Raw genomic sequence first — 240,567 nt, forward strand, 5'->3', positions numbered from 1 at the left:
ATGCTTTTTATTCATTTTCAACTTTTACAATTAACCTATAGAGAAAACATCCTGCTTAAAAACTGAACAGGATCTCAATGTTAGCCACTTTTGAGGATGTAAAAATAAACAAGTATGGCAAGAGCTGAAAGATGGAAATGGGAAAAGAAGTGGTCAATGAATAGAAGCACTCATCATCTTATTACAAAACGTATAGATTCAAAAGACACTTCTTACAGTTGAAAGAATAGGATATCTGTAAGTACAGATGTTCTTTTTATTATGTAGTTAGAAATTTCCTCAAGAAGAAATTAGAAAAGGATGATATAACTATGCTTCAGAGTCTCAGTGATTAGCAAGTGAAATAAATCCTCTTGTATCATATAGTAAAGAAATGATTGTTTTTACAATTGACAAATCAAGAAACAGTTGCATAGACGTACTATTTCAAGATATTGGAAGACCCCAAAACAAGAAGTTAAAAGCTACTGCTCTGAAAAGCAGAATGAGCCACTAAGATTGCTATTTTTTATTATAGCTCTTCCTATCCTTTTTGAGTTTTTTAAACCATATGCAATATTTTGATTTTTAAAAATATTTTATGGGACAAAAGTGAGAAAAACAGAGCACATCCATTTGAAATAACACATAGTAAGCCACAAGTAGAACAGACTTGCTAGGAGTCCTGAAGAGGACTGTGCAAACTAAACCATAGCTTGGAGTTCTAAGAAATCATAGTCTTTTGCTTCAAAGAGTCATGGAGCCAAAGTGAGTAAGAATTCCTTCACCTTTTCTTTGTCCAATCAGACTCCAGTCCCCAATGATGAGCTGAGCACCCTTGTAAAAGTATTTATCTGCCAATTATTGGATAGACACTTCATCAAATTTCAAAGCCACAGCAGTTAGTCAAACCTTCTAAGAACATCCTCTCCCAGCCTCTGCCATAAATCCATTCTTTCTGGAAATTGTTTCTGTCAGGATAATCTGAAAAGTTCTATGGGCACTGCCATCCATGATAATCAGTTTTGCTTCAGAGATGAAATTAACATGCATCATCTAGTCTAAAATTACTCTACTTTTGGACTTTATATATGCCATCCCTGAAAAAAATGTTTCAACAAAAGGCCAAAAATTGAGATATGAAATATCCCATATCTTTACATGTAAATCACCTCATGTTGTTTTAGGAAATATATCCAAAGATGTTTCATCCTTGGGGATAAACACACATTTATATATTGTATACACATAATATACATATTTAAAAAACTTTTAATAAATGTTATCAGAAATCACTTTAGGTCAGGAAATAAATTTTTGCATTATTTATCTGTCATTAGTACTATATATAACAGGATCCTTGAATTCTCATATTGAAAACAAAAGTTTCAAAGTATGAGAAATTTTCTACGCAAACTAAGATCAAAACCACATATGATGCCAATATGGCAAACTTCAGATCAGAAAATGGTTAATACCTTGAGTTTCTTTTAAAATTTTTCCTTTGAAAGAGAACCACAATGTCCTGAAATTTTAATGAAAATATGGTTTTAATATAAATTAACCCACCTATATATCAATTAAGTTAAAGTAACTTTATTAAAATTATTGGCTTTGATTTTTTTAAATAGTATAAACACATCTTAATTCAAAACAAATTATCTTTGCTCTCTTTCTTCCCATACTGGGCCTATGAAAGTCAAATTCTCAAAAGTCTGAATTATTTTCAAATGATTTTTAATGAATTCTCTTTTGTTTGAGATGATGTTTATTAGACTTCTTGAAAAATTATGTCAATATCATAGTTTCACCAACTCTTTTTGACTGTTCTGAATCAAATGCTTTCCAGTGGACTTTCAGTTTATGCCTGAAAGTGGCAGTCACTCTTATCTCTATAGCTAGAATGCACAAAACAAATGTTTAATAGGGCACTGTTAGATAAGATATGAGAAGTTCAGGGAAGTACAGATAGAGGGCTCTGACTGTGCTCTTATTTAAAATCTAGATCTTGATATAAAAAATGGTACTCAGGCAAATATAGCTAGACAACATTGAAACTAGAATAAAATTATAGAGTTAACTCAATTATAAAGATAACTTCAGAATTAAAAAGAGTGATTGTAGCTGGAGATATCCTTTAGAGACTGAGCGTACTTTTGAAAGTGCTTTGAGCTGACAGTTAAAAGGGGGAGGGGTGTGGGGCAGAGGTAAGAAAAGAGGGAATAAATTTCTCTTAAAAATCTACATATTACACACTAGCACAACATTTGGCACATATTTTGTTTTCAGTTTTGTTGAGTCAGTGAAATTTAACTCTACCTTTTCAGCAGCTGTATATGTAAAGAGAGTTAATTTTAAAAAATGAGGGAGGGTAAATTAAATGGTCAAGTGCCTGAATTTTGCCCTTCCCCTAATGACTGCTTTTATTTGGGAGCCCAGTTTACACTGTACTGTGCTTATGAACAGTTCTTAGGTAATATGAATGCTCTAGTTGAACAATGGAGCTATTGGTCTGAGACCTATATACAGAAAGACGCTATATCCCAAGGGTTAAAGGCTTTTCATGTGACTCCTAGTTTCTATTACTGACTTACCTTTATTTTCACTGATGACCTTAGAATCCATATCCTTTCAGGGGCTACAATCAACAGAATCACCAACTCTAAGAGACAAACTTTCTCATTACAAGTGGATTCCCAGTGTTTGCTGTACTTACTTCCCAAATGTTGTCTGCTGTGGTTTTTCCTGAGGCACAGCAACAATCACCTGTGGGCCCAGAATCAGCCTTGAGCTCTATTGGGTCTCTTCAGTTTTTGTTTTTTATTACTTCAATCTTTGCCTCATGATGAAAATCTGGCAACCACCTAACAACCTCCAGCTTCTGTCCATAACATCCCAGGAGTTGATGGCCACTTTTTTTCAGTTATTTCACAGGAAATTCCTCCAAGTCCTGCTTTTATTCATGTTCAGATTATGTATCACAGTGTTTGGCTTTGGGGGAGGTACCAGTTCTACTTTCTACAAAAAGCATAAAACAATGACCTTAAGATTCTCAACTTAGGAGGATCTGGTGCTTGGTACCAATGTTTCTAATATTCCATAATCTACCCAGATAGTCTGAATCCTACTCACTAATAAGAGCCCCAGTTTTCAAAAGCATATGCAGAATTTACTAACCTCTGTAGCTCTATCCCATTTTCCCTAGAACAGACTACTCTTTCAGAGTTGTATGCTAGAATACACCTGTCACCAAGTCTCAGATTCTAAGCATCTATCTTTGGGTTGATATAAAGGGTATATAAGAGCAAAATTATTTTACCAACACATTATTTAACAGATGTCTATTATATATTGATCACTTTTTTAGATAGTTGAGTAAAGCAGTGCATGGACAAACTTCCTGTCCTCCTGGATCATATATTTTGTTGGAAATAAAGACAATTGACATGATAGGTATATCTACTATATTTGTACCAGATAACCAGAAATATTGTGAAGGGGGATAATTGAGGAGAAAGAAAAATGTGCTGACGTTTTAGACAGAAAGTCTAGAAACTTTATTGTAAAGATACAAAATAATTGAGCCAGTTGGTCATATAAAAATCTGGGGGAAATTATCCCAGGCAAAGGACATGGACAAGGAGGTGCAAAAGCCCTGAGGATACAATCTGCCTTAGGGCTCAAGATAGCTAGAATGGATTGGTGGGGAAGCACTAGATTTAGTGACTGGAGTAGTGGATTCATACACAAAGTCTCATTGGTCATAGTTAAGACTTTGGGTTTTACTCAAATGAAAGCAGAAACATTTGAGGTCTTTAGTATAATAAGAACATGATGTGATCTTAGGAACAGTAGATTGACAAAAGCTGAAAATGGGCAAGACAAGAAGTGAACCAAACAGTGGTGGTAATCAAATAATGGCTAAATTTTGATTTTAGACTGAAGATAGAACTTATGGGAGAAAGAGGAGTACAGTTTTAAATCAAAAGTTGCAGAACAAAAACAGCATTCATTTACTGCTATTTACTGAGATGAGGAAGACTCAGAGAAAATGTATTGTGGGAGCATGTCAAGAATCCAGAAGTATGTGACTAGAACAATTGTTTTTAGATAAAAAAGAATCATATCCATATTTTTACCATAGTGAAAGTCTGAGTGAATCAAAATGTTATTCTCTGTTGGTAGATGAAAACATGATCAGTCTGAGACTTCTGATATTATTAATTGAGTCAGTTTTGAGAGTCATTTACTAGACCCATTTCTAGAGCACTCCTGTCCCTCAAAAAATGTACAACAGAGGAATCCACCTATAACGTAATAATTAAGTGTGCAAATGAGAAGCTCATTTATTTTGGTCTTGGGAAAATATTATTAATCAAATTTATGAATGTAATGAAATCACTTCTTCCATGTTTATTAAAAGTCATTATGAAAATGTTATCTTTGTACTCAGCTGACAGTATTAAACTTAATGTGACTTTTAATCAATAGCAACAAAAATCAATTATGTCACCACTGAGGACCTTAAGGAATGTAAATTACTACCAGTCAAAAAGTCTTTAAGTTATATCTTTACACATGAATGAAAAAGAAAAAAAAAAAAAACAGTACCATGAAAATAAATGAAAGCCATGTTTTCTTACAGTTCTGTTATGATTTAAATCTGGAATGTCCCCCAAATACTCGTGTGTTGAAAGCTTGGTCCTTAGTCAGCAATGTTCATAGGTAGGGGTTTGGTGAAGCCATTGGATCATGAGAGTTGTGCCCTCATTGATGGATTTATCCATTGAGGTTTTTATAATTTGAATGGACTACTGGGAGGTGTTAGGAACTGTAGGAGATGGATCCAGAAAAAGGGAATGGGTCCTTTGGGACATGTCTTTGGAGACTATATTTTATCCCTGGCCTCTCACTCTTGTTGTACTTCCAAAGCTCTGACCTAGCAGCTATCCTCTGCCAAGCCCTTCCAAAGCAACAGAGCCAGACAACCATGGGCTGAAACTCAAACCAGGAGCCAAAATGAATCTTTCCACCTGTAAGTTGTTTTTCTCAGATATTTTATCCTAACAATGAAAAGCTGACTAACAGTCTGTGTAATGGAAAGTGCCCTCTTTTAGAAGATAAAAAGCAGTTTGTGATCTGTGGTTTTGCACATACCAGCGTGCTCTTGAAAAATTTACCTGATTTTATTGAGCAACAGATTCTCATTCCTTAAAATGCCTTCCCATAGTGTTGCTTTGAAACTTAAATGTAAAATGGTATTGTTAATCTCATAGGTCACATTTAAATGTTTTTATAATATGTATGGTGTTGCATTCCTGTTATCTTAGCGACTCTGGAGGCTGAGGCAGAAAGACTGAAAGTTCAAAGCCAGCCTCAGTGAGTTAGTAAGGCCCTAAGCAACCAACCAAGACCCCATCTCAAAATAAAAAGGGCTGGGTATGTGGTTCACTGGTTAAGTGCCCCCGAGTCCAAGTCCCAATATCAAAAAAAAAAAAAAAAGTAGGAATGACTTGCATTTTTATTACAGAATTTATTCATTTGTTTTATTTAATTTTTCAAATATTTGTTGCATTCATGGTGCCAAAGCTGGAAGTAAGATTTGCTTGGGAAGTATAAGGAAGTTTAGAGAAAGAGATACACAGACAGATGAATCAGTCTAATAGTGTGATAAAAGTATAAATTTAAAGTGCTATTCCCATGTTGATTCTCATTGTTTATGTAAAATATCCACTTATTTTCATAATATACCGTTTTATTCATAACAGATTTTATATGGGTCTCAACAACGAATTAATTATACTCAGCTCAAGCCACACTTCCATGTTATGAAGGAAGTTAATACACTTTTCTATTTCCTGTCCCAAATGATATTCAGCCACAATGTTTAAAACTTCTTATCAGAAGATCTACAATATGATTAAATGATAATATTAAAATTCTCTGACTATAAAAGTACAGATATGGCCTAACCTAAATATAACACTCAATGTATCTTTTTAAAAAAATTACAGTATAAAACAGGAATCCTTTTATCATTTATAATCAAAAGAAATAAAATCCTATTTTCTTTGTGAGTCAAAATCCCTAGGAAATTAGTAGTTTAAAATGCATCCTCCTTCATGTCATGTTTTACTCAATCTCAATAGGGTACATTTTTTAAAAATACATGACCTCAGAATGCATTACAATTCTTATTACACATATAGAGCACAATTTTTCATATCTCTGATTGTATACAAAGTATATTCATACCAATTATGTCTTCATACATGAACTTTGGATAATACTGTCCATTACATTCCCCCATCATTTCTAACCCCATGTCCCCCTCCTTTCCCCTCCAATCCCTCTGCCCTATCTAGAGTTCATATACTTCTCCCATGCTCCCTATCCCTATCCTACTATGAATCAGTCTCCTTACATCAAAGAAAACATTCAGCATTTGGGTTTTTGGGATTGGCTAACTCACTTAGCATTATCTTCTCTAACTCCATCTGTTTACCTGCAAATGTCATGATTTTATTATCTTTTAATGTTGAGTAATATTCCATTGTGTATATATACCACATTTCTTTATCCATTCATCTACTGAAGGGCATCTGGGTTGGTTCCACAGTTTAGCTACTGTGAATTGTGCTGCTACAAATATTGGTGTGGATGTGTCCCTGTAGCATGCTGTTTTTACGTCCTTTGCATATAGACTGAGGAGTGAGATAGTTGGGTCAGATGGTGGTTCCATTCTCAGTTTTCCAAGGAAACTCCATATTGGCTGCACCTATTTGCAATCCCACCAGCAATATATGAATGTACCTTTTTCTCCACATCCTTGCCAACACTTATTGTTGTTTCTATGCATAATAGCTGCCATTCTGACTGAAGTGGGATAAAATCTTGGTGTGGTTTTATTTGCATTTCTCTAAATGCTAGTAATGATGAACATATTTTCATATATTTGTTGATTGATTGTGTATCATCTTCTGAAGAGTGTCTATTCAGGTCCTTGGCCCATTTCTTGATGGGGTTATAATTAAAAGAATACATATAGGAAAAGAAGAACTCAAATTGGCACTATTTGCTTATGATGTGATTCTATACCTAGAGGACCCTAAAAGTTCCACCAGAAAACTTCTAGAACAAATGGATTCAGAAAAGTAGGATATAAAATCAACACCCATAAATCAAAGGCATTTCTGTATATCAGTGATAAATCGAAATGAAAACTACCCCATTTACAACAGTCTCAAAAAAAAAAAGAAAAAAAAACAATAAAATACTTGGGAATCAACTTAACAAAAGAGGTGAAATATCTATATAATGAAAATTACAGAACCCTAAAGAAAGAAGTCAAAGAAGACCTTAGAAGATGGAAAGACCTACCTTGCTCTTGGTTAGGCAGAATTGATATTATCAAAATGACCATACTTCCAAAAGCAATATACAGATTTAATGCAATTTGGATCCAAAACCAAATGACATTCCTCATAAAAATTAAAAAAGGAATTATGAAATTCACCTGGAAAAATAAGAGACCCAGAATAGCTAAAGCAATCCTTAGTAGGAAGAGTGAAGTAGGTGGCATCACTATACCAGACCTTAAACTATACTACAGAGCCAATAGTAACAAAACCCAGCATGGTATTGGCACCAAAACAGACTTGTAGATCAATGGTACAGAACAGAGGACACAGAGACTAACTCACAAAACTACAATTATCTTATATTAGACAAATATTAGACAAAGATTCACCAAGAACTTGCATTGAAGAAAAGTTATCCTCTTCAACAAATAGTGCTGGGAAAACTGGAAATGCATATGCAACAAAATGAAATTAAACCCCCATATCTCACCATGCACAAAACTCAGCTCAAAATGGATCAAGGACTTAGGAATACAACCAGAGACCCTGCACCTGATAGAAGAAAAAGTAGGCCCTAATCTCCATCATGTGGGATTAGGCCCCCACTTCCTTAATAAGACTCTTGTGGCTCAAGAATTAAAATCAAGAATCAAATGGGATGGACTCAAACTAAAAAGTTTCTTCTCAGCAGAAGAAACAATCTGTGAGGTGAATAGAGAGCCTACATCTTGGCAGCCAATCTTTACCCCTCACACATCAGATAGAGCACTAATCACTAGGGTATATAAAGAACTCAAAATAGGGTACATTCTTGATGCCAGGAGAAAAGCAGCCTTCAACAGTTCCAACCTTGGTGGTACTTTTGTAACTCAAGATTTAACACACTTGTTAGTAAATATCTAATGAATATATATATATATATATATATATATATATATATATATATATATATATATATATATATTTGTATATATATATTTTTTTTCTTTTGGTACCGGGGATTGAATTTATGGGCACTCGACCACTAAGCTACATCCCAGCCCTATTTTGTATTTTATTTAGAGACAGGGTCTCACTGAGTTGCTCCGCACCTCGTCATTACTGAGGCTGCCTTTGAACTCACGTTCTTCTCATCTCAACCTCCTGAGTCGTTGGGATTACAGGTGTGTTCCATGGTGCCCAGCATAAGCTATCCTTTTAAAGAAACTAAAAAGTTAATGTGACATACCAAATTTCACTGTAGTTGCTGAGTCCTAATAATTAACTATTTACTGTCTAGAAAATAAGTTATTATTTAGCTCCTGGAAGTTATCACAAGCAAAATTATGTTTCCAAATTCAATGCTTAATAATTCCAAATTTCATAGTATAATCTCAGTGGCATCTGAAGGGAAAAAAAAATGAACAGATAAAATCCTGATACTAGCCTTGCTGAGATGCCAGTTGGTCTATGAGGGATACCCAGAATCTACAATCTGTGGGATTAAACTCAATTCTACCAACAGAGTGACAATAGCAACAAGGCCATCAGACGGAAAAGTCATCCCATTACACCAACCTCATCTTCATGTTGCTTCTCCCATGTGTTTGCTTTTCTGGTGATGTTTGGAAAATTGCAATACTGGTGGGTGCAGGCACATTCAGGCATTTTTTGTGCTTTTCTTTCCCATTCAGCATATTTAAACCCTCTTAATTTTCATTTCCCCTTTGGGCCCCATGTTTCTGGCACCCCAGTGTCAGACTATCAGCACTGATTAATGCCTTAATGTCCATAATGTCTTGTAATGAATATTTTTAATCTTGCATATCAGTAGCTATTTACATTGCATCTTCTTATAGCATAAACCCTTCCTCTCAAGAAAAGGTGCTTCATGCTCCCCTGAGTTGTGGACTTTCATATTAGAGTGGATACTGGTGTTCTGCATCTCATGGCCAAGACAAAGTCCAATAGTGCTTCTCAGAACATGACCCTTTCCCTTTGCAACAGCTCCACAGCTGACTTTCCAAAATTTTTTTAAAAAATAAAACTTGTATTCCCAACTAATTTTAAATTAAAAGTTACAACGATAGTACAGGATTCCCATGTACCCATACCCAGTATCCCCAATTATTTACAGCTTACTTTAGTATGTAATATTAAGACATCACCTAAAGTAATATTAAGACAGTACCTGAAATCTGTTTCTTCCATGTCTTTAGTTTTCATCTAATGTCCTTTTTCTATTTCCTGCTCCCATTCAGGATATCACATTGCATTTAGTAGCCGTATTTGCTCAGGCTGCTCTTGGCTGTGAAATTTCTCAGATATTTCTTTTTATATCTTAATTTTTCCTTTTCTATCTTAACTATTTTACAGGATGCTAGTAACAGTTCCATTTTTGCTTAAGTTAGTTTCTTTCTTTCACTACTTGATATAATAGGGTTCGTACTGTTCACAGTTTCAATGACTTATGATTTACTTTTTTTTCCTAACCAAGAAGCTTATTTCTCCAATATACTTCAGATTTTATCTTTTGAAGCCTCCTGCAGTGAAAGATAGGAATCAGTGAATTTAGGTCTGTCCAAAATCTTACCATTTTCAGCTTCCTTTACTGGATAATCTGTAGAATGTTTGTTTAAAGACTGACAGACAAAAATCCCATCTATTGCTATTATTCTGAATCTTGTTTTTTCATGCCTTCCTGTTCAACAGAAATTCCACAAATTTCTCAAGCAAGTTCCCTAAAGACAAAAATAACTCACTCTACCCACCCCCCATAGTTACTGTCATCTAGAAACTCACTTATCAATTGTTTCTTATGTTTTTGCACTGTTCTTCCTAGTTTTATCCTTTTAAATATGCCCCAAAATTATTATCACCAAATGTGACAGTCATCCTAATCTTCCAGGTATATTTACTCAATTATTCTTACCAGGGATTCTCTATGTACATTTTTGTAAAGATCCTCTCCATAGTCACTTGGATCTTGGTTCTTTCCAGCACAGTTATTCAATCTTCCTCTGAGAACCTGCCATTCTTTGAGAATTCTTTGAGTCCCAGTCATCTCTTCTGTCCTAGTAACAACTAACCCAGTATCTATCCTTTTCTTCTGTCTTCTAACTGGGCAGTTTGGCCTAGTTCAACTAATTTTTCCTTTTATATCTGACCAGTATAACTTATCAAATATATAAGAATATTTGTCTTTGTTGTTGGTTAAAATAGCAATTTTTCCAATAAGCAACTCTCTTTGGCTGACTTAGCAGTCTTCCTTTATTTTGTTATTAACTAATCATTTCAGTTTCTTTTCAATTGCCTGAGGCAACTTTATATAGAGAGTTCCAAGTTACCAGCTCTTTAATCATCTTCTTAGCGGGTTTGCAACAACCTATTTTGAGCTATATGTCTTTATTGCATCCCAAAAGTATAACATTTTCTGTTCATGGGAAGGGCCTCCATTTGTTTTATTTATTCATTCCATTCATAAAATTTTATTACATTTCTCTGAGTGTCTAACATTAGGATCCATAGCCAAAGTTTAGTCACTTAACAGCTCTCAAGCCAACTCTACAGAACAGAGTTTATTCCCTTATCATTTCTCTCTAGTGGCCTTGAAAGCAAGTGATATAACCCAAAGACTAACAGAACATGGGTCAGCTGATCAAGAGCTGCCTACAAAGGTCTGGCCCAGCTGTGCAAACTTCCCTGTTGTTCTGAAGAACATGAAAAACTCAACTGCCTTGCTGTTTAAAAGCAAGAAATAGTGTTATTTCTTCCAAGTCCTAAGAGAACTAATCTCAACTCTACTTCAGTGAAAATACTAGGCTACACTATGGCTTATAAATTTTCAAGGTCTTGCTCTCAGTGTCTCACCCAGGAGTGCTAACTGAGGCTGGAGTTTGTCTAAGGCACAGGTGCTTGCATCCTTGCCTGAATATAAAAACTTGTCACTTTCTGGGGACACAGTTAATATGCTTCACTGACCCATCAAAGTCAAAATCTCACCTGGCCAATTTACTAAAGCCTGAGGCCTAATGCCACCCACCTAGGTCACTTGAGCTAAAAACCAATAATAAAACTGTAAAAAGTAGCCATATGGCATGCTGTTGAAGGTTACTACATCTTCCAAAGTCAAAAACCCATGACTTACACCTCTACTCCTGACTGGTAAACCGAACACAACAATACCCTTTTGATAACTTATGGTTTCTTGCTTCAGCAGCCTGCCTTTATCTCCTCTGTTTCTTTTCCATCTCAACTTCTGTTCCTTAACTATTGTCAAGGTATCTGATCCAATGTATAAGATTTGGGGGTTTATAGATTTAGGATGTAATACTTCTGTCTCCCTGTTCAAGTTCAGAACCAAGAGCTGATCAAATGAGTCAGCAGACTAGAGATGCCAGCTTTATTACCAAGGAAATGATTGGGGTCAAATCTTGGATTTGTAAACCATACACATTCCTAATGCTGTGCCCCGTATATTGAAGAGCAGAACAAAATACTACATTTTGTCTAACGAAAGGCGTCAGGTTTGTAAAAGTGTGCCATTATTTTATGTACATTTTAAAAAAAGAACTTTCCTTATTATCTATATTAGGACTTGTCATTTATCACAAGATAAACATTTATTCAAAGATGTTGTTCATAAAAATGTGTTTTAGAGTAGAAGAAATATGAAATAGGATATCTGCAAGAAGGCACATTCCACTGAAGGTAAGTAAGCAAAAATAGTGAAGCTGCTCACACCTGGTCATTCTTCATGTATATGAGTTGTATAAAGATTGACTCCTTCCTGGGAGCAAAGGTGGCAGGGCAGTCAGGGAGTAGTCTGCTTAATTCTTGAGTTTTTGGAAATGTAAAACAAGAGGAGAGAGATCCTTAACCAACCAAAAATTAGCACTGTATTTCAGAACATTTGCAATAGTTTAGATGATACCTAAAGTCATTTCTAAAATGTTTAATATGGAAAAAGCCACTTCTTCTAGAAATTTTTTTCCCATGGAACTTTTATCCTAAGTATAAAATAATATTCGTTTTTAAAGATTAGAACGAAATTACTAAGTGGAAATTTCAATTTCAAAATAATTAAAGGTAATAAATATTTTGGAACTACTACTTGCAATTTTCAAACACTGAACCGACATTTTATATAGCAATGGAAATAGGACCTAGAACTTGATCTTCTCAGAACAAGACAATTTCATATTTGGTCTGATAAGTTTAATCAGTGAGACTGTCCTACTGGTCTCATAATTTTCCCTTTAGTTCAGATATTACAGTCTGTCTCTATAGCAAGAGTCAATTGCTCATTTTCACTTTGTATTGACGTTTAAAAGCATGCTTTCATAACATCAAAGAAAAAGACTTTCAGGGACCCAGTGAAAAGCACCTTTAAAAGTAAATTATTAACTAAATTATGGAGCCTGAAGGACACAGAAGTATTTCATAAATGCAATGTCACTCTTAAGGGCATCGTCTTTGGAGTCAGAGCCCTAACCTTAGCCCCACCATTTACTACATGGGCAAGCCATTTAACCTCACTTCATCCAGTGTCTTCATCTTTATATAAATAATAATACTACCTCCCTCCCATTACATGAAGCAATGTATGCAAAGCACTAGTGGAACATTGGAGACCTTTTTTGTGTATATTAGGAAAGAATACACAAGATCAACAACACTACTTTATCATTGTGGCAGTCATTGTGTTGTTCAGTTGTTTTATTTAGGCTCTCTACCTTCTGGGCACAGGATAAAACTGAAATCCCCTGTGGCTGTTGGCATCAGTTCTGTCTTTGAGTCGTACATACAATCTATGCTTGTATGTTCTTGAAGCACATTTAAGTGCTGATATGAGACTCTGTAGATCTTTCTTTTCCTTTGCCACAATCTCCCAATGTTCCAGATCACCAGCCAGCCTGGGTTCCAGAGGAAGGGCCACTGACAGAAGAGATACTAGGTAACCTTTAATCAACATGGAGTTTGAGTATTGTTTTAAGCCAAGAGATTTTGTTTCCTATAACAATGGATTTTCGTCAACTCTGATGGATACACCTAGCTAATTTATCTCTAATACATAATTACATTATCACATTTTTCACAAACTGTACATGCCCTACACCATCTTTCTATGGTTGCAATCAAGCAGGTAGTTGGCAATATCTTTGACATTCTCTAATTATAAGCATATGATCCAGACATTAGCTTAAATTCCAGGCCAAGAACTTGGTACAAGTGGACCTAATATGATACCTTCCCTCATGTTTTACCATGAGGTTGACTGAATCATGAGACAAGTGACCATGGACATTACCCCAATATTCTCATAAGATTTTTGGCTGGATTATTTCATTTTAGATTATGGAGAGATCCTTGCTATCATACTCCCAATCATTATATTCAAAAGATATTTATGATCTTATTACTTTCCAAGATAGCTGAAACTCTCCATAAGTCCTTGAAGTTAAAACTTACCTTAGGAAGGTAACTATTACCTGGCTAACCCCTAAATTGAGATGGAGTTTTTAAAATAACACTTTTTTATTCATTGCAGAGCCATACAATATTAAAGTCCTTGAGAAACGGCACATTCAGAATTTTGAGAAGGAAAAAAGTTTGTGTCATACTATGGTTTGGATCTCAAATGTACCTCAAAGTCTCATGTGTTGAAGGCTTGGTCTCCAGTCCAGCAATATTGACGGACACGGATTTGGAGAAGTGATTGGATCACAAAGACTCTGACCTCATCAGTTGATTAAGCCATCAATAACTGGAAGGTGGTTGAAACTGGGAGCAATGGGGTAAGGTTGGAGGAGATCAGTCACTGGGGCCTGCTAGAAGGGCATTTCTTGTTCCTGGCCTTTCCTCTCTGCTTCCTGGCTTCCATAAGGTAAGTGGTTTTCCTCTGCTACACTCTTGTGCCCTGATGTTTTTGCCTTGGAGCCAGCTGACCATGGACTGAAAATTCAAACTATGACCCAAAATAAAGCCTTACCCCCTGTAAACTGTTTATGTCAGGAATTTTGGTCTTAGCAACACAAAATTGACTCATTAAAGCCTTAAGGAGCAAGCTAAATGTACAATAGGCTCAAGCATAAAGTGTTCTGGAGTGGAAAGAGATGCAGCCTAAAGGTATTACCCAGTGAACAGGGAACAATGGAAGGCAGGTTGGGATATTGGCACACATAGTGGATTAAAAATCCATTTGTTTGAAGTTCTGACTTTACTAAACATTTGCTATCTGATCTTAAACATAAGCCTTAGATTCCTCCTCAGAAAAATATGGGCAATAGGACTTTTTTTTTTTAATTCCAAGAATTTGGTAAAATCTAGAAGTAAAAACATTTTGAAATCTCAAAAGCGTTTATTCAAGGGAAGAATATTAATCATGTAATATTGAGGAGCCTGATGAAGATTCCCTGGACTTCACAAACTAGCCATTTTTGCAAGGGGCATAAAAGTGGATGAAGTCAACAGTTCTTATGAGAATGTATTAAGTTTTGGGCTGTTTTCCTTTGCTGAATATTCTACTTTCTGTGTAATCTAGCAGGAATACAAGTGTGATCCTAGCAAGAAGTTATTCTTACCTGCGTTCCAATATCCTACTTCAGTGGAAGAAAGAGAATGGAGTTACAGCTGACAACAGAATTCAAAATAACTATAAGTATTTCTTTCAGACAATTACCAGCTAGAACATTGTCTCTCATGGGTTCTGAGCAGGAAAGAGTTTGAGAAGCACTGGATTAGTTGTCTTTCCTGTGAGCCTCTTACTGTCCTTATTCAGCAATTCTCTGATCTATACATATTCCTTTAACATCCGTTTCTTCCTTAGAGTCAGAATATACAAGAACAAATTTATCCATAGAGGAGTGAACTTAGGAAGAAAAGTAATTAATTCAAGAAGGGGATTTGCACTTTCCTCCCTGTAAACCAGTGGGAAGAAAGACAACATTACATTCTAACCTTTGCTCCTCATTAAGAGCTCATTTAGTCTACAACTTTTAGAATCAAAATAGTTATATTGTACGAAAAACAATGAATGAAAGATTAGCAAATAATGCATAATTTTAATAAAAATTCCCCCAGAACTTAAATCCAAGTCTTCTTTTCAGTCTGAGATATTTGATTTTGAGCAGTATGAACTTTCATTTTGGTGAGGTAGTAGCACTCTTATGGCTTGCTGCTAATTTGGCACCACATATAATTGAAGTAGCCTGCCCTCAATGACTGAATCTCCACCACCAAAATAACCTGGAGAATAGGAATAATTACCTAATTAAAATCTTTACTCAATTGCTAAGATCATTCAAGCCAAGCACATTTTGCCTGAGAAAAATGCTTCCCTGATAAATTTTATAAAATTCAAGCCTAGAAGTGATAGCATCTGAATGTAAATAAATTACATTAAGTTTGGCTATCTCCACCCAGATTCTCTCCACTCTCAAGATACCCTTATACTAGGCCAGGGGGAAAAAAGTCCTTGTTATTAAGGGCCTTGATTTTCATTATGGTAAACATTTCCCTAGTAAAGCAATGCCTTTCACAATGAAAACTGGATTCATTTATGAACCTGCAGAACTCATTAAATATTTTTCAAACATATGAAAGGTTAAAGGAGGAAATTAGGAGGTATGGAAGTGTTTTTGTTTGCTTTTGTTTTTAATGAAATGAATATTTCCAGAGTAGCATACAAAAATAATGAAAAAGCAGAGTCAATTAGAGTAAAAAGCTTGAAATATAATACTGAGAGCTTGTGATATCACCCGCAGTCAAAGGGCTATGGTCAGAACATTCCTAAAAATAACTGTCTATATTGATTGAAAGCATTTTCTGACTATTAGTGCCACAACTCCAAGAGTTCTATTAAACTAATCTATCTTGCATACTCAACATATAGCACATTGCCAGGCACAGAATGGGCACTCAATACTTATTAAATGAATCTCTAAGAACAAAACTCAGTGAACAACATTCATATTTCAGAAATGAATACCTACTTCAAGGGCTGGAAAACTATCTCCAGGGAGAAAAGGTATAACAAGAGGGAAGTAGCTGGGCACAAAGCTGCCTGCCTCTAATCCTAGAGATTCTGGAGACTGAGGTAGGAGGATCACAAATTCAAAGCCATCCTCAGCAATTTAGCAAGACCTTATCTTAAAACAAAACATAAAAAGGGGCTGGGGATGTGGCTCAGTGGAAAAGCATCCCTGAGTTCAATCCCTGGTACCAAAAAAATGAATATTTCCAAAATATATGAATAAAACAAATGAAGTAGAGAGATAATTCCCTAAGTCAGACACTACTGGCTGGCTAGCCCACCAACCAAACCCATTCACCTCCTCTTTCATATCTTATAATAACAAAGCTTTCTAGCTTACTAACAAAGCTAGAAAGCTAGTTAACACTTTTCTAACCTAAGTTACATCTAGGGGAAGTCTTATATAAACAAGTCTGGCCAGTGAAACATGAACAGTAGTATCTATGTTGTGTGGTTATGAGAACGATTATACATTCTTGATAAGCAGAGCTAATATACATATAGTGATGCTAGTCCTGTTTGTTACCCCTCAGTTGATGATGTGATAGCTGGAGCTAAAGCAGCAATAATGCAGCATAAAGGAAAAAAGTTGCTGGCTCTGACAACACTGAGCCAGAGGCTGCCTTCTTCCATACTCTCAGTATGTGAAAATATATAATATCTAGAAAAGCACTATTTATTAAAGTCATTGCTAGATGGGTGTTACTTACAGCCAAAAATCATTTCTAGTTAACCTACTTCCCTTTCTCATACATATTTATTTCAAATTTTAGAAGTGGTATACTCCTAGAACAACAAACTCATTGCTTGGATCATCATAATCAAAGACTGAACTCAGGACTTCTATCATAATAATTATACACTGGCCACTTTAGATCATTGTTTTCCTAAAGGACCTCCTTTAGGTATCATATTATATTTTTAACAATTTGTTTAATTTTCTGCTCATCATTATTGAAATAAAAAATCTTCAGGTTAGGTTTTCTCATCTTCTTGGTATCCTAAATACTTGGCATTGTGTTTGCACCAGGACAGTTTTCAATGAATGTTACTTAAATACATAATTAATCAAACCCTGCTTTGATAGGAATGGGCAATTTGGAAACAAATAGTATGCCATCACTTCCAGATATGAGAAATAGACTTGAAATATCAGGAAAGAAATAATCACTATAAAACCAAAATAAATAACACCAAAATATGTCATATCTAAAATATACAATGGAAACCTATGCCAAAATATGAGGGGGGAAAAATGTATAGGTGGCTAAACAAACTTAGTTGATATGCTTTTCTGTCTCCTGTGCTCCTGTAGTGTTTGCTCTGCATCATTTATTTAGAGTGGAGTCACAAGCCCAGAGCAACAGCAGTGACTACACACATTATCTACTTAGGTTAAATCTCTAAGCAATGGCTGTGCCTGGAGGCTCTAGTGCCCCCACCATGCTTATAATCTTTACAAGATCCTATTATCCCACCCTGCCCCCTAAAATTATTTAAGGAAACCTAAAACCAGTCTCATGTTATGAAAATATGAATTTGACACAAAACCCCTAAGAACTTCTTTTGGTCACTTAATCTTTTGTTCATCAGATGCCTAATGAAATCTACAATGTGCCAGACAGTGTTAGGCACTCCAGATAGCAGAAAACACAAACACTCTCTCCCACATGAAGTTTGCAGTCTGATGAACCAAGTTAATAGATCTAAGCTCCTCCTGTATAAAAAATAATCAAGAATCTATGCTATTTCGAGACTCAGTTTACTCAACCATAAAATATAAGGAGACATTTTAATCTTTTACAGTTAACTCAGTAATTCAACAAATATCTACTGGGCTTGCCTTCTCCCTGCTCCACCCTACACATATACACATTTCCATAAGCACCAGTGTTATAACCAAAAATATGACAGCCATCATAATTTTTTAATGCTCAAAATTTACAATGTTCCAAAGCAGCCATATGATGGGCAGAAAATATTTTAAGATGTAAACATTTAAATTTAGAATTTACCATAATCCAGGTGTTAACTGCACAATATGCAGGACATAACCAAAACAAAAAATCATAAATGGGACTACTTATTTTCTTTTCCTTTTGCTGTTGTGAAAATCAGTGGGGGGTGGAGGGAATTGCTTAAGAATCCAAAGTAACCAGGTGTGACAGTGCAGCAGCTCCAGAGGCCCAGGCAGAAGGATTGTAAGTTCAAAGCCAGCCTCAGGGTTCAGCAACTTAGCAAGAGCCAAAGCAACTTAGCAAGACCCTAAGCAACTTAGCAAAATCCTATCTCAAAATGAAGAAATAATTTACTGGGTTCAATCCCTGGTCCAAAAAAAAAAAAAAATGTCCAAATAAAGCTCAAAGCACCACAAAAACACCATTGGCCCTGCATATCTTACCTATTTTGCTAGTTCTTCTCTATCCCCTTGGATGTATTCAAGGCCAGCACCTTGACTTTCAAACTATTCCAGGATAAAAATTCTTCCCTTCACTGTTTTTTTTTAATTTATTTTTTTAGTTATAGGTGGACACTATATCTTTATTTTATTATTATTTTATTTTTATGTGGTGCTTAGGATCGAACCCAGTGCCTCACGTGTGCTAGGCAAGTGCTCTACCACTGAGCCCCAGCCCCAGCGCCCCTTCCCTTCACTCTTCACACTTCAGTAAAAATAAATACATTACAGACACAGGAGGAACTAGATCTAAGGCAGAATAATAACCGAAACTCAAAACATCCCTCAGAGCTGATGCTGTGCCCCTCACTCAACCTGGGGAGCATCAGGAGGGAAGCCCACAATTGGAGCCAACAGTCTCATCTGTCCTCATTCCCTCTTTACCTTAAATCATAGGCTGGAACTTTTGAACTCTTAGTAGCAGAGGTCAAAGACCAAGTATGAAGGGACAAAGAAACTCTCATTTGTCCAGTACTGCTCTAGCATTGCTTTTCCCTGGGCTGAGCAGTTTTCAACACTGACTTTGCAGATGCCAATTTAGTCCATCCTCTGCAGACCCTCAGGCTCCTGGGATCTCTCACTGCAGAATATGACCCAATTCTGATGAAGCATTCATGACTGGTGACTTACTACTGCCCTCCCCACTTCACCTTCAGGCTTCTCTTACCATCAATTATGTGAATTTTTTTAAAAAGCCATCGCACCAGATTGATGGAGTACAAACAGATGCCCTCCCCCAGGTTGATACCACTCCACAGAAGAATAGCTCTCCTTTACTTCTCTGATAGCCAGGCACCTTTGTGCAGAGAACAACCTCCAGGTTCCACTACCACAGCCCTGTACCCTCCAGAGACATCTACGGAATCCACAGATTCTCATTAATCCCTTCCAGGTAGGAGCTAAGAAAATGTGTCTCCTTCTCCACGCTTACTCTCTCCACAAGAAGTGTAAAAGAAACCCTCCCATTTACCTGTCAAAAGCCTCTTCCCTCGGGCCTCTGAGTGGCAAACTAGGCAACACTTTGTTTTCTCTGTTGTGAATTAAAAAGCAGCCCACTACATCCCCTAATTCCAGGGCAACACAGGGATAATTTCCCCTATAGCAGCAGCACATTCATTCTAGTCTGTATCTGCCCCATTAGAGCATATAGAAAATTCTCCATACTTCAGTGTCCTTCCCCTCTCTACTTGTTCTACTGTGACTCTTACATTCCACATGGTTTAAAAATACCCCAACTCAAATTCAATATAAGTGGTCTGAAACTTTGAAATATGGATGTTGGCACCTCTTTTTCTTGGAGCTTTAGTCAAAACCAAGGCTAGGATATTTTTTTTAATATTGTGTAACAATAATTAAAATCAGAATTTATAGACAAAAACAGGAAACTTTTATTGGTTCTAATTATACATAACAGTAGGATTCATTTTGACATAATTCTAAAAGCATGGAATATAATTTACTCTAATTCAGTCCCCAGTAAATCTCCTTTTCCTCCCCTCCTCCCTCTTTCTTCCCTATGGTCTACTGATCTTTCTGCTACTTACTTTTTTTTTAGTGTGTTTTAAATGTACACGATGTTGAGATTCACTGTGGTATATTCACATACGTACATTCACATTCATCCCACTGCCTTTCCCTATTCCATTCATTCCCCTTTGTCTACTCCACTGATCTTTCTTCTATTTAAAAATAGTTGGGTGTGGTGGCACATGCCTCTAACCCCACAGCTTAGGAGACTGAGGCAGGAGGATCTCAAGCTCAAGGCCAGCCTGAACAACTTATCAAGATGCCATGCCTCTTAGCAAGACCCCATTTCAAAATAAAAAAAATATTAAAAGGATGGGGATATACCTCAGTGGTTAAATGCCCCTCGGTTCAATTCCTCGTATCAAAAAAAAATGAATAAGTGAGGAATGCTTACAAGCAAATTAAAGAAATTTTATAAGTATACTATAATTTACAAAGATATATGTAATAAACTTCCATAATTGATCAGTCCTATCCTGGAAAAGTTATACAAATAAATTTAAGAGTCACAGGGCAAACAAAGCAAGCAAAGACTGAGTCAAGAGATATTGTATGGTCAGATACTTAGAAGGTTGGAGGAGCTATATGATTTAATGCCCAAACCTGACACTTTTGATAAATAAAGTGAGGTCTCTGAATACACTCAAATAGTAGGCATAAACCAGAACTGTTCTGTATAAGATGGTATATGATCAAAATAATTGTATAATCCTCAATAGTAGTAAAAACCAGCAATGAAATTGATTTCTGAATTGAAAAAGAAATTTGCTCTGAAGAGAATGCTAGTGATCAGCATAAGGAAAGTATTTTAAGGGTAATTAATGATGATAGTACATCAGTTTCCAGGTTACTTTCTGATGAAAGATGGTATATACTTTGTAGGCCATATTTTTAAAGCAAAAAATCAAAAATCAGTGTGTTCACTATAAAGTGCTCTAATACAAATATCATGATTAATCATTTGGACAAATATAAATGAATTAAAGTTTAAACTAGTAAAACAGTATTAACTAGAAAGTAATCCAGATGCTAAACACACATCCATTTTACTTGCAAAAAATTGGAGTTTTTTTTAATTAACTTTTTTTTAAAATTATAGATGGGCACAATACTTTATTTATTTATTTTTTATGTGGTGCTGAGGATTGAATCCAGTGTCTCACACATACCAGGCAGGCACACTACTACTAAGCCACAACCCCAGCCCAAGATTTGGTTTTGATAAAGATAATGTATGAAATATGATATGTCAAGAGTTTTGTAATGTTTTGAACAACCAATAAAAAAAAAAAAGATGCTACACCAGAGGTACTTAAAAAGGGAAACTAGAATTGTTAGAAATGGAGCCCAGCTAGAACACTTGGGGAGGGTGAGGGGACAGAAAAAATGTAATTTCTTAATTGGTGTGTCATTTAGTCAGCCATTATTTAGCCTGATTCCTTGAAGCTTTTGTAAAGCAACTTGAAAATACACACCAACAAATAAATGCTAAAAGCTAAGCTATATTTATGGTCAATGATGTATTTAATTTATTAAGGAAGAAGTTCAAGGTGAATTACCTTCCAATAAATATTCTATATGTTTGATGATAAAATGCCATTAGCTAACTATAAACAAGAAACTAGTAATAGTAATTAATATTTATATGCTGCTTACATGGATCTACTATTCATTAAGATAAACAACTGAAGTATAAACAATTAGTACATTTTATAGATGATTAAAAACACAGTTTAAGAAACTAGTCCAAAGGTTACACAGCTATGAAGTGATGAGAATTCCAGATTCAAATTCAGGCAATGTGTTTACATCAAGCAGAATGGCATTTTGGTTCATCAGAATGGGGAAAGGCAAGAAGTATCCCATAAGACCAGCTCTGATAACAAACAGGTAATTGCTTCAGTATTTCAGTCACTACACATTACAAGCATTGATATATTAAGTGTCTACATACAGACTATGCCAGATATCAGAAACTCTTTGCACAAACACCTACATTTCTTTTTTAATGTGATGCAAATACCAGAACTCTTCTACTTTTATCAATCTCAAGTGATTCTGATAAGGTCTTAGAAATGCATGATGATATCTTCTGGCACATTCTGAAAGAGATCAACATCTGCCAGTGTGGCTTTTTGAGTATATGAAGATCTTTGCAGTGCCCAAGACTTTATCTTCCTCATTATTTCTGTCATTGCTCCTTGATACTCAGTTTTCCATTGGACAGACATTGTCTCTCAAAGACCTAATGTGTTTGTGCTGAACTGTATATGTTAGATAGTAGTAATAAAATATGAAGAAAGAGTCACTTTTCTTTGTATTATGGTGATTCCATTGCATTCTAAAAAGGTCTTGAAGAGGCACTTCTAGCATTTTGCTATATAATAAAAAATGCTAACTATTTAAATACCTAAATTTCTTGGTTTAGTGAAATTTAAAATGAAATACATATGTACGTTTGTCTTCTAAATATCACTGGCCTTCTAAAAGAATTGTTGTTCAATTATTTCTGTAGTTTAAATGTTCTAGTTAGGTTACAAAAGACAGGAGTTAAACAACTTAACATTAAAGAATAAATGAAGATCTAAGCATTAATTTCAATTGTGGCTGGCTTCATATAACTCAGTTCTTGATTAATTCAAAGTTGGTATATTAGGGTGGAAAAATTAGTGAAGTTTTATTTTGAAATTAAACAATGCATTTCTAAATGCAGAATGGATGTCTGGAATTTTACCTTTAGGATTTTATCTGTAGCTTGCAGCCTATTAAGGCTATTTCCGTGTGCCTTTTTCTCTTTTGTGCCTACGTCACCGATTTAGGGTTTTTATTTATTTAATTTTAAGAAGAAAGAAGAGGTTCTGTACAAAACCCTGACAATTTTAATCACAAGTAGGACTACAGGACTAATCTGGGAGTGTAGGGGGTAGCTGCAAGGGAGCAGTGTGGTTTGCACAGTAGCAGAAAAAAGAAGATAATTCCACACTCCTCTAGAATCTTATTCCGCCCAAGAAATTTGGGAGAATGAGAAAAAGCAGCAGCCCAGCATTCTTGAAGGGGCGTGACTTCTCTCCTGGGGTTGTCCAATCGAATTCCTTCAGAGGGAGCTATCCGGAGAAGATTGATGAGAGTTGCTAGGAAACCGGAGCGTCTCCCTCCCTCCTGACCCAGGGATTGTTCTGCAAAAGCCCTCTCCCGGGGCTCCCAATGTGCAGTTAAGCCGCGTGTGGGGCAGAGCTGCGCACCCGCCTCCCTGGCTCACTCGCTCCTGCTTTCCCTTGTCTCCTCCAGCATGCGGTCAGCCAGTTGCACGGGGACCACAGGAGAGTTCTTCCTAGGAACGACTGTTAGTCCCTGCTCACCCGCAAGCCGAGAGCTGTAGCAGAGCTTCAAAGTTGGAGCCGACGCCCACTCTACTGCCCCACGCCCCTTTACCCCACTTCTCCGAAATTCACCGACCTTCGCTTGCACTGCCTAAGGATTGCAATCCCAGTGGGGTAGAGCAACCGGCAAACCCGCCCTGGCTTTCTTTATAATCCTCCTCTTCTCTAGGTACCCTGTCTCACTGAAGACTCTGCAGATACACCCCTATAAAAGGAGGGAAGAAGGGGGGAGGGGACAGAGAAGGGAGAAAGAGAACGAGTAAAAGGGGGGAAAATGAGAAGGAAAGGATGCCAGAAGGTCCATGCCTCCGCTGAGAGTCCCAATTAGCTGCAACGGTTTCAGCCTGTCCAAGGTGAAGGAAAGTTGCTTCCGCGCCTAGGAAGTGGGTTTGCCTGTAAAGAGGAGGAGGGGAACTGGGCTCTGAAGTGCTTCCCTTCCCTCTGCAGAAGACCACTGGGTCCCCATTTCCCCCAACCTCCTCCCTCTTTTCTCCTCTACCCCTCCCTTTTCCCACTCCCCCTTGACTTGGAGGCCTGGATGCTCTGCCGCTGGGCAATGGTCCAGCGCACAGCCAGGAGGGGGCGGGGGCAGGGGGCACTGTGACAGGAAGCTGCACGCACAAGTTGGCCATTTCGGGGGCAAAATAAGTTCTCCCTTGGATTTGGAAAGGACAAAGGCAGCAAGCTACCCCTTTTGTGTCGGATGAAGAGGACCAACCATGAGCCAGAGCCCGAGTGCAGGCTCACCTCCGCTGCCACCATGGTCAGCTCCAGTTCCTGCCAGGAGTTGTCGGTGCGAGGTAAGGAGCCCAGAGGAGGATGTGTCCCTCTGGAGGGCGCCCATCGAGGGCGCAGGAGCTTGGGTGTTGTATGGGGCAGCTGGGAAAGTAGAGGCACAGCACGGACCAGTCCCTATAGATATGCCGGGGATGGGAAAGGTAGAGGGCAGAGGAGGTGTAGGTGTGAGTGAAAATGTGTGTGTTTGCGCGCACGTCTGTGTCTCCGGAAGGAGGCAGATTTCAGAGTACACATCTGCAGCCAGGGAGCAAGAGGTAAAGGGACTAACTAGCACTGGTAGACCCCCAGAGACACCAGACTCCCAAGCCAACCGCCTCCAGCTCTGCTCTGGGCTCACGATTCATTTCTATTTGGGAGCTTGCTAGGCTTTGTGCACAGGAACCCGTGAGATGACTGGCTGACACACTGGCAGTTTCATGTGGGTGTGGAGGTTGCCAGGCGAGGTGGGTAGCGGTCTGCAGGACCTGGTACTGCCGGGATAAGCTTTGCAGCCAGGGGCAGTCAGAGGTCCTCCCTCCCACAAGCATGCTTGGAAAGGAGCCCTATCTTGCTGCCCTTTGCTCCTTTTGGCTTGAATGAAAAATCAAAGAGCCAGACTGGGAGCATATCTCTTCATCCATCCTGTTCCATTTTCTTATCTGACAGTGAGATAACTAAGAGGGTGGGAGATTCCCCATCCAAAAATAGACTAAATAATATATCAAATAAGCTTGATCTTAAAATTTTCATTTAATTTGCTTCTAGTTCTTCCTTGGGTCAACAAATGTGTAAAAAGTCTCAAAGGTATAATACTTTAAGATTGATGGTTTGTTAAGTATCTTAGAGCATTGTGAATTTTGAAAACAGAACTACACACTCTTAAAGAGCTCTAGTCAAGTACTCAACAGATTTACTTATAAAATATGTCCATTCTTGTTTGAATAATAAAGATATATTTGTGTTATGTATAGAGATAATTACATATTGGCATATTCAAAGTTGAGATTATTGTGAGCTGACATTAGTATGAGTTTAGCACCCCAGGCACAGTTCATTACTTGGAGTTTCTTTGCTTGAATTTCTTTGTGTTGCTGGGACCTAGAACTGTTCAGTAGAGCTATGCTATGTTTCTTTGGGTAGAAATGAAAGAAGCATTCATTTGGGAGCATTAATCATTTACCTAAGTGTAAATCTGTTTTTGTTTATCTGATCATATATTAAAGCTGGTACCTAAACTCTATTGTTTGCCTAAGTATATTTCAAATATGTATTACTGAAAACATATGGGTTACCATTATACTAACTAAACTCCTTAGGACAACAATTCCTACCAAATATATTCAGGACACTTCAATTGTCATTATGATTCTATTGTACTGCTATGTGCCTTTTTTCCCAAAAACATTCAAATACAATTTGAAAAGATCTGAAAACCATTATACATCAGGCATTAATAAAGTGATATTTTCCTTTCTGTAAGTGCAGCATCATATTTACAAAGATTTCCCCCACCTGTGGGTTTGAGCTGTCCATCCTATGAGGTACTGATTGCCCAGCAGGAATACACAGATACTTTGAATAGACAGGTCCTAGGCTATCTAGATTTATGTGTAAAGTAACACAGGTGTTTGGCATACAAAATGTGGAAAGAAAGTCTTGAAATTCATACTTTCACAAATAAGGCAGTGGAAATTTATATTTATTGGACTAAATCTATATTCATTTGACTAAAAACAAAAATATGAATAAGAAAACTTACAATATTAATAAGCCCTGCCACTCCACCAAATTTTGGCATTAAGCCACTAGTTCTATAATCTAGACCCTTACTAACAAAATGTGCACCTTAAATTAGAGAAAACCATGCTAGCACACAAAATAAACTAAATTGTGGGACTTAATGAAAAGGATATTTATTTAAGTTGAACGGTATTTTTTGCACTTCAGGAATATGCCATCTGTAAGTGAAGAAAATATGTGGAAAGCTACATGGATATTATAAATAATGAAAATAAACTCTGTTAATTGAACTTTTGTATATGGTGGACTTTTTAAAAAGTTTGTGTACATAAGTGTAAATTAGATGATTTATCTCACAATTATCAAATATCAAAATAAGCCCATCTCTGATTTTATGTTACTGCAATTAAGTTAACTACAAAGATAGTATAAAATTAAGTGATTAAAGATTAAATTAATGCATGTATTACATGACATAATTTGGATAATTCTCAAAAGGTTGCCTGTCCTACTTGTCTATTCCATGACAGGTGATCAATTAGAAGCACACAAAATTGAAGACATTCTTATTTAAAAAGATTCACCACAACAGCATATTACAACTTCTCTGGGTACATTTTCCTCTTTTTTTTTTTTTTCATGTCAAACTTTTTTTTACATTAAATCATCTTCTCTTTCTTGTCCATTCCATAAAAATGATCAGTCACAAAAGGAAATGTGGTCTCTTTCTAGAGATTTTTTTTTTTCCTCCTAACAAAATATAGCCTGTTGGCTTGGGGATGAAATATTCCATTTGTTTTCCTGCACTCGACATAACCAAAAGAAAAAATATATCACTCTAAGAAATCATTCAACAAAATAAATGAGAACTAATATCTAATTACTGTTGAAAAAGCAGGGGAGCAGGATACATTTATGCACACTGGAATAAAGCCAGAGTTATGGGGTGAGACTTGTTTTCTCCAGTGCTAACTTCCAAAAAAGGGTAGATGTTTACTCAGTTGTCTCGCTTTACTATTTTACACAGAGTTCATTGTGCATTCACATCTTTTTTGAGTCTCTGCTAAATGCATCCAATTCTGCATTACATGAATTTGCTTAAATTGTTCTCAAAAAGTAGCATAAAATGAGAGAAGATTATCTATCAAGATTGAACACATAAAATGAGTACAATCATGGTAATCACTGGGATGATAGAAACAATTAGGTCATCCTCCTCTTTTTACTTGTAAAGTGAGCTTGGTTTTATTGTATTTTGGAATACTTCAGTCCAGTCTAATTTTAAATGATTCAGATAATGACTTCTTCCAGAGTATTAGACTATTTTACAGTATAATGATTCTCCCCTATTAAGAACTCTGCTCTGATATTCAGCCTATTTTTTTCTGATTGTTTTATAATATTACTAACTCCTCCTACCCTTCTGGACTAGTTCATCCTCTTATCTATTTTGAGTCTGCATGTAAATAAATAGAAAATTTATAAAAATAAAACCTTAATAGAGTTATAAGAAAGAATACAAGGGTGATAGTTCTTCATCCAGACATCTTTGCTAAATATATAGATAAATATTTTAGGCCATTTATATGTATGTTTATGGCTATATATTTCTAATAATTTGGTTTACTAAGGTAAGAGTGAGGAAATTGCCTTCTCTGACATTGGTGACCAAGGTGAATATTGAAACGATCCCTTCTGAGCAATGTTCTATGTGGATACACAATTATGAGACATTTTCCTTGCAAATTTGTTGTCAACAGAACTCTGTCAACGCCCACACTACAAGGGAATTCTGTGACATGCAAGTCTGATGCTCCACTGAGCCCCAGAAGCTGTTGTCATGTAAATTCCACTATTGAAATGAAAGTGATTTCCATAATTAATAGAATGTGCTAGGACTATCACAGCATATATAGAGTTTCTGTGTATATGAACATAATATAGTAATTCTGTTAGAATTTTCAGTGGTCCCTTCATGCTGAAACAAACTGAAAAAGCAAGTAGAATTAAGGCCAAATTCTTTACTGTGCTGTATCATGAAAAGTAAGCTTAAATCATTCTTCTATCAATATGGAATATTTTAGATTTATATGGAGAAACCATATGGGAAGGTTACTTTATAAATAGAAAAGCCTGAAATAACCACAAGAGAAAAGCAGGTTTTCACTTTGTTCACTTAAAATCTGGTTCCAACACATTCATGTGTAGGCTTCTTTAAGATTCTTAAGCAAATATCTTGGTAGACTCACCATCCCACTCAGTTTTATCTCGGAGTCCCGGGCATTGAAATGTGAGTTCTGCTAGACAGTAGAGGAGTAAATGATATAAACCAGGAAATAAGTTGCTAGGCACACTTGGCAAGTCCAGAAAATACAGGACTAGGCATAAGGTGATCAGCAACTAAAGACACCATTTGGTGGTGTCCTTCTTACTGCTTGTTGAGCATTAGATGGTACATATACACAGTTGTGTGGATTAAGTTAAGGAGACAGTGAATAGGAATGTCATGCCAAAACTCAATGTATTTTTAAGGGAATAAAATTTCACTGCATGGATTAAACAATTTTTAAACCAGAGTTCTCCTTTCTGACATCCGAAAGTGTTTTTACAGTGCCATTCATCACAGTGGCAAGTACCCTCAAAATGATTTTCCTTAGAAACAAAGGGGAAATCAATTTTCTTGGTATAGGAAAAGTAGGCCATTAATATATCTGTGATTTCACCCTGGCACAGAGAGGCATTCTAAGAATTCAGTGTTTATACAGAATATAATCTCGTCTCATCAAATGAGCAGTCTTATTATGGAACAGGAAATTGTACAATGTACTTTGAGGAGGGAAATAAATTTGGAAAATATTCAGATATAAAGTATACAAAGCATGGATGAAAACACCATGTTTGAAGATAAAGCCGTAGACAAAGAAGATAGCACCACAGAAAGCACAAGATAGCTCTCATCTTTCATTCCTTGTTAGAATATACTTTCATGTCATTGCCTGTACCCATACTACATTCAAACACAATGTTTGAGAAAATTCAGTTGAAATAGTATAGATATCCACCCAATAAATGGAAATTTTCAAAAACTATGATGCCAATACAGGGTTTCCAAAAAAAAAAAAATGCAACCAATATATTTAACATGGGAATATAGACAGTATAGTGAATTTCAAATTAAGGTTCATTTTAGAGTCAGTTTAGGATTTGAGGAGACTCCCTTACCAAAGAGATTACCACAAGAAAGAAAAAATTAGTTAATACAAAAACAACTGATCCAAAAATATTTATTAAACATTTATTATGACCAAAACAAGATTCAGAGCTTGTAGTGAGGGAAAAAAAAGGTTAAAATATACACAAAGTTTCACAAACATATGTAAAGTGAAAGATGCTTCCAAAATCGATCTTGAAATTCTAAAGGTGTTATCAGAATTATTGAGTGAATGAAAGAGTTTGTAACTTCATTTCCAGATGAATTCAAATTTAAGATGTTAAATATATAAGCAAAATATGTGAGTATAAATGTATTTGGTGGTGGTGTATATATATATATATGTGTGTGTGTGTGTGTGTATGTATGTATATATACACACATATATTCTGATGCTCTGTAGAGATACGGTGCTGAATGTTGAGGTGACAGAACTAATAATGTGTCATAATAGATGATAATTATTGACCAACTCCCCTGTGGTAAGAATTTTGCTATAGCATGAAATAAATCTATGAAATAAATCTATGAAAATGATAGATTTATTAACAATCTGAGAAATGAATGCCGTCTCTGAAAAATTCCTAGAACCTGATTTCAATCAACATCACAACCTGTAAAACTAAATACAGTGGCAAGATTCTAGTCTCACCAATAGCCATCATGGAGGTGAACAGCATTGCTGCTTGTCAGAGCTAAAACATTCATATTTCTCTCCTCTTACAACCTAATTACTTCCCACCAGGAGAACAAACTGGCAAAAAATTTTTTGTAGACTAGTAAAATTTTGAAATTTCTTTACCCAGCTGGAATAGTAATGGTTCATGTTTATGTAAGAAACTCTCAGCATCTTACACATCGGGGCATTTATCCACAGTATATACAACAGCATGAAGCTGGATTGACTCGGGGATTGGAAATTTTAAACACACTAAGCATAGGAGAAGTGAAGTGACCTACTGGTGGTTCCAAAGGCTCAGTCAGCTGAGCAACTCTGAAAAAAACTCACATCTCATGAATTTCTGAACTGGGTATTTTCCTACAGGCAGGAAACCTGCTGCCTTAATTGCATAAATTTATACTTATTTTCACACAACCAAAGGAGCTGAAACATGAGTCTTTACTTGAAGGTCTTTCTCTGATTTGTACTAGAATATTTTATGGACATTAAAAAAAAAAAAAAAGGATATCACAGATCGTTCCCTCCATCTGGTAGAAGCTGTTTTTTTTTTCCTTGTTAATAAGACATAGCAGATAGATTATTAGTAATATTTTGTATTTTGCTTAACAGTTTCAATACACCATGTGTTAGTGAATACAACATAATGGAAACCATTTTCAAAAAATATGTCAAAATACATGCCAATTTGAGAGATGGCACTACAAGGTCAGAAACAATTGGCATTTGAATCTGCCTCAATGAGAACATGAGATTTGAAATATATAATTAACTGTTTCTATTTTCAAACATCTTATTTTTCCTGAAAAAGCAGAGACTGTCTACTTGCTAATGCATTAATCCCAGTGATTTCTGTCAAGTTCAGAGATACTGGTCCAGGCCAACCCTCACTTCAAAACTCATAAGGAGCCAGGACATACGATGTCTATTCCTAACACATCTGGTCCTTAGACTGCTCAAGCCCTGCCCTAAGCAAAATTATTTTGAAGAATTCCAAAAGCTCCAGTTGTCCTACTCCTCTAAAAATCTCTTCTAGTACCTGCCTTGATTCACTAAATTCTTCAGATTTAAAACTAAAGTTTTTCATCCAAAGGTACCAAAGAACTTTTCTTTTTTTTTAGATCCATCTAGTATACTGTCTCCAACACATTTTTAATCTATCTATAGGCTCATTTTTCAGCAAACTAACTTTACCCAGTTTGATGGGGAGGGGCAATTAATTTATGATTTTTGGCCTACTGCACAATTTTGCCTAAACTAGACCTTACTTGGCTATGATTTCCTGAATATTCATAATGCACGAGTTTGAGAGAAAATAGACCTTCTCTGCAGTTATTGAACCAATGAAGCTCTGGCAGAAAAAAAAAAAAAAGTTTGAGAGGTTACATCAAGCTCACTGTCCTTGCTTTTCTAAGATCCTAAATATGTGTTCATTGCTATGTGCTTTGGGAAGGAAGCTGGTAGTTTTAGGTGCTCCTCAAATGGGAAAGGTTGGAACTTTCAAGTAAGGAAGAGTGAGGGAGGTGAAGGACAAAGTCAGAGTCATTCTCCTCCTCCTTTCCATACCACCCTCCCATCCTCCCACCTATTGAACAAGAGCAATCATCTGCTAACCTCTGCTATAAATAGTGTTTGGCAAATAATTGCCCAGAAGAGACTGCATCTGTATCACTCTATAAAGTTTACTTAAAATGAAGAATACTGGCCAGAGGCATCCAAGACTAATTGAAACACACAGTTTAGGTTGGGGGTTAGAAATGCACCTTTTAACTTCAGATTCTTCTTGGACCCGAGTTAAGCTTGAGAACACTGCTGACACACTGCTCAGGCTGTTATAACAAAATTCCACAAATGACAAGCATTTATTTTTCAGTTCTGGAGTCTGAGAAGTCCAAAAATCAAGGTGCCAGATTTGGTTCCTGGTAAGGGACCTCTTCCTAAGCTGGCTGCTATTTTGCTGTGTCCACATAGGGCAGGGAAAGAGAGAGAATTCTTGTATGGATACCAGTCTAATCATGGGGACCCTACCCTAAATATCTCATCTAAACTGAATTATCTGACAAAACCCTCATCTCCAAATTCTCTCACACTGGAGATTAAGAGTTCAGGATATGAATTCTGGAACAACACAAATATTCAGTCCATATCAATTACACACAGAATGATGGTCTTACAGGGACCATCCAGTGAACCGCTTGTACCAAATTTTTCCCACAGCAATTCCACTCTAATTGGATTAACCAGTTGTCTAAAGTCTACAAGCCTGAGTATTCATTAAGCTCTACTAATAAAGCAGTTTGAGTTGTATGAATAGATTTTCTAGAGGCCTCAAATTAATTAGAGAATTTTTTCTGTTTCTTAAAATAATTTCCTGTAAGATACACAAACACATACAATATCTTTTGCATAGTCTTCTCAGGAAACTTTCCCCCTTTTTGACTTTTTATCCTGTGTTTTGTAACTGTGATACTGAGATATTAGAAAGAGAAGTTACTGGTGTTTGAGAAGTACCATTAATGAAACATTTCTAAGAACAGAATCTGGATTTGTAAAACTGCCCACTTAGAACTCCAATTGTATTTGTAGCTATATCCTTGCAAGCCAGGGGATGTGGGAAAACATTGCTTTGTCACAATTCCCCCACTCCCTCCGGATCTGCAGGGCGGCAGGGGGGTGGGGAGAACCTCATTTGGCAACTTACACATTCTGCACTCAGCTCCTACTTCGTTCAAGTGAATGGTTGCTTAGCTGAAGCTGGCAATCTTCACAAAGATAGTTTCTTAAGCAGCGTTCAGAACCACATGGGAAAAATGCTGGAGAGAGAATGAGGATGGGCAGTGCAGAGTGGAAGAGGCTCAGCCTGGGCCACCAGCTTTAGCTCCTGGTGGGGGGGTGCGGGGCCACGCTAATTCTTTGCTTTCACTGAAATTCCACACTTAATAGCAACAGTAAAATAGCCACAGTAAAAAACAAAACAAAAACAAAACGTTTTACAGACCACACCTCTGTTCTTCCAAACATTGAAGTTTGAGGTTTTAAAACTCCAGTAGCTCAGTCACCATATTTCATTGTTGAAGCTGCACTTTACCTCCAGCAGAGCCTGGCTTTCTGGCCCTCTAAGAAGGTCACTGTGCTTCTCCCTGATGATGGCACTGCTCACTGACATACCAGGCTCCATGTACCTAAAACCCTTCACCCTCAAACTAGCTCCTTCCCCCTTACTTCCAGGTTTTAGGAGAGAAACCATCATTTTCCCAGAAGATAGTCAATATCTTGGAATCGCCTACACATGTCCCCCCTGCTAGTTTCTCTATTGGCTCCTGCTTTCACCACTCAAACAGTATAGTGCCTTCTTTTCTCTTCTGCCACTGTCAAAACCTAGCCCAGACTATCACTTTTCTCTCAGTCTCCTTTAATAGTTTGTCTTCTTAAGTCTGTTCCTTCATTTATTTATCAGATATTTGATGACACCTACTGTGAGCCCAGTCACTGTTCCAGAATAAACTTACTTGCAATAGTTAAGAGTCAGACACTAAGCAAAGTACCAAGAAAAAAAAATATAATGTGATGTTAAAAAGAATAGAAAGCTTGGTGAATAACAAATTTTTCTTATCCTACTCCTAGGGTTTGTTTGTTTGTTTGGTTGGTTTTTTAAAGAATTAAATGTAACCTTATTACTTAAAACTAACTTCTTAGGTTGATTATCAAGGCCTTCTACAGTCAGGCCCCAGATGTATCCTCCACTGTGTTTTCCTAAATAAATACCAACATCTACTTTCTGTTTGTATCCGAGATAAGCTTTGTACATCATTGTAATAGTAACTTCCTTTAGAATGTATTCTCTTTCTCCTTTCTACAAACCTATGTTTAAATTCCACTTCAAAATCTTGCTTTATGGAAATCTATATTAAAGAAGTTTCCACCTGTTTATCTAAAACATCCATACAGTCCTCAGTGGATGTACACGTAAATAGTGAAGTGTATCTTGGACTGAGTGATAGGTAGGCAGAAAAATAACTTTAGAATAAAATCAAAAAGCAGATTTGGTTTTATTTCTCACTTTCCTTTAAAATATATTCAGTAAAATAAACTTGTGCATAAAACAATAAGCCTTAATTTGAAAATAATCTGTTCAAAAATCAGTATGCCTAGACCAATAATAACTGAAACTTTGAACATTACAATTAAGTCTTTTCTCCAACCTCAGCAAGAGCTTATTTCAAGTCTGAAAAGGAGCCCAAATGTTCCCAGGGTTATTGACTACCCTTCTTTGTTTTTCTCACTAACCTAAGTTCTTGCTCCTCCAAAGGTAGGGGTGGAAGGTAGTCAGGGGTAGGGAGTTTAATGGGAAAAGAAAGTTTCTCACCTGACAGGCTTCCCATACTCTGGCCCCCGAATTTTTAAGACTGACTGTGCATGTGGGTGCACCCTACCCCACCATGTTGAGACTTCTCTGTCCATTGCCAGGAGTCCCTTACCTCAGATTCTTGACACAGCTTTGTCTGACCACACCTCCTTGGTTCTTGTTCTTTCAGGGGTCAACACAGACTCATTTCTAGTGTCCTGTTGCCACTCTCTGGGCCCCCTTTCACTCATGGCTGATGCCACAGGAGTCACTCACATAATATTACAGAAAAGTCACAAGAATATGGACCAGTCTGGTATAGCAGTCTTTTCTGCTCCACTAACAAAGCATCAATGTAGCTGGTCCCTTTCTCATCCTCTGTATGTCCCTGGCTGGAGTCTGAACTAGCCCATTGTATGATACCATGTTTTTTGCTCCTTGTAAGCATTTCCTGATGCTTTCTTCCTTGGGACATACTGACGTGCAGCGTATCTACTGGCTCAGATAGCTGCCATTTCCTATTTGGCTGTGAATACCAGGATTTAGCAAAGCACCTAGGCACTGGTATTCTGATAGATGCTTGATGAATGTATGATTATAGTAATACAGCCTAAGTAAAAAAGATGATGAATTTTTTTATAATCCAAAAAATGTTTGATATTGGGCTATCTACATAAAGACTTTCAGAAATTGGTGTCTGTGAGATAATTTAACATTTGGCTAAAACATTTATCTGTCTCCCTGACTAGAATTATTTCCAAAAGGACGAAGTTGTTTTTTTTTTTTTTTTTTTTGTCCTTTTTAGCAAAGTCTATAATAATGCATGGAACATATAACAATATTTAATAAATATTTAATGAATGAAGAAGCCCTATTTTAATTTTTAAATTTAATCAGCAAATACCTTCCACGATGAAATATTAATGCAACTTTTCTCCTTCTTGTGTTGCCCTTTAAGAATTATTTTGTTACATTTTTAATTTTAATCCATAAATTGCACTATTTTCCTGAAGGCATTTTGGATTGCAAACAAAATAACTTCATATAAATATTTTAAAATTTGGCATTGTGACATCAATTCAATGAAATAAATCCTTAATGAGTACCTGTTAATTTCAAAGAACTGAGCAAGACACTGTGCCTGACCTAAGGACTTACAATCTTGTAGGAGAAACCGGATGTGTATACATGCAACAACAGTAACAGAAAAATTCAGAAGCTAGGCTGGGAGACTACCAAGAAGCCAATAATGCTTCTATTTGACACAGCTGTAGGATTATCATGGAAAATTTGCACCTGTGTCTTGGCTGAGAAACTTAGAGAACACCATTCTACACTTTAGAGGGATGTGGGTTCTCTATGTGATATGACTTGGTTTAAGAGTAGGGTGTGTGGGGGTTGAGAGCAGAAGGTAAATCTCTAAGAGAAGTGGTAATGGCTAACATTTCTCCTGCAGGCAGACAGAAATCTCCAAAGGTATCTTAGCAGGGGAATCTGAAAGCACAATATTAAGATAAATATGAGGAAATCTTTGCTTGGGAGACAGGGAGATGAGTTGGCAGGTTGTGATATCAGTCCAGGTGAGAGGTAATGATGGCCTAAACTAGGGCAGTGGCAATGGGAATAGGAAACATGAAATAGACATAAAGACGAATCGTGCCTACTAGGTAGGAATTAGCTGTTGGGTGAAAAACACCAGCCAAAACAATTAAGATAATCATTTTCCTTCTTTAACAATAGAAAAGGGCATGCTGTATGAAATCCCTTGTTTAATAAAGGGGATTTTTTTTTTCCAAAAAGGTATTGTGTCTAAGTAAAGTTTGTCAAAATACTAACCCTTTGAAAATAATACATAGGAATGAAATCCATGTTCTCTATGCAGCTTTGATTTGAGAGCCTGTGTCTATAGATAGGTTAAGCCACCATCATCTCTCCCCAAGGTTCTGTAACAGCCACCACTGGCTTCTGACTCTTGTCTTCATCCATCTGGCTATGACCAAAATGATCTTTGAAATATACAAATCTGAGTATGTTACCACTGCTTAAAACTTTCAAAGGTTTTCCATTGCTCTTGGGATCCTGGAATCGCTATTTACCTGCCACTCCCACCTTTTGATTTGCATATGTATCTAGCTTTCTTTCTCATTCCTTGTCCCCTCAAGTTTCCTGTTCCACACAAAGGCAATAGCTTACTGCCTGGCCCTTCTCCCTAGGATTGCCCATAGGCTCTGCAACTCCCAGTGCACTGGCCAACTCCAACTTTTCTTTGGGGCTCACTATAAATTCCCTAACATTTTGGTCTCTTCAAGCTCTCTGAACTTTCCTTCCTCACACTACTTAACTGTCTATCTCCCTGCTATAATTTGTAAGTGCTAACAAGCCTCAGGCCAGGCCTGCATATTCACAGCTGCATCTATCTGTTATCCAGCAGAACCAGTCCTACATAGCAGAAGATCAATAAACATTTATTGAATAAACAATAGTGGTTAGTTAAATTTCTCTGGAGCTCATTTTACTCATCTATAAGATCAGGGTATTGATCTTTAGTATTTCTCTTAGCCATATAATTTCTATAAGTAAACTTTGTAACTAATCACAACAGAATTCAGCATCCCAAGTCTGAATCAGTACCCCATTATTCTAAAAAAAAAAAAAAAAAAGAATTTATATTTATAAATATAATTTTAAATTGGTAACCAGCAAATTAATAACAATTCTGGAAATAAGTTTTTTCTTCAGTGTATTTCCTCATTCTATAAATGCTTACTTGTTCATTTACCTTAAACAGTGAGGTATAAACAATGGGAAACAGAGGGAAATAAACAAAAACTGAAAGTTGAATAAACTTCCTAGGAGAGTCAGCTTCCTCTTCCCCAGAATCCCTCCAACTTAAAGCATATTTCATTTGACAGTACTAATTCCTAGCAGTGCCTGTAAATAACACTTCAAGGTATCGTACTTAATCCCAACTCTGTCACAATACTTCTCAAAAGTTGTTCACATTTTTTTCAGCATTTTAGGAGAATGAGAAGGATATTGTGAATGAGGATAATTTTAATTGAGTACTTAAAATTTGCCAGGTACTGTTGTTCTATTTGTTTTACCTATATTAACTCCCTAAATCTTCATAATGCCCCTGTGAAGTAGGTGTTGTTACCTCTATTTGACAAGAGGAGGAAGCTAAAGCATAAATATGCTTAGATACCAAGGGTACAGCTAGGACACAGACCTGGCATTTAGCCCTGGAGCTCATGAACCTGATCAGTTGGCTATTACCTCTTTTGTGACTGCATCTCCAAACTAGAATGTATAAAATTATACATATATGTATATATACTCATATACATATACATATGAATAACTGACTTAAATCCCTTGATCTGAAAAAAAAAAAAAAAAAAAAAAACAACTTTAAACCTAGTGACAATGTTACAGAGCTAGGACCTTCCAAGAAACTGAGGCACCATGAAGATCCCCTCTTTGAACTCTGATTCTTGTGATCAAGTCAAAAAGATTTCAGACCTCTCGCTAGAGTAACAGGAATGAGTTCATTGAAGGGATAGGGAGAGAGGACACTCTTAAGGGAGAGAGGGGATCTTCTCAGAGAGAAGAGGAGAGGATCATGTGCCTCTCCTGCACTTCAGTTTAATTGGGGATCCTAGAGAAATTTCCAGAGTCCTGTCCAGGTCCACCTCTTCACTCCGGACTAAGAGCAGATTGTCAAATTTTCAAGTCCCCATCCCCACTGTCATGGCAACTCCAGGTCACCTTGGCCCATGCTGACCTGTTCTAATTGGATTCTTAACCATACATTCTTACAGATTTCATGAAGAGGAACTATCCTTATCTCCCAGAGTTTTAGGATCTGGTTACAAAAGCTTCTTCCTTCAGGGTAACTTGGATTACTCTTATCAACATTATTTGGGGCCTATATTTCTCCTTTAATGAACAGTTTACTAAGGAATATAACATATTCTGTCCATTGAGGCTAGGCAGGGCTGCAGGTAAATTGCTTCTTGAAAAAGAAAGCATGTGGGAGTCAGCATGGAGGGCCTAGTTTATAGAATTATTCTCAACCTTAGGTTCCCACCATCCTCATCTGTCCATCCTCTAAGAACATTCTCAGCTTTTTTAAAAAATAAAAATTAGTAATGTAGTTAAATGTTGTCTCAATTTGAGTATTATTGAGAATATATTTAACTGCTTATGTTTCTTATTTTTGCAAAAAAAAATCTTCCAATTTCAGTTAAGTCGAGAGTTAGCTAAAGCTTCAAGAATCATCTTCTAAGGTCTTATTTCCTCATAAACTATTTGTTCTTCTGATCTCTAGAATCTGTCCACTATTTTTTATTTTTATATTATAAAAAGAGGAAGAGACTTTAAAGCAAAAAATAATAATAATTGTTCTTGTTTTCTGGGGGGGAAATGTCTCAGATTCCTTGTATAAAACAAAACTAATTGATACATTGGTGAAGCCACTGGTCAAGAAAGAAACTGCCCTATTTATTCCTTTACCTGTCCATTCATCAGAACAGGTAGGTTTACATGTAGCTAATCCTTGAATTGATTTATTAAGCCGAGTTTACAAGTTAAAAATAAAGAGGTCCTGAGGAGATAATTGCAGGAATACAAATTAGGAGAGACAACTTTGAAAGAATAGTAATTTTGCTTCTTGAAACTGACCTTAAATCCCCGAGAGGAGAACAGAACAGCTTTAAGCAACCTTTTCTCACTATTCAGAAGTGATCATGAATTAATCGTGCAGTTTAGCTGAACTTTGCTTTTCCATGTATCCTAGGAGAAGATCTGTGACAGACTGGGAATTTTTGTAGCGTAAACTCAGTATCTGGAGATAGGGCTTTCCAATGAGTCCATGTAGTGTTAAGAACTAATTCCCAAAACAAAGAAATAAGAAAAGGTGAACCAAATAATTTACCAACAAAGAGAGAAAATACAATGTTTGAAAATCCTTATTTTGATAATTTGGTTTGAAATTGTCCCAAAGAAAGATGCTTGATGACATCAGAAGTCTGATTATAAAATACAATCTTGCTCATTAATGAAGATGTATAAGGCTATGGCTTGTATGATTTCATTAGCTGATCCGATTATAAAAGTGCTTAGTAAAGTTATATCTATTTTTGGTTATCAACTAGGTTATGCAGTTCTAACAAAGTGGGGAGCTGAGCATTTGCTGATAAATTGTTAATACTGCTAGCTACGAATATTGATAGTAAAAATTATAGTAGTCTCAAATATAATACTCCCATACATATCTTAGCTAGCTAATATGGACCTTATAATGTTCATTCTATAGCTTCTTTCATTTAATCTTGCCATTTTTTATTTATGCCATCAATAGGTGTTAATCGAGCACATCTATCAGTCTTGGTACTGCTCTCAGCACTGAGTATAGAACTGAGGAGCAGAACAGTAAACAATCAAAAATGCAATCCCTAACCTCAAGGATCTTAATTTAGTTTTAAAACTATTTAAAATTAGAAAAAGCATGAGTGGCATCAAGGTCCCTCATCTAATAGTTTTAGTCAAAAAGAGTGAATAACTAAGTCTGCAAGGGAATGGGCTTCCCCAAAATTATGTACAGAGGCCTAGGAGATACCTCAAAGTGTCTTTTATTCAATTTACTTACTGCTTTGAACAGGAAAAAACATTATGCATCAAAATGTAAATTATGATGACTAAGAAAATATTAAGGACTTCATTCTCAGGATATCTTAGCACATGTAAGTGTCCATTTGCTTTAACTTAGTATATTTTGGTACATCCATCCATTCTTCCCAAAAACTTTTGACTAGCACCTTCTTAATGTGTCAGACCCTACAGTAAGTGCTGGGAATCTGTAGATTTGACCTCAAACAGCTCATTTGTGTAGAATTTTCAGGAACTAAGCTATGTGTAGTGTTACCTTATAAGTGATCATGTGCTTAAGACTTTTAAAAATTCAAAAGGTACTTGGTAGACAGAGTGGGAGCCATATTTTCTGATGATCTATTTCCTGAGGCTAGATAAACCTTTGTGTAATTATGAAAGTATATCTCAGCCATGTTGTTTTACTTATTTTATTTTCTTGCAGTACTATGAATTCAACCCAGGGTGCTCTACCACTGAGCTACACCCCCAGTCCTTTTTACTTTTTATTTTGAGATAGAGGTCAGCACTAGCAACTTACTGAGATCATAACTTGTGATTCTCCCTGCCTCAGCTTTCCAAATTGCTGGAATTACAGGCATCTGCCACCATATCCAACTTTCTTAAACAATTAAAAAGAAAAAAAAAAGTACTCTGAATCACGTGACACTAGAAAACATAGATGAGACCAATCTAAATTTTGCAGGATAAAAAGCATATTTTGCCCATGTTGTTCTAAAATTATAAGATATATTTTAAATGACAAAAAATAAAACCAATCAATAAGTCATATAAGATTAGAAATGACTATTAGCTAGTAAATTGATTTACTATCTACAATAATTCCTCCGTAAAACATAATAGGTACTTTCACAGTTTAATGTTTTTGCAATTGAGATAAAATTCTATTTATTTGTACATTTTAAGTAATAACATATTTTCTCCTCAAAATATACTCTCATATTCATGGCAAGTATTACAACTAGCTGTATCAGAATTAAGGAAATATTAGTTTCAAGCAGACTATCATATAAACTATTTTTCAAAAATAATTGAGAATTATTTTAACCAAATTTAATTGTGTTGCCTTTTGCTTCCTTTTTTTTTGATACATTTTTAAAATCCAAAATCATATGCTTTGAAATAAAATCTAATTATGGCAAAGAGGTTATCTTGCAATACCTTTATTTTTCCTTCTTGATAAAAAAAATGTATAGCAGTTAATAAAATCGTTCTTATTTTTATTTTTTGGCAGTACTGAGGATTGAACCTAGGGGCGCACTACCATGAGTTACACCCTCAGCCCTTTTTTATTTTGAGTCAGGGTCTGGCTTCAGTTGCCCAGGCTTTCCTGGAATTTGAAATCCTTCCTCCTTCAGACTCCCTCCAGAGTAACGGGGATTAAAGGTATGTGCACTGCACCTATGTGTTCCTTGCAGCAAGTCATGTCCTGGTCATTTCTGTGCTGCTGAAGTATATTACACTTCAAAAATAAGAATTGTTCAGTGAATAAATAAAATAATGGAGGAGGGAAAAGAGGAATAAAGACCTTGAACACAATGAGCGCTCAATAAATATTTGTTGAATTACAATGAGCTGCTGACATTGATTGACACAGTATATTACCATAGCTCAGTGATAAGCTTTGATATTTTTGTAGTGTTTACTTTTGTGCCACCATGAGGAAATTAATAAATTTTAATGATGAAATTTTATTTTAGTATTTGGTTTCATGTATATCTAAATTCTGTTTTTAAGAGTTTTGCTCTGTCAGTCATTGGTTCAAATATTCCTCTCATGTACTCAAATATTTTTAGCACACTGTGTGCTATGCTGTGTCTCCTGAGTTACTAGCTTTTATTTTAGAGATGAATTTCTGAAGCTATGAACTTCATATGAAACACAACCTTTTTCAAGTGATTATTTTCTAAATATATTCTAATAGCTTATTTTTGTATTCTTGCCTTTGTACTTCGGTATCAGCATACCTAACCCCAAATACCTATGGATGCCTCCAAACATAAGATTTGTTTCTAAAGTAAACATCCATTCAGATATTCTGCAGTAGTTTCTAATTTCTGTTATAGTTTTTACCCTCATAAGTAACAAATTAAGTTCAAAAGATGCACCAAAATTTGGGCCAGTATAAAAATCTATGTCTAATAAAGTAGATAAAAATAAAATAGTATGTATTTACAAATGCTCAATAACCTTTCCTAGAAATTTAAAATGTACTTATAATCCATCTACTATCTAATAACAGACAATTTTTACCAACAAGATCACTTGGAATATAAATGTAATATGGAAGGATACAGGATCTCAGACCAAGGAATGGAGTACTAAGAAGGTACAAAAAAAAAAAAAATCCAGGTAAGTAGTCAGTATAGTATCAACCTTATAATACTTCTCAGATCAAAGAAGATAATAAATATAAATATATAGTTACCTACTAGAGTCTGGCACTTGGTAGGTGCTTACTAAATGATAACAAGTATCAGGGCTAGGCATTTGGCTCAGTGGTAGAGTGCTTTCCTAGCATGTACTAGACCCTAGGTTTGAATGCCAGCACCATGAAAATAAAAAAATATATATATAAATGTTAATAAGTAGTGGACAATGAGATAAGAGGCAAACCAAAAGAACATGGTATCATGAAAACAAAGAGAAGAACACTTATTTCAAAAGAAGACAATACTAACTGTAATGATGCTTCTGGGAGGGCAAATTAGGTCAGAAAATTATTAGTACAATATGTTTAATACCTTGATTCCCATCCCACCCAAAAGTTGATGGGATCAATGTGTTGAACACCTTGAATGACTAAAATAAGGAGATAGAAAATTGAAGAGACTGAGAATAAAACTGTTTTTGAGGAATAAAAAATAGTGACTACCCGTTATTTGTATAGATTTTCATTAAGATTGGCTAGGAGATGGGATATCCTAAGGGGGAACATTGGACGAAAGACTTCACACATATTTCTTATATTCTACTGAATTACATTTCTTATAATTCCTTGGAGATCAGATTGAACAATCATTATTAAGTTCAGATCATAAATTAAGGAAAGATCAAAAGGCCATATAGACCTTAAGAAATTTATAACATTTTAGGCTGAGAGTATAAGTCCATGCCCATGTGGAGCTTACTATCTAGTTGGAGCGACAGATTCAAATGTCTCCAATGTAAATTTGCAACTATGGCACATTATAATAAGAAGTGGTATACAATGTTGTGGGAGGGTTTAATATCATAGAGGTCAGGGTTCCATAAAAAAAAATGACAACTGGAGGATAAGAGTTAACTAAGAGAAGATGGGAAGAAATCAAGTTTTATGAAGAAGGATGGGCAGCAGCAGAGTAATTTTAAAGAAGAGAGTATGGCACCTGCAAGTAGCTGAAGAGTCAGTGTCCAGAACACTGAAAATGGAAATGGTATATATGTTGAGGATTTTCCTTATCCTAAGACCAATGAGAAATCATTTAAGTACAACAGGGAGTGGATCATTTATTCATTTACTTAAAGAAAAAAATAATGCTCATGAGAATGTGGAAAATGGAGTGGGCTGAGGGATCAAAATGGATACAGGTGGACCAATTATGCAATTTTTGCAAGTGTTTAGAAGACAGAAAATGGTAGCATGAACTAAGTTGGCATATTTAGAAATAATGACAAGTGAATGATTTAAAGAAAAATTTTAGTGGTTAAAAATGAAAGGACTTGATGTATGGGTTATGGATATTGGATATCATCTTGACCTTTCCACAGCTGTTTAGAATATACAAAATGAATGAATCAAGCAATCAATCAATAAGCTTTTTCCCTGCTTTTACACAAAGTTCAAAATTATTTATGCATTAAAAGTAGAGATCAGATTCTAGACATTGTTTATCTCAATTGTTTTTGACACTCTAAAAAGAAACAAGCCATTGTTGATGACTATCCATTGTGTCCTAGGGATTTTGGAACAAAGAGTGCATTCAGAAGCTACAGGAGGCTCATCCAAAGAAATGACAAAATCATCTCTACCCAGTACAGCCTGCACAACTCTGGTGCAAACAGATGCAGGTTACATTTGGCCAAGAAGCCCATAGAGGCTTCACCCACACAATCAAAAAATTTATGTACTCATCTTAACACACAAGTGCTAGTAAACCCAAAGTCAGGCACAGTACTAATTTCATTCTTAATTGAGCATCCTAGAACTAAGGGGCAGTGATAGCTTAGCCTTGGGAATATCTGGCCACCATCATGTAAATCAATGAGATTGGTTTGAACACATTATGAACTTTCTTTCTCAACTTTCTGGGAATGATAACTAAGATAATTTCAGTCTTAGAATACAAGGGTTTCATTCTAGGTTTCATTGATTGTGGTAGCTGTGAAATTCTGCTTAGAAAGATACATTTTTCATTAGTCAAACTTTACCTGATAAGAGGAAATCTAAGGTGTTTTTCATTGTTTTCTTCAGCTGTTAAACTGAATATATTTGATAGAGAAAACATGAGGTGATGAGCACCACACTTGGTGTGGGAAGAGCATGCTATGAATCCCAATTCTGTCACTTACAAGCTCCTCTCCTGAAAGATGCATGTTGCTCAGATCAGGGAAAGTAATAAATATAAAAATACCTACTAGGGTCTGGCATTTGGGAGGTTCTCATTAAATGTTAACTGAAACTCACCAATGCTGAACCAAGTCTGTACCTAGAGTAATATCTATTGACATAAATTTCTTATTCTTTGCTCAAATAGTAATATCCCATAATCAGACTAATTCAACTCTTTTCATAATTCCCATGTGGATATTAAAATACAACTATCAATCAATGTTTTACTTATGTCTATATAATTTTATAGACTACATTTCATAGTGGGATCTATTAATCATGTTCTATTTCTTATGTTTATGTAACTCATGTGTTCTAAAGTTATGAAAATGAAAATTTCATATGAATTGCCATTTGGTATAAAGAAAAACAATGCAGAAAATTTCCTGGCTTCTTTTATGCTGAATTGCTGTCACTTTAATAACTTCTGCACTGCAGTGATTATGAAACTAATGCGTATTTTTAAATGTTAACTCAGAGTGTCAGACATTTACTTATATTCGGCAAAATCTGAAGAACAAGTTTGAGGACTACACAATAATGTGGGCTGTTAGACATATTTTCTGTCATTTATATTTTGTGAATACTCTTACCCTCTAATCATTTTTATCTAAATTTATATTGTAATCTTAGCATTCTGAGAGCCTTGAAGTTAGAAATAAGAACTTGATGTTAATGTTAATTACAGGAGCAAGTTGAAATGTATTTTAACAAAAGCAAGAGATAGTGAAAGTCAAATAATCCCTTAGAGGTTTTAAGTTGCACTTAATAAGCAGGGGAATCTAGGATAAAACTTTGGGAATTAATAACTCATTTTATAGAAAGAAAGAATCTTTCATCTTGCACCACAGAAGAGGATCTGATTAGCTTCCCTTTTCTCTATATTAACTTCAGAAAATGGTTTACTCCTAGAAGCAAATGGAAAGATACTTAACTTACCATACTGCCTTTTTATGGCCAAAAATATGACTCTCTTCACAAGACATGGCCTCTCTTGGGCTTAACCCCCCCAAAATTAAAGTAGTCTCTCTAGAACTAGTTTTGTGCTTATGGATATATTTGGGGGGTTATGATTTTTATTTTTTCACCTAACACCTGAGCAACTTAAGTAAGAGGTTTTCTATTTAAAAGTAGATATCCACCTCTGAAAGTCACCTTAAACAGACTTTGATGTTTTGGAGCCATTTTGTGTTTTGCTTTAATCCTTTACATTTCCCAGATAGATCTTCAAGTTTCAGAACCACTCCCACCCCCAAAACAATTGTAGTACTCAGACCAGCTATTGTATTTTGTGTGTATGGAAAAAAAAAAAAAACTGTCTTGTTCATGAAGTACATCTTACTAAAGATATAGACTGAGGCACTGATAAATCTGATATTTATTTTATCAAACCAAATTGGGAAACTAATTCAGAGACACAGGCTCTGGTGAGCATGAGCTTACCTATTTTCCCAACTTCTGTTTATTCCATATGGATACCTGTTCCTGGCAAGTTACACAGTTAGTGAATTTCTTGCCAAAATTCACGACTGATATTTTGTTGTATAACTTAACTACCCAGAATAAATCTTTGACGCTAAGGTTGTCATAGGAGACTATGAAATAATATGAGTAGGAACATTTATATAAAGCATATTTCTTTCCGGAAGTTTGATCTCATTTTCAAGCTCAGTACCTCTGACAGGAAGAAGGCAGCAGGAAGCAATTTATCAAATGAAGGACTTACGGATCATCTCTATTGCAAATGTCAAAATCCTTCAAAATTATTTTGTAAAATAACTGATATTATACACATACCAGGTAACTAACAATGTAGTACTTGTGCATCTGACCTAAATAGTAGAGTTGCCTGACTGGCCCAGATTGTTACAGAATTAAGGTCATAGAATAATGGATGATTCAACTAGGTCCCGAAAGCAGAGAAAGGAAATACCTGTGGTTGAAGATATGATTTTCAAGTAGTGATTGCTTTGCTTTCAGTGAAGCAATACTAGTGCATATCACAGTAAGAATCTCAACGTGTCCTGTAGGATTCTCCCTCACCCACTGTGCCTTCTGCCTTTTTCCTGATTTCACAAAGCAAAGATAGGTTATTTCAATAAATATGAAGCAGAACTTCAACATTATATTATCTCTCTATGTGACCAAGCTTTTAGCAAAGGCACAGCATAGTATTTCAGCCACCCTTGGAAAGAGTGGATGTTTGCATTGCCTTACTCTGCTCTTAGAAGTGATTTCCTGGTAAAACAGAGCATGCTCAAGCAATGGCCTGCCTGTCACTCACATACTTTGGCCCCAATCTTTTATATTGATCATCTCTGACTAGCAAGCCCAAGTCTCCAAGAAACTGAAGAATCTTTGCAGCTTTTGAAATGCTCTGCTCTTAAGAGATGTCATTTGAAGCAAAGAGACATGAAGTCCTGAAATGCCAACTAGGGTTTCTTCGGAGTTACAAGTTCTAATAATTACTCACCAAGCCTTCTAGTCACTTTTACCCAATCAATAAACAGGCTCTTTAAGCAGACACTGGAGGGAGCCAAACTGTTGGCTTAAAGGGAAATTTTAGTAGTTAATCAGATGTTTTCTACTCTTTTCATTCCTTCCCTTCCTATCAGTCACCAATCCTTCTAAATATGACCTTGTTTGATGGGAGACTTTTGTCCAGTTTATGGACATATATTAAAAGTAGGTGATTTCATTAGGTCCTTAATTCAAGTCTGTCCATCTTATTTTGTTTTGTGTGTCTTTATTATTTCTTCTCTTTTTAATATTATTTTAGTTGTAGATGGACACAATTCCTTTATTTTTTATTTATTTAAGTTGTGCTGAGGATTGAACCCAATGCCTCACACATGTGCAAGGCAAGCGCTCTGCCACTGAGCCACAATCCCACCCTCTTTATTAAACTTCAATTGTCATCATGCATATTATAATCTATTTAGATAACACTCTCTTTAGCAGGATTCTGCTGGTTCAAAAAACAAAACAAAAAACTGAAACATCAAAATAGTTTTTATTGTTTTAATTATATAGGCCATTAGTTATGAACATTTTAGCTAATCAGCAGTTTCATATTCACAACCCTACACACCTTCCACTTCACACACAGGCAGGGCAGGCTAAATTACTATCATAGAAATGATTCTTTCATTAGCGTTGGCTTTAGAGTGCTTTAAATTAATTCTAACCACCGCCCCACCACCCCACTGGATGGTTTAACACCCTTTGATAGTGTTGTTTGGGCTTTTCTCTCACATGCAAATGAGGCATTCACTTTAGTTGCCACAACTTCATATAATCCTTGGGCAATTCTCACACTTTCTAGTGACCCCTTCTTCAAGGGGCAAGGAAACATGGAAGGGAGGAAGAGGAGAGGAAAGGGAGTTACTAATCTAGTATAGACTTACCCTGAAAATAGTATTGTGTGGCTACCTACTCTTACCCTGGAAAAGTAACTGTCACTGAGAAATAGACTCACTCCCATGCATAAACTGTTTCCTCAAAAAAAGAAAACACAACTGTAGCTTTTGTGCAGCCCAGTTAATAATCAGGTGGTGATTTTAGAAAGGAAAGAAAGTGTATTTCCTAGGAGCCTTGCCTTATCTTTAGATTTCCCTTGAGCTTAAATTTTACAAGTGACCCAAAGCATAAGCGCTTATTAGTGCTTTCTACCTTATAGCTAGGGGTGAAAAGGCTGGATTAAACCCAGGAAAAAGAACAAAGTCCTTGCCTTAGTATCCAAAGAGAATAGAAATTTCTCCCTGGAGTCCTGTAAGATTAACAACTTCAGCCAGTGACAATACCTTTTTCAAGTAGCTTTTGGGAAAAAATCTAGATGGACTCCATAAACTCCAATGGAAAAATCAAAGTCTTGTGAATATGCTAAAATAGTGGTTCTCCATGTTGGCTACCCAGAGTATCATCTTCAAAACTTTTCATGTCCACACCCCACCCCAAATTAAATCAGATTCACTGGTGCAAGCCCCTGTTATCAGTATTTTTAAAACATCCCCACATGATTCCAATGGGGAGCCACAAATTCAGGACCACAGTTGAGAAATGACAAAACAGGTATCAACAGTTATCTTCTACCACTGAGAATGGCTGTCAGCAATGGCCACAATCACATCTGAGAGAACACTTCAGCCAGATTAAGCTATAAAATCCTCATATTTGTCTATTCTTCATTGAGTTGTTGTTGTTCTTTTTAAAATGTATCCTTATGCCCCATAAGTGGATCTTCATAAGACTTATCTGTGAGTTACTATTGTCAAAGTAAGTGGGAATTACTTTGTTCTCCAAAAATGCAAACATAGCTAGTAGTAACTGGAAATATTTAAAATTTCCCAATGATTATTTTTCTTATATCATGTCCTATATATTGATTAATTCCTTCTCTTCTAAAACCATACCTAGTATTTTTAAAATTACATTTTAAAAGTCTTCCTAAGACTACATATTTCTTTCGTTATCATTATCTTCTTACCTTTATGACTAAACTTAATATAAGAACAGAATATACCTAGTCACACTACTTCCTCAACAGTCCCACATTTCAGTTACTTCTTATCTCCTTGGAGGTTGACTTTTATCCCCCACCACCTCTACATGATTTCTTCCTCATCCTAGATCAACAATTCCAAATTCAATAATCACCATTATTAACAACTTCTCTGTTTTCAGATCTTTGAAACACGATGTAACTCCAAATACTTCAAAGCATCTTTTTAAACACCTTCACTCTTCACTGGTATGTTTCCTATCTCTGGGTCTTTTCCTAGTTCCGTTTCTTTAAGTATTTAAAAAATTCTTTCATCACTTTTTTTCCCCCAGATACCAAAGACATGTTAATAAAGCCTAAACATTTTTGTTTGTGTGCATTTGCCTATGTTTCTGGCAAGAACATTCATAGCTTTCATCATAGTCTCAAGAGAGTTCATAACTCAAGTAGGGTAAAAACTTACAATTCGCTTGCAGAGCAAGGGATCTCACCTGCTTCTGTGGAGACCACTATCAATTAGTGACCACAGAGCTACTAGCACTATAATCTCCCTCCCAACCTCCACATTCACATTTCCAAATGCCTGTCAGACAATTCTATTAGATATACAGTGTGGCAAATTCATCATGTGCTACCTCAGCAACCAGCACTCCTGCATAACTTTCCTGTCTTTTAATGGGACTTCAATATCCTCATGTAACCAGTAATATAGTTTTGGTAACCCAGAAGAATTTCTGCCTTTACATATTTAGTCAACAAATCTGTTTGGCTTCATTTCCAAATGGCATCTTGAGTTCACCCCCAATTTCACCATCTTTCTTCAAGACTTTCTCTTGAGTGCTGTATTCAAATTTCTAACTTGACAGATTTTTTTTCAATTCTTCCCATCCTAATTATGCTGTACACGTCTATCAGATCACTGTCTATGCTTCCTCTCTTATCATCATATTGCTCCCCTGCTTGACATCAGTCTGGCTCCCAGGTTTTGCAGGATTTCAAGCTCCTTCATGGATAGCCCTAATTTACATTTCATGCTTATCTCCTAATCCCCTTAAACATTCTCCAAACTATGAACTGCACAAATCTCCATTCTCAAGAGATGGTCTGTTTTCTCCTGATATCTAGATCCTATCTATATTATATTCTTGACACAGAACATATACTCTTATCACTTCCCTCAAAGATTTTACTCATCTTTCAAGGTTCATCTCAAATTCAGTCTATATGAAATGTTTCTTAAACTCAAATGAGAAATATCTTTCCTTTTGTTTCTTGAGGAAAAAAAAAATCTTAAAAAAAAAAAAACTCATTTAAAAATTAAAATTCAGTGTTACCCAGTTCAAGATCATTGTGTTTGATTATTGCAACTTCCTATATATTTCCCCCCACATGTTTCTGGACCTTTTTCAATAGCACTCAGTTAATGTATTTTAATTATGACTTCCCATTACTCATTTTTTTTAATGTTTAAAGGTAAGTAACTTCAAGGGAAAAAAAGAAAAGTTACACGCTATTGCCATATCATGAACAAACAATATTAGATGCCTCACTGTGATGTGATTTTACCAAAGCTGTAATCATTTTTTTTCTAATATTCATATTTATATATTCTCAATTTTATGTTTCCGCAAATTCTGTGATAGTAGACTCCATATTACTCACCATATACTCAATATCTGCTGAAATAAATTATTCAAGTTATTGAAGAAAACTTAGATGTATCAACATTGGAAATGGCTTTAATCAAGATGTCTGACTATAGCCTCCAATCCTTCCAATTCTTTCTCTGGTTTCCATGTCAACTGCTCATCAACCTTCTGGAACTTCCATCTCTTGATTGAATTCTCTCAGCTTCAATCCCATCCTATTTCCTTTTTTCCCACAATCTGGATTTTATGGTTAATAATTTGAACCATTTTCCTACTAGAACTCTTAATTCCTCATCACCTTATTCATTTACTGACATCATAAAAAAAAAGGCTCAAGCAGATATGCAGGTGGCACTGAAAAACTGACCAACCATCAACAACAAAACTTCTAATATTCTTTTCAATTAGAAAGTAATCTTAATTTTCCCACTATTACTAAATTTCTTGGAATATTGTTATTGATGCTACTTTGCTTTTTCCCACCCTTGAATAAATGCTCAGGCAGGTCACATGGATTCTCTGATAAGTCTTATGTGATAAGAAATCTGGTTCTTTCTAAAGCATATCCAATACATTCCATTCTAGGGTGAAATCAGGCAAATACAAGGCTTCTCCTTCTCTCCAACTCAGGACTGTCAGTCAACACTTAGGAGGCCCATAGTAGAGGAAGGATTATAACTAATGTATTTTTTTATTTCTTATCTTGTTTGTCCCCTATATCCATTCCATAGATATTGCCTTGGCTTCACAATTGGGCTGACAAATTTTATAAATGGATAACAAAATCTTGGCAGGCCCAGCTATGGCCTGCTATCAGTTCCTTCTTTGCATAATATATCCATAGGTGATTTATGGTGTACATTTGTGGTTTCCAGAAAAGACTGTTCCATTTCCTACTTTCCCTTGACTTTGTGCTGGAAAATGCCACAGCTGCGAGATCTAGCAATATCTTACTCCAGAACCCACCTCATCTTGCATGGTTGTCTGGGACATGGTTCCCAGACCTTAAAGATACTGTGGGCTGGCTGCTTTGTGGGACAGCACACCTCGTACTTGCTAGACACGTTTATCCCTCCCGTGGTAGAAATGCAACCAGTTTTCAAAGCATTGTCTTCTGTTCTGCCAACCTTAGCAGGTCCTTAACTTTTGATCTTGTCTCCAGAACTCTACATTACTCGTTACTCGTGTCAATCTTTCCAGGGACTTGTCACAAGTCCCTTTCCGTGACTTGTTTTAAAATGTACAAAAATCATGCCTGCCTCTCTCTATGGGTGTGGAGTAGTGGACACAGAAAATCAACAACATCCCCTGAAAGAGTACTTCAATATCCCTTAGATCTATATTGACTTCTCTCTCAAGAAAGATGATGGGCTGGCGTTGTGGCTCAGCAGTAGAACATTCATTCACCTAGCACATATGAGGCCCTGGGTTTGATCTCAGCACCACATTAAAATAAATAAAAATATTGTGTTTAACTACAACTAAAAAATAATTTTTAAAAAAAGGTGATGAACTGGGAGTTATGAAACCAATTTCACAGTCTTTTGCAGCATGCCTTGCACAAATAAGCTGTTATCTATAGTGTCAATGTTGGCTTTAGGGCACCTGCTAAACTGAAATAGAAAGAGCCTAATTACAAATATTATCATATTTTCTTATTAGTAGCATTAAAGACATGGCCAAGTACTTGGCACTATTCATCTATTCCTTTAACTGCCCTAGTTCATCTTATTCTTTATTTTCCCTCTATAGTTATTCCAAGACCCCTCCTCTCTACTCAGCTGGCATCACCCTTACTTTATCAAGTGATCATTTGGAAAATGAGTACCACCAAGAATGCTTCCTCTCAATATTAAAACCCTCTCAAAATTTATTAGGACACCCATTCTTGCCATCTTCTCAGTGTCACAGTGAGGTTTCCTATGTGTTGTTGACCATCTACCTTTTCAAGTTTCTCTACCTTTTCCAGTTTCCTTCATGCCTTCCCACAATGTCATATTTATGTCAACTGTTCCCTGGTTGTGTCTCTTACTCTAAGCACTTTTCCCTAAATATTTGTGTTTACCATTTCAATTGCACCCTGTATGCTCATGATTCCCTATTCCCAATCTCTTCACTGACATTCTCTTCCACTGTGCACATTCTACCTGGGCATTTCAGAGATTTCAAATTCAGTATCCAAACTGAATCCATCATCTCTCCAAAAGTAAGTTTCTTCTCCCACCATCCCTAAGGGAGCCTCAGCAAGAGACAAGGAAAAAAATAAAAATCAACTCGACTCCTCCTCCATCTCCACATTTAATCATTTCCTGAAAACAAGAGATTTTTAACTCTTCCTGGTTTTAGACATTTGCATCTGATCCACTATTACCTGCCCTAAATTAGACTCTTATTTCTAACCTGGTCAATTACAACAATCTCTTGGCTTATCTGTCTTTATTGAAGTCCTACTTTTCTCAAAAACAAGAGTATAAATTATCTATTGCTGTGTAACAAATTACACTAAAATACGGCTATTCAAAACAACAAAATTTATTATCTCACATAGCATCCGAGGATCAGGAATCCAGGGGCAGCTTAACTGGCAGTTCTGGGTCAGTCATCAGAAAATGTGACCATATTAAAGAATCCACTTCCACAATATTTCCTCCCCCCATTGGGCTGTGTACATAACGCCTCAATTCCTTGCCACATGGCTCTCTAAAAGTTTCCTGAGTATCTTTGCAATGTGGCAGCTGTCTTCTCCACAGCCAGTGATCTGAGAGAGTGAGAACAAAGAGGAAGCCTCAATGATTGTTATAACCCACTTCTGAAGTCACACACAACTGCTTCCATTATGTTCTCTTTGTTACAAGTGCATCATGAAGTTTAGCCCACATTCAAGGGGAGGGAATTGGTCTCTACCTTCTGAGAGAAGGAGTATCAAAGAAATTGCAAACACATTTTAAAAATACCACAGCAAATATCCTTTCCACTTTCAGAAAAGTCTACCAAAGCCATAAATTTGTCAGTGGTCATCTTACTTACTGAAAACCTAAAAGATATTTCCCATCACCCACATAAGGAGTGAAAATTTCCTTAAAAATCTTACAAAACTCAATGATCCAATTCCTAAGTAGGTATAAAACTTCAAGTCCCATCACTTATTATTTTCTAAGAACAATAAATTGCTTGTTGCTACATACTGCAATATTTTTTGACTGCAATATTTTCTCAGATTAAAGATCTTTCTATCCTCTATAGCTGACTAAATGATATTCATTTGTAAGTCCCAATGTACACATCACAATCTCTTAGGTAGCTTTCAAAGAAATATTTTTTTTTCCATTAAACTCAGGATGTATCTCTTCCTTGCCCTCTAAAATCTTTTATCATTACAGAAACTATTCTGTATTATTTGTGCATGTTATCTTTATATAAATAGACTGTAGGTTCAGTGAGGGAAACACATTACTTATTTTATATCCCTATGTAAATTGGAATAATAGTAGCTCCTTAGTAGACCATGCCCAATATCTTAATGTATATCTACATTCTGATTACAAACTTTATCCTTGGGGCTTCTTGGGGAATTAAGACTAGAATCAAGTTGATTTGACAGTTGCTAAATAGATATTATGTAGTCATTTCTGAAAATATAGAATCTCATTCAAGTATGACTAATGGACCTACCCTCACCCCCATCCCATAGCAGGCTCAAAGGTTGAGCTATGCTCAGTTATAAGTCCTTACAGAACACATCAAATCCCTGCTTCTGGAGTGTTCTGTGTCTGCCTAAATTGGAAGCCTCAGGAGATAACCAGAAGTTAAAACTCATGTAACCCAGATTGAACACCAGTAAACCAAATCCAAATGAAGTGAAAGCTAATAACCTACCAATGGTCCTAGTAAAACAACACAAACAGAGTAGGGCTCCCAGAGCTGCAGCCAGACCCAGGCTTAACATGTCCTCGGTAGGCTTGCAGATGGGATAAGGATTTAAGAGGAACTCCTGTAGTCCATCTTCTCAAACTATTATCCTAAAGAATTACACTCTAAATAGAATAATGACTAGATTGATTTCTAGTCAAGTGTGGTTCTCTATTTCATCTGTAGAGATTTAAATCCAAAGAAAAATGAGAAAACAGACTTTTCTTGCTAAAGGAAGTACTGTTTATTTCAAAATTTTTCATAGATCCAAATGTCTCACTTCTAAAAAAAACAAAAAAGGCCTCAAGAATGAAAATGCCCAAAATAATGAATATAGATTTTCTTTAATAAAATGAGTATTGAGTTCTCCTTAATTTTTTAAAGCTACCTATATTTTGTTAATTCTTTCAATATGGGGAAAGATATGAAAGGAAGTGTTAAGAAACAGCAGCAAAAGTAATACATAATTTCTGGGATATCCCAAGAAGGGTATGACTATGTTCTGAAGTGTATCCTCCAGTTAAGGTGGGGGGGGGGGATTTAAGCCTTAGGCTTTAATTCCCCCAAGCTAAAGCTCTCAACAGAAGCTACATGAATTTCATCAATGTTTATATGATTCCAAGCCAAGAAATTCTGTATAGATTACAGAAGTATCTGATGTATCTTCTGGCAAGGGATAAAATATATCTCAGAAGGACCCAGAAAGTGTCTGTTAGAAGAGTTGCTGAGCTGATCAAAAAGATTCTAGATTTAAATCTGAGAAAGAGAAGAAAAATATCCCAATAAAAGTATAAATACCATGAAAACAATAGTTCCATTAACATTGGAAAACTAAAACGAGGGGAACAGAAACACCAAGTGATTCTCTATCAAAACAAAACAAAACAAAAAAAAACCCAAAAAAACAAAAAAATGAGAAAAGATAAAAATACATCCAAGACACAAAGAATAAATCTAACAAAATTTTAAAAAAGACATAACTTCATAGGCATATTCTAATAAAAAAATAACTAAAATATACAAATTAAAACATAACTTGTAAAAGTTTTAAATTATCAGAGATCATCTCTTCTAAGATGTAAGGAGTTACTAAAATTCATAGACATAACTGTATCAAACCTATTTAGTAGAAGAACAGCAAAATTTACTTCTATAAGCATGAAAGAAAAGAGATGGAAATGCTACTGGGAACTGGGCAATAATGTAGGCTATATATTTAGATGAAGTATACAGATAAAGATTTTCTGATAAAACCTCAGAGAGGTAGGGAAGTAATGACAAAAAGATAGCATGTAACTATCTTTTCATCTGTGGAAACTTCTATTGGCCAAAATGAGATGATCGAGTATAGTTGTGCTTTGATATTTGACATTCCAGCATTTTCTTCAGTTTAATCCTTCACAACAGTATTCACCAGGACCTCAAGCTACATTCTCAGTTTTATATAGCCTTGAACCAATCTTGACTGGTGCAGATCATATGTATTAAATTCTAGCCCACCAGTACCCCAGAGCCCAGTGTTGATTAACTAGCTGGAACCTCAAGCACCTTCCCGTCACTGTCCCCAAGTCTTTACCATTCCATTCTGCATTTCCTCATTTATATGACCTGAACTCCACTGAATATCCATTTTCTACTAAAGGCTCTAATTTGAACAAGATTCCTAGCTTAATTCCTTGTCGACTTGACACCTTGAGAACTCTTTTAGAATTGTATTTTTATTTTAAGGGGAAGAGTCCCAGAACCCAGGTATTGAGTTGGTAGCCAATGTCCTGCTGAAATGTGGTAACTAGTCAGAATGGTACTTCTGTCCTTACTAGCCTCGGGAGACACTGACCAAACATGCTTTCTAGTTCCAGATTTCTCTTTTGCCCGATTAACCTTCCACTTAGGTCAAACACATTTTGTCACTAAACTTATGAAAGACATGTGATTATTAATCTACTGTTGTAGAAGCCCACAGGAAAACATTTACCTGAAAACCAAGGTATCATAATAGACAATTGCTAATATCAATTATCAAACTTTATTATTCTATAATATTCAGTCCAGATGAAAAGGAAGAACTTACTGGGAAATTGATGGGTAGCCCAGGAAAAAGCAAATGAATCATCTAGCCAGATATATATTCTAATCTAGAGAAAGGTATTTCTAAAATTTCAGGAAATAGCAAGAAGACATTGTTTAGATTGAAAAAAAAAATTTCACAAAGGACAGGAAACTCAAACTAAATTATGACTACAGTATATAATTTTAACTGATCACATAAGAAAAACAAAAGTTTAAGCAAATTATTGTACCTAGGTAGGGGACTGTGATAAAGTGAAGTTTTTAAAGCAGAAGAAAATTCAGTACATTTTATCTGTAAGAACAAAACAATTCAAAGAGCCTAAATTTCCTAGAAAGGATATTAGTGAGTAAATTCTAATGCATATAATAAAAAGTTTTGAAAACATTAAAATATATTGTATTAAAATATTACAGGCTATAGAGAAAAAATATTCAAGGTAAAAATCCAGTATAGATATGAATATGGTCTTAGCTTGTTAAGATACATATGCATAAAAATAAGTTATATTAAAATATGAGTAATCATTACTTAGTGGTAGAATTACAGTTGATTTTTATTTTACTCTTTATATTGTTCTCTGGTTTAAGTTTTCTTCAGTAAATATTCCTTTTATAAACAGGAAAAAATACATTCTAAAAATACATTCTACATTCAGGTAGAAAAGGTAGCAAGAGGAAGCAGGACTATGAATGGAATATGAAAGAATGATACAACTTTTAAGAATGGTGTCAGGAATTCAATAGTAATAACTCAGGCTTATGAATAATGCTAAGGAAGATGAAAAGAATTTCCTAAAGTTATGTTTAAAACAAGAAAAGTATAGGCTATAAACCCATTTCTCCAAGCAGAGGTCTTGTTAACATCACTTCTTTTTCTGTCAAAACAAATCATCATGTTGGAAAGACAGCACAAGACAGTGATGATTTCCCAGTTAAGAATGTGTTAAGGAATCATGTGAAGTGATTTCATGTCTTCAAACCAAGAAGTTATATTCCAGCGTCAGGCAGGAATCTCTAGGTTTTACCATGATAATCTAGATGTCTGAGAAATCAGCCAATCAGGAGAGGTGATAAAATTGTGGACTTGGACAAATATTTATCAACTATTCCAAGGATACACAAATGAACAATAAAACTGTTATGTGCTGGTTTTAACTCTGTTTCTAGAATGGAAAAATCTCTCGGGAGATTTTTGTCCCCTTAGAAGGTGACATGGAGCTCTCCAGTCAGTATATTTTCAGTGTGAGGCAATTTTGCTTTTGTGATAATGTTAGTAGTTAGTAGATCAATATTCTCTTCAAGGTGAGAAGGATATAGTACATGATTCCTAAAGCTCCTTTCTAATTCTGAAATTCCGTCTTAATAATAGTTTTCTTGCTTTCACAAGGTTTTTGAAAAAGTCTCTTATCGCTCTGAGCAAGATGGATATGTAGACTAGAGAATAATAGGCTAGAAGTACATATTAATGGTTAGGTAAATGGTCCACATCATATTGATTAATGTGTCATGTAACCCTTGATTCATCTCACTCTCTGTAATGATTTTCCATGGAACTAATCTCTTGTCTGACCATTTTATCAATGATCAGGCTAATAAATACATATGTGACAGGCATATCTACAGAGGTTATCAACTTGTGGAAGTAAATATATTTAAATAAATGAATTTGGATTCTCAAAGGTTTGAATATTATTACGTGACAACATATAGAGACAAGTATTTTTATTAAAAACTGCATCTTTTAAAAATTGTCTGATGAGTAAAGGAACTGCCTTGGAAGCATTTCTCAAAAACAGACCATGAATTTGAATTATCTACAAGTTTAACATGCCAATATTTGTTTTCGGTGATCACTATCCAGAAGAGCTGAGGATGAAGGGGTATTCTCCACTTAGCCTTATCCTATCTCACATAGGAAAATAAAAATGCAGACAAACCACCAGTATTTTTTAAAGGAAGAATAATCTACTGCTTACATCAGACTAGGGGAACATGGAAGGGAGTAACTGTATTGGCAACAGTTGTCACTGCCCCATTCTTAGTCTTCCTCCTCTCTCACCCGTCCCCCTGATCCTTTTCAAAAGGAAACTGAATTTTTTCCCTGGGTCCTCTTGCCCATAGCTCATTCTTTATACTTCTACAACCCACCCAGAGAAGTTCGGATCTAATTCTTCAACTGACTTATTTTGCTAAAGAAGACAAAACTTATTTAAAAACAAAATCAAACTATTCTGGTGGCTATATCAGCAAACTAATGGACAAATTTACCTCTAGTTTGTTTACGCAAAGCCACATATTTAAAACCCAATATATTTGAAGTGAACTTTTATTTCTCTTTGCTTACATAAAAATCATAATATTCTTTGAAACTATTCTAACTAAGGATAAAAATTAAAATACAGACTTAGATTTCACTAACAGAAATCCAGTGTGTGAACAAGGAAAGTGGTGGTCCCACTGTCTTGGGAGGGTCCCATAGGACAGTTATAATATTCTGAGCAGTTTCACATGTGGTTCTTGAAATGAGCAACCACGATGATGAAGCATATAGAAAACACAAAATATGAAGACTGTGGGAGCCATGGTCATTTTGAAAGAACATTTTAAAGGACTATACAATTGGAATATCATTCTAAGTCTCATCTGTATTTGCTCTAGGTTTTAGTCACATTATCTCTAGAAGGATAAATTAATATTAGTGGACAAAGCTTATGGAAAAGTTATAAACAACAGACAATATGGCTTACTTCAATTATAACCTAAACCTCTACGACTTGATCTTAAAGGATAAATTTGTAGACAGACTATTAATGATGCTGCCTTTATCCAAGGTTTATCCTCACTACTTATTTTCAGCTGCCTCTACTGTGCATAGGGTGGTTGCTTCTCATTTTCACACGTCCCACATTAGTAGACTTATTAGGCAAAATCCTAACATTAATATTCCAGATATAGCATAATTATGATCAATTAAAGCTTTCAACAAAACTAAATTAAATGCCAAATGATTGCTGAAGAATGATCACAAAGAGTACAAAAACTCCACAGATGAGAAGCCCAAGGTCCTGAATTCACATAGATGGGCTGTTCTGATCCCCAGTCCCTTCCCATTCCACATGCTCTGAGGAATTAGCCTGTTGTAGTCAGTTTTTTTGAGGCTGTGACTAAAGGACCCCACCAGCACAATTATAGAGGAGGAAGAGTTTATCTGAGAGTTCAGTTTCAGAGGTCTTAAGCCACAGTGGGCCGGCTGCATTCCTCAGGGCTTGAGGCAAGGCTGAACATCATGGCCGGAGAGGGTAACAGAGGGAAGCAGCTCACATCATGGTGATCACGAAACACAGAAGGACTCTACTTGCCAACTACAAATATATATAGCCAACTATACATATATACATCAAAGGCACAACCCAATTCCCACTTTCTCCAGTGGGAATTGAAGGAAGTGGAGCAATGGCCCAACATCTAACATACGCCTGTGAAAGTCTCTGGTATGTATTTGAATACTGGGATAACATTTAACCTTTTGAGTTTCCCTGGTTTGAATCCTATCTTCTCTTCATGCTCTTGTATTTCATTTTCATGATTTCATCTGGCACAAAACACTGACAAACCACTTTGGTTACCATTCAGTTAATCCCCGTCAAGGTATTAAATCACTGATTGGGTTAAGACTTTACAGTCCAATCATTTCTCTTCTGAACCTTCTTGCATGGTCTCATAATGAGCTTTTGGGGGAAACCTCACATCCAAACCATAACATAGCCACACTTTATCCACCAAGGATGAACAATTTCATGGGTCCTTTTCTTTGATGCTTCCCAAATCTTAAACTTGGTATGTCTATATATAAAGGACCATTGGCTTTGGCAGTTTAAATTAAGAAACATCTAATCCTCTTTCCTCTCTGCTTACCCTGTGACTCAATCCACAATGAGACTCCATGTTCAGTATACAGGAAGGAAACAAAATTATCCTAGCATTGAGTTCAAGATCAACACACCCACACTAAATAAACAGGATGATTTTCTCCTCATAGTATTTCTAAATAATTACCATTATAGCAAAACCAATAAAAACAACTCTACCAGAGTAGAAAAAAAATTCAGCAAATGTTAGAGCACCCACAATTTCAAATATCACAGGAGATCTTCATAATGGCCAAGAGAATTGAGCCAGATGGTAGTTTTAATATCCTATCAGTTTTTAAGATCAAAATATATGTCTCATTTACATTTCCTTTTTCTCTAGATATTTCCTATACCTTTGCACATTAATAGAATTAGATATTAATGTGTTCTGGCATCAATAAGGAATGAGTCTGCTCTTTTTTCAATGTGTCTACATTATTTATCAGTGGCTCCATATTTAATTTAGCAAAGTTTTTGGTGGCCAGGGGGAAAGGTAGGGTGAGGGTATAAGAACAGCTGGTAAACACAAGAAAATGGAGCAAGGGCCCAACATCTAACATGCCTATGCAAGTCTCTGGTATGTATTTGAATACTGGGATAACATTCTACCTTTTCGTTTTCCCTGGGTTGAATCCTTTCTTCTCTTCATGCTCTTATATTTCATTTCCATGATTTCATGTGGCACAAAAGCACTGACAAATATGTTAATAAGGTGTAGAACTAGCCCTGAATTTCAAAGATATATCAACCCATGTAAATGGAAAAACTTAGGTTGTATTCCTGAGAAAAGTATTCCTGTGGTATTTTTGAAAGCCCTGAGTCTGAAGTGAGATCACAGTATATATCAGTGACGCTGCCTGAAATTTTCATCCCACACTGCTGAGCCCACAATCCCTGTAGTTTATTAATTCTAACATGGGAGCCTTGTGTTTGTAAAACAGAAATGAACTCAGGACTTTCTAATAACCACATTGAGTGGCTAAACAATTCTCACTTGTAAATATACAATACATTTGCAAAACAGAGTATAACACTAGGAGATACATATTTTATGTAAGTTTTTCATAGTGTGATCTAATTGATTATCTGTACATTTTGCCTATCACAAAGGATCATGAGTAGAATTAAAAAAAATGTCAGTAGAGCAGTATTGGGGATATCACAAAAAGCAAAAATATTACAGAAGTAAAATACAGTGCATGTCATAATTATGTGCATATATGAGCATTTGCATTTTATGTGAATGCCATCAAAATACTAAAAAATACAATTTGTTGTGTTCCAGGTCTGTGTACCCAATATATTGCAAACAAGGCAGTAACTATTAGATTAGATTCAGGTTAATGCATACTTAAGGAAAATTGTGCTTATTATTCTTGTTTTGTACTATGCTTTGGCCTACACTTCTATTATTTGCCATTTTGGGAGAATTCTGGTGGAAGAGTACTGAGGATTAGGAAATAAAAAGCGTATGACCATGAAGATGAAATTCACATTGCTTTCTCCAAATCTGAAGTAAACTTAAGTTTCACATTAAAAAGGATAAATTCTTTGTTCTCAAAATATTTTATTTAACTTGTCAATAATTCTTTATACACTTATTCAGCAACAGTTTACTGAGCTCTCCAATGTACCAGATAATAAGCAGGCCATTGTGGTCTAGATAGAGAAAACAAGGTTTCTTCTTTCAAAATACAAAAAGGTGAGTGCAAAAGAGGGTGATTTTAAAGGGAAAAAAAGAGTCCAGTGTGATAAGAACCATGATAGAAATTACCCTAGAGTGCTCTCCCAGAAAATAGAAGGAATACCTAATCCCAAGTAGAAGATATGTCATATTATCCTGGAAGAGGAAAAATCTTAAGCTTACTATTGAAGCCTGAGTCAAACAAAAAGAAAGTCAATATCTCAAGTAGGATATGCCACTGATGTGCCAAGGAGCAAGGAAGAACAGTTCAGAACAGACAAGACATTGATCTGAAACAGAGGCAAAGCAAGAGATAGAGAAGATGCTGTTCCTATTTGCAACACTGAAAAGTTCAATTCTCATCCTATAGGCACTGAAAATCTAAATGTTAAAGTGATAGCATATTCAGGTTTGCACTTAAAAAAAATCATTTGAGGAAGTAGTTTTAAAAAAAATGGATCACAAGAGAATAAGCCTGAAGTAATGGCGATTTTGAAATAATCAAATAAGACATGATGGGGTTTCAAATCTGATAGTGGTCATACAGATTTATTGGAGCAAAAAGAGGTAAGAGAAGCATTTCCTGAAAGGTAACAGAACTTTGTGAGTAGATGTAGACAGGCAAGGAGAGAAGACAAGGAGCCAAGCGATTCCGGTTCCTGGGTGGCCCTGTGATTAACATAGATGGACACATGGAGGAGTTGGATATCTGAGGGAGAAGAATGAGATTGGTTTGAGACATGGTGACATCAAATTGGCTATGGGACACATAACTGAAACTGAATACCAGGCGGTTGTACAAAGTGATCTGGAGTTCACACCTACATGTTCATTTGAGTAGGCAGGAGGTCATGGCTGACAGTAGGAGGCTGCAGAGTGTTCTGCAACTGGTGCTATGTGAGAAGCAGATGCCAGCTGACTAAATACTGAGAGCACCACCTTCTCACCTAAGGAGCCTGATGAAAATCCAGAGAGATAAAGATGCCAGAAGAGCATGACATCACTGATATTAAGGGAAAAGGGATCTGGAAACACACCTGCTATTTCATGCCATAGCACTGTGCCAGACACTATAGGAATCACTGAGGAGGGAGTTTGTACCTTGAAGGAGGTCATTGGGAAAGCATGTGCACATTCAATCATAATGAGATAGAAAGTGACAGGTGCCTTTAGAAAAGGCTCAGATGAACGCTTGGTAGCTTAGAGCAGAGAACATCCTTCCCCACTTTGAGCACAGAAGCTCTGCAGTGGCTATTGTATGATAACACGATCATGGTTTACAGTTTATACAGTATCCTTCAGGTCTTTTCTTTCCTCTAGAGCTTTAATTATCACAGCTGGAAGTAATCTCTCCCTCCTTTGAAGATCTAAACATTGCATCTCAATTATGATACATGCTTCATTCTTTATAGTATTAAATTTATACTCTTTCTTATCTCTGCTACCAGATTGTAAAGCTGTCTGTGGTCCCAAACTGCCTTACTCCTGGGACTGACATTCCTTCCCCGTACCTTCCCTGTGCCTGTGAAAGCACCTGACAGCATTAGAACCTTGCTCTTGGAGTCATTCTGTCCCAGGCAGAAAGACCATCTCAAATACTTGCACAGCCATTATTTTCTGACAATGCACAAATTATTAATGGCTACTAACCACAGTTTACTCAACTGAATACAGGAATAAGAAATTGCATAGAAGGCTATTGGAATATAATAAAGTATATAAAATGACCTAGTTTATTACCTGACTCAAATATTACATATTAAATGACAGCTTTCTTTCAATGCACAGCATATAATAAACATCAACAGAATAAATGAGTTCATGAATTTGTAAAGGATTAGATAGCAATTGTTCTGTTGGTATTTTGTTTTGTTTTGTATGGTATCAGGGATTGAACTCAAGGGCACTCAACCACTGAGCCACCTCCTCAACCCTATTTCATATTTTATTTAGAGACAGGGTCTCACCAAGTTGCTTAGTGCCTCACTTTTACTGAGGCTGGCTTTGAACTCACTATCCTCTTGCCTCAGCCTCCCAACCTGCTGAGATTACAGGATTTATTCTGGTTTGTTAACAGTTTTCAGATCCCTTGAATAAAACCAATGAAACAGAATAGAAGACACAGAGACATAACCACAAAAATACAGTTATATCTTACTAGACAAAAGCACCCTAAAAACAAACATTGGAGAAAAGATAGCCTCTTTAACAAATGGTGCTGGAAAAACTAGAAATCCATATGCAGCAAAATTAAATTAAACCCCTATCTTTCACTGTGCACAAAACTCAATTCAAAGTGTATCAAGGACGGACCTAGGCATTAAACCAGAGACCCTGCACCTACTAGAAGAAAAAGTAGGCCCAAGTCTCCATCATGTCAGCTCAGCAATGGACTTCCTCAATAAGACTCCTAAAGCACAAGAAATAAAATTAAAAATCAATAAATGGGATGGCATCAAACTAAAAACTTCACAGCAAAGAAAACAACAAAGAATGTGATGAGAGCCTACAGAATGTGAAAAAATCTTTACCAAATGCACCTCAGATACAGCATTCGTCTCCAGGATATACAAAGAACTCAAAAAACTTAACCCCCAAAGCAAATAACCTAGTCAATAAATGGGCAAAGGAACTGAACAGGCACTTCATAGAAGAAATACGAATGGCCAAAAAAACATATATAAAAAATGTTCAACATCTCTAGCAATTAGAGAAATACAAATTAAAACTATATCAAGATTTCATCTTACTCCAGTCAGAATGGCAATTATCAAGAATACAGCTAACAATAAATATTGGTGAGGTTGTAGGGCAAAGGGTACACTCATACATTTCTGATGGGACTGTAAATTGGTGCAATTACTCTGTAAAGCACCATGACAATTCTTCAGAAAACTTGGACTGGAACCACCATTTGACCCAGTTATCCCACTCCTTGATATATACCCAAAGGCTTAAAATCAGCATACTACGATGATGCAGCCACATCAATGTTTATAGCAGTTCAATTTACAAGCTATGAAACCAACTGAGGTGTCCTTCAGTGGATGAATGGATAAATAAAATGTGGTATATATACACAATGGAATATTATGCAGCTATAAAGAAGAATGACAGTATAGCATTTGCTGGTAAATGGATGGAACTGGAGAAGATCATGCTAAGTGAAATAGTGAGTACAGAAAACCAAAGGCCAGATATCCTGATATGTGGATGCTAACCCATAACAAGGGAGGGTAGGGAGGGGAAATATAGAAGTTCATTAGATTAGACAAAGGGGAATGAAGGAAGGGACAGGGGATGGGAAAGACAGCAGAATGAATTGGACATAACTTTCCTATGCTCATGTGTGAATACATGACCAGTGAAACTTCACATCATGTACAATCACAAAAATGGGATCCAAATTGGAATGGGTTGCACTCCATGTATGTATAATATGTCAAAATACACCCTACTGTCATGTATATCTAAAAACAATTAAAAAACAAAAAGGATTCTTTAAACTTACATTCTTATATAGGTAATATTCTTTTATATCCATAATTTCCCTTAGCCCTCCTCAAAATTTTACTTCAGATTCTTAGAAAATTTGCCTTCACTTATCCCTCTTTCTCTTAGTAGTATCTCAGGGATATATCATAAAACAGGACTTTTTTTAGGCAAAATTGTTAACTAGCATTAAAATAGAGCATATGCTAAGTGTGCTTGATTTTGAGGATAAATAATAGCATCCCATATCAGGTTAATCAAGATTTCACTAAGTATTAATTCTTTCTATGGGACATACAACCAGAGAGCCAAGTTTTAGATTCCTACCTCTGCCACTTTTTAGCTTTAGGAAATTTATTAGACCTCTCCATGCCTCAGTTTCCTCATCTACAAAACAGTGATAACAATGCAACCTCATCAGAAACATGGTATGAGGACTAATTATATGAATTTGTTACAGTACCAGGCAACATGTAAGCATCCTATGGATGTCATCTCTTATTATTTCCCACGCATTTATTCAGTCTTTGGTACTTACTTTTCTCTCTTTATTCAAAGATGCTGTTAAGTTCAATTTCTCTTTTTTAAAAATATCTCCATTTACTTTTACTTACAGCATGTCTGCTACCCTCAGTTAATGAATTACATAAACCAAAATAGAATATGGTTTAAGACAAATTATCTGAAAATCTCTTTAAGTAGCAATTAAAGTAACAAAGACAGTTGGTATGACCTACATTGTTTCCTCAAAAGTGTTCTTTAAATAAGGCTCTAAGAAAAATAATAAACAAGTTTTTTGTTGTTTTTCTTACTGCTCTTTCATATCACCAGTAGAGCTTATACAGATCAGAGTCTAACAAGAAGTAAAACAAGTCTGGGGAGATAAGGCATCAGTTGAAGAAATAGTCAAGCAATCCCTGGTGCTCTTCATGGGTGACTGAAACAAGCCTCTCTCTTCTTTGCTCAAGATAAAAGACACCAGCTTTTAAAACACATCTTGCCGCCTCAGCATCAGACAGATCTAGATGAACTAATCCTGCTCACACTAGTTGCTTATTATCCTTTCTAAGTCTCAGTTTCCTTATCTAAAAAGTGAAAATAACTACCTCAAACACTACCGTAGGGATTAAATAAAATAAGACGATTAAATCCCTAAGCACCATGCCTGGCAAAAATGAATGTTGAATACATGTAGCTTAAAAATAAAAACCATCAGTTTCAATAATAGGCATGAGAGATTGTTTATAGTGTGAAGATAACTAATTAAAAATCTTGAGTGAAATATTTAAAAAAAAAAACAATTTTGCAATCTCTGGAGAACTACTAAAGTCGAGCAAAGTGAAAGGCTGCAGTCCCCTAAGGAAGAGAAGTACTTTGTGTTTTCTCTGTAGAACTCTCCAGTTTGCTTTGGCTTGGGGAGCAAAACTGAAGCATCAAGAAGGGCTCTTATTTCCTTGAAGAGTTCAGAGGTGCCAGAAAAAGTGGAAGTTTAAGGGCAAAAATCCAAGGAAGAAGGAAGCCCAGGGCGAGGAGTCTCAAAATATGAATTCAATTTTTTCTTGAGTGGTACAGAGGGCAGAACTGAAGAAAACCCAACACAAAGCAATGGCGGCTAAAAAGACTTTCCAGAGCTGTGTAGTACTAGGGTTAAAAAAATAAAAATAAAAAGTGTCTGAGTCCCTCCAAATGGCAGTGCTAAGTAAGTAACAACAGCTTTGAGTCAAGAGGCTGTGAAGCCTCACTCAAGGATAAGGACAAGTAAGATAGTTCAGCCTTAAGAACGACAAACAGCATTCATCTAAGAGATCAAGATAACTCACTGCCACTGTCAGACTAGTGAAAGAAAATCCAATACTGAACGTGATGTCTGTACTGTTCGCCTTCCTTCCAAACATACAAGGCTTGCTAAAAACAGAACAAACTCACTACAAAACAGAACACTGAAAGTCCAAACAGGCAACAAAGGGTTTCATATACTAAAATGATTACACAAGAATTTAAAAAGAGCCATGATTAATATATTTATATACATAGAGGAAAGGATGGAAATTTTGTAGAAAACAGAAATCCATAAAAGTACCAAATTGAAATTCTGCAACAGAAAAAAAAATCAAAATTGTATTCAGTAGAAAAATTCAATACTATATGGGAAACATTGGAGTAGAAAGTTGAATGAACTGAAAACATTAATAAAAAATGCCCAGATTGAGGCCTATATAAAAAGAGAAAGGTAGAAAGTATAGCAAAAATTATCAGTGAAATATCGGATCCAGAGAAAAGGTCTAAATGTGTATAACCAGAATGCTAGAAAGAAGGGAGAAAGAACAGTACAATCATTTTTAGAAAAATATTGGCCTCTGCCAGACGCACACCTATAACCCAGCTAGCTACTCAGAAGGCTGAGGTAGGACAACTGCAATTGAAGGGCAGACTCAGCCATCTGACAAAACCCTGTCTTCAAATAAAAAATAAAAAGGGCTGGGGATGTAACTCAGTGGTAGAGCACCACTGGGGTTCTATCACCAGTACTGCATGTATGGGCACCAGGAATTTTTCTAAAATTGATGAAAAATGCTTAGTTTTACATATTTAAGATTCAAAACCTACATACATTAAGCATGATAAATATGAATAAAATCATATTTAATGACATCATACTAACACTATTAGAAACCAAAGCAAAAAGAGCATTTAAAGAGTACTGGAGGCTAGCTCAGTGGAAGAGTGTTTGCCTGGCATGTGCAAAGCCCTGGGTTTAAGCCCCAGCACTGTGAGGGAAGCAAATTACCTGGAATGAGGCAAGGGTACACATTATCTTCAGTAAAAAGAAAAGCCAAGCCAGTTGACTACAATAGAAAAATGTTGAAGCAAGGCAATGAACTGCACATGTAAGATAAATACTATTAACCTAGAATTATGTAGCCAGGAAAAATATATTTCAGGAAAATGAAGGCAAAGTAGATACCAGAAATTCAAAAGATGAGAATTTTTTTGCAGGTAAGCCTACACTAGTAAAGACACTAAAAGTACTTAAGGAAAATAATCATAAAGGAACACTAACTTCAGTAAACAGTGAAAGAAAGGATAAATTTTTGGGTAAACTCAAATGCAGATTCACTATTAAAATAAATATGTAATGTCTGGCATTTAGGATAAATTTAAGTGAAATATTATGGGAGATAAACACAAAAGGTTGAAGGGGAGTAATGTAATTAAATGGTTATAAGTGTTTTGCATGTTCAGGACATAGTAAATCATAATCACCAACAGTAATAGAAGAATGTAAAATTAAAATTGTAAAGGAATTTTAAATATAACAAAATATAATAATGTGACTTCATAAAAAGGAAGCCCGCAAAAAAGAAATAAAGGGTAAGCAATGAGATCAACACTATTAATAGCAAGATGATATATTTGCATGAGATAAATCAATATTTAAGGTAAATGTATTCAACTAAAATAGAGAATTTTCATTTCACAATACATGCATGCATCTAAACATGTTTTACATATTGAAATTTTACAGTATTTGTCAATTATACCTCACAAAGTTTGGAAAAAAAATTCCATGCAAACTACAAAATTATATTTAAGTATACTTTGTCAGACTGGATAAAAATAAAAAATACAAAACACAGCTATATTAAGAAATATTTTAAGTAAATGGAAATATAGTTTGAAAGGAAAGGAGGAAAATAGATCTTACATGTAAATATTAACTAAAAGACATTTTATAGCTCTATTAACATAAGACGTAGGAGATCTCAAGTAAAACTACAAGATATAAAAATATATTTTAAAAACAAAACAAGTCCATAGAAAACTATAAAATTATAAATTCATAAATATCTAACAATAAATTTCAATTATAAACAGCAAAAGTTTGTAGAACTAAAGATATAATTTACAATCCATAATCATGAGGTATTTTTAATCTTTCTTTCAGTAACTAATAGGAAAAAGCCAACAAAAAATTCAATTATGGATATAGAAGTTTAGAATGACATAGTTAATGAATTTGACCTATTTTGGTTTATAGAATATTACAATAACTACAGCATACTCTTTACTTTATATGCGTGTGTATATATACCTACACACGTATATGTTACAACTTTTTTTTAGATTTGAAATGAGCACTCTATGTTTTAAATGTTCCCAAAGGGTTAAGAAATAACAGTTTTCAGTCAGTCTTCTCAAGGCTCTAGTATCCCAAGATCTAGTCTTGATCAACTAATTTTATTTACAAATATACCCCAAACCATGAAGTCCTAAGTAATTGAGTCATCTCTATTATCCTCATCCTGACGGTAGGTTTTAGCTGCACCACAGAGAAAGTTACCAAGAATTATTAACATTCTGAAGTTAAAAAGAGGGTAGGGGACAATAAGTGAATAACTTATTTAATCCAAAATTACACCCACCTCAGATAATTTATTTAACCACATGACAGGCAACATTTAATATAATGTAGCAGAAAAGGCTGGGCGCGGTTGTGCATGCCTGTAATCCCAGCGGCTCTGTAGGCTGAGGCAGGAGGGTCTCAAGTTCAAAGCCAGCTTCAGCAATGGTGAGGAGCTAAGCAACGTGGTGAGACCCTCTCTCTCAATAAGATATGAAATAGAGCTGGGGAGGTGGTTCAGGGGTAGAGTGCCCCAGAGTTCAAACCCTGGTACCCCCCCCAAAAAAAAGGAGTAGAAAAAAAATAATCAGAAATAGTAAGAGCCTGAGGATAAATTTATAATGAAACAAAGAAAAAATAATCAGAAATAGTAAGAGCCTAAGGATAAATTTATAATGAAACAAAGAGTAAGTTATTTCCTTTTTTCCCCCCTCAAGAAGATAGTTGTTTGCCATGTAACTTTACCTTTGATAGTTTGGTACCATAATATTTCTGAAATAGCAAAAGAATATTGATATTTTATGCTTAGAGAAAAATTTTCTGACATATAGAATTATACGAATAGAATGTGAAGAAAATAAAAATACAAGCCATGAAGAGGTGGTGAACATCTGGAGGTTATAACTTTTGAAATTAAAAAAAAAAATAAAGAAAAACCGATTCTGGTGAGGAATCAGAGCAGTGAGACTTCATCTACATGAAGGTCTCTTGAGGGACTAGGCATTACAAAGAAATAAGGAAATTTTGAATCTGAATCTTATTGAGCTTTTCCTAAGAAAGATCCTCATTAGTCAATTAGTTATTAGTATGAACTTTTCTGTCTTTGCTTATATTTTTTTAAAATACCATCATAGATTATACTTTGTTGAGGGACAGATGATGCATTTACAATTATTCAGTAAATATCTTCCCTGTTCTAAACACTGGGGATAAAATGGTGAACCAGAGAGACTTTGCCATTAAAATAAATAAAATGAAAGTAAAATATGGAAGTGGAATGAATGAGTTTCCAAGTTTGACAGGCAAGTGACCTGTTTTAGGTAGATGGTCATAAGTATCATCCCTTCCAAGAAGGGCTTTAAGTGAAATGAGTAGAAAGTTCCTGAACAGACACTTCTCAGAAGATATCAACCAACAAACATATGAAAAAATGTTCACCATTTCTAGTAATTAGAGAAATGCAAATCAAAACTACTCTAAGATTTCATCTCACGCCAGTGAGAATGGCAGTTATTATGAATATAAACAACAATAAGTGTTGGTGAGCATGTGGGGAAAAAGGCACACTCATACATTACTGGTAGGACTGCAAACTGGTGCAACCACTCTGGAGAGGAGTATGAAGATTCCTTAGAAAACTTGGAATGGAACCACTATTTGACCCAGCTATGCCTCTCCTCAGACTATACCCAAAGGACTTAAAAACAGCATACTATAGTGACACAACCACATCAGTATTTATAGCAACACAATTCAAAGTAGCCAAACTGTGGAACCAACCTAGATGACCTTCAACAGATGAGTGGATAAAGAAACTGATACATATACACACACACATACATACATATACACACACATACACATATATATACACACACATACACACACACACATACATATATACACACACATACATATATACACACACATACATATATACACACACATACATATATACGCATACATACATATATACGCATATATACACGTATATATACGCATATATACACGTATATATACGCATATATACACGTATATATACGCATATATACACGTATATATACGCATATATACACGTATATATACGCATATATACACGTATATATACGCATATATATACGTATATATATATGTGTATATATATATACAATTGAATATTATTCAGCATTAAAACAGAATAAAATTATGACATTTGCAGGTAAATGGATGGAGTTAGATACTATCATGCTACTGGAAATAAGTCAATCCAAAAAAACCGAAGGCCGAATGTTTTCTCTGATAAGCAGATGCTAATCCATAATGGGAGGTGGGGGCATGGGATAAGTGGAGGAACTTTGGGCAAAGGGGAGGGGAGGGAAGGGAATAGGGGTAGGAAAAATGGTAGAGATGGACAGCATTACCCCAGGTACATGTATGATTCCTCTAATAGTGTAACCCTACTCTGTATATAACTAGAGAAGTGAAAATTTGTGCTCCATTTGTGTACAATGAATTGAAGAGCATTCTGCTGTCATGTATAACTGATTATAACAACAACAACAACAACAACAAAAGAGTATAAAGTTTCCAAGAAATCAGGCCTCAAGTCAGGAAAGAAATGAAAGCTCAAGGACCTGGAAAGAAGTGGGGCAAGATGAACTTGGAAAAAGGTGAAGTTCATCATTAATGCCAGGCTGAGTTGTTTCAATTTGATTGTAAGAACAATGAGTGGCAAATGAAGTATTTCCAACAGAGAATGGATATGATCTTATTTATATTAAAGGTTGAATGAAGAATGAATTTATAAGAGATGAAGTGGGAAGACCAGTGGCCTTAAGGTAAGAGATGATGCTTTCCCAGTCTGGAATGCACCATTGCCATGAAAGATCAAGTAGTTAGATTCAAAATGTAGATAATTAAGTCCACCTTACTGACTGTGTATAGCAAGGAAGGAAAGAGCAAGAATGATCCCCTAAATTTCAACTAGAGTATCTGGGTAAACTGCCATCATTTATGGGATCGAGAAGGTTGGAGATAAGGGAAACAACAGGAAAGGAACTACATTGTGAAATAAATCTACTCAATCTGCATATTATTATATATTTGAGTACAGTTTTCTTCATTCCTCAAGGGGGAAATTGTTTCCCTTGAATTCTAAGGTTTTTTGTTATGAAGATGAGAATTCCCAAAAGAATAAGTTTTTGCCAGATATGATTCTCTTCTATGGTATTCCCATATTGTTGGGTACTTAAAACTGTTTCTTGTCCCTAAAATTTTAAACATTTTACACTTTTTTTCTTCTATATGAGAGTTCTCAAATAAATTTTAGGAAAGAAATAGTCAAAAATAATAGGCAAATTCTTCCTAAAATCTTTTATTTTCAAGAATTGATCAGCTGGAAGTAGGGGAGTAAAATAGTAATTCAAAAAAAATCATTAATATGCAATTTGATCTTATATATAAAAACTTCCATCATTTTTCTGGGTCAACTAAAGTCATGTGTATATTTTAAATAGTGATTCACTTCATAGTTTCAGCTTTTGTTTTTATACCCATTGACAAATTTCCAAGTGTTTAATTTTCAAGAATTCAAGTAGCTATTATTTGAATCCCTTACTATGATAATTGATTTATATGAATAAGATAGGTTAAAGCTTTTATTGAATGATATCTACCAGAAGAACATTGATCTATGGTTTGTTGTATAATGGTTCATTTAGTCCCCGCAATTCTACAAAGCAGGTGATACTAATCACAACTTACAATTGAAGATATGGGAAAACATCTCTTATGTTACTCACCCATGATTATATTACATGTCTGATAAACATCTCCCCAAATCACCAAGCATACTTTGAGGATACCTAAGATTCTGACCATTATACATTTAGGATGCTAAATATAATTTTAACATTAGCCTAACCAAAAGATAGGATGAATCTGCTGTATAAATAGTAATTATAAGTCACATGCAGCTAAGTTGAATTATCTTTCTGTGCCATTTTTAGACTGGAAAGCATTCTCCAATTACTGTAAGTCTCTCGTTCATTTATTCAATTTTCTGAGCACTTAGTATGTGCTGAGCACTACACTAGACATTTCACATACAGTAAATATGAGACAAAGATCCTACCCTCAGGGCGTTTATTCTAGGGAGGAAGATAAATAATAAACAATACATAAACAAACAGAAAATGAAAATAAAATTAACAAGAAACAAAGGAATCAGTACTGCTAGGGAGGAGTGTAAACTTTGGATAGCGGGTTGCTGTTTAAATCCAGTAGTCAAGGTATTTTCAGTTAGAGGCTCAAGAACTATTGTCACCAAAAATTTTCCTAATAGTTTTACATAATAATAATTTACATATCTTGAGTGCTGTTTTTAAAAAATTGTCTCATTAAATACATATATATGGTGACATACAATAGGACAGTAATTTCTATCTAAAAAAGAAATGTTTCAGTGAGACTAATGAATTTGGTGTTTTCTTTTTAAAGCAATTATTCATCAGTTAAGTAAGAATTTGTATCATTGTAAAGACTTTTTTTTAATAACTATTATTATGTGGTGCTGAGGACAGAACCCAGGGCCTTGCCCATGTCAGGTGAGCGCTCTACGGCTAAGCCATAACCCCAGCCCTGTAAAGACTTTTATAGTTAAAAAAAAAAAAAGTCTTTGGAGTTGGTGAAATAATTTAACTTAATTCTTAGACCTGAACTTTATGCATTTGGGAGAATGGGATTATTTTTATTAGTTCAAGGAAAATTATGCCAATATTGTGTGTATGTACAATGAAATCTCAGATCACTAGTGTGCTCATGTATGTACATCTATAGGATACAAATAAAGAGCATATACATAATTATAAATGTTCACTAAAACCTAAGATTTTCCTGATTATTTTAAAAACATGGATATCTTTACTGTAAGGAAATTTGCCAAACAGGCATAGATTATGTCTAAAGTTAACCTATCAAAAAAAAAAAAAAAAACCTCTTTAATCCTGCTGTTTCTCCAACATGATTTGCCAATGCCCAAGCAAAAATCCTACTTTCTTTCTGTATCTCGCACTCCAGTCATTTATCAGCAATTCTTACTCTTACTTCCGAATCAAATGTAAAATCCAATCAGGTCTCCCCATCCACCACTACAACTGGCCAGGTCATCTTGACATTCCCATTACCTTAACCACTGCATCCTTCTTCCCATCTGTCTTCCAGCTTCCGCTCCTAACATCTTCTCCAACAAATGATCATACAATCCATTCTTCACTCAGTAGCCAAAATGAGCTTTCTTAGCATGTTAGAAAGTAAATTCCTCCAAAGCTAAAACCATGACACTCAATGAATACAGAGTACATTAAAGATGTTCAACCCATCAATAGAAGCGTAAAGATTGTAAAGCTAGTTCAAAGGACAGTTAGATAAATGGGGCACTTAGCAAAATCTTTTAGTATGTCTTCCCTAAGAGACAAAACTGGTCAATACCTTACAGGCATGAAAACTGTAATCTTTGGGGTTCTCTTTTCTATACTTTTTGCCAATCAGAAGTTTTTGCATTTCTTTATTTATTTGGGGGGTACCAGGGGTTGAATCCAGGCATGTGTAACCACTAAGCCATATCCCTAGACCTTTTTTTATATTTTATTAGAGACAGGGCCTCACCGAGTTTCTTAGGGGCTCTCAAAGTTGCTGAGGCTGTCTTTGAACTCACAATCCTCCTGCTGGAGCCTCAGGAGCCACTGGGATTACAGTTGTGCACCACCACACCCAGCTTAGAAATTTTTGCATTTCTAAAGAACAAAAATGTGTAAGTTAACATGCAATTTCACACACTGGGCCTTACTTAAAATAAAGCAAAGGGCTGGGATGGAGCTGGAATGTAGCTCAGTGGTATAGCACATACTTTGCATGTACAAAGCCTTGGGTTCAAGTCTCATCACACAAAATAAAACAAACTGAGTGTAAAACTATGGCACATTCCCTAGAAAATAATCCTTGGAAGGACATATTAAATGAATTTTCCTCAACAAGCATAAATAAGGCTCTGTTCTCCTGTTTTCAAGCTTTTTCTTAGAATACAAATTTCCTATCATGGACTACAGAGTCTGCCCAATCTCATCCTTAACTTTCTCTTTGTGTCTCCTTCTCCTCAATCATTATGATAATACCAGTAACTCTTGCTGTTCTTCCAACAGCATCCTTCAGAGCTGTCACTCTTATGTTGTACTCTGCTTATGGATTTTACACAACTGCTATGGGTTGTACTCACACATCATCCTTGCCTCTACTTGGATGCACACATGAACACATCCCTGCTACATCTCACCATCCCACTTTTTATTTTACTTCATAGAATTTACCATGTTAGGACATAGTGTTTATTATTGATCTCCTTTAATATTAAGGAAATTTTGCCTATTTTATTTTCAAGGAATATCTGGTGCTTTAACAATGCATGGTTTATAACAAGCACAGCTATTTTTTAAATTAATGATTAAGGTACACATAAACACTAACATTGTCTCAAAATTAAAATGTCATTTTTCAAAATACTTTTATTTCATGAGAGAAAAAAGTGAAAAATGAGTTTACAAAAGCAATAGTAAAGTAGGTGTCAGACATGGGGCTCAGAACGTGCAAAGACCTTTTGGAGTGGCTCCTTGATTCAGCACCTGGAGACTGGACAGATCCACCATGAAATGGTAGAAAATAGACATAGTTCTCAGGCTGGTAATATAATCATATCCAGGCAGGTGCACTTTTATTGTTAGAAAGAACTGTCTGGTGATAGGTGGTGGACATTAGCAGGGGAGGGGCACAGATTAAGGGTAATTTGATGGCACACCACTCTCAGGAAAGTATGCTCTGTGTGAGGCTCTGTACCAAGTACTTTTCCCAGGTTATCTCATTTAACTCTCATCAAAATCCTTCAAGGTGAATGATATAATACCCGTTTTCAAATAAGACCACCAAGGCTTCAGGAGGGGAAAATTGTACATAACTAGTAAATGGCAGAGCCTGCCTTAAGGCATGGATCAGTTTGAAGCTCATGCATTTCATACTGATCTTTGCTGCTCCCCACCTACCCCCACTTCAAACACAGTAAGAAATAATTGCACAAGTAGGCAAGCTTTAACCTCAGACAGTCTATCTGAAAACTGAAGAAATACAGACGTCTGGGCTAGGAGTCAAAAGAACTCAATGTAACTGGGTGATTGAAAGAAAAAAGGGGGGGGGCAAGATCCCAGCCAAAGTCATCATCACCAGGAAAAATAGTCAACTTACAAAAAGTCAGGACCCTAAATTCTAGGAAAACAAGGCCTCATCACAATGAACTACAAAACAGTTCACTAACAAAAATCATTGTATAATGTTAGGGAAGAATTTCCTTGAGTCTAAAATTCAACTGTATTTGTAATTCCCCAAAATCCATCACACCTACAACCAAGAATTATCCCTGGAACTTCTTAGGGTATGACTCCATAATCTCAGAATGAAAGACACCTGGGAGAGAGATTGGCCAAATGTCACAGAAATGCAATTCATTATAACAAGTATTTATTGAGCACCTACTCTTTACAGAATACTGTTCTGGACCTGGAAGTAACAAAACGTAAAAGCTTTATCCTCCACCTCCTTTCACTACAGTTAGCTTTGAACTTGAAGAAAATGTCATTTAATAACTGCATTGCCTACTTTCAAGTCATTGCACTAGAAATGAATAATAGCCATTTCACTACAACTCCACTGTTTCATGTAGGTAATTCTATATTAAGTTCATAGATCACTTCCACACTATGCATTCCAGAGTTTTTCATTCATAGTTGTAAAAGACAAATGAATGATTATCAAGGTTGTTAAGCCAATATGGCGTGTAGAGGTGTCAGTTTTGATGCATTCAGTTGAAAAGAATGAGAATGGAAATCATCTCTAATGACAACTAACCAAGCAACTCAGGAATAAAGTACACATCATCCTTAAAAATCACAAGAAACAAAATTGAGCCCTTTTTTGACATCTGTCTAAAACAGAAAAAGAAAAGCACATGAAATACAGAAATCATAAAAATTATTAAATGCTGATCCAAGGTATATATTTTTAAAGCATCTGGTTTCACTTAAGAAGTGATTTATTTGGCTATGAAAGGTCATTTTTTATGGTTCTTCTGTTTTCCTGAGGAAAATTACTAATCCAGGACAGGGTTTGTAGTTTGATAAGGTACACAATGACTGGCTTTCTATAGATTGAAAGGGAAATAACTTGTACCTTCACGTCCTCACACATACTGTTTGTTCACAGGCTACTTTCATATAATTCTTTCAGAATTTGTGTTGGGTAATGAAGGAAGATCAAGGGTTCTCTTTCATGACCACAAAGTTAATTACTGCAATCAGAGAGCATTTGTGATACTGGATTGTACCAATGCTTATCAAGTCCTTAAAAGTATTCATTTGCTTGATTCCTGGACAAGTGACCTAAGATAAAGGAGTCCATAAATGTATTTCAATTACCTTCCTGATTTATTTATTCCCCCCCGCAACTGAAGTTCATTGAACAGTAGATAAGAAAAGACAATGAACTTGTGGTGGATTAAAAATAGAGAACCCGTCATAGAAAATGATCTATTTCCTTCCACCTATATATAGATGCAAGATTTTAGAAAGGTGTTCATTATAAAGCAGATATTTGATTTGATAGCCACATGTGTGGGTTTTGTTTCAATTTTGAAAATTAAATTACATAAAGCCTGGAATTAAAATCTTTCTATTCTCTTCAGTTTTCAATATATTTATGTCCAGCATAGTAAATACCATGTTAAACTGAAAAGAATACAAAAGGGACCCTGCCCACAAGCTACATGGCTAATTTTTATGATTTCAAATAGAATGAAGTATTACTATTATATAAAACTTTTAAATATAAAATTCTGAATTTATAGCACACTTGCACAGTGATTTAGAGAAGAGTTTTAATAGAGGGGATGGGAAAAAACGACCTAGATCCTAGTCCTGTTGTTGATTACTGAGTCTGTATCAGGTGAATGCCAGATGTACTATATTGACTGTTCATCCAAGGAGCCAAAGTTGAGTTTGTCATTCGATACCACATGGCTTCATGTTATTTACTTGCTGTGATACTTTAAGAAAGTAACTTAAGGCCTCTAAATTCTAGTTTCCTCTACAGAAAAATTAGAATAATAATGCCTACCTCCAACAACAATAGAGAAGATTAAAGGAGATTATTTAGATAAATTACCAGAACTTAACCAGTTGTTCCAAAAGATGGTTCTCATCCCCCAGAACATACAATCTGAATCTAATGCAGGTGCCATTTAGAGAACCATGGTGGCTTCTTAAGTTGTAGGAACGCAACAATGAAACTCCTAAGAGTGATAGCAACCCTAATGGATAAAACATTTCATATAAAAATATATTTTTCTAGAAAAGAACATAATGTCTTAGCTTTCACTTAATATACAACAAGCCTATTGGAATAGGATTTCACTTTGCTGTCACTCAAAGCTGAATAACCAATCCCTTCTGTAAACATCAGTGGCTCTTCTAAAGAGCAACTCACCCCCCAGCCTTCTACTGCTTTCCAAACATGTTGAATTCCTCTGAACCAAAGAGCTCACTTTGTCTGTGGAAGGCAAAACAATGAATTTCTCCTATCCCACCATGTAAAAGATGTTCACTTCTTAATCCCTGCCATCTGTGAATATCATATGGCAAAGGGGACTTGTAAATATGACTAAGAAATGGATAAGAGATTTGCCTGTTTATCCAGGTGGGCTCAATGCAATGTTAAGTGTTCCTCTTTGAGAGGGAAAAGAAGGTCAGAGGGAAGAGAACACAATACAAAAACGGTAACCAAGATGGGAGTGATGTGATCATAAACTGAGAAACGCCAAACGCCTCTAGCAGTTGAAATAGAGCCTTCAGAAATCAACGTAGCTCTGCTGACACTTTCATTTTAACCCTGAATTCACTTCTGTTCTCCAGAATTGTAAGAATAAACTTACTCTTTTAAGCCACTAAATTTGGGATAATTTGTTGAAGTGGAAATAGGAAACTAGTACCACTGTCAGTATATTTCTATACTGTTGATAACTCACCTGTTTTATGAAGTTGAAGTGCCTCCCTTGCTTTAGGCTCTTCTACAGTAGTAAGAACCACAGTTCACATTTATAGAGCTGCTGCTGTGTGGCAAATACTGAATTAGATCTTACATTGTCTCATTGTGTACCCACCAGCTCTATTCTATAAGAACCCATTTTACAAATCAGACAACTAAGACAAAGATTCCAGACCAGGATTATCTGATGCCAAGACCCATCATTTTAGTTACTGTGCTATTCTGGCTCTCCTGCCTCTATGTCTTCTTCTGTGATCTCAGATCTTTATCCTTTGGGGACAAAAATGGGGGAAAGATGCCCATTTCTTCAAAAAGATTTGGGCCTTCATGTACAAGAAAAAATAAATCAAGCTATTTTTAAGGAACTGCATACATCGGGAAAGAAAAGGAGACTAGGAGAAGAGAGAAGAGGAAACAGGGAACTGAGGAGGATGATTTTTAAACTGTATGCCTAAATAAAATTAATCATCTCCTCACATGGGAGCTTTGAAAACTGAGAGCATTCTAAATAGAGGAAGAGTAGGTGACATTGTAGAATTTAGTAAATAATAATAATAATAAATAGAAATGCTTCATAGACAAAACCAATGGGAAGACCAACCTGACACAGATGATTGGAATTTGGAAAGGACAGAAAAATGCTTACTAAAGGAAGGTGCAGTTTTGGAAAGGCTTGACTGGTGGGAGGAATTCAGATCTGATTTGTCAGAGAATGGAAAAGACTTTGTTCCTTCATAGAGGGTCTGTGAAAAATGTGAAAGTCTTTTTGAACTTGAACTTTTCTCCACAATCATCCTCAGAGTTTAAATATAGAAAATTTTAGGAAATACTTATTTAAAATTATTCCAAGTTTTTAAATTTACAAATTAGAGGTAACAAACATTACTCAAGTTTGAAATTATTTCCCTACTAAAATACAAAATCTCTTTATAAGGCGACCATCACCAGATGTTTATGGTGTTTTACCTGATATTGACTCAGCCTAAGAGGTAATAATAACTCCAAGGAGTCCTAAAGCTGCTTTAAAACAGACACCAATTCTCATCTCTGGTTTAGAAAGTATTTGGGGATAGAAAAGGAAAGGGACTAACCTGCCGACTCTGCTAACTAGTGCCTATGTAGATCTTCTCCTTAACCCTAATAATGGTAGGGGATATTCTTCATTTCACAAATGAAAAATCCAAAGCTCAGAACATTTAAGTAAGTTTACCAGTTTTATAGGTATTAATTTAAGAAAAAAAAAGTCTGGGCTAACATATCTATTAAGTGGAAATAAACTGAAATAGATATTTTAGCCATAACTATTCTCCATCCATTTCCTACAGTAGCATACATCTCAATTACTAAAAAGAAAATTCAAACGAGGGGCCACATCAAGGCCTCAAAGGCCCCACTATTTTTAACAAAGTATTCTTTGATATTTCTATAACAAACTATCATCCTATACCACATACGGCCATTTAAGAGTAAAGGGTTCCTTAAAGCTCACACCTAGAGAAAGCTATCAAACAAATCCCCCACCCTTTTCCATGTACCTTTTGCCTAGTATGAAAGTCCTTTGATTGATAAATGTTTAAACACCTGGAACACTAATGCACAATTATAGCTGCCTCCTCTTCTGAGTGTCCAAGACAGTTTTATTTCACACCCTATCTTGTCTTCTTTGTTAAAATTTAGTCTTGTCTTGTAGTTCAGAAAGCATGCCCACTTCTGAAGGTATGTTTCTTGACTAGCAAACTGTTCAGTTTTATAACTGTTGAGGTCAAATCCAGAGAGGGGCCACTAATGCATTCTGAAAGCCTCCAAAGATCTTCAATCACATATATACAACAAGAGATTTTTTTAAGTTAGAAAAGAAAAGAAAGTTTAACCTAAGAGAAATATAGATGGCAGGGGTCATTAGACCACTTCAGGAGTGGGACCCTTAAGTTGTGACCTGCTTATTTATTAGGAGGATCTGATTCAGAAAGAAAATTTGCACAAAGCAGATCTCTACCTTAATAGGGAGAATTTTTCTCCATTAGATTACTAGATGTTAATACCTACAGCTTTTATAAGAAATTAGATGCAGCAACTAAAATTGAAATTTTCATTCTCTATCCATTACCTGGGCCTTGTAAATCTGTCCTGAGGCAGACTGTGGATGGTTCCCTGGCTATTTATTCTGGTGGTTTAATAACTGAGCAACTATTACTCTTAATGACTACTTTTAAAGCACCATTTTTCTCCCTAACTTCAATGTCTCCCACTGAATAACAAAGCATTTTGATAGAGTCACTAAATATAACACTAGTCATGATAAACAAGCAGGTTTTTAAAAAAGCAGAGCACCTACATCTAGTGGTACCACAGAGAATTTGTATTTTCTTTTTATGGTACTTTGCTTTCCAAAATTTGAACATGGTTTATTCAGTCGCAAAATGTGTTATTTTTTTAGCATGAACATAAATTCTGTATTCTATCACATGCTGAAATAAAAAACAGATTTCAGTACATGTCCAATTCCTCCAAGAATTAACAAAATGTTTTTAGAAGAATTTGGCCAAGGGGAAATTGCAATGGAGAGAAAAAGTTCTGTACCATGAAATTAGAAAGAGCATATCCAGGGCAGGGGTATAAAGGTGGGGAAAATGTTCCATGTATCATTCTTATTTTTTTAGGACAGGAAAACCTTGTCCTCTATTCAGGATAACTTGGAGTCTTTATAAGGTTCCAGCAAATGTCTGTTTTACAAAGGCCTCTGGCTGATTGATCATTAGGAGGGCAGGCAGCAGTGTAGGCCATGCCAGGCTTTGTGGCATACTCTGTATACTTGGTGAAGTGACCACCATCCAGAGGCTGCCCATAGCCCACAGATATTCTGAGCACACTGAAAGCAGATCCATCTGTCAGTGGGGCTTCTGCTAAGCAGTCTCATGAAACTGATATATAAAAGTCAGGATGTCATTGCATTGATTCGCATTAAGGAAGAATAAAAAGGTCTTGGAGACAGGAATAACTAAATCTGCATAAGGAGCCCAACTGCTCCTTTCAGATGGACTTAAACAAGAAGCCAATTCATAATCAGAAAATATTTTGAGAAGCATGAAATTAGAACTAAAATAGTTAAAACTAAGGGAATTCATTAAAAGACAGTTTTCTGAGTATTCTTCAAGAACCCTTTTGTTTTTGCTGAAGTGTTTAATATAGGAGATTTCTTCTCTGATCTTTAATTGTGAAGTGAAACTGGAGCCCACAATCTTACTTTCAAATTCTTGGGAGAAGCCTCACCTCATTCCCCAACTACTAACTATGACTTTAATTTTTCCCTTGAATTTTCACTGTATTTTAATTAATAGCCTTTTTTATTGCTTTGGAAAGTACTTTCTATTTTTCTTGGCCTGTGAGAAAATTGCCTCACACTCTTTAGTGAAGCCAGACAGTTATCTTATTTATGTCTCAATATCTTGACACAGAACGTGATTAAGGTATCTAGAGAGTAGAGTGTTGGGCAATACTGGAATCCTTTTCTGATCCTTTATAGAGAATACCAGACAGTTTCATAAAAATGCAGTGTTACTGGGTCACTCAAAATAAATTGTTTCTACTGTCCTATATTCTACTTGGTGGCTGGATAAAATAAACACTAATGTTCACAGATACACAAACTCAAAAGCGTTCAACTTGGGTTAATAGTATACACACCAAAAATTTATTCTCTACCATTTAAACATATGGTTTCAACCCAAAATTAACTGAAGTTAATATTGCAATAAAACTTCATTTAATTAAGTAGTCTACACTTTTGAATTTTTATTATCCCAAACATAATCCAAATTATCAAGACTTTACTATTCAAACTGCAAGTACACTCGTATGCAGAATTAAACTGAAAAACATAGGTTTTCTTCAACCGTTTTTCATAATAATCAGAGCCTAGAAAAAAGCTAGATATGATCAGGAAAAGAAGGTCCAATTTAAAAGCATTTCTTATAGTCTTATTTTTACTATGTCCATGTATGATGTTAATTATTACAATATTAATTAGAATGTTATAATACCAGAACAATTATTTGCTATCTTATTAGGAGAAACTTCACTGCAATTGAGAATTCAAAATAAGAGACATTGAAACTCAGAATCCAGAAATTAAAGTCTAAATTCTTTGATAAAAATGTGATGAATTCTTATTGGCAAAGATGATAATGATGAAAGTTGAGGAAAATCTCCTGTAGGTAGTCCTAAAAGTTAAGGCAGTTTAGGTTTGCTTGTATTGTATACTATTTCTAAGACTGTCCCCCTCCCCTTTCATTTTCTATATGATGCATTTTTCCTTTGACTTAGAATGAATTTTTAATCACCCATAATTTGCTCAACTATTTTACCTTCTTGTGCTTTTTGCCTAAGTTAGATTATTCAAGGGACAACTATCCAATTGTAACATTCAAACGTACTTAATGACATCCCAATATCCAAAAGGAAAACTCTTATGGAAAACAAAATCTGTGAATTTATAAATGGTACACAATTAGCAAGAATGGTCATTTGAGGGAGGACAGGCTGAAACTCTGGCTAAGGAGGGCTTTCCTGAATTAAAAAGAATAATTCATTTTACATAAAATTGATGTACTTTCATATTTGTACAGATTTTCCTATACTTATGTTGGCTTTACAACAATGCTATAAGGTAAGCATAATGGAGTCAGTTTCCCCCTCTTTAGTGAGAAAGACACTGATGAGCTTCGGCCAAGGCTACACAGTTTGGAAATATTTGGAGCTAACATGAGACCTAGATCTCCTAAGGAAGTCCTTCTTACTATTCTCATTCTAATTATCAGGAAGATAATAAGCTTATCCAAGTACAAATGAGCATGAGGCCATATAAGAACAGAAACAAAAGAAAAGAAATTCCTGCCTGTTTTATCTGGGGCATTGTCTACATCACTCCTTGGCTGGGACACTGTCGCCCTGTGGATCACCAGGGTGGATCAGACTGTCTGGCTGCATCTGCATCTTTTCATCCCTTGCTATATCTTGTGTTGTACACTCTTTGGGGAATAGAGGGAGTGATGTGTCCAGATGAAAGAGGACTGTTCTTCATCCAGGCTTTCATAAGTACCTGCATATCACTGCTAGGTGCTCCCGACAAGAAAGCTTTTGAGGTCAAACATGGAAAATACAGAGTTATCATATTTTTAAGAATCTAAGTTCTAAAATTGTCCTTAAGGGTATATGACTCATTCTGGAGCTCAGCTTTATAATCCCTAAAAGATTCAATTATTGTTCTCCCTTTGCTCTTTTTTATTAAAAAAAAAAAAAAAAAAAAAAAAAAATTAACCCTCCCTAAACTGTAGGCAAGAGTGAACAGAATGATCTCTATCTTTAGATTACCCCTTTTCTTTTTTCATTCTTTCCTTTTTTTCCCCCCTTTAAAAATAGTATTTGGCTCTGGCAAAACACTTGGGTACTTGGCAAGTTCTAGCACCTAAATACATTTCTTGATTTAAGTCAAGGGAAATGACACAATGCCAGTTTCAGCAGTGAGCCTATATGTCAAAAAGTAGCTTACAGTTGGGATATCAGGAATTTTACTCTTCAGGAGGAAAAACTAGGCAGAACAAACATAAAAGAGAACAACAATCCATTTCAAGTTCCAAGAGACAATTTCCCACAAGCTGTATAAACTTTCTTTTGTTAAACAAATAACCCTAGAGATGAATTTTTGCTTTCGTATTTTGCGGACACATAGTAATGATTACCTGTGGTTTTTCCCACTGGGAACCTTGACAGTATATCATGTTCTTCGTTTTTCCCAGCTGAATGTCTTAAGATATTTCTGGAGTCTGACACTTTCCTATATCAATAATTTTATTAAACTGTAATCTAAATTTTTTAATCATCAGATCTCACTTTATATGAAAGTGCAAATACTTACGTCATTCCCCAGAAATCCTACCTAGAGACAAAGATGTGTTGGTTACAAGTGCTTCACAAGTTCTCAAGATTTGTTGGTTACAAGTGCTTCACTCCCTCAGTTGGTGGGAGAATCCTCCTCTGCACTAAGTTACAATGTTAAAAGTTCATGTCATTTCTATGAGTAGTTTGAGAGCACTCTTGGAATTTAAGCGCAGGTAAGAAAGCTGAGCAAACAGTAGATAGAAGAGAGACAAGTATGCTGAAGTACTCTAGAAGCTGCTTGCTTTAAGGGTCGTTGAAACAGAATGTGCCCATGGTCTCCATGTCCCTACCTCTCTAAGGATGTGTAACTGGGGAAGGCCCAGCCAGTGGAAAGACCCAGGCTTATGCAGTTAGCTGAAGTCTGCTCAGTTTGGTGTAGTAATCATCCCACAACGATGACTAGTGTGTTTATTTCCAAATATCTTACCTCGTTCCACTTTTTCTCCCCATGCCTCTTCTTGGATTTCCTGTACACTCTCACATAATGTGTCTGAGCAATCTCACTGAAACTTTAATTTGGAATAAAGAGTCACTGGTCCCTTAAGGCTTTCCTTAAACAATTTTATTCTTATCTGAAAAGAGTGAGACGTTCTGCCTGCTTCACACTTCTCCTGCAGGGAGGGAAATGTTATTTGGGGATTATGTAATGCTTATATCCTATATCACAATGCCAAAAGAATAGGAGGAGGGAAATTTTCACTTTGTTCTCTAGGAATGTGCATTCGTTTGTTCATCCTTCTCTTCCTTTGACTAAATCGAAGCTCAGCCAAGTGGAATGATTCATCAGGAAATGTGGAAAGTTGATGGCATCTCAAAAAAAAAACAAAAAAAAAAACAAACCAGTTCCTTGAATATGTTCCACTGAAACAATGTCATTTTTAATTAATGCAGATAAATGAATCACTAAAATGGGTTTATATCTTCTTACAAACTCCTTGTAGTGTTAATCTGCCCTAATGGATAATAGACATATGTATTCAATGATCTTTAAGATAAAGCAGAGCTTGAGACTTTAAAAATGCCCAAAGAAAACCTCACTAAAGATTACCTGATATGGCTCCATTTACAAAGTTGTTTAATCCCATTATTCTTTCGCTTTGGTTGGTTTTCGGTCAGCCCTCTAGTTATTTTAGGTGATGGCTGCGGCTTTTATTTCTTTAAGGTATTTTCTTAGTTTCTGCTAAGATTCCTTGTTTAGGCATACAACCAAATATGATTAAATTTACTGCACATTATTAAAGTGTGCTAAAGTTTTTCACATTTTTCTCATGCACATTACAGCATATTTTTAAACTAAGCATCTTTATTAGAAATACAGATAAAATAGTAGAGTATCTGATTCTTAAATTTGGGGGTTAACTAGATAAATACTACAACTTATATGAATACAAAAATGATCCTCTATGACAGCAACACTCATATTGTTAATTATCAACCAAATAGTCCTTTAAAGATGCGAAACATAATATTGGGCCAAAAGAAAGACAGCATCCCTACCGATGTACTTTTGCTAGGAACAAGAACATATTTAACTTCTTCCTTTGTAAGCCCGAACATATACAAGTAATCTTTAAGTATTGCTCACAAGCATGCCAAAGGGCAACATCAAACAGTTCAGAGTTTGCAATACACCAAAAGAAAGAAGATGATTTATTCAACTCTAATCAGCTCAATATTAATTTCATGAATTTTACACCTAGAGAATTCTGATTGCTATAGCTCTTACCATGAATAAATTTTGTTCTTGCAAACTGATAATTAATTCTTACACCTTGGAAAACTGAAAAGCCTAGACCTCTGAATACATTTACATGGAAATTAACATCCTTTTCTACTGTTCCTTTGAAATTCCTTTACCGATTACCTTTCCTTTTTCAGTTCAGCCTGTATCAAATATCCACTAATACATTTTTCTTTTCTCTAGATTCTCAAAGGCTTGGATTTTAGAGAAAACTTAAGTGTGCAAAACTATAAAAGCTAATCACAAGTCAACCAATGTTAACTATGAACCTATTTAATCAATCTTGCAAAGAATATTGAATATGTTATGCTAAACAGTCATAGATATCTATGTTCTAATCATGTAGAGTTCATTCTTTCATAGATGCAGCATTTTTATAAAAGAAAAAAAGGAAATTTAATAAGGTAACTTATGTATAATACAGATATTATTTTGCTATGAGTAATCTGGTAGGTCATGCTAAAATTTCGATGTTATAAAGCTGTTCAATAAGACATTTCCAATAACAGCTCTTTCTTCATTCTTTCCTTCTTCCTTCCTTCTTTTAAATTGCCTTGCCTTTTTCTTTCAATGTCATTTATTTTTCAATCTTTGGACCATTTATTTTCCCATTAAAGTGAAACACAAAGAATGGCTTTCATTACATCTCACAGAAGTGAAGTGCTGGTCGATTGGCACCAACATAGAGGTTCTCTCACTGGAGAATGGAGAGAGTCATCTCTGCTTTCCATCTTTGAGACAGACTCTTTACAATGGATAAGTGATTTGAAAAATCAAATAGGCACTTCAGGTATTTCACTGAAAGAGGAAGCTAAGGCTGTACTAGCAGATGGTCTAAGTCATCTATACGCTGAGCTATGAGCAAGTAGACAAAGCTCTAGGAGTTTAAACACTTAGGAAAAATATGTGTGAACACTTAAAACTGTCAAATCTGGCACACGTTTGCACAAAGTGTTGAAAAGAAAACAGAAAACAAAATGAATTTTCAAATTTCTAGTTTTTTAATTCTTGGCTTCCTTAATAATCTTATACCATCACTTAGAGAACATAAGTGTCACCTAATCAATTTCATCTTCTTTGAAAACCTTGTATCTAAACCTGAGTTTCTATACTTTTAAAAGATCACAAGGCAAGATTACACTGATTAAGTTCACTTAAAATATAAAACCAAAGGCGATTTCACAAAAGACTAAAGCAAACATAAGTGTCAAAGCACCAAAAATGTGACATCAGACTTGAGCTTATCACAAAGTCATCTACCTCAGATGATAAAACTGACCCTTTGTACATACAGATCCATATACTACTGGAACAAAAGTTTTATGTACTAGTCTTAGAATTCTAAGTATAATGAAAATTACTAAAAAAATTTATAATGAATTCAATTTACAAAGAATTGTTTGGGGGTGGGTACTAGGGATTGAACTCAGGGGTACTTAGCCACATCCCAACCCCATTTTGTATTTTTATTTATTTTTAAAGTGACAGGGTCTCATTGAGTTGCTTAGTGCCTTGAGGCTTACTTTGAATTTGTGATCCTCTTGCCTCAGCCACCCAAGCCATTGAAATTTTTGTATTTTTTTAAAATCCTTATAGTCCTATATTTTTAAATATTCTTTTATTTCTGAAGGTGAAAGCAATGTAGTACTGGAAATAATCCTTAGCCTTTAACATATGGTGAACATATTTCTTCCTTTTTATAATGTATTACTTTCATCTATTAAATTGTATTGCAAAATACCCTGCAATTTGTAAGACAATATGAAAGGTGGAAAGAGTCCAGTGAGACCATGATCTCAAGATGCTTACAATCTGGAAGGACAAAAAAGATGAACTCATAATAGGTCACATGTGGCAGCTATAGAGAGTGAGTCCATGGGAGAGGAGATCACATCTAGCTGGTATTGGTCAAATGTGGCTTTGTGGCAGGGTTTATGGCAGACAGTATGTGGATAAGCAAAGGGTTGAACAGAAGCCACTACAAATCAAATGGACAACAATTTTTAAAAAATAGTCAAAGAAGCACAGGATCACATGAGGGTATATAGATCTGGAAGCCAAGGGCACTGTGGCTAAGTATGCATGACATTAGAAGTTACTCTAGTATATCAGGCACATGATCATGAGCTAGGAATATTAACCAAAGGTGTAGGGGCAGGGACCAATATTGACAAAATAGACTGGTTTTTAAAATTGTCTTCTTTAATTATCTAATAGCAATATTGGAAGAAAATCATTTTGTAATTCACAATTTCACTACCTTAGCAGAAAAGCAAATATGTTCATAACTTTGTATTCCCTTCCAGGGATTTGTCCATATGGCTGAATATTTTTACCTAGAAGTTGTTATACAATTTTGCACTCAGATTTTTTTCACTGAGCATTATAACATTGAACATATCTCTTCTGCTTTTTAAAATGTTCTTTGAGTAAATACTTCCCTAGAAGACAGAATTAGACCTATAGCAAGAGTAGCTAAAAGCAGACATCATTTCTTGATGAGTTTTTATAAACACTGCTCTGGAAGGTACTTAAGCACATTCACATGTTCCACATCTTGAATATTTCAAAGTGGCCTGATAACACATATTTTGTTGTTGCCCTCCCCCTTTAACCTTTGCTATACTCATATAAAATGAAGGCGAATCAAGAAAATTTGATATTTTTAACAAATATGTTTGATTTCAAGTCTCCCTCACTTTCTTGCAGGACAGCTGTGGGCAACTTGCTAAACTTCTCTAAAACTTCCTTTCATCATCTGTACAATGAGAGTAGTAATAATGACCCTCTCATAAGATCATGATACATTAAGAAGGGTTTCTTTGAGAGACAATTTACAGTGGTAAAGAGCACAGACTCTGGGACCATTTTGCCTGGATTCAAAATTTTGTTCCACTCCTGGCTGTGGGACTTTAGGTGGGAGGTCATCATGCTTCAAGAAGCAATGGAGATGACAAAATTACATGCATAACCCTTCCAGGTTGCTAAAAGAAGTAGTTTGCAATGTACCTGGCAGATGAGAGTGGTATGTGTGTGCTAATTATTACCAAAACATGATTGGCGTACTCTTTAGATAATGGTAAACATCCAATAAGTGGCAACTATAGATACTACCTCTCCCTTTCATCAGTTGTAAATTGATGTTTGTTTTCAATCCATTGAACCTGCGGGACATGACCCTAGTTTACTTTAAAAGAATTACACAATATTTGCCAAGTGCCAGTCTCTGTTACAAGTACCTTACACATAGTGTTCTTGTAAAATTTAAAAATGAACTATGAAAAAGGATAAGGCTGTTATTCCCACTTTATGAATAAGAAATGTGAAGTGCATAAAGAATATTCAATTAGCTGAATATCGTGGAGAGACTGTCAGTTGATCTACCCCAGTGCTAGTGGCTGATCCAGGCCTTCTGATTTAGACTCTGCACTCCTGACCATGGCACTATGCAGGTTCCAAGAAAGGAAAACATTCAATCCATAGGCCCTTTTCTAATGCAATCTTCTGGGCCACATGCCAGGCACTAAGTCCCCTTCTTGACACTTGAAAATCTATGGGAATGAGGTCTATAAACATTCAGGCTCCATGCCCAGTAGCCTCTCCAGTTTGTGTCATCAATACTTCCCCCCCCCCTCCTGCCACCACCCCACAGTGGCCACACACAGAAGTCTAACAGTTCATAAGATGTCTGGGAAACTCCAAAAACAGAAGGCAGATGAGAAGCAGTGGGGAGTTTCATCCATGAATGTCTTCACACAAGAATCTAAATGCTGATTGAGGGCATGCTGCCCTCAATTGAGGGGAGACCAACTCCTGCTGGCAGGAAGCTCAGCATTGACAACAACCTTTAAAAAGGAGGTAGGGAGATTTGCCAGCTGGGAATAGACAGCTGGCAGAGGATCAGAGGGAGCCCATGTCAACTAATCCAACCAGAGTTGGATTTAGACACATTTCCTCTTGGTGCTATGTGAGATCTTACTGAGCCCACTAATGGAAGAATAGAGCTAAAGAAATTCACCCAGAAGCAAATCAGTTTCCAGGTAATGAGGGCATGACTCCTAATTATGCATCATTAAGGAGATCCCATGACCAGAGGGAGGTTCTCTGACCAGGAGCTGGCCAGAATCTTGTCTGAGCATATCTTTAGAATATAAAACATTGATCTACTAGGTCTAATTTAAGGGCTAGTCTGCATATAAGCAAAATATAGGAGAGTACCTTGATAATAGAATATCTCTAATCTCTTTCCTCCACACCCCACAAACTAATGAATAAAATTTAATGTTTTATCTTAGAAAATAGGTTATTTCACTTCAACAAATAGATATACCTATGGTCTATATACCTATGGTCTCTTCTTTCGTTTATACTAAAAGTAACCCAAAGCTTAGATTTCTCATGTGCTATACTTGGAGTGCATTTTTATAATAGTGAAGGCTGAGCTTGGTCCTGTACTCACAATTTCAGACCTTGAGTTTTGATCAATTGTATTTTTATTTATTTATTTATTTTACCAGGGATTGAATACAAAGGTGCTTAATCATAGAGCCACATCCCTAGCCCTTTTATTTTTTATTTTGTAACAGTTCTCACAAAGTTGCTGAGGCTGGTTTTGAACTTGTGATTCACCTGCCTCAGCCTCCCACGCCATTGTATTATGTATTCTAAAATTTCCTCAACTGCTTCAATTTTCTACTTCTGTGCAGTCTCTTTAACTGAAGTGATACCCTGCCAATTTCCCCAGCTCCATTCCACTGCTCACCAGCTCTCCCCCCAGTCACCTGTACTCTATCCCCTTCTTACCCCAGTGGCTCACATTTCCCTTTGCAGATCATCTCATTACTGATCCCATAAGAAGCTATTTCGGGCCATCAGTCTCGTGAAGTTCATTTGCTGGGATACCTAACTAGGCATCCCATTGGTAGCTTTTTATGGCCCTTTAATTTTAGCATTGCCTCAACCTCAGCACTTCTAGCACCTCAACCTCAGCACTTCTAGCCTGAGCCCTACGAATCCCTCACAGGTTGACCAAGTGGAGACACCTCCTTTCTTCATCCCCAGTGGGCACCTCAGATTCTCTGTGATCAGCTCAGATCTATCAGCCCAGTTTTCTTTTTTCCTGAGGGATCACTTTAGACCTTGAAATGCCATTGTATAGTAGATCAAAAGTTCTGTAAGTTCTATAGATCTAGGAATGCAGGGATTTTTAAAATTAGGATACATGTCTGTAACTGAAACACGTATTAAAAGTAAAAATATCCTAAAGCTTGGTGGAAAGAGAAAAGTAGAAGTGGAACACGTAGTAGCTACCTTTGAAGAGTTTTGAGAAATCTTTGCAATTAAAATCAACAAGTACAAATGTTAAGTAATGGCTGGGAATAATCTATTTAAGGAAACAACATCATATAATATCTTGCTATTTAAAAATGAAACTAGAATTTCACATTGTCTTGAAATTAAATTTGAGTATTTCCTTCTATGTCAAACCCAGGTTTGAGTATGGCCTTATGTTTAGTCATATAAGAGACCACTTGTTCATAAGGAAAATAGGTTGCAAATGTACTTTATTATAAAAAAATTTAATTGGCTTATTTTTCATTATGTAAATGTAACCAATTAGTAACATAATATAATCTACTTATTTTTTTTCTCTGAACTCCCCAATTTTGAAGGAACTCGTTAGTAGACTTAAAAATGTCTTTTTTTTTTTTTTTCATCTCAACTGTAGATTCTTTATGGTCTCTCTTGCCATTCTAAGTGGCTACTCATCTGTGTTTTCCTAAGCCTTTAATCACAAATAGACAGCTGTCCAAGAATTTATTTGGAATATATTCTATGTTTTATATCTACAAAGAAAGCAGATAACCCAGGGGAAAAAAAGCAAAACAAAAAACAAAAAGAAATTCTTGTATGAAATACTCATTTTCTGAGTCACTATGTCTATATGTAAGCTGCTACTCCGCACATGTGCTGTCCTCTCAATAACTACTTGGGGAGAGGAATTAAAAATATATCCTAAATTTACAATAGAATAAATATAATTAAGTATCTGCCTCTACAATTTTCAACTCCAGTACACAATTGTGTTTTAGGCTACTGTGTGGAAGATGATATAGCCCAGCACTTGAGTATGGACACAAAAACCAGATAGCATGTGTTTGAAATGTTAATATGTGCCAGACACCTACAGCAATAACACACAAGGTAGATATTTATCTACATTTTAAAGATGGGAAACTCGGGCACATAAATGTCAGCAGAGTACTAAAATCAGAGTTAGAAAGTGCTGGAGACCCTTTAAGCCTCTCTCCTATGTTGTCTGACTAATCTTACAGTCTTCACTCTACCATTTAGTAGTGGTATGATTTTAGACGATTACCTTCTCTGAGCCAGCTTCCTTACCCATAAAGTGGGGACCATAATAGAACATACTTCATATAGTATGTACTCAATAATCATGTTTATTTTTAAGTATTAGAATTTCAATAGACCAAAATGCCTGTAGAAATTCATACATCACAGCTCTTGTGAAAATTTAACAATGGACAGCTTTGCAGAACAAATCCTAATACAGACCAAGATCATTGCATGTATATATGTATATAAATGCATGAATTATACCACATTTTATGGGTTATTCTTGTAAAACCATTTCAGATATTATATCATAGCTGATAGCAAGTTAAATACACTAAGCATTTGCCTACTATCTTTTCATTTACTTAAAAAAAAAAAAAAAAAACTTTCCTTTATCTTTTCCTCTTCAGTTTCTCTTCAGTTCTTTGCAGACACTGTTCCACTACCAGCATTCCATAAAATTTTCCATTACTGGTCACCAATATCATTTAAAACATGAAATGACACATAGGAGTTTACCATCATCACTGACTTACAGATAACTATGCATATATTGTCCTTTACCCTGTGCTCTGAAGCTAAGCTCATTTTGATATCTCTCTTCCTCCCATCTCCATTAAACTGCCATTCCACAAAGTTCTATCCTTAGTCTTTTCCTCCTTTCACTTTTATTTATTTCCAGGGGACCAGATTTACTACATCTATTCGGATATATAATATATATTTTACACACACACACACACACACACACCTTAAACTTGACCAAATCTATAGTTTAGATACTTAGTTCCAAAATTCTGGTCATTGTCCTTGAATGTTGGGAAAATACCAGAGAAGTAGAAGAAGATCTTAGAAGATGGAAAAATATACCCTGTTCATGGATAGGCAGAACTAACATCATCAAAATGGCGATATTACCAAAAGTTCTCTATAGGTTTAATGCAATGCCAATCAAAATCCCAACGGCATTTCTTGTAGAAATGGATAAAGCAATCATGAAATTCATATGGAAAAATAAAAGACCCAGAATAGCAAAAGCAATTCTAAGCAGGAAGTGCAAATCAGGCGGTATAGCGATACCAGACTTAAAACTATATTACAGAGCAATAGTAACAAAAACAGCATGGTACTGGTACCAAAACAGGAGGGTGGACCAATGGTACAGAATAGAGGACACAGAGACTAATCCACAAAGTTACAACTATCTTATATTTGATAAAGGAGCTAAAAGCATGCAATGGAGGGAGGATAGCATCTTCAACAAATGGTGCTGGGAAAACTGGAAATCCATATGCAACAAAATGAAACTGAATCCCCTCCTCTCACTATGCACAAAAGTTAACTCAAAGTGGATCAAGGAGCTAGATATCAAATCAGAGACTCTGTGTCTGATAGAAGAAAAAGTTGGCTCCGATCTACATATTGTAGGGTCGGGCTCCAAATTCCTTAATAGGACACCCATAGCACAAAAGTTGACAACAAAAATCAACAAATGGGACTTACTTAAACTGAAAAGTTTTCTCTCAGCAAGAGAAACAATAAAAGAGGTAAATAGGGAGCCTACATCATGGGAACAAATTTTTACTCCTCACACTTCAGATAGAGCCCTAATATCCAGAGTATACAAAGAACTCAAAAAATTAAACAATAAGAAAACAAATAACCCAATCAACAAATGGGCCAAAGACCTGAACAGACACTTGTCAGAGGAGGACATACAATCAATCAACAAGTACATGAAAAAATGCTCACCATCTCTAGCAGTCAGAGAAATGCAAATCAAAACCACCCTAAGATACCATCTCACTCTAGTAAGATTGGCAGCCATTATGAAGTCAAACAACAACAAGTGCTGGAGAGGATGTGGGGAAAAGGGTACTCTTGTACATTGCTGGTGGGACTGCAAACTGGTGCGGCCAATCTGGAAAGCAGTATGGAGATTCCTGGGAAAGCTGGGAATGGAACCACCATTTGACCCAGCTATTGCCCTTCTTGGACTTTTCCCTGAAGACCTTAAAAGAGCGTACTACAGGGATACTGCTACATCGATGTTCATAGCAGCACAATTCACAATAGCTAGACTGTGGAACCAACCCAGATGCCCTTCAATAGATGAATGGATAAAAAAAATGTGGCATTTATACACCATGGAGTATTACGCAGCACTAAAAAATGACAAAATCATAGAATTTGCAGGGAAATGGATGGCACTAGAGCATATTATGCTTAGTGAAGCTAGCCAATCCCTAAAAAACAAATACCAAATGTCTTCTTTGATATAATGAGAGCAACTAAGAACAGAGCAGGGAGGAAGAGCAGGAAGAAAAGATTAACATTAAACAGATACATGAGGTGGGATGGAAAGGGAGAGAAAAGGGAAATTGCATGGTAATGGAGGGAGACCCTCATTGTTATACAAAATTACATATAAGAGGTTGTGAGGGGAATGGGAAAATAAACAAGGAGAGATATGAATTACAGTGGATGGGGTAGAGAGAGAAGATGGGAGGGGAGGGAGGGGGGATGGTAGAGGATAGGAAAGGTAGCAGAATACAACAGTTACTAATAGGGCATTATGTAAAAATGTGGATGTGTAACCGATGTGATTCTGCAATCTGTATTTGGGGTAAAATTGGGAGTTCATAACCTACTTGAATCTAATGTATGAAATATGATGTGTCAAGAGCTTTATAATGTTTTGAACAACCAATAAAAAAAAGAAAAAAGAAAAAAAAAGAATTCATTTTCTACAGAACTTCTACTTTTGTATATCCTCTCAGACCTTTAAGCAGAAAACTTCAGGGTTGGTCTTAGTTTCTCCCCCATCCCTTACTTATGTTACCTTCAAAATGCCCCATGACCCTTAATCTCTTCCATAGTGCCTGTAGTTACCATTTATATAAACTATTCTATGTCTTTTTAAGCCATTCTTCATACCTTCTGACATAATTTCCCAATAGATTCTATTTGCTGCATAGAGTTGTCTTCCTTAAAGTTCTAATGTTGTTAAGTTACTCTATTTGAAAACCTTTAACATTTAAAATAAAGTTTAACTTCATATTCAATGTGCTCCATGACTTAGTCCCAGACTGTTTTTTATGACCAAATCCCGTCCCATGTCTAAGGTAACCATCACTCCTATTTACTTATCCAGATAATCTGTATTAGCAGTTTCCCATGCACGTCTCATATCTTCCCCCTTCAAACCTTTGCATGTCACTGTCTTTCACAGCCTCCAAGCCACTCCCCAGCCCCATCAAGCATGACCTATCCTTCAAAGCAAAGTCCAGCTCAAAGCCTACTTCCCGATTCTTTTGGGCCTGCTTTTTCTATGCCTCATTTGGTACCAAATAAAGTCTCATATTTGAGTTGCTTATGCCTGGGCAGCAGAATTACAACTTTACCAACTTCATATCTCCTACAACTTCTAGCAAAGTAGTTCTATATACATAGAAAATGTCCAGATATTGAGTTTTGAATTAATTTCTGTGGCAACAATGAGAATTAGTTTTGCAGATTTCCACATATGGAGAAAAATAGTTGATCAAGGTTTCCTATCACTGAGCATTGAGCACTCTGGTTCTCTTGTGCTGGGGTCTTTCTTCTAGAGCCCACGATGGAATGTGTCAGTGATACTAAAGCAGGAACCTACCTGGAAGACACTGGCTCCTGTGGCAGCCAGCTTTTATATGCAGCCTCCCGAGTCTTCTTGCACAGAAGTCAAGGACACATCCAGCAACACCTGCTCCTTCTCCACTTAACTGCCACTCTTCACATCAATATCTGGGGTCACTAATGGCTCTCCTAGCTTCCTTAAGCTACCTGTCCATTTTACTTACACAAATATTCCCCCTCATGAAATTCTTGCATGCATAATTCCATTTTGGCTTCATCTTTCAGAAGGCCAGGACTGACCTAATTTCATATCTGACACAATATACTTTTTCATGAACTTTCTTTCCTAAGCGTTCCCCTCCTTATACTGTAGAAAGTTTGCCTTAGTCACTTCAACAAGCAGTTCAAATAATAACTTTTTACTATGTATGAACTCTTTCATATGACCATAATGGTGAAAATACAATTATTCCCATCTTATGGAAAGAAGAAAAAAAAAGATGTAGAAAGGTTAAGTAACTTGTACAAAGTCATTTAGTTAATAAAAGAGCCAAGCCTTGAATCCATAAACTTTTCATCCAGAGCACATTCTTTTAAGCACTATGCTGTGCTGCCAAGTAATTTAGTTTTCTAAGTCAAATATATTAATATAAGATTGAAATCTTTTCATCCATTCAAAAATTTACAAAGATTCACCTTATTGAATACACAGCTATTCCCAAAGTGCCCTAAAACTCCCCAAGAGTATAGGATGAGCACAGACATTACACATAAATGATTTAGAAAAAAACATTTTTATGGTACAGGCATTCATTCATCTGTTGAACAAATATTTCAAATGATAATCATGTGCCTGGTTATGGACTACAACAATAAAGAACACTATTTTCCTTAAAGTTTTCACTTCTTTAAAAAAAAGAGTTGCATTTTAAACCAATTTCGACTTCAAAAGCATTCTAAACATATGACTACCATTTACCATTTCATTATCACAAAAACAATTCTTAGATTAAAATTTTCCCTCTCTAACCATTTCTGTAATTTTTTCTTCTTTTTCTTTTTTTTTAAAAAGCATTACCTTTAATGAGCTTACCTTCGCCAGTACCCTGATCAGAAAATAGCTCATTAGAACAAGACAGCCAAGTATATCTCCACCTTCCAGCACGTGTCATTCTCTGTTTGTCAATCACCCATGTTAGGAAGTGGAGGAGGTAACAACCAAGACCAAAAATAATGGAAATTGGCTTTATTAACGTTTCAAACACCAGTTATCTCTTGGTTACCTTGGTTGCAAGTATGCAAAAATCAAAATAATCTATCAACTCACGAAGCAGTGGAGAATAGTGGAAAGATGGACTTTAACACCAATGAGATTTGGTTTGCACCCCACCTACTACCTGCTGACTCAACCCATACATAGGCACATTACTTAACCTCTCTAAGCCTCTGTTTCCCTTATTTGATATTTGTTGTGAGAACTAGATAAGGCATTGTAAGTAAGGTGTCTCAGTAAATGTCTCTTAACATCATGACAAGTCTTTCTCCCTTGCCAGACTGTAGGCTCTTTCTAGGCTCATTTCCAGGCCACATAGTCTCCGAAATTATCATAGTACTGGCACGAAAGGATGTTCAATAATTGTTTATGAATAAATGGTTTGTGGTCTAGTCAGTGGATTTGCCAGATGAAAATTTAAATGGGTGACCTCCCAGACCAAATCTACCTCAACAATGACTCATAAAGGTCATTCTAATAAATCTTGAGCCTAATTCTGAAATACTGGCTTACTCTCAAAGGTCAATGCACACAAGTTTAGAATACTAAGAGAAAATGTTGATGTGTCACCTTGCAATGGCATTGAAACATAGAAGGCCTGAAAAATAGGGATGGGATAGAGTGTGACAGTGGGAAAGCTAGGGAGATTATAAGGAAAAGAAAATATGAAAGCAATGGTGATTTCATCTTTAAAAAAGAAGTCATTTGAAGGTCATGCTATATTATAGGAACAAGCAGTTACATGGCATTTTTCATCTTCAAAGCTCTGGATCAAGTTTAGATCAATTGTTACCATACCCCTTTTTCATATAAATGCAGACGCCATTTGACAGCTAGAATAGTGGAGATAGATATCCCACCATCCAATTTTCCCATTGTCATACAGGAAACTCATAAGAGTCAAGACAGGGATCAGGACTTATGCTCATAACACTTAGCTTTCTCTGATCAGATGTAAAGAAAAGATAAATTTGTTAGTACAGTGTGAGAAAGGGAAAGGAGAGAGAAAAGAAATAAAAAGAGGGAAATAGAAGACATTTACTAAGCATTTGACATTCCTAAATATATTGTACCATTCCACTTAATCCTCAAAACAACTTTTGCTTTGGATAATACTGTAAGAAAACTCAGACTGAGAAATGCTAAGAAATTTGTCCAAATCAACACCTAGTAAACAACAACAACAATAACAACAAAAAAATAAAACATGAGATTTGCCTCATCTTTTCTGACTCTAAAGCCCCCCAAATCTCCCAATAACTTAACAAGACTTTCAAAAAGTGATCAAAGGCATCTATAACCAACCAGTAGTGACCATGTGCATGGGCTAATCTAAGCCTAATATTGGCTTAAATTTTGCATGAGGTCATCAGAAAAACAATCTCCAGTTTCCCTGTTGAAATAATTTGAACACCAGAGCCCAGAAAAGTGAAACATTTTGTTTCACTCTAATATCTCCACCACTGTTGAAGTGGCCAATGACTCATTCAGATTTACAGATTAAAGATTGATTTTTTTTCCAGTATAAGTATGAGAATCAGAAAATAGAACTCTGTAACTCTTACCCAGGTTCAAGTTCTGGAATTCCACTTATTAGCTTTGTGTCCTTTGGCTACTTACTTAAAACTTCCTGCCTCACAGTCTTGATCTGTAGAGGATAGTAGTAGTATGTGTGTCAGAAGATGATAATGAAGATTAAGTGAGTCAAGGCATGTAAAAAATACACAGTATAAAATAAACATAGCTATTAGTGTCATTAAAAAAGGCATAACTAGCTTAGCTTTTAAGTTTGATTCTCTTATCACTGGGCTATGCCAACTCCTCACATAGATTTGATACTCACCTCGGAAGAGGCAGGATTCAATTTAGTTTTGATAAAAAAAAAAAGATGTCATTGTCAAAGAAATGAACTTCATTGTTTTTAAATTCCATGTCCCCACAATGAAATATACCAAATTTCTCCTTTCATTCAAGTAAATGTGAGCAATGACTTTTATTTAAATTCATAATGGCATTTACTACCTTCAATCTGATAAATACAGACAGCAGAATGCTATCAGCAAGTGGCTATCATTCCATTCTGTTTTATTCTTCACCCCAATTTTCTTCAATCTCTCCTTATCACAGACATAAATTTATGAAGTGATTTTTTTTGTTTTTGTTGTTCTCCTAAAATAATAAACAATAAAAAACTATTGAAACAATGTGGATTAGTGTATAGTTGGTCATTTTTTCAATGCCTCACCTTCTGAAAGCAAACAGTAGGAAATCTTTGGTGTTACTTGACAAACCCTTACATCCCATGTCTTCAAGGCTTACTAAACTCTGGCTATGAAAAGATGGGCACTGAGGAAAGGGGTTTTGAAATATTAAAGAACAGGTAAAACTCTGCAGCACTATTGATTTCAAAAGCACAAAGGGAATATTCAGAAGAGGAAGAACACATCAAAAAGTCATTGTAATACATGGCACATACCATCTTTACTGTCAGTGACTTTAAGTAGAAAATATGGGATCAGCTTTAAAAAAAAAAAAGCTCACTCAGGATATTTTATTGATGTGCATTCATTTGCTAGAGGCTTCTTAATTCTCATGAGTTCCTGAAACTGTCAGAAATCCTACAAGTGTGAATAGTGTTGTATAAGCAAAACTAATGTCTTCATTGCTGAGTGTGATATTTTAGGTTTGAAATTTGCCTTATTAGCAGGGTTTTATAAGAATGGAAATGGAAATCTGTTACCATTTACATACTTCAGCCTACCTGACCTGAAGACATTATTGCAGTCTGGCATTTATCTTGGTGTTGTAAAGCAAGCAGTCTCACCCATGCATGAATTCCACATCACACTTTATATTAACTAACCACCACCTAAGATTTGAGTACAAAGACTTAGTCAATTAAATCAACACAGGAAAACCAACAAGGTACTGTTTACTTTCAGATTTACTATAATCTGACCCTTAGAATAAGAATGATGCATTGTATGTGTGTGTGACAGAGAAAGGAATAGAGAAAGGGACAAAGAGAAAAGAGGATGTGAAAGGACACTTGTGCTTTTATCTAGTAAATCTCAGACATTTCTACTAGAAACAGTCATTTCCAAACACCCAGTACTGGTCTGTCAGTGATGTAATTCCCAAAGGTACTGGTATTGAGTACAACATCTCACAGCTACTATCCACCTCTGTAAAGACAAGTCTACGCGTGGGTGAGAAAGTGTAGAGAAGAAAGGCTCAAACTAGAAATTAGGACACCTGGATGACAGTAGCATTATGCTATTCAGTAATTTGTGACAACTAATTTCACCCTTCAAGGCCTTGGTGACCTATATTAAATATAGGAAGGTGGGGAAAAACATTACTGAAACATTACTGACAGAGCTGAGGCCCAAAGAGACCCAAGCTAAGCCACTGCTGTTTCTAAGCTCTAAATGGTACTGGCTGGCTAGAAAGGTAGAATCAAAAACATTTCTGACTTCATTTGGAAAGAACATTATTTTCATGTTCAGGACCCTTAAGTAATACATTTAATAAGAAAGCCTGGTACACTTTGGATTGACTAAAGAAAACTTTCTAGTGAAGCATTCATCCATGTAAATAAGGTTCTGCATCAAGCAATTCTGAAAAGAAAAAAGAAAGATGCAGTTGAAGACAATTCAGTTAGCTTATTTAGGGTATTATTAATCTGTAGGAAAAGACTGGATTCTCAAGGTTTAAGAAGCAGGGTAAGAAGTCCTTTAGGTTTTTGTTTTGTTTTTATTAATCATAGCCTCTAAGGATTTTTACTGCCCCCAAAATAATAAGAATTATGAAGACTGAAAAGGGTCTACACTCATAATTCTCCAGGAATGTTCTTCATATGTCCTTCTAGCAAGCTTTCTTGGAGCATCACAGACATTTATCTTAATGTGCCTGGAACAATGTCAACAATAATATGTAGGCCTGCTCTCAAGGAGCTGACAGCCCAAGAAGGCAGGAGTATGACCAAAAAAAAGTTGTTATGAAGTTTTATAAATTCTGTAATAGAAGGTTATAAAAAACATAGTGGAATGCAAAGGATGAATTCAGCTGGACTTGGGTCTAGAGTTCCCTAGAAATGTAATATTTTACAAGGTTGGAAGCAAACAATTATAGGGAAAAGTGGAATCTACTTATTCTTTCAACTTCACATAGTATTTATTATATGACAGAGTGAACGTCACACTTCAATGAGGAAGACAAAAACTGAGTAAGTTATCTTAAGTATGATGTGTGATACAAAAGGAGAAACATGAAATGCTATAAAAGCACCTAACAGGAAAATGTACCCCCAATGGGAAATCAGAACTATTCAATGAAACCCTTTAATCTGTGATAAAGAGGGTGAGTAGGACTTAGCAGGTGAAAGAGCCTAAAGATCATGGCCCTAGTGTGATTGAATGTCTGAAGTATGAAAAGGGGTGGGATGGGGAGGCTTGTTCTGACTAGAGCCCAACATTTCCTGAAGTATAAATGAAAACAATGAAAGTAGTATAAGGTGAGAACAGGAAAGTAGGCAAGAATCAGAGCTGGAAAGGCCACATAGAACATAGGAAGAGACTACAGGTAATAGATGGGACAGGACAGTAGTGACAAGAGAAAGACTGATTATTACAATAGCCCAAGTGAGAGATGATGGTGACTTGAACTGAAATGGCAGGCATAAAACGAAGATGATGTCACACTCAAAAACCATTTAGGAACTAGATTGTATCTTAGTGATTGAATGTTGGCAATAAAGGAAAAGGAGGGCATTAGGATGAATTCAGTTTTTATTCAAGAGGATACCAAGATAGAGGGTACTTGAAGGGAAATGCAGATGGGAAGGGACACTATCAAGTATACCATGTTTAGTATGTTGAGGTGCCAGGTGGTACCAAAATAAGAGTGACATTGATGAGTTGATTTAAAAAAAAGCTTTCAACACCAGAAGATGGATGGAAGTTGGAATGGAGATAACAAGTGAAGTCATGGGAATGAATTAGAGTGAATTTGATACTGAAAATGTTAAACATATGCCTTTACACTGATACAAAATACCAGGAGACAAGGGAAAGTAATTGTCTGTATGCTTTGGCTACACCATGAGATGTGTATTACAGAGCCCAGCCCCTCCTTTTGAACATTTCATCTACCCTATGCCCTTTCTACCTAGCTCCTCATTGGCATTTTTCAGAGACAGTCATGGAAGAGCAAAGTACTGTTGTATATTCAGTATGAGCTAGCACAGTGTATCAGTGGGTACCATGAACATTCAATACCTCAAATAAGTCCACCCATTAGAATTTGTATGAAAGTGTTCATTCATTAATTTGTTTATTCAACAAATATTTACTAAGCACTCATTATGTTGAAAGTACTTTAAATTACTGGAGATAAAGGAGTGAGAAACTGCCTCTTAGTTTTTCCACTATGGTAAAGAATCAGACAAACAAGTTCTCTATGTGCTATGAGAGAAATAAACAAGCGATGGGAACAGAGCGGGAACTGATTTAGGTAGCTGGCTCAAGTGTTTGCTGACCTCAGATCCCAATGGGAAGCTAATGCTCTACCAACTCAGCTGTCTAGGTCTCCGACATACACCATTTATGCACTCACATTCTTGCTCACTTACTATATAGACAGCTGTCCTCTCAAGAATCCCCATTGCTCAGAACCAAATCGGTTGCAAATTATTCTACTGAGCAGAAGAGTTCAAAAGGAATTACCCAGGAGCATGGTATTTAACAGATGAAAGCTTTCAGCATCTCAGCCTTCATGCTGATTTGCTGATGAGTTTTTAATTTCTTCCTCATGGCTTCTTGGATGAAATATCAAGTAAGGGAAAAATCTAGGAAGCATCCTTTTGACCCCTAAAAACCTGGAACTTACTTTCCTTCCTTAACAAAAAATGAACCTAATCAATATACTTTCTATACATCTATAGCCTCTTGTGTAAAGAGTAGCTTATTTCATAATAGGTTATTGTACTATTAGTTCAGGAATTACAACTTGATAATTCAGATTTTAAACTTAACTACCCAATTAAATCTAACATGAAACATGCAAAATACAGATACTTAGGTATGAGCACTGTGCTATACAACAAGATTTCCATACACTAAGATTTGAGGACCATAAAATCTCTTTACCAATGGGTCAAAGGTATTTGATTTTCACTACTAGATATTTGACTTACTATTATTATCTCCATCTCTATTAAAATATACTTGTTACCTGGTCAAGAGGATGATATCCAGAATAGGTGTATTTTAAGGCAAAAGAGAAAGGCTGGGCTGGCACTGGGAGGCATTCTGCAGGAATAACAGACCCAATTAATAAATACCACAAAGAAAGACCTGAACTGCCACATGGAAGTGTGAGCTATTTGGGCACCTTGGAGACAGAACATCATTGGGAGGCATGTACGGGAGAAACATGGGTTCCTTGGAATGTTGAAGTGGTCAAGGACCTTAAAGTTGATGAAGTGAAGACCCCTCCGTGTTAATTTTTCATCCTGGGACCAAAAAACCCAACAACAATTTAGAGTCAGGAAAGTTTATTTTAGCTCACTGTTTATTATAGATTTAGTTCATGGTCAGTGGACTCATTGCTCTGGGCCCCAAATGAGGCAGAACATCATGGCAGAAAGGCATGGTAGAGGAAATCAGCTCAGCTTGTGGGAGCCTAGAACCAGAGAACATGAGGTGCCAAAATATAAGCCCTAAAGGCACACCCCCAGTGACTTACTTTCTCTAGCCACATCCACCTGCATACCATTACTATCCAGTTTGTGTATTCATACTAGAATGGACTGATGAGGTTAAAGTTTTCATAGTCCAATCATTTTACATCTGAATATTCCTGCATTAACACAGGAATTGGGAGGAGAGGTACCTCATATCCAAACCATACATGATCCTTCTGGAACACTGGATCCCCAAGAGAAAAGGTATCTTACAAAAACTGAGAATTGCAAGAAACCCGAGATCCAGCAGTCCTCACTATCATGCATCATAAGAATCCTCAGAGTCTTCTGAAGAATAGAGTCCTAACTCCTTCCTCTCCCTACCACCAGCAACTTTGATTCATTTTATCTTGAGTTGTTCTCAGAAGTCTTTATTTTTCAAAAATGATTTATATTATGCAACGAATTTTTTTTTCCAATGCTGAGGATCAAACCCAGGGTCTTGTGCATGCTACACTCCTACCCCTTTCCTAGCAAATATGAAAAAAGCTCTTATTTATGATAAATGAGTTGCCTGTATTAGAACACTTATCATGCAGTTTCTCCATGAATTTATTTGTTCTAGTTGCCAGACTTTTACTATCTACTTAATATATTTGTTATCTTTTTTATGTGTATATGGGGGGGGTGCACAAATGTACTACTAAGCACTTGATACACGTCAGGGATGTGAACCACAAGGATGGTTAGATTGCAATCCCTGGCTCCTAGAAGCTGGTCTCTGGTCAGACTCCAGTTGTCTATAATGTTAGTGTAACAGCCCATGAACAAAATATTACAGTAATGAACTACCCATGACAAGAGACTGACTGCATTTTTCTCAGTATGGCCTAAGTTGAAGATAGCACATTAAGACTATTAAAAAAAAAAACAACAAAAAAAAAAAAAAAAAAACACTAGTTCGAAGGTCATTGGATGACTGTGCTTTCTGATCTTCATTCACTGTATTTCTGCTACATTAATGTTCTCCCATTTTAAAAAATTTAGAATTGACCATTCTTAATGCCATTCTAATATCTCCAAATGATACAACCAGTAATATTATTAATATTATAAAATTCGATTTTGTACATAGTACAAGTTATTTCTTTGATGCAAAAAATTCAGATAATATAGAAATCATGTTTGTTAAATGAATCCCAAGGAGGTAATCACTCTGTTATTCTTCATATGGGCAGAACCCTATGAAATATAAGTCTCCTGTCAAGTTTCACATCTATAAAAAAATAAAATAAAGAGTAACTTACAGAATACAGTTCACATAATAGGTATAATGACAAAAAGGAAGGAAAATGACACCTGTGAGAAAAGATAAACGAAATTGAAATTTCTAGTCTAAAAAAGAGAGGCTGGGGAGAAATGGTATTCTCCTAGTACTTGGAGGAATATTATATACAGAATGGTGACTGGATGAGCCCCTTTGGAACTAAGGGAGAAAAATAAAATGGCCCTTTCTTAGCGTCACTTTAAATCTCAAAGTTTGCTCTATGAAAAAGTTGATCAACATAGGATCTGCTATGAAAGAATAGGAATTGTCATTCACTAAAGGACTTTTTACTAAAGGAGTTCAATAAACTGAGCTCTGCTATTTCATCAGGGCAGTATGGGTTGTGGAACTATCTAATTGTTGAGGTGACAAAGACAGTTCTTTGAGGGAGGAGGAAGACATGGCTGGGGATACTTGGCCAAGCAGAGAATTCTGAGTGCTTAAGGATTTCTCTCCCTGTACTTGAAGTCCTCCCCTTGCTCCTCAGCTTGGCCCTTGGGTAGCAAGACTTGTGCTGAACTAGTCACTTGTAGACCCTCCTAGATGACAATGCCAGATTGGTGCTAAAGACAGTGCATGTGGTAACAAATGGATTTTAAATAACATGTATTTACAATTATAGATCAGAACTGCAGGATCATTAATTATAAATGAGGTAAATCTAAGGGGAGGGGAGAATGGCTCATTCCTGGCCTTCCTGAAAGAGGCGCTTTGGTCCCCATTTCACACACTTCCGAGCAATTACTTCACAGGTGAAAATGGATCACTCCCACCCCAGCAGCACTTTTCCATGACATGAGCAGACAGCCACTACTATTCAGGTCATCTTGTACAACGTAATTGGGCCAAGAGATATGTAGATAAATAAACTGAAGTAAATCAGCAGGCTGCTTTTTGATTTCCTGTACAAACCACACACAGGTAGAACTGTTTTTTTTTTTTTTCCCCCGAGGGACTGCTCTTCAGGAATATCTGGGGAAATGCTAGGAAATACTTTTTCCAGGTAAGACACTAGTAGCAGATTTTAACTTTAATTATCATAGAATGTAAATCACAAGGTTTCAGAGCTCATATAGTCTATCTCTATAGCTTCCCAAAGGACTAACTTTAAGATAAAATTTCTGGATTGTAGAATCATTTTCCCAGGAGCTCTTTAGTTTCTTCCCAATAATGCATTGGAGAACAGACAGCAGCAAATAGATCAACTATCGCACGGCTGGGAAGTTTTCCTAGGTGAATGCCAAAATCAGTTGAATTGGTGTTCCTAAAATTCTAATGTGCATTTGAAACACCTGGGGATACAGTTTAAAATGCAGATTCTGATTCAACAGGCCTGGGATGGGACCTAAGAGCATTTCTTGCAAGATCCTAGTTATTATCTCTACTGCTAATTCATGGACCATACTCTTGAGTTGGGAAAATTAGATCATTTGTAAAAGTCAATTCAATTTATCACTGAGTGAACGAACACTCATAACCTGCCAAACTGTTAGGTGTGGTCTTTCAAAGTTACATCACTAAAAGACAACAAAGGAATGACTTAGACTCACAGGTCACATGGCATCATTTCTAGCACAGTCTCTTACAGAAAGCCCTCCCATAGTGACAGGCTGAAGAAACAGATTCAAAACAGATTTATTGTAGAAGAGCAGGCAGGACAGCCCTCCGCAAAACACAGCCAGCCACAGTAGACAAACAATAATTATTTCGTTCCATTTTGTGAGCTGAAATCCTTGTCTTACTCTGTGTGGGCTTCTGTAACAAATTACCATAGACTCTGTGGCTTAAACAACTGAAATTATTTCTCATAGTTCTGGAGGCTGGGAAGGCAAGGTCAAAATGTTGGCCAATTCAATTATTAGTAAGTGCACTTTTTCTGGTAATGTTTTCACATGGTAGAAAGAGAACATAAACTAGTAAATAAACTACCCTGATGACCTAAATACCTTCAAATACAGTCATATTGGGGATTAACTGGGCTTCAAAGTATAAATTTTTGGGAAAGCAAATAATTCACCTCACCTACTGAATAGTAGGTGAGCTATGTGACATTTGCCACTTTATACTTACATGGTAAAAAGTATCAGTTTTGTTTTTTCCAGAGGTCATTATTTCTTCTATTAATTGCATCTATATCTAGCATTAATCTAAGAACATCTCTAGCAGTTCCAATTTGACAAGACTGCCTATGTATATTCAAAAAGGTACCAGCACTCACCCTGAAGAATGAACAGAGATCAACTCCTTCAACCAAGAGATCTATTTTGTCATGACCGTTTTTCCAAAACAAAAGACCAATCATTTTCCTAAGGATAGAAAAAGGCTTACATCCCTGCATGAGGGGAATGAATTCACCAAGGTCCTTGAAGGTATGGACCGATTTCACAGTTTTTACACCAATGACATTGTGGTGTACAGTTCAGAGTTGGTATTCAAGGTTGCATGGATCAGTTCCACCCTTTGTGTTCTCACACACTTCCTTCCTCTCTACATTCTTTTCTGAATCTATCACTAAACCTTTCCTCCATATGGGGAACCATTGGAAATTTCAGACTATTCCCATTACTCAGAACAATATAGAACACAAACACAAAAGTACTCCTTTCTTGTCTGAGATAAGTTGCTTTTCAAACACATAATTAAAAATGAAAGTGTTAAAGCACTTTTAAAGTTAAACCTCAGAATGCCTGCTCCCTTTAATCATTAACATTCCCTGTGTACCATAATAATCTATTGCAAATTAATGCAGTCATTTTCTCAGTAATGCTCTTCTTTCTTATTTTTTTTTTAGTTATACGTGACAGTAGAGTATATTTTGACACTTACACAAACATGAAGTACATCTTGTTCTACTTAGGATCCCAGTCTTCTGGTTGTAGATGATGTGGAGATTCACTGTGATATATTCATATATGTACATAGAAAAGTTACATCAGACCCATTCCACTGCCTTTCCTATTCCTACTCCCTTCCATTCATTCCCCTTTATCTATTGAACTTCTATTCTTACATCCCCCACACCAAAATGCACACAAATGTGATTGTGTTGGCATCTACATGTCAGAGAAAACATTTGACCTTTGGTCTTTGGGGATTGGCTAATTTTGCTTATTATAATAGTCTCCAGATCCATCCATTTTCTGATAAAGGTCAAAATGTCATTTTTTTTAATAACTGAGTAAAATTCCATTGTGTATATATACCACATTTTCTTTATCCATTAATCTGTTTTAGGGCACCTTGGTTTGTTCCATAGCTCAGCTATTGTGAACTGAACTGCTATGGGCTACACAATAACAGACCTTAAATTATACTACAGAGCTATAGTATAAAAACAGCATGGTATTGGTACCAAAACATACATGAAGACCAATGGAATAGAATAGAAGACACAGAGCAACAAACCCACACAAATACAGTGATCTCATACTAGACAAAGGTGCCATAAACTTACATTGGACAAAAGATAGCCTCTTCAAATGATGCTGGGAAAACTGGAAATCCACATATAACAGAATGAAATTTAATCCCAATCTCTCACCCTGCACAAAACTCAACTCAAAATGGATCAAGGAGTGAGGAATCATACCAGAGACCCTGTGCCTATTAGAAGAAAACCTAGGCCAAACTCTCATCATGTCAGCTTAGGAATCAACTTCCTCAACAAGACTTCTAAAACTCAAGAAATAAAATCAAGACTGGATAAATGGAATGATATCTAACTAAAAAGCTTTTTTTTTTTTTTAAAGAGAGTGAGAGAGGGAGAGAGAGAGAAAATTTTAATATTTATTTTTTAGTTATTGGCGGACACAACATCTTTGTTTGTATGTGGTGCTGAGGATCGAACCCGGGCCGCACACATGCCAGGCGAGCGTGCTACCACTTGAGCCACATCCCCAGCCTCTAAAAAGCTTTTTCACAGCAAAGGAAACAATCAATAACTTGAAAAGAGAGCCTATAGAATGGGCACAAATCTTTGTCACATGCCCTCAAATAGAACATTAATCTCCAGGATATATAAAGCACTCTAAAAATTTAATACCAAAAAAAAAAAATAGCACAAATAACCCAATTGATAAATAGGCAAAGAAACTGAATAGACACTTCATAGAATAAGTACAAATTGTTGATTATGAAAAAGTGTTCGACATCTCCAGCAATTAGAGAAAAGCAAATTAAAACTACACTGAGATTTCATCTCACTCCAGTCAGAATGGCAATTATCAAGGCTACAAGTAACAATAAATGTTGGCAAGGGTGTGGGGAAATCGTGGGACTGCAAATTGGTGCAACCACTCTGGAAATCAGTATGGAGATTCCTCAGAAAACTTGGAATGGATCCACCATTTGACCCAGTTATCCCACTCCTTGGTATATACCCAAAGGACTTACAATCTACTTAAGAATATAGTACTGTAATGTTCTTTAATAGAACTGGTCCCTATAATACAAGAGTCCTAAATGTGTGTGTCAAGAGAGGTCTCAGTACTCATAATAAGGAACAAAATGAAATGGACAACTTTGAAATTGCAGCCAGGATTAGGGCAGAGGAAGCAAAGACCTGAGTGGGAATCAAATATAGTTAATAAATGAAGTTTCAAATCCCAGCCAGGGATAGAACCTGTAGATTAGGACACAGTACAAATTAATCAAGCAGAATACTCTTTTCTAAGGAAATTAAAGTAGACAGGAAGAAGGCAAGTGCAAGACAAACTATAATACAAGGGAGAAGGTGGCGTAGCACAAGAAGACAGAGATTCACAGAAAATTTGTGGAAGGTTTTAATAGAAGAAACCTACATTAATCACACAAGATCCCTCAGGGGGAAGCAGCAAGCTCTTTGTGAAGGCAAAGTCCATTATGGTCTGGTCCCTACTTGTGCCCAAGTCCCACTACATTCACATGTATTCCAGCTCTTTCTTTCTCTAGTTAACTCATAGAAGTTATGTCTGATCATTCCACTGTCTTTCCTATTCCTATCTTTCCTCCCTTCCCTTCATTCCCCTTTGTCTAATCTAATAAACTTCTATTCTCCCCTCCCCCACTTATTGTGTTAGCATCTACTTATCAGAGAAAACATTCAACCTTTGGTTTTCTGTGATTGGCTTATTTCACTTAGCATGATAGTTTCCAATTCCATCCATTTACCAACAAATGCCACAATTTCATTCTTCTTTATGGCTGAATAATACTCCAGTGTGTATTTGTATTACATTTTCTTTATCCATTAATCTGCTGGAAGGCACCTAGGTTGGCTCCAGAGCTTAGCTATTGTGAATTGAACTTCTATAAACATGGATGTAACTGTATTACTATAGGATGCTGATTTTAAGTCTTTGGGGTATGTATTGAGGAGTGGGATAACTGGGTCAAATAGTGGTTCCATTATAAGATTTCTGAGGAATCTCTATATTCACACCACTCTGGAAAGCAGTAAAGTTTTATTGGAACACAACTTCATACATTTGTTTGTGTGTTATAAATAGCAGGTTTTAGACTATCACAACAGAGTTGAATAGTTGCAACAGAAACTGTATACCCTTCAACCCCTAGAATGTTTACTATCCTTTACCAAAAAAAAAAAAAAAAGTTTACAAGTCCAGTAAATCCAACACACACACACACACACTATTTTAAACATTATGCATCTTGGGGTTTAAGTGTAATGTCTCAAAATGACACATAGTAACCTGAAGAGAATTTATATTGGCTTAAAAGATATTTTTTTGTGTAGGTGGGAGGATGTTCATAGCTACTTTTATTATTACTTTCCTACCAAGCCCTGTTAATATCTATTAGTCTCTTACAGTAGACACTATGACATGGCATGCACAATGGACTCAGACTCTGCCCTCTAGAAGCTTAGAATTAAGACCAAAAACGCAACTGGTAGGAGCATTAGCAGTCCTCCTTCCTCCTGGAAAGACCACCAAGGAGAAGATATGTGACAGAGAGGCATTACCCATGGAATAGAAACAAAAGAATTATTGAAAGTCAAACATATTTGGACTGTTTATAGTTTGGATCTATCATTTTCTCAGCCTACTTCTAGAAAGTTTGCACAACCTTGACTCTCCTGAAAACGTAGGAGACAAGGTACATCAACCTGAGAACTGTCCTCTCCTTCCCCAGGCAATAGGAATCTTAAGTAAACCAATGAATTAAATGAGGCAAATGAGTAATCAGATTCAAACTCTTCCCAAGTCCTGGTCCCTGCACTGTGCCACACTACTGAGCTCACAGTCCTTCACATCATCTCTTCCCCTCCTCTCAGCAGGCTTCCACTTGTCCTATCACTTTTGAGTACTCAGGTGTGACTTTTCCCCATATGCTTACTGTCCTTCATTTGTCACACACAGAGCAGGGCATCCACGTCCACATCTGTTCTGTTGGTTGGGATTTCATCATTTAGCTAATGAGCAGGCAATAAAACTGGTAAAGTAACTGCAATTAAGTCCAAGCCTCCCACAGCGAAATGTAGTCGTAGAGATACATGATCATTATTACAGGGTTTGGGGTGACGCATAGAGTCCAAAGAAACCCAATTCCTTCATTTCCAGGGGCGTCTTGTTGATATATTCCTTAATATATTAAAATCACCTTCCAAGATAAGGAGTTTACAGTTGCCACAGACAATTTATCCCAAAAGAAAGCAGCATTCTTTTATCTGTTCTGGTTTTGCTTTATAGAGTGAATCCAGATGCAGTCACCCCAAATTACTTCTGTTTAGCTTCCTATTGTGAGATCATTTCAGATTTTTTTCTAAGTTGAAGAATGCTGATGGCCCTTAGAAAAAAATCACAGTGTAATGACTAAGAGCACAGACTACTAAGCAGGGCTGCCTGCTCAAATCCCAGCTCTGCTCACGCCAGCAAAGTAACATCTTCATCTCTCTCCATCTGTAAAGTGATACCAGTGTTTATTGCAGGAGAATGTTGGAAGGAGGAAGGGAGTTAATATATCTAATCCAACATTCTTAGAATAGTGCCTGACATATAACACTTGCCAATAGTACTATTTCTTACTATAGATCCATCTATATGTTTCTAGAGTACCCTTGTGATACATATTGTTCAGCACAGGAGTGATCCTGACCGACTAGTGGCGGAAAAATGCTTCAGACAGAAATACTGCTTTATTGTTCTGATTCCAAACACATTCTTTTCTGATATGGACAAAAGCTAAGATTTCTAAATTATTAACTTTACCCATTTTCCTTGAAAATACATCAGTGCACTTAAGGCTTGTACCTTGGTTATAACTGAAAGGAAAACTAACATTCTCATGTACATGAATGAAATAATATACCTTTCTAACTAAACCTGAGCAAATCATTTATATTTATTTCTGTAGAATAGAAATAATTTCAAAAATCACAGAATAATGTTTGTATTTCTCTATTCTTTGATTATATAAGATTTTCATTCTTTCAATAAGCCAGAATATCTAAGTTACTATGCAAATTAGCATTACTAGTAGCAATAGTAGGCACCTATTAAAAAGGGTGGAGGACTTCACTGGAAAGGATCTCCCAACAGTTCATCTCTGATAAGCTCATTTTCCTAGCATTGAACTTGTTACAACCTTCCATTCATCTTTTGCTCTTTCTTAAGGAAAAGTAGTGTTTGAGATCAGTCTCTCCGTCTCTCCTTTTAATAACTTTACAAAACTAATTTCTGATAAATTGGACAGAAAGGACAGGACCTTGACTCTTACTTGAGCATGCATCTATACACATTCATGTAAATACACAGACATGTATACACACTCTGAAAATGACTTTCAAAATTAGTATTGGTCAGACCATATTTCCTCCAACAGTTTTAGATTCCTGATCTTTCAAGTGGGCCACTTTGTATGATAACCTACATTTCTTGCTTTTTTTTCCCTCTAGTATTACATCTTCCACTGGAATCACCATATGGGAGGAATGCTTCCCCTCTCCACCCGCCTCCCCCCCCCCAAAAAAAAAAAAAACACCTTTGAGGGTTACTTCTGGCTTTGCACTAGCCCAGTATTCACAAATGGCCTTTGCTCTTATCTTCACTGAATATACTAAGACAATTTGACAGTGTCAGTTTTCACTAGGTCTTGAGGAACTTGCATCTACGATGCTACTTCTCTGAATGCTCCCGCTGTGTCTTTGCCTGGCTGTATATGTTGCCCTGAAGTCTAGGCATTCTTAAGTTACTGTCCTTCAGTGCCATCCTATACAATGCCATCTTTCTCAGTGAGATTATTAAATATTCTGATTTAAATCATTAATCTCTAAAAGCTTCACTCCATTCCCCACCTTTGTAAAGCTATAAACTATATTTTAGCTACCTATTGGATGCTTTCAATTACATACTGAGGCTGGCCTCAAACTTGTAATCCTCCTGCCTCAATCTCCCAAATCTCTGGTAAGTGTGTGCCACCAGTGGCAGCTCAAATCCCGAAACTAAACTCACCATGATGCCTTCTCTTCCCCAAGTAAGTCCTTATCCTAACAGCCTTCTTTCAATCTGTAACCTCATGTTTCCTTTAGTCACATGGGTTTAAATCTTGAGAATCAGATTTTTTTCCCTCTCCTTACTCACTATGCAAAAATGAAAAGAGTCAAATAATTTTGATTCTTCTCATGAAATTCTTTATTACATCAGTTCCTTCAAGTTTCCAGAACTACCACCAACACTGACTAACTTCTGATCTTGATTCCTAACAGTTCCTAATCCTGGTCACTCTCCACACTGATTTAGTGTATTTACACATGCATGCCCACACATATATGGCTTCACATCAGCATCCTGCCTGGCTCAGAGCTTCCATATTGTTAGTCCAATAGCAGAAAATCTCTCCAGGAGCTACCAAAAAACACAAGCTTTCAGAGTTTTTTCTCCCCTCCCCCCAAATGCCCCATTACCTGGACCTAGTATTTCCACATTTATTCCCAATAATCTAGCCAGTGGTTCATACAAAATTCCCTTGGATAAACATGAGAATTTCTGCCAAATGCCATAGTATTATTGAGTATCCTATTCCTATAAAACTATATCAATTTTTCTAATATCTACATTAAATTTTACTTCCTCCTCTATTCTTTCCAAAACTACAGATTCTATGTATATTAGATTGGACCATATGAAACTGACAATATTCAACTTGTTTTCATAAAAAATTGTTCATTTTACATACTTTAATCTAATATGATTCCTGATTATTTGATGTTATAGCAATGTGCCTTTCAAGTCTTTACTATTTACTTATATCATCTGGACAAATCACTTTGATCTGTGATTCTTAATTTCTTCATCTGAAAATATGGTTTAATCTGGTTTTCATATCTATCTCATAGAATTTCTGAATGTATATGAAATAGGTTGAGAATCTCAGAGGCCATCATATCAAGTATGCTAGAACATGAGCACCTTGGTAGGAAGACCCCAGGTCACACTCCAGTAATAACTGTTCTTCAGCTTCTCCATGAGCAGTATAACAGGTCCTTAAATATTAAATGACTGAGTACTCGGCTGAATTAATACATCTAAGAATCTGAACTCACATATTTATTCTTTATCTTATATAGCCAAATGCAGTGCCCAAGTTTGTTTTTTTATTTATTATTACCAAAGCCTAATACAGTGACTAGTTTATAGTAGATAAACTAAATCAACATATATATCAGTTAACTACATTTTTCTAAGTTATACAGTATTGGTAATAAATACATACTCAATGAAATTAACAGAAGTAAGAACTCTTATTTGTAATCACTACTTTGGTTTGAAGGGTTAAATTTTTAGAAAATATATATTCTGTATGGAGAAGCTTTCAATCAAAATACATCCATGAGGGCCTTCTATATTAGACATGAAAAGGTAAATGATGAGGTCTCCAGCTATAAAGAGACTATATGTTAGCAGAAGAAAAAAATGTATAAATAATTTTAAAGTATAACATGCTAAGTGTCTTAAAAATGGAAATATTAAGTCCTATAACATCAGAACTTAAGCATGCTCAAGTATGAGGCAGATTCAAACTACAGCAGAGGAAAATTCTGCAACAGATTAGAACTAGGGTTGGGAAAATGAGCCTGGCTACAGAGGCCGTTGTCAGTGTTCAAAGAGCATGGCAAGTTCAGAAGAGATTCAGGAGATTTTAATACAGAGACAAATACAAGTACAATAGCAAAGTAACAACAATATTTGTAAGAACAGAAAAAATAACAGCTAGTATTTTTGAGGGTTTAATATGTGGGAGGCAATGTCCCAAGGCTTAACTAATTTCATCTTCAACAGTCCTATGACATAATTATTCATGCTATACCAACCTGAGACAATAAAAAGTTTTAATAAGTTTTCAGTTGTCACATGGGTTGTAAATAGTAGCATACATAACATGTAGAGATTAGGAATTAAGTACCACTTGAAGATAGAGTTAATTATCATTTGAAGATCATCCTAGGTGATCATTCGTTTCACAGAAGAACAAAATGAAGTCACATCCAGCTCCATATTTTAGTAGAGTGGGAAACTGGTGCGATCTATACCATTTCTATGGACTCTAAACATAGTGTTGGGATCCAAACCCAGAAGGAAACTAGAAGGATAGGCAGTACATCAGAGGCAGAAAAGCACTATATATAAACAAACTCCATGGGGGAAGAAGTGTTGGGGAGACAATAAAGGCTGAGACTTAGAAGCTAACTCCCTAGAATATGGGGCTCCCAATAGGAAGAAGGGCTTAGTTCAAACTCAGAAAATGGAGCACTTGAGGTTCTTCTCATGCTTCTCCCTTGAAAGTACCATTAATTATACAGTCTGTATATTTTCCAAGCTCTTTGATCCCTCCATTGTACCTATTGCTCACTGATTTGGGGCATTATTGAATTAGTTCCTTTTCAAGAAACTATGTCCAGCAGGTAAAAAGCAACACTTAGTTCATCAGTTCTGCTATTTGTTAACAATTCTGCCATTTGAAACTGAGGGCTAAAATGAAATTGGGAGATCACTTTTGGATGCCATTTCTATTTCTGCTTATCAATAATATGGAATTAGTCATAAGCCGTAAACCTCTTCAAAGATGTATGAGGGTTAGGTAACTCAAATATTTACTTATAAAGAAAAAGAAGCTCATATTCCCATAAATGTCACACAGGAAATCTCTCAGCATGTATCCTCATTCCAGAACAAAGCCTTCTAACAACACAAATATCCTTCACAGACAAATATGCCCAGATACATTTCCGTTCCCTGCTAGCTTGGAATATTTGGTGAAACTCTTTTTTACTAGGCTCTTATTTCCTGTAACTTTTCCTCACTTGTCCTTTTGATTTGCATTTCCAATGAAAGTGCCCCTTTTCCCTCTCTCCTCCTCTTCCACTTTCCCACATCACTCATACCAGCTCAAATGGAGTCACATTCCTTTCTTTAAACACAAAAATTCATTTCCTTCTATTACCCTTAGCAGAGCAACATATGCTAATATTGTATTCACATATTGGGTAATATGTGAATATTTCCTTGAATTTAAAACATGTGAAGGCTTATTATTACTATTAGTAATGGACTCACACGTTTTGTTAAAATGGTTGCAGGGAAAGGATTAAATGGAGCACGGAGGATAGCCTTTATTTGCATATGAAACCAGATAAAAGTTTAATGTGGTAGTTAGGCTTAATCTACAAGAGACCACAGGGATTTGAAGAAAAGCTATCCTAAAATAGCTCAATGGGAAAGAGCAGCTAGTCGTGTTTAATGATGATACAATCTTCCTGCTGTTAGCCTACCTCCTCAGATTTCAGTCCTCCTGTAACCAAGAGCAGATATACCTGGCTGTAAATTGCTGCACTGCTTGGAACAAATAAGCTCTTCATAAACCAAATTTATTCTTAGATAACTGCAAAGAATTCTTAACAAAATTTTAAGTCAGACCAAAGAGGGAAAAAAAAATCTCACTAGTTGGCATTATGCTAAGATTTACCTGAGCAATTTACTGTGGCTTCCAATTTTTCATATTAGGTTTACCTGCTTCCTTATTTCTATTGTTAAATATTTACTAATATGCATATAATCAATTATAAATTCTGGAAATACATGACCTGTATAAAACCTTTCAATTATATTAATTATTATATCTGTCAGTGGCCAATTTGCACTCACCTGGTTTTCACAACTCTGCAAAGTGGGTATTATTATAAAAAGCCTAAATAAAACCAAATCATGAAGCTGTTAGTTCAGTGAATTACTAGTCCGTAAAACTAGTCAGAAATGGATGATAAAAGGATCAAATGAAGCTTTCTATTAATTTGTTTTAATCCACCGCAATGCCCTCCACAATGGTACTAAGTACCATCTTACTGTAAAGATTCCAATGTTCTCATTATTTTCTATGATAATTATAATGCCCTACAGTGTACTTTCTGATTCCTTAGAAATGCTATCATCAATCATATGCCCATGCTCAAAGCATCTGAGAAAGAGAAGCAGCACAGGAATCAGTTACGTTTTTACAGACAGGGACCCTATGTTTAAGAGAAATATAGGCTTACTTGAGGCTACATAGTCCTTAAGCAGAGGAATCAAAATGAACTCCCTGGCCTGCCCAGCTTATTTTTCCCATTGTAGTCAAAGAAGGTGACTTTGCAGTGTTGAGCTAAATAAAGTTTCAAATTGTCTGAACTGTACTGAATATTACATATGACGTAGTACTGAAGAATACAAATACAGTACGAAGGGTGGTGGGTGGAGACAGATCTGGATTGGTCCATGCTAACACCCAGGAAAGGCTTGTAAAGAACATCATGGGATAGGGGGCAGATAGGCAAATAAGGAAGGGATTCAAGGCAAAATAAGGAAGGGATTCAAGGCAATCTCCAGGAGCCAGATGCAGGCTCCCACTTGTAGCTGTTGAGCCTTAACTCATCAACAGATGAAAAAGACAAGGAGCTAAAAGTTCATCTCACTGGCATAATTGGCAAAGTTTGTGAAATATTTCTATATAAGTTTGATGTACCAAACTAATCCCCAGATAAATAATATACAACACTAAAGTTATATTTTCCTCAAGTAAATTCCACTTAAGGATTTTTGATTGACAGGTGCCAATTCAAAGAGATTTAGGTACTTTTCATCTGTGACTCCGCACCATCCAATCATGGTTTCCAGGGTCACCCTGCTTGTCTTCAGTTCAATAAATAAAGGGAAACCATGGAAACCAAACTATGGTGAGGTTCATGTGGACCATATCCTGCTCTTACGTCACTGGTAGAATTCAGTCAAGTGACCACATGTAGGTGTTGTGTCCACTTAAGAGGAGGAGGAGCCAGATTTAGTAAATATCTAACACATTCACAACTCTTCTGCACCCATATTGCTCTTTTGTAAACTAAAATTTTCATGTTTCCTTAAAATGAATATATCTAATGAAAATTGTCCAGGTAGGTTCATAAGAAAAAAGACATATCTTTTTACATTATAACAGAAGCCCAAACTCAATGTTAATAGGTCCCTCAGTGAACAGAGGTCATCTGATTCTACTTGAAAAGTGATCATTGCTGTAGTTCCTTCATCAATAGCCAAGCTCACCTGCTAGGTAAGATGTTAATTCAGCATGAAAAACAGAAATCAGCTTCAGCTTGGGCTTGAGACAAAGGACACACAACACAGAAACTGGTCTGAATCCCCGCAATGGCTTCATTCATCACAGTAATGTTTAAGAGATAACTTTCGAGGGCTAAGACCAGTGCTTGCACTTCACCACAAGTAACAGAGTGGATTTTATGAAGAAATTGGTTTACAGAGTTTGCTTCACTTGCTCAAGAACATAACAGGTTACAGAAATAGGACCTGATCGGTTTGTAATTCCAATGTGGTGCTCGCTCTGACACATACTAAGCCTCTCTGAACATCACCTACTACTTACTTCATTTATAAAGAGGAATATAATACCTTCCTCTGAGTTCTTGAAAACTGTTAATGACCACATGCATGAAATTCATAACAGCACCAGGCACAAGTGAAATGCTTAGTTCATTAGTTATTAAAATATTAAACACCTGCTTTCTCAGGTGCTTAATAATGTGAACTTCAGTCTATTATAGTTTACTTTCTTCACTATCAAAAATACATCAAGAAACTAATAAAAATGTTCTTCATGACACATCTATTTTGGATACAGAAACCTCCAGAAAATTTACTGAGGGGCAGCTTTGCCAGCAGTTAATAAGGGTTCAAACAGCTTCTGCAGGGACAGGCCATAAAATAAATATTGTGTGTAGGGCAGCTATAGAAAAAAAAGGGAGATGAAATATAATGGCAAATTTGTAATGAAACAGCCCATCTATCAATCTATAAGCTAGCAGGCAAGAAGGATAAATACTCTCATTATGATTTCAGCATGCCCTGATTAGTTCTGTATGAAATCTATGGTGCACATTCTCCTTACCATTTAGATGCCCCTTGTCAGACTTGACCTAAGAACACTTCCCAGATTTAGAAAATATATTCTTCTGGGAATAATTTATAGGCAGCAGTGTGGCAGTGTAGTTAGTGAACCTGATTGAATGATAGGAAGAGAACGGCAGGAGGGGACCATGTATTTCTTTAGGATGCTCCATGCCCATCACAGGGCTGGACAGAGAATATTTCAGGAACTAGAGATTCAGGAAATAGAGATTCAGGATCTAGCAATTACAAGGTTTCACACTGACTCTGTTCCACAGTCATTTCCCCTCAATAGCCGACCTACTCTGAGAACAGAAAATCCAACTGTACTGGGAGATGCCAAATCCTCATATTTTTGGCTAAGTAAAAAGCATGAAAGCTCCCAAGTAAAGTCAAGGGGAACAGAATGGCATTTTCAAGCACCCAGAGGAAAAAAGTCTGACTGGAGAAGTCACTTTGGAGGATGTGAGATACAAAGCTGAATCAATTGTGAGAGCCAGATAATGACAAAATTTGGAAGTCAAATATAAAGCCAGCATTTTACTCTTTACTATATAATCTCTAACTTTATTTAAACTTCACAACTTTCTTGTGAAACATATGTTCTTTTCCCCATTTTATAGATGAGGAAACTGACAGGGAAGTTAAGTGTGTATCCAAGATCACATACCTTGTGAGCAAAGCTCAAATAGTTTTTACTCTAAATCTAGTCTCCTAATGCAGTGGGTGTTGGGGTGCAATGGAAAGTTTGACTTGATGTACGATTGAACTCAATGTATAATGAGAATGAAATCAAAGTTTTAATTCCAGGCAATTTAATAGGCATTGCACAAGCATTTCATCTGTGGAAAGAGTTTTAATAGATGGTTTCTGATGCCATCTCAAATGCCTTGTGATTCATATAATATAGTACTAGAAGTATCCTAAAATACAGTATATACTCCCTCAGGGCTACAAAATTTACCCATGGTTTAAATAATATCACCATTTTCTGACTTTACATTTATAAGATGGTAGAATTGTGGGGGAAACAGCAGTAATATTACTCAGGGAGATACAGCTGAGACTTTTCATCCAGCCATATACCCACCTTTTATATCAATGTTGCTTTTCCTCCTGTATTTCTGGTAGCTCAACTCCCAAGATTTCCATCTCCCTGGCCCTCTCATATCTTTCTTGAGCAATTCACAAAATAAGTCATTTAACTAACAGCAACTCAAAATGCTACCAAGCAACCCAATGTAATGGTGAGTCAGGAAGGGCTGGCTTTGATAAAAACTGACTACCAATAATGAGAATGCTCAATGAACAGAAAAACAAACAACAGAAAGGCTTCACATTATCACTTACTAGCAAAATCAGATCCACGCTACCCATAAACATCTGCCAAAACTAAGGGCTGTAACGAAAGAACTAGAAAATGGACAAGTTACACAGCAAGTTCCTTAGCTACTAGGATTAAATACCTCCCTTTAATTGATGGACTGTGGATTTTTGTGCCCAAGCACAAATGTGGAAGAATGAGTATTCTCAGGTCTCTAAAAGCATATGGTCTGTGGCCCATTCAGTCAAAGGCATCACTTAAATTTGAGAAAATAACCTTAGTATGAGAGTATCACCACAGGCCTCAGAAAGCTCAGAAATTTTTAATTATACATAACTTTGTTTCTTTGAGGAAAAAAAAAGAATTCCTAAATTGATTGATATTATATATTAGCTTGTCATATTTGGATGAAATTAACTGTGTTGAAAGGTCTTACTTACCTTTACTTTAATCAGTGGTTCCCACAGAGATGTCCCAGACTAGCAGCAGCTATACAAACAGGCAATTTGTCAAAAATACCAACTTCTGAACCCTACAAGGTCTCCTTTATTAGAAACCCTGGGGGCGGAGCCTGCAACTCAAGGTTTACCCAGCCCTGCAGGTGATTCTGATGATGAGCACAGCCAACTAGGTAAACTAAATGCACCTTTAGGAAACATTAAAAAAAAAAAAAAAAAAAAAACAGAGCCAAATGTACACCTAGAAGAAGACAGGTAGATTTATTACCCAACATACACAAATAAAAAATTAAGCTCTTCTACCACTTTTGTGCTATTTAGCAACATATATAACATATATATCCTCATTTCCTTCTTCAGTTTCCTCTTCTCTAAAATGGGAATATCATCTAATTCACTAGGACATTGTGAGGACTAAAGAAAATATTGTTGATATTAATAAGACGAGGTTGATACTATTGCAAGCATTCAAAAGTATTAATGTTATAAATTCAAATTTACATGACTATAAAGCATACAAACCTCAACAAAAGGGATAATCAAAGGGATAATCAAATTTAAGCAAAACAAAATGTAATAGAAAAAAATTTACCAATCAGAAGAAAATGCAACCTAATGTAAATGATACAAACTGGGGGAAGATAAAACTCCAATTATAAAGTAATAGGAGTGGTAGGTAAGATTTGACGATCATTCCACAGTTCACCTTCCATTCTGGGGAGGAACAAGTGAATGTAAAGTGTCCTTAGAATAACTCATTCTGAGGGTAACTCTTGCTCTCTTAACCTGGAAAGTTGAGACTTGAAAGCAAAAGATGAAATGATAATACATCCCTCAGCAATATTCTCTTGGTTCAAAGATGGAAACTAACACATTTAAGAGGCAAGATTTGATAAAAGAAAAAATTTCAAACAACAAGCTCTATTACCACTAAAAAATAAATGTATAAAAACAAAACCTAACCAGAATTAAAAAGATAAATCTCCCTTTCAATTCAAAATCAAATATCAAGAAAATATTTATGCATTATTTTTTTAAACTTAGTGCCTCACTGTTGCTGAGGCTGGTTTTTTTTTGTTTGTTTGTTTGTTTTGGGTGATGCTGGGGATTGAACCCAAGGCCTTGTGCATTCGAGGCAGGCACTCTACCAACTGAGCTATATCCCTACCTCCTCAAGAAAATATTTATGACCCCAAAATTAACTGAGTTCCAAAAGTAGTCCATAAGGAAATTTCATTAAAGATTTAACCTCAGATTATGGCAGAGACAGGCTGAGGTGATTTCTGTGAATCAAAGCCATCTTAAAAATATTTGGGTTTTGTTGTTGTTGTTAATGTTGTTGTTGTTGTTTTGTTTTTTCAAAAATCAATATAAAAACTGACTGAAGACTCAGAAAGCAGAAAGAGGTCCATTGCAAGGACTTCTGATTCCTTATTTTCATTTCATCCAGAACATACCCTTTGTTGACCTGCCACCTTCCAGATAATGGAAAGACTTTCAGCACAATCCCATTTTCATGTGGCCCCTTGGTGGAGCTGGTCAGTAGAGGTGCACAGATCAACCTGTACACTTCATTCTAGCTTCATGCTTGCAGGAAGATGAAGGAAGCAGTGTGTGTGTGTGTGTGTGTGTGTGTGTATTGACCCTGACAGTCAGGCAAAAACACCTCCACCTGTTTCCCCTCCTTCAGTGTTTCTTGGGGCCTTTTCACCCAGACATCATGAAAGCATAGAAATATTTTATTCACTTGAAAAATTAGATTCTGTGTTGTGGAGCAGAGATAAATGTACTACAGAGTTGCCTTGAAGAACAGGGGATACAGGAAGTTAATATCCCTAGTCAACTATGCTGAGTTATCTAAATAAAGGTGTTTTAGAAGACAAGCCAGTTCGAGAGACAAAAGATTTGAGTTCCAGTTTCAACTCTGATTTGCTTTAGTACCTAAAATAAGTTCCCTTCCTGCCTCTGGTCCTACTTTTGCCTCTTTAAGGATAGAAGAGTAAACCGTATGATTGGTTTCCAAGTCTAAATCTTTACCAGAAGGCTTTTCTGGGCACCACCCCAGACCTTTTCATGAAAATCTCAAGAAGCAGGGTCCAGGATATCTATTTTCATCTCCTTCAGCTGTGGGATGGTTTGTAAATTGCTGGATTCCATCACCAAGGACCATTTTTGTTGTATATGTTATATGCTCAGCGTTGATGGGTTCTCCACATAAAGGACAGACAGAATATGGTTTTTGACCTCAAAAAACTTAAATGTAAATGGGGAGTAGTAGTCCCCAGCTGTTCTGATTATCAAACTATCCCCAAACTTAATCTCTAACATGATGAGTACTCAACATACATTTTTCTTATGAACTTGTGATTCAGGCAGGCTGCCTTCACCAGGTCTGGGTAGAAATAATTCATCTCTCCCCCACTCATCATCACCTAGGGAAGCTCAACCCTACTGGCTAGAATCACCTGGACACTTGTTCCCTAACACTCTGGTAGTTACTGCTATATGTCTGCTGGTACACTTAGATGTGTCTCTCTATGTAACTGTTTGGCTTCTTCATTAAAAGGTGTTTGGTTCTAAAGGTGAGCATCTCTAGAAAGAGAGCAGCCACAATAGGAACCTCATCAGCTAGTGTCAGAGGTCACACTCATTTGGCACTTCTACTTCCTTTTATTCAACATGAGGAATAAAAAATCTGCCCAGTTTCAGGGGAGGGGAAATAAACTTCACCTCCTTTTAATAAACCTTGTCAAAGTGTAGCTGACAATTAAAACTCATGTATGTGTTAGTTGTATAAAATGTTCTCCACCTGAGGACAGAACAGCAAGGTTCTGGAAAAGAAAGTAGGACCATAAATATTTGGGGAAATACAATCTCCCATGACAATGAATAAAATAGAACATAAAAGAAAAATAGTGGAGGGCAATAAGATATTGAGTTGTTCAGGTACAGTATACAACATTACCAAAGAACTTGAGAGTTAGACAGAAAGGTATAGACATGTTAAGGTAGGAAATTGAGCAAAGGATTTGAGCAAAGATTTCTTTGTGAAACAAATTTTTATTATCTATCTCAATAAGAGATGTGTATTGTGATTAAATGTGACCTTTGCAAAGCACTTTAGGGAAAGCATTTTATAGGCCCAGAGAAAAAGGCCTTCATTCTTCTCTTGACAGGTCCACAACCCTAGCCCTTTTAAATATTTTATTTAGAAACAGGTGCCTCTGAGTTGCTTAAGGACTAAGTTGCAGAAGCTGTCTTTAAACTTGTGATTCTCCTGTCTCAGCTTCCCTAACAGCTGAGATTATAGGCATGCACCACTGTGCCTGTTCAGGAACACACTTTCTGAAGAACCAAAAGAAAACCACAATAAAGTTGGAAAAACTTCGTGAATATTTTATTATCCTTCATTCTTCCCTTTCTGTTTAAGAACACTTATCTATAAATATAATCCTCTCCGTTGAAGCTGCATATATTGTTCATGCTCTGAGATTCAATCTGAAATCCTAATTCCAGTCTATCTCTGCAACCAGGAAAAAATCAGAAGATTTGACATTTGTTTTTAGAACTTTCATAGCAACCACTTACCTGAGGCATCAAAATGTCCTCTATTAGATTAAAAAAAGAAAGAAAGAAAGAAAGAAAAAGAAAAGAAAAAGACTGTGTTATCATTCTTGCCAGGGAAATTCATATTGTAATAAGAGACATGGTGTATAAAGAATAATAGAATTATAGGCCTCATGAGAAACCAGGGATCAGGATCTCTGTGAACTGGGAGGGAGAGATTAGCCCCTCCTCCAAATCTATCAAATATATAATATACTAGTTAATTTCAAGTCTGACCCAAACTTCTTCCAGAAGTAATTCCTCAAGAAGGGAGCTGTCTCAGAAAGTGATAAGATGGTCCACTAAAAGGTCTTTTATCACTTACAAAGCACATTCATGAGCATAATCTCATTTAGGGTCACAAGTAACACTCTGGGGCAGATGCTATCAGGCTCATCTTACAGATAAGAAAATTGAGACACAGAGTTATTTAAGATTGGAAGAAAATTCACAAGATTGGCTCTCCAATCTTGCTCTTCTTCATAGGTCCACTACAAATGTATCTCTCCACTCAGTTCTGGGCAACATCTGGCCATCAGCATAACTCACACACCTTCTTTCCTTGCTAAGAGGATGTCTGTGGTGGAATCTGTCCAAAGCACTGTACTAGAGTATGCTAAACTTTCCTTGAAGGGGTGCAATAGCAGACACGCAGCGCCAGGCATTCTTTCCCTCTAGAGCAGCTTGATGTACAATTGGTGTCTCTCTCAGATTTTCTTTTTTTTTTTTTTTCCTTTTAAAAAATATTTTATTTTACTTTTTCTCCCAGGTTTTCTAGGGCCCTAGAAAACAATGTAGAGGGCTATGTTGTTGACTTTACCCTGTAATGGAGAACATAACTTTCTACTTTGGGGCCCCACCAAGAGGAACCTGAGGCCCAGAGGCAGAAACAGCCAATTTCCAACAGATCATATTCCATGGAGGGTATCAGGGAAGTTTCCAAACTCCTGTTCCCATATCTGCAACATAAGACTGGTGTGAATTGAGTGCCAGTCTCAGAGGTAAAGGACAAATTCATGCCATGGGCCAGGCAGTGTGTCAGTATTGTGATGCACAAACTCGAAAAAGGAGCTGAATATATAATTAAGGAACTCATAAGAACTGTAGTGTGAGGGGCTGGGGATGTGGCTCAAATGGTAGCGCACTTGCCTGGCATGCACGCGGCTCTGGGTTCGATCCTCAGCACCACATACAAATAAAATAAAGATGTTGTGTCTGCCGAAAACTAAAAAATAGATATTAAAAAATTCTCTCTCTCTCTCTCTCTCTCTCTCTCTTTTTAAAAAAAAGAACTATAGTGTGGTGATCAAAATAAGTGCTGAGATGGACTTTCTACCACACAAAATATGACGCCTCTTATAAAAGTACTCTCCAAAGTATACAGAATGGTGATCCGCAGAGACAGAAATGGACTTGGCTTTATTGCTCATTCCCTGGCCTTGGATTCCTAGCCAAACTGTCCATGCCGGTTCCCTTTTCTGCCGCCATATTTGGGTACCTTGGCTCTCTTGGCATTTCCTGGGCCAACGTGATAGTAGCTGATTTATGATGAGAAGGAAAGCCAGGATTTCCATTTGCATATTTTACCTTATAGAAATATTCCTTCCACCTCTAGTACCTTCCAGTGCTGGCGTGTGGGTCATTTTCCTTCTGTAGAACAGCAGCAAAATGTTTGGGCATTTAGCCACAGCAGAGGGGCATGCAATGCTTGACTGAGATAAAGTCTATTTGACTTGGCACATGAGCCCAAAGCCCTTAAGGACAGAGGGAGGTATGTTTTATCTAATTATTCTTAGCTGAGCTGCTGGGTGGAATGTGGCATTGGCCAACAGATAGAGTGAGGCTTCTCTTATCTTAGCATTATCCCACCTTGGAGAAGGCAGGCCCCAGTTTAGAACACCACTGTCCAAACATGAAAACTTGGCACCAAAAATTCTGATTAAACAGAAAGGCAAAAACAACATAACTAGAACTGCTGAGCCCTGCAGTCACCTTGGATCAGGGGCTCACTGCCACCTCATGCTATGACCTTAGAGAAGTCACTTAGTCTCACCAAGCCTCCAATTAGAATATGATGTCAATGCCTCACTGCATATCTGCTTACCCTGAGCTAAGGATACTGAGAAATTGGGCCTTTAGAATAGGAATTTTTTAAATGGAACATACTATATCATCATTGTAGTAAAAAGTATACATATCCAATCTTTCTATCCTTTATAGTTAGGAGAAATTTCTAAAAGTAGGGAGATATTTCAGATTTTCTAAACACAATCTGTAGTTTTACAAAAATATAGGAACTTCTTTTGTGTAAAGTTGAGTATATAGTATGTAGATGATTAAATGTCTCACTGAGGACAAAGACCATGTCTGTCTTCACCTCAGCATCTTGGGTGCTTAGAATTTAAGTGCACAAATCAATATTTGTTTTAGGAAGTGAATGGTGAAGAGGACAGAATCAGAACAAAATAGATGTGTCTAGTACCATGCTCAGAACAAAATAGGCTCTCAAGTATTTTCATTTTCCTTTTTCCCCTCCTTTTCTTTCAACTTCACCAAAGTTTCTTGCAAGTGAGCAACAAGCATTAAATCTCTCACTAGCAATGAGTTTCTGTTTCAGTTAGCTTTTTCATCACCCTGACTAAACGAATTGATAAGAATGACCTAGAGGAGGAAAAGTTTATTTTAGCTCACAGATTCAAAGTTTCAGTCCATGATCGGCTGACTTCATAGATCTGGGTCCAAGGTGAGGCAGAACATCATGGCAGAAGTAAGCAGTATACCACAAGCCACAGGAATCAGAGATGAAAGAAAGAGGTAGGTGGGGGTGGGAATGCACTCTGCTCACCAGGACAAAATATAAATCCCAAAGGCACGCCCCAAGTGACCTAACTTCTCTAGCCATTTCCTACTTGCATACAGTTTCCACCCAATTAATCCATCAGAAGATTAATCCACTGATTAGGATCAACCTCTCATAATCTAATCATTTTAATTTAGAAGATTCTTGCACTGTCTCACAGGTGAGCTTTGGGGGCTACCGCATATCTAATCCATACCAGTTCCCCAGAATATTTTTCTAATGTATTCTTTTTTAATTTATTTTTTTACTTGTAACTGGACACAATAATCTGGCTCATTAATCCTTATTTTGTGACTATTTCATTTGTGTACCATCCTAGAGGAGAGATACAAGGCAGTGGAGAAGATAAAGAGTGGCAACTTTCAGCCAAATATATCCTTATAACCGGAAAATAGAACCAAATATGTGACTAATATGTAATAGACACACACAAACACTATAAAACATATATGTAAAATATATGTGTGTGTGATCTCCAAAACACTTCAATAGAAACCTGTGCTAGAGAGAGGATAAAGCAGATAAACTAAGAGAATTCCAAAAATATCTGTCAATACTTAAAATGGAAAATGCAGAAGTTAGAGTATGCCTTACAGATCATTTAGTTCAATCTGTTTATTCAAAAAATTGAAAAACTAAAAACTCAAGAGACTTTCCAAGGCCACATAACTCATCAGAATCCAGCCATGGCTGTCATCACCTCTGTGTCACCTTCTAAACCAGAATAAATTCCTAGCCTGAAGCATTTGCTAGTGCCAGAATTCAGGAGAGCTGATTTCACAAGGCATATATCATTTTACTCCAAAGAAATATTGGACAGAGATCCATTTTTAGTAATTTCTGAGTAAAGCAGATCATTTGGAATAAGCTTCTTTGAATGATAAGGTTGGCAAACATCACCCAACTTAGACTGGATATAAAGTGGAAGGATCCAAGTGTCTCATACTGACTTCAAATTCTCATGTCAACTCTGCACTAATTTTGCAGCTTGTGTGTAGTGAAGACAACTAACAGCTTTTGGTATGGACATCATATTCAAAGAGGATTTGGGAGTCATAAACCTGGTTCTAGTCCTAGCTCTAAGAAGTGAGTTAATATTGTGACAAGACCATTCATAGCTCCAGGACCTCATAGAAGTTGGAAGAGCCATTCTACAAGTTCACTTCCACACATAAGTATTCCATTATCCCATTACACATTCAATTATCCTGCAAAAAATTTAAGCAGGGAACCCTTGAGCTATGCTGTGAAAAGTTAGCTGCCACATCAGCTTAACTAAGTTTCAGTATTCTCAACAAAATACTGGTATAGCCATAAAATATGCTCTCCATAAAATGTTTAGCTTCTAAACCCTCACTGACATATCAAAACAGAAATAAGAATGGATCATCTAATGTTTTAGGAGTAAAAAGAAAAAAATTCAAAGCCATTATTTTAGGAGAAAATTGACAGAATTTATTCTTAACATTTTGATTCCTGTTTTCTAAGAGCTCATTTTATTTTATTAAAAAACAGCTATTACAAGGACAAACATGATGTTTAATATCGTTTAAAATATTCCACATAAATCCAAGATTCTGTTCTCCTTATCAGGTTGATATGCTTTCTGAGCTATCACTGGTCTACATCATCAAGTATTGAATAGTTTTCGTCTAAACCACATTCAAGAGTTCAAGTATAATATTCACCAGACATGCATAAATGGATGAATAAAAATCTCAGAAAGACTCTATTGCAATACTTTGGTACCACCAACTCTGACTGTCTATTCAACTTAACCCATTTCCTGCTTCTTCATCCCACATTGGTAAAGATCATAAACAGTTAAGATCTAAAATACCGACACAGCAAATATAATGATAATCAACTGTTTTTATTAATGATTTCTTCAAGAACATATTACAGTCCAATAAACATGGAGTTGTTCAATGTGGTTGTTCTAAAAGCAGCTAATAGCAGGATGTAATCTGAATCAGCTTCGGCTCACTTACAAAACCCTTGCTCTGTTAATTGTGATTTCACACCCCACTAAACAGCACAGCCTGCAGCTAATGTTTGTGTGGGGAACAGTTAGTGTTCTGTAGTTTGTCCTCTATGCTGCTGCTGCTTCTCCTGTCTCCCTGTGGTTAACTTCTTTTTCAAAAGCTCTGTAGACTGCAGTAGGTGCCTTCCACAAGGAAACATTCCCTTTTTGTTCCTCACCTAGCAGGAGATAGCCTGTGGATACACCTATTATTTTGTTTCTTGCTTTTGTTTTAACCTTTCACCATTGTTCTCTAAGCACAAGTACAGGGCCAACACACACTTCATGTTTCCTTCAGCTGGCTGCCATGAATCCCTGTTTTTAAACATAGAATATTTCTGCCTTGGCTCATCTACACTAGTACTCTTGTCTCTTTATCCAACTGTCCTCTCAGGAAAGGATACTATTGTATAATGGAAGAAATATGTCAGTAGGAATTCCAAATCATTTGGAGGAAAATAATAGGTCTCTAGCTAAATGGAGAACATATACTGGAAGAACAAAACACAGTATGTTACAATCACAGATGCTCTAAAATATGTGCCACGCATAGACTAGACTGTATGCTGGGCAAGAGCACTTAAGTAAGTTTTTAGGCAAGACTCTAGCAACTAAGATTCTTCAGATGATAATTGAGAGTCTGAATGATCAGCCTGGATGATTTCTGAGGCTTCCTTACTAAAACATTTTATAATCTATAAATAGTCAGATCTTAAAAGCAAGAGCACACTTTAGTTGTGGTACAGGGAGAATGACAGTAGAAAATTACAGTGAAACTAGTAAATTAAGAGGTATACTTTGGTGGGGGAGGTGGATATTGTGAAATTTTTCATAGAATTAGGCTACTGTCTTATTATTCACTGATTGTCATAAAATCAACTCAGAACCCCCAAAAGAATGCATATCTTTCCCTTTGGCTTACCCATGTTGAAGATAGTGTCATTGTTCTGACATCCCATATGCCGAGCTTCCATAGATAGTAATAATACATTCCAGAAGAGCAGCCAAGTGCAAACATTGAAGAATTTGTTTGGATCAACACACAAAGATTATTCAAAACACACTCATGCAAACATGCTAGCATGGGATTTCATTCAAAGTCTGGGCAACATCCATAACATTTAAGAAAACATTTTTACTCATATTTTGTACAGTTGAAAATAAAATATATGGTGATACTTCACATTTAAAAATCAGTTCTTAATATCATTAGTTATTAGTTAATATCATTAGTTTTTCTACCTAATAAAGAATTAATGTTTTAGACAAAAATCTGCTTTCCTCTTGGTATTTAGTTCTCCTCTGGGTGTCATATGAAATGCCATCCTTCAAGTGACATCTCGTGGACCCATTACAGTCCTATAAGTGGCAGCCCTCCCATTGTGAAATGGGTCACTGGGTGTCTGTGGAGGGAGATGCTTCATTAGTTCAGCATCCATACCACTGGGGTAACTTTGCATACAATTTTACTGGGATTGCAGCTCAGGACTCTTGAAATTCCCCAAGGTTATTACCCCATATGTGTGCTAAACAGCAAGGTGTAAATATCTTGTGCTAAGAAAAAAGTTAAAGAAACATCTGCACAGTCAATGAAATTGGCTCCAAAAATGGCCTTGATGAGAAGGCTAATGGATGCCAGATGTGGAAACAAATTCACATTCAAAGGTCTCTTCCCTAAGCAGGATCATATCCAAGTGTTGTGGCATAGAAGAAAAGTCTCCTGAAATTAAACTGGAACGTGTATAGACTTGAGACTGGAATTTAAGCGAAGTCATCACAGATATTTTAAGGGTGGGATGGGGATGTGGCTCAGTGATACAGTACTTGCCTAGCTTGTGTGATGCCCTGGGATTAATCCCTGGTACTGCAAGAAACAAAAATATGCTTAAGGTAAAAGAAGCACACACACACACAAAAAAAAAAAAAAAAAAAAAAAAAAAACCAAACATGAAGGTGCCTCATGTGTCAAATTTTCTTATCTTCTTTTCAGTGTGCCCTGGGATGTTAGAATTCTCAAAGGACTTATAATAGGAAATTCAAAGGGCTGGGAATCAAACAGATGCATTCTACTGCTCAGCCTCTGGAAGGTCCTGATAAAGTAGGACTTAAGGTTGCCCTTAAGGTAGTTTTATGTCTCTATTTACAACAGAAATCTTGGAAACAGTAAATAAGCATATGTAAAGCAACTTGCATATGAGTTCAAAAAAATGTTAGTCAATTTTCTCATTCAGGAATGAAGAAAATAGTAAAAATGAAAGCTGACATTTACTGTAAAGTGTGAAACAAAAGGATAAAATGGTCATTCATTTAGTCAACAAATATTTATTGTATACCTACTGTATGCCTGGCAAAACATTATCCATCACAAATAAGATTATCCTCACCTGTACAGATCTGCAGGAATGTAAAAGTATAGCCATAATCACTAGTTTGTGCCAAGCTTTCCAGACAATTTGTACTGCAGTTCACTTTATGACTAATGATATGTTTTTGTACAATAGATGATGACCAAAAGTGTAACAAGTTTTCTCTAAGATAATACAACATAGACAAATCAAGTGATGTAGACTTTAATAACCTAACCATCTGAACTAATTTGTTCAAACTTGGAAAAGTACACTGAGTTAGAAGTAGAAAGTAAATGGATAAAGAGTTGTCCTTGTACTTCCTAGGAATTAAACAAAATGGGCTGTTAAAGAGAAGAAAAAAGAAATAAACGGAGAAAAATCATTGAAACTAGCATGCTAAGACTAAATTTAGAGTGATGAGATATTTGAATCTGCTCAAGTGACCACAGGTAAATTCAAGTTTAGAGAGGTGCCTTGAACAGACTGAAATAGCAGAAAGATGTATGAAATCAAACAGAAAGCTGCAGCACACAGAAACAAAGATCAATAAAAGAATGATGTTATCTAACAGCAACAGAAAGGAGAAGCCAAATTTGGAGCTACTGTGAGCAAAACAGCAACCTGGACTTGGTGAAAGCTTGAATACAAGAGAAAAGAATGTGAGCTAAAAGGTTGGGATAGCAAGAATAACTAAAAATAACTTTCAAAATAAATATTTGTGAACATTTTAAATATAAGAGTCTACTGTAACCAGAAATATGGAGAATACGGAAAATAATAGAAGCAAATGTCTGGGATCTACTCTCCAGATTGTTACCTATTGATATTTTGATCTTAGACCAAAAGTTTGTCTCTGTTGACAACAGTTTCCCAGTTGTATAAAATAGCATCAGGCATCACAATGAGCCAGATAGTCAGACTCAAAGGTCAACCTCATCTGAAAAGAGAAACAGTAATCTGAAGCCTTTGTGTTAGTCAGCCTTCCATACTGTAACAAAATACTTTAGATAATCAACTTAAAAAGAGGAAAAAATCTATCTTGGCTCGCAGTTTGGAAGGTTTCAGTTCATGGTTGGTAGCTTTGGGACCTGTGGCATGGCAGTACATCATGGTGGGGAGCACATGGTGGAGCCATTCAACTCATGGCACAGATGCAAAACAGAGAAAAAGCAAGGGGTTGAGGTCCCAATATCCCTTTCAAGGGCACACCTTCAGTGACTGGATGACCTTCTACCAGGCTCCACCTCTTAAAGGTTCCACCACCTCCAAATAGTGCCATGGGCTGGGGATCAAGCCTTTCTCACCAGGGCCCTTGGGAGACATTGACCACTAAGACTATAAATTTAGTCTTAGCATGCCACAGCACCTGTAGACTTCAGCTATAACAGCTTGTCTATCCAACTTAAAGTGGTAACCTGCCAAACTATAGGGTAGAAGCACCCAACTATGGCAAGGATGGGGAAACCTTTGACTCTCCTCCCACTTGTCACCCTAGAGTGGAGTGACAAAGTAAATTGGAGTTGTATTTTCTATTTAGCTTCTGACAGTTATCAGAGTCCCAAGAAACCATATTTTTACTATATGTAGCGTCCATGCTGTCCTATTCATCCCTGTAGTCTTAGAACCTACCAGAGGGTAGAAGAGGCTTCTGCATGGCCATTGCTCTCTCACAGTGACCTAAGATACTTTACACTAGGGCTTCCACCAGGCATTAGGGGATCCTTTCATCAGGGCGAGTGCTGCTAATAAGCCACAGGGGAAAGTTACTGTCAATACCCCAGTGGCCAGTTTGTGATATAAATCCAAGTTTTAAAACTACACAGCTGTGCTTGCCATTCCTTGTCACTTCAGCCCTGTTTTCTCATTTTAAATGTCACTGAAGTATAATATACATACAGAAAAATGCTCATATCCTAACTGTGCAGTTTGATGAACTTTTACAAACTGAACACCCCTCATGAAACAAGAATCCACATCAAGAAACAGAAATCTATCAAAGCTTGAGAAGCCCTCATGCTGCCTTCAATCACTAACTTTCCACACACCCAAGAGTAAAATCCAACCAGACTTCTAACACCATAGATTACTTCCACTTGGTTTAAGCTTTTATATAAACATATTCATGCAGTATCCACTCTTCTGTGTCTAGCCCTCCATTTGTCACCTGGGGAAATGGCCCCTTGTGTAACACAGGAGTGCCATAATTCCATGCTGATAGCTTGGGCGTAACACAAAGAAAGGGAAGCAAACCTTGAGGCTCTGTTATAGAGGGTTTTGTGTTATACTGCCTCTTTTCAAAGCACAGGTAAAATCAGAATCACTTTAAACAGTTCAAAGCTATACAAGAGACACACAGGTCCTGATAGCTAAAAAATTATGTCTAAAGTTACAGCTATACCATTGGGAACTTCCTACATTTGAACATGTACTGAGATAGTAAAGATCAGTCCTCCCTGAAACCCATATAGGGAGTGGATAGGAGGGGAGAAGGGAACCCAAACTCATGGACACAGGCACAGTAGTTGTGATGAAAGTTAAAGGCTACTAAATGCTATAGTATTTGCCATGGAATTGGAAGACTAGGAATTGTTATAGAGGGCCCAAGCTCTTTGTAGTTAAGGCCCCTAATGCCTGTGGCAATGAAGATGAAGTCAGAGATAGTTTGGCTGGTACAACCTTAGGGAATATTCTGCTTTTGGCACAGGAGTCCATTAATGTCTTAGCCCAGACTGACTCAGAACAAGAAGTTCCCAGTGCCCCCGCAGCAAAACTCTGTACAATAGGGGTGGATCAAAGGAGCAGGGATGAAAACATTTTCTAAAGAAATAGAATAAATTAAATTGCTGTGAGCACCTTGAAACTTTTCTTTGTGTGTGTGTTGGCGGGGGTTGGGGGTGTCTCTTTCCATCTGCTCCTGGCATTTTATGATATTAAGCACCCATTAAACACTGAAAAATCCAGAATTTACTGGACACTTTGGAGCTTAGGTCCCCCTGGCATCATTCAGGCAACCAGCAATTTCTCAGGATCACATCTTCCAGAGAGGAGCTGCAGAATTATCACCAGGTGGTTCTGCTCACTAAATGAAGAAATAAAGGCTAGATGGTTAGGGTTGTCCAGACCTGGAACAACAGTGGCTTTGGACTACCGCGATTATGTGGTAAGTTCAGAATACCCCTCCTAATTTCACCAGAGCTACTGGCAACTATCCTCACTACCACAAATTCTAATAATAGGTACTAGTTATTGAGCTATTATCTATTGCTTCATTTAAAAATAATCTCATGCAATAGATATTACTGTTGTCTTCACTTTACAAACATGTAAGACAAGGAACAGAGATGCAGCCAAATCATGGGGTCATAAAGTAGATTTAAACCACTGACTACAGAGCATGTATTCTCAAGCAGTAGTTTTTCAACAGAGATTGTAACTCAGTGGTAGAGTGCTTGCATAGTAGGGTTAGGCCCTGGGTTTAATTCTTAGTACCACAAAAATAAATAAACTGAAAGTTAAAGAAGTGACTTGTGAAGTGTTTGTTTCATTTTTTTACCACAACCCAGTGAGAAATTATTTCACAATTTAACACAGAACAAATAGTTATATACAGACATATAGATGCCTAAAGAAGATTTTAGAAAACAATATTCGTACTTTCTACATAAATGTTTTAGTTAAATATTTCTATATTATCAGTATTTCCTTTAAAATGTTCATTGTGATTTACGAATATAGGTCATGATGCATAAATAGGGTGCGAAAATTTGATCTGCAGTAGAAAAGCACTGTTCTAAGGTGCTATGCTATATTGCTTTCTCAGGATCTTCCTACTTGATTCTCTAGGAATGGAATTTAAGGGAACACTATGTAATTAACCACTAGTAACTGTTTAACACCCAGATCTTGGGAACTGTATGGGGACTGATTTTTAGTGGCTGTTGATTTTTTTGATATAAATATTCCCACCATGGCCAGTTGTTTGCTCCCAACACGATGCCACCAAATACAGATTTAGGAAGAGATACACATTATAAACTCTTGAGAGCTTGTCCCAGCTGACTGTGGCACAAGAATGATTTGCCCCAGAATTTTTCAGCAAAGCAGAATTGAAAAATGTATATTTAAGGTCATTTTAATAACCAGAATAGCCTCCCCTTGCCAGAAATAACTTTTAATGGTATTTAATCACCTACTTGATGAAGTATGATTTTAATCTGAAATCTTATAGAAGTTGGCTTATAATTAAGCACAGAGTTCATAGGTGCTATGACTTGAAAACATTTAAAAAAACCCCTATTCTTAACTATCTGTACTCTAAGATATCTAAAATTCCATGAATAAAATGTTTCTCTAACTTTTAAGCCAGTATTTGGTCCACTTAAAAGTTGATTATCCCTGAATGGGTAAAAAATAAATTTGCATTTCTGTGATGAAAACTAATTGCTTATTATATAAGATGATTTTTCATCTGTTTTTTTTTGTTACTATAAGAGAATTCCTGAGACTGAGTAATTTATAAAGAAAGCAGTTTGGGCTCACAATTCTGTAGGCTGGAAAGTCTAAGATCCAGTGGCCACATCTGGAGAGAGAGATGTGCTGTGTCAACTCACTGGAAAGCAAAAGGGCAAGTGGGTACATGTGGAGATAAAGCAAGAGAAATGACCTGACCTATGAAAAGTAACACAAATGAGAAATTAGAATTCTGATATCAGCATGAAGGATGATGTTGGAGTACTATATTTTAGAAAGACCCATCATAAATAAGGTAGCACATTAGGAGCCATCATGAAGCCTGGGACCATCTAAGAGTTAAGATAGCATCAGGAATCTACAGAAAAGCATAACTAGGAAAAAAGTTGTGGAATTAAAAAATTATCAATGAAGAATAATTTTAGTTTTAGCACATAGCATGTGCTTAATAAACTTTACTGTCATTAATGGAAAGGGACTGGGAAAGCAGAGAGATGCTATTTTGGAATTGTTTAGAGGCGAGTTACAAAAAAAAATTCAAACTGACTTAAGTTTAAAACAGGAATTTATTCTCTTATGTAACCAGGAAATCTTAGTTGGATTAAGCAGCATATATAATATTGTTAGGTTTTTTTTTATATATTTTCTCATAACTTGGCTCTCCATTTCTCTGAGTTTATTCTCAGAAAAGTTCTTGTCTCATGATGGTAAGATGGCCAAAAACAGCTCCCAAGTTTATGTCCATTATTCTGAGCTTCTCTGAAAGAAATTACCCTGATGGTTCTTTATTTTTTTTCTTACATTAGCCTGGTTGGTGATAATTTAACCATAGGCTCATCCCTGAAGCAGTGGCTACACCTAGACACTCTGGATATTCAGGTATGTCACAAGCTACCTGTCAAGCCCCAGGAGTGGATTTGCCTCACCTTAGAAGCATATGTTTTGGTTCCCAACGGAAAACTATACTGTAGCTTCCAGAAAAATAGATAATAGATTCCAATCAGTCAGACTACAAAGGAAAAACCAGTTGTGTTTCAGCTAATGAGGATTTTGCTTAAAAGTAACAAATCTCCAACATCATATCCAGCAAGTCAATTCAGGGCTAGTATTAAAAAGGCATAACAACTAGTAGCAAGTTAATAAAATGGAGAGGAACCATAACCTTGAAGTTGGAATCCAAAGATACTAGTGTGCCTGAATTTAATACTTGAATTTCCAGATCATGAAGAAATTCAAGGTGTAGGTGAGAGATTCTGGAGGACACAAGAGACATAAGAACAGCCAGAAAAGTGGAGGAATGCTCCAAGGACTTGGAGGATTGGCCATTTGCCAACTTGACAGAAGTATTTCAACATTTGAACAAGTAGTACAATTGTACAGTGTGTACCAGCTAGATTTCAGCCTTGATTCAATCTAACAGTAGCTATAAAATTAAAGAAGGATGTGGTATTAAATGCTACATTCAGAAGCAAAGATTTTGAATTATGGTATCATTCTTTTAACAGAAGGACTCTAGAAGGCCCCAAAGAGTTTCTAACAGGAAATATTCAAACCTATACATATAGAAAGAATAAAATCAAACAACAAAATTGCCAAAATGGTAATGGAACTCATCTTTTCTTACTGTTTTTTTATTTCAGAAAATTTAGTTTCCATGAAACTATTCTAACAATGCTTAGTGAGTAGACTCACAGATATTCTTCAGTATTTATCCACACATCAAACATTTCAGTGATCTTCATTCCTTCTTATAGGTTTGGTTTTTCTTTGATGTTCTTTTCTGTTAGTTTGATGTAATTCCTTTAGCATTTTTCATGATGTAAGTGTACTGATTATGAAATCTCTCAGCTTTAGTTGCCATATATATATATATATATATATATATATAATATATATATACACACACACACACACACCTATATACACTGAACTATAGTTTATCTGGAAATAGAATTATGTGATGCTTGATCATTTTTTCCCCCTTAGAACTTTAAAGATGTCCTCCCATTGGTTTATGGCTAACATTGTTTCTGCTAATAAGTTGATTGTCATTCATATTGTTTTTGTGCATATATGTGTTGTTTTACCCTGAATGTTTCCTAAGTTTTCCCTTTACCTTTTATGTTATCAACTTAACTTTAATTTGCAAATAAATTATTTTATTTGTAGTTTTCCTGCTTAGGGTTTGCTGATTTTCTTGGTATTATAGTCTTGTTAACAACCAAATTTGGGGAATTTTTATGCATTATTTCTTAAAATTTTTTTTTTCCTTCCATATTCTCTCCTCTCCTTCTGAAATTCTAATTACACTTAAATTAGACTACTTAATATTTCTAAGCAAAAAACTGAAGCTTTGTTCAATTTCTTCTCAATCTTTTTTTCTCTCTGGTCAGATTGGATACTTTTTCTTATTAAATATATCTTCTAAGTTCATAATTTTTTCAGTTCTAATCTGTTACCTTCCTCCCATGAAATTTTTGTTTTAGATATTTTACTTTTGAATTAAAGAATTATAGTACAATGTTTTTTGTAGTTTCCCCTTTCTGATGAGTTTATTTAATTGTTTTAGCATTTGTAATAGTCAATTTAAAGTCCTCATGTATTGATTACAAATTGTAAGTCATTTCAGGGCTTATTGCTAATGGTGTTTTCTCTCTTTGGGTGACACTTTTTAAATTTTCCTATATATCAAAGAATTTTTATTGCATGTTAGTCACTATGAAAGATATGTTTGTAGGCAGTTTAATTATGTCATTTTCCTTTAAGAGTTTTGTTTTAGGCGATAGGTAAACAATAGGTGGATCATTTTAGTTTTGTTACATTAGTTGTAGTCTTTATTAGGGTAAGTCTGCTCTGTACTTCTTCCTATGACATGCCCTTTATTCCAGAGCTTAGCCTTCATAGAGTACTGCCTTTCTGGGGTTTTAATGAAAAGTATAAAGTTGCCTAGTTTGATCTCTGCCTTCCAGCTGGGTTGGATCTCTCACATCACTCAGATATGCAGTCAAAACTGCATATTCATATGTTCTCCATCTGTGCATTCCACCAATTACATTTACAAAATAGGAAAAATTTCTAGAAAATTCCAAAAAGCAAAATTTTAATTTGCCACATGTTGAGCATTAATCTGAACCCACATGAGTGACATGAAACATAGACATACCCTGCTGTAGCCTCCTGGCAGTTCACAGATCCACAGTCTCTCTCCAGATTCACTGTTTCAGCACTATTTCTTTCTTATCTTTGTTATGTACTATGATTGAAGTGTCTGTAATGAACACATACAGACATTTATTTCATAAACAATACAATATAACAACTATTTCCATAGCATTTATATTGTACAAGGTATTATAAATAACATAGAGATTATCTGAAGTCTATGGAAGGACGCAGGTAGGTTAGGTGTAAATACTAGAGCATTTTATTTAAGAAACTTAAACATCTGAGGATTTTATTATTTTCAGGGAATATTAGAACCAAGTCCCTTCAAGGTGCTGAGGCACAATTGTACATAGCCTCCGATATCAACATTTATCTCTCAACCCTAATGCAGACAGGTGCTATCTGTTAGATTTCACCGAGTCTTGCCAAATAACCAGACAAATACTTACACCACCCCATCTCCACTCAGCTCTCTGCTCTGAAAGTTGCAATCACTTTAACAGCCCAGACTCTAATCTTTTATCTGTTTAGGCCAGTAAGACTTCCACTGCTTCAGGGTAGGAAAGTGTCCCCATGCATAATACTAAAGAAATCAGAGGGTAATTATGGGAGATTTATTGGGTGATTCTCTTGGTAATCATAGTTTGTTTATATATTTTGTTCAATTTTATAGCTATTTCCAGCAGAATGGCAAATCCAATACCAGTTACTATGACATAGCAATAAGCAGAAGCTACAGATATTCTAAAGACATCATTTGGTACTAGGCAAAGATGGTGCTTTTTTAAACATTTTACCAATCATACACTAAAGAAAATTTGAAAGTCAGAAGTGATACTTTGGTGGAAACATGTGCATGTTTTCTTTTGTGGACTTGGGCCATAATGCTGAAGTTTTCCTGAACGCTAATCCTAGTTACATGCTTACAACTTACAGTCACCTTGAACAATTTGTTCTACTTTCTTTCCCTCTCTTTCTCACCTTAACAACAAATAATGTAATTCGTTCTCACCAGAATCAGTAAGAGTCAATTTTCTGTGAGAACACTTCATAATCATGCAAGAACAGAAACTATATATTCCTAGGTATTATTAATAATGGCCATTTGATGGGCCATATTGCCCATCGGTAAAGAATCCTATAAAGGTATTCCTCCATTTCACTCCTTCACCATTTTGTCCAGAAGCAAAGGGAAAGCTTTTGACAAACCTAGTTTTTAAACTCTCTGTTCATGCTGACAAACCTGTAACTTCTATTAGACTTGGCAGCTTCTAAGAGAATGAGAACAAAGGTAAACCACAGGGAGTTTAGGGAGGCTCCAACTCAAAGATTTGTACTGGGGTTAGGAAACTTGAGGATATTAAAAAAAAAAAAAAAAACAGGATAAATGGTAACACACAACATGTGTGCACAAACACACACACAAGAGAAAACACTGTGCACTTTGATGTTTAGGGAAATAAAGATTTACTTTGAAGGGAAGTGAGCAGATCTTTCATGTATTTTTATACTGAGTGACCCAACCAAGTTCCTATTGATTAGAATTATATAAGAGCCAAAATTTAGCACAACTGTAAATCTGTTTGCCTACGTCATAAAGACACTTTCCTCTAAATTCAAAAGATAAAGGAAAACAATGTGTGATTTTTAAGTTTTAAATTTTATTTTGGTCCAAGGCCAAATAGCAAAATGGGCCTCTCTAAGGAACATCAATATTCCTTTTTTGGCTCCATTATCTCATCTGGCAGTATTGTCCTGTTCAGTGTAGTCCTCCAGAGTTCTTGGGCCACTTTCATCTTCTCTATGAATACAATAGGCTCATAGGAAAGGGTCTCCTTAAAGAATGCCCGCTATTCAACCTAATTTCTTAATTATTTAAAGTGTTACATACATTATAGGATTTCAAACAGCCTTAAATTCAAACAGAGGAAAAGCTAAGCTCTTCTCCCTAACTTCAAATCTTTGTCTATAGGCCTGGTCTACACTATGCTATTCTGCCCCATCCTTCATACTTTCAATGGACTTTACCTTTCATTAGATGCTTTACTGTTTTTAATTTTTATTATTATTTATTTTTGTGGTACTGGAGTTTGCACCTAAGGCCTCACACATGCTAGGCAACTCCTTTCCCACTGAGCTATATCACCAGCCCTGGTGCATTACTTTATATTCCTTCCAATCGCTGTCGGATCAACAATATGTATTTTATTTCTAGTTTCTCCAAATGCTCTCAACTTTCCCAGTTTTAATTATACATTTTTTCCTCTAAAAAATCGACCAACTGTTCAATATTAAAATGTCAGTTCACTTTAATATTATACATTTCTCTAATATTTTAATATTACAGATTTCTCTGTAATATCATTTTTAAAATGACCTTCTTTGAGTGATTTTCTTCATTCTCTGGATGGGCTTTCCATATGATTTTTCAAATCTCTTGATCAGACTCTCTCAAAAACTTAAATGCTACTTGGAATTTATCATGTACCCAACATTTGACAACTGAGTGTGAGACACTGTGGGAAACACAAAGCATTTAATACATTGTCCTTAATCCATAGTGTCTTACCATCTAACAGGAAACAGGAACAATTTTCAATGTAAAAAAAAAAAACAGTGCAAATAAAGCATAAAACAAAATATGATCCCCACGACAAATACAACAGGGTATGTAGTAATGCATCAAATGGAGGGACCCCTCACTGCAGGAAAAATGAGGAAGGTTAAAAAGACCTGCTAAAAGTGATTGAGTTTCAAACAGTCAGCTATTCATAATAGCTTCTTAAATGTGTCCAGGAAAAAAAATATACCTTTTTTCTTAGTAAGAATTGAGGAATTAAATCATGTAATGATTTATTCTATCATTAAAAATAGAGGTGCAACAAAGCCCCTGTTTACTCAGTTGAAAATGGCAGTCTAAGAGCAATGGTTATGCCCTTTGTTGCCTATAATTCGGACAGTTAATAAATTATAAAGTCACACTCATATTATATATTGTAGGAATAAGCTCAACTTTGCTCCAGATGGTTGAGTGAGCAGATTTTGAGCACACACAGAAATGCTTCAGCAAATTAAAGGTTTATTTCCAGGAAAAAAAAGGAGCATGGTTTCTGACATTATCTATCCCAAATAGACCCTCTCTCTTTTCCCTGGATAACTACTTATTCATTAAGTTGAAGTGGATTTTGTTTCCAACACTAAGTCCCTGAGCAAAGTCAAGAGAGGAATAAAAATACATGTTAGCATATGCAGAATATAGAAATGTTTCCTGCCCACATATTCCAGGGGTTATGGTCACAGCAAACTTCTGAGATTCTATTAGTGCACTGATTAATAAAACATTGGTGAGCAGGTTGCCTACCAAGGGCTACACATGCTTGTTTATAGTGACACACCACTCTTCATCCCTGAATGGAGAACTTTGACTGTAGAGCTGCAATTCTCCAGCTGCATATGAATGTGGCTGCAGGAGGGAGTCTGTTTATCTGGGGAATGTGCTGCCAGCTGATTTATAATGAAAGGAACCTGAAAAGAAGTGGTTGGTGCCCTTTTCCACAATCCGATAAGCTATTACACAGAGATAAACAATGGCATTGAATTAGGCATATTTGTCTATTTTTTTCAATGTTAAATTTTAATTTTTTCTTCTTTCAGTTTCTTAGGGCTTCATTTTAAATACTACTAAATATTTCTAAATTATATATAGTCCTGCAGTCTTAATCATTATAAATTCTACTTTAAGGAAAAGGTAAATAAGAAAATACTAAGACAGTATAGTTAAATATTACTCTAATTGATTTTTGATTTGTAATTCTGTAAGACTACATTAAACATTACTTGAAGATAGCCCTGTCAGAAGGTTTAAAAAATGTTACATGACATTGTTATCAGTCATAATAACAATGTTTTATGGCCAATATATCTAGTTTTTTTAATATTTATTTTTTAGTTATAGACGGACACAATATTTTGATTTATTTTATTTTCATGTGGTGCTGAGGATTGAACCCAGTGCTTCACGTAGGGTAAGCAAGTGTTCTACCTCTGAGCCACAATCCCAGCCCCAAGCATATCTAATTTCTAAATTTATTTAATATATGTTGTATGAATGGATTGCTTTTTTAGTCAAGCTCTTAGTAACAGTAAATCTATGGTATACTTACTTTCAAGTATTTCAAAAATCAGGGAATTATTTGAACACTTTTCCATCACTCTATATAAAAAATGTCTAAGCATTTAGAATGTTATTTAACATTAGGGATAATGCTTATTTGTCTATAATTGAAGTGTATATTCTTGGTATCTAGCTCATGGCCTAGCACACATATAGGAGGAATTCAATAAATATTTGATGAATGAATGTATCTCTGAGGCTTTGAGATAAGATATTATGCATTTTTTTTAATTTAGTATTCTCCTGACCAAAATCACAGATGTAAATGTAGGCCAGTTCTCAGCCACATACCTTGTAGCTTCACAGGAACTTACCCTCAAATGCAATTTCCAAAATCAGAGGAAGAATTTTCTTTTCCATGTATACAGGTTGAAAACCCTTATCAGAAATGGTTGAAACTAGAATTGTTCAGATTTCAGATTTTTAAAATTTATTATACATATAATACATACAAAACGAGATCTCTTCAGAATAGGACCCAAGTCTAAACATGAAATTCATTTATGTTTCACATACACCTTACGCATGTACCCTGAAAGTAATTTTACATAATGTTTAGTGTGCCTGCACTTTGAGTGTGGCCCATTTCATGTGGTCAGGTTTGTAATTTTCTTTTGTGCTACCATGTCAGATTTTGCAGGATATCACATTACAGATTTTCAGATTAAGGATGCTCAACTGCTACAATATTACTTTCTAAATATTTACCTGTTGGCACTCTCCATCAAAGAACACAATAAAGAAATATCATCTGGGGCAATTAGGTGTGTAATGAGATAAAAACAACCCATTTCCCTTCTTTAATCTCCCATTTCCCAAGCCAGGAATTAAATAGTAAAGAGTTATTTGCAGATGTAATTATCATTGATATCTACTTTCAAGAAACATTTGTTGAATATCTTCTGGATTGCAGCCACTATGCCAGCTCCGAGGTATATAGAGATAAATAAGCACAGCCCCCACCTGTAAGACAGATAGATCAATATATACTTCTACCATTACTGTAATGCAGCACTTCATTTCAAGTCTTCTTTGACTTAAGGCATTTTCCTAACAGAGAAATAAGTTTACTATAGATTATCAGGTCATCTTTACTCTATGAATAGTCAGAATAGTCAAACTTTCTTCATATTCAAGAGATGCCTATATTTTTAATAAACATACATGGTAAGCCCTGAGTTATTGACTTTCTTCCAGTTAACTGTTCTCTGTTATTAGGCAAATAAAACAATGATTTTGTAGAGCAATTTCTGCATCTTTATCATTAGCAATAATGATCAGTATCTTTTGCCTTCCATCCAAGGCTGTTTCACTTCAAAGGGAATTGTACATAAAGATCAAAGAGAGACCAGAAATTGATACAAGACCAAAAAAAAAAAAAAAAAAAGTGAAAAAGAAAAAGTAAAAAAGGTGCTGCAGTATCAACTTCTTAAAAAATTATTATTATTAGACTTCCTGGTGTCCTGTGGCAGGAATCCTAGAGATGCCCTGAGTTAACATTGAGCATTCCAAGGACTGCAGCCGCCCTCAGTGCCAAGATTCACACCTAAATAAATAAACAAAGCAAAGCCCAGCTGACTGTGTGTCTCAAGAAAACAACTCATCATTTGTTCCACATGAAAGGAACAGAAAGCAAGTGGAAAGCTGGGTTTTAAAGGGCACTGCTAACATGAGAAGGGAGAAATGTCAAAAATGTTGAAGTAAACAGTGGACTAGTACCTGTCTCAATTTTTTTCATTGAGAGTTTTTGTTCTTGGTACCTAAATAATCCTAAATGCTGTGACATTTCATTTATTCCCACAAGCACGTACAGGAAACAATATGAATTATAATGCAATAGCAGATATTTCTTGAAGGAGCTACAGCAGGAATATAAAGCAGGAAATAAACAATTTAACTGGGGAAGAGAGAGGAAAGAATACTTAGACTTTCTTGGCAGAGACTTCTGAGTCCTACATGACAAGTATGTGTTTGCCAACAAATGAGTATAGAAGGGCATTCCTAGCAAAGGCAACAGCATGGGTGGGAGCAAGGGGTCATCAGCTCATGAGCATCCACTGAAGTCTACACAGTTCTATGTCTGGAACTGGGGATTTAAAGGCAGAGGGGTGACAAGGCTGATGAGCACAATGAGCAGTAAAGCTTGACAGCTGGCCAGGAACAAGCTCATGGAGCACTGAGAAATGCTTACAAGAAGTCAATTCTTAAACCTGTAGGCAAGGAAAGATCGGTAGAGTCTGACAGGAGACGGGCCACTCTAAGCAGTAATTAAGACTGTGCATTAGAGCGGCTCCTCCAATGGGACTCTATTCAGATTGTTAACATTGGCTAATTCATCTGGGAGCATACAAGTGGTGGTGTGGCTTCCAGGATCCTGATTGAGTCTGGAAGCAGATAGGAGAGGCCCTTTCTTCCTAAAGCCCCAACAATATACAATCACACATAAAAGTAGGAGAAAAGACAGGCCAACTGGACCACACACTCAGGGACAGGTGGCTGCACCCTCTCAGGAGAATGCTCCCGAAATCACAGGCTGACACACCTCTCACATGACTCTGAAAACAGTAAGCACATTTCACCTTGCAGGAGGGAGGAAAGAGTGTGAACTGACCAAAAGTTTGCTCTAGTGCTAGGGAGCTGGGTGTCTGAGAATACCATGGCTTCATGGGTTCATGTGCACATGGAATTGGCCAGCTCCAGTGTTTTGGAAAGCTCCATGAGAAGACCCCAACTACTCTCAAAAGCATGATCTTCACAGCACAGCTTAGCCTAATTCACAGTGGATACATACATTCTACCCTGTCCCAAGCTACAACCTACTTTGCAAACCCCAGCACTAGCACTTATTGCATATCTTGAAATGTGAGGCCACACCAGGAACTGCCTGTGACACTGGCTACATGACCAGCAATCATACTTCATCATCTATAGCTGTACCATAAATTTAAAAATTGTACCTGAAAAAGTGATATCTTAATTCATAAAAACAGTGCTTTGTTGGGCTGCCAGCAGCTCTATAGAATCTATTGCCATGATCCTGATAAGAGCCTGGCATCATGAGGATAGGGAAGAGGCAATGGCTTTGGCAGAGGTTAAACAGGCAGACTCTTCAGGGATTAGTGGCCAATAGGAAGAGGGTAGAAGAAGGTGAAATGGAGAGGATGCTGGAGTGTGGATTTTTGACTTGAGAGCCTGGACACAGAGAAGATCCATTCTCAGAGATAAGGGAGAGTTTATGACATGTGGACCTTGAGGTGTCCAAAGGATGTGTGGGTAAAACTGTTTAGCAAGCAGATGACCAAGGAATTTGGAGCTCATTTAAGTGGGTGGTGAAACTATAAAAAAAATGAGTTAGACCAGCATAGGGAGTTGAGAGAAAAGGGGAGGGCAGCTGTTCAGCAATGGAATTTGAGATGTACCCAGAAATGAAGCATGAGAACAGAAATCTAGGAGTTGTAACATGTAGACAATAATCAAGATTTCCATAAAGCCCAGGTAAAATGAAGAGTAGAGTGGGTTTTTTTTTTTCAATGTAGAATCTAGTTGAATAGTAGCTTTTTCCAAAACCATTTTATTATAGCAGTAGGAACAGAATCTTTTATCTTTTTTTTTTTTAACCACTGAGAAGTTGTTGGGATTATAGGTATGCACCACCTCACCTGGCTGAAGACAGAACATTGAATACAGAGGGCCGAGAGCATCTAGGATGAGAGGAAGCAGAGCAACACCACAAAGATTGCTTTGGAGAGCTCATGTATGAAGAGGGGAAGAGGGATGTGGTGGTAAAAGTGCTGACTTGGTAACAGAGTTAATTTTGTGTTTTGTTTCCAAATAGAAAGGCCAAGAGTCCACAAAAGGGGCAAGTTTACACATGAAGCTGAATGAGAGGGGATACAGGTTGTTGTCCTACCAAAATGAAAGTAAATGACTGAGTAGGGTACTGGACTTGGCATTAGAACAAGAGTCTGAACCCTATCTCCAATCTAAGTACATTGGCCAAATCACTTTACCTCTTTAGTCCTCTCCAGCCACTTCTGTGAGATGGGACCACTAAAGTCCACCCCATCATGTATTATGAGGACCTGGTAGGCATACCTGTGGGACAGTGTCTGGGCCATGGTGAAGTGTGTGTTTGGGTATGGCAATTTGAGTCATTAGTCCATCAAACTTCTGATGGGAGATCATCAATGTAATCATTGTTGCTTTCTTTACCATATTTGTTCATATAATTTTTATCTCTTTAGGAATTTGGTGACAGGCGCTGTTAGTCTGATCCTCCCTTACATGAAGGCCAAGACAAAGATCCAGTTTGGAAATGAGAAAGGAGAACTAGTGGGCGCCGTTGGCTCTATCTCTTGATATCTCCCAGAGGCGCAGAAAAAGGATTCATGAAGATGTGGACAAGACTTCAAGTTCTTACTTTAGCTTTATTTTCAAAGGGATTTTTACTCTCTTTAGGGGATCATAACTTTATGAGGAGGGAGATTAAAATAGAAGGTGACCTTGTTTTGGGGGGCCTATTTCCTATTAATGAAAAAGGCACTGGAACTGAAGACTGTGGGCGAATCAATGAAGATCGAGGGATCCAACGCCTGGAAGCTATGTTGTTTGCTATTGATGAAATCAACAAAGACAATTACCTTCTACCCGGAGTGAAATTGGGTGTTCATATTCTGGATACATGTTCAAGGGATACCTATGCTTTAGAGCAATCACTGGAGTTTGTCAGGGCATCTTTGACTAAAGTGGATGAAGCTGAGTATATGTGTCCTGACGGATCGTATGCCATTCAAGAAAATATCCCTCTGCTCATTGCAGGGGTCATTGGTGGCTCTTACAGCAGTGTTTCCATACAGGTAAGACTGGCATATATTCCTGCTAAAAGCTGTGTCTCTTTGCTTTTATGTCTTGGGGGCAACAAAAGAAGGCTATCCTAATAATTTCATCAATGGATGATGTCATATTTCTATCAGTATTTGATAACACAGGTAGCTATTGCAGCATAACACAATGCCCTGAAATTCAATTGTTTGACCCAATTACTTATTAGTTTACAAGCCTGAAGTAATGACTTCACTCCTTTACAGTAAGCCAGTGGAGACTGGGCTTAGCTGTGGGTGGTTTTGCCCAGGTTGTCTCCTAGAATCAATGCTCTAGCCCATGGAAGTTCTCAGAGTGATGGCAGGGCTGTGAGGGAATGCAAACTCAACTGTATAATTCCTCTTCAAGCTCCTGCTTGTGTCATATCTGCTATTATCCCATTAGCTGAAGCAATTCCACGGGGCTCAGCTCAGAGTCAAGAAGCAGGAAAGAATGGCCTGCCCACAGTAAATAATAGTGCTACATAATTCCATAATAGAGTATCCATAGAAGATAAAATAAGAATTTCAAGCCATGGATAAAAGCAATAACAGGAAGGTACAATATCCCTGAATTCACACACATTTTTTACTAAAACATCATTTTGTTTAGACACAAAATAAAGAACTTCTCAGTATATAAACTTTAAAATGTATGCAGAGAAGCCAGATAATTAACCCTCTCCTCAAAAAACAAAAAGACTTAGCACATAAAGTAGATACAAAGCTGATAAGTGATTCTCAGGTTTTTTTAGAAAAAAAGAAACATTCAAATTCTTGCAGTGCTTATGTACATAATCATAGAGTTCAGAGACAGAACAGAACTGAGAAATCATGCAGCTCAACCTTCTCATTTTCCCAATTCCCAAAGAGATGTTGGTCTCAAGAAAACTCCCATTGGTAGGAAGCACAAACTCTAGAATTCAGATCTTTTGTACTTTTCTGCTTTTTCAGCTACCACATGTGATTTCAGTACTTAAAGTTCGATTTGTTTTCTGGTGAGCACACTATTGTCACAGTATTAAAAGTCCATGATTCTAAGAGTAATACACTTTGCCTCCTACCAAATTACTGTAATCAAAGCCCAAGCATTAAAGATACTCACATTGTCTTTGTATGTCACAAACCCACTTCAAGTGGCTCTATTTGCATTGGAATAGCCTTATTTCTATATCCCAGATTTGCAGCACTTAAAATTCTACGTGTTATTCTGTGTTGTTCTAAATGAGCTATTTCAAATTTCTTTCCCTCTTTAGAGCACACAGTCATATTATAAGTAATTAGGATAATTGGTTTTTCATAAACACCCTTTGACTTCATTAGATGAATAGAAAATATTGCACATCTCAAAGCACAGCATGTTAATTTTGTCACTATTTCTATACTTGGGTCAGTAGAGGTAGAATTTGTTATTGGAGAAAAGAGAAAATTTAAGATGTATACCCACCATACTTTAATAACAATTTCATCTGTGAATGTCAATCATTTCACAAATATTTATATTATACACAATGTTACTGTTAGTAAGGAACAGGAATATATGCTTTTTCTGACATTAATGCATCCCAACATAGTAAATAGCACTATTCCAGAGCAGATGTGTCATAATGATTTATCCAAAGTATTTAACAAGCTATATATTGCAAAATAAATTTTTTACCTAATTTTACTCTTTTGATATCTCAAAAGAGTGAGACTGGTTTAAGGGGGGAAAAAACGTAGGCTTCTAAAACTCTTTACTGGTCCTCAAGGGAAGAAATCACTAATCTTACTCATCAAAGGACCTGGCTTTTTATTTCATTTATCTAGTCAATCACCATAAAGTCACAAATGCTGATATGGTTTTTGTCTCCTCCACTATAAATAAACAAAAACTAGTATATAAAAATGAGTATAGATTTGGACATCAGAAAGACCTGGGTGTCAAGTCCAACATTGCCATTTGCTGGTTAGTTGTAAAATGAGCAAAAGAGAATCTACCTCAAAAAGGTGTGGAAAGGAGAAATTGAGAAAATTCATGAAAAATTCTTCACCCAAAAAATAAGATTCATTAAATGGTTACTATTGTGTTCCCAAAATTATAGGAAAAGTCAGCTGAGAAGCTACATTTAAAACCAATTCTGTGGCCTTTGTAGTGGCCAGGCAATCTAATGAGATCATGGGCTGGTCCCCCATCAGGTCAGTCTGAATAAAGAGCCTAATGTGTGCTCTGCACTGTGACAGGGTTAGAGAGAATACTAAAGTCATATAGAACACGTTCTTGACTTCAAGGCATTTAAAGCCTGGCTGGGGGTTCAGTACAACTGTGAAATAGCAATTACTCTAATTCAGTAATTAGATGACAGAATGAAAGTTGCATTAGACAAAGGTTGATAGGGCCACAGTGAGAAGTAGATACTGGATCTGAGGATATTGAACATAAATTTGTAGTAAATGTTTATGGGGAAGGGGACAGGACTTTGGCAAGAGTAAGGAGGTGAGCTAAAGAGAAAGGGACAGAGTAGGGATCTCCATTCCCTCCTGACTACTCAGGCTCTGATTAGGCCACACCCCAGAACAAAGTAAATCTGGGAGATGGAACAAATGGTCTCTAAACAGTGACCTCCAGGCACCCTTCCAAGGAAACTTTCTACATCAGACCTTCCTTTCAGCAAAGCATCATGAATGAAAAGAGGTCCAAAGAGGCCTTTACACAGCTAAGAATTGAAGTATGTTATCCTTGCAAACATATTTGTCCTTTAATAAGAATTCTTAAAAGTATCCTTAGTGTCAATCCAAAGTAGTAGGCTCCTAATGGTGAATGTACTCTTGTACATTAATGAGGGAGACACTATAGAAGATTTGTGTGGGTATCGTTCTTACTCACCCTCTTCAGTTTCCATGAGTGATTCTCATCATGCACCTGGTGTCTGATGACCATGAGGATAGCATGTGCCTGGTTGTCCTGCCATCCTCTCTTTTCTCCTTTCAACTTCCTCAATATATCCCGGAAAGTGTTTCTGCTTGAACTGAATTAGGTCAGGGAAGAGGATGAAACTGTAGAAGCAAATGAGTACAAATCTATAATTTAAAAAATGTCTGTCATTCAATTGTCACTAACTGAAGCCCAGAATTTTCAGTAACAAAATTGCCAATTGGGAGAGAATTTTAGAGATTCATATTTGTGCATCTTCTTTCTGTGGCTGGGTCAGTTGTTTAGATGTTGTAAACTCTGGGTTGCTTTATTGGCCATATTGCCTCAGGGGGTACTTTCTCTACAGCTTCCTTTTCTTCCAACTAAAGGAGAGGAATTCTTAGGAATACAGCAAAGGAGACATTTCCTGCTGTGTTATAGGAGAGGGCTTTGAATGGAAGAGAGGGTTCTTAAGATTTGCTGGGTTAAGCCAATCACCATTGATGAAGACCTAGATAATTATTTTCCTAATGTTCTAATTAAGGATGACAACCACTCTGTGGTGGTCCCTTCACAAAGCAACGCTATTGATTTTTTAATTGAGTATTCAATAAAAGAAAGCATCAAAATCCTTCTATATTAGCAAATGGAGTTGGGGGGTCTATTCATCCCTCTGGTAAGTTCTTTTTCAAAGCATTTTAATACTATATCCTAATCTTCTCTATAAGCCTGCAAACCCCTCACTTCAGGGAAAATAGTATTTCTTCAAGAAGCGAATCAGGTTGGTTGCCTTTAGCTAGGCAACTGTCTTTGTGGTTCTTATATAGAAGCAATATTCATGCTTGTGCTTTTCGAATAGGCTGTAGTTAGTTCCTAAGTGGTTCAGTCAAAAATGTTCCTTGAAATGTGCCCAAAATGTTCCTGACTCTTTTTGGAGGATGTAACATTTTCTCATTCTTTCTTGCCTAAGTAGAACAAATTTTCAATGGAACATGCAAGTATAAGTTACCCAGTCATTGTTTCGTCTATGAATATTAAAGTGACCCAAGCAACAAATGAGGATTTGGGTTAAATGGCATCTAAAAGTTTAGCTCATAGAAAAGTCAGAGGTTTGTCTTGAATCTCCTTTTCATCGCTGGTATAGTTATATCCTTTTTCAAGATTTCTAGTACAATCTACAGCCCAGGAACTCTAACTCTGAGCAGCAGTTTTTATGACATAGTTTATCATGACATGACTTTGGACATACGATGCATTTCTCAGATTATATCCCTGGGAAGAATTACTCTTTAAACCAAATTCTTTGCAATACATTTTGTGGATTTTAGTTACATGGGGGAAAGGAGAAAGAGACCGTTTTATTTTACTTCTTCCACCCAATTCCATAGTGCTGGTAGATTTTGTGAACCACCACTGGTCAATTTGTACCAAGCATTGCTGTACTTTAATAATTTATTCCTCATTCCCCCTCAAATGATTTTGGGAAGGTCATACATTAATTGCTACTCTTATAGGAAAATTGAAAAAATAGTCCAAGAATACAAAAGCCTTCACAGAGTTAGCTGTCTCCAAGTTCTGAAAGGCTGCTAATGGAAACAGTTACATTTTCTCTGTGGATAAATAGATTGAATCTAGAGCAAAGTTTCTCAACCTTGACAGTATTGACATTTTTGTCTGGAAAACTCTTTGATATGTGAGGTCATATATTATTGTAGAATGTTTAGGAGCATCCTAGTCTCTACCCATAAGGTGCCAGCAGCCCAAGTTGTGACACCCAAAAGTATTTCCATACATTATCAAGTTACAAAACTAACTCCTTTTCTCAACGAGAATCTCCAATCTAGAGGAAGGCATATTTGGGGCCAATAGAAAAATGAGTTCTGAGAAATGAAATTGCCTATAAGTGAGGGACAAGAAAGAATAATGTCCTCTGTTACCAAAGTTGTTCAAACAAAAGCCAACCGTTTATTAAAAATAGCAAAATATCAGATTAGTATTTGAATTATATGGCACTAAAGGATGTTGCTTAATTTTATAATTGTATGTGGTTAATCAAAACATTCTATTAGGGCCTAAGTGATTGCAAAGGAAGTATCTAAAACAATGCAAAATAAATAATAAGTACTTTTCTATCAGGATCATTTTGAAGCAGCAGTCCAATTATTTTTTTTTTACTAGATTGTGGAAGTATTTTGTGAATATGATGACTTAAGCACCTAAATTACCTATATATTCCAACTAAGGAGTATATATAAAATTATTTTTCATCAGAACATTGCTTTTACTAAGCAGATATATTTTAGACACATCAAAAACTGTTGTGTAGTGTCTAAATGACATGGAGCAGAAAGAATGTAAAATAAAACTCAAAAATAGCAAAGCATCTTACAAGCCTCTGAGGCATGTAAAAGCAAATTAGAAAATGTCAATAAACAGGTGCAAGTGTAGGACCTGACAATTGACAACATAAGTACTAGGAGACCAGGAAGAATAACAGAATGAGCAGAAAGGAATGAAGTTGAACAGGAAAAAGATATTTAGTTCTGTTTAAACAGAAAACCTACCTCTGAAGTCTCCCTAGGAAGTTGCTTTCTTATAGTATAAAGAGGGGTGTCTTGATAGACCTCCAAAAAGAAAACAGTGTTTCTTATAATGGTAATACAATATGCTTTAGCTATCCTACACTATCAATCCTCAGCTGAAAACCTGTTTTGGAGTAGCCTTTCCCAAGCTCCTACTACATAAAAACACACCTCTATTACTACCTTATTAACTCAATATAATTTTTCATATTTATTTTTCAATATATATATATATATTTTTTCCTCCAAACTATAAAGCCACTTGAGTTTAGGAACCACATCCATATATATTTGTTTTGTTGGCTCCAAGGATAATGGCTCTACCAGGTAAGAAGTGGAAAGGTTTCAAATGAATTGAAAGAAGTAATATATTATAAACTGCTGCATGTCCAAACTGCTGAAAATCCCCAAATGAATCTTGGATTGGGGTCATGACAATGACCAACCTATTGTACATCAGTCTGGATGTTTATAAATAAGAAAAAAACATTTTCCTACAGTGGAAAAGTGAGTTTGACATAACAAACAGTTGATGTAGAAAGATGAGCATGTGAAACAAAATTACCTCCATCCTCTCCTCACTGTCTGCATCTATGCCACAAGATGCCTTGACTTGAGAACAGCTCAAGGAACTCCAATCCATTGGTCCTTAGAGCAACTCTTTCAGAGAAGACTGTTTTAGTCAGTTTTCTCACTGCTGTGGGTAAAGGATCTGACCTGAAAACAAGTGTAGAGAAGGAAAAGTTTATTTGAGGGCTCACAGTTTCAGAGGTCTCATTCCATAGAAGCCTGGCTGTGCTCCTCAGACTTGAGGTGAGGCTGAACATCATGGCAGGAGAGGGTGGCAGAGGAAAGCAACTCACATCATGGTGATCAAAATGCAGAGAGAAAGATTCAACTCTCCAGATACAAATATATATACAAAACCAAACCCCAGTTCCCACCTCCTTCAGCCACACCCTACCACTTCAGTTACCATTCAGTTAATCCCTCCCAGGGGATTAAATTATCATTGGGTTAAAACTCTTTCAACCCAATCATTTCTCCTCTGAACCTTCTTGCATTGTCTTACTTGTGAGTTTTGGGGGGACACCTCACATCCAAATCAAAACACTATCCAAGACTCAAAACAACTGGATGCTAAGAACCATTACAGATAAGCTTGGAGCCCCACCCTTATCCTAATCTGGCTCTATGCAATCTTTCTGCAGAAAGAACATGAAGGGTGCCTGTGCTCCTAACTAACACTGTGCTCCTAGCTAACACAAAGGAAAAGGGAACAGCATTATGTCCTAAAGTAGAGCAGAATGAAAGCACTCAAAATGTATTTATTAACCTATTATCAGTGTCTATCACTAAAAAAGTAAAAGTGATAGATGTATTTAGTGTGTTCAATGTTGCAAATAAAGCGATTACAGTGAATCATTTTATTTATTTATAAAAGAAATAAGTGAAAACCTACACATAAATTTTTTAGAGTACCTTTCTCAAAAATTTTAACACTGTAATTAAAAACTCTAGGACTAGGACTTACTCAACCCCTTATTGCTGTTTACTCATGTCTAAGATGAAGATAATAATAATATCTGCTTTAGTCAGCTTTTTCACCACTGTGACTAAAAGATCTGATCAGAACAATTTTAGGAGAAAAAGCTTATTTAGGGGTTCACAGTTTAGAGGTCCAAATCAATAATACAGCCAGCTCCATCCCCCCAGAGACTCCAGGTGAGGCTGAACATCATGGCTGAAGAGTGTGCAGAGGGAAACAGCTCACATGATGACAGAAAACAGACAGATCCATCTCCACTAGCCAAATAGGAATACATACCTCAAAGTTACTCCCCCAATGCTCCACCTCCTCCAGCCACACCCTACCTGCCTTCAATTACCAATTAATCCCATCAGGTGATAAATTCACTGATTGGGTTAATACTCTTGTAACCCAACCATTTCTTCTCTAAATCTTCTTACATTGTCTCACAAATAAGCTTTTGTGGACCACCTCACATTTAAACCATAACAATACCCCTTTCATTGAATTATCATGGGAATTAAATAAGAAAATACATAAAAAGCAACAAAAATAATGCTTTAGCTAATAAGCATTCAACATTTTAGCAGATATTATTATCTGTTCATTTTTCATTTTGTTTTGTTGGTTTCTTTTAACATCTCCAGACTAAGTGGAACAATTTCAAAAATAATTGAGACTCACAAAGGTTAAGTACCAACCTCAAGTTTCTATCAGTTTACAAGTAGTGAGATCCTTCGAATCTAGATAGCTTGCCACCCACACTGCTGTCCACATCACTCCCTCACATCATCTAAGCTTCAGAAAACTTTACTCAAAAGTTATCTCAGAATTTTAAAATTTATTTTCTTCCCAGACTTTTCATTGTAAAGCAATCTCATAAAAGCTGTTATGAAACCTCCCTCTGTTGCTCTTGCTTTGCCTCCTGCAAGGAAGGGCAATGATGTTCAAGGACTTCATCACAGTGTGGGAGGAACCAAAACCAGCAATTAAAAATGCTTCTGCTAACATAGTTTCATTGTAGAAATTTCTCATCAGAAGTAATTGTCTAAGATATATTATTTTCCCCCTTTGCTTTGGAGTTAATTTGTTCCTTAATTAATTCCCCTTCTGTCATGTATTTATTTAGAAACTAGTGAAAGACAAGAGGTTACCATCAGGACCACTCTTCACAGGTCATCAATTCACAGGGCAATAGAAGGACCCATGAACCAGGCTTATGCTGCAGATCTCATATCCATCATGGAAGCCATGGATTGAAAGGCAAGGGATACAGACATTCTTAACATATTAGCAAGGCTTTTATGGTTAGAGATTAATAAATAAACTAATTGAAATAAGATTTTCTGTTAATTAAGACATGATTTGACTTTAATGACACCAAGTTCTCTTTTCAAATTGCTATTAAATATGTGCCTTTTAATGGATCAACATGTACAAGGTTCACTATTTCAATATAGAAAGAGCCAATTCTTAGCAGTTGATAATAATGAAAGTCCAGTTATTTAATGTAGTAGAAGTGCTTCTACTGATCTATGAAAACATGCAGTTGAAAACTCACAGAGTGTTTTTCCAATTAGTAGACTTTGGGAATTTAAGCACAGTGTTCCAGAAACACCTGCAGGTAAATTCTAAGCAAACAGTGATACTCCAGGCAGTATATCAGTAGGACTTGAAACACTAAAATTGTGATGTTGCTATTTTTGACACCACCACCTGGTATATTATGGAAATCCCTCTGTTACTAGTGACAAAGTCTTAATTCTTGCCAGCTCTTTGACTTTACATTCCAACAGAGGGAAGTACAACACGAGAAAATACAATCAAAATGATACTTTCAAAAATTATCTTCCAGGGCTAGGGTTGAGCAGTTGCCTGGCATGTGTGAGGCACTGGGTTCCATCCTCAGCACCACATAAAAATAAACAAAATAAAGGTATTGTGTCCATCTCCAACTAAAAAAAGAAATTTTAAATTATCTTCCAAATAATGATCAGATTTCCTTGCCAGGTGGTTAGAATGGCAAAGCATGTTGAGAAATATGCCATCATTTAACAGGATTGAATTTGCAAGGTGTACATCCCAGTGACTAGTTGATTCCTTCCAGGAACTATGCCTCCAATTTGGATGGATGTCACAGGTTTACAGTGGGGCTTCTTAGAAGATAAACCAGGTAATGAAGCTGTCCCAATGTGGAACATATTTAGTGGCATGTGATGTACAATTTGTCCAGAAACTTTCTATAAAAAGTAACTTTCCAACAATATTTAACAGATTCATTAAATATATATTGTTCATGATTACATAGTTGTCTTAGATATATAACTCATATAAGATTTGAAGAAAGGCAATGATAATGTAGATTGTTGTCACCAGGCAAATTTCAACAGCTATAATGTCTATTTGCCTCTCAGCTCTTATTTCTACACTAAAGAAAGTCTTTGTGTTATCTTTTCTGTGATGCTTTCAGAAAGTTAAAAATTCTTGAGCCTTTCTACAGTTTTCAACAACTATAAAAATTTATGACCTGCTTCCTTCCAAGGATTCAAGCTATCCTATAATGGCACAAATTAAAACCTGAGCACCTGAATAATGACTATCAACCAATAAAATAGTTTAGGCAGACTCAAGTTTTTTCTAAACCCCCAATACTGGTATTTCTATTATTAACTTTTTCAGTGTTATTGGAAATATGAGGTTCCTGCCTTCAAGAACTCATAGTCTAAATGAGAATAAATCTTTAATCTGTCTACTGATCCTTTCCAGACTTTTTCTTTCCAAGTTGGATGTCATCCACTGTAGTCTTTTTAAAATATAATTTTGTTCATGTCATTCCCTTCCCTAAAAAATGTTCATGGCTCTTTATCTCTTAAATAATAAAGATCAAAATACTTATAATGGCACATAAAATATGTTGGCAATGTAACCACAATCCTATGCTTCCTTGCCTTCTACTAATCACTGTGAGGTACTGGGTACCGTGATGACACAGAAGGATCTGGTACTATTAAGCAGTGTGAATGTCTCTCTGTGTTGTCTCCTCTACCTAAAAACTTCCTTTTCCCTTTCTCTGCTTATAAGACTTCCACTTATTTTTCAGAATCGTGCCTAAATGTTATGGCCATATCTTACCTGAGTGTAATTAGTTGCTCTTTCACCTGAGTTTTACATGAGCTTGTATACATATATCTCAAAATTTTATCTTTGGCTGGTTTTTTTTTGTATCCTAGAAAATGATAACCTCCTTGAGGATAATGAAGGCACAATGCCCTCATTTTAAAAGAATATCTTGTATAATAGGCATCAATCAAAGTTGGCTGAATGAGTGACTGAGTTAGACATTGTCATCTTCTCTATCACTTTTATAGTCAATGAGTTAAGGGATTCTTATACATTATAATTTAAACCTCATATAACTTCCTAAGCCAGGAATTACTATTCTCTTTGTACAGATGAAGAAACTGAAGTACATGGAGTTAAAATAAGTGGCCTAAGGCCACACAGCTAGTGAAGGAAGAAGCTAGGGTTCTAATGCTGGCCTGTGGCTTGTCTGATTCCAGCTCTATGCACTCAGCCATGACACTTTTTTCCTTTTAAGCCTGACAGCTCTGTTGAATTAATGAATAGTTAACAAAGAAATCATTCCAAATGTCATAGTTTTGTTTGCCACAAACAGTGTATATCTCTGTGCTCTAAATTACCGTGGGACTTCTTTAGTAAATAATGAGCACTTAAGGAAACAGGCTACAGCCTTCAGCTCCCATGTTTGTATTCTTTAAACCACCAACAAGGATTGCAATGCCTCTTTTTTATTGATAAAGCTGTCTTTGTCATATTATTGTTATTACAAGTGAGTTCAGGGGTCATATAAATACGATTGCATCAACTTGTAACTATGTTAAATCTTCAAGGGACATTGTCAAAAATCAATACCTAAGGCACTAAGGGACATGTTTTTGACAAGTCTGTTGGTGTCAAGTCGCCCTGGGAGTTATCTTTCACAGGTATTGCTGGCCAGCACAAACACTCTGGGTGAGACATGACATAGACCTTTTGACCCCATCATCAGTGTCCAGAACCCAAGCCAATTCAGTTCCATGTTTTCTCTTGCAATTAATCATGGGGGAAAAAGAGGAGCAAAGAGAGATAAAGACTGTTCCAGTGGGCAAAATGCCTCCTTTTCTTTCTTCTAAGTACCTGCTGAGTCTGAATTTAAAAAAAAAAAAAAAGGTTATTTCTGAGATAATTTCTTGTTAGCATGGGAGCAAGACAGACCCTTGTTGAATGTGGAGTGGCATTGTCATGGTGAAAACCCTGTCAGGACTTAAAATGCTTGTCTTCTGCACTAATGTGATTCGAGGAATCCTTCTTGGTCTGTGTGGCATTTCAGTCTCAATGATGAGCCATGAGAATACCAAAATAGATAACCTCACTATTCATGAATCCCTTAGTTTCAAATGAAGAAGAAAATGTAAAGTACATGACAATCTAGATTGCACACCACAGGTTTTGAATGCAATTGTTTCAGGAAAGATTTGGGACACAAATCATGGTAGCTGTGAACCATTTTTCAGGTTTCTGCTTCTATTAAGGAGTTCTTTGTTTGGAATACTCATGGAACATGACTGAGACTGAGTCATGCTATTGAATGGGAATGGCAATATGGAACTTTGACCCATGAATTTTGGGGGGTCCTGGAATGTAGAGTTGATGACTTTTGCAGATTCTACTAAGTAAACTGACATTTGCTATATTTCATTAAATGATTAAATCAAGATTAATCCCTGACCTTAACACATGAACTGTAGTCAACTTATTTCAATGGAAAATGTTTCCAGATGTGATGCAGATATGGCCCAAAAAAGTGACTAATCCTTCCTACAATAACAATATGATTGGCATCCTCTATGAGCAGAAAACTCATGTGATGTGAACAGCTTGAATTCCTCAGGCAGTTTCTCAACTATCTACCACCTCCAGTTCCACTTTAAAATACAAGCCAATCTGGGATTTTGTATGGTTAATAGTTTGACTTGATCATTCTAAATAGAAAGGGCACTGAGGATTCCTAGCATCAAAATTTCTAGAATTTTTTTTTATATGATAACTTGGGCTACAAGGTAACAGATGGTTCAAAGGGTAGCCCTCAATGGTTCTCTTCCAGGCTCAAATATAAGCATTTAACTGAAAGAACAAAACAAAACATTCAGCACAGTCATGTGTGACAAAACAATTAAAGGTGTAGGCTTATTCTTAGAGAACAGCCCCAAAGAGAGATGAACTGTGAACAGCACAGAATACAAAGGCAAATCCATGGAGGTTATTATCAAGTCTCCAGATTCTTAAGACAGCAGCAACACCAACTTTTAAAAAATGTATATAGTTCAGCTCTGTAAATAGCATTTTTCTTGGAAGTAAGCACTTGATGCCTCTTTGCCATCTGGAATTTTTGTAGCTGAGCATAGGTCCACATAAAAACCAGTTGTTGCTGTTCCCTTTAATGTATTAGCACAAGACTCAGAAGCCCATAACTTTTGAGAGTAAGGAAAATTTCTTTAGTGAAAACTCTTTTTAAAGTCTAGTGACTATAAATGTGCATAATCCTTTTTGTTTTCTATTAGAAATAGTTGGCATTGTCACGACAGAAGGCACAAAACTCATGTTTGAAATGGGCATATCATGGACATCCTGAATAGGAAGAGTGACCATAGGACTGATGTGCATGCTCACAGTTGACTCTGAAATTTTCCATCTGACATTCTCTTTTTTCACAACATGAAAAGAATAGAGGACTGCCTGAGGTCCTTCTCAGAGTTCACACCCTTTTGCTCTCATGATCACAGGATCACTGAAATAAAGCATGGCACTTGAAATCCTAAAAAGAAGAATCCTTGTGACTTGCTTAAAAATTGTCAAGAGAAGTAAAACTCTCAAATAAATTGGTGTGCAACTCATAATTCCCATCAGTAAACAGTAGTAGGGTTTGGATGCCTAAAAGAGCAATTGGGTAAAATTTGGCACAATCCTAAAGTAAGAATAATGCGTGAGCAACTGATGCAAGCTTGAGTATTTGGCTGCTTCTATATCCTATACAAGATGCATTTCTCTCCAGAAAAAAAAAAAACCCTGCTTTACCAGTAGGCCTTAGTGTCAGTTCATTGGGCAAAGCCTACCTGAAGTATATATCTATTTGAATCTTACTTTAGGTCTACATGGTTTGAGAACCAAGGCTTTATGATAAGGCCTTAGTTTGTTTTCCTCAGAACAAAAATGCATTTTTCAGTCTAAAGAGAATTAGTATAATGGCCAGATCCAGTTGACATAATATTGACTTCCTTTTGTATATTCCTAGTTTATACAGAGATAATTTAGAGAAATTGGTTTTAAATTTAGGAAGGTGAAGCCCATCCTAAACCACCCCAGCTTACAACTATAAATATGGAAAAATGACAAAAACACTTATTTTAGAACATAGCATCTGCTGGAAAACATAATAATCACTGATTAGCATCCCAAACATGTCTTCTTCAGTTAAAAAGAAAAGTCAATATATTTGTGACTTGATATGCTACAATGAAAACATTGCAATTCCTAGTCCTGGACAAGTTCAAACCACCAAGAAAATGGCTAACCCAAAGTACTTGAATATTGAATATAAAACAATAATATACAACTACACATGGAAAGGGCTCTGATAAATATCATTTACCTGCATAGAGCCTCACAGGCCCTAAGAAATAATGGGCTCTGCTATAAGGTCACGGTGCTTCTCATATAAATGATAAAGGCAAACTCAATGGTGATATTTATGGCTCGAAACTCTCATCCTCCCAGTGGAAATTTCCCGGTAGATTCTTAGAGGATCACTATTATCTCCATTGATGGTCAGTCAGTAAATGGCATTTATGGAGCCACCAAGAAGCACAGACTGAAAACTGAAAAAATACACTTTTGATAACAAGAAATGACAGTTTGCTGTCCTCAAATAAAGGAGTTTATGGTTTCAGAAATAAAGATAGACAAGTATGTTATACCTTGAAGTGTATCATCACAGCTTTATTGTGAGATGAATCAGTTATGAGCTTGGGTAGCAAAGTGGACTGAGTTAATCTGGGAAAAGGGAGTACAGTAGGTAGTCTCAGAATTCATGGGATCAAATCCTTCCTCTAACTCCTTGAAGTTTCCAGTAAAATCCTGAGGCATGTTGTACCTCAGTTCTTCAATCTGTAAAATTGAATAATGATAGATTCCTAGCCCATAAGATCATTACAAGAATTAAGGAGACAACACATCTACAACAGGTAAAATAGTAGCTGGCACAAAAATATTAGGACTATTAAAAATATCAGAGATTTTTAAAAAGGTTTCTCAAAAAGAATATCCAAGAACAGGAACTTAGATAATGGGAAGGCTGAAATAGATCTACTCTGTCCACTTTTGAGAAATTCCACATTGAAATCTAAAGTGATTTCTTGGACATGCCAAACTTCAACATTCAACTTTTCATTTGTAAGTTCATTTTCCCTAGTTTTCTTCTTATCTCATCACTTGTGTGATTTTTTTCTCTTAAATCTGGAAACTTGTATCTCATCCTATGTAATATCACCTGGATTCCAAAGAGAGAGCCTTGTCCTTTGGGGAAATCAAATGGCGAGACCCCAATTTTAGCTTTTCTACCCTTGGTTATAAAAATTTGGTAAAGACATTTTACCCTGGGAACTTCTATTTCCTTCCCTACAAAGCAAAAGACTTAAATTATCTTTTTTGGTTCCTTCCAGCTTTAAAATGTAATACCTTGGAACTTATTTATATGTTCTCCAACAGCATTGATAAAACAATCAATCTTACTGGACCACCATATACAGCTTTCTTCAAAGCTGCTCTCTTTGAATATATTTAACTTAGTTATCCAACTCCTATAACTTTTCATTTCACCCACAAATCCAAGTAATGTCACCAATACTTTGTTGAAGACATGGTCCTCCTAGCTACAATTCTTGCCTAAACTGTTCAATGAATGTTGAAAAGAAGTCTTTCTGAAAGAATTCACTCTCAGTGAACCCTTGCTGACTCCTAAAAATTGCCTGATTCATTTCTAAGTGTTTATATGTTCTCTCTTAGAAAATTCAGTGCTAGGAAAACATATCATGCTCGTTGACTTATACTTATTTTTGATTTATATTTTCTGAGTTTTCCCTTCTTCACCCCCTTTTATCCTCAGTCATCCTGTCATTGATTTCTCAATGACTGTTTATAACGATTCCATGATTTAACCTAAAATTTCTTCCAAAACTCCTTGCTAAAGACAAACACAATATGATTAGGAACTTTTCTTATGGTTTTTCTCCTACCTTAGTGTGAGTTAGCCTTTTCATACTACTTATATTACTATTTCTATGTTAGATTCATCCTTAATGGGGAGAATGAGAAAGCAAGAGGGTCTGAACAGTGACTTTCTTTTACTGATATAGAATCAACTTTCCTATCCATTAGTTCTATTTCTTCCTACACATCTTCTTCTGAAACATAATTTCAAAAGATAATGACAACAACAAAAAAATTGTTCCATTTCCACATTCTATGCTTTTGTGCCTCTCTTTCTCACAGGTTCATGCTGGTCTTTTATATTGTGCATGGGGATGACCCCAACATATCTACCATCTCCAGTCACTAGTTGTTTTCACAATCAAATGTCCCAGTGCAAGCCAACAACCCAGCATATTTTTTGGAGCTCTTATCCTCTATGTCTTGTTAAAACTATTCTGTATTATATGAATTATTTTTTAAATCTTCCTCTCTCTTATGCTATATTCGTTTTTAGAATCTGTGTCTATATGAAGCATATCTCTTCTTTTAAAATGCTTTTTTTCTAAAACAGCTATAACTAGATCCTGGTTTTCCTTCCTCCTCTCCTACTAATAATAACATGTTGGGTAACTTTCTTTCAAGATTTCACATTACTTCCCTATCATAAAATGATTCTTCCTTTACCATTCAAAGTAATGTCCAGTGTGTAGGAGTTTCCCTTATTTCTTCATGCTTTCTCAAAGAAACCATATGGACAGTAATGAATGTTTTAAATGCTCAACTTTTAGACAAATAGAACAGAGGACTCAGCTGACAACTGCCTGGATACCCCCTCCCAAACCTAATTTAAAATTTTACATTAAAAAGAAAGCTCCTACTAATAGCAGTTAAGCAATTTATGGTATGTATCATGACATTGCTCTCTTGTTCTTCCCATCTGCCTGTCTTTCTGGGCTTTAAGTCTCAGGTGATGGTCACACAGTGTAAGGACAAGAAGAAGTTGTAAAGGGGTGACCATGGTACTTGAAGTCAAAAGACTTGGTTTTATATCTTAATCTGCTTCCATATTCTAGCCAAACAACTATGAAATGTTTCCTCACCTTGTAGAACTCAGTTTTTACATATTAAAATAGAGATAATAATATCCACCACAAAGGGATGTTATAAATATCAAAGAAGACAATATATACACATACTCAATACATTGGTAACTGGTTTTACAACAGAACAAACACATTTTTAAAATGTATTAAACAAACTATGAACATTGTTCTTCTCTAGAAATCAGGTTGGTATAAGGTGAGGGAGGGGAAGGAAGGAAAGAAAAGACATTAATAATCTACTGCCTTCTACCTTCTGTAGTATTTATTTTTAAATTAATCATGTTTATTCTTATAATCTAAAGAAATTAATTTTAAAAGGAACAACTCACTATGATAAAAGTAGTTCTATGCTGCTTGGCTTGATTACTTATTTGTATTAAATGTATTTTTAATGTAAGTCTGAATATCATAACTTTGAACTATGTTATTGGCCCATGCTATTCATATAGGTGATCAAATTGAGATTATACATATTTATTAGAGTTCCATCTTAATGTTTTAATTCACCAAACATGTCTTCTTTTCCTAGAGTTGGTTGTAGTCTCCTCATTAAACACACATGCACAAAGTTATATATAACTTTCCTAATGATGGCAATGATTGCGGTTTTATTCTAGCCCACAGTCTTCCTATACAGGCTTCAGTTCATTGTGCACTTTTCCATGTTGTCATTATATCTCAAGTTCGTTGTCAAACTCATTTTCCTGTGTATTCTTCGTTGATTGTGAATTGTTCTTAGAAGTCCCAGAGAGGTAGACATGAAGCCATAGTATTCTAGCAGTCAAAAGACAAGAACATGTTTTCTTTATCAACTTCATTACTCCAGCCTTTCTGGGAGAAGAAAGTTCCAGCCATTTAGAATCTTTTCACTGTGGTTCCTACCTGTCAGAAAATAATGTCTCTGTGTATTTTATACTCTGTCTCCCTAAAAAGTTCAGTTCCTGATGAATATACTTCAAGATGAATAAAGTACCTATATTGCATTAAGAGATGGTCTCTCCAGTGCTACCAAGAGAGTCCATAATGAAGTCAAATCTCTGCACAGATAGGGCTTTATCACCAAGCCTGTCAAAGTGGCACATTAATCCAATGGCAACCAGGTACTCATTCTAGAATAAATGATAGTACTGTCTCAGTGCCACCTGCCACTTCAATCAGGCTGAGTAAACAAGTAATACTACTGTTTTCAAATGAGTCAGTATAGGTCATGTTTTCCCCCAGATTGTAAGAAAAGAATAAATACATGGCGTACTAGATTTCGTCCACCCATTCACCTCCATTCTCCCAAATTTTCCCATATTCTGAAATGCCAAATGCAAAAAAAAAAATATTTTGAATTCTAATTTTTCATTATGTTGTGTCAAGCTCTCAATTGTCTGGCTATTCAATCTGTGATTAAGTGAGAAATACCAGGATTTGAAAAGATACGGAAAACATTTTGATAGCTCTGGGCTATATCAAGTGTTAGTTTTAATAGCAGGCCAGATCTTCAATAACATGCTGTGTAGCTATGTATGAACTTGGTTGCTGGTTTCCTTTGTCACATGAAATGATGATTAATCAGGACTCAGATGTCAGTTGTTTTATGTTGCTTGTGCTCTTTGCTAACAGCTGCCTATTTCAAGCTGTGCTCCCTACATGTCAAATATAAATGTGAAACCACAATTTCCAGAAGGAAAATTTCAAAGCACTCATTTCAATGCACTTAAAGTACATTAAAATATTCAAGTTGTTCTGATTAACGTCCACTTAGAATATTATATATTTTAACTAAAGTAGGTATAGAAACAAAAGTTTTCAGAAGACTGGGAGAATAAAAACACATTATTATTTTGTATTCATAACTATATATTTCTATAAATGCTCTATGCAATCCTCCTCATTAAACTAGTGTCACTTTCCTTTTCATTTTTACAATTAATACATAAAAATACTGTTGACAGCTGATTTTTAAGATACTTAAATTTTGATTCAGAATAAGCTTTAAACATTTTTAAGAAGGAGGTTCATTTTTGACAATGTCCTCAGTGCTTCTTTGATTTATAATTTTGAAAATACTGTAAAAATAGCATATTTGTATGTTTTCCCTTCACATAGTCCAAACGGAATCAATTTTTAAGAAAATGAAAACAGAAGAAGTTGGTCAAGTTTTTCAAAAGTTTAGAACAGTGTATGCCTAAGTTTTTGAGTGGACCAAATAGAATTTCAGTAGAATTGATTTTTTTCTTTTGCTTAACCTAGATAATAAATGTCTAATTTGGACTGTCCATGTGGCACATAGTTCCCAAATTAAACTCTTTCAGAGACTGCCGTTTTTAGCAAAAGAGGGGGAAGTGAGAATTAAACACCCTGGCTCTTTCTATACAACTGCAGCCAAGTTGTCTAAAAACTGAATTTGGCCAATTCACTGTAGTTCATTGTTTGAGCTCTAGCAGGACCCCAGAAACTTATAACAACCACACTGAAGGCATCTGAACAGATTTTCCTAGTCTAGGGTTTACCATAGTCTAGAAAACTCTACCAGGTGGTGCCCTTCTCATTTAGTACTATGCACTTTCCCAGAGCAAGCACTACCTGCTTTGGATCACCTTCCTAATATCCAAGTAGAGTATCCAGGGAAGGGTCTGATATACTCTCAAGAACTGATTAAAAAAAAAAAAAAGTGTGCTGATCTAGAGATGAAAGGGTACTGGTCAAAGGCAAGGCAGGTGTTATCAGTTTTCATGTTCATTCATTTAATTTCCTCGAAGTTTTAAAGAAAGAACTCCCTCTCTCTCCTTCTCCCAGGTGGCAAACCTGCTGAGGCTCTTCCAGATCCCTCAGATAAGCTATGCGTCCACCAGTGCCAAACTCAGCGACAAATCACGCTATGATTACTTTGCCAGGACCGTGCCCCCCGACTTCTACCAAGCCAAAGCCATGGCCGAGATCTTGCGCTTCTTCAACTGGACCTACGTGTCTACTGTGGCCTCTGAGGGCGACTACGGAGAGACTGGGATTGAGGCCTTTGAGCAAGAAGCCCGCCTGCGCAATATCTGCATCGCGACCGCAGAGAAGGTGGGCCGCTCCAACATCCGCAAGTCCTATGACAGTGTGATACGCGAGCTGCTGCAGAAGCCCAATGCGCGAGTCGTGGTCCTCTTCATGCGCAGTGACGATTCACGCGAGCTCATTGCCGCAGCCAGCCGCGTCAATGCTTCCTTCACCTGGGTAGCCAGCGATGGCTGGGGCGCACAGGAAAGCATTGTCAAAGGCAGCGAGCATGTGGCATATGGTGCCATCACTCTGGAGTTGGCCTCGCATCCTGTCCGCCAGTTCGACCGCTATTTCCAGAGTCTCAACCCTTACAACAATCATCGCAACCCCTGGTTTCGGGACTTCTGGGAACAGAAGTTCCAGTGTAGCCTCCAGAACAAGAGAAACCACAGGCGGGTTTGCGACAAGCACCTGGCCATTGACAGCAGCAACTATGAGCAAGAATCCAAGATCATGTTTGTGGTGAATGCTGTCTATGCCATGGCCCATGCCCTGCACAAAATGCAGCGCACCCTCTGTCCTAACACTACCAAGCTCTGCGATGCAATGAAGATCCTGGATGGAAAGAAGCTGTACAAGGATTACTTGCTGAAAATCAATTTCACAGGTAAGCAAGGCACCTTTAATCATCTTCTATGGTGCAAACAGGTGGAATCATACAGGAACTAATACCTTTGTCCCCAACCAGAAATCCTTGTTTCAGAGCCACAAAAGTTCAAACTGTTGAACATATATTCAAGGTACAATATGAAGGCTTTTTGAGGTTTTTACTTATTTTTAAGTAATCTTAGTTGATTTAGTATATGAGAATCAAAGGCCCCCTAGACTGATGGCCCCACTGTGGTAGCTGCCCAGATGTGGGCCATGCTACATTTGCTCTTTCTCATTGTTAGCTGCAGGATATGACACATGTGACATGGCCATTTAATCTCCTTTAGCAGAATTGGCAGCTGTCTAAGGAACATGAACTTCCAAGCCTTCCTTGAGGGAGACTGAGCAAAAGAATCTCATAACTTTCACAGTGGGTGAGAGAGAAAAAAAGTCACTTTTCCCAATGCTTAATTAATGGCAAAACTGAAAAGATACCCAGAGATTGTAGTTTATTTCTTCTGTTATACAGAAAACTTTCCCTATAGGTTTTAAGAGTTGTGGTTTTTCTCGATTTATGGTGTTCAGTGAAACTTTTTCTGAGAGTTTTAATATATATAATCAAATTGAAGATTAATGGAAGTCATTTTGATCAGTAGTGACCATGCAAAGTACACTCTAAGACACTTTTGCTGCCTCTTCTTTTATTTCTAAATATGGTCTGAGTATTTCTAAATATAGTCATTTGTTTTGTTATCTATCTATCTATCTATCTATCTATTTATACTGGGGATTGAACACAGGGGTGCTTTACCACTGGGATACATCCCTAGACCTTTTTACTTTTTATTTTAAGACAGGGTCTTGCTAAGTTGTTTGGCCTCACTAAATTGCTGAGGCTGGCCTTGAATTTGTAATCCTCCAGCTTTAGCTTCCCAAATTGCTGAGATTACAGGCATGCACTACTCTGCCCAGCTGTATTTTATTTTAATGCATCTTTAACATGTAAAAGAAAAATCTTTAGGTTTGCATTCTGTACTAAGATATCGTTTCATTAAGGGACTAGTTCCGGGAACTCAGGCTTAATGCAAATCATAAAATGGTAATTAATATTAGACACAAACAAAAATGATACAATACTTGCGTTTGCCTAAATTGCTAATAATCTTTCATGCTTTAGGGCATCATTCAAGACTACATAGTCTTTATCAATTTATTTATCATCTAAGACCTGAAAATGTATACACATATATGTTACTATCATTGAAGCAAAACTGGAAGGTGTCACATCCATATTAAAGGTGGTGCCTCAGAAGTACAGTGGTCTGGGCTGGGGTTGTGGCTCTGCAGTAGAGTGCTTGCCTAGCATATGTGAGGTGCTGGGTTTAATCCTCAGCACCACATAAAAATACATAAATAAAATAAAGATATTATGTCCAACTACAACTAAAAATATAAAAATTTAAAAAAAATAAAGAAGTACAGTGGTCTGCAAAAATTGCTGGCAGTAGGCAAGAGAAGTCTGTGAACATTAGCTCCTATTCTGGAATTCTCACCCACAGGCAGCCTTGAAAATAAACACAAATAATGCCATCATGCATTTTTTTTGCATAACTTGTCTTCTTCACTCTCCCCAAAGGGAGACAAAAGCAATACAAATCCATACTGTCACTCTTTCCTCTTATTCATCTGATAGAAATAACCTCTTACCATTAGAATGATTATTAAAAGTTGTCGTAAATTTTTGCACTCTGCATTCCCACATGTGTATTGATTCATATAGAAACAATAACATATATACACATATAAATATAAATAGTACTAAATAAACATTCATCTCAAAATTCCAGATCACTTCTGATTGACATATCCAGAAGATAAATGAATCTTAGAGTCATTAAAAAAGAATTCCTTTACTCTAAAAGTAAATGAACTCTGGGTTATCCAAAATTAGCATCTACAATGCATTTAATTCTTAAGATAATTCAGTACATAACACCTTCAAACTACTCTTGAGATAACCATTTATCTTTATTCATCACATTTATTAATTAACTTTTTCTAGTTTGCTCATTAATCCTTTGATGAAAATAGACAAATATATCCACTTATCAACACGAAAGCTCAAGATTTCAGAGAGCCTTTGCAAGGTAATTTATGTAACCAAAACATTTTCCTTCATCTGACTGCTTGGGTTTTAAAAGCCAAAGAAAAGTGAAGAAATAATGCCATTATTAAGATAAATAAAACAAAAGTATCTTCTTTTTTGTCTGTCTTGTTCAATCACTAGCTCTAGTTCAACAACTCAGTTTGGCTATGCATACCTGACCACAAAGTGCTGCTTTAACCTTTTCAATTTGCCATACATTACCAGTCCCTCTCCATCTCTGAAGAGAGCAACAAGATGAAAAGCAGGTTAAAACTATAGAAAATAGAGGAAATGTATATCAGCTACAAGGTGAATATGTTTAGCAATGAGAATTAGACAAGATGATTCATAATTAATGGGAGGGTACCAAGATATTAAATTAGCTGAATAGTAGATTTTTTTCAAAAGATGAAGATTGACTGTAAGAACCTAGCACTTTACTAGGAGGTACATAAATAGAAGAGAATGGAGATCATAGTATGACAATTTGAGTTCATAGTAACCTGTATATGACTAAATATATACATATTTTTAATTTAGATATAGATTAAAGATTATAAGCATAAATGTCATATTACTGACTTATGATTGAAAAAGTATCAAGTTTCTTTACTTTGTCAACTATTGCAAAACAGGTGCTTGGCATTTTTTTATGATATGTTATCTCTATTTTTCTAACTTGAATATTGATGCAATGGACTAGGCACATAGTAAACACTTAACAGACACTAAATCTGCTCAGTTGGGCCAAAAAAAGTTCTTTCAGCCATCTGCCTGTTCCAAATGCATTTACTCCAAGATTCTTCTGAAAAGGGACAGTGGTAACCAATTCTCTAATAATTCTCACCTTTACAGGATGAAAAAGCTAGGCCTCCTGAGTATTTTAACCACAGAGTTTAAAATATGCTCTGATGTTTGGTGTTTTCTTACTAGGTAATACAAGCATTGGTCAACATGAGTTTTGTTTAAAGTTAACACAGTTTAAATATTCCTTTTGCAAAATAGATTTTGAAGAGCTATGCCTTATTAAATTTCTTCTAAATAGTGAGCTTTCTGACATGGATTGGATCCCATGTATACCCCACATTCACTCTTCTTTCCACTGAAACTACATGTAGTTCCCCCAGATATGTTTGTTATGCCTTTGTTTTGCCTTCCTACCATCTGAATATATCAGTTCTTCCACCTAGAACACTCTCGCCCTGCTCCCATCTGCCATATCTGCCTCTATTCTTATGTGTCTTCAATAGTCAATTTACTTGATATTTGCTAAGGAAACTTAACTTGAACTTCTAAACTGAATTAAGTGCCCCTCCTCATTTTCCAGCATTGTTCTGGCATTTTGCTTTCCCTCATACCTTCCATCCAATCTGCCAAAATATCCTGTTGGCTCCACCTTCAACATGGATCCAGGATCTGATCGCTTCTCATCATCACAATGGCTATGACCACCACCACGGTCCCAGCCACCAACACCTCTAGTCTACATTTCGGTATTATCCTTCCAATTAAGCCTACCTCCAACCAGCCTCCACAATCTATTCTCTACCTGACAGCCAGAATGCCCTTTAAAAATGTAAGGCACAGCAAGTCTCTCCTCTGCTCACACCCTCCAAGGAGTTCTCAGGCGTCACATGATCGGTCAGGCCTGAGAGGCCCTGCTGGACCTGCCCCCGCCCCTCAGCTCTGTTGGTGTCCCTCAAGCTCCCTCTTTCTCACTGCACACCATCAAGCACTGTTTGTACCCCAGGGCTTTTTTTTTTTTTTTTTTTCAGCCAGTTCTCTGACTATAGTGCTCTTCCCCACATATCCCTGGGCTAATCAGCTCCCTTGCTTGCCTCTTGTCTTTATTTATTTATTACCTCCTCTGCCGGAAAACTCCAGGGCGTCCCTCCCACCACAGTTGCCCCCTTTTCCCTTTAACCTGCTCTTCTTTCTTTTGATCTCATGGTTTTTTCATCTCCTGCTACACACATCATTTATTACTTTCGTGTTTATTCTTTATTGTTTGATCCTCACACTAGCATTTTGGCTTCAGGAAAACAGAAGTCATTACTGATTTTGTTCACTCGTGTGTTCCCAGCATAATAGGTGCTCAGTAAATATTTATTTACTATGAACAGCATTTCACAACCAAACTAGGATTTTCTTCTCATCTCTATTGCCAGAACTGTGAGCTCTTCCAAGGGACAGAACATATATATCATCTCTTATCTCAAATACCTAACAGTTTCGGGCATAGAAGAGGCATTATATAAATGTTTACTGAAGGAATGAGGAACGAAAAAAAATCAATCAACAGATTTATAAGGTGATTCTTTCATGAAAATTTAATGTATATGTTTTATTTATTAACAAGTGAATTTCAAGAAAGAAAAGTGTACTATATGACTTCTGAAATGGCTTGCTTTTACCTAAGCACTCTCCTTCAGCTATGTTCTATCGTTTCCTTTGAGATAAATGTAAAACCAAATACCATTAGAGCTTGAAGATATTCATCACCATCTTGTAGAGGCAACTCCCCAAAATGAAACCCATTTTCCTATGGTCATACATCTGGTTAGTGGCAGGGCCATGATTGAAATCTAGTTTACCAAATCTAGTGTTGCTTTTAGACATACACAAAGGCTCTGGGGATAGGATGTCTTTGATGTCAAACACTGAACTGAACACAACTTCTGGCACATACTAGATATTAAGGAAATGCTTATCAAAAGGTTTAAGATATGCTTCTTTTTGTGTTCCATTTTATTATCCCTTCAATGCTCCTGGGCCACTTGCTCAACTAATTGGAACAAAGTGGTGCATGCAACACTCGAACTTTGGAAGGTGGAACTTAAATCCCAAACCTTAGAATATGATGTTTGAAAGCAAATTTTTAATTAAATAAATTTTCTATGTGAAAGAGTCATGGTATCCCAACTTTCAAAAGTAAATATTTAAATGAGAATTATGTTTCATGTCATGTGACTTTTCAAAGTGACTCTGAGTAAAATTTTGCCTGTGCAGCATATAAAAGGAAAACATAAACTACCTCAGACAGTTAAGAACAGAGGAAATAGAGAGGCCTATTAAACATTTAAAGAAATGCAATGTCACTGTCACTCTGTTCACGGTGCAGTACAATTCTCAGATCAGTCCTAGAAAGTAGAACAGAATAAAATCATAGAGTTACAAAGGACCTTCCTGAATGATGAGCTTTGTGCCTACTCCTCACTTGTCAGAGGTGGAAATTTAGGATGTCAGCATTATTATCTTCACTTACTAAAGCACACAAAAGTGGACTCAACTGTCAGGGTGACGTGGCAAGTGGAATACACTCAATTCAAAAGAAAAAAAGAGTAACCACTTATTGAACATACTACCAGAAGCACCCAATACATATCCAGTTTCAAGTGGACACTATCTCAGGACTCATTCTTAACATTCCCCTGTGTGATTCTCAAGGGTGGGCTACGTACCATCTTTGAGAATGGAGAAATCAAATATTTGATTTCAGAGGAAATTTGTCCAAGATCACATAATAAATAGAAGATACAACAAAGCCCTGATTTAATCATTCATTCCACAGATATTTAAATGTGTGCCAGGGCCCTAGGGACCCAGAAATAAACAAGAAAGATGCAGTCCCTATTTCCTGGAAGGTACACCAGCCTCTAGTCTCCAGAATAACTCCAAACTATAGAAGCAGGATCATTGGGAGCAACACTATTGGGGCATTGCCCTTTGCTTTTTGTGCTGTTTTGGCTTTGGTTTTACTTTTGGTTTGGGATTGGAAAATTTTTGTGTAGCTTTTTTCCAGAATAGATCTAAATTCCATGAACAAATCCAAATCCCAGAGCTTGACTTAACAGTGAAGAGAGCAATCCCCTGTTACTGGTGACCAAAGCAGGACTAAATAGGATGCACAGCTATGACAGATTTTGTTTGTTTGTTTGTTTGCTTGCTTGATTTCCCCAGCCTCCACTCACCTCTTAGTACCATAAAGCAGCTGCCTACAGAGATCATAGACCTAGTACCTGGTGGATAGGACCCAACTTTGATCTTATGTTTACAATTCTCCATACCTGGAAGAGCAGCAGATGCAGAAAATGGGTAGTCCAGGCTTGCTGCCCCATTCACCTCTGCGCCTGACTCATCCAATAGGAGTGAGGATCAAGCCTGGTTGGGACTATAATCACAAAGCACAGGCCAGGCAGGGCAGATTTTCTAGGACACTGCACTCCAAGGAATACATTTTAGCTGGCCCCAACCCAGCAAGGCTTTCCTCTTGAAAAGTACAGGGCCATCCAAGGCACAGCGAGGAAGCCAAAATGGTAATGGCCACATCTTTAGATGAATGGGCTTTGAAGTCCCTGAAAGAGCAAACTGCTCTTGATCTTGCTTCCTCCACTGGAACATTTGTAGTTCCCACAAAAGCACAGAAACTTGTTCCAGCTCTCCTGATCAAAAGCATTTCGAAAACGTAAAGATAAATATCCTGTACTTCTTTCTTCCCCTTTCTCTCTGGTCAGCTTCCTGGGGTTACAAGAATAAGATTTAAACCCTCTAAGGGCACCACTAATGTGCTCACTTATTTGTTTATGCACTGTGCATCTGTGCTTTGGTGTCTTAGGAGCTTGAGAAATGGTTCTAATTTTAAGGTCATGCAGTGGACGCCTAGTTGTGGACTTTGTTCTGTGCTTTCTGCTGCTGTTTGCTATTACTATTATTATAGTTACTATTATTATTACTATTTTATAAAGCCTAATTTTATCTTAATTTATTCAAATTCTTCTATGAAACAGAAAAAAATAAATCCTCATCATCCCCAAAGAAATATGAAAGAAATAGATCTACCCCTTTGCTAATCAGAAGAAAAAAGTATAATAAATACACGATTTCCTCTGTCTTTCCATACTTTTAAACACTGTGGCACATTTACAGGACTATCATTCACAAAAGAATATGAAGGTTGGAGAAAATGTTTTGAGTACTTTTAATGCAACTAATATACCATTTAAAAATCAGTCACCCTATATTCCTGACCTTTCTGACATCCTATGTAATCCCCAAGCAACCTAGTCCTTAAGGGTTTCTAATCTGAAAACATTGTCATGGTCAAGTTGAAAACCCATATTTTTCCTACTTTTGTATACTTTTATGCTACCCCTCTTCTTCAATGGGACACTGAAAAACCAACATAGAGAAAGGAAGTATTTTCAGTGAGCTCAACAAAACATTCCTGACCCGGACAGCAACCACACACTGAAATGGGGGAATTTTTTTCTACAGGATCATCATCTAATGAAATAGGAAGGTATGGGAAGTTCTTCCCAGAGTTTAATTTGGTTATCCTCCCAGGGACTTACCATAATTTTTATTGTGCCTGAGCACTGGACCCAACTTCTGAAGATTAGGGATGCTGACACAACATCCCGAGAAGTAGGCATTGAGAGGATGTCTACAGACCTTGACAACTGTCCACCATTTCTATTTCCCTCTCACTTTAGACATTTAACAAGTGTGTGCAGTGCTCCTTAGTTACTTTATATGATATTAGCAGGAAAGTTTACATGTCACTAACCCCTAATACTGGACCTGGGGCAATGTAGGCACTCCACTTATGTCTGACTTATTCTACAACTATGGTAGTCAAAGGATTCCTCCCACTGTCCAAAGTAAAATAAATTTGGCAGAGTCCTCAGAAGTTATAGTAATAGCATCTCAGAATATTTAAATATGTAATTCTATTTAAAAACAGTTTATCTAGCAGAGAGCTATATTAAATCCTTAAACTAATATTTCAACTACAAAAGTTAAGTCATACACACATGAGCCCACTGAGCCAAGTATAACTACATGTCTAAGATTGACCATGAATATTAACCTGCTATTTGTCCATTAATTCAGTCATTCTTCTTCAAGAAGTAACCAAATTTTCCAAATATAACAATTTGTCAATATAGTGTATTAATTAGTTAGCCATTTCAGAAAAGATTATTATTTCTGTTTTAGTTGTAGAATGGGTTTATCACATACAAAACCCAAGTGTAGGAGAATAATTTGAGAACCATTGGTCCAAGTTATTAAGATTCTTTGTTGAGCCAGGCACAGTATAATCCCAGCAGCTCAGGAAGCTAAGACAGGAGGATCATGAGTTCAAAGCCAGCGTCAACAAAAGGAAGGTGCTAAGCAACTCAGTGAGACCCTGCTTCTAAATAAAATACAAAACAGGGCTTGGGATGTGGTTCAGTGGTCAAGTGCCCCTGAGTTCAATCCCTGGTACTCTCTGCCCTGCCCAAAAAAGAAGATTCTTTGTTGAAACAAGATCGCACTTTCTATTCCTATAGTAAACAGTTGGTTAGCTATAGGTCTCACCTTTTATCATAGCAAACTTCTTAAAAATTTGTTCTTCATGATAAAGCAAAGACAGAATTGGAAATTTAATGTTATGAATTGAGTCCTTTTATAATATTCTTTAAAAGATGGAGGGAGGGGGTTGGGGTTGGGGCTCAGTGGTAGAGTGCTCTCCTAGCATTTGTGAGGTGCTGGGATCCATCCTCACAAAATAAATAAATAAAATAAAATAAACGTATTGTGTCCAACTACAACTAAAAACATATTTTAAAAAATGAAGCGAATTTGTGGGCAACAGTGACATGCATATAATGAAGACAGAACATCATGATATCATTATGAAACTTTCAGTGTTTCATGGGTATCAGTAACAGGCACTAAGAAGAATGAAAAACAAAGAGTAAAAAAGTTATTTCAGCCCTCAAGTAGCTTTGCAACTAGCAAGTGTAATAAAAGAATATAAATATAACTTATACACACTACCCCAGTTCACCGTTGGCACCTTGAGAGGGGTAAGTTCACAGTATGTACACAAAAAGGAGAAATCACAGTGATAGAGGGTCAGAAAACATTTCATAAAAGATTAACACTGAGTAGGACTGTGACTTTTTTAGAAAAAAGGGTGCAATGTCAATGCCATTTGGTTCAGCTTATGGACAATAGCAGTAATAATAAACGATCACCTAACATTCATTATCCAAAAATGTATTTGTTAACTCTTTCATTAATTGCCATAATGATGTCTTCAGTAAAGAATGACTCATAGCATAGACCTCCAATTATATATTTCACTCCTTCCTCTGAGAGCATCAAATTGCACCAGATCAATGTTTGAAATATCATACCATTATTTCCGAGAATCAATAGTAAATCACAGGAAAAAAAAGTAATCACTGTCTTAAATGCTATTTAAGACTACATTTTTCTTCCCTATCACCCCATTCTCTTGCTCTAATTACAAACCTCCATATTTAATTAAAAGCAAATTGATAAAAGAAAGGAGAAAAATACTAAGTCTGAAACTCTTACAGAATTTCTATGCACAACCATTATAGTTTTGTGGGGTTTTCTCAGTGTGTCTGTGCATTTTTCTCATTGAGTTCATTGTTATCAGCAGATTGTGGTAGTTTGTCACAACTCAGCTTTTATTTCTAAAAGAGTTAAATACCATAGATTCATTCTTAAATTGGAACTTAAGAATTCCCTGTTGAAAATTTTTGTTTATAGGTTATTTGATCGCTGATAACTACATGGTAGCACTATACCAGCTTTTCTGGGTTCTTATAAAAAGACATCTCTGTTCCTAAAATGCTTGTATGTCTAATAAAAAATGAAACTTTGATAACCTCAATTTTAATAAAAGTGAAAAAAACAAGGCATTTATAATGAAACTATTCATCTCCTCATTTTTGGTCACTAAGAACTCTATGTCTTCTTTAGACATATTTAAACAGTAAATTATAAATAAAATATTTCTAATAGAAAAACAAACATGTCAACTTCCTAACATGGGTCACTTGACTGATTTTGCCTGATTAAGTTCTTCCTAAAAACTTGTTCTGTGGTTAATTTCTTCTCAGTTAAATTTCTTCCTTTTCCCTGGGGAAATTTACATGTTCTTCTTCTGCCTTTTGTCTTGCAAGGATCTTTTGTTTGTTTTTGTTTTATGGTGCTGGGAATGGAACTCAGGGCCTCATAAGTGCTAGGCAAGTTCATCTTGCAGGGTTTTGTTCTTTTTGTTTTTATTTTGGTACTGGGGATTGAACCTAGCTGTGCTTTACCACTGAGTTTCATCCCTGGGGAAGAGACAGGGTCTCAGACTGGCCTTGAGTTTGCCATCCTTCTGCCTTAGCCTTCTGAGTGGCTGGAATTACAGACATTTGCCACTGCATCTGGATTTGCAGGAGTTTCTTGAGGCTGAATTAATCCATTTGCTAAATAGCATGGAAAAGAAAGTATACTTTATATTTTTTCTCTTGGGAAAATTATATCATAATATTTAAAATACCGTGGCAATATATAGGATTCTGATAGACACTTTTAAAATCCAACTAAAATTAACTAATTAATATAACAACAGAACTGAGAAAGCAAAGGCCTGTATCCCAGCCTCCTACTTTTTTCTTTTCCCTGCCATTTACAGTTTAAATTTGCTCATTCAAGCTACTAGACCAGAGAGATTGAATTAATTAACTCAATCCCCTGAGTGTGCAGGTCCATCCCCTTTTCCCATATCCCAAGCTGCATTTTGGCAAGGAGTTTATTTACATGTCCCTCATGCTCGATGGCCCATTACAAGAACTCAGGCAAGAAGATAAAACAAAAACATTGCCAAGAATTCAAAATTCTAAGATGCTAGTACTTGTTATGATGAGATATGCCCACTTGGCACTTCATCATTTCTAAATCACTTTAAACACACTGTCATTTCAACCTTACCACAGCTCTGTGAACTAGATGGGTCAAGTCAATATTATTTACCATTTTCTAGATGAGAATGTAAAGGATGGGAGAGGCGATGTCACTTACCCAAGGTCAAAGAGAAAGAACTCTTCCTAGAATAGAATTTACATCTTTTGATCATTATCCAGTAATATGTCCCCTTGACGTCCAAGATAACAGGGATCACAGTGATTTCTATGTGATAAAGTAGAAAAAAAAATGTAACTGGAGGCCAAAAATACTCTGGTTATGGTTATTGCTGAAGAATCTTAAGAAAATACTAACACCAAAAAGAGTAAAAGACACTGAATCATGGCCCTGTGGATTGCAGCAAGTCACAGAGCCAGTTCAGGTTTCCTCTATTAATGGTTTAGAAACATAACAGATACACCAAACAGACCTAGTGAATATGGCATGTTTGTCCTTACCTTTCATAGTATCAAGACATGTCTGTTTCTGAGAGAATGAGAATTACTGGTTGTATTTAAAGAAGATGGTAATATATTCTCCACTCATACTGGAAGAATCCTAAAGGAAATGGACTAGAGACAGACTTTGATGAAACAGGGAAATTTCATGTAGTCATTCCGCACTTATTGCAGATCTTCTTTGCATCAGTCCCAGCCTTAGACCCTGGGAATTAAGCAGTGTGTGTGTGTGTCGGGTAGTGGTGATGATGGTGGATTTACTATTTTATATAAGGTTGGTAAAAGATATCTCACTGACAGTTTGATTTATGAGCAGAGACTTGAAGGAAATGAGAGAGAGGCATTGCTGCAAAGAGCATTTCCAGTAAGGGAATAACAAAGTCTGAGGTGAGAGCCTCCTGGATGTGTTTGAGGCGAAGCAAAAGGACCAGTGTGGCTGCATGAAATTAGCATGGAAGAAGAGGTGAGGTCAGAGAGGTAGTAGGGTCCAGATCTTGTGCAAGTTTTTAAGTTTTTTGACTTTAATTCTGCGATTAGAAGCAGTGGAGGCTCTGAGAAGTGACAGGAGAAATATCACAGAGTTGGAATAAGACACATTTTTAAATTATAGTTACATATCAAAAAAAAAGCCAATAGATAAACCTAAAGAGACCAATCAATGTTGAGATCCTAATATATATATTGTATAAATACCAAGTATTCTCAGCTATTTTAATTTCCCAGGAAGAAGCCATTTATTAAAATCCCAAGGCACTTGGCTAAAAACCAGAGTCAATTCTTTCTGATGTACAATACCAATTAAGCTCAGATGAGTTTACTTCTCATGAAATTGTAATTTTTATCCTCAAGACCTAAGACGAGATTCAATCACTTACCAAAATGTCATGTATTTCAATAGAAATCTGTACATTTCCCATTCAGACTTCCTATCATACAATTGCTGATCATGTCTAAAGAAGAAATAAAATCTCCAAGTGACGTTCGCCTAGTCCTGAATGCTGGGACAAAAGGGTTTTCTTCTCTGAAAAAGAATACCTCTAGTCTAATTGTGTGACTTCAAGCTATCCTCAGGTTGCTCTGATCTCTTCATGTTCTTTCCATTATAGGAAGAGCAAGGTGGTTACTCCCATCCCCACATAATGTATTATTAATTATAAGAGCATCATAAAATATTGTGAGCTTTATTGACCAACGTGTTATGTCATTTCTGCAACAATTATTGAAGCATTTTTCTTTTGTCCGACACTGGAAAGGGGACAAAGGAAAAGCATGCTGAGGAAAACCTGTCTCCTGGGAAAGGCAAGGGTACATCTTGAAACACAGCATGAGGCAGTCTGCATTAACAGCTGTAATAGAAGTATTAGGGCAATAAAATCAGCCATTTGATACCGTAGGCTTAAAAACATACTTTCCAATACAGCATTTCATTTGATCTTTATACCGATCCCAAGCAAATGATGCTTCTTAAATATAGTTAAAGGGAATACAAATTCTAACCAGGGATTGAGGAAAGGGCAAGAATTAACTCAAAGAAGAATTCTTGAGAGGCAACTGAAGGGTAAACCATTGAAAAATTGCATAAATATTTGCATGAATCTGATGGGTAGGACATGATCCTCAAGGTTAGCACCACAGTCTTTTCTCTCTGTGGTAGGATCTTCTCTTCTATGGTTTGTGATAACATTAGTTTTTTTTTTTTTTTTTTTTTTTTTTTTCATTTATAAATAAAACCACATAGATTCTGGCCTGTAATAGTTTATTCAATACCATCCTTGTCAAAAAGTCAATAAACTAAAAATGTCTCCTCAATATTATGGAAGAAAATATTGAAGCCCCTTATACAATTGGGGCTATTATTAACATGTGGGAACATGGAAAACACAAAATTTGTGTTCAAGATGGTCACAAATCTAATCTGAAATGAAAAGATGGCATTCTGCTAGTAATTCACTGATAATTACTGCTTTCATTCTGAAGAACAACCAGGCTAATAAATACCATATCATTAGAAGTTTCATACTTTGGTTCCATTTCACCAAAAACAGCAACGTAATCTTCCTTGGTTCCTCTGAATTGGAAACCAATTCAGATAATATATTAACTGAAAACATTCCCTCTGTGAGTCCAGAAACATCTTCTTTTTTAAATTTTATATTTTCCTGGAGGTTAACTCTAATTAGAGGGTAACTCTAATTCAAAGTAATTTTCATGCAACCACATATAGTGATATAAATGAAATACAATGCACTCAGAATCAAGAAGTGTGAGGCTTGCCCAAGTCATGCCATTAACCAGCTATGTGGCCTTGAGCAAGTCAATCAAGCTCTTTGGGCTTCAGTTATGTCATATATTAAATGACAGATTAGTTTTTGAGAAGAACTTTTTTTTCCATAACATATTCATTTGTGACAAATACATTCACATACACACACAATACATTTAAATATACCCACTGGAATAAGTTCTCATGTTTTTTTTTTTTTTTTTCATAAAATTACCACGAAATAGTTTCTTCAGCTTATCTTTCAGTACCACTGAAACAGTGGATCATTTTTCCCACTTCATCAAAATTTCATCTAGTCAATACTGTTTCTTGTCCTGTGGGAGCATCTTCTATCAACATGAACCAAAGTGTCATTTTTCCTGTTTGTTTGGAGCTCATACAAAAATTGGCCAGAACATGTATTTTCCTTTTTCACCATAAGGGAGAAACATCAGGTAAAAATTAGGGAAAGGAGAGAGAAAATGACAGCAACACATCTGACCCATAAATTTTTTGTTTATAGCACATGAGGTGCCATCCAACTGCTCATAAGCTATTAGCAGAGTAAAAGTTCATGATAAGTGACAGCAATAAAGGGTTGCTGAAGGGCTAGAAAAAACCATTCAGCTTGATGTCTTTTCACATTTTTTTTTTCAGATTGCTAATAGAATCAACTTTTGAACTTTAAGCCATGTTTTATCCTGGTCCTAAAAAAAGCAATAAAATAACTAAATCACTCCATGGAGCATTTTTGTTTCTCCATCCCAGTGAACGATTTTCTCTTCCTGCAATGACTCTACTCACCAGGAACTGTCATCTCTGGTGACCGTTCAGGGCAGATGAATAGAGACTCAGCAGTTTGGATGACACTCTTACCCACCTGATATCATCATGGCAAATCTCCTCCAAACCCTAAATGGTGACTTGCTGCTCCCTCACATCAATCTGAGCCTGCACTGAAGGCTTCCACAGAGTTCCTCATTGGAAAAACCAGAAGGGTAACTTAGTCTATGTTTTCAAGTTTTAAATCTTCTCCCCCTTTTCAGCTCATTATACTCAATTATTAAATGAGGAAACCAGAGGTGTATTTCTATGTAATGGAAAGTTTATATAATAGTTACAACTGTCTATTGACATATAGTATAAAATTTATACATAATGGAAATTACATAATAGATAGTACTCTCCTTATAGACATAAAACTACTAATTTATATTCAAATTAGCAAAGCTATCACCAACAAAAAAAATTGCACACATTCTACCTAAACATATGAGGGTGTAAGCATTATATGTAGCTATCATGTTTACAACTGCTACAGAGTTTCAGTTTGAAATGTTTTTATGATAATTATTTACCCCATTTTTGAAAGGTTCAAGTAAAGGAAATAAGTACAAGTAAGAAGGTATATGTGATTACAAAAGAAAAGAGAGGTGAAGAGAGGTGAAATAAGTTTTGCAAGTGTTTAAGAAAAGTGATTCACTTTGCAGTGCCATGTGAGATGAAGAATTTGGAGAGTGTAGGTGATTCTCCAAGTTAGAGATTGCGTCATACTACTTGGGATACATCAATATGACTGTACTTATGTGGTTGTACATCAACACCCAAGGAAACACAACTGAGAAAAGGGTGGGGGGAGCTTTGGAGTCCATGATTAGACAATCACTGTTTACCTCCGATGCCTGATAGCCATTTGCTCATTCAAAAGGGGATGAGAATTAAGTTTAAGAACTTAAAACCTACTCTCAGTGAAAATGTTACTGCTGAAATTCTTTTTCAAGCTGCAGATGGTTCAATGGCATCAGGGCCCATTAGAATCTAAACAGAATCTAAGTGAGCATCAAGGTTGTGAAGGAGAAAATGCTGCTGAGAAACTCCTGAGGGCATTTGCAGGGGACATCAAGGGTAATTCTATCTCAGCAGATTTTTGATGAGGAAAATTTTGTCTCTTTGGGAAGAGAATAATATGTCCATTTCACCACTTCAATGGTTTAGAGGAAAGGAAGGGATGGCTAGCAAATCTCCTTGCCATCACTTTGGACTTAGTAGCAAAGGGATTTATGAACAGCTTTTTGCAGTGTGGTTCATTCGTATGTAGAGAACCAGTTTTCTCTATATAATGAGCAACTAAACTTCTCTGGAACACCACAAGTCTCTTATCTTGAATGAATTGGTCTATCTGGAGGGCTTTAAACTGCTTCAATTTTAATTTTCCTTTGGCAGTACAATGTGGCTGAGAGAATGATGTCTTATCACAGTGCCCTTCATTATTATCAGGACTTCTGGAATTATTTCAGAGTTCAAGATTATTTTTCTCTTTTTTTCTCTAATTTAAAAATACAACATAAAAATAAATTGTATTGTGTTTCAAGTAATAAAATCTATACTCATCTGCTAAATGTGCAAAATTCTTCCTATAAAGCTAATTAACTAGATAAAAGGTCTGTATCAGGCTGTAAGCAGTTCCTGTCTCTAAGGACCTAATTCAGTAATTAATTATATTTCTGAGAGCCTCTGAAAACACTTTTCTAGCTTCATAGGTCTTTAGAAATGAAACATCTTAGGCATCATGCAAAATATTTTAATCTCTCAATCTGTTTAGAATTGAGTCAAATTCCTACAAGGAAGCGGAATTAAATGTCTTTAAAATCAGGCCTATATATTCTCATTTAATCAGTTATTTACCTCAGAGTTCAGATAATACCAGTTGCATTTTTAGTCAACCTCATTTTTAAAGAATTGTTAACATCAGAGTAACCATTTATTTGGGATCAGCTTAGGATATTGGTTTGACTGAAATCAGAGTTATTAATGAAGCACAAGTTAAAAACTGAAGGAAGTTTTATAGTGGAAGTATATATATTGCTACGCAGATGTGGGGTTACCCAAGGTCACACCTTGGTTCCTATTAAAGTTCCAGATATTAGGTAGGATATGTATGGTCACATCATGGTGGCCAGGACTTATAGGCAAAATCACCAGCAACGTGATCTTGTTAGTTTCATTTCTCCATTTAAGGAAATAACTTGCAATTTAAGACCTCCCAAAGGACATGTCTTTTTATCATCCTAATAGAACATGACTTGCTCAGGGCATTATCCTGAGGAACCACCAAAGAGAAGAGCTCTGGAGGAATTGGCACCCAGGATGAAGAAGAAAGTTTAAGATAATCTTTTCACACTATATCATTTTGCCTAGTCCCCTACTTGGGTTTCCTCCTCTTTCAATTTTCTAGCATGGACAGTTCTTTAAAAATCCTTAGGGAACAGTAACCTTCTAGGAATGATCAAAAGATGGACCCAGACAACTCTGATTCTTTATAGAGCCTCTGCCTTGGAGTTAGCACTCCAAATTATATGGCTAAGTCACTGTCGCAGCCTGAACATACTCATCTTGAAAATTCTTCATGTTATTCCTAAAAATACGAATAGTATCAATTGAAAAAATAAAAGTAGAAGACAGATAGACAATATCAGAAGAAATGCACCCCCTTGAAGACATAAAACTACCTCCCTAAGATTCCTGGAAATGAGGCTCCTTCCCTTTCCCTTGAGATTTTAGTGTCACCCTAACAAAGCTGAAGAGGTTTGAAATTTTTAATTACAGGTTTCCTTTAATTACAGGCCCACTCTTTCTCTGTTTACCAAACAGCTAGTAGCCCTGAGGGTGGAGTTAGATTCTTTAAAGCCATGTTTTAATCTCCTTTGTAATTGCAATTTGATTGTGGTGTAAATTACCTAGTAGACTCCCACCTTCAGTGCCAGCCATTTCCCAGAGTGCATAATTTTAAATTAAAAGGCTGATATCCATCCAAAAGTTTCCCAGAATGTTTCATGGACTGAGTGAATTATGCATTAAACAGAATTCTTTAAAAAGAAGGCAAGAGGTTCCTTTGAAGTCAGCTGGGGTTTTTCATCATATTATGGACTATTAATTTCTAGACTCTTTTAGAGGTGGTTTCTTAAAATCTATGTTCAGCTTAGGACTTATTACTGATCTTTCTCTAACCTTTATATTTTATTTTAACGGCATCATATGTCACCCTGAATGAGGCAGGTTCTGGCAGAAACCTGGTGGTTAATTTCCAAGGAGGGGGTGGGATTGGAGAGAACAATTTGCTGCAAACACTCCATCTGCTGGACAGAATGTATATATACTTATAGGAACTTCACATCAGAAAAATGCTTCTTCTAAAGCCCAGTCAGGGAGCGGAGATATCTGTGGGATCTCCTTACATCCCCACATCATACCTGAATGCCAATACCTCCATGGATGACTTGTCAACTCTCATAAGAGATGGCTTTTGGTTGGTATGTTCAACTCTAAGCCATGGTCACTCTCCAAATATAACATCAGAGATCACTAAGAAAATAAACTCCTGTATGTAAAAGGAAATATGGGTAGTCAATTTTCTGCCATCATATACAAATACAAATTCTGGGGGAAATTACTTACATTATGCACAATTTTATGTAACTGTTCTTTTCTGTACATGAATCACTTTAAAATGTATCAAGGGCTGTTATTTCTACACTCATAGATTCACCTTACAGATTAGGCAAACATACACTTGATCATCCTTGTGCATAATTATGCAAGAACATGCACACACCAGGACTGTCTTGAACAAACCAGGATAAAAATGTCTATTTATAGGTAGGCAAATCTCCTCATAAACAAAAACCATCTCTCCTGTGTCTCTCTACTGCCAACTTACGTTACAGAAGAACAAACATAAAACCATGAAACAATCCAGTGATAGTAAAAACATTCCATACTGGGGCAGTGAAGAGAAGGACTTATTTTATAGCACTGGAATGATCTGAATCTATTGTTCTTGTGTTAATTCATCCTTGGCTAAGTAACAGAAAAAAGGTCTGATGAAGTCTCATGAGTACCTGGAAGGTTTAAATCACTTCTAGCTGAAAGGATATACTGTTTCATCACCACAAAGGTGACATTTGAATTAAATGTCTGAAGAAAGGGTTTGGGGTGGGGGCACTCTAGCAAAGTAAAAGCATTCAATAATAAAATGGGCAACTTATCCTGGGCGCAGTAGCCTAACATGCCTGTAATCCCAGCAGCTTGGGAGGCTGAGGCAGGAGGATCGTGAGTTCAAAGCCAGCCTCAGCAATGTCAAAGTGCTAAGCAACCTCAGTGAGACCCTGTCTCTAAATACAACATAGAGCTAGAGATGTGGCTCAGTGAGTGCCCCTGAATTCAATCCCCAGTAACCTCCCGCCACTAAAAAAGTTGTCACATTAGGAGAAATACAGTGCTGTTCACTCTTATCATTGTTATTGCCTTTCTGCAAACACTTCTTGGGGGATAAACATCAAGTACTTTTTGATACAATCATGGATAAAATAGATGTCAATTCCTATCTTCAAAAATTCACAGTCTGGTAAGCAATAGGATTTGAGAATACATATTTCAGGGGCTGCTTCTGAATTAGAGAGGTTTGGAAGTCATCAGCATATTTAAAATGACAATAAATAAAGGCAGATCACTTAGGGAAGAGATGAAAAGAGGGAAGAGAAAAAAAATCATAGACCAGAACACTGAGTTATCCCAATATTTAGAAAAAAAGATGAAGAATATTTAGAAATATTCTTATTTAGAAATAATATGAAGAATTTTTAACCAAAGACAATAGGGCAGGGGGAGTTGGTAGAGGAAGAATCAAACAACCACAACAAAAGTCTTATTCTTTTCCCAGTTTGGGAATAAAGGCAGAGCTCCGAAGAAATGAAGCTTGTCAAGGTGTAGATCAGATGTAATTTTAATCTTCCTCATTATCCAATAATTATCACCATAATTTTAAAATTATGAATAGCTTTCTCCAAGGAACCGTAAATGCTTTATATGTCCCTTCTAATATATCTCCCTAGGATTCTTATTAAATTATAAAATGATACATTATTGAAAGTTACGCAAAAGCACCATTACCATCTATGCTGTATTCAGTTTTAGATTTCCTTTGGGGAAAGACTCAGTTCTCTCTTTTAGCTTTCAATGAGGTGAATCAAAGCAGAGCTATAAATCCAATCTTATTTATGAATATAAAATTAGCTGAAAATATAGTTCATTCTTCCCAGTTCCCTCTCGTACAGTGTGCTCTGTCCAGCTATCCATCATTTTTTAAAGAATGCTATTCAGTGAGCTGTTCGGGGCCTACTTTTGATCACCTATTTTTATGTCACTTATTAGAGAAAATTTAAAGTACAATTTAACCTGGAGGTCAGTGCAAGAACAGGAAAATTTCTCAGATTTTCTGAACGTGGTCAAGTTCAGCAGTCATTGTACCAGACTTTGGAATGCATTTATTTATCAGTTCAGCTGGTAAATACTTATCAAGCACCTACTATGTGTTAGGCCCTTTATCTATACACTGAGGCTAGAAAGGTTATCTTCCCACATCACCATCATTTAAATAAAATTCCCACATCCATTCATTTAAGTAAAATCTATATTATCTTTATTATGTTCAATCTCTGCCTTCAAGGAAATTAGAATCTACCAGAGAGTACACGGGTAAAAGAGTGAATACAACACAGTGTAATAAATCTAACCCACATGGGGCCCAGATGATTATTGACTTTTTTATTCTTCCTTATTTAGGACTCCGCGGCTTCTGCTCCTTTTCATCACACTGTGGTCTTCCACTAATATCCTCGATTCCACACTTTTTTTCCTTTCTCACTGGCCCTTCTCTCTCAGTCCTCCTTCTCGTTCTGTGTGCAAACTCTAAATGATGGGATGTCCTAAAGCTTCATCTGTCTACCATATCTGTGTACTTGCCTCCTAGAAACCCTGATATCAACTTGAGATAATCATAAGTCCATGAGATAATCATATTTTTCTTCTCTCCCTGTTCTTTCTGCTGCATCTAGATTGTATATTTACTGATGTTTGACATCCCATCTTAGATATCTAAAAAAATACCACAAAGTTAGCATATCCAAATTAAAATTCTGTGTTTTCATTTCTCTTCTTCCCTCCCCCTGTCCTTCCACCTCTAAGCCCCACAACTCAATTGTTCCTCTACATATCATTCCCACACCACCATTATCCACTCATTTAAAGAAATCTATACTTTGAGTACTCTCTTTTCCTCCACTTCCAATGTTCAGTTCATGAGCACTGCTCAAACGATATCCAAAACGTGACCACATCTTACCATCTGTACTCCTCCTGCAAGACATCCATCTTTATCTCTTACTTCCACTTCTGAAAGTTACTGGTTTTCCTTATGTTTCTAGAGTTCATTCTCCACATGGAAACTAGGATGAGATGTAAAATTTTCAAATTGAATCAGAACCCCTGAAAACTTTTCATGAATGAGAAAGTAATATCTAAGTACATTACTGAAGTCTGTATGACCACTTATGATCCGGTCCCTTGCCTGACACTACTCCTTCATGTCTTGCCTCCTTTTCTCTGAATTCCCTGTGCATCAACTACATTGACTTCTGTGGTTCACCAAACACATCAAGCATGTTCAAACCTTAAAAAGTCTGTATTTGTTCTTCCTTCCATCTAGAACTTTCTTTCCTCCAGACCTTCAGATGGCTGGCTTCTTATCTTTGAGTTCAAATACTACTCCCTAAAGAAAATTTCTTGCATCACTGGATCTAAAGAATCCTCTCTGCTTCCTGCCACCATCCATCACTCTCCACACCCTTATTCTAGGTTTCAAGATAGCACTGGTCAGAATTTGACATTGTATTGCTTGTTTGCAGCCCACCAGGCCAACTTCCATGAAGGTCAGGATCATGGGTGTGCCATTCCCTCATTTAGCTCTAGATCTACCAGATGCTAGATACATGAGGTTAGATCAAGTACTATGGGGAAACAGAGGAGTATATGCATTCTAATTTTGGAAGGCCAACAAAAAGTAATTAATGTCTCAAGACATAGATAAGAATTTGTCAGGTGAACAGGGACACAGGCAAAGGAAATCCCATGCATAAAGGAGGGAATAAGGTGGTGCAGAGACAAGTGTTAAGGAACAAGAAGGCTAGGAGGCAGCAGTTAAGCCTTTGTTAGAGAGGTAAGAGAGTCCTTATCAAGGACAGCAAGAGTGTTGAGAATTTATTTTCATAAAGACAAAAACCTATTGAAGAGTTTTATTCATTTTTCTCCTGTGCTGAGAATTATACCCAGGGCCTCATACATTCTAGGCAAGTGCTCTATCCTTTGGCTACATCCCCAACCCTCATTAGAGGGCTTTGATCAAGAGAGTGACATAGCAAATGCAGTTTTAGGAATATTGTTCTGACCAAAATATGAACAATGGATTAAGGTAGGAGTTCAGGAATCTCAACTAAAGCTGGAACATCAGTTACTATGCTAAAAACAAAAATCTACTTTTCTGGAAGTATTTAAATGTAGGCTTTCTGAGCTATTTTAGTAAATGGAATAGTAGTGAAATCTACCTCAAGAGGTTGACACTAAAAATAAAAGAATATGTGTGAATTAAGAAAAAGGAGAAAATTTAGGGACTTTTTCATTTTTTCAATTTTCCCCCTTCCTCCTAATTAAAGAGACAATTCTTTTTGATTGCCCAAATTAAATGTGTTTTAATTTAATGTCTCCAAAAATAACTCACAAATACAGTGTCAAAAGTTATCCTCAATAAATTAGATGCTCAAAACAATAACATTAAACTTACCCAGAAGCCATTTGTATCACAAAAGTAACTATCAAATGTGTAATCTAGTGCTAGCAGATGAATTTTAATCTACCGAAGTAGATCATGTCACACACACACACACACAGACACACACACACATGCTGAGCCTACCTTCTTAGATGTTATCTCATATTGCAGACCAGGACATTCCTTCTAGTGTAAATCGCTACTTTTATTGGTGACAGCAGAAAAATGAATTCCTTCTCAAGGACCTGTTTATAGAAATCCTCACATCACACTGTGAAGGTGATTTTGATTGCAAGAGAAGCCCTGCTTGTAATTCCTAGTTGGAGTTTCACTAAGCACTCGTTGCTATGCTTACAAGGTGCCCCTTATGCTATATCATAAGGAGGAACAAGACAGGTTTCTGTCTTCTAGACAGCTAAATCAGCAGGTGACAATGACTATAGCAGATAAATTCAGTGCCTTGGGAAGCACTAGCAACACATATGTAAATAAGACCAAAGAACCTAAGAATCAGAGTAGGCTAGGGCAGGGCACATCAGAGTTAAAATACAAGGCTAGAGCCCTGCCTCCTTGATTTGGTCCTGGGCTTTCCCTTACTCATTTTATGACTGGAGCTCTTTCATACAAGGTCTCCTCCTCTGTAAATTGTCAATATGAACCCACATATTGGGTTAAATGCAATGGGCTGATACATAGTAGGTACAAAAACAGGTACCTGTGCAACAACAATCATACGTAGTCTGTGATTTCTTCCTCATTTGGTTAAAAGAAGGAACTGAGGAGAAGGTACACAATGGACTTCGCCAAGTACATTATTCAATAAAGTGAGCAGATATGCCAAATGCCTCGATGTCCAATCCATGCTTGCAATCTTATCCAAACCAGCAGCTCACAAAACTCCAGAAACTGAGTACAATTAGCAATGAAAGAAGATGTGATTCCACAATGCCTCGAAGAGGTGTATCAACTTTCTTGCGTGCAAATGCGCTCTAGTGACCATACCTCACTGAATACACCTCTGATCAAAACAGGTCAAAAAAGCCTTAGAGTCTTCATACAATGACCCCTAACATCTACCTCAGACACCTCTGTTACAAGATGTATCAGCGTGTAAAACACATCCCCACCAGCCTGCTCAAAACAGTTCCAACTACTCCACTTGAAAGAGCGCTTCACTTTACACCGCAATTATCACAGCTGGAGATGCTGATGCTATTTGCTGAATTCCTGGGATGAAAATGAAAATGAAAGAAATAGCTGTCATTGTATGTCTTTATGCATGTGTGGGAAGCAGTAAATCTAAGAAAAAAATAGTTTTTCACCTTTCCCCTTTATTCTGCAACAATTTTTGCAAATTTCTTCCTTCTAAAAATTACACATTATCAAGCAAAGCTTTGGGGGAAAAAAAAGGAACTTTATATTTGTTCCAATTGCTACCTCAAAAATACTATCGCTTGTGCTTCAAATGAGTTACCACACAGCGCCTTCAAGAAAGACTGTCGCAAATCCTAAAGCCAACAAAAGAAATGCTCCAAGGACAATTTTGAAACTGTTTGAAGAACAATATAGAAAACTGACCACTGCAGCAGCAACAATCAGAGATGGAGAGGCAGAGTTGAGGCTAATTCTACATGGCCCAGCAGGCCTGGGGGTATAAACACATTGAAACTGCTGTGATCAGCAAACAAAGAATGAACTTGCCTGAAAACTGCAATTTCTGTAGTGTAATTACTCAGGGGCACTTGATCCAAGATGTAGAACGTTCTAACCCTTGAATGCCAAAATCACAGGCATCTCTACCACCTCTCAAAGTCATTCTCTTACTAGCTGTAAAGTGGAAAGCACTTGCTACAGTAAAAAAAAAAAAAAAAAAAAAGTCAAAAAATGCCTTCTGGTCTACATAAGGTACTCTAAGATCAAAACAAAATGGGAATAGAAGGTACATGTGTAAAGTGATATCCACCAAATTTCAGATGAGCCTGGAGGTGGAGCAAATTCCCTGATACCCTCAAGTGTTTTCTTTCCACCATTCCAAAAATTATTTGATCCCAGGTGACCATATTAATTTTAATTACTAGAGAAAATATCTTATTTTCTACAATGTAAATTCAACTTTTACAAAATGAACCTATGAAAGAACTCTTACAGTGATTTAACTTTGTATTCTGGTTTCTATAACCAATAATCACACCTTTTCCTGGTTGATGTGAAGAAGAGATCTGGCTCATAACATATTGAGAGTATAAATGATGTGAAAAGGAGACTGGGTAATTAAAACTCAAGCATTTGATGGTTTTGCCTGGAAGTTGTCTATGAGCATGCCCGTGGTGATTGTAGTAGGACCAGACTTGCATTTACAGAATGGCAGGGTATAACCTGGGACTTGCATCAGAATCTCAATCATGGCACTTGGGAAGAGAGGCAATGTAATATTGATGCCTCTAAATCATTATTTAAAAATAGATAATATAAATTAGTATCTTGAAGCTATTCAATACCTTGAATAAGCAATCTATTTCCAAATATTTTTCAATTTTAGGGCTGAAGATGGAGCTCAGTGGTAGAGCACTTACCTATGTGTGTAGCAGGCCTTGGGTTCAATCCCCAGCACTTGAAAATAATAATAATAATAATAATAATAATAATAATAATAATAATAATAATAATAAATGATAATAATAATAATAGATGTCCCTTGTGTTTTTTCAATTTTCAGACAAAAGATTTGAAGTTTTAACTCCAGGTATACAAGGATCCTTCCCAGTGCTTTTACCATGTAATAATATAAGCATTATAGGATTATAAGAATTTTATCAACATGGAATATCAGCAGATATTTAGGGAGGTTCCTTGCTTTATGCCTCATATTTTTCATTCTTTGTTCCCTAATTCATTTATTCATTCCTCCTGCATACATTTAGTGCTAAGGTTAGAACATAATAAGGCAAATTCCAGCTTTCAAAAATCTTATAGTTTCTCTGAAAGAAAAGATCCGGTAGAAAAGCATGTCTATGCATCTACAGACCAGAACTAACTCTGCAAAGTAAGGACTTTCAGTCTCCTAAGCGCCTTTCCTGTCCAACTGCACCCAATGCCCATCTTCCTGCAAAGATGTCTGCCGCAGTCTGGCTGGGCACAAATCACGAGCCACTGAAGCAGGAACAAACTTTATTTTTAAACTGCAGGAAAACACTTCACACAGCTCCCGGGGAATCCTCCCGAACCACACGAGGCTTGTCCAGGAACCCCCAGCCAGAAACATCTCTCCCGGAAATCCCTCCTCCTGCACTTCCCCAACCAATGGGAACTCTCGGGGAATCCCCGGAAATCCCCAGGAGAACTCCAAAATAGTGCAAGAACTCAAAAGTTGCGGCAGAGGCGGATAGTAATGCCTCGCCTGTCAATCAATACTGTTGGCAAAATGCCAGGGGCCATACAGACTCGTGGCTCTCAGCAGATGTCCCTAAAGGTAAAGGGGGCAAAGTCACATGTTCTTGCTTCCTCATTTCCATAGCCAAGATTATTTCCTGCAAAGGGTTTAACATTACTTCACTGCTTCTAGCTTTTTGAGTCTCTCTCTCTCTCTCTCTCTCTCTCTCTCTCTCTCTCTCTCTCTGTGTGTGTGTGTGTGTGTGTGTGTGTGTGTGTGTGTGTTTGGTGTTAACACCCAACTCCAGCGGAAGTAATCAGGCAAGATTTCAGGGTAGGGTGAAACTAAGCTAATTCACACGTGATTTGCAAAGGTGGAAAATAGGGCAATACTGCATATAATATGCTCTGAAAAGAAGGGTGGAGTTTTTTAGAAAAAATAAAATGTCATACATCTATAGGTGGTTTAGTCTGATTTAGGTAAATGAAGTCTGTGATCTGAATTGCAATTATTCTTGTAGTAATCAAGCCATTTAACCAAAACTCAGAAAAACAGCTGACTGATAACACAGTGGTTCCATAGTGGACACAGATTGACTCATTCATTCAAAAAACGTTAACTGAACACCTACTGGATGGCAGGTACTCTACCATTCAAGGCAATAGTTACAGAATACTTTCTACACATTAGACACTACACTAAGCACTCTCCATTAAATGTTCACAATAGCCCTCTGAGATGCACATAAAAAAGTAAAGTGACCAGTAAATAGTGAAGCTGAGACTCCAACTACACAGTCAGACTCCAGGGAATAGTGACACATTGTAGCCCCAGATCTTGGAACTTAGTCTAGACAATGAATCCGAACAAATAAATATGTTGAGGGTGAATCATATTCTAGTAGAGATACACATACAAGTGTTCTGGACTCCAGTACAGGGGTCATTTATCATCAAACATAAGTTATTTATTTACATCCTCTACCACCTCACTTCTTTAATCAAACTTAATAATATAATATAATAGTCTGTCACTCCATAATTTTTTTTTCTAACAAGGGGTCTTTTTTCCTTCTCCCTTGATATTTTTGAGATAATTACATCTGACTTAAAACAACCATTTTTAGAGCCTATTCTAAATGACATTGCTTAAAGGGATGAAAATTCAACTATGTCATTAGGCAGATTAGTCTGTTCAGGTGGGGTCCAGGCAAACTAAAATGCTCTGCAGTTGTGGCTGTGATCAACAAAGGCCCAGAGGCACCAGATCAGTCCCTGTTTCAAGAGAAGAGAAAAATCTAAATTTTTCTCTCAACATTTTACTATTGGATACTGACTCAGAGTTTAGTAAATACCAAGTTTACTAAAAGACACCGAAAACACAGTGCAGGACAAACAAAACATTTCTTAGGCTAAATTTAAACTGTAGATATCACTATAATTCCTATTTAAAGATAATAATGTTTAGTTCACACCACTAAGGAGCTCACAACATAGGCCTAGTAATATAGCAATGAAAGATAGGCAAAGAAAAATGATTACAATGTGTAAAAAAAGATGAAAAATTCCAAAGAAAAGGAATGAGATACCTAGCATCACAGAGGAATTAGCACTTTCAACTGAGAAACAAACAACAAGGACAGTAGAAATAATATTTGTGTTGTCATTAAAGGCTATTTTACAGGTGTTACAGGGAAGGAAGGTGATATCAAGTACAAGAAAAAATTGAATAAAGCTGCACAGGTAGAGAATTATGAGTTGTATATGGGCAACAAAGAAGGGAGTGATTAGGTTCTATTGTGGATTATGAAGGGTTAGGGTGAAAGATGTGAAGGGCAAAGCAACCATATTGTGTAGAACTGAGAAATTTATAGCAGTACTTTATTCTGTAGGGTGTTGCTCCATGTCATACCAATTCACTAGAGGTTAGTTATCCTTAAATAAAGTAAATTAATCAAAATAAAACTTGATAATAAAATAATTGTAGTAAGTGTATATACTATTTTAATTTCTGGATGGTTCTCAAAGCAGATTCACCAATTCTAAGAACTAACCCCTATGTCTAGTCATAAAAAATGCTTAACCTAATCCAGCTTGTTTGATTACAAAACTATTTTTTATTAGAATATTCCTGTAAGTATTGCTGGATGCAACAGGAAAGTCATTTAAGCCTTCATTCAATGGAGTAATGGATACTGGTGATTGTGGAAAGAAGAAGAGTGAACCAAAAAAGGAGGAGATGGGGTACAGAAAACAGCAGAAGGCTATGAAAATAGGCTAGGGTGGTAATTATGGCTTCGTATCACATAGCACTCTCTAAATACTGGACACCATTTGAAGTGCAGCTCGTACTCTACATTTCCTAATGAGGACTAAACTGGGATAATAGCAGAAACCAATATCTAATTGAAAGGCAAAGGTGGACAAGCCAGCATTCACCACCATGCCTCCAACCCTCCCAATTTCCTCTCACTTTTCTACTGTCCCTGCCTTTTTTTAAATCTAGCACTGGTACAAAATTCGCCCCTCAACTTCAGTTTGAAAGAAAACAAGCTTTTGAAATTTGAATGATGCTACTAAATAACTTTTGTTCAATGGAGCTTCATCCCCTTCTCCTTAGTGTTCTCTGTCCCTTTTTAAAACATATGTTACTAGCTAGACTAACAGAAATTTTGTGGTTAATAGCATGGAGCTAGTAGGGGGTATGTAATGTAGGATGAGACTTAGTGCCCAAATCCCACTTTCCCTTTTTCCTTTCCTAGGTTCTAAACACATAAGGGCCAAGAGTAAATAAATTTCAACTTATGTTAATAACTGAGCAAGTACCTGATCTTCTCTCCCATCATCTTCCTTCAAAAAGACTTATCTAATATTATAGCTGGGCCTAGGGCCAGAAGACAAAATGTTTTGGTTTCTCACAACGGTCATCTCAATGGCTTGATCTTGAGAGCAGATTTCAAGCCTACTATCTAAACATCCATGTGTGTGAGTGAGTGGCAGGTCTCCCTTCCCCATCTGCAGGTGGAACAGAGAACCCAGGGCAGGGTGAGAACTTCTGAGGCAAGTCCCACTGGTCTGTAGAGCCTGGAGACTGGAAGTACAAAGGTGGGCATAAAGATGGCCAGGGCCAGTACTAAAAAATTAGCCTCTCCATCATTTAGCCACTGGAGTAGAAGAACTCCTGCTCATGAGGGCTATTTTAAATGCTATGATCCTGTCCCTTGGGGAACAAGGTCCTGTAAATGTCAAACTTCACCAATTGAACCTGCAGTTCTCCTCCTCTGCAGAGGAAAATAAAATGGTGGGAAAGGATGGAAACCAGGGAACAAAAGTTCCTTTTTTCCTGGAGGTAAGTCTAAAACATGATCTGAGAACAAAAATGTATTTTTCTCTAAAGTATATCATTTTAGGAAAGCTGGACAAACCTCCTATCCAAATTTCTTTCTCCACTAACATATCAGATTCCATCATTACTAATTTATTCATTATGGGGTTTGATATTGCCTTTAACTGGGATCTCTTGAACTGACTGTCCCTGAAGGGGTAAGACACACAGTGTCCAGTGCGTGGATGAGAATTGGCTTTGCTTGAGCCTACACAGTGGAGTGGATATTAGAAACAAAGAATGATGAGAACAAAAGGGGAAGGGGAAAAGGAAGGAGAAAAGCCTGAAGAAGAAATTGCATTAACTCCCTACTAACACTTGGTTGGATGCTGACATGTGAGTACCGTGATTCTCACATTTACTACTAACTGCTGACTTCCTCCATCTGTTTAAAAGAGACTGTTGAGTGAAGATCTGGATGTTGGAAATGCCACTCTCCCTTGTTTTACAGCAAAAACATGGGATAGGAAAAGTGGGAGTTTATGCAAGAAAGACATGGAGATATACATACATAATTTTTAAGCATATGGGATATGTAGGGCACCACAACCAGTTAAACTAATCTACTTTATTCAGTTAAATTAATCTACTTTATTAATTTAACACAATATGGAGAAGAGCAGAAATGGGACTCAAAAGGACCGAATGGAATTCTGGGGTTGATCAATTTCCAAGAGTATTTTCTAAAAAGGGAACAAGATAACCAGATTTATGATTCCCTTTATACCATTATTTTCAGAATGATTCAAAATAGAAATTGTGGCATGAGGAAGAGGAGAAATTTTTTAAATCATAACTTTTCACTTTGTCACTTTAATTATTTCCTGTAGGACAGAAACTCTTTCAAGATGATATAGGCTTGGAACTTCTTAGCAATGTGTGGATATGCTTGATGACCTGACAAGGTCACTTGAAATCTTATGGTTCAATAATGCAACCCCTCTCTGTAAAAAGAGAAGTCTAAGCGATGCTATGGTAGCTTGGGAAGCACATGACAACTTAACAATAGACCAGTGAGCAGGCAGGAGAAGTAATTTATTTTCCCTTGTATTCTCTTTACATGATACTACACAGGGAGTCAAATACATGTCTATGCATGCATCAGGCAAAAGAATAGAAATTAATTTGTTTCACCCATGGAAATTTCAGTGACTGCATGCTAAGCCGCAGTGCTTATCTTTGGCACGTTCATCCTCAGAGACTGAATAGAATTTCTGCTGTTCTGCTTTTTATATAAAGAAGTCTATTGTTTGCTTAAAAATGGGAAAGCTCGTTTTATTAAGTATTCTCCTTACTGTGATTGCTTTCTTCAGACTATTAGCTGTGCTACCGACTTTCAAATCCTTTCTTCGTAGTTTGCACTGCTGACTTACTGGAGCATCTCTGAATGGGATTTTCTCAGCCGTTTTCACCTTCTGTCCGTATCACATTTCACTCTTCTGCACACTTAAGTCTATAGTACGGCAGGTGGAGAAGCAATTTAAGGACAGAACAAAGTTAAACATATGCCTCCTTCTTAAAAAAAAAAAGTATGGATATGTATTTCTATCCAATTTTAACTTGGGGAAACCCTTCTGTTTCCCCCCCTCTTCATTTTTATTTATGCTCTGCTCCATGACCCTAGTCACATTCAGAAACAAGAGGACAGATTGACTTTGTCTTCAGAATTCACAATTTCTCTTTACAAATTGAAATCCTTGGTAAGTGTTGCAAAGTCACATAGTATTCTTGGACATTCAGGTTTGTGCTGGGGCTAGAAATCAAATGGAGAGACTTCCCACAGAGACCCCACTTAACTCTTACTCACCACAGGTATTCTTGCTGTGAGTTGGCTCTAAAAGGCTGTATATCTCCTACTCCTGCTACAGATAAAAATGTGCTTTTTCCTGGAAGGTGATTGACAAGAAGGAGATGTCCATGGTTTTACAAAAGATAGATAAATGGGAACTTTGAAGATCTAGGCAAAATGAGGTCTGTGGTCAAGACAGGATTAAGGGGCACTGAAGCTCCCGTGAGGCTGCTCATGAATGGGGAAAGGAGATTCCTGCAAAGGAGAATATCAAAGGAAGTGTGTAAGCTGGAAATGACTGGAGGGGGTGGAAAAAACAGGTAACAGTAACCTGAGATGGGAAGACCATAAATAATTCATCTGGTATGGGCACTTTCCACTTACAAAGGGGATTGAGATTTTTGAAATATATCTAGAAGTTCAAAGCAAGCATTTCTCAAATTCAGCATTGGTGACTCTGTGGGTCAGGCATTCATTTATTCTGAGGGTATGTCTTGTGCTTTGTGGGATGTTCAGCTGAATGCCACTGTTATACTCCTGCCCACCAGTCACTCTCAACTTTGGCTATATAATAGGATATCAAAATTTGTCTCAAGACTCATTTCCTTTAAGGCTCATATTTGACTGGTCTGTGTTTATGTTTATCAGGCATTAGTATGATTTCTAAGTTCCTGAGATGATTCTAATGAGTCTAATGATCTATTTAGGAAACAATTACTAAAAACCTACTATGTGCCCAGTACTGCTTTCGAAGAGAGAACAAAGATGTCATTATCCCTGTTGTAGGCTTAGGATTTGATGAGAAAGGCACACAATGGATACTCTTCAAATGTACTGCCATGAATTCCCTTAAAGTTAAATGCACATCACACCATCAGCACAGAGAAAGAGTTCATGGATTAATGACACACTGTTCTTTTGAAATCTGAGAACTTCAGATTTTAGAATTACACGTTCATAATCTTAGAGTAGATAAAAAATAACAGAGTAAGAAAGATACTAATCAAAAAGTGAAAAATTGATAAATTGGAAACTAGACATAAAATTAATAATTTATTGGGTATTAAAATTAATAATATGAGTTTATTGGACAATGCTACCAAGCAAGTGAAAAGTCAAGCCAGAGAGTGGGAACAGAGAGTTGCAACACATATTTGAAAAGGCTTGTTTCCAGAATATATAAAAAATTCTGCCAAATTTTAAAAGTCAGAAAATCAATGTAGGTGAGATTTGAAAAGGCACTTTATAAAAAATACTTCCAACTATGTAATTAACTTATGAAAGAGTACTCAACATTAAGTATAAGGAAAGCACAATTACCAACCCCACCCCCCAGTGGTATGGTAGATACCACATTTCCATCAGAATGTCTAAAATGACTAACATTAAGAATATGAAGCAACTGGAACTCAAAATCTTACAACTCTATTATATGTGTGTGTGTTTGTGTGTGTGTATATGCACATATACACACACAAATAGAAACTCATACCTGTGTAAACTAGTAGATGAATAAAAAAATGATCATTGCAGCATGTAGCAAATGTCAGTATATCACCCATATCTCCTTACCAATCACATTCCTACATTCTCATTCATGCTAATAGTCTTTAAACAAAAGTATCTGTGATTCTCTGCTTGGGAGGTTTGTTTGGCCACAGGAGCTCTACCTATAACTAGAAAATGCCAGAAGTCCCCTAAAGTTAACACTCCTGGAGCAGCCATCAACCAATGACAAATAAGGGTTGTCTCATCCATGCTGGTGAGTAAGTTGGGGTATTATAAGAAAGGCACACGATGGATACTCTTCTAATGTACTGGCATTACATTACCCCAACTCCCATTCTACACTGCCTCCCAATGGGCCACAGTAAGCCAGATATCTACCTGCCCTCACTTATCAATGCATGCTTTATTGGATTTGGATTCCTTCTGACCTATGTCTTCATTTTTTACTTTCCTTACCTCCCAAATCAATAGCTCAAGCTCAAATTTAGTTTAGAGGCTTGCTTCTAGGATAATCCAACTAAAGACAGAACATTATTTGTACAAGCTAATAGAAAATTTTTGAAAGAAGTGTCCACCAACAGAACAATAAAAAAATAAATTTGGCACATCTTAATTAAATGCTATGCATCATTAAAAATTAACCAACTAGAGCTTCTCATCACTACATGAATAAATCTCACAACACTTCATTTTGAACAAAAGATGTTAGATACAAAATAAGACCTACTTTATGGATACATTAGTATAAAACTTCGACATCAGGCAAGAGTAGTACATGATTGGTATGGGAGTAATTATATCCTTTCCATAAAGACATTGTGTTTGTGAAGCAATAGCCCTGACAACTCAGAATGTGACTTTACTGGGAATAGATTCTTCACAGAAATAACCAAATTAAAGAGTTCATTCATGTGGGCCCTAATCCAGTATCACTAGTGTCCTTATAAAATGGGGAAAATTGGACACACAGACAGGGAGCTCACCTCCTAAAGGTGGAAAATTGTAGTGATGCATCTGTCAGCCAAGGGACACAAAAGATTGCTGACAACCACCTTATGATGAAGGTGGTTAATTATTCCATGTTTATCTTCTGATAAACATGGAACAGATTCCCACACACACTCTCAGAGGACACAACCTGGCCAACACTGTGATTTGATACAGAACTGTGAGACAACAAATCTCCGTCGTTTTAAGTCACCCAGTTTATGGTACTTTGTTATGACAGCCCTAATGTACTAATCACTAGTAGTGTATTAGCCCCAGGTTAACTCTTTAAGGGAATGGAAGAGAGCTCTTTTCAAAAGTCATAGCACTTTAAAAAAAAAATACAATGCACTTTTTTGTATCTTTTCTCAAAAACTCACCTTACCTGTGCATATTAGATTCTTTTCAAGCACCTAAGGCTTCTAAGTGATGTTCTGTCCCAAATGCTGTACTTGGTCAATAACTGAGAAATGCTTCAGCCATTTTGTTCCTAATTAGTATGGAAATTACTGCCAGCCAGGGATTCACTCTTATTTCCTATTTTCTTGCTGCATAATGTTTGTAAAACAAAGGATTTTGGTTTCATACCTCTCAACCTCTAATGTAGTCTTTCAAGGGAGATGCCATCTTCTGTCTTTTCACCTACATGTTTATTACATTTCTTCAGATTAGTTCACACTTTAGTGAGGCCCCAGTTGTCCAACTGGAGCCATGTTGCTGCTAGTAGATTTTGCAGTCTTCATTAGTACTTACGAGTGTGACCCCTGGCAGTGGAGGCAATGGTCCCATTGCTGAAGGCCTCTTATGAGCCACATTATTGTCTTACCTTAATTGGACTTTATCTGAGAAAAAAAAAATATAAAGAACCAATTTAAGTTTTTCCTGCCATTGACCTATGATATTTCTAAGAAATAGTTTTGACTCATCTCTACCAAATGGGTCCTAGGAGGGCTGGTCATCTTGGTATTAAAAGTTTAAAATAAATTCATTCAATGCTGAGATTGGAACTAATTGGATAATGAGCTACACTGAGAAATCTTTCCCTTGACCCGAGGCCAAAACAGATACCTTCTGAAAATGAGGTCCTCATTTTGAGGCATTAGAGTGATAAGGGACTTGGAATCTGATTTTGGAGAATTTGTAAATTCTTTTTTTAAAGAAAATCTACCATTTTCTGATTGTTCTTTCTTCCCCCTTTTAGTGTGGGCTCTTTCATGCTACTGTAATACCAATGAAAGGTGAAGTGATTTGTTTTTCCATTCTGAATAATGCTTGTTCTCTTGGTGAGACCCAAGTTGAGAAATAGCAAACTCCCCAGAGTTTTCTCACACACACAAAAAAGCTGTATGACTGATTGCTGGAGAATCATGGTTCCAGTTCACTGACCTTAGCCATTTTCCTAGTGAGTCATTTAACAGGGAGGCAACTCTAAATACATCAGGAAGGCAATGGGATCAGTACAGCAGGGCCTCTGCTCTGCCACTTGAAGTCACTCCAGAGACACCCAAGAGTTTGCCAAGAGCACCCAAAGCCAGTGTGTGTTTGTGATCACCGTTCAAGAACAGAACTATTCTCACTTGTAGAGTATTTGACAGATATGGTTCACCTTTTCCATTCTAGTGTAGATACTTGCAACCCTGTATTCCAAACTAAGAATCGGGGCACTTCTTTTGGCAATGAATTTTGCTTAGAATTTGTAATGGGTTAATTTGAAGTATTTTAATGTAATATATATATATATATATATATATATATATATATATATATATATATTATTTATTTATTTTTGCATTGCAATTCTTTTTTTTTGTGATTACTTCTTCCACTTTATTTTTTAAAATTTATTTTTGCATTATAATTCTTAAGATACCATTATACCATAATTTATCATATCTCTGATTATGTATGTTGACACCAAATTCACATCTTAATACATGTATTTTATATAATGATGAGAGTCTCCTTTCAGCATCCATGCTATTCCCTTTCTCTCTTTCCCTCTCACCCCTATTCCCTATCTAGAGGTAATCTTCCTCCCTTGCTCTCTGTCTCAACCCCATTTTGAGTCACCCCCCTTATATCAGAAAAGACATTCGGCATTTGTTTTTGGGGGGATTGGCTAACTTCACTTAGCATAATCTTCTCTAATGCTATCCATTTCCCTGCAAATGCCATGATCTTATTCTTTTTTATTGCTGAGTAATATTCCATTGTGTATAAATGCCACATTTTTTTTATCCATTCATCTACTGAAGGGCATCTAGGTTGGCTCCACAGTTTAGCTATTGTGAATTGTGCTGCTATAAACATTGATGTGGCTGTGTCCTAAAGGATTTAGACACTGGACCACATTTTGTTACATATTTTACAATTCAACCAAATAAATTTCATGATGGGTAAACATTTATTAAACAATAACATTCCACCCAAAGTACTATTTATTTATTCATCACAAAATGATATTGTATCACAAATGCTTCTCAAGCATTGTTATAATTTTCAAGCAATTGTTATATTTGCAGCAGTATTATTTTCGTGATTTATGTACTTTATAAACTGTTCTGCCTGACCTTACTCAATGATTCTATTTTAACCTTATTTTTTTTTGTAAAATAAGACATGGACATGATTTTTACTAACATAAGACATTTTAGAGAAAGAAAAGTCTTTTGCCTCACCTTTCCCCAAACCATGTCCACTGCCCACCAGGTGCCTTTTGACTCTTGAACTATCCTCTGTGTTCTCTTTCTGTTGATTCAATGCTGAAATTCCAGTGTGATCCTTTTCCTATTATATTTTCTAATTTGTTCCAAGAATTTTGTTCAAAGTTCAAGAGTTTGCTCATATTAATCTTTCAATCCTTATATGAAATTTCTGTTTTTGCTATGTCATTTCCAAAAGCTCATTCTTATTCTCTATACCTCTTTGAGATGATCCTGCACCTATCTCAGAGACATAATCTCTTTATTCTTCTCTCTGGATATATTAATGTTTTAAAGGCTTTGTCTTTCCTCCCTGCATCTTCTCTATTTTCTCCAAGTTTCTTCTCTGTTTTGCTTTGGATATTTTTTCCCAATCTCTCTCTTTCAGATTAGAAGTCTGCTAAAGTGCCTGGTTATATTTGTCCATTTAAGTTTTCCTTTTAATTATTTAATTTTTGAGTAGATAAAATATCTGAATGCTTTAAGATGCAGAAAGTATGAGAGGACATTCACTAAAGTTTCTCTCCTATCTTTGCTTCACTACCCTGTTACTTATAAATATCTTTTTTTCTTACAAGGAAGTCTGTCTGCTCCCCCCATCTCTTTCCTGTAGGTAACCACTTATCTTAGGCATGCTTCCAGAATTTCTTTATACATAGAAAAGAAGAATATATTGTTTTCCCTATTTATTTAATACATAACAAACTGAACACCTGTGTTTTTTTTTGTTTTGTTTTGTTTTTGTTACCCGTAGCAATGTGACTTTTAGGTTTTTTATCATGTCCATACTTCACAACACAGAACACTTCCTCATTTCTTTTCATACCTAGGTAATGTTCTGCTGTATTTATTATGAATGCAATCATAATAATGTTTACTGAAGTACTGTTTGTAATAGAAAAAAAAGTTGCAAATGGCTCAGTTGTTTATCAACAAACAACATTATAAAACATCATTCACACATAGGCAAATCTATGAAATACATATCACAAATTAAAATTACTGAGTCAAAAGCTAAAGCATCTGTCATTTTGAAAATCTTGTCAATATCCTCAGGTATAGGTGAACAAATTTATACACCCAAGAGCAGGGTAAGAGTTCCTGCTTCACTATAGTCTAATTAATAGAACACATGTTGCAAATGCAAAATAGTTCTACTGCATATTCGTTTCCTATAGCTGCTGTGACAAATTGCTACAAACTTGGTGGGTTAAAGAAACATACACTTACTATTTAACATTTCTGGAGGTTAGAAGTCCAGAATGGTTGTTACTGGGCTGAAAAGCAAAGTTCCCTCAGGGCTGCATTCCTTCTTGAGGGCCCAAGTGCAGAATCCCATTTTTCTGTCTTTCCATTTCTATCAGCTGCCCATATACAAAGACCCTTCTATATTCAAAGCCAGCAAGGTCAATCTAGCCCTCCTCCTATTCATCACTCTGACACTGGCACTTCTGCCTATTTTTTCATATTTAAGGATCCTGATTCATTACATTGGGTTTATCCAGATAAAACAAAATAATCTACCTACTGTGAGTCAGCTGATTTGCAACCTTAATTCCATCTGCAACCTAAATTCTTTATTGTTGGCTAGCATAACATTCTCAGGCTCTGGAAGATAAGAACATGAGCATCTTTGAAGGACTATTATTTTGCCTCTGACAGTTTGCATTTTCTATATTTTGACTACTGTTAAGCATAGTCTCATGTTTAAGAATGACTTGATTATCCTTTTTATTAAATATGTTTTCATATCCTTTGATAATTTTTCTATTGTGTTATCATAATCCATTATATATTAGAAACTTACCCATTTTCTTCAATATGAGTTGTAATTTGTTCTCTCTGTTATGTTGTTAATTGGGATTTTTTAAACTTATATGGTTACGTTTTGTAATGTTTCTGCACTTTTGGTAGTAGTTAAAAAGAATTTCTCCCACTCTGATGTTAATTTGCCTGTTTTATTTCTAGAAGTTTATAATGGTTTTATTTTTCACATATAAAACTGTGATCCTTTCAGAACTAATTTGGGTATAAGGTAGGAGATACCAATTCAATTTTTTTCCAATTCACCAAACAGTTGCCTAATATCGTGTATTAAATTTCTTTACTTGTTTGAGATGCCACCTTTATCATATGCAAAATTCTAGCATGTACTGAGTCAACTTATAAATATCTTGTTCTTACTCTGTCGGTTTCTCCATGTATTCACGAGGGAGTATCACCTTGACAAACCTGTCCTAACTATGTGTGTCTAAATACCACAGAAACTGGCACAATTCCTCTTCTAAGTCCCAGGAAAGAGTAAAGACAGGCAGTGTGAAATAGGAAGCACACAGTGGATCAGAGTAGGTAGCATAAAAATAAGTGATCACAGACTCACAGACTGGACCTCAGCCAAATGGAAAGCTTCAGGCACATCTTGAAGCTTTACACACTAATAACCACAACCTAGCATCCATAGTTGGGAAGTCAGCAGGCTAACTCAGAAATTGACATATTAAATGAAACTTCCCTTCTGAGTCAATGTCTTTCTCTAGAGCTCTATTACTTGAGTGTAACATTTCTATGACACTTAATACATGCAAACTAAGATGTACTAAGAATAAATTGTACTAGAGAAACTTAAACAAAAAGGTGATCAGGGCCAGATGTGCTGCACACACATGTAATCCCAGCGACCTGAGAGGCTGAGGCAGGAGGGTTAAATGTTTGAGGCTGGCCTCAGCAACTTAGCAAGGACCTGTCTCAAAAAATAAAAAAGCAGGTTGGGGATGTAGCTCAGTGGTTAAGTGCCCCTGGGTTCAAATCCCAGTACAAAAAAAGGTTATCAAGGTGGCAACACATGTCAGCGAGAGAGACATGACAAACTGCAACAGAAGAGAAGTGTTCTGCTGCTCTGAAGGACTTGCAGGGAAATATAGGAAAGGGACAGCATTGAGAGTGGACCAATTTACAGATTGCTGCTGACCCTTCCCACTAAGGAATAAACTTTAACCTAGATATTTACCTAGATCCTACATACTGTTGGTAACTTTAAGATATCTAGGTGTTTATGTAGAAGGGAATATGCTATATATAGATACATACAAATATACTCCAAAACAGTAAATATAACATTTTACTGTTTTGGACAAATATACTCTAAAACAGTAAAATATTAGGGTTGAAGAATTCCTAGTGTGTGTCAATTTCTTTCTCCATGTTTCATCTGAACTTTTAAAAAGAATTATATCATACATCTATAATGAAAAAATTTTTCCTAAATTATTCTGAAATTCTATTAATTTTATAGTTTTATGCAAATATTTAAGATGTGAAATATTTTGTGTGTGTGTGTGTGTGGGGGGGGTGTACTGAGGATTGAATCCAGGACACTCCACCATTGAGTATGCCATAGGTCCTTTTTTATTTTTATTTTGAAACAAGGTCTTGGCTAAGTGGCTGAGCCTGGCCTCAAACTTGTGGTCCTCCTGCCTCAGTCTTCCCAGTCACTGGGATTGTAGGCATGCTCCACCATACCCCACAAGGATTAGAAACATTTGGATAGCTATACATAAATATATAATGAGACATGAAATTATATCCTATTCTCATTGAGAAATATTTCAAGAAAAGAATATTTGCACACCACACAGAGGATGACGACCTGTTTGCCAGTTCCTCTGTTACACAATAAGCTCCTCTGAAGGCAGCACTGTACTCATTTTTATCACTGGCATTTGGCACCCACTAGACACTCAGTAATGTTAAGTGAATTTATGAATGCATAAGTACTCTAGCAGCTTTTGATGTGTAATTTTCAATGTTAACTGATGAATTATGTCAGCCTTGGAGTCTCTGTTCTGTTACTGCAACTTTGCTAAGTGTGTGACATAAAGCAATTGACTGATCACATATAAGACACCTAAACAAGTGTTCCTTTTTTTCTTTCATTCTACCTATCACAGCTCCATTCAACCCAAATAAAGGTGCAGATAGCATCGTCAAGTTTGACACTTATGGAGATGGAATGGGACGATACAACGTGTTCAATTTCCAGTTTGTGGGTGGAAAGTATTCCTACTTGAAGGTTGGTCACTGGGCAGAAACCTTATCATTAGATGTTGACTCTATCCACTGGTCCCGGAACTCAATCCCCACTTCCCAGTGCAGCGACCCCTGTGCCCCCAATGAAATGAAGAACATGCAACCAGGGGATGTCTGCTGCTGGATTTGCATCCCATGTGAGCCTTACGAATACCTGATTGATGAGTTTACCTGTATGGACTGTGGGCCTGGGCAGTGGCCCACTGCAGACCTATCTGGATGCTTTGATCTTCCTGAGGACTACATCAGATGGGAAGATGCCTGGGCCATTGGCCCAGTCTCCATTGCCTGCCTGGGGTTTATGTGTACGTGCATGGTTGTAACTGTGTTTATCAAGCACAACAACACACCCTTGGTCAAAGCATCAGGCCGGGAACTCTGCTACATCTTGCTGTTTGGGGTTAGCCTGTCATATTGCATGACATTCTTCTTCATTGCCAAACCATCACCTGTCATTTGTGCTTTGCGCCGGCTTGGGCTGGGGACTTCCTTTGCTGTCTGTTATTCAGCCCTGCTGACCAAGACAAACTGCATCGCCCGTGTCTTCGATGGGGTCAAGAATGGCGCTCAGAGGCCCAAATTCATCAGCCCCAGTTCACAGGTTTTCATCTGCCTGGGTCTGATACTGGTGCAAATTATAGTAGTGTCTGTGTGGCTCATCCTGGAGGCTCCAGGCACCAGGAGGTATACTCTTCCAGAGAAGCGGGAAACAGTCATCTTAAAATGCAATGTCAGAGATTCCAGCATGCTGATCTCTCTTACCTATGATGTGATCCTGGTGATTCTATGCACTGTGTATGCCTTCAAAACAAGGAAGTGCCCGGAAAACTTCAATGAAGCCAAGTTCATAGGTTTTACCATGTACACCACCTGCATCATCTGGTTGGCCTTCCTCCCTATATTTTATGTGACATCGAGTGACTATAGAGTAAGTTATTGATTGCTTTTTTTCTTTTCTTTGTTTTAACTAGTTTCTTCATTCCTTTGTTGTTTTACCTTTTCAATGTTGCAGAGTGTAGAAGTGAAAATAGAACGTTTTTTATTTCATCTCAGGAGTAAATTGAATAAATGCAAATGCCAAGATGAACCTTGAGATTATATGTAACACTTAATCAAGTATGTTTTTAAAGTATTTCATTAGAATGTGTCTTGTTCAGAGCACTGTGCTAGGCACAGTGGAGAAAATAAATGTAAATGCTATCATTCAAGCAATTCATAATTTAATAGTAAAGGAAATGTAATACATACACATGAATTTTTTTAATTAAATTTTAAAAGCAATTTATAAGAAAATAAGACATAATCACTAAGAACTTAATGAGAATCCTTCAATTAGACAGAAAAGAACTTAGCTACAAATTAAAAACACACTTGTGACATTAATACAGAACCAGTTTAAAGATTGAAACATTTTATTATGCTTTATTACTTCTCTAAAACAGATTAATATGTAATGTTAATTTGCTATGCCTTTTCTAAAACTTTAGTTTCACATACAAATATGTTATGTGTGTATATATAGAGACCAAGAATCCATGAAATACTCAAATATTTTACTGTGCATATACAAGTTACCTAAGTAAGTCATACAGTTTAAATTTCTGGACTCCCATATAATTACTACCTCTTCTAAAAGTAAATTCATCATTCCATCATAATTTCTCAAACTGTTTAAACCATTCATTAGTTATTTTTAACATTGAAAATTCTGACTTTAGTATCTTACATTGGGTAAGTATAAGAATTTTTTCTCCTTGGGCAACTAGTTTTTATTCACTATATTTTTTAAGTCCTCAGAGATTAAAATTTTCCAGAAGCATACTAGTTTCCTAGTTATACCATGAGTTCACAAAATGAAATGCCCCATAGGTATAATAACCCCCAAATCTTCTGTTTGCCAGCAATTCTTACATTGCCAAAACCTAGAAAATTGCATCCCAAAAGAAGACAAAGCAGATATAAAATTTCAGATAGGAAGGAAAAAATTCAAAATATTATGGTGGCTACAGTTAATAACATCCTTAGTAAATCACTAAGAGACTGAGATTTTAGGTGTTCTCAACACACACACACACACACACACACACACACACACACAATGATAAGTATGTGAGACAGTGCATATCAATTAACATGATTTAACCCTTCTTCAGTATATGCATACTTGAACACATCATATTGTATGTGATATACATATACAATTTTTGTCAATTAAAATATTTTTTAAAAAAGAAAAATCAAAAGAAAATGACAAAGGAAGAAAAATCTATTCAAAGCATTGGATCAAGAAGTTGGCAAAACTTAACCTATATAGTTTATTTAAATTATTCACAACTATGTGAATCAAACCTGTGGAGTGCACTAATGAATGAATGATAAAAATTGAGACCCTAAGTTCATCATTGGAGTAATGGCCAAGCATTTTAAGACTAACCATAAAAAATTTGAAAATCTTTAAGAGGTAACATTTGTACTGGATCAGCAAAATCAAAGGAAAGAATATATGAACCACAGGAGAGTTTGAACTTTCAGAGTTTGAGGATTAAAAGACTACCGTTAATGTATTTTAATGACCTATCCCATCTTTGGTCTTTACACACTCATCATGCCTATAGATCTTCAGGAATATACATTTCATATATGCTGAAGAGACCAAGCATGAAATAATTTGGGATTAACATAGAATAGTTTATAATTAAACTGGTGATACAAACTCAATATCTCTGGATTTCAAAAAACAGATCATTAAGAGCTTAGTCTCTCCAGGGATACTTCTTGAATATGTAGGATTTTACCCCATACCTTGGTGGACAGGTACAGTTAAGGAAGGCTGAGACATGACAGGAATAAATCAAACCAGAAGGCAGTTATATTTGTCCTACTCATTGGAAAATGAGTTGCGGGGAGGGTGGGTCTAGTGAAAACTGAATGGGAATTGTCAATTTGGCCAGATTATACCAGCAGGGAATTTCATTTAGATAATGATTAAGGGCTTTGAATCTTGAGTTCTTAAAAATTTTTCTTGCTTTCTTTTGGTTGGTTGATACTTAGACAAAAAGAGACATGATGAAAGGTAAGAGAGCAAGTATTCACAATTCCTTCCTTCCTGATCAACTTACTCTGTTGGGTGCTTTGCATACATGAGCTCACTTATCCTCATTAACACCCTGGAAAGCAAATTTTATTATCCATCAGAGAAATGAGTAAACAAACTCAGAGGATAATTAACTTCCCAGGTGGCACAGTTAAGAAATAATAGGACGAGTTTTTTCTGATCCAAATCCATGCCCTTGATACTGTACCACAAACTTATCTATCTTAAACGTGAAGGACCGATTTGAAGAAGAATCTAGAACTAGTGCAGGCATCCAAGACAGAGCAAGTAAGAATTCAGTAAAAAGGCAAAAATTCAAAGGCTCTTTGAAAAATTTCCCAAGTCATCTCCTGCTATATTACAACCAAAACTTTTCAGGTTAAGAATCAAACACTGAGTCACTGGGAATCCAGTACATTCTTTAAATTGCATAAATAAAACCTAGGCTATGTTTATGTGGGAAAATGATCCATAAAGGAATCACTAAGAGTAATTACTGAGTATTTTGTTCATTCACACTTTCCAAAAGTATTTGCACTCTTATAGACCTTGGAGATACAGCTCTTCATGTAGGTAAGTCCCTCCTTTTTTGGTAATTTACTGTCTAGTGGGAAATAGAAATGAAAAGTAAATAATGAATGAATGAAAATGCAGGCCAACTCATGCAGTGGTGAGCAATGGGATTTTAAAAAATTTTGTCTTGAAAAAGGAGTTACCACAGTGTGTCTCAAACATTAATGTGAGTACAAATCATGTGGAGGATATTGTAAAAATAAAGATTCTAATATAGTAAGAAGGAAAGGGTTCCACAATTCTGGATTTCTAACAAGCTCTGGGAATGCAGTCCTGCTAGACAAAGAGCCATACTTTCAGTATTGGGTTTGGGCAGGTAAAGCACTTTACCTATAGTAGGCAGAGACCTTGGAAGTCACTCTAGAATTGTAACAAGGTTCAAGTAACTTATAGTAAAATTCCAATTTACTCACTTGAGTATTTTGAAGACTTTTTTTTCTTTTTTGGTGCAGGGGATTGAACTCAGGACCTTGTGCATGCAAGGCAAGCATTCTACCAACTGAGCTATATCCCCAGCCCTATTTTAACGATTTTTAAAAGTGTATCAAGTCTCAAATTCTTTCCAAAAAAAAATTAAAATGTCTGTCACCCCTACTTTGCTTTTGCCCATTTCATAATACTTCTTTAGTGGAATATTTGAACACTTGTAAACCTTGGTGATGGAGCTATCAGCATAGAAAAGTCCCTCCTCTTTTGTTACTTACAGTCTGGTGGGGAGTAGAGAAGGATAGAAATGGAAGTTAATAATAAATGAGTGAAAATGGAGGCTAACTCATGCCACAGTTGGAATTCTATGTGCTAAGCAGAAGAAACAGCAAGTACAAACACACTATTGCAAAATGTCTTAGAAAAGAAAGGGACTCACAGCCACAGTTTTATGAGCAACTGGAAGAATGATTTGATATGAGAGGTAGGCACGGGAGCTAGATCATGTAGGACTTCACAGGCCGTAGAAAAAGATTTAAATTTTACTTTATATGGAAAAGGAAACCATTTAAAATGTTTCAAGCCAAGGTGACTCTGAGATTACATTTTAGGGAAAAAAAAAAAAACATCAAGGGGCTATAAAGACTGTTTGTATGACAGAAAGGAAAACAAAAGGCAGGAATAGGGAGACTGGTTAGCCTGCTTTGGTAGGAAAGAGCCTTTAGCAGCTAGGGCATGATGTTAACAAGGGAATGACTGAAACTGGAGCTAGAACCCCTTAAAAACTATGAAATGGCTTTCAGTTTTTGGATTTGGTTTTGGTTTGGGGTACTGGGGATTGAACACAAGGGTGCTTTCCCCCGAGCTACATCCACAGCTCTTTTCTTTTTCTTGTTCTTTTTTCTTTTCTTTTCTTTTTTTTTTTTAGACACGGTCTTGCTAAGTTGCCAAGGCTGACCTCAAACTTGTGATCCTCCTGCCTTACCTTCCTGAGTCACTGGGATTACAGGTGTGCACCACTATACCCTACTATATGAACAGTTCTTTTTCTATGTGCAATCCCATAGGGTTAGACTGCCACATAGTTACAGGAAGGCTGGAAGAAGACTTAAGATTTCTGATTCATAGACAAAGATATTTTTAAAACCACAGCAATAGTGATAGTGTCAGTATTTGTGTGGATTCCCTTAGTCCCAATTTCCACAAAGCAATGTAAAGTGAACTAGGGGACACCTGCATACTCAGTAATCAAGATAAGGTCAGAATTACTTTATTTTTCTTTTTGCATTAGGATTGAATATATCATGGTGTGGCACTATTACTGATCCAATTCTTATTTAAAGTATTCATATTGTGTTCATCGTGGATTTTACCATTAATTTTTAAAAACTACATTAAAATAATGTGGGTTTTTTTTTTAAGTTTTTGTGTCCCAGCAAATTTGCATCTTAAACAAGTGCCTCACATACCTTCCTATTGTCCCAGCCCTGCCTTCCCTATGACAGGTCTAGTAGGGGAATGATCCGGGTGTCCATACCAAATGCAGAATAAAAACTTGAATTCCTCCCACCTCAAGTTTGCCAGTCGACTTGGTCTTGTGTACACAGAATTCAACCATCCTTCCTAATGGAGAAACCTTAGTCCTAACCTTTAAGCATCTTTCTCCTAAAGCAGCTAAAATCAGGGTGGATAGTGAGGGTGGAGTAGGTGAGGGAAGAGGACAGCTCCAAGACAGTAAGCAAGACACATTTGCTTCAGTTTTCAGCACTGAACAGCTACTTGTGGCTCCTCTAACCAAGATTCAAATGTTTTTGTGGAACCAAAAGCCTAAACTGGATGATAAGATCATTATTACTGTCACTATTCATTTCAACTTCGGCATACATTGACTCAGAAGCCAGGATCTATAGCTTTCTGCCTAGGACTCATAGCTTGTGATCTTCAACTAAACTGACCTTGGTCCACACAGCAATAACTGAATGTTTAAAGATATCCACTTTAATCCAGGGCATTTGCTATTTTATCATAATAATAGCTCTTAGAGTCTTGCCTGTTTTTAATATAAAGGTTAAGGAAGTTTTTCAGAGCGCCAGTTGATAGCAAGAATTTATCTAGATTTCTTTGCATCTGTTTCTCATTCTTCAATACAGCATCTTTGCCACTACTGTAAACCCAATCCAGATATGTAAGTGCCCCAATACTAATTGCTATCTCACCTATGACCCCCCCCCCAGAGTTTTCTTGCCTTTGGAAAGTCTCACCATAAGAAATGAAGCTCCTTTTCTATAACCAGGTTGCACTGAAAAAGCTCTGAGACCTTCAACTATATCTTGGAATGAATCTAAGCTTGCCCTGTGAAGTTACAGGAGAGGATGCACCCTGAGAGGGCTCAGTGTGCCCATTCTTCCTCAATATGTTTTATGTTCCCTGTCCTCTCAGCTTCCCCAGGAAACCAGCCAAAGTGCAAACGATTCACTGGGTTTCTGTCTTCTCTGAAGATATTTCTTTCCAGGCTCAGCATAGGTGCATACCTCTGCAACTTTAATATGAAAGGGAGTGAAACTTTGTGCCCACTCAGGAGAAATTTTCTGAATTCTACTGAGGAAGAATTCACTCCACACTTCCTCCCAGAGGGGAATTGGTGACAGGGTGCTGTTCCAGCAGCTATCTTTGAACTTACATCTTATTACTCTGCCTTTAACCCCATCCTCAAATCTTCATTAGTAGGCAGAAAAATGGAACATTATTTATCCCTGGCTGACCATACAGTTGTATCAACATGTTTGCTACTGATTCTCATGGACTTCCCTAAAATCCTATTAATCAGCCCTTGAACCCCTCATACTTTCTTTTTTACAAAGCCATCTATTGGCATTCCATGCTCATTGCAAAAATTATCAAAGGCTGCCTAGGATTTTACTCTACTTATAAGGTGAAAAGTTAGCTTGAAAATTTTTATATAACAATAACCAGTGTCAGCCTTTGCAGTGGTCCTGAACTCTAATGCTTACACAGTCATATGATGGCCCTTGGCAATAGAGGTGGGCACTATCTCCATCTTCAAATGCTCTTTCTATACAAGTATCCTTGCAAAGAATGTTCAGAACATAGTCAAAGCCTCTGTTTGCAAGATATATGGAAACATGAGTCACCAACAGAGAATTACCTCCCAACAGAACTAACAGAACTTGCTGTTGGATTGGATTTGTGGATGTCAGGGCAATGGCAAAAATCAAAGATGATTCCAGGTTTTGACTTGTACAGTCAGGTGGCATTTTGTGTCATTTACTCAAATAGGGACATTTGAGGAAGGGAATCAAATTTTGCTTCCATATTAATCGTATAAGCTTATTATATATCCAAAAGAACATGAAGAACAGAGGATCAGCCTGAACTAGTAATAAGCTAGTAATAAATATTTGGATATAATTACTCTAGCAAGTATTTAAGTCATGGAATATAATGAGATAAAGAAGAGAATCCAAAACTGAGGTCTGTGACACTCCAATACTTAAAAGAAATAACTAAAACAAGGAACAGCCAGTGAGAGAAGATGATGTGACTAGGGAGCAAAAAGAGACCAGATGAACCAATGTTGCTGGGAGTTAAGGGCCATAAAAATAGAGTAGTTTGGACTTCCAGTGTACAAAGAGTCAGGACATAGAATTGTGGATAAATACAGACTGTAAATAATGTAATTTACTGAAGGAACTGGACAACTGAAACTATGAGGCTGATACTTGGGCTTTGTAAAATAAATAAATAAAGACTTCAAATTTACAACAGTCATATTGAGTAAATATGGCACACAAACTATGATCAAAACACACCTTTGGTTCTGCCTCACCTCATCCCTTTAGTATTTAGTGAGGATAATCATGCCCATCCCCTGAATGGAAATTCATAGATATATTAGGTACCGCTCTGATGCTAGGGAGAGAACAGTGAATGAAAACACTACCTTGGTAGATCTATGAATTTGTAGGCTCTTAGGTAATACAAGTTCCTATAATCATTTTCTACTGGAAATCATCTCTATTAATAAATTAAAATATCTAGGCCTATGCAATTACTGAAATTATATCTTAACATAAATTTGCATTTCCTCCTGAGGTCTGGTCTGCATTGAGGTAATAGCCTTCATTGGTTGACTTCTCCATTTTTGTATTTCCCAATTCACCAATTGCTGTTTCCCTCTTGACCCTGATTAAAGAAGGAACAAGTAGGACAATTCTTACATAGCTGATGGCTTTATCATCTCAAAATCCACAAGTGGTTAAAGATACATACTTAGGATGGCTGGAAGATAAATTTAGGGTATTTTCTCATGATTTTCCAAGTTTCCCTTCTAGCCTTTTTCTCCTGAAGGTCATTGAGTGAGTTGACTTGTAATTCTCTAGTCTGAGAAGTCTCTTATGTCTCCTTCCTCAATCCCAAGGCATCTAGCTGTATACCGTTAGCCTTTTTCTGTGAAAGTTTCTAGGCTCCTCCACATTTGGCCCAGGACTACCAAGGATGGCTCTTGTGTTGCCCATTTTGTCCATGTGTTCCTCCTACATATCTTTTCTTTTAATAAATTCTTACAGTAATTCAATATCGCAGTACAGTAGCAAGTCTCTCTGCAATTTGACTAAGGTGATTAGCATTTTTTCACCGTCTGGATTTCCAAAGCAGAAATTCAGCACCAATCCAGGGCATCTCCTCCTGTAGAGACACCAGATTCTTCCTGGAATGGCCACCCCTCACTCAGCTTTAAGTGTGGGCATAGAATTCATAGTGCAGTTTTTCCCAAGATCTTCTCCTAAAGGCCTCTCCTCTCCTTTTTATAATGTCTTTTGTTGTAGGACAGGTGCTAGGAATAGACCGAGGGCCTCATGGATGCTAGGCAAGCATTCTACCACTGAGCTATGTACCCTCAACCCCCAGCTCCTTATAATATCTTAAAGTGTGAGAACTTTGAATGGTTATAGAAACATCTTTAAAAAAGTTCACCTTCAAAATTTGCATATTTGGATTTTTTCTCCCCCACCATGACATGTGCTGTATCTTATATTAGCTTCACAGTCAAAATTGAGGTAAAAGAAGTATAATTCTAAAATCCTTATTACACATATATGTAAAATGAAACAAATTATAACAAATTTATCAAGGTTTTATATCATAGAATTGAATAATAGCCTCCTTTCTGAGAAGCAGGCAAAAGGGAAAAGACCCTAAATGTGGGGACCCAAAATTAGAGGGCACTGGGATAATTAAGGAAGACAATGACATAGATGAATTATGCTTCAGCATTTAAAATGAAACTAGGGTCTGAAGAAATATACTATAAGCTGGGGTGTAGCTCAGTGATAGAGTACTTGCCTTGCATGTTCAAGGCCCTGGGCTAGAGCCCCAGCATCATCACTCCCAATATACACACAAATGAATGCACGCACACACCTATACTTGCACACATACATACCAAAAACATAACCCAAGTCTTTTTATTTCTTTTTATTTAAATAAAAACCAGGCTGGGCATGGTGGCGCACACCTGTAATCCCAGTGGCTCAGGAGGCTGAGGTAGGAGGATCATGTGTTCAAAGCTAGCCTCAGCAAAAGAGAGGCACTAAACAACTCTGTAAGACCCTATCTCTAAATAAAATACAAGATTGGGCTGGGGATGTGGCTCATTAGTTCAACCCCCAATATCTCCCCCCAAAAAATAAATAAATACCAGAATGAAGCCTCCTAAATGTATGTGCCTTCTCCAATTAATTGCCCAGTCTTCAGTTCAGCTTTTCTTGATTAGAAATGAAGATCATAGACTTTAGAACACAAAAAATTATGCTATTTGATAATAACATTTGCCTTAGGAGGAAAAAAAGTAAATCCAAAATTATACTAGAATAACAAGGAACCTCTGAGTATATGTGGTAAATATTCACAAAACTAGCAGAAGAAGTCATTAATTGATCACTTTTCAATACTGAAGGTGATAAAATAAGTGGGGTACAATGCATAATTTTTCAGTAGATCTATGGGAATAGAAACCAAGAGAAATGATAAAATCAGAGAAGAGAGCAAAAGAATAAGAGATGCTAGGTCCCACTCCAAGGTATACTTCCAGAGGAAGCAAAGAGGAAGAGAATTAAACATTCTGTAAAGGATGGAGTATAGAAGCCTAGAGAACACAAAGATTTATGGTGAATACCTGAAGTACCAAAATTCAGAAAGATGCCAACAAAATATATAAAAGAAATACTAGCACACAAAGAAGTTGACAGCTTCTCCCAATATGGTTGATAGGCGGAACTCCCAGCAGGAAAGGAGGATGGGAAAATATTAAAGTCCAAATTGATTCATAATGTAGTGAAATTTAAGTAATCCAAGTTCATTGACAGAAACTGTGGGAAAGCTGGCCACTTCATCATAGAATATTTATGTTTTACTATTGAAGATTTTTACTTCAATGGTTCTGCATAAATATCTTTATAGATAAAAAATATAAGAAAATCCATGTTAAGACTTGGCAACCATTCAGGAGCAACCCACACAAAGGAAGTTTCCTTATAAATAAGTCCTCAGCCATGTTTCCATATCACAAACACAGAAGATCCAATATAATTACTACATAGTTTTAACTAAAATAAGAATACAACTATGGCTGATTCTGGTTTCTCTCTTTGGTCTCTGTAGTCCTGTCTGTAGGTAGTGACCAGCTTGAATTTGCAGCATACATTTACTAGCCAACTCTTTCTTGTCTTGTAGGTGCAGACGACAACCATGTGCATCTCCGTTAGCCTGAGTGGCTTTGTGGTCTTGGGCTGTTTGTTTGCACCCAAGGTGCACATCATCCTGTTCCAACCCCAGAAGAATGTGGTCACACACAGACTGCACCTCAACAGGTTCAGTGTCAGTGGAACGGGAACCACATATTCTCAGTGTAAGTATGGACTCAAAACCGACTCTTTCTTACATAGAGCATCAAAGTAGAGACCAGGCTGGCAGGAACAGGCAACTTATGTCTGCCCCCATGAGCACTCTCAATTCAATCTTAGTAAGTACTAATTATCACCATACCTGTGTGTCAGATACTTTCTTAAGAGTTGAATATATGGTGGAGAGCAGGAGAGTCAAACTTTCTGTTTGAGCACTATGTACAGACTAAGAGAGAAGAAGGACCTTTAACCTATAATTGTGATTAGGGTTTTTGACCCTGTTGTAGAGCCAAATAACCTGACCTCTGATCTTGTTCAGTGATCACTTTAATACCTTATGCAAGATATTGTATTGCCCCTGCCTCAGTTTACTCATTGGACTGGAGTGTTGGACAAGTTTGGTGCTTGTAAAGTATATCCTATGTCACACAGATGGTGAGGGTGCTTCCTGCAAAATGAAAGGGGAAAATAATAAAATAAAATGGAAAAATGCTACAGCCCAAATACCCTCTTAAAAGTTTAAAGTACTCTCTTTACCATGAGCCTGTTAAAAGCTTTGAGAAAATTCTACAGCAAGAAAATGTTTCATTCACAATGTTATTCAGAGTTTCTTAAAAGTATTTGACCACACTAAAACCAATGCACTTCCCATGGAAGACACCTTGGAAAATGCTGGAATAAATTTTTCTATTTCAATGACACCATGTTTTTTCAGCTGAGAGCCAGCTGAGAAGGCAGTGTGAACTGAAGGACCCCAGGACATCTCCCCAGTCCAAAGATCCCTCTCCTACTGGCCGGCAGATGTCTGAAACACTATCCTTCGAGAATCAGTGACTTAATTCTTTTATAGAGTTTTCTAAAGCACAAATGTACCTGAAGGGGACAGCCTTTTAAACCACTTTCAGCTAATTTATGGTATTTGGTAAGAGAATTGCACTGACAGACGGGAGAGGAGGAGAAAGAAGGGGAGTGGAGCCAGGAGGAGGGAGGGAGGATTAGAAGTGACAGAGACAAATGACTACTTCACCATTTTGCCTCAAGTCAATTAGAAAGGATACTTCAAAATAGCTCAGCATCACAGGGTGAGCAATCACATCAGTGCCCCAATTTCTTCAACAAAGTACAGAATTTCACAGAGCAACCCTCCCCCAGCAAACAGAGGGAAGACTGGCAGACTGAGCACATGTGTTCAGTGATACACTGTATCTACCATAGCTCCTTAGCTGCCATGGGTGGGGACTTACTGTCTTTCCAGTTAAATCCCCAGGTTTCACAATGGTTGAATCCCAGGATATGGTAAGACCTGTAAAATAAAGAAACATGCTTATTTCTTCAGCAAAATGTCTTCCTTTGTAGCCCAATTGTAACAACTAGCTAGTCCAGACAAGAAAGAACTGGCAATAAACAATAACAAAGTCTAACAGGAACTATCATGTACTGAGTATTTTCTACGTGTTGGGAACTTTGTTAAATATGGTGTGTGTGTGTGTGTGTGTGTGTGTACTATATATTTTATTTAATGTTCATAACTCTTTGAGGTAAAGAAACCCAGTTAGGCTCACACATTTTAAAAGTGGCTGAACCTGATTTTAGGGTTAAAAACCTCTGATTTCAAAGCCAGCGATCTGACTACAGTATCATGTAACCTCTCTCAGAGAGCAAGCTGGGAGAGTTCTCATGATGCTAGGTTGTTGGTAGACTTTACAGGGAGGGTGAAGGGAGGTTCCCTGTGGAGGATGAGTTACCTCTGGTCTCTGTTGATATCTCAAATCTCTAGGTTGTTGCTGGAATAAGTCAGCAAAGTCCTTAAATCTCCCACAGACTTTGTTCAGAATCTCATATATCCAGACCAATAATTCAGAAATGGCAGCATTTTCTAATATATATGTGAATGAACAAATTCCTAAAGGAACAACAAGGGCCCTTTACCCAGTCAAGTCTCTCTTCAGAAATTTAGAAATTTCCATTTACACAAAAACAATGTACTGTGACTACAATGGACCTGCCTAAGCTGTTCTCAGTATGCTAACCTGATATGATCCAATTAGTGCTTCCAGGTTGGTATCTGCCCAACCCAACATTTTTAGGCTATTTTATTACTTAATGATACTTTAAATAAATTTCCTTCCTCTTAAAAGGTCTAAATTCATATTTCAAGTGTTTCAGGAGTATTACCCTAATTAATTAATCCAAACCAGTGTAGTCGTACTATGTAACAAAATGAAAATTTTATATAATATGCCTATGCATTCCAAAGTAAGTAACAAATGCATTCATTTGTTATTTGTGATTCTATATCTCTTATTCAAGGTAGATTTGCATTTATGGAGTCATTTTCTCCTCATGAATACCAGATATCACAAGTTCTATTTTGTAGGTAAAGAAAATTGAGATTTGAAGTTATTCCTCAAGGATACACAATGATTTAAGAGTCAGGAGTTGACCTTGGATTTCCTGACTTGCAGTTATAATCATTTCCATTTTAATAAGTTGGAACTATTATCATGAAATTTATATTTTTTTATTAAATTCTTGAGTACATATTATATACCAGAAATTTCTAAGCACTGTGTATACCAAATGACTAGGACAGAGTCCCTGGCCGCATGAAGCTTAACATCTAGGGCAGTGCTTTTGCATGCTATGGAGTGTACCTATTAATGGATCATGAACTTTCTTTAGTGTGTTTGGTGCTTTTAAGTAGAAAATAGGATTAGTTGTGTGAAATTGCTATAATTCCCTAAAAAGAGTATAGGCCTGGACTGAGTTAGGATTCAGGGAATGTGACATAATAAAAATGAACCCAGACTCTTTAAAAGTCAATATATCTCTCTCCCCTTAAATCTGGAAAACTTCTACCATAGCTTTGATGAATAAATATAGCACCAGTCATATTGTACCAGTGTACTGGCCAGACCAATTTCTACTTCCTCTTTTATGGAGCATGTCTCTGGTAGACAACATAAAGAAACTTCCTACCAAGTTGCAAAAGAATAAGAGTGAAACATCATGGATCCTCCAGATCAGCTCAGTCTCAGCAGAAACAGTAGAAGGATCCCAGGCAAGGCCTTATAAAGCAGGGGAAGTGCCCAGCCAAGCCCTACCTGAATTCCTGACCCACAAAACCATGTGTAATAATAAAAGAGTGGTTGTTTTAAGACATTTAAGCTATGAGAAGTTTGTTATGCAGGAATAAATTACTCAATGTGGAGAGGACAGAGGATAACTCTGCTTCAATACCAATTTATTCTCATCCATATGTGGAGTATTTTCTTTCATCTCTGGAGAAAATAAGTCCAAAATCAGCAGCAATATCAATAACATTCAATATAAAGTACATTCATCCCTTGGTATCTGTGAAGGATTAGTTTCAGGATACTATCCTCACCACCTGCCCAAAGATACCAAAATCCTTTATACAAAATGGTACAGTATTTGTCTATTAACTATTCACACCCTCCCATATACTTTAAATCATCTTTGGATTACTTATGATACCTCATAAAATATTGTGTAAAAAGTTGTTATAATATTCTTTAGAGAGTAATGAAAAGGAAAATGCATGTGCATATTCAGTACAGATACAATTCTTTCCAAATATTTTTGATCTGCAGTTGGTTGAATCTGTATGTGCAATCTGAATAAAATGCATGTTCTTCATAATGATACCAAGAAGTCTCCCAGACTTGAAGGTACAGCCACATTAATTGCCAGTTAGTTCTCTGACAGGAAAATGGTAAATATACCACAATTCTCTGTAATCTAGGTCAGCCTTTTGACAGTGACTAAAGTGGTTAATACAGAAATATTATTGTATTGGGTTATTAAGGTAAAAAATCCCCCCCCCAAAAAATGGTAAGTATGACCAAACTGAGAAGCAGGCATGGAAGAAAGAATATGGTTAAGGACATCTTAGAAAATGCACCATTTGAGAAATGTTTCACATATTACTATTTGCAAAAGAGAACAATTCAATTTGTATCTATTAATTATATACAATGGAAGTCAGAATAAATATAAATGAAACTTTAACTCTTCTCCATTAACCATAGGTCAATGGTTCCCAAACATCTGTGTAAAAAAAAAAAAAAACAAAAAAAAAAAACCTCTTTGAAATGGAGATTCTCTGGCCCCACCCATGGATATACCAGTTCCTGTGGCTGGGGTAAAGGCCAGAAATCTGGTTTGTAACAGATAACCCAGCTGCTTCAGTGGAAGTGGTCCAGGAGAAAATATTTTGAGAACCCCAACATGAAACATCCTTGTTTACTTTATCCATTAATATCAGTGCAACACAAGGAGGTCATCTTAAATGAGCTTTAGAGAAGAAGCAGGCATTGGGTTCAAAGAGAGAGAGAGTGGTGTTCTCTCTTTCCTGGCCTCATGATGTCAGTGGTCACATACCCATTCAGTTATTTCCTAAGCTTTCTCCAGGCCCCTAGAGGATAGAAGCACCTAAAAGTGGACATCTCCTTCCAGTGGCAGTATAACTCAGAGACCTTGGCATCCTGAATGCATCCTTGCAATGCTGCTCCCACACCCACACACATAAGCAAACATCCTTTGTATTTGGATAAAAAAGAAAAGAGGTCATTCTTTATTCTGTTCTGCTCAGAACCTTTTCCCAAAGACAGACAATCAAAATTGCATCCTGGAAATGTTAAGTGGAACTGCAAAATATTGAAGGAGACAAACTGGATCTATACATGAGGTTATGCAATGTAAAACCCTATAGGAGCTGTGCAGATTAGAATGTTGACATCAATATGCTTTCTTTCGTATCAGCATAGATTAGGAAGAGAGGTGGAAATGAAGTGAGTCCCATACTATTCAGAGCTATTTTGTACTCACATTTGGTGCTACAGGAATATGCATTTCTCTTGCTCATGGTGATTATTTAGATGTATGTGTGTCATTATCATTACAATTAGTCAAGAGGCTTCTGTTAACTAGCAATGCCCAGATTTGGGTCCCTGAGGAGCTGTAGGCACATAGAAATTGTTTTCCTCTGCCAAAACCTTATTCAGAAAGTCACCTGTCAGGATGGTAATGTGTGAACTGCTCCAATTAATAGAGTTATTCTTTATTACAAAGTATTTTCACATTAGAAAATGAAAGTATAATAAAAAGATCAAATGAACACTCTTCTAGAATCATAGCATAATTTTCCACAGAACTGTATCAACTGAAAGCAAATATATGAGGAGGAGACTTTGTACTTATCAATGGCTGAGCCTTTGAAGATGCTCTAGTTAGCAGGGGGCAAAGCCATTGTTGAAGCCTGAATATAACTTTATAAAAGAAAAAAAAAGTACCATGATAACACCCAAGTTTCTTCTCTATGTTGCAGTTTTAGAGAAACAGCAGCTATACCTAGGCACTATAAGTTTAGGGAGTCCCCTTGTGACAAATGAACTAGCCTGACCAGGCTAATTGGCAAGTTATCTGTTAACACAGACTGAATGAACCATCTTCGTCAACACAGACATGAATATATTATAAATACACATCTTCAGTGGGCAATTCAGGGGGAGCCTAGAGCAGTCCACAGGTTAAGCCATCTGCTTCCAGGTAGAAGAACATAGTACATCCAATTCAAATAGGTGTCAATCAGTTTTTCTTCTTGAAAAGTCCACTGCATTCCTGAAAACATCATCCCATTCCATTCTGCTTCCTCCCTAACTGAGAAGAAAAGAGTCTCCAGGTATAATAGAATATCCCACTTGTATTCAAGAGTTCATGTCTAGACCTCTCTTTATTCTATTCAACAATACCATTGTTTTTTCTCATCGCTGCTCTTTTCCAACCGTTAAATTACTTTCTCTTTACCTTTAATATTTTGCTAGGATTTGCTTTTTTCCTTAAGCAAATATAGTCTACTTTCTATAATAACAGTGACCACAGATTTGGGGGCTGGAAAGGCTGCTAAGAATCATTTATTCTAATAACTACATTGCCAGATGAGAAAAACCAGGACCCTATCTATTTGATACTTTAAGGAATTTGGCAACTGAAATCATAAACAAAACTCTCAAGAGCTGTTTTATTGCTGCTCTTGCCTCCCCAAATTTTCTGCCTCGGCCCAGCTACAAAACTCACCTCAGAGTCTATTTTGACAATGAGAATTTTAGCCTCTACAAATTCATTTCTCACTTTTTTTAAGTTAAGAGTTCTCGTTTCAGCTCTACACCTGACAGCATCTTGTTCAGTACAGATTTAGATCCCCTCAAAAGCCCCATGCCAGGGAGTTCCACAGCACAGATCAAGTCCATTGGAGACCCCACAGCTCCACATGAGCACACTGCACATGGAAAAGGGAAGACCTTCCAGAGGGGATGCCCACAAAGCTTTTCAGACAATGTGATCCGATGAAGACCAATAAAAGAATATGATTAGCCAGTACTGACTGGCTGTTTATGTCAAAGACATGATTTGTCATTTAATGGTCTTTTTAAAGCGAGTATCCAATCTTGAATTCCACTGCATATTTCCCCCTTCTGTTTTGTGCATTTGAACTGGGTTTAGGGAACTCATAAACCAGAGAGCTCAACAGTGTACAAGAGATTAACTATAATCAAACATATTTTCATGTAACTTCAGAATTATTAAATGTCTTTGGGAAAATATCATTATCACAACTATATAGATACTAGCTTTAAAAAGAAAATATGTATATAATTAACTATTGACCATCTGTATTTTAGAACAAGGCGAGCAAAAGATAACACTGATTTATCATACCCGATTTCTCTTTCCTACTTCTTTTTTACTTTAAGTGAAATTCTCTGGAGAACATCCCTACATGGAGAGCCTTGGGTGCCTAGACACCATGAAAAATAGGCTACACTTATTTTTCATACATATTTTTTACTCTACAGATGTGAAAAATATGGGGAGCAAGATGGAAGGTCTGCCTTACCTGGTATAATTTCAGAGGCTTTTGGAGAGGGTCCCATTACCAAGTAAATGTAAGAATCTGATATGACTCATCTTCAATTCACTAATTCGCTGAGGAAACACTTTCAGCCTGGGTTCAGTTCTAGCCACTGGGTATAGAGTAATGAACACAATTGACAAGTTCTACACTCATGCTATGTGCTGTTCTATTGGACCAGATGAGGGGCACAGACAGATAAAACAATAACATGTATCAGCTGTTGATAAGTGATGTGAAGAAATGAATTTTTTTTGGTGGGGGATGGACAAAGAAGCCATGATAGAGACACAGAGAGCTATTTATTTATTTGTGCATTTGAGTGACCAGGGAAGGCCTCTTGGATAAAATGATATTTGAGCAGACATGAAGGAAACAAAGGAAATGAGTCATGCTCACATCTGAAGGAATGACATTCCAGGCCCAGTAGAGTAGTGAATGCAAAGGCCCAAAGTTGGGAAATTACCAAAGAGGCCAGGAAAACCTACAGGGTGGTGAACATGAGAGGAGATGAGGACAGACAGGGAGCAAATCGTTTAGGACTTCAGAGGCCATTGTAAGGACTTTTGCTTTTTCTATTGAAAGAAATGAGAAAGCACTAGAAGAGTTTCCTCAGAGGTGTGGCATGACCTGGCCTTAAAAGCATTGTTTTGGCTGTGTCTTATATTATAACATAGGGGGCAGGCAGAGAAATCATTTAGGAAACTGTAGGGCATGATGTAACATGTGGGGCATGTTGCATCAGAAAAGAGGAAACCTAACTTACTGGCAGCTACCTGCTTCCCGGTCCTGGGGCCACATGTAGCTAAGATAGCACCTGGCCATCAGCCAGAAGGCGTTGCGGTGGGTTGTGAGGAAAAATCGGACCACCTCTAGGATAGGCTCAGAACCTTTCCGCCCTTGTGAACAGCTCATGTCTCCCATTACTGCCTGTAGGATGGGTGTACACGTGAACTCTCCCCACCCTGCTTTATCCTGATTGGCTCCTGTACATTATATTAGCTGAGTGTGTTTTCTCATTAAACGAGATCCTGCTTTGACTGGTCTCCCTGACAGGTCTGATTGTCCTCCAGAGAGGGAGGGCTGGGTGCAGGCAGTCAGTTGGCCCTCTCCTTTCTTGGCTCGTCCTGGTCGCGGCATGCTCTCCCCATCTCTCCCGCAGGTCAGGAGGGAACAGGGCTAAAAACCCCAACAGGAAACTACTTCATGGCCCAAATGTTGGTGGCTCAGATAGGGTGATGGCAGGGGAATCGAATAAAGTGTTTAGATACTGTATATAATTTGAAGTTGAAACTAACAGGATTAGCTCCACTAGAAAAAGGACCCGTGCCTGTCATAATTTTATTACTGTTTAACACTTTCATCTTCAGACTTTGATCCCTAGGCATAGTAGCATATGCAGCATACATTGATTTATTGAGCCTCTGGGTGAATGAGCTTCTGATCTTTGAATGAATTTCTATCCATATTTGAATAGAAAAGGGGATGTTGGGCAACTAAGAGGTGCTTAGAAAAATGCAGAATCAGAAAAACAGTGCATCAATTTATGGAGTTCTTTCATTTACCAATTACTTACCAGACATTCACTTTGTACTTCTTGGGGGAGGGAGCAGAGAATAAAAGAGCATGACTGGAAAAACAACATGATGCAGCAACAATAGTGTGATGTAGTTAGTTCAAAACCAAGTGAAATTTCTGCTGATGTGGTAATTAAATTGAATTGTGGATCCTAAAAACGGTATACAACATATTGTCTCTTTCTGTGAATCTTATAAGACAAGAATCCTGGGATGAAGAAAGAAGTCTTTGCTTTCATACAGTTCCAACTCCACATTTGGAAACTAAATCTTGGGTTTGTAAATTTTTACCCCACAGCATAATGATTTCATTTTAACCTGCTGTTAATAGTTCAAGACCATTACTTAGATCATAAAGAGGAAACACTTCCTGAGATATCAGTCTGTGATTCTTAATAGTGCCTTCTCTATCTTCCACTGTGAAATCTCTGATAAGATAAGACAAACCACCCTGTAGCTAATGGCGTCCTCATCTTCCCAGACAACATGTGATCATCAGCAGATGAACTTCTTCTGGAACAGGTCAAGTAAACTAAAGGTGACCAATAAGAAAACAGACTCAATAACAAAGCAGAAGACAAGGCAACCAATGGCTGATGGAAAGTAGATTCCATGACCATAACATTACAACATCTAAACAAGCAGTTATCCTGGGAAAAATTATTTGGGGTCACAGGGAACAAGGAAACAGAACAGATGGGGACAAACTGGAATGTCTGTTCTGTTGAAATATTTGTTTTGTTTTCTTCTGACTGTGATGTACTACAGAGTTATAGTAAGACATTAATTCTCAGGAACCGGTCCCAGTCACTGAATTGACTAACAGACTTGGTATCCATAAGAATCTATTAAGTAAATATGTTTAGCATTGATTGGGGGACCAGTTACCTGAAAAAAGTCGTCCTTTTCCACAAAGCCCAGCCAGCCCATGCGTTACGAGTGGATTTCACAGAGCGAGATAAAGCTGCCACTTGGCTGCATTGATCTCCAATGTTTCACCAAGTTTGTGAAGCAAATTATGCCTTTTGATGGGTATAAATTGCCCTTTTGTGATCAATAGTGAAGCTTATGAGGTCTTTTTCAGCTGCCTTCAGTTTTCTCTTTGAATGGCAAAAAGCACCACCTTAGCCTACAGTAACTAACAGCTGTTGCTCACCCCAAGTCCCAGAAAAGCCAAAAATAGGCCTGCTAGCCTCTTATTTCTGGCAGGATGATTACAGAAATCTGCTTAACCACACTTAAGAAAATGGGCTAAAGTTACACCATTAAAAATCTCCTGAGAATTTCATCAGAACAATAGCAAAAGCTCATCACAAACACACACAAAAATGATAATACTCTGTTCTTCCACATATTTTACTACCTTGGGGAATAACAGATGAGCTAATATGGGAGGCACATGTAAAATATTTATGAAAGGCAAAGTAATTGAGATAGTAAACTCATAAAACAATAATTCCTCTACTATATTCAGCACCATGTGCAAAAATGAGAATTTTTTCTTACATAATAAAATGTACTGCAAAAGCTACAGATGAAACAGTAAAGGAGAAGCAGAAAAATACAAGGCAGAGTTTCCTTCAAGAGGCTATAAAGAATTTAGGGGAAAAATATCTGCAGGAGATGTCTTGTGGATGTTTTTGCTGGTGTTATTTCTTATAAGAATTTGTATTATCTTCCTCACAAAGAGTATAAATATTCTGGCTTCAGGCATTCCTTTTACTGTCCCTATAGAGCAGGATGAGTACTCAAAATTCTTCTATAAACTCCAAATGATGTCCATGGGGTGTATAATAGAAGAGTATTTTCAACCATGCAGCTACTAGCTTTTGCAGCCCCTGTATTTCCTACCTAGTCAAAACACATCTGATGATTAAGTAATTAGAGGCACTAAACAAACTGACTTCAAAAAAAAGTCACATCAAGTTTCATTGGGAGTTCAAAGTAGGTTTCTGATACAACCTCAATAAATGTGGGCGTGGGGGGGGCGGGGTATTAGGCAAGTCCAGGGTAGAGAGGGGCATTTGTACACCAGTCCTTTGCTCTCCTTGACTTACCCTCATGACACATCATTCCTCTTCAATCTTGAAAAATGAAAATCCTGTACAGAAATAATAAAACTTGATCCTGGGAAAGATAAAGGGATTAGTCAAAATGTCAAAGGCAGCATGCTTGCTACAGAGAGCTCACAGCCTGAGCCAGTTCTCTTTGCAAGGGTAGATGATGGTTATTAGCACAGTGTGGTTTGAGAAACAGAAAGGCCCACCTGTCTCCAAACAAGGTTTCTCAGAGGCCTCACATGTGTAGCCAATTGCCTTCTTAAAATTTTCATTCGTTGTCTCATTCTTTGCATATAAATGCAAACAGTTATATGATCATTCAGGAACTTTTTATAGAGGCTATTCATGGTCCTCATCAGAGATAAATAAATGATGAAACAGACAAGCAAAGTTCCCATATATTTTCTGGTCAAAAGTATAGATAATAATAATAACAGCAACAAAGAGAAATAATAATCATAGAAAAAAACAGGTAAGAACAATGGGGCTAGCCTGTTTTAAAACCAGTTGATGTGACAGAGTAACTGGATGCTGTAGATTAGGTGACCTGATAACAGCCTTTCTGGGGAGGTGATATGTCAGATGCGAATGACAAGAAGGAGCCAGACAAGATCATCAGAGAGGAATGTTCCTGGCAGAGGCAACAGTTACTGCAAAGGCACAAAGTTGAGAAACAGATTTGCTGTGCTGGAAAACAAAAACAAAAAGGCAGAGAAAACATGTGGAATGAGGTGAACACAGACAGAGAGGCATAGACCAAATCGTACTGGTATTTATAAGCCAGAGTAGGGAGTTAACGTACAAAAAAAAAAAAAAAAAAAAAGCCCTTGGAGGTGTGTAGGTAGGGGGCTTGTGTTTAAAAATACAGTCATTCCCCAGTATCAAGGGGGATTGGTATCAGGAGTCCACAAGTATACAAAGCCATGGATGCTCAAGTTGTTCATATAAAAAGGCATAATATTTGCACATAACATATGTACATCCTCCAGTATACATTATATTACCTCTAAATTACTTATAATTACTAATACAATATAAATGCTGTATAAATAATTGTTATATTGTACTCTTTAGGGAATGCCAAAAAATCTGAACATGAACAAAAATATTTTTTCCAGAATATTTTCAATCTATAGTTGGTTGAATCAAAGAATGCAGAACAAAGGATATAGAGGGCTAACTATATTCTCACTGCTCTGTAGAAAACATATCACCAGGAGACAAGAGAAAAAAACAGGAATGTCAGTGATACAGTTACTGCCATACTCAGATGACAGACAATGGTGGTTTCAAACAATGGGCTACATATGTGAGGTCTCTGAGCAGCATGGTTTGGGGATGGGTGGGCCTTTCTGTTTTTTCTTGACAAGGGTAGTGGGTGCAGAGAGAAAAATAGTCAGGTGTTCAAATAGAGTTGATAGGATCTTGTAATAGGTTTGATGTGGGATGTACAATGAAAAAAAACCATAAATTTTAGACATTTGGTCTGGGTAAGATGGTGAGACCATTTACTGAAGACAGGAAGGCTAAATAGGGACAGGTTACAGAATCAAGAGTTCTTCTTTGGACACTGATTTTGAAATTTTCATGAAATATACACATGAAGATGTCAAGCAGGTGGTTAGATACAAGGGGGCTCCAGAAGGAGCACATTTTCAATGATCTGGAGTACTCCCCTAAGTTTCCAGGGACCTGGGTTTTAAAGTTTGCCTCATGCTTTCTCTTACCTTCTCTAGCTTTATTGCTGGAAATAAAGAATATGAAAATACTTTGCAAATAATAAAATAAGGCCCTTACATTTTGAATTACAATCACTGCCCATCAAGCATTTGTCTGGTATACACTCTGTTAAAAATATCTTCATTGTAGAAGCTTCAGGAGATGTAGGTTGTGCAATCCCTATCCTGAAAGATATATAGCTGTAATGGACTCATATCGTAATGAAAATTGAACCTTGTCCTAACAATAATAAAAGGAAAAATATCTCTAAGATTTAGTATGCCACATGACTCCACTATGAATTTAGGCAACCACACAGACTTGACTTTAGAGGTTTTCTCATATACCTACCCAAGTTATCAATGCAAAATTGAGAGACTTTAGTTTTTCTAGTGGTGGACTGGCCAAAAGATTTCAGGGCCCCACATATGATAAACATGATCCCACAGAATGCCACATATCCCAAAGTTCACAGTTACTCCTTTATGTTTAAAGAAATTTCTATGTGAAATGCAATTTTCCAGGGCAAGAACATATCCACTATCAGACATGAACACTTTAGCATGATATTAGTTCATATATCCTTAAAGGATGGGACAGATGACTGGTCAATTTGATCTGGGCTGTCGTCAGATGGCCTGCAGGACCAGCCCCTGCTGTTCAGGGTATGTACAAACAGACAAACCAATGAACTGGACATACAGAGACCTCAAAGGTAGGGTAGGGCCATTTCTCTAAACTACTCTATTGGCAATATGGTTTCCTCCCATGGGGAAGGAGGATACTTGTTTTTGTCCTCATTCAGTGAAAAGGAAAAGCACAAAGGGTGAAATAGGTAAAACTTTTCTGTACTTAGATTTCTTATTTAAAAAATGCAAAACGAGCAATGAAAATATATCACCCCTCCCCTAAGGCAGTGTGATTACAGATGACTCATGGGGCCCTGCAAGAGTCACCCCTTACCAGAGATAACAAAACTAGTTAAAGATTTTGAAAATAGTAAATAACAAACTATAAGAAAATTGATTGAATCTTTTGATTTTGTGCATTGTATTTCCACCAGTTTATAGATTATCAAAGTTAATTTTCAACACACAAAACTTCTTTCAGCAATGATTATGCTTATAGATTCTCTCTACAGGAGGTATGCTGTGTGAAGGTATGTTCCAAGATACAAACTCATTTTAAACAGAACATATTTGCAAGTTGACCTACTACAGCATTAAGCCAAAGCCAAGTTAAAATGAGTTTTAACTTAATTTTAATGTAGTGTCTGTGATAATCCATGCATTGCCTATGTGACCTACTTAACCGAGTTTTCTGTCCCACTTTGTTTTGCAGCCTCTGCAAGCACGTATGTCCCGACGGTGTGCAATGGGCGGGAAGTCCTAGACTCCACCACCTCGTCTCTGTGATTGTGATTTGCAGTTCAGTTATTGTGTTTTTAGACTGTTAGACAAATGTGCTCATGTGCAGCTCCAGAATGGAAACAGAGCAAAAGAACAATTCTAGTACCTTTTTTTAGAAACAGTACAATAAATTATTTTTGAGGACTGTACAGTATATAGTGATGTGCTAGAACTTTCTAGGATGATTTTAGTGCCCCTATTATTAACAATTCCCCAGAACATGAAAATAACCATTGTTTACAGAGCTGAGCATTGGTGACAGGGTCTGACAGGGTCAGTCAGTCTACTAAAAAAAAAAAAAATACGGTGGCAATATTAGGTAACTTTTTTCCTATGAAGTTTTTTGTAGGTTCTTGTTGTAACTAATTTAGGATGAGTTTCTATGTTGTATATTAAAGTTACATTACGTGTAACAGATTGTTTTTCTGAGCACAAAATAAAAAGCATCTGTATTAATGTAAAGTTATTGGGAATAAAACCTTCAAGGTTTTCCAGCATGGTGGATAATGGTTTGTCCTTTCTCAATCACTTAACATAATTTGAATGTATGTATTTTAGGTCATTTTTACTTTTAATGTTGGAACAAATTACCTGCTTTTCTTTACATCCATGCATACTTTGAACTCAAGTTATTACCCTGCTAGAAAGTTGTGAACAGATTTGGATTTCTCTACAGAAAACAATGATCAGAAGTGATACCATATGTACCTGGCCACTAAAGTGATGATTCCATACATATTAGTTTTTTCTCTTTTTAAAGCCATATCCATAAGAGAGCCCAGAATTGCTCAAATAGAGCTCTTAGGCAAAGAAAAAATTCTTAAATCCTAATATAGAAACCGGACTGCCAGAAAAATCTAATGACTCATGTCCAAACACAAACTTCATTACTAGGAAAGAGACTGGAAAGCATCTTGTCCTTTCATGGAAAATCACTCTTACTATTCATAGCGGAATGAAGCAATAGAAATACAGGGTATCTGTATTTCCCAATGTTTCTCCAAAGTCCAAGGAACAATGCTCAGGCACACAGGCTTGTCACTAAACTTGAACATTGTATTTACCTAAATAAAGGAGTGAACAGGAAAAGTATGGGTAAGCTAAAACTGGCTTATTCTTTCCTAATACTGTCCTATTTCTGTCAACCTTGTAGTCCCAAATCACTAATTAATGTAGGAACATTTACTGACAACATAACTATCTGCCAGATCCTGCACCAGGTGCCATGGATAGAGAAGATGTTAGTTTCCTGTGGCTGATATAAGAAATCACCACAAACTATGTGGCTTAAAAATAATACAAATTTTATTCTCTCACAGTTGTGGAAGCTAGAGGTCTGAAATCAAAGTGTCAGGAGGGCATGCTCCTTCAGAGACTCCAAAGAATTCATTCATTCCACGCCATTTCTAGTGTTTAGAGGTTGCCAGGTTCCTTGGCTTATGGCCACATCATTCAATTTCTGCCTCCATCTTCACATCACATTCTCCTCTGTGCCTGTCTTGTCTTCTATGTCTCTTGAAAGCACACTTGCCATTGGATTTAGGGCCCACTGAGATTATCCAAGATTGTTTCATCTTGACATCCTTAATTATATCTACATAAGGTCCTTTATCTGAATAAAGTAATACTCTTAGGTTCCAGGGAATAGGGTCTGGACATATTTTTTTAAGGCCACTATTTGGTGCACAAAAGGAAGAAAGATGAGTAAGATGCAGTCTCCACATTTAAGAAGCATAATGACTAGAAAATATTTTAATGAGGTTACCTGTGTCCAAGGAAGATAGTGAGAAGAAAGCAGAGTAGAATCAAGGATATGAGGGACCCTCAAGCTAAATAGTCAAGGCTTGAAATAAGCAAGACACTGACAGTATTTTTAAAACATCCAGAAATTATGAACATGTGTATAAAAGACAACAGGACTGGCCTTGAAGGAAATAAAGTATTCAGAAGTTAGAAATTCTCTTCCTTCTGAATGCATTTGAATCAGCAACCTAATCAATCAACCCAAAGCTCACAGATACTTGAAACAATAGTGTTCACTAGTCCCTGAATTCTCAGATTCAAACAGGAACCTGGAATTTGGGGAGTAATTGTGGTAGATTGAGTAAGACATTCAAAACCATTAAATGACAAAAATGAATTCTTCTGTGACTGAAACTAGCAGGAGTGCCAGATAAGTGCACTCAGAATGAGCATCTGTTCAGGATAAAACTGAGGTAAGGCTGATGGGAGAGAAAATAAACTGAATCCACTGATGGAATGTGACAGTCTGCGGAAGACAATATCAGATGGCTTGTGCAGAGATGCAGCTGATGCCTCAAACAATCAAAGTGATCACCGACCTTTTAAAACAAGACAATCTAGCTTGTGTACAAATCATGAGAAAACTATGGTTTTGAGGTCTGGGTTTTTATCTATGCTCACTATATTTCATGCCCTGCCAGTACACTGAAAAGACATTAACTGACAGCTCCTGTCATTTTCTCCTGCCTTGCTACATGACTTGTTTCAGATTTGAAGTGCATCACATAACATGTGATGCCTAGAAATATTTTTTTAATTCCACAAATATATGTGGAAAATAACTGCTATAAAATCTTTTTTTTTTTTAAACACAAGCCATGAAAGCAAATATATTTGGTGTTTTTTTTTTCTCTACATCAGAAACATTTTGTCCTTCTGTAATATAAAACTGATTGAGACAATCCATCTTTGAAAAACTTCCTAAATTTAGAAAACCTAAGCCAAATGATATGTTCCATTCATTTAAAAAAAATCAGAACCAAACTATGTGTTTGATTAGCCATGATTTTCTGAGTGTTTGCAGATTCTGAGGTGTTCCATGTAACTCTAGTTTCAATAAGAATAGATTTTCCTGACCATAGCAAAGTTTATCATGATAAAATAAACCAGTACCTATTTTTGAACTGTGAGGCAAGATGCTTCTTAGACCACACACAGAACAGTTTAAAGAATGGTGAGAAAGGAGGTAATTCAGCCAGTGGACTTTCTCCGCCTTTGACTACACATCTTCTTTCTGCTGGTTCCTGCTGTATCCATCTGCCCTCTGTGAATTTCAAGGCCAAGAGCTTTGCAAAGAAGGTTTGTGAACTTGGAGAAGCTATGAAAGTGAAAAGCTGGGAAGCAGGATTATAACCAGAGCTCTAAAGACAAAGGGCTAAACCCACAGATAAGGCAGTTATCCATCCTGCTCTCTGACAGAAGATTTTGATTTGCATAATTCTCACTGGTTTAACTCTTATTTGAAAGGCAATCAATAGTCCTTGAAATCAGTTGTCTCAGCTAAAAAACAAAATTTCCCCCTTCAATCCAAATATGCCAAAACCCATAAGCTCTTTTAGACAGAACTTTCCTTCTATGAGTTATTAATAAGATGAAGAAAATTCTATCAATTAAAAGCCTTAATGGAACATTTTGTTCAGGAAAACTTGAAATCAGTTTCTTGAGTCACCAATCATTAAAGAAATCCTGAATGCCTTTTGCAGCTCTATATGTCTTAAAATAGAACTGGGGATGAAGGTGTACCCTGCCTGAATGAATGTAAATAAACCAGGGAACACTCTCCAGTGCCAGGTCTCAAGAATCTATGCTGGAGCTGTTTTTATGCACCAATATCCCCTATTTCCACATAGTTATTTTAAATGAATCTATATAAAGGACTGAATATTACCTCTAAAACCAATTACCTGAGCAGTAAATGTCATATTAACCTCATTGAGAGAAGGCTTAAAAATCAACTTTTCTAATTTTCTTAAAACTCATTCTCTTGCTTTAGTTCAATCATTTGCCAATTAATATTCATAATGGAGCCCAGAACTGCAAGAGGAATTCAGGAGATGATCTCACTTTGGAAGGTGACTGAATCAGTAAGAGCAGGTGATGGGTCATTTTCTTCATGAACATCTCAGGAGACTTGACAAAATTTAGGTGGTAAGCTCCAACAAAGGGAAAAGAACCTGTGTGCAAACAGAGTCTTCAGATCAGTTTTGCTTATACTGGTTTGATGTAATCTAAATGAGGGATTAGTGAACCCTAGTCCATAGACCAAAGTCAGTCCACAACCTGTTTTTATAAAGCCTGTGAGATAAGAATGCATCTACATTTTTATATAATCAGAAAAATATAAAAATTGAATTCCAAGACATTTAACAGAAACTCAAATTTTAGCATTCATGAGTGAAGTTTCACTGGGGTACAATTACACCCCTATGTTTACATACTGTTTGTGGGTCTGTGGCTGCTTTCATGTTCCAATAGTAGAGCTAAGTAATTGCAACATGACCACATGTCCTGCAAAGCCAAAAATATGTACTGTGTAAACCCTTAAAAAAATTTGCTGTCTTCTGATCTAGACAATGGCAATAGTAATATCAATCAATAATTCATTCCCACTTTAAAGTTTTACTTCTTTTATTTATTATCCTAAAATGAGCTCACCTAAAAATGATAAACCAAGGGGGCTGGAGTTGTGGCTCAGTTGTAGAGCACTTGCCTGGCATGTGTGAGACCCTGGGTTCAATCCTCAGTACCACAAATAAATAAATAAATGGAAAGAAGATCTACTGGCAACTAAAAAATATTTTTTAAAAAATGATAAACCAAAAGAAATAAAATCTAACAAGAGCATAATCTCAAGCCAGTACTATGAGGGTGAACTCTGATTTAGCTTCCAAAGAATGATTCTCGTGTTGAGATTTTTGAAAGTCTACCCCCATCTTATCCTTAGGAACTCTTATTTAAGGCAGCCTTAATTTAGACTTGGGTCTATAAATATGGGATACTATTCATGACTTATCTAAAATAAAGATGAAGGATTTTAGGTTCTTTGAAAATCTCTTCTACATGTCATTAAT

At 36.4% G+C, this 240,567-nt stretch overlaps 1 protein-coding gene across 4 annotated transcripts; it reads left to right on the plus strand.

Moving 5' to 3' along the window:
- The first annotated feature begins 23,543 nt into the window (after window positions 1–23,543).
- Window positions 23,544–236,216, plus strand: Grm3 (glutamate metabotropic receptor 3). 4 transcript variants are annotated; one of them, XM_058576087.1, is made up of 8 exons: window positions 23,544–24,518; window positions 72,832–72,886; window positions 139,440–139,512; window positions 150,217–150,828; window positions 170,035–170,890; window positions 210,843–211,909; window positions 221,825–221,999; window positions 235,626–236,216. In XM_058576087.1, exons 4-8 carry the CDS (start codon window positions 150,361–150,363, stop codon window positions 235,697–235,699), a joined length of 2,640 nt encoding a protein of 879 aa, XP_058432070.1. In that variant the 5' UTR covers window positions 23,544–24,518; window positions 72,832–72,886; window positions 139,440–139,512; window positions 150,217–150,360; the 3' UTR covers window positions 235,700–236,216. The 4 variants fall into 4 exon arrangements, with proteins under 4 accessions (XP_058432070.1, XP_058432071.1, XP_058432072.1 ...); XM_058576088.1 differs by lacking the exon at window positions 139,440–139,512; XM_058576089.1 differs by lacking the exon at window positions 72,832–72,886.
- The last annotated feature ends 4,351 nt before the right edge of the window (window positions 236,217–240,567 follow it).

Source organism: Marmota monax, unplaced genomic scaffold (assembly GCF_021218885.2).
Source record: "Marmota monax isolate L192 unplaced genomic scaffold, Marmota_monax_Labrador192_F-V1.1 WCK01_AAM20220418_F8-fsc00139, whole genome shotgun sequence".
Taxonomy (NCBI): Eukaryota; Metazoa; Chordata; class Mammalia; order Rodentia; family Sciuridae; genus Marmota; species Marmota monax.

What these genes read in the sequence shown, in the direction of transcription:
- Grm3 (XM_058576087.1), top strand. Translation starts at nt 150,361, where the DNA reads ATGAAGATGTGGACAAGACTTCAAGTTCTTACTTTAGCTTTATTTTCA. An exon ending in ACAGCAGTGTTTCCATACAG is followed by an intron (nt 150,829 to 170,034) that starts GTAAGACTGGCA and finishes TCCTTCTCCCAG; the next exon opens with GTGGCAAACCTGCTGAGGCT. An exon ending in GGGAACCACATATTCTCAGT is followed by an intron (nt 222,000 to 235,625) that starts GTAAGTATGGAC and finishes TTTGTTTTGCAG; the next exon opens with CCTCTGCAAGCACGTATGTC.